General features: G+C 45.4%; 10 protein-coding genes, 2 long non-coding RNA genes and 1 other non-coding gene across 51 annotated transcripts; 7 read left to right on the forward strand and 6 right to left on the reverse strand.

Annotated features, from left to right (window-relative positions):
• Positions 1–298: 298 nt before the first annotated feature.
• On the forward strand, positions 299–3,924 carry PRR13 (proline rich 13). The gene is made up of 4 exons (XM_004274252.4): positions 299–424; positions 985–1,023; positions 1,391–1,755; positions 3,263–3,924. The coding sequence occupies exons 2-4, from the start codon at positions 1,005–1,007 to the stop codon at positions 3,302–3,304; spliced, it is 426 nt and encodes a 141-aa protein (XP_004274300.1). The 5' UTR covers positions 299–424; positions 985–1,004; the 3' UTR covers positions 3,305–3,924.
• A 6,068-nt stretch (positions 3,925–9,992) lies between these two features.
• Positions 9,993–36,958, forward strand: PCBP2 (poly(rC) binding protein 2). Of its 13 annotated transcripts, none has more exons than XM_049694444.1 (15): positions 9,993–10,408; positions 12,737–12,879; positions 13,444–13,467; positions 13,556–13,588; positions 14,475–14,591; positions 16,981–17,112; positions 18,083–18,210; positions 19,229–19,316; positions 21,147–21,239; positions 22,322–22,363; positions 23,617–23,689; positions 24,199–24,237; positions 25,177–25,229; positions 26,125–26,294; positions 28,891–31,429. In XM_049694444.1, the coding sequence occupies exons 2-15, from the start codon at positions 12,811–12,813 to the stop codon at positions 29,240–29,242; spliced, it is 1,413 nt and encodes a 470-aa protein (XP_049550401.1). In that variant the 5' UTR covers positions 9,993–10,408; positions 12,737–12,810; the 3' UTR covers positions 29,243–31,429. The 13 variants fall into 13 exon arrangements, with proteins under 13 accessions (XP_049550401.1, XP_049550408.1, XP_049550403.1 ...); XM_049694446.1 differs by lacking the exon at positions 28,891–31,429 and adding an exon at positions 36,821–36,958 and having other exon boundaries at positions 10,128–10,408; XM_049694445.1 differs by lacking the exon at positions 28,891–31,429 and adding an exon at positions 32,275–32,480 and having other exon boundaries at positions 10,161–10,408.
• LOC117203043 (U6 spliceosomal RNA) lies at positions 15,004–15,110 on the forward strand. The gene has a single exon (XR_004485623.1). It is a non-coding gene; the product is annotated as a U6 spliceosomal RNA (small nuclear RNA).
• Positions 32,402–48,844, reverse strand: MAP3K12 (mitogen-activated protein kinase kinase kinase 12). Of its 7 annotated transcripts, XM_049694439.1 has the most exons (16): positions 48,397–48,593; positions 41,264–41,391; positions 39,891–40,064; positions 39,583–39,791; positions 38,796–38,979; positions 38,439–38,630; positions 37,999–38,157; positions 37,672–37,830; positions 36,826–36,934; positions 36,469–36,578; positions 36,229–36,345; positions 35,968–36,105; positions 35,148–35,772; positions 34,877–34,947; positions 34,512–34,785; positions 32,402–34,111 (listed from the first exon to the last, which is right to left on the reverse strand). In XM_049694439.1, exons 2-16 carry the CDS (start codon positions 41,269–41,271, stop codon positions 34,013–34,015), a joined length of 2,628 nt encoding a protein of 875 aa, XP_049550396.1. In that variant the 5' UTR covers positions 41,272–41,391; positions 48,397–48,593; the 3' UTR covers positions 32,402–34,012. The 7 variants fall into 7 exon arrangements, with proteins under 7 accessions (XP_049550396.1, XP_033292026.1, XP_049550395.1 ...); XM_033436135.2 differs by having other exon boundaries at positions 32,402–34,785; positions 48,397–48,844; XM_049694438.1 differs by having other exon boundaries at positions 39,583–40,064.
• A 1,244-nt stretch (positions 48,845–50,088) lies between these two features.
• On the forward strand, positions 50,089–55,408 carry TARBP2 (TARBP2 subunit of RISC loading complex). 3 transcript variants are annotated; one of them, XM_004274243.2, is made up of 9 exons: positions 50,089–50,472; positions 51,020–51,189; positions 52,006–52,108; positions 52,709–52,804; positions 53,363–53,435; positions 53,654–53,771; positions 54,059–54,186; positions 54,617–54,818; positions 54,975–55,408. In XM_004274243.2, the coding sequence occupies exons 1-9, from the start codon at positions 50,420–50,422 to the stop codon at positions 55,130–55,132; spliced, it is 1,101 nt and encodes a 366-aa protein (XP_004274291.1). In that variant the 5' UTR covers positions 50,089–50,419; the 3' UTR covers positions 55,133–55,408. The 3 variants fall into 3 exon arrangements, with proteins under 3 accessions (XP_004274291.1, XP_033292063.1, XP_033292062.1); XM_033436172.2 differs by having other exon boundaries at positions 50,138–50,472; positions 51,025–51,189; XM_033436171.2 differs by lacking the exon at positions 50,089–50,472 and adding an exon at positions 50,512–50,720.
• Positions 55,409–55,663: 255 nt separating this feature from the next.
• On the reverse strand, positions 55,664–56,405 carry NPFF (neuropeptide FF-amide peptide precursor). The gene is given in 2 exon segments (XM_049694462.1): positions 55,664–55,841; positions 55,954–56,405. Coding segments are annotated over 2 exon segments (546 nt in total). The 3' UTR covers positions 55,664–55,747.
• LOC101281592 (cyclic AMP-dependent transcription factor ATF-7) lies at positions 56,165–156,369 on the reverse strand. Of its 10 annotated transcripts, none has more exons than XR_007470117.1 (13): positions 155,822–156,130; positions 132,381–132,449; positions 87,177–87,273; positions 81,164–81,282; positions 77,934–78,071; positions 75,759–75,916; positions 74,409–74,508; positions 73,764–73,877; positions 73,025–73,177; positions 69,978–70,175; positions 68,320–68,428; positions 64,534–64,871; positions 56,165–56,491 (listed from the first exon to the last, which is right to left on the reverse strand). XR_007470117.1 is itself a non-coding variant. In XM_004274240.4 (12 exons), exons 2-12 carry the CDS (start codon positions 132,426–132,428, stop codon positions 64,654–64,656), a joined length of 1,452 nt encoding a protein of 483 aa, XP_004274288.1. In that variant the 5' UTR covers positions 132,429–132,449; positions 156,154–156,349; the 3' UTR covers positions 59,515–64,653. The 10 variants fall into 10 exon arrangements, 8 of the variants coding, with proteins under 8 accessions (XP_004274288.1, XP_012390148.1, XP_033292028.1 ...); XR_007470116.1 differs by having other exon boundaries at positions 56,165–58,342; XM_004274240.4 differs by lacking the exons at positions 56,165–56,491; positions 155,822–156,130 and adding an exon at positions 156,154–156,349 and having other exon boundaries at positions 59,515–64,871.
• On the forward strand, positions 83,361–83,800 carry LOC105748202 (potassium voltage-gated channel subfamily E member 3-like). Its single transcript, XM_012534574.2, has one exon. It carries the CDS (start codon positions 83,402–83,404, stop codon positions 83,798–83,800), a length of 399 nt encoding a protein of 132 aa, XP_012390028.1. The 5' UTR covers positions 83,361–83,401.
• A 27,744-nt stretch (positions 156,370–184,113) lies between the features above and the next one.
• On the reverse strand, positions 184,114–190,742 carry ATP5MC2 (ATP synthase membrane subunit c locus 2). Of its 7 annotated transcripts, none has more exons than XM_004274239.4 (5): positions 190,681–190,742; positions 187,871–187,940; positions 186,545–186,622; positions 185,854–186,050; positions 184,114–184,388 (listed from the first exon to the last, which is right to left on the reverse strand). In XM_004274239.4, exons 2-5 carry the CDS (start codon positions 187,907–187,909, stop codon positions 184,274–184,276), a joined length of 429 nt encoding a protein of 142 aa, XP_004274287.1. In that variant the 5' UTR covers positions 187,910–187,940; positions 190,681–190,742; the 3' UTR covers positions 184,114–184,273. The 7 variants fall into 7 exon arrangements, with proteins under 7 accessions (XP_004274287.1, XP_049550417.1, XP_049550414.1 ...); XM_049694460.1 differs by lacking the exon at positions 190,681–190,742 and adding an exon at positions 190,194–190,212; XM_049694457.1 differs by lacking the exon at positions 190,681–190,742 and adding an exon at positions 190,171–190,192.
• On the forward strand, positions 190,421–204,715 carry LOC117202985 (uncharacterized). 2 transcript variants are annotated; one of them, XR_004485527.2, is made up of 4 exons: positions 190,421–190,552; positions 191,525–191,662; positions 193,010–193,100; positions 195,753–204,715. It is a non-coding gene; the product is annotated as an uncharacterized LOC117202985 (long non-coding RNA). The 2 variants fall into 2 exon arrangements; XR_004485528.2 differs by lacking the exon at positions 193,010–193,100.
• A 6,927-nt stretch (positions 204,716–211,642) lies between these two features.
• On the reverse strand, positions 211,643–213,796 carry LOC101289490 (nucleolar protein 56-like). Its single transcript, XM_049694931.1, is given in 2 exon segments — positions 211,643–212,499; positions 213,583–213,796. Coding segments are annotated over 2 exon segments (1,056 nt in total). The 3' UTR covers positions 211,643–211,657.
• Positions 213,797–217,755: 3,959 nt separating this feature from the next.
• On the reverse strand, positions 217,756–233,067 carry CALCOCO1 (calcium binding and coiled-coil domain 1). Of its 3 annotated transcripts, XM_004274237.4 has the most exons (15): positions 232,928–233,067; positions 230,540–230,719; positions 230,100–230,202; positions 229,175–229,365; positions 227,434–227,592; positions 226,882–227,030; positions 225,125–225,215; positions 223,062–223,217; positions 222,605–222,859; positions 222,019–222,144; positions 221,439–221,534; positions 220,960–221,068; positions 220,524–220,726; positions 219,800–219,906; positions 217,756–218,843 (listed from the first exon to the last, which is right to left on the reverse strand). In XM_004274237.4, the coding sequence occupies exons 2-15, from the start codon at positions 230,693–230,695 to the stop codon at positions 218,666–218,668; spliced, it is 2,079 nt and encodes a 692-aa protein (XP_004274285.1). In that variant the 5' UTR covers positions 230,696–230,719; positions 232,928–233,067; the 3' UTR covers positions 217,756–218,665. The 3 variants fall into 3 exon arrangements, with proteins under 3 accessions (XP_004274285.1, XP_033292020.1, XP_012390149.1); XM_033436129.2 differs by lacking the exon at positions 222,605–222,859; XM_012534695.3 differs by lacking the exons at positions 230,100–230,202; positions 232,928–233,067 and having other exon boundaries at positions 230,540–230,672.
• Positions 233,068–233,335: 268 nt separating this feature from the next.
• LOC117202984 (uncharacterized) lies at positions 233,336–244,067 on the forward strand. Its single transcript, XR_004485526.2, has 3 exons — positions 233,336–233,485; positions 241,563–241,666; positions 242,817–244,067. It is a non-coding gene; the product is annotated as an uncharacterized LOC117202984 (long non-coding RNA).
• Positions 244,068–284,028: the final 39,961 nt, after the last annotated feature.

Here is a 284,028-nt window from a genome sequence, read left to right on the forward strand (position 1 = left end):
TTACAAGGTGTGGCACCCACTGGACTAAGGGCTCAGAGGTCAAGGGTTGAGTTTCCCCAAGGCACTCAAGGACTTCGCCTAGAAACTGGCCCCGCCCTCTCCTAGCCGGTTTCTCCTAGCCCCGCCCCCAGGAATTTCCGGCCCGCCCGCTCCTCTGTACTGCCGCGTCCTGAAGCGCCTGGCTCCGCCCCTACCGCAAATGCTGCCTTCGAGCCTAGAGTGATTGACGACTATGTTCTCCAATCGTAATGCTGAATGACCAGATAGTACCAATCAGGCGGTAGCAGAGGCGGATGCTGAAGCTTAAGGTGGGAGGGTGACCAGGAAGTGAGAGTGGAGGCTGAAAGGAGGAGTCCGCCCAAGCAGTGGTGTAGAGGTGACTGGACGCCTGGATTCCTCAGTTTCCTCCTTCTTCCATTCCTGGGTGAGGGGGTCCCTTCGCAGCTGGGAGCCAGGATCTCTATTTGCCTTTTTTAATGTGGGAGGGGGTATGTCTAGCCATGTAAGTGTTTGAGAATCTTTCCTGAGCCGCCTACCTCCTTTCGCCTCAAGGCAGGTCCTTTTCTTAGCCTGGGGTGGGGGTCCTGTCCCCCGTCACTCTTCTCCGGGAGCGGTTAAGTTGTTTACGATCCTTTCGCAGCTTATAGGTGGCTAAAGTCTTCCGGACTCGGTCTCTGAGTGATGGGGATAGCGAGATTCGCGGAGTCTGCCCCTCTCCGGAGGGCTTAGAAAACTCCAGCCGCGGCCAGAGCTAGTGGAAGGTGGAGGGGCCCTGGGAGCAAGGTTCCTGTGGTTAGGGAACTAGGAATAGAATAGGTGTTGGGGGCGAAGGAACGGGTGGAAAGAAACATTTCTTCTGTGGAGGTCTTGGTAGTTCTCTGAGAGGCTGTTGCGGAGCGGGAGGCGTTGGAGTTGAGCTTGGTCTCTAAAACCCCTGCCCATTTCTGGGCCGTCAGCTTCTTGCCTTCATTTGTTTCTCCTCAGGCTGGAAGAAATAGCTGAACATGTGGAATCCCAATGCCGGTAGGTGTTTGGGGGATCTCCTTTCTTGCTCCAACCCCTTTTCAGAAGGGCCACAACAGAAGGTTTCTGTGTCAGTTTCTCCTCCACCTCTCCCCGAACCCGCAAAAGCAAAGTCCTCAGTCCATAGCTGACCGATGTTCTCATCCTTCCCTAGAGTTCACTGCCTCCCTTTCTCCCCTGCCCTGCCAGGGACGTTACCTTTTATCTCTCTTACATAAGTTTGTCTCCCCTACCCTCCATTTTCTTTCCTCACCTTTCCGTTTGCCTTTATTGAGTGAGAAACGAAATCCTCTTCTTTTTGTTGTTGTTTGTTGTCAGAGGTTCTGGGCAGTTCTAATCTTAATTGATTCTTTGCTTCTTCCACCAGGGCAGCCAGGGCCATATCCACACCCCCCTAACGTCGGGTACCCTGGAGGTTGCAATCCTGCCCATCCACCACCTGCCACCCCTCCCTTTCCTCCAGGCCCCTTTCCCACTCCCCCAGGAGCACCCCAGGGGAATCCAGCCTTTCCCCCTGGTGGGCCCTGTCACCCTGTGCCACAACCGGGGTATCCAGGATGCCAACCCTCAGGTCCCTACCCCCCTCCATACCCACCACCTGCCCCTGGCATGTGTCCTGTGAATCCATTGGCTCCTGGCATGGTAGGACCAGGAATGGTGATTGACAAGAAGATGCAAAAGAAAATGAGAAAAGCTCATAAAAAGAAGCAGAAACACCACAAACATGGCAAGGTCAGTGCCCTCTGGATCCTGGCTAGTAAGGGGTGCCCCCTCAGAGGGACTAGAGAGGCAGTGGGTGGGCAAGGAAGGAGGATTCGAAGTCTGAGGACATGGGGCAGCGATTGTGTAAAGGATTCCCACTGGGAAGAATCTGATAATCTTGATAATCTTGAGAAGAATTATTAGGCTAATTAGGTCTTCTATCTGGGAGAGGCTAGGCTGAGCCTTAGAATGGATATCAGAATCAAAAGCCTTTCTAATTTGCCTTTCTCTTCCTGGAATTCCACCCCTTCCCACCCCATGTTTGTTTTAGCAGGTCGGACACACCCACTGAGGTGGTCAAATGTCAAGCAATAGAGTCAGTCCTTTGACAAAGCAAAATCTTATATAATAATTAACAGATAATAATCTGGCCCTAGTTCCTGGAGTTTCTTTCTCTCCTTCAGTATTCTCAGGGTGTTGTGGTAATTACGTGGGCCTTATTGTCCTACTGTCTGGCAGGGAAACAGGACAAGAGCAGTCAGTGACTCTCAGCCTCAAATAAAACCCTGAGTTTCATGCTCAGCCCCAAGGCTAAGTATCCTGTATGCTCACAGCTGAAGGAAATCCTTGCTTTTGCTGTTTAAGGGACAGTGTGGTTCAAGACTCCTGACCTTCTTAGAAAGCAAAGGGCACTTGGGTGGAGATGTAGGGCACCAAAGAATGTCCCATGGAGTGATCAGAGTTCATCTGGGTCTGATGATATCTCCTTTCCCTTTTCCCCTTGTAGCATTCCAGAGGAGTGTTAATTAGCAAGGGTAAAAGTAGCTCTCAGGACAATTCTGGAAGTGTTGAACCAACCTCGATCTTGAGGAGGCCTTAATTTACATTTTTCTGCCTAGTATGTATTTGCCTTATGGCTTTGGGTGCTAATCCTAGTTCTGGATTTTTGGTAGAAGTCTGAAGAGAAGGAAAGGTGAGATTGAATGGAGAGACTAAAAAATGTTTTTTATGACAGTTGTTGATGGGAGTATGCATGTAAAGAACCTTGACTAGGACTCTCCCAGCTTTCTCTCCCACCTTCCTCACTTTCTCCCAGTTGGGACTTAGGAAGAAGTAGAGACAGATGCACACACAGCTGCTGATTCTACTCACTTTTCTTAGACTCATAGCCACTAGGAATGTCCATGCAGCTAATCATTATTATAAGGTAGCAGCTGTTTCCCTGCACTGTACTATGCTTGTGCCTATAATTTATTCCTTGCCTAGGCATTGGCTTAGGTAAAGAAAATTGGAGATTTGCTCCAAATGCAGTAACTTCTGTGCAGTGATTTAGGATGCTTTCATCCATTCCTGTATGCTCACTGCTGAAGGAAATCCTTGTTTTTGCTGTTTAAGGGACAGTCTGGTTCAAGACTCCTGACCTTCTTAGAAAGCAAAGGGCACTTGGGTGGAGGTGTAGGGCACCAAAGAATGTCCCATGGAGTGATCAAAGTTCATCTGGGTCTGATGGTATCTCCTTTCCCCTTTCCCCTTGCAGCATTCCTCCTCCTCCTCCTCTTCCAGCAGTGACTCTGACTGAACACAGGGCCTGGACCCTTCCCTCAAGTCTCTCCAGTTCTGCTCTCCCATCAAGCTTCAGATGCCATCTTGTACTGGGGGAAATTAGCCCTTGTGTCCCTCCCCCCGCCACCCCTGCAATCTAAGCCTCACTCTGCTGTTCAACCCTAACTGGCTAGGGAAAATGGGAAAAGAATTGCCATGGGTTAGCAAAGGCCGTCTTCCCACTGCTTGGATAGAACTTTTAGCTGGTGAATTTTGCAGGAGAACTATTTTTTGAAAATGGTGAGATTTGAGCTAAATGCTGCAGACAAGTCTAAGATCTGTAAAATGTGATTACTTTCTTTTGTAATACTCATGATTGGGGAGATGCTGTGGAAATTTAATTATGGAAAGGAAAAAGCAACCTGTACCTTTCTTGTAATTGTGGCATGCTTGGATGATTTAGTGGCAAATAAACATTTCCCAGCAGGCGTTTTATTGATTGCACTCACTACAAGGCTGCTGGGAAGTGGAGTCCATTTGGCTGATGAGCTCTGACTGCCATTTTGGAAACTGATCTCTACTCCTTAGCTCAGGATGCTATCTCAGGTCCTCCTCTCACTCTCCAACTCTCAGTCCAAATAAAGCTGTTTCTCCTGGTCTCTGTTCACCTGTGCCATTACCGTGGTTGGGTCTAGCACATTCTACTACTTTCGCCTTCCACGGACCCTTTAAAGTGCATCAGTTTCATGGTAAGGAACCAGAGCGTCATCAGGAAGACAGCATACTGTCCTTACATGTCTCTAGTGGGAGGATCCTTCAGAATTGGTTCAGGGTTAGTGGAATGAATCTTTACTGTCTTCCATTTGATGAATGGATATAGGTCTTTAGCATAAGTTTTCATATCTGCTACCAAGGTTCTCAACCCTGGCTGCCCATCAGCTATCAGAGAGTGATTTAGGGCTTTGCCTGAAAGACTCTTGATAAGGATGGGGCCCAGCAAATCAGGATTTTTAAAACACTGTGGGTGATTGTGCTGGATAGCTAGAACTGAGGGCCACTGATTTACCAAGTGCCATACATGGTATTACACATCGGGTTCTCAAAGATCTGTTGAGTAGAGGAAAAAGACATCTAAGAGAACTGATTAGTACAGATGCTATAAAATGCCAGAGAGATATAAACCTAGAAATAATTGGGAAGTGAAGGAGGAGTCAAAGATGACTTCACAGGGAAAGTGACGTTTGACCTTTAGGGCCTGAGTGGAGAAACATGAGTACACAAAAAAATGAAAGAATAGATCTACCAAGTGGATGGCAGAGAAGGACTGGGAAAGGCATGTGCTTAGGTACAGGGTCTAAAGCTCCATAGCATGTTTGGGAATCACAGGTATCCCAATGGAGCTAGATTAATTCCCTGGAAAAGTATTATTTAGGAAATACTGTGTTCTGGGTGTTGAGGTACAAAGATGAATAAGACAGTCCCTGCTCTTCATGGCCTGCAAGAGCTAAGGGAGCAGATAGATATGTGAATATGTGAATAGGTTATTATAATACAGTAAAAGGGACCACAACAGAGACAGGGATCAAGCAGTGGGGGAGCAAAGGAAGGAGTGACAGTGCCAGTGGGAAATGAGTGAGGTCCTGGCTGGGCCTCAGGATGCGTAGGAGGTTCCTAGTTGATAAATAACATCAGCTAACACCAAGCATTTATCATGTGCCAGGCACTAAGTGCTGTACATTTATAACTTGTGTTAATCTTCCCAGCAACTCTGTGAGGTAGGTACTCTGCTTCCATTTTGTGGAAGAAGAAAACTTAAGTCAGGATTCGAACTCGGGCAGTGTGGCTCCTGTGTCTATGCTTTTAACCCAGTGGATTTCAGGCAGAAGAAGCAGTTTTGCAGAGGCACAGAGTTGTAAAAAGGCGTGGGATGAAAGTTCAAGAATTCCTGAGCCTGAGATACCATATGGGAGCCTGAAAGCAGGAAATGAGGCTCTAGATGGGTCTAGAGGAAGGAGTGGACTTGAGAGATTTTACTGAGGTGGAACCACAGGGCTTAGGGATTGAGTGTGGGGCTTGAACAGGGAAGGAGTGTTTTTAGTTGGCTGGATTGCATCTACCACTTGTCCCTGGGGTGAGTTATATGAAATAAATGCTTAAAATAAATATATTAGAGCTAGCTTCTAATTTTATTAGGATATCCAAGACCAAGGCCTGTTTTCCAGTGTCCTGGATTTGGGGGCCATTCTAATGGTTTTTTCCCAATCATACTCCGTTTTTATTTACTCATCAGCTCTTCCTTTTCGAGGAGGAGAGGGAGATGTGGGCACAGGGAGATTGTGAGGTGAAAGAGAAACAGATGTTGACAAGCAAACCACAAATTAAAGAGAGATAATGAGAAGTGGCTCAAGGGGGAAAACACAAAGAGAAACAAAGAAATTAGGGAGAAAATTCACTGACCTCCTTCCCCAGTTTTAACCATGGACAGCCCAATTCCCCTTCCTGGCTTTTCTAAGTCACATGCACAACACCTTGCTGTTTTGCTATTGTTGTTTCTCAAAAGTCTATTAACTTTTTTTTTTTATTATATTCCTACTAGCAATGTATGAGCAATCCATTTTTCCAAATCCTTGCCAGCATTTGGTGTTGTCACTAGTTTTTTTTTTTTTTTTTTTGCGGTACGCAGGCCTCTCACTGTTGTGGCCTCTCCCCTTGCGGAGCACAGGCTCCGGACGCGCAGGCTCAGCGGCCATGGCTCACGGGCGCAGCCGCTCCGCGGCATGTGGGATCTTCCCGGACCAGGGCACGAACCCGTGTCCCCTGCATCGGCAGGCGGACTCTCAACCACTGCGCCACCAGGGAAGCCCACTAGTATTTTTTTATTTTAGCCATTTTTATAAGTTTTTTTCTTTAATTAATTTATTTATTTTTGGCTGTGTTGGGTCTTCATTTCTGTGCGAGGGCTTTCTCTAGTTGCGGCGAGCAGGGGCCACTCCTCATCGCGGTGCACGGGCCTCTCACTGCTGTGGCCTCTCCCGTTGCGGAGCACAGGCTCCGGACGCGCAGGCTCAGCGGCCAGGGCTCACAGGCCCAGCCGCTCCGCGGCATGTGGGATCTTCCCAGACTGGGGTTCGAACCCGTGTCCCCTGCATTGGCAGGCGGATTCTCAACCACTGCGCCACCAGGGAAGCCCCTATTAACTTTTTGAAAGCTAAAAGTAATACATGTACTTGGGGGAAAATTGTAACATTTTTAATAGGATGCTCTGTGAAAAGTAAGGTTCTCTTCTCATCCCAGATTTCCAGCTTCCTCCCCAAAGGCAACCACGACTACCAAATTCTTTTGTAAATTTCCAGAGCTATTCTGAACATAGTTAAATATCCCCTCCCTTTCTATTTCTACCTTACATTGTTCCTATTGCCCCTACCCCGACTTTATATCAAATGGGAGCATAGTACAGGCCCTCTTTTGGACCTAACATTTTCCCATTTAATTATCTATTTTGGAGTTGATTCCATATCAGTATGTGTATGTGTGTGTGTGTGTGGATAACATTGTTTTAACAGCATTTCATTCAACCAATCTTTTATTGCTGGAATTTTAGAATGTTTTCAACTTTGCTATACATTTAACTGCTGTGGGGAGCGTTTTGGTACATATATCTTTGCCAGAGGTTGAAAAATTGGATGCTTACAGCTATATCTGCCCATGGACTTTTTTTTTTTTTGAGGGACCACTCTCTGTGTTAATTATCAGACATTTTCAATAAAGTTTCAGATTTCAAGCTGGAAACTCTAGCACCACTGCGCCACCAGGGAAGTCCCCCTGTTGCCTTTCATTAGGCCAGTTACATTACTTGCCTGGCTCCCGAGAGCACTAGGTTGGTGCGCCGTGTTTTGTGCATCAGTATAAGACTCTAAAGATGGTGGTTCTCACATGTTTTTGTCTTAGGCCCAATGTCCATGAGAGGATCTGGGATTCTGCCATTCTTTTCTTACTAGGAACTAAGTATAGTAAGATTTCCACACAAGTAATTGAAAATGGGAAAGGATAGGAAACCCATTAGGTCTATTAATAAAATCCAGGGCTTCCCTGGTGGCGCAGTGGTTGAGAGTCCGCCTGCCGATGCAGGGGACATGCGTTCGTGCCCCGGTCCGGGAAGATCCCACGTGCCGCGGATCGGCTAGGCCCGTGAGCCATGGCCGCTGAGTCTGCGTGCCTGGAGCCTGTGCTCTGCAACGGGAGAGGCCACAACAGTGAGAGGACCGCGTACCAAAAAAAAAAAAAAAAAAAATCCAAATTGACACTGTAGCTTTGGGGACTGTTAAGTCATAGGATGAGTCTTCAGTTTGCTGTCTTTTCGGAATCATTTCCCTGTTTCAGGTTGTTTTGTAGCTGTAGGCAAGTTCACTCACTTGACTAATTTGGTTCCACTTCTGAGAAGAATTTATTGATTCATAAAATTATCAAGTGTTGCTATTGGATGCATCTTTTTCAAAGCTGGCTGCAACTGTTGGCCAGTCCCAGCAGAAGCCATGTTATTGTTAGTAGAGTTATGTTGTATTATTTTATCAACTTTTAATTTGATCTTTGTTTTGCGCCCATTATTAGAGATGATTTCACAGATAGCCACTCACTTTCACCCCAGCTCTTAGAGCCCCTGGGGTGTAAATGACCCAACTGCAAAATCTTGAGGTTAATCTGACCTTCAGCCCAGGCCTCACAGTAAGCCTGCTCCTTGGTTTGCTTTTTTCTGAGTGTCCTAACATTTTCCTACCTCCTTTGCTCTCTGTCAGTATTTGCTCTGCCCCTTGCCTTTGCCAAATGACAGACTTCTTTTTATTTCTATCTCACGTTGTTCCTAATGCCCACCCATCATTTGGAGGGTGGAAGGAAAGGCATTGGAGACCCCAAGCCTTATTTTCCACTTCAGAAAGCTATCTCTTTTCAGATAACTCCACTGAATTGGGGTTGTCCAATAATACTTGACTAATATTAAGGCCAGAACTGACACCTGAAGAACTCAAACAAGGGTAAATAATAACCCTGTAGTAGCTGTCTCTTTCAATATCCTTTTTATTTTGTTTTATTCCCTTCCAGGGCTCTTCTCTATTTTTTAAACAAAAGTTTTAATTTGGAAATTTACAGATATATACAGGAGTAGAGAAAGCAGTTTAATGAACTCCTATTTCCCATAACCTAGCCTCAATAATTATCAACACTTTGCCAATCTTGTTCCATTCCACATCATATTTTTTCCAATTTTTATTATGAAAATTATTATTATTTTGGGGGGGGCACACCATGGGGCTTACAGGATCTTAGTTCCCCTATCAGGGAATGAACCCAGGCCATGGCAGTGAAAGTGCAGAGACCTAACCACTGGACCACCAGGGAATTCCCTGAAAATTATTTTTTAAAAGTTTGAAGAACAGTACAATGATCACCCATAAACCTACCACCTACACTCAACAACTGTTAACATTTTACCAAGTTTGCTTCATTTATATACCTATGTGAACCATTTGAAAGTGTGTTTCATGCATCATGACCCTTCACCCTTAAATATTTCATCATGTACCTCTTAAAACAGCATTTCTCCTGCATAACCACAATTCCATTATCACACTTAAGAAAACTAACAACACCTCCTAAAATTTGCTAATGTTCAGTTCATGTTTGAATTTCCTCAGTTGTCTCCGAAATGTCTTATATAGCTGTTTTTCTTCTTAAAAAAAAAAACAGGATCCAAACAAGATCCACACATTACATTTGATTATCATTCTTTTAAATTTCTCCTCTTTTCCCTCCCGTTCCTTTTCCTCCTCTCTTTCTTTTCGAAGAGAACAGCCTAGTTGTCTTGTAGAATGTCCTGGATTCTGGATTTGCTGATTATCTCCTTGATGTGTTTAACTTTTTCCTTTATCCCTTGTAAATTTCCTGTAAATTGCAAATCGGGTCTGAAGGCTTGATTATATTAAGATTAAACACTTGACAAGAATACTTAATAGATGATGCTATGTACTTATTGCATCTCACCAAGGACTATGTCAAAGTTGTACTATTAGTGATGCAAAGTTTGATCACTTGGGTTAAGGTGGTGACTATATGATGTTTCGATTTAAAATTTTCGGGTTTCTTTCTTTTTTTTCAAATAGTCCATGTGATATTTGGCACCAGGATAACATCCTGCTCCCTAACAAACTTTCCCTTAGAGTTTTGATGATTGATGGCACTTGCTTGAATCAATTATTTCATTTTGGGTTGGAGAATAAATGGTGATTTTCTAACTTTTTTATTTCCCTACATTCATTATATGGAACTCTTGAAAAAAGTTTTCCCTTATCGACTAGAGATGAACTACAGTTCTTCCTAAAAGAAAGGGTAAATGCTTAAATCTTTCCTTTTAATTACCAATTTTCAGAGTAAGTTGGTGTAAAAGTGACCTCCAATGTGGCAAATTAGCTTTTTTTCTCTTTCTGAGTATCGCTATAGACTACTGGGTTTTCCCGGCTCTTGTCAGTTTCTCCTCACACATCCCATTTTCCCCTGTTTCCTTTATCCATGGCGACTGCCAACTCTCTCCGCACTTACGCCTGGGCTTTCCAGCCAGCCCGCTAGGGGACACTAGTTTCCTCCCTGCCCCCCCCCACGCTGCCGCTCTATCATGAACTTCGCCGTCTGCTACCAGTTGTCTCGCTGGTGTCAGTGGTGTCCACGGAGCCGCTCTAGGCTGTTGGGAGGCCGTCCGTATTGCGTGGGGAGGGTTTGGACGACGCAGTCGCCTCGCCGGCCCCCGGGGCGGTTAGCGCTTCCGGGGTCGGAGGGTGCGCGGGGTTGAAAGCGGGCCGCTCCGCCCCGTCCCCCTCCCAGACCAGCAGAGGCAGCAGCCGGAGCAGCCGCAGCCTGCGCCCTCTCCCGCCCGCCCGCCCTCCGCCCGCCCGCCCGCCCTCCGCCGCCCTCCACCCGCCCCGGGGTCTCTTTCCCCCTTCCTCCTCCTCCTCCTCCACCCCCCCCTTCCTCCTCCGCCCGCCCGCGGGGCCCCCCTCGCCTTCCCGCCCGCCCCTATTGTTCCGCCCCCGGCCTCCCGCCCTTCCCCTTCCCGCCCGCTCCCCTTTTCCCCTCAGTCGCCTCGCGCCTGCAGGTAAGCTTCAAGATTCTCCCTCCGCCCGCGGCTATAGCTCTATTTCTGTTCTTGCCATCTTTCTTAGCGGTCTCCGGTCCTCGTCACGAGCCCCGACCTCGCGTAGTCCCGCGTGAGCGCCTACCTCCTCACTCTGCTTGGCCGGCCATTCACGCGAGGCCCTGGCTCCGGCGAGGCCTACTAGGCCTCGCGAAAGGCCTTCCCCCTCCCCCCCTCCCCCCCCCCGCTTTTTCCCGGTGGCGGCTGCGCAGGAGTCAAGGAGGGCGCGCGCGCGGTAGGGGGGGGCGGCGGTGGATTTGTTGGTTGAGGCGGGTGAGGGGAGGCGATGGCCGGCTTGCTGGCCGGGCGGGTGAGCGCGGCTCCCCGCGGGGGTCAGGCGCTGGCGCAGCCACACGAGGAGGCGCTACTAGTCCGGCTCCTCCCCCTGGATCGCAGCGCCCCCCCCCGACCGAACCGTTTATTTTTTTTCCCGTCTTTTCTAGTGGAGGGATAGGGGGTGCATTTTTTGAGTGGAAAATGCTTGGATGACCAAGGGGAGGGGGGCTGTGGAGTTAAAGAAAGGGTAGACGGGCTCCCAGTTACCGAGTTATGCAGGACGTTCTCTCGAGGTAACGAATTTTGAAATTACAAAATGCCGCTATAGACCCAGACCGAGCTATTTATAGGAGAAGGGGTAATGGACTGCAGGATTAACAGCTGGATTCCTGGGATTGGGTACACTGACGTTGACCTAGTCAGGAGAGAAGTATGACAGGGATTTCTTGGATGATTTGGAGTTGGAAATGCACCTTTGTTCCTTACCTCAAGAAATGGCTTCAAATAGGTTTTCAATTTTCTTGCCCTTTCGAACTTGCATTTATTGTGGTATTTGTAACGTGCTTCCTATTATGTGAATGGGGATAAGGAATTAAACTGCCAAATTTTTACCATGTCTTACTGAAAAAAGAAAGTTTTCTGCACAGACTTAACTCTCTCTCCCCGTTCCCCTCCTCACCCCTAGCACTATTGTTTTTCCTTGAGTGAAAAGTGTTGAATTCTGGGATTTTGCCAGTAATTAATTATATTCTGGAAATGGGGGAATGAAGTGCTTTGGGGATGCCTCAGTCACCTCAGTCACTTACTTGAGGTAGCCATAGGGCAGCTTGCCATATACAGAATGGTTTGGCAGCCACTTAAACACTTTAAATACTTAGGATATGGGTTTTGTGTTAGAGCAAAGTTAAAACGGTGGCTGGTTTTGTGAAGGGGGAAGACTGGGTGTAGGAGAGAGATCACTGATGTTGTTTTGAAGGGATGGGTACTAAAAATGTCACTGGAGAAATTTCACAACTTTGGGAAGAACCACTCTTAGGGCCTAAAGAGGTGTTGTAGGCTAAGGTATATCCAAAAACATTCTTTCTACACGTAGTCAATTATTCTAAAGCAGAAATGTTAGGAACATTTCTTTAGAGGATACGTGGGGAAAGGGCCTCAGTAGGAAAGGCTCGTTACTGCTGTTGTTTAAAACAACTACACAATAAATTTTTAGCAGTACCAGTTTTAATTTCGATTGTTTCCTTTGGAAGAAAATTTAAGATTTAATAGATTTGAATGAAGACTTGAGTGGTAACAGAGGTTAACACAGAAGCAAGGAAAATTTTCAGATCTTGAGTGACTATCAAGCTAGGTTGGGAAAAGAGGACTCAGGCTGCACTTAATGTATTGAGTCATTTCCCAAAGGGGAATATGGAACCCAGCCTGCAATAGAAGGCATTTCAGATGCTTTTTCAATGAGGTTTTTGATGTAAATCTTTTAAAAATTATTTGGTGGCATCTATTGACATTCAAAATTTTAATGTGAGATGCCTCTTATCAATTTCTTTACCTAGAAATTGCTGCCAGTAAGAACGTTTACATGTGTCCTCTCTAGCTTTCAACCCAAGAAGCTTCCTAACAGGGAAGCGAAAGGTCGTTGCCCTGAGTGTAGTTGATTAGTTTGAGGTTTGCCCGCATGATTTCCAGGTGTTTCTGTATTCTCTTGAAGCTTATTCTGCTGAAGGACAACTGGTGCACGTTCAGCAGTTCCCTTAGAACCATTGCCAATTGAAGGAATCTTTCACATCCTGAGAGTCAGCGGAAACCATACCGTTAATGAGAGCAGACTGGAAAGTTGCCTTCCATACTCTGTAACAGAACCTGAGCTGTTAATGTAGTTGTGCTGGATGTATATAAGCCTGCCAACTGATAGACTGTCATTTGAGGAAAAGAGTTCATTAGAAAACATTGATAATGGTTAAAGTAAATTTCTGTTGTTTTCCTACTCTGATTTTCGTCATGTTTTCATTTCAGTTTTTGACTTTCACCCCCACCAGTGACCAAAGACTTGACCACTCAAAGTCCAGCTCCTCAGAACACTGCTCGACATGGACACCGGTGTGATTGAAGGTGGATTAAATGTCACTCTCACCATCCGGCTACTTATGCATGGAAAGGTATGCACCAGCTTGGGAAATTGGGTCATAGTAACTGCTAGGGGAGGGGCCAGGAAGAGAGGGCATGGATCTCGGAGCTCATCAGATTAGCACTGTGGGGTGTCTGGCTTTAGAACTCTTCTCTAGCGGAGTAGATGAGAGTGTAGTGGGAAAACGAACAGACTTTACTAGGAAGCGCCACTGAGCAGGAAAGGCTTAACCAGAGGCTAGAGCCAAAGACTGTCTCATACCTGGATGATAAGTTTTTCTCATGGATGTTGCTATAGCTTGTGATAGGTAGATTTCCCCTGCCCAAACAATTTTGGGGTAACTTTAAGGTGGGGTGATATATTTGGTATTTTAAAAAAGGATTTATATTAAAGATAGCATTTAATTACTCCATTATTTCTTCACAGTTGTTTGATAGCTTTGCTTATATTTTGAGCAAAGAAAATAATAAGCCTGTCCATTCCTTTTCCCAATAAATCTTAGTTTTTCCATTGCTTTGGACTGTTAAAAATTACTTTTTGTGATAATGAACGCTTCAAATTTCCTCATATTTGACACTAATTTTCTCCATTGCAGGAAGTTGGCAGTATCATCGGGAAGGTAAGACATCACTTCAACTCTAATTACTATTTAGTCAGTCTGCGTTTAAATAGCAGTTGGAACTCACTCTTGACTTTTCCTCTTACAGAAAGGAGAATCAGTTAAGAAGATGCGTGAGGAGGTGAGTTATTGCGGATGGGGGGGTTAAGGGACTGTTAACTTGGGAAGTAAAAAACCTTTAAAACAAAAGCAAAAAAAAATTTAATGAGAGATTAGAAGGGGGAATTTTTTTTTTTGGCCGTGCGGCATGTGGGATCTTAGTTCTCCGACCGGAGATCAAACCTGCGCCTGCTTCAGTGAAAGTGCAGAGTCTTAACCACTGGACCGCCAGGGAAGTCCCAGAAGGGAGGAGATCTTTTTCTCTCTCTCTCTCTTTTTTTTAGATTTATTTATTTTATTTTTGGCTGGGTTGGGTCTTCGTTGCGACGAGCCGGGGGCCACTCTGTTGCGGTGCACGGGCCTCTCATTGTGGTGGCTTCTCTTGTTGCGGAGCACAGGCTCCAGGCAGGTGGGCCCCAGCAGCTGTGACACGCGGGCTCAGCAGTTCTGGCTCACGGGCTCGAGCCGCAGGCCCAGTAGTTGTGGCATACGGGCTCAGCTGCTCCACGGCATGTGGGATCCACCTGGACCAGGGCTCGAACCCGTGTCCCGTGCATTGGCAGGCAGATTCTTAACTACTGTGCCACCAGGGAAGCCTGAGGGGGAGATCTTAATAGGAGAAGCTTGTATTTTTCTGGCGCAGTTATTTGTAATGACAAATAGTATGCTGGGAAATGTAATTTTAGGAAGTCTCAGGTCATTCAAGACTTAAAGCAGCTTCTGTAGTTTATGTTTGAGGACAAATATGGAGCACTATTTGAAGTGATGTCGATATTGCCTTGTGTCAGAATCATGTATACAGGCAGTTTCTTGCCCATCTTATTTAGGAGGGATTATATATTTGTGTGTGTGTGTGTGCGCGCTCAGATCTTTTTCTCTTTAACCTTTTGGCTCTGTTTCCTATCCAGAGTGGTGCACGTATCAACATCTCAGAAGGGAATTGTCCTGAGAGGATTATCACTTTGGCTGGACCCACTAATGCCATCTTCAAAGCCTTTGCTATGATCATTGACAAACTGGAAGAGGTTTGTTGTTCCCTGCCCCTCATTCTTTATTTTGTGCTTCTAGGTAGTTTAATGATTTCTAAGGGCTTTTAAAATTCAAGGACAGACTAGATCATAAAACTCCGTAAATGGGTTCTTTGCTCCCATTCATCATCCCCCAAATTGGACCATTTGTAATTAAAAAAAGATGTCACTTTAATCGGTAGAAAAATACAATTGTCCCTTGAACAACATGAGTGTGAAGTGTGCAGGTCTACTTGTACTTGATTTTTTTTTTTTTTTAATAAATACGTACTACACAACACGTATTGTAGAACTACACAATCAGAGGTTGCTTGAATCTGTGGATGCAGAACTGCGGATAAGTTAAGTTATACATGGACTTCTGACTGGGGTGGGGTGTCGGCACCCCTAACCCCCAACTGTAGTTTGAGTGCTCACTTTGGCAGCACATAAACTACAATTGGAATGATACAGAGAAGATTGGCGTGGCCTCTGTGTAAGGATGACACGCACATTTGTGAAGCATTCCCTATTTTCCAGTTATAAAATAAGTAATGGGAGGTTAACTTTGTTTGGTGGCAAACGGTTATTACACTTACTGTGTTGATCATCTTGTAATGTATTTAAATGTCAAATCACTATGTTGTACATCTGAAACCTAAATAGTGTATATTGACTATACTTGAATAAAAGAGCCCCCAGAAAAACCCCCAAATAGTTTGACTATTATCAGGGACTCTAAAAAATGTGTGAAAAACCAGCATGTTTTATTTCTTAACCAGCAGTTTTGAAGGTATGCCACCACTGTGTTGGTAATTATGTCCCCTAATTCATAGTTGAGTGGACTAAATTAACATGCTTTTGTTAGGAGCCCTTCTGAACACTAATATATTCCATAAATACAGGTATCTCCCAACCCTGGATGCAGTTATATATTTAAAAAAAAAATCTGGTAACTGTGTCTATACTATACTTGAGCTATACTTGAAGGGAGGGAATGCGTTTTATAAGTGATCAGAAGCAAAATATCAATACCAGAGATTTTCTGACTGAAGGAAGTTTTTTTAATAATTAACTGGTTTCAACCTTAAAATGCTGAACAACCATTGCCCTAGGTCCAGTCTTCAGCTTCCTCCCACTTCTGCAGTAATAGTGCTAATCATGCAATTGACATTGCAGGCAGAGGAGAGCTTCGGGGCTGCTGCTTGATGCCTTAATGGTGCCTGAAATCTTATCCTTGCCAAGATCAGAAATGTTATCCTTTGATATGCAAGACCCTGCTAATCCAGAGCTTGTAGCTTTAAAAAAGTTCAGAAAATCTAGCGACTTCCCTGGTGGTCCAGTGGCTAAGACTCCGAGCGCCGGGGGACCAGGTTCAATCCCTGATCAGGGAACTAGATCCCACATGCTGCACCAGAGAGCCTGCGTGCCACAACTAAGACCCGGTGCAGCCAAATAAATATATTTTTAAAAAATTCAGAAAATCTATTCATGCTTTCAACAAATAAGAAGCATGTTCTTGACTTTAGGGGCTTATGTTTGAGGAGTTCCCAGGTCTAGCTACTACATAGAGATTAGGCTAAAACCATTTAATTCTCAGAAGGCTAAACTTAACTAGTTTAAAGCCATGACTTTCAGATGCAGCATATTGTAACTGGAAAGACTATGGGCTTTGGAACCAATACAGTCCTTTAGTTTAAAATCTACAGCTTTTTAGATGTGATTGGGGTAGGTACTCAGCCTCAATTTCATTATCTGTACAATGGTACTATTACCAAGAAATTAAGACAAGGATAAATGGAAGTACAGTATTTAATCTTTATGTAGTTTTCTAAGAGAACAGAATTGGTTACTTGAATTTGTTTTGTTTTTTGGTTTTTTTTTTTGCGGTACACGGGCCTCTCACTGTTGTGGCCTCTCCCCATTGCGGAGCACAGGCTCCGGACGCGCAGGCCCAGCGGCCATGGCTCACAGGCCCAGCCGCTCAGCCGCATGTGGGATCTTCCCAGACCGGGGCACGAACCTATGTCCCCTGCATCGGCAGGCGGACTCTCAACCACTGCACCACCAGGGAAGCCCGGTTACTTGAATTTGGATTGCATTGTTTTATCTCTTAATATTTAATTTTGTCTTCTACTGAGAAAACTCTTTAATTATCTAAGTTTTCTCTCTACCAAGAACACTTCCGGTGTGAAGGAAAATATATTTAGGGCTAAACCTGAGGACGTTTGTAGGCCATTTTATCTTTTCAGAAATAGGGTTTTGGGGGGAGGCAATATTTGAACCTTTGTTGATGCAGATTGTGACATAATATGTCCCTTGTAAGGTTCTTTCATGGCAGTTATGGGTTCCCAGGGATCTGTTTAAACTTTTATATTCTGATGTTTTGACTAATTTCTTGTTGTAGGACATCAGCAGCTCTATGACCAATAGCACAGCTGCCAGTAGACCCCCAGTCACTCTGAGGCTGGTGGTCCCTGCTAGTCAGTGTGGCTCTCTCATTGGGAAAGGTGGTTGCAAGATCAAGGAAATACGTGAGGTTGGTAACTTGTGCTCATTTTCTTTTTGAAATGTAAATTATTCTAAATGTGCTTCTTCTATTAGCCTTTACTATGTCTAGGAAAAGTTTGTGTTCATTGAGATGAAGATTTTTATTAAAGTAATAGTCCTAGAAGACTGTAATTTGCTTGATATATGTGTATATATATATTTTATATTCCATATATTTTAACAACAGTAAATCAGAAAAGTTAACCAGAATTTCCACCTATTGCATATGACCCATTGGCAACTTTTCCATGAGACTACGTTATCTTTTTTTTATGTTTAAAGAGCTTTCAATTTGATCGATAATATGAAGTATTTTTCTTGGCCAAATCCCTAAATAGCAAGGGGAAAATGAAGGTGTATTGGGATGTAGTTGTAATTCTCCCTTTTAAATTATAGAAGTTACATGAAATTATGGAAGCTTTTAATTATATCTGGGAGTTATTGAATTGGATGTTGGAATGAAATTTGAATGGCTCCTAAAGGAAAACTAATTGTAGTTTTTGGGAGCCTTTTGTACATGCCATGTGAGCAGGGATTTTGATTTTGTTCATTGATGTATTCCAAGTACCTGGGGTGGTACCTGGCACATATAGCATGGGCTTGATATAAACATTTGTTAAATAAGAGAATGAAAGGTGGGTGATATTTGTGGGTATTTTGTTTGATGGCCTACAGAGCTATCATTAGCTGAGAGGAAACTGTCTAGAGGGACCCTTTTCTTGAGACCAGGTTAAATTTACGCTGTTATTCAGCCTTATTTTCAGCTTTCAGAGGATAATTTATAACTGATTAAACAGTCTTATCTGGAATAAGGGAAGAGTGGGAAGGGAGGATAAAAAGGGTAAGATAGGAGATGGGATAAGTGTCTACTGAGCTTTAGATTCTTAAGATTTCTGCTGGGAGATACTGAAGAGTATGAGCTGTTTTTTCTGATTTTTAAATTTTTTTTACCCCCAAAGAGTACAGGGGCTCAGGTCCAGGTGGCAGGGGATATGCTCCCCAACTCAACTGAGCGGGCCATCACTATTGCTGGCATTCCGCAGTCCATCATTGAGTGTGTGAAACAGATCTGCGTGGTCATGTTGGAGGTAAGCCCTCAGGCTCATGCTGAGAATGGGGGGAGGGTGATTTAGGGAGACAGACTGATCTATATTTAGTAAGACTAGAATTAGGTGAGGCTGTTAGAAGCCTTCAGTGGGGGTGGGGAAGAGGTTCCCTGAGTTCATATTTTCCTTCCCCCAGCTTTGACTTTTCTTATAGTGCAAGCAAAAATAGAAACTAAGCAGTGGTGATCATTTGGTTTACAGCGATTTTAGCAGAGTTGGTAGGGGAAGATTCACTACTAGGAATGAGTGGACAAAAGATGTATCTGGGTTCCTGAGAAGCCAAGTTAAATTGCCTTTCAGATTACAATATTTTAGCTACATGCAACTTTGATATATTCTTTAAATTAATTTCTGATGAGGCAGGATTATATTCAGAATGCTGTATATATTAAAAAAAATGTATCCATAATGGTGTTTCTGAATGACTTATGAGGTTCTGGTGGATGCTATTCAATTAACAAGAATAGCAAAATTAAGGGGAATTAAACCTTTTTAGAATTGTCATAGGGAGTTGGTCCCATATTGGTGAGAAAGGAAAGTAGAATTTTCAAGTAGAGTTTAGGAAAATATTGATTGAGCCTTTGAACTATTTATGGACAGTCCTAAGTGCAACATTTGGGAGTTTTATTTCCTATTTTGTCTTTATTTCCTATTCAGGCCAAAATGTAGGATCTTAATTACCAACTCAAACGTACATATGTACACATACAGGTTTTTCGTGTTAATTAGACTTATTTGAACACATGGAAATAATGCCTAAATTATTACAGGGGAATCTGCCTTGATGAGAATTAGTGTGAGCTCTGTAGTCCACGGACCATCTTACTGCTTTAAAGGCAAATAACTGCAGATGATTTGAGATTAGATCTAGCCAGAGACAACGTTGGTAGGTGAGGGAATGGAAATAATACAGTTTTTAATTTAACTGACCTGTGTGAGCTTAAGCCACACAGCTGAAGCAGCTTTGAAACCTTATCTCTTTTTGTTTTTTTCCCCTCTGACTCTCTCCCAGTCCCCCCCGAAGGGCGTGACCATCCCGTACCGGCCCAAGCCGTCCAGTTCTCCAGTCATCTTTGCAGGTGGTCAGGTAAGAAATTTTTTATTGGTGGGCTAAGGTGAACAAGGATTATGTTTGAAATGTCAAAACTTTGCCAGCAGCACACCAGGCCACTCTGCATGCTTGCTGAAACCTGTACTCTGGCCATAATTTGACCTGCTTTCAGTTTTATTTATTTTTTGTACTGGAGAAAGCTATGAATGCTATCTTATTTAATTTTTAGCAGGCAATGGGAGTTTTGTAGGCACTCGGAAGAGGTAATTTACTTAGTAATTTAAGGTGGGTTGGGTTAGAAGAACGGGTTAAATTGCCTTGGTGTCACTACTTCTTTCCCTACCCCACCCCATCCCATGTTTTTTCATGTGTGGGGTGTTCTTTAGAGGTCTGAATAAAGGTAGCAAAGAGTTGGACCTCTGAAAGAGATTCTTGGATGGTGGTCTCAAATTGGGGGTCCTGAAATTGAGTGTCCTACAAACTTCCCCTTCTCCCCACCTCACCTCCCCTACTCCTACCCCTTCACTCCCAAACTCCAGTGTGTTGTCCCCGGGCTCTTAACCTCATAAACACTGGTTTGAACCCACATGGCATAACAAATCAGCTGGGGTAAGGGTTCAGTGTCTAAGAATAGAAGGGGGAGAGCATGTTGGGTCTGTGACCTTTGGTGTTAGAGTAAGAACACCAAAGCACCTCTTTGGCCTCTCCTCCTTCACCCACCTAAACTCTGGATCCTTGGCACGTGGTTTATTCTGAATTTAGATTTTTATGACAAAGGGCACTGATTAGCACCATGGTTTTATGCTTTTTGGTTAGTATTTGAGGAGTAGGTAGGTTTTTAAAATATTGAGGTTCAGGCTGAAATAGTGACCTTGATTTTGGTAGCTGCCTAAACAAGTATAGTGCTCAAAGTGCCTTTTCGTACATGGGGCTGACCTGTTAAAAGCACAGATATTCAACTAGTTCCATCTTATATTTGAACTGGAGAAGCACTTAAAGTCCATCTCATTCATATTCTATTGAGTTGTCATAAAACTGAATAAGTTTTGGGGGACTTAGTTTGTCTTGTAGTTCTGGAAGCGTTCACAAGAAATTAATCATCTCATAGTTTAGTACCTTGCTTTTAACACTAGCCTTGTACAAACTGGTTTGGTCAAAGGGCTCTCCATGAGTCTGGATAGTTAGGCAGGATAAACAGGCCCAGAGTCAGTGTAGCAGGGAGGTTTAGTTCTAGGCGTTTTCCCTTCTACCCTGGAACTACAAGTTCCTACTCTTCTGGATTCTTCCACTCCCACTTGGGATTATCTAGAGTCCATACTGCACAGCAGCAGTCCTCTCCATTTACAAGTCTTCCTTCATTTCCCTTTCCTTCCCTCCCCTTCCCACCCACCCCTTCTTACCTCTTTGCTTTCCTTCCCTCCCTTCCCTTTATTCAATTGACCACCCTCTAAAAACTTGCAGCTTCTTCTTCCATGAGTGGCCCTGTCTTGGATTATTCCCATGGGCCTTTTTAAATGGACCAGTTCATGCAGTGTCCACAGATGGACCTGTGTCTTTTGTTCCTCTGTGACAAAGTGGGCTCTGTAGGGGTTCAATTTAATCGCACACTGACCAGGAGCTGGCATCAGCTCTGTTGCCCCACCCCTTCATTCTGACTGAAAATAGCCCAATTGTGCAGTGTGAAATCTGCCACCATAGGTAACTTTTTTTTTTAATTCACTGATTGCAGCTCGTTTCAAATTGTGTTGTGAGCTCCTTTTTAAAGGAAAAGAAAAAATTAAACAACTTTTTTTGTGTGAATTTCATGCTGGTGACAAGGTGCCGGATTGACAGCCCTGGAGACTGAAATCCTCTATTTATCCACAGGACAGGTACAGCACAGGCAGCGACAGTGCGAGCTTTCCCCACACCACCCCGTCCATGTGCCTCAACCCTGACCTGGAGGGACCACCTCTAGAGGTGAGAGGGGATGTTCAGTCTCCAAGGCTCACTCAATCCTTCCGCCTCAGCCGAGACTGCCAACACGCGGGGGGCCAGTGGCGCTGGTGATTTTTGTGCTGTGGACACCACCTGTCCACGGGGACCTGGACTGACCCCCCCACCTCATTTCACACAGGCTGCGTAGCCCACCAGATGGTAACACCAACTCTCTTTTTTTTTTCCTTTTTTTTCCTTTTTTTGTTCAACCCCTTTTCCCTGTCTCCTACTCCTCCTACCCCATTTTCACCTTCCCACCCCAACCTGGGTGCACTTTTGGGGGTACTGGCCACTGTGATGTGAGAAGCCTCACATCCTGTGAACCAGCTGCTCCTTCCTTCCCCTCCCTTCCCGATTCTCCTTGTCCCCACCCCATTGCCCTGAAGACCCAGCTCCCTTTTCGGGAGGTTATGGTGTGGGGGGAGGAGGGTGTAGTGGGAGCTGCAAGTGCCTTTTATGGAGGGGAGGTGGGAGAAGGCAGGACTTAGAACACAGTGATTTTTTTGTGTGTGTATGTTCCTATGGTCAGCTCCCTAGTGCTAGGGACCCAACTAGCTTCCAGTGCACTTAAGGTCTTTAGGCAGATGTAGAGAAAAATAAGATAGGAAAAGGGAAGTGTTTCAAAACATGCCATGTAGGTTTGTGCAGATAAAAATCATTCATGTCACCATGATTGGTAGAAGGGTTGGGGTGGCTGAGGAAAGACCGTTTTCCTTCTAGGCTATCTTGTACACAGGGAGAAGGAAGGGGGCTCGGGCAGTCGAGGCATTGTTTAATCCCACTTCCCACGTTTTCATTAAGAAACAGATGTGTTATTTTGTCTTTGATTGCAGGGAACATGGCTCCCTTTATAGGCATCCCGGAATAAGCCATCATATTAGGGTTTAAAGAAGGCCAACAGGTCTGACTGTATTTGTGAGATACCATCTACTGCCTCAACCCCTGGCCTCCCTATTCTCTAGTTCAACTCTGGCTTCCTGGCTAGTTGAAATCTGTCTTTTTCCCCCCACTGGGTGGCTGTCCGTGATTGGTTTTTAATAGGAACTGTTTTCCTCCTTTTGTAGGCCTATACCATTCAAGGACAGTATGCCATTCCACAGCCAGATGTAAGTTTTGTTTTCACTTCTTGTTTTGAAAAGTTCCTTCTCCCGTCCAAAATTGTCTCTTTTCTCCATGTAGGCAGGAGTGAGTTGGGTCTTAAACATTTGCAGTATTGTTTTCCTCACAAGGTGAACTCCATATTTTGGCCCTTAAATACTCTTTAATCAGGACATAGTAGCACCTTGTTTTTGCCATTTAATCCCTGGAAATTATAATCTGGCAGATTATTAGATTCTGCTTTCTCCCATGTTGCAGATTACTCTAAAAGAGAAATGTTCCACGGTATACTGTCATTTGTTATCCCAGGGCACAGTTTAAATTGACAGTGGGCTGTGCATCTCTGCGTGGAGTCCTTTCCATGGCGGGGGATGGGAGGTGGGAGGTTGGCTTTGCCCTTCTTCTGTACTCCTCAGTCTGAGGTGACAATTTAAAAAGCATCTGGAGGGGTGGGGAAAAGGGGTTTATTTACACAGGGAGGGATAGGAAGCTGAATATTTGGGAATTCAACTCAATAAAACCTTCTTTGTCACTAAAAACTCCAACTTAAAAAGTGCTGGTATTTAGACTTCAAGGGCATTTCTTTCTGCACTTATCCTCTATCCTTACTAACTCTTTCAGGTGCTGAGCTTTAGATTTGGGAAGTTAAGATTGGCTCTTGGTTAGTGATAGCCCCCAGGAGGGGAAGTAGACTTGAAGAGGGATGGTTTTACAACAGCCAGGACAGTTTATATAGATGAAGAAAAATAGCTGTAGAAATCATGGGGTGGGGGTGTGTTAAACCCAGTTTGGTTTCACCTTAATCTCTCTCCTCCTTGCAGTTTCCCTGCCCCCTCATCTCCTTCCCTCCTCCCAGTACTGACAGAACCCTGCATGGTGTGTTTTCCCTAGCACCACTGCACAGTTTGTTTTCCTAGCCTGTCTGTGCTTGTCCCTGGGGCAACTGTTGCAATGGCTGCAAACACCTTCATTAAATAGCCCACAGGGGGATGGTTGTCAGGCGGGTGCTGCTGCTTGTCTTTTCACACACCCCAAATGCGCTCATTCTCTTTGTACTGATACCCTTTCTATTTCTAACCCTTACCTTCTTGTTGTGCCCATCCCCAGGATGGTGATACCAGCCCCATATCTTACCCTCTGTCATAGTTTGAGTAGTAGCCAACTTTGGGGATCAGGAGCTCTGCATTTTCAAATTTGAATGTGCTTGAGCCCTGACTGTTTTGCTCTTCTAATGCCAGCCTCTTCTGTTTCCTTCCTGCAGTTGACCAAGCTGCACCAGTTGGCAATGCAACAGTCTCATTTTCCCATGACGCATGGCAACACCGGATTCAGTGGTATGGATACCTCAGTGTTTATTTCTGTAAGGTGTAGTACAAGACAGAGGCCAGCCCCAAGGTCTCAGTTTGACATCTGTTTAAAACAAACTTCATTACCCAGCATCCTGCTGGTTTAAACTTGCCTGTTTTCTATGGCTAAACCAAAGGAGGTAATGTGTTTGTTAACTTGGTTTTCATTTGGGGTGAGTTATTCTAAAAGAGAAAAAAGACCCTGGAAGGTTTGGGGTGAGGTCTGGGGATGCTTGTCAGGCAAAGGGTAGGCTGATATTTCTTCTAACCCATCTTCGCTGCTGCCCCTTTGATCTGATTGGCACCCCCTTTCTCTCCACCAGCTGTTCATAGACCTGGGTAGAAACAATCCATTTGTGCCAAATTGTGTAGTGGTTTTTGTTTTTGTTTTGTTTTGTTTTGTTTTTTTGGGCTTTTTTTATATATATATAAGGAATAACTTGTCCGATAGGGTTAGGATGAGACCACCAAACTCATTTTCACTTGTATCTTAACAGGCATTGAATCCAGCTCTCCAGAGGTGAAAGGCTATTGGGGTAATGATTAAAAAAAAAATCTGTAGTATTCTACTGTTATATTAATAAACTGGTGGGAGTCTTGTTTCACTGCCCATGACATACCAGCAGAACATGCACATGGCAGAAAGGAGCTGAGAGAGCAAAGCGGGGGTGGGCCTGGTATCCCTGAGGGTCCCTTGATGGATCTGGCCTACCCCCTTCTAAAAATGCTGAGTTTTAGCAGCCACAGCTGAGAGCAAGACTAGACTTGTGAGTTAGCCAGCTGGTCTGGTCTAGTCCAGGTGTCAGATGGGTATGGGTGTTTGCTGATAGGAGTTTTTTTTCTTTTTCTTTGGAAAACAAAACCCAGAACAAATTATTGAGCAAAAGACAGGGAATAAATCTGGAGAAATGAACTTCCCACACCTTACTGCCATCTCATTCTCACTGACCTTCAAGTGTAGGTTAGGGGTAAGGGTGTGTTAGGAGGGTGTTAATCTGATATAGGTATATTTAAAGCAACTCTGCATGTGTGCCAAAAGTCCATGGTACCCAATAACAGGCATGATATTGGCGCTGGTGATAGCATCAGGTGAGATAAAATTGGAACACAACAGCAGGAAATCCAACCAGAAAAGGGGAGAAGTGCAGAAGTACTTGTTTAGATTTTGGTCCTGAGAATTGAGGATACCACATTCCCTTGCCCCTTGCTTCCATCCCCTTACACCCTAATAGGCTGGGCTTTGCAGGAAGTGTCATGAAATCAGCCTCTTCTGTGTGTACAGAGGAACCTTTCCAGCATTATTTCTACACCCCTCTCCCCCTCTTTCCTCCTTGGAGGCTTCCAAGTTAGTGATGAATCCCAACAGCCAATGCTGGGTTTCCAGTTCGTTTTCCTTCTGTTAGGTTAATGTACAAATCAGTGGGAGTTTGTATGCTGTGCATTGAACTTCTTTGCTCTCTTCTGTCTTTTAGCAGGTTTGGATGCATCTGCTCAGACTACTTCTCATGAACTCACCATTCCAAACGATGTAAGTATATGGTTGGGTTGCATGGGATGAAAATAAGAGAATTGGTTTTAAAGAATAGAGGTCTTTTCAACGGCATCATGCCACTCTTACGAAAATGGGGTTGTAGACACCAAATTAAATTCTTAAAACTACATAAAATCTCAAGTAAAAACTGATGGAGGAAATTGATGAGCCAGAAAGAAGCTTTTTGTCTCAAATAGAAATTCCCATTTGCCTTTGTTTTTTGTAGAACCTGAAGCCTTATCCCTAATTCAGTGGTCCTTGGATGTTCTGTCTGTACTATCCCAACATGGTAGTCACTAACCACGTGTAGCTGTTGAGAATAATAATTCAATTTCTCAATCTTACTGGCCACACTTCATGTGTTTAGTTATCACGTTATTAGTGTCTACAGTATTGGACAGTGCAAATGTTGGCCAATTTTTTACTTTTTCCCAAGGCAAAAGCATTAGAAATTAGCCAGAATTCTTGTCACGATGGTGAAGTAGGAATCATGGCAGGATGAGTTATGGCATCTTTTTTACCAAAAACAGAATATACTTTTATCTTTATCCCTATCTCTGGTTAGCTAGGTTTATCATCATGTTTGCTCTGCTTTATTTTGTCTTTGGAGTTAGTACTCTGAGGAAGTGAGCTAATGCTCCTAGGAGTCATTCAGCTTAGAGTTGGCCCTGACCTGTAGTGATCAGACAGAAGAATAGGGCAAGAGTTGAGATATAATCTATAACTCAATTTTTAAAATCAGGAGTATATGAGTAGAATGTGTAGGATGCAGATAGTTTCCATTGTCATGTTTGTGGACCCAAGCTATAGAAGCCTGAGGAGTGGGGTGGAATTCTTGGACCTAACCATGCAACTCTTAATTTGGTATGCCTTGTTGTTTTTCTCCCTTAAGTTGATTGGCTGCATAATCGGGCGTCAAGGCGCCAAAATCAATGAGATCCGTCAGATGTCTGGGGCGCAGATCAAAATTGCGAACCCAGTGGAAGGATCTACTGATAGGCAGGTTACCATCACTGGATCTGCTGCCAGCATTAGCCTGGCTCAATATCTAATCAATGTCAGGTAAGTGTTCCCTATCTTTCGTGTTATTCATGCCAGCATAAGTAATGTATGTGTTGGGGGAAGTTACACTGTTAATGTAAAGTGTGGGATTCTTTGAGGGATGGAAATGGGAAGGGTAGAGATGGCAAAAGAAAAAGTTTAAAGTCTAGCTCTAGTTTTCACCCATCCTTAGTGTAGCAGAAAAAGAAACCAGTTTGTAATAAGTTTGCATGGGGTTGGGGGACGGGGAATAGATTGTTTGCATTTGACTTTTTGATGGTTTTGGGAGTGGAAGGTATGGAGCATGTCTTCACCAGTAGGACTGCTCTGGGTGGAGCACCGACTTAAAACCAAATGTGGGTCTTGCTGTAGATGTCATATAGACTAATACTTTACTAATGGGGTTTAGGCTCCAAAGCACCCTTAATTGAAATAAGGATAATGAAGTTATGTGACAGCAAGACAGTTTCTTGGAGGCAGTCATTACCGTTTATTCTGAAAACATCCATTTTTCTCAAGTTGCCAGTGTGTGCCATTGTTCAGAGCTTGTGGAAAAGGAGAGGTACAGGTATTGGATGTTTCAGAAATGCTTAGTATTTTCCTTTCCCCCACAGTCTCATCTCATCTCTTAATGACTTTCTGAGATTTTACTTTTTTTATCCAAACGTAGCTAATGTTAATACACACAGTTGTAGCAGGACTATTCACAGTCCAATGGGTATCCTACAAAGCATTTATATTACTTGCTTTCTCAGCACATGTGCTTAAGTCATGTTCTTAATTGCTTACTAACATCTTAAACCAGTGTTAGCAGCTCATTCCCCAAGGGACTTAGCTATCCCTTTTATGTAGACTTTTACCTAGTTGTTATTTACCTCTGTCACAGTCTCTGTTGTGCATAAAAATTTTATGGGTTCCTGAATCTAGTGCAAGGGAAAGGAATTCGTAAGTATGGGATCTATTTTTTGCCATGCTTATGCAGATCATGTATTTATTCCATGGTCTTTTATCCCCTGGTTAAGAATTCATCAGATCCCCAGTAGTGGTTCTGACTTTTGCCTATGTCTTTTGATGCCTTGAGGTATTTTCTAGTCTTTATGTAGAATAGACTTTCCTCTGTCTAGATCTGCTTTCTTCTTCAGCTACCAAGATGTCAAATTCTTACTGTTCAGACTGAAATGGTAGTTAATTCTGAGACTGTTTGCAAAGGTTTGTTTCCTTGTTTCTAATGGGGGTGGTGGGTTGTTAAGAGGAAAGAATCGTGTTCTTGGAAGCTGGAAACCAAGCGATTTTTCTTCTGCTTGGGTAGACCTGCCCTCAATGTTGTCAGATAGTGCTTCCACGTAACCTGCTTGCCTGACCCCTGTACTAGGTCAGTGGCTAAGTTGTAAGGAAGCAGAACGTGGTCCACCTTTGTTTCCTGATTTTAGTCACTCTTTTCAGGATCATCCTTTTTAATGAAACTGTCCAAGCTATGGATTTGGGTCAAAACTTTTCAAAGCTTCATTTAACACCAAGCAAGGACTATGTGTGCACGCAGCTAACTCCTCACTTTCTCATATTGGCCCAGTTTGAACGCAGAAAGCAAACTGGTTTTTTTAATACTAGGTAAAGAAAGAATTCTCTGTTTTCAGTAATGGACCCTGAGCATTTCTATTGATTTTGGCACCTTTTTTATGGATTGCAACTGTCCTTGGATTTAGGTAAACAAAATGGAGTCTTGAGAGGAGCCTCCCTGCCTTTGAAGAGTTCATCTTTAGCTGTAGGATGTCCAACAGACTTCAGCAAATGCCTGCAGTTCTGCCATAGACACATGCAGGCATTTGGGAGCTACAGGTCATTACTGTGATTTAGAGCTTATTTTAGGAGTAGCAGTGGTAGTTTTACTTTATTAAACTGAACTTTTCAGCAGTGCTTAAAGTTTCTCTCTTCCAGTTTTCTAAGGTCTATATGAGAAGTACAGTCAGTTAAAAACAAAGGGCCTTTTTTTCTCTCCCACCCCATCACCAGAAATGAGGCTTTATTTTATCTATGCTTCTGTTCTCTGCATTTTTCATTGAAAATGCTACAATCTTTGAAGTCTGAAATGAGTGACCTACTTTAGGCTCTTGTCCCTTTCCATCCTGATATATTTGGTTAGTTTGCTGTGGCGGTAGAAGCAAATTTTAATATCAGTTACAGAAAAAACAATTAAAAATTCTGTGCATTAGTATCCCAAAGCTGCTCAAGTGATTGGTGGGTGAAACATTTGTTCTTGTTTGGAGGTGGATGGGTACTCTTTCATTTTCTGCTTGAAATCGTTCTTTTCTGCCTTCTGGGTTGGATCAGTGTGTCAGGTAATATGGAAGTGTGTGATTTTTCTCAGTCTGTCAGCTTTTTCTTCACCATAGCAGTTTTAAATAGCATTGTGGAATGGAATTTGGCAAAGTATACATTTTTAGAGGGTGGGACACAGAATAAAAGACAGCTTGTCATAAGTTGATATTAAGTCTTCCTAATTGGCAACCAGAGGCACTTACTGATAACTGAAGCGGATTTTGTCCTGTACTTTTCCCTTTTGTGCTCTTCCCTTCCACCCACCCTTTTTTTTTTTGTTCCTTTTTTTCCTCTGTTACAGTTTAGAAAACGCTAAACCCTCCTCCCAGGCAGCCTCCGTCACGATCCCTGATCACCTCAGCATCAACCTCTCTCAACCCTCCACCCCTTCTTCTTCTTCTTCCTCCTCCACCACCACCCCCTCGCTCGCCACAGCGGGGACCTCCGACGCACCCTCCAGCCTCCCCAACCCTCTTCCGACCGCCCCTTGTGTCTCCAGTCTGCTTGGCATGAAACCCATCCCTCTCCTGGCTCTAAATGTTGTGTCTGCTGCTAAGGGTGCCGGGGCTTCAGCTACCACCACCACCACCTCTGCCGTGCCATGTGTAACTAACAAACTGAAAAGCGAGAAACAGAGATTCTCTCCCTACTGATTGCATATATCTTGGGGCACCCCCTCAAGTATTTTTTGGTTTTGTTTTTGTTTTCCCTTTGTTAACATTGGTGAGAACCAAACTATTGTGAGCTTGTGACCGTTTCCTTTTTACTGTTTTGGGGGATAACAGGGTGGGGGCAGGGGCAATGGTAAACTGTTTAGGTTTAGGCCGTTTCTGCTTGAGTGCCTGTTTCAGAGTCTGACTTGTTGAATTCTTATCTAGAGCCACAGTTCTTGCTCTTCTTTCTCATTCTGTTACATTTTGTAGCTTTATTCTGCCTTGCAATATAACAATGTTTTAGGCTCTGTGTTAATGAATAAAAGCTTCTCCATTAACCTTTTTTTTTTTTTTCATGGTTATCAGCCAGCCTTCTTGGCCAGATTTGTGTTTCTAGCTGTAATAAAGTTGCCACAGTAAGAACCTTAGTTGACTGTGCTGTGAAGCAAAGAAGTTATTTATTTACCCAGAATGGGGAGGCAAGTTGGGGAAAGTCTAATAAAGTTTGCCGGCTTCTGTCTGCATTCCTCTGAACTAGTATTACCCCTCTCCCTGTGACATTGGATAAATCTTGAACAACCAGTGGGTGACATTGCCTCAGATTTGGCAGGATTCTGTCCAGTTATCCTAAGTCAACCCTGATTATTCAACCAGGTCCCTTTACCCTTCTATTCCCCGCCTACCTTTGTCTCCCCACCAACCCCATCATAATTAGAGGATTAAAGACCTAGATTTGGAAGGGACCTTTAAGATCAACTGTAACTCATTGATTCACTTTATCAGATTAAAGAAATAGATGCTCTGGGAGACTTTAAATTTGCAGATCACATGAGTGAGTAGTCAGGACTAGCAATTTGTGCTTTACATTTACTCAGTCTTCTAAGATTGTGCTTCATCTCCCTGAAGCCTCATTCTTTTTCGTATCCCAAGATCTTTCTCCATAAAAGAGTAGAAATGCTGTAGGTAAAATGGTGGAAGGGCTCTGATAGTTTCCACTCAGCCTGAATGCATATTGCCAGGGTAATGAAAGTATGATGCTCTTCCCAGGGACTTAGAAAACCAGTGTGGAGATTTCTTTCCTGGTGACCTTTTCCCATATCCCCTTTGGCTTACATTGTTTAAAAAACAAACAACAACAGAAAACCTAATTATATTGCAATATATTAACTTCTGGTTTCGTGGTCCCTCAATCTCATATTGGGGCTGTGAATTAGTGTTACACGTCCCAAGTCTGCCTGAAGGACTAGGGGGGCAAATTTCATTGTCCAGATAGGGTTTTTCTTGTTGGTTGCTAGATGCTCCTTTATCATGTGGTCCAGCTTTCCTTAGTAAGCTCTTTTTATATCTTGCTGATACCATCTCCCCCAGAAACCTGGTTTTTATTTTATCTAGTTCTTGATTTTAGAAGGCCTCTTTACCTAATGAGTACTCCCTAAAGGATTGCTTGGAAGGAAGTCAGATGTTTTAAGGGCTGACCAAAATCACCACATCCAAAGGTACTTCTTGGTGCTCGATTTCTTAGTAGCTTACAGCTCCCCCATGTGGTCCGTCTATTCTGGAGTCCTTAACACAGTATTTCTGGTTGGGTTTTCCCTTCTCCTTGCCCCCTCTCCCTGCCACCCCCAATTCCTGCCCAGGCTGTGTATAAATTCTGGACTGTTCTTTTTGGTGCCAGAGTGCCACCACCTTCTTATGTGAACTTAGTTTTTTTTAGGTCCTAGATCTAAACTGTTTGCAGCAGCTCCTTTCCTTCAGTTCCCACTAAACTCTTTGATTCAGGGTCTGTTGTTCTCGTTGCTCTAAATCATCCCATTTTGAGGTTGGCAAGAATCTACCCCCTTTAAGAACTATTTTCCTTTATGCTGAGGTCACAGTAGCATTTCTGACTTGAAACTAAATGCAGCTTGTAGTTGAAGGACCTATTACCTGCCCTTCCCCCACCCCCTCTGCCCCTGCCTTCCTGGCCAGTTTTTGGATTTGCGTTATTCTGGAAGAGATGCACATGCTGTCTTGACACGATTGCCAGTAAATTTTAAATCTTTATGAAATAAAGTTATAAACTCAGGCTTCCCTGCTGGTCCAGTGGTTAAAACTCCACGTTTCCACTGCAGGGGTGTGGGTTCGATCCCCGGTTGGGGAAGTTCTGCATGCCACGAGGTACGGCCAAAAAAAAAAAAAAGTTATAAACTGAGACTGGGTCTTACACATTTAGTTCTGTTCAAAATGGGAGCTAAGTCCTGCTGGCTACCTAATATCAGTGAAGCAGGCTGATAGCCGAACATCTAAAGACCTTTCCTTCAAAGCCCAAAATTGGATTCCAGGACCTCAAATAGTCTATTTGAAACAGGCATTGTAGCCAGGTATATTTGGATGGAGAATTTGGCTTAACAGGACCACAAATTGGGGAGCTTCTAGAGTGCGCTAGGGAGTTGCTGAAAACATTGTTTTGACTTCCACTTAGTCTTGAAAACTAGGCCTAAAAACTATAGGTTGGGTATAATTTTTGACCCATACTTAACACTTGCTGCTCCCTCTTTAACATGCCTTAGTGTTTAAAAACTCAAGCATCTCTTAATAGTAATAGTCTTCACATTGATGGAGAGACCTGGGACTGTTCTATTAGTAGCTTGGGAGAAACTAAAAAATAAGCTGGGCAGTAAAGAAAGTGTCTGTATATTGCGACCCTCTAAGGCTTTTGTGTGTGTGTGTGGGGGGGGTGTATTTTCAGAGAGTGCTTAACATCTCCCACAAAGATTGTATAGAGCATAGTTTGAGGGATACCCACAATTAATAACCAAGGTCCTCAATTTCCCTTGGTTGTGAGGTAACTTGCCTCAGGAAGCTTGGATTGCAGGGGTTATAGGACCATGGTACTGATTAATCCAAAAAGTCTTTAAAATGTCTCCCTTGATAACTGAAGCAGATTATGTACTTCTTCACATCTCATCAGCCAGGCTAAAAGTTTTGGAGGTGAGGTACTGCTGGGCACTCAGAAAACTAACTTCGAGTTTTTTTTTGTGTGTGTGTTACAGGCTTTCCTCGGAGACGGGTGGCATGGGGAGCAGCTAGAACAATGCAGATTCATCCATAATCCCTTTCTGCTGTTCACCACCACCCATGATCCATCTGTGTAGTTTCTGAACAGTCAGCGATTCCAGGTTTTAAATAGTTTGTAAATTTTCAGTTTCTACACACTTTATCCACTCGTGATTTTTTAATTAAAGCGTTTTAATTCCTTTCTCTGTTCAGCTGTTAATGCTGAGATCCATATTTAGTTTTATAAGCTTCTCCCTGTTTTTTTTTTTTGTTTTGTTTTGTTTTTTTTTGGGGTTTTTTTTGGCTCATGAAATTTTTTTGTTTGTCATGGAAATGTAAGAGTGGAATATTAATACATTTCAGTTTAGTTCTGTAATGTCAGGAATTTTTCAAAAAAATTAAAAGATGGACTGGAGCTTTTTCTTTGTGAATAGAAACTGGATGCCACAGTGATTTCATGTGGGTTTTGTTCCTGGTGTCTTGCTGTTATTTTTGCACCTTTTATCCGTCAAAGGACACGGACCCTGCTTGGGTTTTGAATGTAAGCCTTTATTCCGTTGAAGATGTTTTCTTCTGTTTTACCACTCCCATCTTTTTCTGTAGCCCTTGAGCCTGCATTGCAGAGTGACCTTAATAGATATAGCAAGCTGGCTGTGTGCCCTTGGTCCAAAAGATGGGGGGTTATATTTTCCTAAGATTTGTCTGCAAAGTGTAAGCAAGCACTTCAACTGGGTGGGTGGGGAGGGATGCACATGCATACACATGGAAGCAGCTGAATGTGTGTCTCACTGGGGTTCAGGTTGCTGGGAATGCCTATACTCTTGTCCAGACTTAAAACTGTAGTCTCCTGTTTTTAAAAAGAATGGGTGTTTTATGGGTCCTACTAGAATCCTTTATAAAGACAGACCTGTTCCTATTTATGTAGATTTTTACAAGGTTGGGGCTGTAAGTGATGTTCAGTTTGTTAGTGAGAAAAGCATAAAAAGGAGGAAGTCACTCAGAGTCCTCAGATAACATCTGGAGCCCAAGGCTCCTACTTAGCCATGCAGGCTACCCCATTCAGTCACCAAGAAAACCCTCAACAGCTTGCCTGCATGGAGTGGTTATATTTCAAGGTTTTTTCACAGGGGTTACAATGTGACAGTCCCCACCCCAATCAGGCACCAAGATAAAAGCAGGGACTTAAAACAACACCCCAGTTCTTCAGCCTGAGCCATCACATGCTTTCACAATCTCCTGGCCTCCCCCTAGTCCCTAAGCCAGCGCTTGGGCAGAGAGATGGAGGGACAAAGAAATTACATTGCCACCTGAGAAACCTCAGAGGGGAGGACCCAGCCTTAGCCTCCCTCCTCCCAAGTGCAAAATGTGTAAACAGAGTAAACGGAAAACAAAAAAGTGCAGTCTAAATGGCTCCCTTTCCTGCTCCTCATAGTTTGGGCAGAAAGAATAGAGAGGAAACTAGGCAAGTTTGGCTTTTCTGTCGCCTCACCACTTGCTGAACGTATTGGAGTGAAGCAGGAAGGGGCCAGTTTGCCCTTACCCATATCTCTAGGGCAGTACTTGTCTTTCATTTCCACAGCTGCCAGTGTCCCTAGAGTTTATCAGGTGACTTGGTCAGGGGTCAGTCTCCCTTGAGCCAGACTTAGGCTGGGATAGCCCTGTCTTTGTTGATTATGTGGCGCATATATATTACTTATATAAATATTTCTCTATGTACAAGGATAAGAGTGGCTTTCATGGAGGGAGGGAGGCTGGGGGCCGCAAGGCTTCACCACTGTTGGCATTTTCCAGTTCAGTGCTGTCACAGTCTGAGTCCTCAGAGTTGGGAGGGCCCTGTGAAGAAGAGCAGAAAGGCAGTGATGTGCGGCTCAGCATCTCTTGGCAAATAGATTCCTTCAGGATCCTTCACTGTGGTCTTTGTAGTTGCAGGTTTAGAGGTTTTACTGTCTCCCGATTTCAGTTGCTCAGGCCATTCTCCAAGGCACCAGACTTCTAGTTTCAGGATTCCTCCCTGGCTGCAATTTATAGGTACTGTGCACGCAACCTCGCTAGGTACTCTAGATCTCCCAAATTCTACCACGTGGATATTTGCTCTTTAGTACGGGAGGAAACAGCTTCAGATAGAGTGACACAGGGGCGAAGTACCTATCTTTCTGGCCTCTGCATCTGTCTCCCCAGCAGCTCTCAAATGACTGGACATCTGCTCCCTGTCCAGTACCTGGTTGCGACTCACCTGCTCCCCTCTGAGTAGGTTGTGGTGTGGGATGGGCAAGGAGCTGGGTTCCCGGCCAGTAACCACCTCTGAGGAAGGTGGGTCCAGTGGGATTTCTGAGCCCTGGGAGCACATGTCATCAGACCGCTCATCTGGCCGCTCATCAGTGTTCGTACTGCCAACTTCAGGTGTGCCACTGGGGGAAGGCTCACTAGCTGTGCCCTCCTCCCCATCTGACGGATTCTCTGAGCTGAAGGTAGATAGCGACTGGCGCATGTTCAGGCCCTGAGACCACCTGTATGTTGGGCAGACCAGGATTATAGCTTGACTACACCTTGCAGTTCAGAAAGCAAAGAATGCCATTATCTCCTGATTGCATCACTCACCTCTGGCTTGAGGTCAGCTCTACTTCACTGTCCACCTCTCCTTCCTCTTCCTCTGATGAGATTCCACGTTTCTGCAGGAGAGATGAGCAGACTGTGGTCAAAGGGGGACGAGGTCATCAAGGACCCAGGATAAGGAAACATGGTTTTAAAGGGTTAAGTTGGGAATGGCTTAAGATCAAGAACCTAACGTGGGAGGTAAATTAAGGACTTGCACCGCACCCCATGGAGAAGAAGGAAAGGGGAAGAGCTCAGGAACCATTCCATACTTTACCTGACTTCGGGTGACAGCGGCCCTGTACAGCAGTGCAGCTGGGGTCAAGTGCTGGGACCCAGCCCGGCTTCCTCCCCGTCCCGCCGTCCCTTCCCTTCCAGTTCCCAGCAGCCCTACACCGTCACCAGGCCCTACTGGTGGAGGTGGCTCCCCTTTGGCTCCCCCTGGTGAATCCGGGCTGGTGGAGCCGGGTGCCGAGCCCTCACTTGGCGGGGTGTCACCCCGGGCTGGAGGTGGTGAGCCAGGGTCCCCAGCTCCCCCTGTAGCCCCCCGGCCCCGGGCTCCCAATGCCGCTGACAGCAGGTCGGGGGACGATGAAGACATCTTTCGGAGCAGGAGGTCATGGTGGAGCCCACGGAGGGCTGGAGGGCAGGCTTCCCAGGCTGAGGGTCCCCCTCCTAGCCCCACTGGGCTTCCTGGTCCCCCAGGTTCATGGGGTGGAACAACTGCACGAAGCCCGGGCAGGTCCCCGCAGCTGCCCTTGGCGCTGGCCTTGCGGTGACGGGTCTTGCCACGGCGACTCCGTCCTGGTGAGGGGGGGCCCTTAGCACACCCAGGAAGCCCCACCCCACTCAGGGCTGCATCTAGCTTGGGTAGCAAAGACTCAGTCTTGAGGATATCTGGCCTGGTGGGAGAGGGAAAGTGCAAGTTGGAGATTAACAAATTTATCACATGAAAGCACTCCCTAACCTCAGGCAGTACAAGGCACCTCTCTCCCACCTCAGTATCTGTCTTCCTGGCATCCTTGAGCCCTACTCCTGCCTCTCCAGCATCCCCCTTGCCATTCACAAGCGATGGCACTTGTAAACTCTGGTGCTACCTTTTGCTGTGGGGTGACAGCTTCTGTGGGACATTCCTCTTCTTGATGAGCTTCTCCATTGTGTTCCCGTGCAGGAGGCCTCGGGAAGGGTGTGACTTCAGCAGACCTGGGCACCTCCGCTCTAAAGCTTGCTCCCTCCTAAAGACAAAACACGTTAGCTGGGCGTGGGACCAGGAATGGGGGCCGAGGCTCAGTAGGATCTCCAAGTCAGGCACAGCTCCAGGAAGATGGGATTTGGTGTATGAGGGTGTGTGTGATTACCTGAGTAGCTCCCGTTCCTTCAGCTCCAGCTGCAACATGAGGGCATTAAGTTCCATGTACAGGTTGTTGGCTCTCTCCAGCTTCCGCTCATAGTGTTCCCTGATGTCCAAGGCGTGTCTGAAATGGGCAGAAGGGTCCCCGAGGTGAGCTGGCTTCACCTGGTGCCATAGTTTATCCCAGTCTCTGGGAACTGGTCTGCAGGCCCTGCTATTGGTGAAATCACCTTCCCAAAACACACACCTGAGCTCCTCCCGTCTCCGCATCACCAGCTCTTCTTCTAGGCGGTGCAGACAGGTCCCTTCTGACTTAATTTTTTCAAAATGCAGCTTTACCTCTTCACGCCATTCTGCCTGGGGGTGGAGAGAAAATTAGGGGTGAGACCTGTAGAAAGCCTTCGCAGGTGCCTGCACTGCTGCACACTGTGTGTGTTGGAGCTGACAGGAGTGGGGCACAGGATCAACCAAGACCAGGTCTCAGTCCTTCAAGAGCTAATCTGTCCATCCCCAGCCACCCTTCTTCCCAGCCTCCCCTCAAAGGACACCATTACCCCTGCAAAGAGAGGGAGCTAAGGTATTCGTTTTCCTCCCCACAGCACACCTGGGACTTAAAGTAAGTCTCCTGGGGTGTGGAGAGTACATCGGCTGAGGCGATGTCCAGATGCAGCAGGATCTGTCGGAATGATGGACGATTTCGTGGTTTGCTGTTCCTGGAGGAAATGGAGTCATGGGAGAGAAAGGAATTGCAGGGAGGTCCAGAAAGGAACTAGAGCATCCTTTCCCAAAGGGTGTCCTGGAGAATCCAACTCTACAATGATTCTGTGACAAAACTCCCTGGTCAACTATCTAGGAAATGTTACAGGCCATCTGTTAGCATATCAAAGTCCTGCAGTAAGGAAACCTATTTAATCCCATTTTCCAACTTGTTTGCCAAAACAAACCTTTTTGAGTAACTCCATTAAAAGAAACACATTTGGGGAAATGCTTAGCCAAAGATTAGAAATCTCCCACCTTCCTCCATGGTCTAGGTTCCAAACAAGGGTCCAGGGCCTCCCGCGTTCTATGACAGTCGATACTTGAGGCTCAACCAGCCATGCTCAGCGGCTGTGCTGGTCCTTCACAGGCACTTCATAGACACCCTCTATATCAGATACTGTTGTCCCCATTTTGCAGATAAGGAAACAGGTTCAGAGGGAACACTGCTTGCCCAAGGTCACACACAGTTTGTGCGCCCCTGCAGACTATTGGTCAGCCCAATTTCTCTCCGTTCTTTATCCTAGTCCACTTGATACACACTCTGAGTCCTGGGGTCTTTCTTGGAGAGCCATATTTGGGAGCTCTGTCCCCCTTTCCCTGTTCAGGATTCTGGGCCTGGATGCCCGGGTCCTGGGTGCTGGCTAACCGTCAGCCACCTCCCTTGCTTCCAGCTTGGCCAGGTGGTCCTTACCAGCACTGACGAAGCAGGATTTTGAAGCCGTCTGGGCAGCTGGAGGGCACAGGCAGATGGAGACTGTTGCTTCCCACACCCCAGATGATGGCTGAGGAATCTACATCTTTGTAGGGGATCTCACCAGTCAGCAGTTCCCACAGCACCACACCAAAGGACCTAGGGATAAGAGAGGACGTCACTTGGGGGGGTCTTCCTCCAGAGGCCCTGCAGGTTACCGCAGGCTTGTCTCACTTCTCACTTGTACTCAGGCCCTGGAAGAACCCCCAACCCTGCCAGCTCTCATGCTGGCCGCCTGCTATTCTCAGTTCTCAGCCTGGCCCTCACCAGATGTCGACCTTCTCAGACACGGGCTCGTTGCGGATCACTTCAGGGGCCATCCAGGCTACTGTCCCTGCAAAGGACATCTTGGTGCTCTTGTCACTCAGCTCCTTGGAAGTGCCAAAATCGGAGATCTTCACCACATCGTCGTACGTGATGAGCATGCTGGTAAAGAGTGTAGTCAGCTGGGGCCCGGGCCCCTCCACGCACCTCGTCTAGCTGCAGCAACTCTACCTTTCTGTTTGAAGTCATCTGGGACACCCAGAAACGGGGGGGCTTACCACAGCCCTCTTGAGATAGGGCTATCACTTGGGAGGGGTTTCTGAGATGGCCACATGGACTTTAGGACAGGGTCTGAAAGCAGGGAGATGGCCACACTGACCTGGGTGGGGACACCTACAGGAGACCGTGCACAGTAGCTTCTCCCTGCTCGCTTGCTTACTCACTTGGGGGACTTGAGGTCTCGGTGGATAATCTTGTGCAGGTGCAGGTAGTTCATGCCGCCGGCAATGCCCATGGACCAGTCAACCAGCAAGGAGGGGGTGACAGGGCGGCCAGCCCGCAGCACCTCATACAGCTGGCCCTGAGCGCAGAACTCCATAAGGATGCAGTAGCAGGGAGCCTGGGTACACACACCCCTGGGAGCCAAACACAGTGGCATGAAGGGCTCAGCCAGCCCAGCATCCACTTGGTTCACACCTGGCACCCCCATTCCCACCCACGCCATTCTGGCACCCGCTGCAGGAAGGGTGCGGTAGATCCCTGCCCTCAAAAGAGAACCCCGGCCCCGCCCCAGACCTTACTTGAAGGTGATGATGTTAGGGTGCTTCAGCTTTCGCAGGTGCTTGATGTCAGTCTCCTTCAGGTCCCGTACCTTCTTCACAGCCACCTCCTCCCCATGGAAGCGCCCCAGGAAGACGGCGCCCTGGGCCCCTGAGCCCACCCACTGCAGGTCCAGGATTTCCTCAAAGGGGACCTCCCAAAGGTCTGTGGACAGGAGGCACAGTGCCACAGGCTCAGAGAGCCACACCTGGGGCCTTGGGGTGGTCAGGCTCAGGGAAAAGCATTGGGTTGGCTGAGATGACTCAAGGAGGGTGAGGCAGAAAAGTAGCTAAAATGGGCTGAGAAGATGAGGGGACAGGAAGGAAATGAAGGGGTGGTCTAAAAAGAAACTGGGGGGACTTCCCTGGTGTCATGGTGGTTAAGAATCTGCCTGCCAATGCAGGGGACACAGTTCAAGCCCCGGTTCGGGAAGATCCTACATGCTGCGGAGCAACTAAGCCCGTGCACCACAACTACTGAAGCCCACGTGCCTAGAGCCCGTGCTCCGCAACGAGAAGCCACCGCAACGAGAAGCCCGCTCGCCGCAACTAGAGAAAGCCCGCGCACAGCAACGAAGACCCAACGCAGCCCAAAATAAATTAATAAATTAAAAAAAAAAAAAAAACTGGGGAGTCAGTGGCTGATGGACAAATAAGGGGCTGGGCTCTGGGGAGAGAAAAGGATCATCAGGCAACTTAGGTGGGGCTGTCCAAACGGATGTCAGGCTCAGGGAGATGGGGAGAGGGTCTCCTCGAGGACACGGCCTACCTTCCTGCTGCTGCTTGTGCTCCGTGGAATAGGCCTTCCCAATCATGGTCCAAACAGGGCGCAGGCAGCCGAAGAGGCCTTCCAGGAAGCCGCTGCCGCTCTGGCACTGTAGTCGCACCTCATCTGCTCGAACTCTGGACGCCCGACTCTCAGGGGACCCAGTGGCTCCCCCTGGGCCCCCAGCATCCTGCTCGTGCAGCTGCAGGACACTGTTGGCAAAAGGCTCAGGGGGCGGCTCTCCACCTGGGGAGGGGCTGGGCCCGCCCCCGCCCTGCCCCCCGAGCGGCACTACATCTCGGAGTACACACTGGGTAGGCGTCAGGTCCTTCTCGGGGGTGCAGTCGGAAGTGTCTGGGTCCAGCTTGCGCATGGACGCCTCGCTTAGGGTGGACACGAAACCCCCAAAGGAAGGGGAGGGTGTGCGGGTCTCATGGAGGCAGGCCATGGCCTCTGGGCCCCGGTGTAGTGGTGAGCGGTGGGCCCTGTGGGAAAAAGGAGGACGGGCCGTCAAAGCCGCAGGTGCCCCAGCTCAGGAGGCTCGCCCTAGAGGCAGAGGTGTGGGGTGGGGAGCTGGGCTCACAAGAGCCTCCTGGAAGTAACACTTGAACCTCACCCTCAGGTTCCTATCCCCCTCCAAGCTTCCCCTGGGATCCATCTTGGGAAACATAAGCTTCCTCTCAAGCATCTATTAGTGACACAAGTCTTCCTTAGGTATACAGGCAACATACCTAAGTACCATTCTCAGGTAAATACAGGTAACAGCCCTGCTCAGGTACATACTGGTAAGGTACGTCCCAAACCCAAGTAAGGTAATAGACTAGTTCCCTTCTCCCTGAAAGATTACTGTAATTTACCTCTGGAGCACATATTTCTTTCATTTGAGGCTCACATGCACACACGTGTCATATAAGGGTCCTTCGGATATACACATTTTGAGTCTCAAACTTAGGCACACAACAGTAACACTCTCACGCCTCCCTCACATTGAAGCACACACAGGTGACACTGCTAGGACTCGGCGCCGCTCAGGCACTCTCACATGACATTCCGGGGCCTCACACTCATGTACTTGAGACATGACTCTGCTGAGACTCTTATCCTAAGGCATATTCAGGGCTCACATCTGAGTCTCCCTCTCGGGTGCGCACACGTACACACCTGGGCCTCTCCGAGGTAAGTGACGGCTGTAACCAATGAGCTCCATTATCTGCCCAGCACAGACGAGGGAAAAAGGCAGAACCGTCCAAGGAGGATGCAGAAACTGTCAGGACAAGCTGTAGCCTAGTGCTTCACCCCCCTTAGCCCTCCCATCAGTCCCACTGCTCCCCCAGGGTTCAGTTAGAGAAGGCCCTGTTTCCTTTCCTCTTTCTCCATCGCCCTCTCCTGCACTCCCCAAACCAAGATCCAGCTTTCCAAACAATAGAGATTTGTCCCAGTTCATAGCTGGGTGCTATCTATAAAGCAGCTATTACAAAATCTGAATCCTAGCTTTGCCTCTGTCGCTTACTGTCTGCGTGACCTCAGGCAAGCTGTAGTTGAGCCTCCATTTCTCCAACTGTACAAAGGGATGAACTAGCTATCACTCAGGCACAGCGAATTCTTCAACCTATACCAATCTTGTCCCAAGCCTGACACCAGAAGTCATCTGGTCTCCCATTTCCCTCCACATCTAGTCAGTTACCAGATCATCCTGAGGTGTAGGGATTCTTGAGGCCAGCAGTCCTCTCTAACTATTCAGCATAGTAGGGTCCCTCCTTAACCACCTGCATCGGAGCCTCTGAATCACGACTGGAGAGGGGTGGCAGGAATCTACAATAAAAAGGGCTCACTGGGTGGGGATGCACCTCTGATGGTCTCAGCTCTTGTAACTCTTGATTTCCAGGCCTCTCAAAGACCTTTTCAGTGGGCAGGTGTGGGGTTTGCCTGGGTGAGTGTTTAACAAGCACCCCAGTTGATTCTTATTATGCCTGGCACATTCGAAAAGCCCTGACCCAGTGCCTTTCTAGTCTCTCTTCTCTAGTTCCATGTTACTGCCTTAATTCAGGCCTCATTAGCTGTGTCACCTGGCCCAGGACAACTGCCCCTTAAATGGTCTCCAAGTTCTTCTAAGGCTCCCCCCACCCCATTCTCCACCTAGCCTTTAGAAGGATCTTTCTAAAGCACAAATTGGCCAGCACCCCTCTTCTTCAACCCCTCTAGTAGCCCCCACTTGGTCCTGCAGCCTCACCTCCATGCTCTTGGCCCCTCCCCAGCCTCGTCTCCCACTGCTGTTGGTACCCAGGCCATAATGGACAGAGCCTGTTACCAAGCTACATCAGGCGTTTGGGCCAGGGCACCTAATGAGAATGCTAACACTTATGGAAACCTTACCATGTATGTTAGCCTCTGTTATAGGTGCATTAGCTTATTAAATCCTAAAAACTCTAAGTTAGGCATCCTTACACCCATTTGACAGAGGTAGCAGAGGTCTTAAATAACCTGCCCAAGGTGCTGTTAGCTAGGAAGAGGTTCAAGCTCTGTGCTCAGCCTGGAAGGCGCTTCTCAAGCCCCATCTGTTGTTTTCCAAGTCTCACTTCATCCTGGAAGTCTTCTTCCCTGTCCCCGCTGCTCTGAGTTACTGTCCCTTCTGGGCTGGCACAGCCCCCTGTGCTTCCTCCATCATGGCTCCCATTATCCTGGAGACAAAGTGCGGTCGAGGGGGCGTCCGGCTCCTCCGAGAGCCTGTACTCCTGAGAGTGACGATGTCGCACGGGATCCCAAGGCTTCGAACAGCACCCGGCGAGCAGGAAGGTGTCCAGTAAGTCCACTGCCCTACACACCCCAGAGGATCGTCCTATGGGCCAGACGTACACTACGCGTGCATTAGCTCCCTCACTCCTCAGAACCACCCAGGGAAGGAGGTATTATCATTGGTCCCTTTATATTCTTGAGAAAACTGAGGCTCAGAAAGCTGAAATCCCAGCCTCCGAATCCCCAACATATCCCGCGAGATAACGGCGGCTTCAAGAGGTGAGATGCACGTAGTAAGGCAAATGACAGGCCAAGCAACGTGCCAATTCGCCGGAGAACGTCCGCGGGAGGACCCGAGGGCTTTCGCCTGCGCCCCTCACGCTGGGCGTCCCTTCCGGACCACTGAGAACGAAGGCCGGGGCTCCCGGCGCTCCGCCCGGGTGGGCCTGCAGGGAGGGCTAGCGGGACTGGGGCGCTCCGGCTGCTAGAAGCCAGAGTGAGGGCCGTTCGAAGCGGAGAGGAAGGGGTTACGGCCCCAGCGCCCCCTCCCGCTTCCCGACCTCCTTCCCGGCCGTCACGTGGCTTGGGGCTGGGGGCGGGGGCCCGGCGGCAGGAGGAGGGGGTCCGGGCGGGGAAGGGGAGGGGACGCAGCGGGTTGGGGGAAGCGCTGGGCGCTGCGGCGTAACCATGACGACTGGGCCCGAGGCGGCGCGTGAAGTCACCGGGACAAGATTAGCCCGGAGTCACGTGAGCGGCGATCGCGGGGGTGGGGCCCCGCCCCTGACCCGGGCTGGCCCACGTGCTGGTTGCGGGCTGTCAGGCGGGGACCTCGGACCCCACCGGCTGACCGCCTCTGCGTCCCCTCCTCCCCATGCCGACCCCCGTCCCCGCGTGCATTGGAGGGAGAGCCGGTGGTGGTGAAGAGAGGGGACTTGGGTTGACTCTGGGGGTGCGGTGCCACAGAGAAAGCAGGAAATGGTGAGACAGGGAGACTGGACACGCGAAAGGGCGACAGGCACGGCCAGAGAAGGAGGGCCTACCTAGTTGAGAGAAAGACCGAACAGCGTAAAGCACAGGGAGAGACACTCCTAAGAAGGATGGACCGAAAAACTGATTTTGAAAAGCAGAGGACACTGAGAAAAAGGAGCTGAAAGGGGATTGAAAAACAGATCATCTGTGCCCTCCCCGATTCATTTCCTATTTAGAAGCTGAGCTCTGAGTAGGCACAACACCTGGCTTTTTAAAGGAATTTTTCAGCCTTCACCTGGTGTTTGGCAACCTGGAGCCTTAGGCATAGAGAGGGTGACACGCTCTGAGACACTTGCAGCCAAGCCTCCCTCCAGTTCCCCTGGCCTCCCCAGGGGCCCCTCCAGTATCCAGGGCCAGCAGCTGGGGAGAGGGAGAGAAGCCATTTCACCTGTTTGTCATTTCGGGCAGTGGAAGTAGCTGAAGAAATAGGAGATGGGACCTAAGGAAAGGGAGGGAACCCAGCCACGCTCAGTCCACCCCTCCCTGTTCTCAGGCTAATGACAGCTCTTCCAGATTGACCTGAAGGACTGTGTGTGTGTATTGGGGGTGGGCGGGTGGGGGTGGAGCTGAGGCCCCAGGAGATTATAGTAAACTGGAGATTCCTCTCTCCCAACACACACTCTCTCTCTGTGTCCTTTATCTCTGACCTGCCAGCTGTGTCCCACTGCCCCCCACCTGGGCCTTGGCGCCAGGGCTTTGCGGCGGGGGGAGGGGATATCATGGCTAGGAACCCCTGCCCCAGACATTTGGTCACCCTGGGGGAGGGATGTCTCCCTGGCCATCAATTATGCAGAGCATGGGGGAAGGGCAGGGATGTGACAGGAGGGGCTGGATATCTCTGTCAGTCATTCTGTCAACCATATTTACCAAAAGGTCACTGTGCAGAACTCGGCTCCAGATTGGGTGAGGGGAGAGAGCGGTCCCTAAACTATGCATCTTCCAGGGGAAGCCGCTCTTTGGACACCCCAGGAAGCCCCAATTCAGGTTCAGCTACCAGGTTCTCTGTTTGCTGGTGGTTCCCTCCAGGTGGCTGTAGGGGTGGAGTGTGGGCAGGGAGTACCCCACACCCCTTTCATTCCTCCTCCCAGGTTCTCCTGCCTGAGATGCTGGAGGCCTGTGGCAAAGCAACCCCATTACATCGTTTCTCACTCCTGTTCTAACAGCAGTATCTCAATGCCAAGCTGCTTGTCTGGCTGTCTTGGGGGCTCAGTTGAGAGGCCAGGCCATCTGTCTAAGTCTTGGGCTCTCACACTGAGCACTCGCCACTGTCTTGGACCCTATTTTGTACTCAGGAAAGGAAGATTCCCCTTCTCTCCTGACTGGGGGTGGAGGGGATGTCTTCACACAGAAAGGAGACCCAAGACTTGGGAATGGTAGTTCCACCAATCCAGGCTTTGAGATACTGAGAGAGTAAAGGACTCTAACCCCTCCTGGCCCAGGCTCCCGGCCAATGGCTGCAGCTTGTTTTTGTTTTGCTTTTTACAGGATCCATGGTCCTGGCCCCAGGGTTGTTCTCAGATGGAAAGAACTACAGCTTTTCTGTTACGCCCTCATAAGGGGGGAATGCCTTCCCCTGAGAGCCTGGGCAAAACTGGAGATCACCCCTAACTCCAGGCCCCCAGCCTCACACAGGTCCAGCCCTGAGAACCCTAGCTGCCACCCCTCTTCCTCCAGTAGTGTGGGCAGTGAAGGGGCTGGGAGAGAGGGGCGCAGTACTGTTTAGGAAAAAAGAACCAGCTTTGGATTTGGAGAGATCAGAACTAAAACCTCATATTGCCGTGAATTAGTTCAAGGAACGTAATCCCTCCGAGACTCCCAACCCTACCTTATGGGATGGTGAGGGTTAAGTAAGATGATGTGGGGAATGCCATGAGCACAGTGCCGGGGCTCCGGCTTTGTCTTTCTGGTTGGCTGGACACCAGGTCTTTCTCTGTGGATTCTGGAGAGGCCATCTCTTCTGTCTGACCAGAAGGGAGACCAGAACCTTCTACTTCCCCAGGACAAATCTTGATTTCATGTCCCAGGGGAACCAGGTCACAATGGCAGCGGTGTGCTAGAGGCCCCCGTCCTTCCTTCGCAAATCCTTATATCCCACCTCCTCTGGACTGAAGGGGAAGGCCTAATTCCCTGTACCCCGTCCTCACCCCCTGGCCATCGTGGCCCAGGATCACCCCGCAGCCCTACCCGTTAAGGTTTGAGGGGAAGGCGAGGGTAGGAGCAAGGTATGATGGGTCACAGGGGTCCCTGATACTTAGGACCTCAGGTGCACCTGGAAGAAGTTCAGCGTATTTTAACAAATTGTTCCTGAGCCGGATGTGCATTTAAAAAGATCTGGAAGGGGCTTCCCTGGTGGCGCAGTGGTTGAGAGTCCGCCTGCCGATGCAGGGGACACAGGTTCGTGCCCCGGTCTGGGAGGATCCCACATGCCGCGGAGCGGCTGCGCCCGTGGGCCATGGCCGCTGAGCCTGCGCGTCCGGAGCCTGTGCTCTGCAACGGGAGAGGCCACAACAGTGAGAGCCCCGTGTAACGCCAAAAAAAAAAAAAAAAAAAAAAAGATCTGGAAGGATAGAAACCAATGTGTAACCATTTCTAAGTAGGTGGAATTGTGGGTATTTTTATTAAGAAATTAAAAAATCTATTTTAAACTGAAAAAGAAGAAATGAAAATTACAGAGTGCCTATATCCATTCCTGTCACCTAGCCTTGGACAGTGAGCTAGGGAGGGAGGGTGGATGGCCTGAGAAGCAGAGAGGCTTTGCTTGAGGTCCTGTCTCTGCTCCTGAGCAGCTGGGCGACCTGGAGTATGAGACTTCTTAACAAACCCCAGTTTCTTCATCTCTAAATGGGGACAGTGGTCACTAGTTCACACAGTGGCAATGCAGGATATTATGTGGGTAATAGCATAGGCTCTGGATCAGATACACCTGGGTTCAAATCCTAAACTCTTTTGCCACATACTGATTTTTTGATTTTGAACAGATTCCTTAACTTCTTTACGTTTCAGTTTCCTCATCCCTAAAATAGAAATGATGATTATTCTACCTCTCAGTATTGTTATAAGCAGTATTGAGATACTCCACATAAAGTTCCTGGCCTGGTACCTGGCACACAGGAAGCTCCCTATAAACATTAGCACATGGAAAGCGCCTAACAAGCAGTAGTAGATTTTTATAAACGTGTGTCCCTCCCCTTCTTTCCGTTGTCTCCGCAAAGCAAGAGGCAGCAGAGATGGTATAGGTGGAAAGGGAGCTGGATAAACACAAGGGATAAAAAGGAGAGTGAAGAAAGAAGGAACCAAAGGAAAAGGGCTCTATCCTGGAGGATCCTTCTTCTCCTGTGGAATAGCGCGCCCCTGCCGCCTCGTCACCCTTCCCCAACACAGCTGCCCCTAGTTCTCCCGGGAGCAAAGGAAGCAGACAGACTAGTGTCTGTAGCCAGCCCATCAGTGAAGCCCCCGTGTACCCTGCTGGCGTCATCTCCACATTCTCCTTGTTCTGCCTCGACGGGGACTCCTGAAGGGGTTGATTCCCTAATCCCTTCTTTCTCCCAGACCAGCAGGGCTAGGTGGGACTGCACGTGATGAGCCATTGGGCGAGTCCAGGCTGGTGGGTGGAAGAATTTAGGGTCCTCTTCCTGGCAGAGCCAGAGCAGCACATCACCTCAGGGGGAAGGACCCAGAAACAGCAGTTTTTAGAGGGGTTTTGCCATCCTTAGCCGTAAGGACAACCAGAAAGTCCTGAGCCACTTCCTTAGGTAAACTTCTTGCCTCCCCTGCCCATACTTGGGTTGAGTTAGGGGAAGGATATTTAGTGGTTCGTTTTCACATGTGCTGGGGTTACTGTATCACACCATTGGTCTTCCAAGCATTGCCTCAGGCCCCACAGTGAGTGAGTAGATGGGTGGCAGGCTGGAGAGGGCAGAAGTTTTTTCCACCCTTAAGTGTGAGATAGGAGGGAGCAGAGGCCCTAAAGCTCAGAGGAACTTCAGTGCCTGGACGGGAAGACGCAGGGCATACGCAGGCCCTTTCCTTCCTGAATCCCTCCTACTTGTCTTCCCTAGACATGACCCTCTGGCTGAAAGATCAGAGCTCCCAGAGCCATGGAGTCCATTCTGTGAGTTGGAAGGGAAATTGTGTTGAGGGAGGCACTGACTGTGGCTTGAGATGATTCTCTGTTGGACCTCGTGTGCACCCCTTCCTGGTTGAGGGCTGCTGACCCACTCTCCTCCCAAGAGGGAGCGGGTGAAGGAGCTAAAAGGTGGGACTCTTCCCTCAATTCTAAGGGATACCCCACTATTTCCTTCCACTGTCTATAGAGCCTCTGACCCTTTCTCTTCCCTCCCCTTAGCCACGGCCATGGTTATAGGAGTTTTAACTCTGTGGAAAGGATTCCTGCTTATTTCTAAGCCAAGGAGTTTGAGGAGTGTGTAGGGAAAAGGGAAGAGGTTCATGAAAGGCCTGGGCTGGGGAAGTGGGTTAGGGGAGCCAGAGGCGATGGAGAGACTGAGGAGGGAGAAAGCCACGTAAGAACGGGGCAGGGGAGAATGACCATCACCTGGGCATCCAGGAACAGGTGCTCTTGCCTATAATCCTCAGGTGCAGCCTGCTAAGTGTGTGTGTGTAGGGGGAGGGGGGTGAGGGGCACATGAGGCCTTGTCCTTCCTTTCCTGCCCTGAGGGGGCCCAAACTCTTCCTCCTCCTTCCCTCTCCCCCCTCCTGAGGGTGAGTGGGAGGAGAGGAGGATGTTCCCTTGCCCCCTGTCCTTTACGTCCGTCCCCCAATCGTGCCCCCACCCCCACCCCACACACTCCTTTCCAGCTCTGGAGGCCCTTCGCCTCCAAGCTGGCCGCGGCGTCCCTCCGCTCGGTTCCCCTCCTTCCCATCCCCACAGGCGTCGGGTCCAGGTCCCCAGTTCCTCCATCCCCACGGTCTCAGCATCCCCGCGCCACCCTCGCCGCACCCCGCCACATCTACCTCCCGACCCTCCCTCGGCACCCGGACCCCAGGACCCAGACCCACCCCTGCCCCCGACCCTCCACAACTCGGCCCGGCTCTCACCTCGGGGGCTCCGCGGCCGCAGCACAAAAGGCGGCGCTGCTGCAGCTCGGCTCCGGATGCTGCTCCCGCCTCCTCCTCCTTCTCCTCCTCCTTCCCTCCTCCCCCCGCTGCCCTCGACCGGACCAGGGGCGCTGTCACAGGCGATGCTCGTACGGTGTCCGGGTGCACGGGTGTCAGTCCCAGCTTTCTCCCCCCACCCCCCGACCCCAAGCCCCGTCCTCACTCGGCTTGAACTCCCGCTCCTTCCAAGGCCCCCGCCCCGGGCCCCCCGGGACGGACACGCCCTGAACGGGGGATGCTGCGCTGGAGCCGCGGCCTCTTAAAGGAGCCTGCTGCTGCCATCAGGCACGTTCCAGGATCGTCCCTGGTCGTCCGGGCCCCGCACCTCCCTGCTGGCGGGGACCTGGAGCGATCCCACCCCCGGCCTTAAGCCGACTCTGTAGGAGCCCACTATGCTGGTCTTATAAGCTCCCTCCTATACCCTGAGACAGCAGCCCCTCAGGTGGGACCCCCCCACCCCTCAGCATCGTTCCCCCTGTCAAAGGATCTTGGCCTGTCTTCTTTCCTCTAATTGTCACAACTCCAGTTCCACACAGCTGGAATCCACTCAGCTCAATGCCCCGTCCCCCTCCAGTGTTCCTGGATGACCCCTTGTTATTATTCCAAGATTCCTCTGGACCTCCACCCCCGCACAGAGAAGCCCATCTCTTCCCTGATCCATTCCCAGAACACTCATTAGAGTCGGACATTTTTCGTGATCTCTTTCTCTCCAAGGTCACAAGATTTTCCCTACATCTTTCAGGCCAGTGGCTGTGAGACCTTGGCGAAGAGGGAATGGAGCTCTGGGACCCAAAACTACGCGTTCTGCTCCGCACACAGATTAGTTGATTAGTCTTAAGAGGCCAGAATCCTCTCTTTAGCTGAGAGACCCAAGACCCACGGCAGAGGGAATGAGACCACTGTGTGCCTTAGTCCTACTAATCCTGTTGTCCCACTATAGCCTGATTCTCAGGCACCAGAGGGGGGTCTCCTGGCGTAGGGGAACCAGCTACAGAAAGGTGTAGGGCCATTTTAAAAAGGCTTTGGAAAAGCGGAAACCGACAGGCTGCAGGGCAGAATTAAGGGGAAGGGAGGTGAAGGACAACCTAGGAAAAAGAAGCAGGTTCTGTGAGACGAAGGCCCGAGAGCTAGGGGCTTAGGCCAAAGGCAGAGCGGGAACTGAGACTGAGATGGGCTAGGATTTACAACTGCCCCGCTGCCCTGAGGGGCAGAGGATACTGCCCTCCCGCGTCCAGGCAGGGCCCACCCTCCCAGAGTGCAGAGTCAGGAACCGACAGCCGCCTTGCACCTGGGCCAATCACAACCTTTTCTCAGAAGAGGCGGGATCAAGGGGGGTTGACTCTTCCCTTGTCCCCGCCCCTCTAGGTGAAGTAACCAGTCGCAATCCTCCTAGAGCAAGCGAGCGCAGTCGGGAATAACCAATTACGCCGCGAAACTTTTCGTGCACGTTTGACCCTGCCCCTCCAGCTGCGACAAAGATGGCGCGCAAGCTCCTGGGTTCTGTAGTTTTCAAGGGACCCGAAGGCCCCCCCCCCCCCCCAGTCTCGAGTTCGCCCTTACCGCCCCGCCCCTAGAGGCTTCCACTCTGCTAGTACGCACGCCCAGAGCCCCAGCCCTGAGGCTAGGAGACGCGGAAGGAAGGAGGCGGGGCGATATTAAAAACAAAAAACAAAAAACAAAAAACCACCCTCAGCTCGGGAAGCGACAGTGGATGAGTCCGCTCCTCCCAGAAGGCGGTGCTGCCTGCCCGGGCAAACCACGCGGAGGGTTGTGGGGCGGATAGCTCCCCTCCTGATGGAGACTCTTAGAGTCGGGTGGGCGGGGGACTCCATATCCCAGCATGCTCCGCGGCAGGCCCGACCGGCCGCGACTCGGGGCTTGGCCCCGGCCCTAGCTCGTCGGCGGTGTATTGGGGCGCGTGGAGGCTGCAGTCACGGTGGCGCCCGCGGAGACGGAGGAGGGAATGAGTGAAGAGGAGCAGGGCTCCGGCATTACCACGGGCTGCGGGCTGCCCAGGTGAGCCGCCTAGTACCGATCCCTGCAGGGCGCATAACTTGGCACGGTGCGGAGGGAGTAGCGTCGCGGCCCCAGCATGCACCTGGCCTGAGGGTTGTTCCCGGCAAGCACTGGGGTAGTGGGCCGTGGTTCCCGGCATGCACCCCGGCAGTGGCCACAGCCTCCAGCATTAGCTAGTTCGGGGTTGGCCCGGTTCCCAGACTGCACTGGGGCGTTGGGCTTTATGCCCCCGACATTCAGTGCATTTGGTGGGTACTGGGGACCTGGCCTGCACTGTGTCAGGGGACATGCACTTCCAAACTGCACTGGGGTACAGGATCCCTCGCCTTAACTAAGACAAGGAACAGTGCTTTCCCCGCTTGCCCTGGGGCACTGGACCCTGCTTTCCCAGCCTGCACCTCTACTCCACACTGAACCCAGCTGGTGGCTGCCTAAGGTCCCCTGGACCCTATGTCCCCCGTAGTGTGCCTGGATCTGATATGGCAGTGCTTGGCCAGGTGGGTGCAGAGAGGGGAGGTGTGATGAGGGTTTGTGCCCTTCCCCCCAGTATAGAGCAAATGCTGGCAGCCAACCCGGGCAAGACCCCGATCAGCCTTCTGCAGGAGTATGGGACCAGAATAGGGAAGACGCCCGTGTACGACCTTCTCAAAGCCGAGGGCCAAGCCCACCAGCCTAATTTCACCTTCCGGGTCACCGTTGGCGACACCAGCTGCACTGGTGAGGAAGGCTTGGGCAGCCTGGCTGGGGTGTGCATTCACAGGGCCCCACTGGCTTTATTGCTTGGAATCTATTCACAGTCCTTTTCTCCAAGACCAGTGAGGGCAGGAGAGATTTCAGGGGGAGTATCCCTGACTGGGTTAGGAGCACAGGTCTGTGAGGAGGTGGGTAGGACTCGGGAGAGTTAGAGGAGCAAAGCCGCGCTGCCACAGTGACCCGGCAGATCGTTGTTATCCTGGAGGAAGAAGTAAAAGGAGATAAATCGAAATCTCAGTGCAGCATTTTGGGGAGTGAGTGCCCGCTGTGCTGGACTCTGCTCCAGGTGCTTAATCAAATTCACACTTACCTTAAACCGTGGTCGGATCCAGCTGATGTAGGTGGTAGTATCCTCATTTTGAATCTGAGGAAACCGAGGCTCAGAGAGATTCAATGACTGGGGCAAGGTCACATGCCTAGTAGGTGGCAGAGCCAGGTTTTGCCTCTAGAGCCTGCACTCTTTCTATTTTTCCAGCCAGCTCTATTGAGAGGAAAGAAAGTGCTTCCCAGAGGAAAGTGAGGCAGAGAAAGAACCTCCAGACAAAGTGTCTGACCTCAGGAGGAGTTCTGCCCGGCATGGCTTGATTTGGGGAACTCATGGAAAGATAAGGGCCCTTCATGACAGCAGTTAGCATTAACACTTCCAGTCTTGGGCAGGGGGAGGTTGATGAGAGGGGGCTTGGTTGACTCCTTCTGGCTGTGAGGAGAGAGGCTGTGGGATGCTGGTTTCTCTTCTGTCCTTCCAGTGACCTCCAGTATTGCCCACACCCCCTCTCTCAGGTCAGGGCCCCAGCAAGAAGGCAGCCAAGCACAAGGCAGCCGAGGTGGCCCTCAAACACCTCAAAGGGGGGAGCATGCTGGAGCCGGCCCTGGAGGACAGCAGGTGAGGGAGGTACAGCCAAGGCATCCTAGAGGCTCTGTCAGGAACCCAGGCCCCTGCACCAGCCCCTCTGCCCCGTAGGCTTGGCCTCGTGACACTGAACCACGCTGACTTGACCTCTTCCTGAGAGCTTCCTCTGGAACCCGAGCAGGATGCTTCCAGGGCTCCTGCTGCTGTGAAGGATTCTGGGGGGCAATGGCCAGCCCCAGTGAGGGGTTATGGCTGTGGTTTGGGGCCCAGGTTGGGGCCTGGGGAGGGGGAGGGGTGGAGGCTGAGGCTGGAGGGAGCTGCTCCCCAACATACTTCCCCTCTCCAGCAAGATGGCATATTCCGTCTTCCATACTCAGGTTGGTGTTTGTTGCTCCCGTGGTTCTTGGGTAGGAAGAGACCCTCCTCCCGCTTTTCTTAGTCTTTTTGATCAAGTGTTTGGCAGCAAAAGATCTCAGGAGGAACTGGTGGTTGAGCTTCCCTGAGTTTTTGTCTCTAGTGGGAAGAGATTTTCTTAGGGGATGGGCAGGTCAGGAGGACCTGGGTCCCACACCCTTTATTCCCCACCCCCACCCCACGTGGGTGTGAATCAAAGGCCCCCTTCCCCTCGGGAAGTTCTTTTTCTCCCCTAGACTCTTCACTGCCTGAGGACGTGCCGGTGTTTACAGCTGCAGCGACTGCTATTCCTGTTTCATCTGCTGTCCCAACCAGGTATCTTGTGTTTCCTGCCTGCCCTGGGGGGGCGGGAAGGGGTCCTGGCTCCTGGCCCCTAGCCCTTGCACCCAGGCTGGTCAGGCATGAGGAAGTCTGAGTGTAAACAGAGGATGGAATAGTTGGGGACCAGAGTTTGAAGAATTTGCACCAGCTGGTAAGCTCTTGAGATGGGAGGTAATTTATAATTTTTCAGTAGCCACATGGTTGATGTTAAAGGTCTTGCAGGCCCCATTTTCTTCTGAGTTGGCCACATGATGGCCCTGTGTTTGAGTCCCATCAGGTGCTTCTGGGGACTGGACATACACCCCTCTCCACTGTCCTGGCGAGGCGACAGTCAAGTGTTCCGGAAAATCGAAATGGGCCTGGGAGCTGGAGGAGACCTTGCTGGGGTGGGAGGGGCAAGAGAGCTGGCTTGACGTTTGGAGAGACAGCTGCCTGCCTGGTGGGGAGTAGGGAGATGGCAGTGGGGGAAACCAGAGCAGGGCTTAGGACTCATGGGCAGCCGCCGAAGGAGCCAGCCCCCTCAGCTTTGGCCCTGGGCCCTTTTTCCTTCAGGAGCCCCCCCATGGAGGTGCAGCCCCCTGTCTCCCCTCAGCAGTCTGAGTGCAACCCCGTTGGTGCTTTGCAGGTGTGTCCCCATCCTCATTTCCCATGCATGCCTGTCTTCCCTTGTACCAGGGGCCATGGGGGTAGCTGATGTGGGGCTGTTACCTTGTTCTGAGGGCTTCTCCCACCCCTCCTTTATTCCTTCTTTAACTCCGAGTCTGAGGCTTCCAGGGTGGGAGGGGGAGAGGATGTGAGGACTCTTTCTCACTGTCTTGTGCACCCTTGTTTCTCCCTTCCAAGGAACTGGTGGTACAGAAAGGCTGGCGGTTGCCTGAGTACACAGTGACCCAGGAGTCTGGACCAGCCCACCGCAAAGAGTTTACCATGACCTGCCGGGTGGAGCGTTTCATTGAGATTGGTAACTGGGCAGAGGGGAGTTCCTGTAGCTACTGTCCATCCCGCAGCACCTCAGCCACAGCCACAGGCAGCTCCCAGCCTCTCTCTGCTTTCCTGGCGGAGACCCCCAGCTTGGCTCCTTCCTCCTAGCTTTCTCCTTGCACCCTGTCCTGCCCTCCTCTTTTGGCCGGCTAGGTTCTCGGACGCGTAGCAGGTCCTGAGCTCCTCTTTTCAGTTGACATCCCCTGAGCGGGTGGAAGCACTGCGTCTGTTGGGAACCATGATTCAGCAACCCTCTCCCCCTTGCAGGCAGTGGCACTTCCAAAAAGCTGGCAAAGCGCAATGCAGCGGCCAAAATGCTGCTTCGCGTGCACACGGTGCCTCTGGATGCGCGGGAGGGGAGTGAGGCGGAGCCTGAGGACGATCACTTTTCCCTCGTGAGTGCCTTGTGGGCTGGGCCCCGGGCTCCGTCCCCCACGCGGGGGCTGGGCACTGGGGGCTCGGGTCTGTGACCTGCAAGTGAGCCTCTCGGGGTCCCAGGGCTGCTTCCGCCCTTTCTCCTACCAGACCCAGGGTTTCTTGGGCCCCCTCTCAGCCTCAGCTATAGGCCTGCATGGTGAGTGCGCTGGGGGAGGGAGCTGGCCCAGGGCAGGGGCCCTGTAGGCTTCTGTTACTGGAATGAGGAAGGCTGCCTGGCCATCCGGTCCACGGTCTAATAGCTAGAGGTGGCCACACAGGGGTTGACTGGGGGAGGCAATGGGAGGAAGCGTCCTTTGGGCTTTTCTCTCCTTGGACATAGGATGTCTGTTAAACGCTTGGGTCTCAGAGTCCCTGGCTGCATCCTCCTTCCTGTCCCCATCTTGTCAGGGTGTGGGCTCCCGTCTAGATGGACTTCGGAACCGGGGCCCAGGCTGCACCTGGGATTCTCTGCGGAATTCGGTGGGAGAGAAGATCCTGTCCCTGCGCAGCTGCTCCGCGGGCTCCCTGGGCGCTCTGGGCTCTGCTTGCTGCAGTGTCCTCAGCGAGCTCTCTGAGGAGCAGGCCTTCCATGTCAGCTACCTGGATATTGGTATGGTTACTGGGGGGCGGGGGGATGGTGGGACTGGACCCGAGCAAGTATGGATGAGAGTAAGGGTTCGGGAGGGCATGGTGATGACATGGACACCCCCTTCCCGGTGCTGCCTTCCTGCCTAGCACTGCCTCCCTCTTCTCTCTTGGTCTGCAGAGGAGTTGAGCCTCAGTGGGCTCTGCCAGTGCCTGGTGGAGCTGTCCACACAGCCGGCCACCGTGTGTCACGGCTCTGCAACTACCAGGGAGGCAGCCCGAGGCGAGGCTGCACGCCGCGCCCTGCAGTACCTCAAGATCATGGCGGGCAGCAAATAAAGCCCCGGCTGGACTCGTGGACATTCGTCCTTTGCTCCCTGCTCTTCCTGCCCCCGGCCCGTGCATCTGCCCAGCTCTGGTACCCCCTGGAGGTGCCACCTCTACCTCTGACACAGACTGCCTGCCTGCAGGCTGAGGAGGGCACAGGGCCAGGAACCAGGGGCCTCAGCTGGCCCGGGTTCTGTCCTCACGTAACTGGTAATGAAGAAGGGGAATGAAATCGGGAGCTCTCCAGTAAGAGCCTCAAATAAACGTGCTGCTTTTTGGATTCTTAAACCCTGCTCTGTTTCCCTGAGTAGTCGGTGGCAGAGGTTAGCACCAGGTCACTTCCCCTGGTGTGCCTCCCCACTTTGCTCCCCACAGGTCCCCATGTTTGCCTTTCCGGTGGCAGGAGGTTGGGTGCACTGACCTCTGGGAACTCCATCGCCTGTTCCTGGAGAGCTTGGTTTGGCAGAGACGGAGGGGGCTGTGGTTCTTGTCTTGGGACTCCCTCCTGGCCCTCTGTCTCATACAGACAGACACGCACACTGATTCAGAAGCCAGACAGCTTTATTTGGGGGGACACGTGGCACTTTCGGGTGTGGGCCTTGCATGCAAACATCAAAGGATGGCATGTCACTTCTTCCCAAAGCGCTGAGGGGCAGCCAGGCTCCAGAATGGGGAGCTCAGCCTTTCGTTGTTCCAGGAGCCCCGGGTGTTTCTGCCAAACCTTAGGAGAGATCCATCCTCAGCTGTAGGCCCTTCCAGTGCCCCCCTTCCCCGCTGCCCTCCCGCCCCTCTCACTCTGGCCCTTGCCTTGCCCGTGTCCCTCTTAGACTCACCTCTGGGGCTGAAACAGGAAGGCTGGACTCCGGCTGGGTCTCTGCATGGCCTGGAGCAGGGAGCGCAAGAGTGCCCCGGGGGTCTGGGCATCCTGCAGTGGGCGAGCGCCACGGTCTTCCTCCTGTGGTACAGGGGCATCCGGGAAGGAAGATGGGCTAAGGCCTTGGGCGTTTAGGTCACGAGGGGAAGGGAGTGGCTTCCGGGGGCAAGTTGTAGGAGGCTAAGGAGTCATTTTCTCAGATGTGAGGACCCAGTGACCCTGGCAGCCAGGGAGTATTTGAACCTGGAGTACAATTCTCAAGCTGAGGTACAGGAAAATGGTGACAAGGGGGTGGGCATGCTGACTTACCGTGAAGCTCTGGTCTCCTTCATCCCGGCCCCCTGGTCCTTCAGCGCGGCCCCAGTCTGTTATTAACAGCAGCAGCAGCACTGCTGCCCGTCTGGAGTCCATGCTGCCATCTGCCTTCCTTTGGCCACACCCGCCTCTTACACCTGCTGTCCCCGTTCCTCACCCCCGACAGCAGCCTGAGGGGGAATCTAGAGCAGGCAGTGGAAATGCACGGCTCCATGAAGAGCCGTCTGGGACCCCCCCCCCCCCCGCCCCGCTTTCCTCTGGCCCCCGTGGGACTTCCTGCTCTCAGCCTCCGGCCCCAGCCCCTAAGCCTGGAGTTATAGACTTTATTAGATGCATAAATCCTGTCTCCAGAGCTCAAGAAGCATCATTAATTGCAGATGCTTTGTCAGAGCCAGGCCCTGGGGGACCTTCAAGAACTCCCAATCCCTCAACAGGTTGGAGAGCAACAACTGATCACCTCCTCTTTCCTAACTTGTAGAATAAAAGCATAGAGACAGTCCTGTCCGGCTAGGCATTATGTCCTAGGAAGGAAGGAGGGAAGCCAGGGTCACAGTCAGCCAGGATGACCCAGTCTGGTGACTGGAGAGGCTGCAGGAAGGGCCACGCAGCCCATTCACACCCATGTGTATGTACGTGCCTGTTGGAGGATCAAAAATGGAATCACTACTCTGAGATTTGCCTGTGGATAGAAAAGTGAGATACAGGAGACTAAAAGGTTTCAGAGCCCCCAGAAAGTGGAGATTGCTTCAGATGTCTGTAGACAGACCCCCATCTTCACTCGCACTGTTGAGGACCTGCCTCACTTCAGCCTAGGGAGCAGTGCTCTGCAGCTGAAGCACTGCTGCCACCCTGTGGTCACAGCTCTGCATTTCCTTTTTCTGGAACAGAGTTTGTTGAAGGGTAGGGTGGCTGGAGGTCCTCAGGCCCTGACCCCACCGAGTCCCAGAAAGGCAGGGGCAGGATGCTGGGGTGCCCACCTCCCTCTAGTCACTCCAGCCTCTGCCTGGCTCTGGCTCTGACCTACTGGGGCAGGTGCCTACAATGCCACCTTAGGAAAAATCAGTCACTGCCTCTCAGGAAGTGTTCCTTCCAAGTCATCTGGCACAGTTTCCCTTCTGACCCTAGAGTCCCTTCCTCAGCAGTCCCACCAGTGTGGCTCTTGATGCTGCAGAGGTGCCATGACATAAAGGGCCTGTGAATCAGACTTCGACAAGATGCTTAGCTCTCTGTAAGAAGTTTCTTCACCTAAAACATGGCAACGTTAAAAGGAACCACTTCCTACGGTGAGCATTATTCGAGATACTTTTTGTAACCCATGCAGCACAGGATCTGGCATAGAGCAGGCTTCCTCACAACGTTAGCTGTGATTGTCCTGGGTCCTGGGGAACTTGCTATCTCCTCAGTCCAGACAGAATCATCCTTGCAAGGAGCTGGCTTTCATCTCCCTGTGGCCTCCACCAGGGGTCCTGGTTTCCCTCACTCTCAGAGAACACCTCTCATCTTTCATGTTACAAGCCTTTCCCAGGTTTGAGGACAGATTTCATTCTTCCTTCCTTCTTTCTTTCGTCTTTCTTTGTTCAAGGGGAAGCGTTCCCCCCTTCTTTAAAGTGAGGCATCTAGAAACCAACTTACACTTAGGATAGGTAGGTTAGATCAGGTTTTGATACTCACGTCTATCAATCCAGCCTAAGCTAGGGTGAACCTTTTTGTAAGCTTTGTCTCACCGCTGGTCCCAAGCATAGAACCTGACATTCATCATTACATCTTGTAGTTTCACCACTTCTTACATGGGAGCATCAAGTCCACGAGGAGATGGTTCTTCTGTGGGAAATGGGTCCTGTGCTGTATCAAGGTCCTTGTCCATTCTTATCTGACCAAGTTCAGAGGAACAAGGTGTGAGGGTAGATGGGGTGCTGCAGAGCCGTTCCAGGGTCAGAGCCGTTCTAATCCAGCTCTTGCACTTCGCTGTGTGCCTTGGGCAAGTGTCTCAAGCTAAACCTCGGGTCATCATCAGTATCATGAGGTAACTGCTCCTGTTATCAAGAGGTTTTGTGAACAGTAAATAACTTGATGAATGCAAAGCATCTAGCACTCCACCTAGCACACAGCAGGCACACAATAAATGTTTACCCTCTGTGATTTCTCTGATGGCCAGTTACAAGTGGATCTGAGCTGAGGCTGCATTCAGAAAGGGGCTGGTCTAGCTGCTTCCTGTGTCCTGGATGGAGGTGATGGGTCTCTCCTTTGGCTAGAAGTTGGAATGGGTTAATTCTTTTAACTTGGGAACTGTCCTCCCTTCAGTCTCATCCCCACCTCCAAAACCTCTCAATCTTGGTTTCGGTATTTGGCTTTCAGCAACTTCCTTTACTACTCTCTGGACTCCCACGTGCTTCTGACCACAATGAAGACCACCACTGCCTTTCCCGCTCCGCAGGGGAGACTGGCGCTCCCTGTCTGTGTCAGTTACACCGAACACCGGCCACAAACAGCATGTACATCTCCTCTCTCCTATTGGAAACCCCTCAGAGGTACCCAGCTATCTCCTGGTCAAGTTCTTTAGCCTGGTCACCCTCCTCACCTGTGGTATCAAAGAAGACACAGATGCAAGGAATTAGTAGTGACTGCCCCACACCTCCCCACAGTTCATGAGTACTACCTGTTTTTTTCTTGTAAACTACCTTGCCTGTTTCTAAATAAACTCCACCTCTCATTTCCAGACTCCCCTCCTCCCCACACACACAGAACTCATAGAATCATAGAGCACTTCTTCTGTCTGCGGCTAAGTGCACTCCCCAGGCATGCTGGAAACTTCTTGAGGGTAGGGCTTATTATTTTTTAATTGCGGGGGTGGGGGACATAACACTGAAAGGTTAAGAGGCCACTTGCCTTCCACCGCCCTCCGATCCCCATTCACGCAAAACACACAAGTTCTCTAGTGAGGGCTCCCATGATGCCAAGGGCCCTCGTCCCTAAGGGCAGTGCACAGATCTGAGCCTTCTGTTGTGTTACGTAATTTATACAAACCACCCACCTCCCCTAGGCTGTGTCTTCCCCTGCATAAAAAGGAGGGATAAGAATGCCAGCTGTTTCTGTCCTAAGAAATGGGAGAGTGAAGATCGCAGACATGAAAGCCCAATGAATTCCCAGAAAGAATGGACAATGGGACTTGTAGATCAGAGTATTGAAACATCAGACAGAACAGTGCTTCTCTTGATAGTTTAATGTTATATTTGCAGCATAAATAAGGCACAATATATGTCAGGGCAAGGGAGGGGGGAGAAGGCATGGCTGGGGGATAACTGCTATGTGGCAAGGGGGAAGGAGGAGGGACGGTCAGGGAGAAGAGAGCGAAGCCTCTGCCTCAGCCCCGTCCCAGGAGACTGTGAGAGCCTGCTCACAGGGATCATGCTGAAGTGCGTGGAGGGGAAGGGAGAAGACAGTTGCATAACAAAACAGCCTGTAGCACTGCATCCTCCCACCTGTCAAAGTCCACCACTGGGGACTGGGGAAACCCAGACCCAGAGTCAAGTTCCTTGATGACATGGAGAGGTGTTGCTACATGTCAAGATATACAGATGAACAGAGATATAACCATAGGCACACACAGCTTTTCAACAGATACCATGTCAGGAGGCTGTAGCCTCCACTGTTGGGGCTGAAGGCTCGTCTCCCTGCCTGAAAGGTGTGTGTTGGGGGCGGGGTGAGTGGGAGAACAGGACAGCCGGTCCTTCCTGTAACAAAGAACATGGAGTGACCAGTCTGCAAGGGAATATGGGACAACTCCTGTCCAGACCCACGCAGGGCAGGTTTTAGGAGTAAGCAGAGGAAGACAAACCTAGATTTTGAGATGAGTGACATTGTTGTTGTTTTAATGGGAGTGGAGGGAGGGACTGGAGGAAATGGAAAAACATGCTAGTGCTAAGGCAGAGGATGGTACTTAAAATATCCTTGATACCCTGTAAGAATTTCCCAGCTTGCCCCTAAGGCAATGGTTCTCAAACTTTAGTATGTGTTAGAATCACGTTGAGTGCTTGTTAGAGCCCATCCCGAGTTTCTGATTCAGTATGTCTGGGATGGGGCCTGAATGTGCATTTCTAACAAGTTCCCAGATGATGGTCCTGCTGGTCCTGGACTACATTCTGAGAACCACTGCCCTAAGGGAAAGTCAATGAAACTAGTGCTCAAAGCCATTTCTTACAGCGAAATCCTCACTCACCAGTAGTTAACGCTGATGAGATAGCGCTGTGCTACCAGCCCCCATTAAAAAGAGAAACCCTAGCAGCTACAATACAAACCTGCATCTACAGAGGATGTAAGCTGCCTTAAGCTGCCCTACTCTCCCCAGCCTTTTCTCATTCCAGGGAAGAACTTTACCCCAAAGAGACACGAATGAACTGGTATGGAGGGTGGGAATGTTGGCTAGCAACCACCTACACTCACCCCTGCTGGGTCACCACCCTGGGATGGTGAGGATTTATGTCTGTGTGCACTTGCATGTGTGCAAACAGAAACAGAAATCAGTCTGTACTATGAAGGGAATGATTAGGGTTGTGGGAGGCTGAAGTAGGATGGGGGGCCTCTGATCTGCCTTAGGATCCTCACCTGTCCTGCTCTTCCCTCCACCCCAGTCAAACAAAAGTCTAAAGAAAGCAGAAAGAGCATATCAACAAAGGCATATGTGATACAGCTAGGAGGACTGGATTCTAAACAGACTGGTTATGACATTAAAAAAAAAAGTGTACATTTCCTTCCTGTGTATACAATGTACAATATTAATGAAAAATAATGATTTGGGGATGGGAAGGAAAGAAAAGGGAACTTTGTGGGGAAGAGCTGTCTTAGGGCTAGCACCTTTAAAGGAGCCTCTCAGTGTGAGCAAACGGGGGACTTAGGAACCAGAGGAGGAATATTTTGGTGTCTACTTGGTGGTTCAGGCTGTAGATGGGGCGTGGTTAGGGTTAAGCACCCTGTCTACCAGAATGGGTGGTGCTGGAGGGCAGTAAGTCAGCAAAGGAACTGGAACAACGGAACAGGCACAGGGAAGGCAGCAAAATGAGGTTCAGTTAGGCCATCTCCTCTTTTACTGCCACCGAGAGTGTACACAGTCTAGGACTTCAGGCCGAGGAGAGGAGCAGAGGCCGAAGGAAGCCAGATTTGGGTGTACGGCCAACAGGGAAAGATGAAGTAAAGGAGGCTGTACTCTTTCTAGTTCTTCCTCATAGTGTGGGAGGCTTTCAGACTTTTCAACTCTAAGCAAGCTTTCTTTTAAGACAACGGGGCAGTGCTCGCTTCGGCAGCACATATACTAAGACAATGCGGCATTAAGTCTGTGGACCAGAAGACCTGGCTCTGGCCCCTTTCTCTATGGCCTTGGGTCTCTAGCTGCTGTGTCCTTGGAGTGAAGTGGGAGGCCTGAGTCCTGTGTTCACTTAGAAGAGTCCTAAGGCATCCACATTCCCAGTCCCTTTTAGAAAGTGTCTTCCCTTAGGCCCCTAGAAAGGCCATGTTCCTTAAAAAGAGCTAAGTGACACCCTCCATGATGTTCTGGTCCAAAGGAGTCTGGAGGGCAAAGAGCAGGGGAGAGTGGCCACACAACTGGCTGCAGTAACAAGGTAAATGTCATTCCCCTTGACTACAAGAGAGACTTCAGGGCAAGCAATCGCTCTGCCTTCTTAGTGAGACTAAGGACCAACTGAAGAGCTGTCTGGGGTGGGGGAGGTCCTGTCGTTGTTCCTTCCTCATTTCACTGCTGCTTTACTACTAAGGTTCTGCCAATGCCTCTCGGTTAGGTCCCCAATACTAACTTCCCACTGATGAAAATGAAATAAGGACTCAAGAGAATTAGACATGGGGATTAAGAAACTAAATAAGACCCTCTACATAAATTAGCCATCCTACACAGGGACAGACTGGCAGGACTCAAACTTCCTCCAAGGCCAAGCAGTGAGGCAGGGCATGTGTGCAGCAACAAACTGATTCTTAACTTGAAAAACACATGACTGAAGGGGGAAGAAAAACAGTCAAGGGTCTTATGAAGGCTCCTTAGGAGCCATAAACGCAGTCAAGCTTTAGGGCAAGGCTACAAGTGGGAAATAAAGATAACAAAAAATGAAACACAACTAAGGCAGGAGAAAATCCCAGGGAGCAGCCATCTAAAGGAAAAGTCCTGAGCACAAGTTATGGCTGTGAAGTTTTAAAGGCAAGTGGAGTCCCTGGAGGTGGTAACCTGCATCCTGACCATCTGCCGTGCCATTTGCTAGTCTGAGTCACCTCAGGGGCTGTTCCTGTTGGGTCCTGGGTGGGGGAGGATGAGAAAACCATGTTTTCTCTCCTTTCTCTTCACCAGGTGTGGCTTCTTCAACACCAGCTCTGAAAAGCAGGAGGGGAAATTAAAAACAAATGCAGTAGAACATGTCCTCTAACTGGCTCACCAGTTTATCAGTCTGAGGAGATGGGAATCTCGTAGCTTAGAACATTTCCTCATTCCTCTACGATAGCCAATTTTGGAAGATAAAATAAGAAAGGAAGCTGGCAGTCACTCTGTATGCATGTATAAGATGGAGATAGGAGAGAGAGAGAAAAGGACATTATTGGCTTGGGCAGATGGCAGAAAGTGGCTCTGGGACAATTGGAAGGGCTTCATACTGAAGGGCTATTAAAGCTGACCTATCTATCCACAGGCCTCTGGCTTTGGACTGCTTCCTATGGCCTTGGTAGAAATTGCATAGTTCAGAGCCAAAGGAAGATGAGGAGTCTGAATGGGGAAGAAAGAGGGACAAGAGGGATGAATTTCCCCCCCTGCAACACAACTTTTCAAAGTAAGAATGGCTGAGAGCAACAGTCACCAATTTCCCAGGCAGGTCAGACTCTTCCACGAGCAGGACTCTTCTGCTGACATCAGTGCTCCACCTTCCCTTCCCGTGCCTCCCCCCACCCTAACTTATACTCAAGAAAACCCACTCAGGACCTCGGCTATGATGCCTCAGGGTCCTGGGGCATAGACTATGGAGAAGCATTGCATCCAGGGGGCAGAGAGAAGAAAAGAGCTAAAGAAACGCTACAGAACCAGAGAGACCTAGTGGCTAGGCTTGGAGCCTAGTGAAAGAGAGCGAAGGCAGATCCAGTGAGGACCAGTTGTGAATATCAGACCCTCACTCAGAAAAGAAGACAGATGTGTGAGACTGAGAGATGGGGGGTGAGGGGAGGTGAGGGAGCACAAGAATCCCCTACAGGACAGCTTCCAGAGGGCTGCATCAGAACTAATTATAGAAGAGAGACAGAGGCAGGAATGCAGGCAGGGGCACGAAGAGGGAGAGGCAGGAGTGGAAAGATGACCAAAAGCAATCTGTATGCTTTGGCTAGTAAACTCTTGTAAAACATAAAAGAATCAATCTAGTAACTTGATGGAACAAGCTTTAAACTACATTGTTCCTGCCTGTCCTGATGATTAGAACTGAAGGAGGATGGAGTGGGGGATGGGAAGGGAACCAGCCAGTCAGATCCTGGGCTCTTTCCCTTTTCACTACCAAGCACTATCTAATAAGGCCACAAGATGAGGTTGCCAAGGCTTAGTGGGAGGTGGAAAAGACCCCACCACTAGACTGGGAAAACTCAAGACATAAAATGAGGTACCCATATAGCTCTGGAAATAAATGAGAAAGGACTAGACCGTTTGAGGTTTCATTTCTCTGTTTTTGTTTTGGTGGCAAGTAGGGAGGATTAAAGTTTATGGAAGAGCTGGGAAATACTGCTACTTCATACATCAAAGGTAACCTCACATTCTCCATAAGTGAATGTTTTAACTAGAATTTACGGAGGGGGAAAAAGGCATAAATAAGCAGCTACTGGGAGACAAAGTCCTGAGTCCATGGGGTGGCTAGGGATGGGTCAGCCATTGATATGCCATCAACTCTAGCCTCCCTCTACCTAGTAGGAAGTGGCATGCTGCTAAGAATCAAGAAGGTAATAGCCATGGCTTGGTGGAAAGAGGGGGAACTGAGAAACCGAAACCTAGAAGTACAAGGGTTAGTGTTAAAAGAGACAGGTACACGTGCATGGGCAGGGATGATTGTTCGGACCATCGGGAAAGGCCTTTGGCTGTGGGTACATCAGAAACTTCCCCCTTGGGGTATGATCTATGTGGCTCTGGGGCTTGGAGGCTCCTAGTACAGGTGTCAACGTAAATGACCATGTGAGAAAAGCCCCACATCTGACCATTACTCACAACACACAATTTCCCCCCCATACTGCCATGTCCAAGGCAGATGGGAGAGGATAAGATGACATCTCTCTTGGCTCTCGGGCGGGCGAGCTCTGGCTGGGGACCTCTCCACCAGGGGAGGCATCATCTGCCTGCAGACTGAGACTGTGGGGTCATGATCACATGCGACTGTATGGGCATGCTCAGTTCTGTCCTTTGGCTGGCCATCTGAGTGAGGACTGAGGTGGCCACAGCTTCAGCTGCAGAGCGAACGCTGAGGCCATTGCTCGGGGCTGTTGCTGAGCTGTGCTGAATCACAGGGGCTGGAGAACCCGTTGGCTCTGAGCTTTCCTTGGGGCTTTCTGCCAGGAAGGAGGGCAAAAAGCAGAGAGCAAGTGGTTAGAACACAGAATGGGGAAATAGGCAGAACTACCTTTTACCATAATTCTAAAGGGGCCCAAAGGAAAATGAAGCCCATGTTTTTAGGGGGGAAAACTTCCCAGAATCTTGGCTTCTAAGCCATAAATGGGCTAGGAAACTGGAAGTTGTGAGAAGAGAAGCAAGCTAGGCCAAAATTAACCCATCTATCCCCATAAAGCAAACCCCCAACGTGTTAATTATACTGCCTGGCTTCTAGGTCTCTGCACAGTTCATTACCCTTATTGGAACACACTTCCTCTTATTCATGTCTTTGAAGGTGATTTAAAATAGATCTCTTTTTAGCTATCCTCTCTTATTAATGCTCACAACATTGCAATCATTCTATTATTTTTAATATTCCTTTAGCATGTAGTTGCACCATAGGTAAACCTGATAGATATCAAGCTACAATCAAATGATGTTACAAATGACCAGTCCTTGGCCAAGGTTCAGTCAACACAACCAACTACAAAGAGGTCTGTCAGACCCTCCTAACTATTAACTAGCTAGGCATTAACGATTTAACACATTTACTTTGAGTTATGCCACTCCACCTAAAGTGACAGTAACTTTTATTACTAAACACAAATGTCTGAGTTGCATACAAAGGTAACTCCATGTTGCTTAACACTCAAGGAGTTTCACTGAACATCAGATAGCCTCTCTGGCTACTTAAACAGAGATGTGTAGAATAAGGGCAAAATTTCAATAGTTGGTTGTATTTCTGACCTCCTGATAAATGCCTGAGTCTTCTTTCAGGATTCAAATACTACCTCCTCTGTGAAGCCTTCTTTGTTACGCTCAGGAAATTAACTATTTCATCATTTGTGCTTTCAGAGCATACATTCATTTATTCATCAGATATTTACTGAGTATTGCCCGTGTGCCAGGCATCAGGGTATATAAAGAATAGACAGGCCCCTTGTCCTCAGGAAGTTCCCAGTCTAGGGGCTCTTTGGGATACCTGTGCTTACCTTACCCATGGCTGGACATGTTTATCTCCTCATAACCCTGTGAGTCTCTCAGAGATAGGAGAGTGTCTCGTTTGTCTTATGTCAGGTAACTACCACTATGTCCATACCACACAGTAGGAACTAAATACATCTTTGCTGTAACAAATAAGTAATTTCAAAGGTTGACTATCTGTCAGAGTTCTTGTAGGGACTGAATAGAAACCTTACTGTATATAGACTTCACACTGATAAATACTCAGTCCTTGTCATCCTTAGCCCATCAAAAGGATTGAAATAGTTGATCACTAAACTTCCTGAAACACTTTCTTATCTTGGCTTACAGAACACCACACTCAGCTACTCAGCTGGCTTTCCTCCTACCTGCTTGGCTACGCATTCTCAGTCTCTCTTGTGGGTCCCTTCTCATCTCTCTGACCTCTAAATATTGGAGTACCCAGGGCTCAGTCCTGGAACTTCTCTTTTTCTACCTATGTGCTCTCTTTGACAATAACATTTCATCCAGTTTCATGGCTTTAAAAGCTATCCATATTCTGCTGACTCCCCAAGTTGTACCTTCAGCCTTTCCTCTGAACTGCAGACCCATACAACCAGCTGCCTGCTTGACAGCTCCAGCTGCAAGCCTAAGAGGCTTCCAAACCTGAGCTCCCGATATACCACCCAGTCCATTTCTTCCTACACTTTCCCCTATCTCCATCAATGGCAACTCCGTTCCTGCAGTCGCTCAGTCCAAAACCTTTGGTGCAATTTTTGATTTTCTTTTTCCTCACATATACTGCCCCATCTGGCCGTCATCAAACCTTGTCACTCTATCTTCGAAATATATCCTGAATTAAATCCCTTCTCACCACTTTCACTACGGCCATCCAGTCCAAAGCTCCATCACCTCTTGCTCATATGACTGTGATAGCCCCACTAAGTGGACTGCCTGCTTCTGCCCATGCATTCCTCACTCTCTTAACAGAGTGACCCTGTTCAAAATAAGTCAGATCAGTCATGTCACTATTCTGCTGAAAACAACCCTCTAAGGATCCCCAAAGTAGAGTAAAAGCTAAGGTCCTCACTATGACCAATGAGGCCCTAAAGGAAAATGCTTCCATTCCCTCCCCTACCTCATCTCCAAATAGTCTCCATTCCCCATTCTCTCCAATCCAGCCACACTAGCCTCCTTGGTGTTCCTAGAATGTGCCGGACACGCTCCCACTGCGGGTCTTTGCATTTGCTATTCCTCCCGCTTGCAGTACTTTTCTCCCATATTAATGCATGGCTAGCTCCCTCACTTCCTTAAGGTCTTGTCTAAAATTTCAACCCTGCTGCTAACATTTCATATTCTTCTTTCTTGTTTTATTTTTGTCTTCCAAGCATTTATTCTTATCTAACATACTATATATATTGTACCTATTTATCTAGTTTATTGTCTGTCTCACCTACTAAAATATAAGCCCCTCACGGGCAGGGACTTTAATCTAATCTATTTGGTTCCCTATTATGTCCTCAGCATGTAAAACAGTGCCTGGCACAGAACAGGCTCAATCAATATCTGCCTAATGAATGAATGTACCCTGAAGTACACATTAAAATTAAAATTTAGATAGAGATGTTTAAAATTGGTGATGTGGTTACTCTTTTTCTATGGGAACACATCTCTGAAATGATAAAGACATTAGTGGAAAAATAATTCAATATATCAAAATTTGATAGCCAACATTTCTATGAATTTATTTAATTTGTAAAGGAAAATGATTTATTAGTTTTTACTGTCCATAAGCAAATTATTCACAGTAATTTTAATTTCAGGATTGTGCTTATCCAGAGCATGGCTCTGTGACCAGCTCTTCCTAGCACTATATTATTTGTGCTCACAGATTACAAACTGAAACCAACATGAGCCCATCATTAGAAAGATAAAATGTACCACCAAATCTCAATGCTTAACAAACCCCAATGTGTGATCTACCACCAAATCTCAATGCTTAACAAACCCCAATGTATTATATCCTCTTGAAGCCAAGACAGTGGCTTTGGAATAAGAAGAGCTGGATGTGAATCTTGGCTCTGCCACTTCACCAACTGTGTAACTTCAGGTAAGTGACTAATCTGAGTGCAGTTTTCTTGTGTATAAACGCAGGTAATATCGATTTCATGAGAGAACTGGGAAGATGGTTGAGTGCCTCACACAAAGTAGGTACCCAATACATATTGCTACCCTTTTTCTCCAGCTACAATAGATAATTAGGGTAACTATATTGTTCTCAAAAATTTTTTTTGATAGGACTGGTTGTTCCACAAAGGCTGCTCACTCGTCAATCTGGGCCCCCCAGAACATTCAGAATGGGGTTATAAAATTATAAAGCGTTGAGACACTCATTACATGCAGCATACTGACTGACTGGTCTTGCTTAGGTTGTGAGCCACTCACCTAAGTAGCCTTGGGTCTTTTTCTGTAGTGCTGTGACTGGGCAGTCTTTATGAGCTAACAGCAGCTGTTTCAATTGAGCCACCTCATTGCGTAGTAATGTGACTTCATTCTGAGGAGGGAGGGAAGAAAAGAATATGAAGAAAATTTATGCTCCACTCTTGAACCCCCCGTAGCTATGCCCGAAGTGAGGACAGAATGCTGTCTGGATTCTCTCCCTCAAATCTGGGAAAGACCCAGCAAGGCTTTAGACGGCCCAGGGCCAATACAGCCACGAATTCCATGACAGGAGCTGCTTACAGTGATAGCAGGGATTTTAAATAGAAAAATTACTCCTATTTAGGATAAATACGATTACACCGAAATTAATAATGAATATGTCCTTTGATTAAGAAAGGTAACTTCCAGGAATCTATTTAACAGAGCTATCTACTCAAGTGCATACAATGTACACTGCAGCACTGCTGTTATGGCAAAAAATTAGAAACATTATAAGTATCCATACCTTATAACATAACTTACACTACAAAATGCTACACGGTACAGCTACTTACAAACACGAGGTAGGTCCTCTGTATACATGGCTAGATCTCCAGGAGATACTGTTTTATGTTACAACAGACAGTCCCTCCCTGACTCCCCCACAAAAGCTATAAATGAAAAAAATATTAGAAATACATACATGTCTGGTAGGTACACACCAAACTTATCTACAAGGAAGAGAATGAGACTAGGAAAGACATATTGAAGAGAGACTTTATTTTTAATCTGTACCTCTGTGTGTGTATGTATGTGTATATTATATATATGTTATATAAATATATTACCTTTGTAATGGAATATTTTAATAAATAATCAGAAGAAGGGAAAATAATATTCAAGAAATTATCTGGGGACTTCCCTGGTGGTTCAGTGGTTAAGAATCCACCTGCCAATGCAGGGGACATGGGTTCAAGCCCTGGTCCGGGAAGATCCCACATGCCGCACGGGAAGATCCCACATGCCGCGGAGCAACTAAGCCCATGCGCCACAATTACTGAGCCCACACTCTAGAGCCCGCGAGCCACAACTACTGAGCCCGCATTCTGCAACTACTAAAGCCTGTGCGCCTAGAGCCCATGCTCTGCAACAACAGAAGCCACCGCAATGAGAAGCCCGTGCACAAGTTAGAGTAGCTCCCGCTCGCCGCAACTAGAGAAAGCCCCGCGCACAGCAAAGAAGATCCAGCACAGCCAAAAATAAATGAAAATATCTGTATTATAACCATTCTATTTGCGTTTGAGTGGCTTTTTCTTTCTTTTCTTAAGCTGTGTTACCTGGGCAAATACTTTCCCTTTGGGTGTTCCACTACCCCTGTCAGATTCTACTGATGACTTAAAAAGAGCACCCTGGGGCGCTTAATCTAATTCCCTTCATCCAAACTGGTCTATGGATGACTCATTCTAGTAGCAGATATGGGGGTAGTGGTAAGTGTCCTTTCCAGTCCCCGGGGAAGAGGTTTCAACTCTGACTGTTAAGACATTCTTTCTGCATTCTCCCTGGCATATGTTCTGGATCTGTCTTAAAGAATTATCATCTTCTATTATATCGTTCCACTTTTTCCTGATTCAATCTCACTTTCCAGATTCAACAATCCTAATAATCACCCAGGACACACTCACACTCAGCTGAATGTTCTGAGACGTGAGTTCCTCAGCCTTCTTCTCTAGGGAGGACACCCACAGCTTCCGCTTTTGACGGCAGCGCGAGGCTGCGGCCCGGTTGCGCTCCAGAAAGCGCTGCCGCCGCTCATCTGGATCTTCATCCACCGTGCGCCGACGTCGCCCTCCAGTACTAGGAGTGGGTTGGGCTGGTGAGACCTGTTGCCCAGAAGGAAGAGGAGTTACTTGAAGGGAATGTCAGTCCTTTCCAAACTAAACCTGACGTAAGCTCTGGCAAAGATCTGGTAAAAGTATATACCAGTCTCTGTAACCACAGCGAGTCTCATTACTATGTCCCTTAGCTTCTCTTCTGTAGTAGTTCCTCATTCTGCCTCCTGTTTTCTTTCAGTCTTCTCAGTTCCATACTCTGATTATTTCTGAGACAGACAGATAAAAGTGAAACTAGGATCACTTTTTGTTTCTTAACAGGAAATCTTGTAGGCAGGGAAATTATAATCAAGGGAGGTGTCAGGGGAAATTTTAGGGAGACTATGGAATAAAAAATTGTAGAATCACCTATCTGGTCAAGCAATATATACAAATAACTGTGTGATACAAGTTTCAGAAAAGGAGAAAAGATTTTACTATCAGTGAGATATGAACTATCATGGAGATATATGAATTAGTATATTCTCTTTTTTTTTGGCCACACCGCACGGCTTGCAGGATCTCAGTTCCCCGACCAGGAATTAAACCTGGGCCACAGCAGTGAAAGGCCAGAATCCTAACCACTAGGCCACCAGGGAACTCCCAATATATTCTTTTTATTTAAATCAGTTATTAATCATCCTCAGCAACGCCCCTGCTTCCTGCCTTGTTTGTTCTGTTTGTTTTTAAAGAGAAAAACATTTTTTAATCTCTTTACAAATTGGCGATTTAAGACTGTCTTTTGTTTTTAAACTTCAGGCTGATGTCTCTTGTCTCTAAAGCACTTTTGAATCATCTTCCTTTTCTGTTAGCTGGTATGTATTCAAAGATAGACCAATTTTACAATAACGGTCAAAATTAAAATATAGAAAGGTCAACCATCTGTATAAAAGAAACTATGTAATGTAAAACAACGCCAAAAATAAATTCTTCCTGAATCTGTTGCTATTAGAGAACATCTATATTGGTAGTTCCCAAATGCCAGAGCTCACATTAGTTGCATGAGAATAAGCATAAGCTTATAAGAAAACAGAATCTTATTCTACTTCAGGCCCTACTGAATCATGTTCTCCATTAACACAGATAATGCAGAGATCATTTTATTTATTCAGATTAATATTCTCTCTCCTAAAAGAAAAAAAGTGGAGAGGAAATTTCAAACTTATTTTAATGAGCTACAGGCCTTGGGGTCATTGCTTCTCACTGTACTAAGGGAAGTTTACACAAATTCTCCTGTGATTTTCAATTTCCTCTTTGTCCTGAGCTCACTGGAGCACATGTAAAGATTGGTGCTTTAGGAGGAGAATGGGGAAAAGGAAATGATGGGTTCCTATTCTCTCATAGACAACTCAGCAAGACATGCAGGGAATGGAGGTAAAAGAACAGACCAAGAGAAAGACAGGAAGAATAAGAAGGAAAGGAATTAGTGGTAACTAAAAAATAAGTCATGTCATTTCCTCAAGAGGGGAAGCAGCACAACTTGGGCAAGGGGACTACTGCTTTACCATTTCCAGAAGGGACTGGCATTAGAAGGGGTTACAGGAGGGTGGGCAGGCTTAGCTTCCAACAAGAAAACTCAGATGAAAGCTTTTGTTGTTGGCCAAGCTTTAAGGCAGCATATGGTCATTAAATGTTAGGACATGTGGTGGTAACTGATAAAGCAGGTGGTGACATCAGGAAAAGGGGATGGGCAAAAGATGTAACTCTAGAAACTGATCTCAGGTGGTTGTCACCTAACCAGTACAGACAATATGAAAACTGCGGCCTATTCAGTTTTCAAAGAAAATTAGTAAACTGAGGCCTCCCTGAAAAAAAGAGTTGGGCTTCTAAATGGGATCCCTCTGGCTTTTTTAGACTTTAATTTCTCCTGATAAAAAGACATTCAATTGACGAGGAAAAAGTATTTTTGGGGGGTGTGTATTTGTTTACTGAGCCATCTTAATACTGTGACATCACATTTTATTAATATATTGTTTTTCTTTTTTTTTTTGGCTGTGTTGGGTCTTCATTGCTACGTGCAGGCTTTCTTTGTTGTGGTGAGCGGGGGCTACTCTTCGTTGTGGTGCATGGGCTTCTCACTGTGGTGGCTTCTCTTGTTGCAGAGCACGGGCTCTAGGAGTGCGGGCTTCAGTAGTTGTGGCACGTGGGTCCTAGAGTGCGTGGGCTTCAGTGGTTGCGGCGCATGGGCTAAGTAGTTACGGCACGCGGGCTCTAGGCGCACGTGCTTCAGTAGTCGTGGTGTGCGGGCTCAGTAACTGTGGCTCGTGGGCTCTAGAGCGCAGGCTCAGTAGCTGTGGTGCACAGGCTTAGTTGCTCTGCGGCACGTGGGATCTTCCCGGAGCAGGGCTTGAACCCGTGTCCCCTGCATTGGCAGGTGGATTCTTAACCACTGCATCACCAGGGAAGTCCCTAATATATTGTTATTATCTGATTTTTGCTATAAATCTAATCAGGTAAGTTTTTTTAGGTGGGTGGGGGCTAAGACCTAAGATAGGAGAGACTAGGGGAAGCCTCCTTTGGTGTACAAAGTGGTCTGAAGTGAGGTCCTGTCACATTTTAGAGGGTTCTGCAGATACAGCATTCACATATAGAAATAACCAAAAAGCAGAAAACAAAAACTGAGACCTCCTCTGTGACAGTTCTGCATTATCCAGTCTGTTTGCATTTAGTACAACCCAAGGATGGATAAAGAATAGCGCATTTTGCTACTTTCAAACTGTCAACAAGAACCAAAGTGCAGGTAGACGCCCAGAATGCTGAAATCCACTCTTCTTTCATTTTCTTCCTCCTTGAAAAAACAGGTATGACTTAAAGAGTAATGGTGACACAAACTGGTTCCCCCATCCAAGGGTCTAAATGACCTGTGGCTGGGCAGGGGATGGGGCGTCAGGGTGCTGGACGAGGATCTGGCTTTGCTCTGGACGGGCTGTCACCATGGTGCTGGCAGTCCCCACCACCATTCCACAGCCACCGTTGATTGAGGAGACTTGGTGGGTTAGGGTAGCTTTTAGTCTCTGTAGGAAAAGATAAGGAAAAATAGCTTGTCAAGGGTGAGATTCTATCAAGGGTGAGAAGAGTGGGCTTAGATTTTATTACTGATGTTACAGACAACTAAAATTCCCACACTGATTTTCCCTTAACAGAGGGATTAAAAGAAAATGACAGGGAGAGAGAATGTGCACATGATCCCTAAAATACCTACTCTGTCCCCTCACTATCATCCTGGGCACAGTTGGAGGGCGGGGGTTGCTGAAGCTATAGAGTCCAGATGAAAGCTCTCTCCTGGAACCTGGCCAGGGGCTGGTTATTACGCAGTTATTCACCTCCTGGCCAGCTCTCCTGCCCACTCATCCACCCCTCCATCTGTCACCCTGGAACTGAAACAGCAAGAGTTCCATTCCAAACAATCTGTGCTGCTTCTTTTCACTGCCATGGTCTATGTACCAGTCTCTAAAGGTGGAAGAGAGGAGATAGGAGTCATGAATCAGGGTCTTTTCTTCTCCAGACCCCACAACTGGGTGGGTCTTTAGCTCTGCAAGCCCCAGAAGATACCACTTCTTTCAGAAGGGCCAGCGTTGCCCCGGGCTGGGATGTACTCACCATCTTGGCTTCTGATGGCATAGGGTGGCCAGAGGGAGAAATGGAACCACTGCTGTTAACTGGTGGGCCAGGGATACCAGGAATGTTGGGCACCATAGACACAGGTCTGGCCAGCTGGATCAAGAGAAGGAAGAAAAACCAGAAGGGAACATAATGCTATTAGTGGGGCAACAGCTTCCCCAAATGAAGTGCTTTTGAGATTGGCACATTAGGGCCTGTTCTATGCAACCTGCGCATAGGGCATGCAGAAACAGCCTGGGAAATACCATCCCCCCTGGAGCACCACAGGATAGGGGACCTAATCCTCCAGTGCTATGACAATTTCTATGGGGAAGGCTGAGGCTGTATCTTGAGGAAAGTGGTGGGCAATTTGTGAGGTACTTAGTGCCAAGTGAAATCAACCAATCAGCAGGCTGGCAAAATCAATTCTTGGACCAGGAGCCAATTGTCCAGATGAGCCTTTGTCTAGTGTTCCATAGTGCTGGATTGGCAGAGGTTAGTGAAGAGTACGGGCAGGCTGCCATGTTCAACTACTACAGATCAGAGCCCACGTTTCCCTGGGGCTCATGTGTGTCTATGAGCATTCAGGTGGAAGGGAGGGGTTAATGTCTTGGTAGGGTTGGCTGCCCCAACTTCAGAGCTCACCGATATAACAGAAGGCATCTGTACCGGAGGCCCTGGCAGCACAGGCATGGTCTGTCCATTAGCAAGATGCATGACGAGAGGGAGGGAGCCAGTGGGAGACCTAGAGGAAATATGAAGAGAAATGCTCATAATACAGACCCTTTTGCCAATGATCCTCCTCCTATAATTACAGCAGATTTCCCAGTCTTTTCTAGTAGCGTTGTAAAATCCTGGCGCCCTCATGAAGGTGGATAAAGCAGGGAATGCTACTTACCTTACCTTATAGATGGAGAGAAATCGCAAGATCTTTACACCTTGCAAATTAAATGCACCACTGAATTCAAGTGGGTGGGAAGCTAATCCTATTAAGAGTTTAGAACAATTAAATAAACATCCCTACCACTGGCGTGTATAAATTCTGTCTTGCCTTAGGCAAGGAATACTTCGACCAAAGCTGCCATTTTGCAAAGCTGAATTATGTCATATGATAGCCAAATCTGAGTAAGTTCCTCCTGTTCCTTTCCACATTTTGCTCTACTCTGTCTAAGAAAGAAGTCATCCCTTTGTATTTTTCTTAGTGGGTCTAGAGAACAATAAACTTTAAGAGGCTGAAGCCTGACAACAACCTCTTAACCCATGGGTACCTGGGGACAGGATCTTAAGTCATCCCACTAGGAAATCTGTATGGGCCATGCTGGGAGTGAAGACAAAATTAGGAATATCAAAGACCAAGAACCCTAACTGGGACTGAGGGGAACAACCAGACTTAAAAAGGATGACTTGGGCTTCCCTGGAGGCGCAGTGGTTGAGAGTCCGCCTGCCGATGCAGGGGACATGGGTTCGTGCCCCGGTCCGGGAAGATCCCACATGCCGCAGAGCGGCTGGGCCCGTGAGCCATGGCCGCTGAGCCTGCACGTCCAGAGCCTGTGCCCTGCAACGGGAGAGGCTGCAGCAGTGAGAGGCCCGCGTACAGCAAAAAAAAAAAAAAAAAAAAAAAGATGACTTAATGGGTTTCAGCGCCTCATTCAGCAGTGCCTCCATAAACATCCAGATGATTGAAGCCAAGAACTAAATATATACTTCCCTGTGTGACCTCCACCACTATACTTCCTAAAGTTCTAAGGATTCTTCTTTTAGATCGAAGAAGTATTAAACCTCCAAATTAAGGCAGTACACCCCCAAATAAATTCTTGCTTGTCTACTAAAAAGGTAAAGAAGATTCTGTTTATGGGGTGAAAAATTTATGTTGAGAGACAATCTCAGTGACTTGTTTTCCTTGAGTATTCAGAAACAGTCTCTATTTAATCAAATAATTTCACACAGAGGAAAGACATTCAGGCTTCACTGTTTCTCCCTGCTCTCTTTACTTACCCCAGTTGCCTGTTGGATGGTGGAGCCTGTGTGATGACGGAGGTTGGGGAAGGAAGGGTTGGGTGAAGTGGATCATAGCCCAAGTGGAGAGGCAGGGAGCCAGGGCGTACGATGGTAGGTGTGGGCGTAGAGATCACAACAGGCTTTGGGGCAACATCCTGGGGAGAAGACACCAACAGATCACAAAATGCTTTAAGGGACTGCTTATAGGGAAATACATAGCTGGTAAAATCTAGTATAAATTTATTGGAAAGAGCACTTGGACTACTCACGTAAATCATGACCTGATTCCATCGTGATCATGGACCCATACCTCACTCACCCATTCAGTAGGAATGCTGAGTTAAGACCTTTTGGCTATCTCCCTTTCAGGGATGATGGCTATATGAGTGAGATGACAGTTGGCAGATCACTTGAAATTTCTGTAGAAGCACTAGAGTACCATATAAATTCTAAGGAGTGTTATAATTTTTTTTGGCAGGGGACCATGCCGTGCAGCATGTGGGATCTTAGTTCCCCAACCAGGGATCTGCAGTGGAAGCGTGGAGTCTTAAACACTGGACCGCCCGGGAAGTCCCAGGAGTGTTATAATTTTTCATGATCTAGATACTCTCATTCTAAACTTGATGCTCAAGTGTCCACTGATCTCTAATGGGAAAAGACAGGTATAAGACTGGTGATAAGGCAACCCAATTGGTCTTAACCCAATGTCTCCTATAGACCCATTAAAGAAAGGGCTACGGAAGTTTGAATAATGATCATATTGTGATAAAACAAACTGCTTCCCATTGTTAAGTTGTAAGGACCTTAGACTGCCAGTGGCTACAGTGGCCCTGGAAACATCTCTAAACAGCCTCTAGGACCTGGCTGCTGATGAAAAGAGGAGGGGGGATACAGTTGTAATGTTTATGGAGAGGGTAGTTTTGAGATGTTAGCAAACCAGTTTTGGAGGGAGGTAAGATGAGGTACAGATGCTCTATCCACAGTGGATATTAAAATTAATAACCACTGGTAGCACAGTAGAGACTGGAAGGAGGTATGATGGGCCTTCTGAGGTTATGATGAAATTATCAAGGTGTTGGTTACATAAGCTGTAAACTTTGTGAAAATTCAGTAAGCTGTATACTTACAATTTATGTGCTTTTCTGTATGTGTGTGATATTTCAATAAATTTATTAAAAATACTTCACAAAGTTTCCTTTAAAAAAATAATAATCAGGGCTTCCCTGGTGGCGCAGTGGTTGAGAGTCCACCTGCCGATGCAGGGAACATGGGTTCGTGCCCCGGTCCGGGAAGATCACACATGCCGCGGAGCAGCTAGGCCCATGAGCCATGGTCGCTGGGCCTGCGCGTCCGGAGCCTGTGCTGCACAACGGGAGAGGCCACAACAGTGAGAGGCCCGTGTACCACACACACACACACAAAATAATAATAATAATAATCAGAATCCTGACAGATACTCCCTTTGAATCACTAGAAAACTTCCCTCTGGGAAGACATTTTTTCTAAATTGTTCAATGTTCAATTTATGAATTATGTGATTTTTCTTTTCCACTTATCAATTGAAGTAGTACAACATACATAAAGTACGTTAATCTAAAGCATAAAATAAAACTAAATGACTTTTTATATATGCAACAAGTCTTGTTGATGGACATTTGGACTGCTTCCAGTTTTTTGACTATTACGAATACAACTGCTATGAACTTTCTTATATACTTCTTTTGGTGGACATATGCACTAATTTCTCTTCCATACAGACTTAGAAGTGGAGTTGCTGGGTCAGAGAATAGGTGTAATTTATATAAATCTTCTAAACAATTAACATTTATTTAAATATAATTGGGCTTCCCTGGTGGCGCAGTGGTTGAGAGTCCGCCTGCCGATGCAGGGGACACAGGTTCGTGCCCCGGTCCAGGAAGATCCCACATGCCGCGGAGTGGCTGGGCCTGTGAGCCATGGCCGCTGAGCCTGCGTGTCCGGAGCCTGTGCTCCGCAACGGGAGAGGCCACAGCAGCGGGAGGCCCGCGTACCGCAAAAAAAAAAAAAAAAAAAAAAAAAAAATATATATATATATAAAATCAATCCTCCTGTATCACACAATATTTATACAACAAACGCATCAAAACTTCATCTATCAATTAACGTTTGAGATGACTCTTGGTAGAGTTTTACCTTCTCCCTGAGTGGTGGGGAGCAGGGGCTAGAGGCAGGACTGTCAGGTGGGGATGAGTCTACCTCCACTGGCTCTTCTTCTTTGATTTTGATGTCTGGTGTAGAAGGCAGAGACATGTCAAGGGGCCCAGAAGCAGCCTGTTAAAAGAGAGAAGTGAGCATAGTTCAACCTCATGATTCCCTTCAAGTTAAAGCTCTATCTTCCCAGTTAAAAGATGAGGGAATATACTTCTAAGGAAGTTCAGTCCTTGGTCAAAGCACCAAACTGAAAGTCAAAGAAATGTGGAGCCCAGGTTTTATGTACAACTCTGGCCAAATCCTTTAACTTCTCAGGGCTTCTGTTTCCCTCCTATAAAATGAAGTTATATCTGCCTCGCCACGGGTGAACATTTATAAAAATTCCGAAAGGGAAAAAAAAAAAAGCAACCTTAAAATGCTTATAAAGGCCCTGAAAGGAGAAAATAAAAAAAGATGTCATTTATCCATGCAAATACAATGACTATATTATTTTTCAGGAAAGCACGATTCCTGAATCCAGTGCCTTCGTATTCGCAACCAGCTCCATTGGCTACTAGCGAGCTGTGAACAAATTTTCTGCCGATCAGAATGACTAGGTTACCCAATTATCAAAAGCAAACCAAATCAAACTGGCTATTAAAGTACTGTCAACAAGACAGGAAATATCTTTTCTGGGGAACTCCCCATGCTTGATGGTGTTCTCACCCCAAAATCTGGTGCTAGAGGCTAGAAGTTAGGGTTTGGGGATAACAAAGAAAGGAAAGGCTGGTCATTTCATCAGTGAAAGAAATTAGAACTTGGTTCTAGGAGCACGACTGGAGAAAACCAGAAAGGAAAGAGTACTTTTCTGGCAGTAGTGCAATCAACTCACAGAACTGTGGAGCCATAAGTGGCTTTGAAGAAAACAATAAACCATCTGAGATGACCCTGATACTGCGCCACAACAGGAGAGCTGGCACTGCAGTTCAGTTTCATGACAAAGTGCGTCCTTTGTTCTATTCTTCCCATATCCTAGGTTTCTTGATGAAAGAGGAGCTTGTTTTTAATTTATCCCTTGCTATCTTAATCACTAGAAATATTGGTATTTGAGCAAACTGAAGATAATCTAGTGGCTAATACATGGTAATGTAGTGGTAATGGTTCTTTCTCTCCAATCTGATAAGGATGAGCAAAAGCATAGATGATTTCATTTCTGCCCTCATTTTTTCTACACAGATGTCAGGTCCAGTTGGGCTAATTCTCAGATCCCTGAAGTCAGAGGGCTGTAGGAAGGAGAGGCCTCTAAGTGAATACAATCACAAGTTTAAAATCTGCTAGAGGAATCTCCTAGAAAAGCTGTGGTTCAGAAAAGTTTGGGGCTCATTAAACACTCCTGGAGACAATTTTCCACTGAGCCTGTGCTTCTCATCAAGTAGACGTGAAGACCACCCCTGACCCAGCAGGGAGAAACACTGAGAGATGCCCAATGAGTAGAGGCCTAACTATGAATGGCTTCCTGTGTCAAGTGAGCTAAAATGGAAGTGGAAAAGACCTGGAGCCTTAAAAGGAGGTTAATTTTCTTGAATTTGCCTATAATGAGTTTGGTTTAAAATCCTTCACATCCTGGTGGAAACAATTTGACTGATTTCTTTGTTTAGGGGGAGGGAGAAATGACAGGGGGGATGAGGTAAGGAAACTGTAAAATAAAATTATACCACATAGGTTGAAGCAACTGATTGATGATGGACCTGGGTCTCTGAAGAAAAAGAATGACAAGCAGACTGTGGCTAGTTCTGCTGTTTGAAAGAACTACAAATATATGCCACCGTTTCCCCACTTTCTTTTAGTTTGCGGGAGACAGCATGAAATGAAGATCACAGAAAAGCTATGGAACTTGGAAAGACCCCCAGTGATAAGAAAACTTCATTCTTATAATTTAAGATGGATGAAAAAATCATGCACAAACTCTCTTGATTTACCTGCTATCTCTCTCTTAAGAGGGAAAGAGCTCCTCCTGGAAATTTTTTCTTATGTCTTGGCTTTCCTATATTCTCATGGGATTCCATGCCTCACTGTACCACGCAATTATGGGAGGTACATGTGTTAATGTATATATGTTTTGAGATATACTGGAATTTTTTTCTGAATTATTATGGAACACAAACATGATTTTACATAGTGACTAATAACCCAGAATTCTAATTCTAAAGTACAGTAAACTTTGACCGTCTCAATTTCCTTTTTTTCCAAAACCCCTTATTCCTTGGGAATTATTTTTCTTTGACCCTCCTTCTTAAACTATTTCCTCTGATCTTCCACACTAAAGGATTCTCTAGGGATCTTGAATATAAAGGTTAAAATCAGAATCACAGCACCTCAGAATCTGAAGTGATTCCAATATTTTAATCCTCTCTACAATATCTATACTAAGTGGCCTACACATAAATGAACACACTTTGTTATAGCTTCCTATCCTGGTCCTATTTCTACCCCTGGGGCACAGAGAATATAAAGTTTAACCCCTCTTTTACAGGAAAGCACTTCAACTAGCAATGTTTGAAGACTGCAGTTTTGTTCCAATAAAATTTCTTTTCCAAGCAAAATGTCCTCAGTTTCTTTAAATGTTCCCAAAGTGACCTAATTTCTAGTTCTTTCACCATCCTTGTTGATCTCCTTTGAAAGGCTTTAAGAACATCCTTCCTTAAGCTTAATGTGTTGAATATTACTAGAGAGCTACTTGAAGGTAAGAGTGATATACACTGAAACAAAGAAGAGTTGAAATTCAATAAATGTTTATTGATTGGCTGATTGAATAAAACAGTCCAGGTGACAAGTCTGATTAGCTCAGAAAAGAGTGGGATTTAGCAAAAAAGATGTTATCTAACAAAATCTGAGTAATTTATAATCTTTTTTAACATCTTCAACATATTCAGAACAAAAATAATTAAAAAACAGATTACTGAAAATGCTCCACTGGAAGAGCAAGAAGACTGATTTTTGATGAAGATCCAACACTTGTGCTGATCCATCATCGGGACCACCTAAAGACCTGAGTGGCTGACTGGGATCTGTGAGTACTATCTGGTTCTACAGAACCAAGCCTATAATTTTGTGCTTTAACCAATTAAGCTAATTAATTATTAATTTGCTTAATTATTAATTATCCCAGGACACAATGAAAGTTGCCTAGATCTGAACACTACCAGTTTTTCAGCAAAAGTCCCGTCTCTTGCCTTTTTTTCATCCTCATCTGCAGCTTTCTTGAATTCATGTTCAAAGGAGCTAGCTAGTTCATTGAAGAGCCCCACCTCTTCACAGTTCTTCAGGAATCTAGTCGGAGTAGGAGTTTGATCTGTAGACATGAAAAGAAAAGGAACCTCTATTTTAGTTTTGACCTGAAATTAAAACTTGAGAGCACATAGAGAACACACTTTTATTCTTCTATTTGGAGTGAATCTCTGTGTTCAGGCAAATTTGCTTTAATTGAGCTCTAGTAAGTAAAGACTGGTGTTAGACCACCAGAGGGTGTCTGTGCTGTGTTGCCTCAAGGCCAGCAGAGGGAAGTTAGAACAATGTTTTTGTGTGACTATCTATGTAACCACCTTTCTCCCAGAGGCCGGTTTCAGCTCCCTCACCCCCAAGCAAAACAAAACCGCCCACCCAGGTGGAGTCTGTGAAACCTCTAGATAGGAAAATCAAGTACAGTTAAGTGACATTTTCTCTTTACACTTACTCCCTGCTAGGTCTGAAGTGAGTAGGTATACGCAGATGGACGTTAAAATCTGATGAGAAGAAACTGAGGATCAGATGGTTGAGTCTACTGGCTAAAGCTACCAAGTAAGAAATGGTGCCTTGTCTTTCAGTTGTCACTGAGGTAAGGGTCTATTACCTTCTGAAGGCATTCCAGGCAAATCTAGGGTCTGGGGAACAAGACAGCAAGATCATGAGCTAGAAAAGGAAACTGCAAACAATAGAGCTCATTTCATAGAGACCTGGGTCTGAGAGCAAATTCGAGAAACCAGGATATTTGGATTTAGATTTGCCAGCCAAAATATCCTCTCAGAGGCTGCACAAATCTTTCCTCAGCACAGTGCCTCTGCCCTTGGGAAGAGGAAGTCTCTTGGTAAGCCATGGGAACTTTTTAAGCGACCTGAATTTTAGATTTGAGCTTCTCTCTCCCCACCCAGTTTTTCTAGTTCTTCTCTCTTAGGTCAGTTGAATCTTGTTCCCTGGTCCTAACTCTATTATGATAGTTTTCCTTGACATACTAATCACCTCAGGGATTCATCTCATACTCCAAACCACTAAATTGAATAATAGGGATAGAACAATGTTTAAATGATATTTTAAGGAGTGAGACCTGGGGCTAAAATCGCTCCTTCTAGCATGATCAACTGGGAATAGTCCAGTGGGATTTTCCATGGAAACAACATAATTTTTTTTTATTTAAACAAAACCTCTTCTGAATCAAAAGAATGTTTGGAAAAATTACCACTACCTCCCAAAATAGTTTTAAAAGGTTCTCTGGCAGCTTTGGTTGGCCAACGATAAAGCCACTTTCCCTCCATCTCTGGGTGAGTGGAGGTAATATTCCCTTATACTTAGAGAGTACTTCAGTAAGGGCACATGAAAAAGTCACGACTCAAGTGGAACAGGACGGGGCAGCTAAGGGCATGGCTATGGCAGAAGAGGGCCTTTTGGATCTCTGGTCTGAGGCTCATATAAACTTTTCCCATTCATGAACAAACAGCCAAACAGCCAGAAAATGTATAAGAAAACCCTTAGCCTGCTCTGGTGATTCCAAAGAAATCAACAGGTGTTTACTGAATACATTCTGTGTTTTGGTGCTATAAGCATACACTTGTGTGTATATTTGGGGGAGGGGGAGATAGGAGTATAGGAGTCTGGGCCAAATATAAGACATGGTTCTTGCCATAGAGAACTAAGAGTATGTTTTTCAGTTGAGGAAATCAATTTATATATATAGTATCATAGTATACAAAAAAATAGGTGCCATGTACAGTAGAGAAAAAAATTGTTATAGAAACTAAATAAAGACAAATTAATGACAGCAGTTAGGAAAGGTTTCAAGAAGCGGGACTTGAGCTGGGCCTTTAAAGAATGGCTTCAGATGGTAGAGAAGAGAGGAGATTAGGAAGATAAGAGGAGTAAGTCAGGTGAAGGCACGGAGAGAGGCAGGGTATGGGCACCAATATATAGATGAGGAGAAAAAGGTATGTCTATGTCAACTTACATCCCATGTTAGGGATGTAAGTTGCATCTAAAGTTGGGTGGGGCGCATAGTGGAGGGGGCGCAGGCGGTGCTGACCGCAGGCTCCGAGCAGAGGGGCTGGCGGAGTGCCTTGGGGTGCAGTGTGGGGCACCCACGAGCCCAGGACGAGGTGTCCAATGAACAGACGGCGCCCCCAGGAGCCTTGCCGACCGGCAGGACTACAGAATGGTACCCCTAAATGGAGAGAGTTAGGGTTGATCAGAGAGGACGAGAAACAAGGAAGGCTTCTGAAGGAGAGCATCCTCCGATTCTTCCCCCACCTGAATCCCTGTTGCTATGGAGACCACCAAATGGGACTGAGACCTGGTATGAGAGCCTGCACACTGTGATAAAGGCTCTAAATGCCACTCTTCACAGCAACTTGCTCTGCCGGCCAGGGTCAGACAACCTGACTGAGGAGAGGCAGGCCACCCTACCTGGCCGCGATGACAACTCCTACAGGTACATTCTCTTCATCATGTTCCTATTTGCTGCCACTGTGGGCAGCCTCATCCTGGGATACACCCGCTCCCGCAAAGTGGATAAGCACAGTGACCCCTATCATGTATACATCAAGAACCAGGTGTCTATGCTCTGATGCTAAGAGCCCGGGGATGGCAGAAGATCAAGATTCCTGAGGATTATCTTGTGGGGCCCCCAGAACTCAGCTATGTGTTACATCAGGCCTCAGAGTCCTAGTCTGTAAGATCAACAAGAAACAGTGCTAAGGGAGGTCATTTCTGGGGTAGGAGGAGAGGATCTGGCAGAACTAGGCCTTGTTGATAAGGATTTTTTCCAGCAAAGATAGACTTTACAGACAGTGGGAGCCCTCTGAACAAATATATAAAAGTGGCAGGAACTCCCTGGCGGTCCAGTGGTTAGGACTCTGCGCTCTCACTGCCAAGGGCCTGGGTTCAATCCCTGGTTGGGGAACTGAAATCCCACAAGCCGTGCAGTGTGGCCAAAAAAAAATATATATATATATATATATAAAAGTGGCAACAGATGATGACAAATGAGTGTTCTAGTGGCTGTAGTGTTGGGGGCTAGGGGTTAGAGGAAGTTGTAGCAGGGGAAATGAGACAGGAAAATGCCCTGAGGACACACTTTTTGATGTGTTATCTTCAATAACCTGAGAAACAGCGATGATTATCCCATAACACAGACAGGAAATCTAAGTTATGTTACTTACTTATATTTTTTCACATTTTATGTTTTTCAGCCCATTTAACATTTGTGATTTTACTCCCTGTGAGGGAAGCAGAGCAAGTGCCATTTTGCCCATTTGGGCCAAAGCAGTGCCATGACTGGAACCCAGGTTCTCTGGTCTCCTTGCCTAGTGCTTTGCAAAACTCTGTGCTACCTAGGAGTGGATCTAGGCCTGAAACTTATATAATTCTGGGGGGCCCTCCTTAAGAAAAAGAATTTTAAAATATCTTATTTTTGCAAGTACTACAAAAACATATCACCATGTTAATACATTGTTAGGGCCCCTCCTAAGATCTTAAGGAGGAACCATGTGAGTACAGGGCCCTGAATGTTAAGCCTCATTAGCTCCATGGTTCCTGTGCCCCTCCAGCCATGTCCCAGTGCCCTTCCCAGCCCCATCTCCAGTCCTGGGGACTTCACTACCTCTAAGGCAGCCTCTAACATTTTGAATGAATTCTGTGAGAAATTTTCTGATATCAAGTTGAAATCTACTTCTAGAAGATTATTATCACACCTAGAAGATTATCATATTAAAAGAGGCAGGTACCTGATTCAGTGGAAAGAGAACCAGCCCTGATTCTACTACCAGTGTGGTGTATAAACTGGCTAGACACTTAAAAATAAATAAATAAAATAAAGTTGGGTGGACACCATGGGGCTAGGTTATAGAAAGCCTGAAAACCCAAATATAAATAGCCTTAAAGTAAGAGAAAACAGGAAGATAATGACAGATTTTGAGCAGAGAAGAATTTCAGGAAGTCTGGCTTTTCGACAGAATGAAAGGTGGATTAGAATGAGAGACGAGTCAAGGAGGCCAGCTAGGAGACTATGGAGGAATTCAAGCACAGTGACAGTGGATGGCAGGAAGAACAGAAAAGAACAGAACAGTCAGAATTTGAAGAAAGAATAAAACAACTCAAGATTTTGCTAATACTGCTATCAGTGAATAACAAAGGAGAGGAACTGGTTTAGGGCAGGGGTCCCCAACCCGTGGGCGGGCCGTTACCAGTTCGCAGCCTGTTAGGAGCTGGGCCGCACAGCAGGAGGTGAGCGGCAGGTGAGCCGAGCAAAGCTTTATCTGCTGCCCCCCATCGCTCCCATCACCCCCTGAACCCTACCCCTACCCCCCCACTCCCACCCTGCCCGTGGTCCTAGGAAAAACTGTCTTCCATGAAACCGGTTCCTGGTGCCAAAAAGGTTGGGGACCGCTGGTTTAGGGGACAAGGAGTTCCCTAATTGACAGTCATTGACATGAAGATTTGAATGACAGAAAGACAGCCAAGTAAGTGTTCAATAAGGTGTTGAAATACATGTGAGATAACCAGGTCTTAATTTAGAGATACGAGAATCACCAGACTAGATAGGATAGCTGAAGTGTGCAATGGGGCGAACACTCCAAAACAGAATGTGAAGAATAACAGGGAAACATTTTATCTCCTTGGCATTGTCCTGTATCAATTTCTCTCCCCACTGCTGGAGGGCGGCATAGGCCTTTCCACGCATTTGGAATAACCTCTCCAACTTGATAACTTTGACCCAAATTTAACTCTTTCATAAACTGCTCCAATCAATTTCACTTAATAATAATTCTCTTAGTATTGATATTGTTTGTATTATTCACTTATACTTGGCTGCAAATACTAAAAATTTTTTCATGTATACACGCCCTGACAATAAACTTAAGTATGTGTTGCCTACATATACACTCACGTCCTCTCCACTCTTTCCAAGGACCTCCCCCAGGCTTTCTTCAGGATCATCAATGACAATGTCCCCAACTCGAGCAAAGTGCCTGGTGCAAACAGTAGACACTCAACAAATACTTGCTGAATTAATAAGGAACAGGAGATCTGTAGTGCAAGCCCCTTTCTTCATGTACAGAAGTATGGTAGGAGGTCCTCTCTTTCCTTCTCTGTGTCTCAGGCAGCATTTTGGCTAGTAGTACTTAGAGAAATTGTGCCTTACCTGAGTTATTAACTGATATAATACAGTAATCACCAACTAAATCCCCCATTGGTTAAACATTGGGGTAAGCTTGCTTTAACTCAGGCTAAGTCAGAACCCCTCACGGTATCAAAAGAAAAAACCCATTTTGGTTTGTTTGTCTAGCTGAAAATGGCACAACAGAACTGCTGCACGGTTTGAGAGCAGTTGCTGAGAATGCTCCCTTGAGAATGGCATAGGTAAGCAAAACAATATCCAAAAAAACCAGTGAGAGGTTCCAGGTCACCCAAATCGGCCTAGAAAAGTCCCACTGACTAAGTGTCTTGTTTGTCCTCAATGGTGTCTGGGTTCATAAAGGGAAGTTGAATTTACAAACTGACACTCTGCCTACTGGGGGTGGGGGGAAGACGACACTGACACCCAGTGGAAGAGAAGTAGCCAGGCTAGGTCGGCTCTCTTGCTTTCTTTTGTTCACCCCTTCACTGTGGGTAGGGAGAAATGTCAAAGGCGTCTTTTGTCTGTAAATCTTCCAAAGTCCTAATAAAAAGAAGGCAAGGAGGGAATAGACTGAAAGAAAGCTAAAACAAAACCTCAACACACCCACCTCAAAAACCACAGAACCCAATCGTATTAAAAACTGAGAGTGGAGGACACAATAGAAACTTGGGAGCTTTCAGTGTTCCTCTTTCCTGATTAAATGCAGATCACATAAGGGCTCTTAATGGGAGAAGGGGAGTACAGCTCCCAGTACATCTGGTCCCTGGTATTAATCTTAACTGTCTGGTGATATCAAGGCACATGGCTTCTGGGGCAGCAAATACCTGCAATGATGACTGAGTCAGTTCGGGCTGGGCCAAATTTCAATGTCATCTCATGCTTGTGTTTATGAACTGCCAGGTGGTCCTCGTTTGTAAATCTCTGAAACGAAACAGAAGCAGAGATGTGAAAAAAAAATAAGCCATTCAATGCCTTTTCAAAATGTCCTACCAAACATCCTGCAACAAGGTTGGTCCCTGGAAAGAGGGACTGGAGAAGGAATAGAAAGGAGGAAAAAATGGAAATGATGGAAAAGGAGAGGAGATGGATTAAAAAAGAGAAAATAGGGAAGGAGAAAACAAAGCACTAGAAATCTTGGAGGAGAGGGTAAGGGGAAGACCATAGCACCAACTGCTCTGTAATATCAGGTCCAAACTAGAGAAATGGACAGATTGTTGGTGAAGTGGGATCCAGGAAGGAGGTTCCAAATGAAAAAAACATTAAGGCAAACTCGTAGCAAACAAGGGGAAAATAATTTTTAATAAAAATAATAAAGGAGAAGGGAAAGGCTGGGTACTAGTTGGTCATCACAAAAATAGGAAATTCAGACCACAGTGGGGCTGAATTGGACTGTTTATGAGCGGGCTAACAGGGAGATAAATTATGCAGGATTAGGAGAACAATTTAACTTCCTGGCCCCCACAGTGCTGCAGCAGGCGTCTGCCCAGATCTTTGGCTCAGGGTTTTAATGAGCCAGGATGGAGCTGTAGAGGACAGAGGCCCAACAGCCAGCAGTAATGGCACACACCAGCCCCATTGGCCAAATGCTGTCTCCCTTAATCGGGCAGGCCGCCTGGGCTCCATCAGCCATAAAGGGGCCAGTGCAATGTTGTTGGCTATATAATGGCAGAATAAAAATGCAAGCAAAAAATTTTTGTTGGGTAGGGAGAAGCCTGTGGCCAGGATGAGGGAAGGGAAAAAGGAGATGGTATAGAGATTTTACTTATTTAAGGGTTTGGGTGAAAGGACAATGAAAATGTGAGGCTAGGTCTGCCTCAGTTTATGACTAAGTAAGACAGTGTTACTGGACAATAATTTATGCTCCCACCCCTTCTTCAGAAGGGGGAGGTGAAGGGAACAGATGAACAGCAGTAATTCAGAACAATGATACACTCAAAATTTCCTCTGAGGCTGGCTGGCTAGTTCCTTCATTAAAACATGCCTGCAACACAGTAACAGCTTGGATGCTGCAGTTTTCCACAGCTCTTTCACCAGCCAGGCTCCAAAACATGGTGCTATTTGTCTTTTTGTATCTAAAAATAATGATTGGTTAGTCCTCTCTTTTCACTTTCCTCATTAGATAGATACACACTTCCCACCAAAACTACCTTAAGCCCTCTATCCACAGCTCTTCCTGACTGCAAACCAGACAGGAGTTGGCCCCATCCTAGCACCTATGCAGTCAAGAAAGCAACACTGAACTGTTTAAATTCCTTTATTTTATCTAAAAGTAGCTTTTCCCAAATTTGCTCTGAGCCCCATCATAACTAAAGCCAGCTTAAGACCTAAAATCCTTCCAGGCTAGGCCTATAGGCCTGAAGGGTGAAGGAAAATTTCAATTAAAATACGAAGAATCAAGAAGTACAACAGTCAAAAGAACACTGCCTTGGTGGTTTCCAATGCATCTAGGACAAAACCGAATAAAGTGTGGGGATATTTAGCCAAGAACTTTTTTCTATTGCTGGTGAACCGTAGATATTAACTTTGTCAGTCACAGATTGTTCCTAATGAAATTAGGGTGGGGGTGGGGAAGGGGGGGGAACAGTCTGTTAACCATGGGTATATTTCTAGGTTAAACAAGTCACCGTGGAGGGTCTGGGATTGCCGGGTATTCAGTAAAAGGAAATGAGCAGAACTAGTCTAAAAAGGAGGAAAAAACCATCATTTCACAAGGATAGGAAGAACAGTGGATTAGACGGGTATACGTTTTCAAAATGTAATGGTAATAACAATCTTTTTTCAAAAATACATTTATAGGTAACTTGAAGGAAATTTCCTGTAGGTAGCTTTAAAAAATTGGCACAATGTTCCAGAATACAGAAGAATGACTTTCATGCAAAAAAGTCCTTTTCTACTATTGGAAATACAGCTTATCCAAAACTGCTTGGAGGACAATTTTATTTTATTTTAGAATTTATTTTATTTTATTTATTTATTCATTTTTGTTGGCTGCATTGGGTCTTTGTTGCTGCGCGTGGGCTTTCTCTCTAGTTGTGTGAGCAGGGGCTACTCTGTTGCGGTGTGTGGGCTTCTCATTGCAGTGGCTTCTCTTGTGAAGCACAGGCTCTAGGAGTACGGGCTTCAGTAGTTGTGGCACGCTGGCTCAGTAGTTGTGGCGCACGGGCTTAGTTGCTCCACAGGCATGTGGGATCTTCCCTGACCAGGGCTCGAACCTGTGTCCCCTGCATTGGCAGGTGAATACTTAACCACTGCGCCACCAAGGAAGTCCCTTGGAGAAAGATTTTAAACCTCCAGGTTTCGCTCTCGTTAGGACTGTTTAATATATATATATATTTTTTCTGTATGCGGGCCTGTCACTGCTGTGGCCTCTCCCGCTGCGGAGCACAGGCTCCGGACGCTCAGGCTCAGTGGCCATGGCTCACGGGCCCAGCCGCTCCGTGGCATGTGGGATCCTCCCGGACCGGGGCACGAACCCACGTCCCCTGCATCAGCAGGCGGACTCTCAGCCACTGCGCCACCAGGGAAGCCCAGGACTATTTAATATTTTAAAAGGCAACTCCGCTTCTTGTTACAACTTCTCTGCACAGTCCTGACTTGCTTGTCCTCTAGTTCTTGTTTGTCCTCTAGTTCTCTAGTTCTCTGCTGCACACCCCCCACTCCCTTCCACACCACCCTATTCCCCTTTGAGCTCTTTATTTTTTCCAAATCAAAAGCTGGGATATGAAGAGGACTGAAGGTGACTGAAGGGATCTCCCACCTATCAGCATCTCAGAGGGTTTTGATAACTGTGAATGTGGGTAGAAAAAAAAAATCACGTCTTTATTTTCACTAAACTCTAACTGAAATTTAGCATTCCTAATTCATAATAGAAATTGCACATATTTTCATATCACATTATAGTTATTGCAGATATCTCAAAATAGCCTTTATACTCATCAGTACTTCAAAATTATGATAGTCACTAGACCTACCACTAGAACTTATAGACAGCATTATGCTTAAAAAAGCACATGTTAATTATCAAATATTTTAAAAACATTTTTAATAACTATATATCAAAATAATTGCTTCCTTTATAGTCCTATGTCTTTTATTTTATTGATTTAAAAATATTATTCTGGGGGCTTCCCTGGTGGCGCAGTGGTTGAGAGTCCGCCTGCCGATGCAGGGGACACGGGTTTGTGCCCCAGTCCGGGAAGATCCCACATGCCACGGAGCGGCTGGGCCCGTGGGCCGTGGCCGCTGGGCCTGCGCGTCCGGAGCCTCCGCGGCAGGAGAGGCCACAACAGTGAGAGGCCCGTGTACCGCAAAAAAAAAAAAAAAAAAAAATTAAAAATATTATTCTGAGAAGGGGTTCATAGGCCTCACCAAACTGCCATTGGGGGTTATGACACCACAAAAGTTAAGAATCCCTCCGGACTAAATCAGGTAGTATGATTCAGAGGATGAGCCAAAAGGGCAGAATTTTAAGAAGCAGGGCACTGGCCTGGTCTCGGCTCCGGTCATCTCTCCCTGCTATTTCTAACATAATTCTTGTATGCCCAGAGTAGGAGGGAGAGAATAAAAGTTTACTGAAGTTTTTTTTTTTTAAAATCAAAGTGAATGTCACTCTGGCTATGATTTTCATTGTTCCTTATATTCTCTCTCGTTTATTAAGAGTTAACTCAAGAATTCTCTAGATCAATCTTGAACCACATGCTTAGGAAACCATACCTCTAAAAGCAATTTCTCAATTAAAACATCTAAAATTATTAAGTGATAAAAATTTGACCTTATTAAAAAATAGATTAGGGGCTCCCAAAAGGATTTCCTTTTTGAATTATTGCCCTTTTTTTTTTTTTTTTTTTTTTTTTTTGCGGTACGCGGGCCTCTCACTGCTGTGGCCTCTCCCGTCGCGGAGCACAGGCTCCGGACGTGCAGGCTCAGTGGCCATGGCTCACAGGCCCAGCCACTCCGTGGCATGCGGGATCTTCCCGGACCGGGGCACGAACCCGTGTCCCCTGCATCGGCAGGCGGACTCTCAACCATCTGCGCCACCAGGGAAGCCCTGAATTATTGCCCATTTAAAAATCTAGCTCTCCCATTTGTTAATACCCTTCGTGGGTCTTCCTTTGTTCTCTGCTCTTACCTATGACTAAGGTTATGGCAAAGAGCCACTCAATTTAGGGAACATTCACTCTGGTTGTAGGGTAAATAATGATAATTATCAATAAACATGTAGATATTCACCATCTCCAAGAAAACTGAGGGCTGATATTATTCAAAATGGGGGCTAAAGAATTTGAGTTACAGTGGATCAGGAAGGCATTTTATATGCCTTGGGAGAAGATTTGAATAGCAACACAATAAAGTTTAGAGCCTTATTTGCTCAAGTAAGTGAATCAGGACAGCTTCTTGGCATAAATGGGAGAGGGAAAGTATTATGTGCTAATTTGTACCCTATCTATAGACCAAGATGATTTAGATTTGCCCTATCCAACACGGCAGCCACTAGCCGCGTGTGGCTACTGAGCGCTTGAAATGCGGCTAGTCTAAATTGAGATGTACTGTACTAAGTCAAAGATTTAGTACAAAAAAAAGAGAATGTAAAATATCTCATTAATTTTATTTTGATTATATGTTGAAATGACAATATTTTGAATACACTGGGTCAAATAAAATATATTATTAAAATTAATGTCACTTGTTTTTGATTTTTAATGTTTCTACTAGAAAATTTAAAATCAGATATGTAGCTTGCATTTTGTGATTTGCAATATATTTCTTTTGGACAGCTCCGACCTAGATAACATGCTCGAAGATCTAATGGGAATTTTAATCATGTGCCAAACTTGATTCTTTTTTTTTTTTTTAATTTATTTTTGTGGCCATGCCACGTGGCTTGTGGGATCTTAGTTCCCCAACCAGGGATTGAACCCAGGCCCTCAGCAGTGAAAGTGTGGAGTCCTAACCACTGGACCGCCACGGAATTCCCCAAACTTGACTTTTTCCCCACACACACAGTTTTTCTAAATACAGTTTATACTATATGGCAGTGGTTCTCAACAAGGGGCAACTCTGCCCCCGACATTTGGCAATGTTTGGAGAAATATTTGCTTGTCACAACCTGGGGGATGTTACCGAACTCCAGAGGGTTGAGGCCTGGGATGCTGATACATATCCTATAATGCACTGGCCAGCTCTCCAAAACAAAAAATTATCTGACCCAAAATGTCATTTGTGTCTCTGCTGAGAAACCCTGCTACAAGATAACAGGGAAAGAAAGAAAGAAACAAACCAAAAAAAGGGCTGTTTTTTAGTTTCTCTTGCCAAACTGCCAACACATGTTTTTGGATCTGAAACTTGGAAGGAAAAAAACACAGGCAGAAAACTCCCAACCTCATTTCATAAAATGGCTGACGTACTACTGATCTGCAAATACTTAGGATAGGGAAATTAGGAAGATGGAGACAGAAGGTACTGTTTGTAATTGGGAGAAAAGACTAAATGGAATTCTCATGCACTGCCTTGTTAGTAGCAAGGAGGTAACAGAAAAAGCAAATTAAAACCATTTTGGCTACTTCTGAATTTTACTCCCCAATGGAGGGAAAAAAAAATCAAGAAAGGAAATTTTCTTAGTTTAAGAAATGTTAAGAAGCATAAAATGGAATATCAGGACTATGAGGAAGTCAATCTGAAAAGTGGTATTAGTATTAGGATGGGCAGTGAAAGTACAGTTTTGATAAAAAGTTTCCATTTCTAGGAAGTTTCATTCTCACCCATCCTGCTGTGATGAGAAACTGGAACCCTGGGACTTCCCTGGTGGTGCAGTGGTTAAGAGTCCGCCTGCCAATGCAGGGGACACAGGTTCGATCCTTGGTCCGGGAAGATCCCACATGCCGCGGAGCAACTAAGCCTGTGCGCCACAACTTCTGAGGCTGTGCTCTAGATCCCGCAGGTCGCAACTACTGAGCCGGTGCACCACAACTACTGAAGTCCACGTGCCTAGAGCCCGTGCTCACAACAAGAGATGCCACCGCAATGAGAAGCACACACACCGCAATGAAGAGTAGCCCCCGCTCGCCACAACCAGAGAGAAAAGTCCGCGCGCGGCAATGAAGACCCAACGCAGCCAAAATAAATAAATAAATAATAAATTAATTAATGAAAAAAAAGAAAAGAAACTGGAATCCTACCTACTAGCAAACTGACAAAATAAGCAGAGCCAAATAAAGTTAGGAATGGCTTGAAGAACAAGCATGGTGTGAACTGGAAATCAGGAATACATGTCAATGAATGAAGCCTTAAATTTTTTAAAAAATTTATTTTATTTATTTATTTTTGGCTGTGTTGGGTCTTCGTTGCTGTGTACAGGCTTTCTCTAGTTGTGGCAAGCGGGGGCTACTCTTCGTGCTGTGCGCGGGCTTCTCTCACTGCGGTGGCTTCTCTTGTTGCGGAGCACGGGCTCTAGGCGTGCGGGCTTCAGTAGTTGTGGCTCATGGGCTCTAGAGCGCAGGCTCAATAGTTGTGCTGCACAGGCTTAGCTGCTCTGCGGCATGTGTGATCTTCCCGGACCAGGGCTCGAACCCGTGTCCCTTGCATTGGCAGGTGGATTCTTAACCACTGCACCACCAGGGAAGTCCCTGAAGCCTTAAATTTTTTAATTTTTAAAAAGTTGATGTATAATGTATTCAAACTGTAAAAAATCTCAAGTATACAGCTCAATGAATTTTTATATAAGTACATGCTGGTGTAATTACAACCCAGATCGAGAGATGAAATATCTCGGGCACCCCAGAAGGCCCCCTCATACCCCACTTTTCTTAAGCTTTTAAATGAAATAATTATATAAAACACTTAGTACCTGGCATACAGCATGTATTCAGTTAGTTCTCTCCTCTTTCCCTTTTTAAATCTCAAGGCAGACCGGTATTGTAGTAAAAATTAGTTTTTCTTTGTAGAATAATTCTAAGTAAGTCAGTGCTTAGAGTTCTTTTCCTAATCCCGTTAAGACTAGTCTCCCAGAAGCTTTCTGAAACAGCAACACTAAACAGATTTGAAGAGAAGGCTCAGGGCAAATGAGAGCTCAGGCCAAACTAAAGCTAAATGTTTGTCTTTTGACTCTGAGCCAAGCACAAGCATATGGGCATCAGAAATGTAGTAGTTTCAAGTAAATCCTTGGTAAAGTTTTGTGACTAATGAAATTTCTGTGCAGTATGCACTCAACCCCTAGCCAAATTCATTCCTGAAATGTTGTTTTTGGCCACCACAGCTCCAGTTTCCATGTGGATTTGTCTCACATTTAAAAATGCTCTTATATCCTGACCTATGATTAATTCACGTCCCTTTCCTTGTTTTAGAAGAGTAGGCTGGGGGAAGGAGACAAATCAGAACTCTTTAGTTATTAGGAAATGAGCCCTGAATGCCTAAACTATCAGGCAACTGAGTTTATATTTATGATAGTCTGAAAGTCACTTACGCTGAAACCTAACTACTCTCTTCTCCAAACTTTGTGGGTCTGGCAGCGCTTCATGGACAGAATAGCTTTCTTTTATTACAGTATCTACACTTGGGCATATTCTGATGAAAGAAAATAGTTTGAAAGCGGGAGAAAACTGAGAACTATAGGTAGAAAGCTATAGAATACAGTGATCTTGGTGCTGAGTAGGGTGGCAAGAATAGCTGACCTTTTTTTGAACACTATTTAATCACTTCAGCTGATCACATATCCTGAAAGAAGAAACTGGGAGATCAGCAACAGTCTTAATAAGGCTTCTCACCCTCACTGCAGAGCTTCTATTCCCAATGCATCATTTATATTTGGGAAAGTGGGGAAAGGGAGAAGGGAAGGGACTAAATACACATACCTCAATCCAACATAACTTTCGTTTGTACCTTAGTCAATCTTAGGCTCCTGCTTTCTACTTCAAGATGCTGCTGTTTACGAAATGAGTCACACATCCTGCTTTGAATGCTTCATGGCTCTTGAATGAATCATTTCAAAGTACAGGATTGTTCAACAAATAAATACAACCACAGCAGCAGCAGCTCATAGGCTGCATGTGTGAGCAAGGTAATTTACAGAGGAAAAATAAGAACAGGAAACTTCTTCTCAAAATATTCTAAGAGAAAATGTTGTCAGGGGAATGAAGGAGTATAAACTAAAGGGAGGGGGAAAAACCCACCAAATTGTACCTAAGGTAAATTTCTTTGTCTGTGGATTGAGGAATTTTCTGCTTGGGGAAGGCTGTTTGAGTGTCTTAGAAGATTCTGGCAGCTGACTAAATCAGTCCCTTGTAAAAAGAAGGAATTTTGAGAGGAGAGACATTATTTGATAGTTGGTCTAGCAGAGAAGCCATCTGATAGAATATATGCCCCTCAAGGGCAAGAATCCTCATATGTTTGCTCGTGGAAGTATTCCAAGCACTTAGAACAGTACCTGCACATAGTGGGTGCTTAATAAACAGCTGTTGAATAAATGCCAACTAGCATATCTCATTAAAGGGCTACAAAGCATCCCCAACTTATAAAACTCTTATCCATGTGTACAATGGTAGGAGTATTTTCATCATCAACATTCAAAAGGAGAGTTGATATTGTAAACACCAGCTCTTTCCTATGGAACTAAAGGCTGGGCCCAGTGGGGACCAAGAATACGCTAATGGGAGGAGCTTAGAATAAGAAACAAATAGAATTTCAAAAATTAAGACAACAGGAAAAGATCAAAATGGCAGCAAAGGGGATTTAAATCATTGGGAAGAATTTCTTGACTCAGAGGGTGGGGGGGGCTGAAATCATTTCCAAAGGAGATTTTAAAGCAATGTAAAATCTATTAGTTTTCTGGTCCTCTTGTATTTTTTGTAAATGATTTTTTAAAAATAATTTAATATTTTATTTATTTATTTTTGGCTGCGTTGGGTCTTCGTTGCTGCGTGCGGGCTTTCTCTAGTTGTGGCGAGCGGGGGCTACTTTTCATGAGGTGCGCAGGCTTCTCATTGCAGTGGCTTCTCCTGTGGCAGAGCACGGGCTCTAGGCGTGTGGGCTTCAGTAGTTGCAGCACACAGGCTCAGTAGTTGTGGTTTGTGGACTCTAGAGCGCAGGCTCAGTAGTTGTGCTGCACAGGCTTAGTTGCTCCGTGGCATGTGGGATCTTCCCAGACCAGGGCTTGAACCTGTGTCCTCTGCACTGGCAGGTAGATTCTTAGCCACTGCGCCACCAGGGAAGTCCCTGGTCCTCTTGTATTTTTATAACTTTATTTTCTCCTATTTTTCCACTAACACTTTCTATCCAGGTCAGTCTCTACTGATCTGCAAAATCCACCTGTTTTCAATTTTATGCTTCCATACAATCGCCCTATTCTCAGACATGCCTTCCTCTCTCCCCTCAGTTTATCCAAGTACTACAACTTTCCAAGGTCCAGCTGAAATCCAATTGCTTTTTGAAAGCTTCTCTAATTTTCAGTAGTCTACCTTTCCTGAACTTGTATGGTACTCTGAACAATCTGCACCATATAATTTAGAATTCTAGTCTACATGGTCTCATTATAAAGGATATAGTTTTATCCTTTAAACTATAAACTACCAGAGGGTTAAAAATGTATCCTACACTTACTCCTTTTTTTTTTTTTTTTTATGGCCATGACATGTGGCTTTTGTAATCTTAGTTCCCCAACCAGGGATTGAATCCGGCCCCGGCAGTAATACCGCCGAGTCCTAACCACTGGACCGCCAAGGAGTTCCCCTACACTTATTCCTTACCTTCCCCACCAACCCCATGCTGGGGCTTAACCCCGTGGAGAGCACACAATAGGCGCTCAATAAATTCCTTTTTAAGTGATTAGGTCAAGTTTTATATAGTGGTATGAGAAAAACTGTTGAAAAGTTTTATCACCTTTAGATTCTAAGACCTTTAACAGGGCACACTTTCAGAATGATCTGATCCCTTTCCATCTCCACTTCCAAAGTATATTTCATCATGCAAATAAGTGAGAATCAGTGTATCCTTCCCACTGTTTTGTTAGACACCAGATTCCCTTTATTACAGAAAGGCACTTAGGACACTTTCAGTACACTGGAGTTATATTGCTGTTGTATGAAAGGATACTGGTGCCATGTCTTGTGGGTCAATTTACTTTCTTTGGGTATCTGAGTCCATTGCTGAACCTTATTACCAACTAAAATGCTCTGTGCAAAAAATGTCAATTCATCAACAGCAACCTTTTCCTTCTTCACTCCCCAAACCACTAGTGGTAATTTTAACCACATCCTTTTAAGCATTTTCTTTTAGGATCTCAATTACTTGAATTTTACTGGGCAGAATATCAGCATCCCACAGGAGTCAAGCCATGTCAAGAACTGGATTCCTCTGTGAACAAAGTTTACCCTGGAGAATCTGACAAGAGGAAAAGGTATATTACAATCAAATCAACAAACCAGTTGGGGGTTGGGGAGTGGAAAAATGATATTCAAACCCACAGTCAACACTGAATTGCTGGATCTTCACTGTTAGGATCTGGGATTAACATTAATGCATTATTCCATAACATACAGACCAATGATGCAACTATTCCTCTAAGCAGCAGAAGTTTTTACCACTCAGCCACACCCAATCACTCATTTTATTTTCGTTCCTGTTCCCTCCTCCTGTTTATGACAAATGTGAAAAATCATGAGTCCCATGGGTGGTATCTTTTGCCTAATAAATCACAGCAGAAAGGAAACAAGCTCCAAAGGTCATACAGGCCAACTCCAACCAGGGATTGGGCAGTGTAGAAAAGAGGGTGGCAAATATAATTTCTTGTCAGTTTAACTGAGGAAAAATAGGTATTTTAGTTTTATTTTATTTATGAATCTTGTTTATTATGGGATTGAAAAATATAATTTTACTTCAGGTTTCAATGTACTTAGAAAGTCCTGGTCATCTCAACTTCCATGGGATTCCCTAGTATCACAGGAAAGCAGTAAGTATAAATCTTTTCTGCTCTCCTCTTGCTCTCTTTTTATTTTTTTATTGTGGTAAAATATACATAACACAAAATTTACCATATAAACCGTTTTAAATGTACAGTTCAGTGGTATTAAATACATTCATATTGTTGGCAACCATCACCACCATCCATCCCCCATAACTCTTTTTCTTTTTTTAATTTATTTTTTGGCTGTGTTGGGTCTTCATTGCTGCATGCGGGCTTTCTCTAGTTGTGGCGAGCGGAGGCTACTCTTCGTTGCGGTGCGTGGGCTTCTCACTGCGGTGGCTTCTCTTGTTGCAGAGCACGGGCTCTAGGTGCGTGGGCTTCAGTAGTTGTGGCACGTGGGCTCAGTAGTTGTGGCTTGCAGGCTCTAAAGCGTAGGCTCTGAAGCATAGGCTCAATAGTTGTGGCACACGGGCTTAGCTGCTCCGAGGCATATGGAATCTTGCCGGACCAGGGCTCGAACCCATGTTCCCTGCATTGGCAGGCAGATTTTCAACCACTGCACCACCAGGGAAGTCTCCAACTCTATTTTGTAGAACTGAAACTCTATACCCATTAGACAATAACTCCCCATTCTCCCCTCCCCCCATTCCCTGGCACCACCATTATACTTTCTGTCCTTATGATTCTGACTACTCTAAGCACCTCATATGAGTGAAATCATACAGTATTTGTCTTTTTGTGACTTATTTCACTCAGCACATCTTCAAGGTTCCTCCACGTTGTAGCATATTGCAGAATTTCCTTCTTTTTAAGGCTGCATGATAGCCCACTGTATGTATATTCCACATTTTTTTGTTCATTTATCAGTAGATGGACACTTGGTTTGCTTTTGCATTTTAGATATTGTGAATAATGCTATGAATACAGTTGTACAAATATCTCTGCTTTCAGTTCTTTTGGGTATATACCCAAAAGTGGAATTGCTGGATCATATAGTAACCCTATTTTTAATTTTTTGAGGAACTGTCATACTGTTTTCCTCATTGGCTGTACCATCTTACATTCCCACCAACAGGGCAGAAGAGTTCCAATTTCTCCATATTCTTGCCAACACTAGTTATCATCTGTTTTTCTTTTTTTAAGTAACCATTCTAATGGGTGTGAAGTAGTACTGTAGTTTTGATTTGCATTTCCCTAATGATGAGTGATATTGAGCATTTTTTCATGTGCTGGTTGGCTACTTGTATATCTTCTTTGGAGAAATGTCTATTCAACGTTTTCGCCTATTTTTTTTTAAAATTAATTAATTATTTATTTATGGCTGTGTTGGGTCTGCGTTGCTGTGCATGAGCTTTCTTTAGTTGCGTCAAGCAGGGGCTACTCTTCATTGCAGTGTGCAGGCTTCTCATTGCAGTGGCTTTTCTTGTTGTAGAGCGTGGGCTTCAGTAGTTGTGGCATGCGGGCTCAGAAGTTGTGGCTCGTGGGCTCTAGAATGCAGGCTCAGTTGCTGTGGCGCACAGGCTTAGTTGCTCCACGGCATGTGGGATCTTGCTGGACCAGGGCTCAAACCCATGTACGCTGCATGGCAGGCGGATTCTTAACCACTGCGCCACCAGGGAAGTCCCTCGCCTATTTTTTTATCAGGTTGTTTTTTTGCTGTTGCTGAGTTTTAGAAATTCTCTAAACATTCTGGGTATTAATCCTGTATCCAATATATGACTTGCAAACATTTTCTCCCATTCCTTGGTTGCCTTTTTACTGTGGACATTGTCTTTAAATGTACAAAAATGTTTTAATTTTAATAAAATCCGACCTATTTTTTTCTCTTACTTGCTCCTCTGGTGTCATATCCAAGAAATCACTCTCAAATCCAATATCATGAAGCTTTTGTCCTATTTTTCTTCTAAGAGTCTTATACATAGTTGATACATCTTTTTACTGCACTGAAACTTTTATTAGTATATAATGTCCTTCTTTGTCTCTTGTAACCTATTTTGATCTAAAATCTATTTATTCTGGTGTTAGTAGAGCCACCACTCTGCTCTTTTGGATACTATTTGCATGGAGCATCTTTTTTCATCCATTCACTTTTAAAAAATATTTATTTATTTATTTATTTTTATTTTGGCTGCACTGAGTCTTAGTTGCAGCATGTGGGATCTTTGTCGCAGCACATGGACTTCTTAGTTGTGGCATGTGAACTCTTAGTTGTGGACTTCTTAGTTGTGGCATGAGAACTCAGTTGTGGCATGCATGCAGCATCTAGTTCCCTGACCAGGGATTGAATCTGGGCCCCCTGCATTGGGAGCACAGAGTCTTACCCACTGGACCACCAGGGAAGTTCCCATCCATTCACTTGCAACCTGTTTGTGTCTTTGGGTCTCAAGTAAGTCTCTTGTAGACAGCATACAGTTGGATCATATAGGGTATTTTGTTTTGTTTTGTTTTTATTAAAGTGTAGTTGATTTACAATATTGCATTAGTTTCTGGTGTACAGCAAAGTGATTCAGTTATACATATATATTTTTTCACATTATTTTCAATGATAGGTTATTATAAGATATTGAATATTGTTTCCTGTGTTATACAGTAAATGCTTATTGCTTATCTATTTTATATATAGTAGTGTGTATCTGTTAATCCCATACTCCTAATTTATGCCTCCATTTCCTTTGGTAACCATAAGTTTATTTTCTAGGTCTGTGAGTCTGTTTCTGTTTTATAAAGATGCATTTGCATTACTTTTTAGATTCCACATATCACTGATATCATATAATATTTGTCTTTCTCTGTCTGGCTTATTTCACTTGGCATGATGTTCTCTAGGTTCATCCATGTTGCTGCAAATGGCAATACTGCATTCTTTTTTGGATCAAGTGTTTTTATCCATTCTGTCAATCTGTCTTTTGAGTGGAGAGTTTAATCCATTTACATTTGAAGTAATTACTAATAAGGAGGAACTTACTTCTGTCATTGTGCTGTTTGTCTTCCATATGTCTTATAGCTTTGTTGCCCCTCATTTCTTGCATTACTGTCTTCTTTTGTGTTGAGTTTTTGTAGTGAAAAGTCTAAATTTCTTTCTCATTTCCTTTTGTGTATATTCTACAACTATTTTCTTTGTGGTTACCATGGGGATTACATTTAATATACTAAAGTTTTAATACTCTAATTTGAATGTATACCATCTTAACTTCAGTAACATACAAAAACTCCGCTCCTTTACAGTTCTGTGCCTACCCCTTTCAGCTGCTGATGTCACAAAATTACAACTTTATACATTGCGGACCCCAAAACATAAATAATTTTTTAAATGCATTAATCTCTTAAATTACATGAAAAACAATATTTGAAGTGACAAACCAAAGTTACAGTAATACTAGCTTTTACAATATAAATATTTTTCCTTAAATGTATTACTGTCTTAAATCATGTAGGAAACAAAAAGTACAATTACAAGTCATTCATTCTTACAGTAATAATATTAGCTTTATAATTGCCCATGTATTTACCTTTCTTGAGATTATTTTTCCCCACAGCTTTGAGTTACTGTCTAGTATACTTTCATTTCACTTTTCAAGACTCCCTTCAGCATTTCTTGCAGGGCAGGTCTAGCAGTCACGAACTCCCTCAGCTTTTACCTCTCTGGGAATGTCTTAATTTCTCTCTCACTTTTGAAGGGCAGCTTTGCTGGATATAGGATTCTTGGTTGACAGTTTTTTTTTTTAGCACTTTGCATATGTTTGGTCAACTGTTTTCTGGCCTCCAAAGTTTCTGATCAGAAGTCTACTTATAGTCTTATTGATGATTCCTTGTATGTGATGATTCACTTCTCTCTTGCTGCTCTCAAGATTCTTTCTTTGTTTTTGGCCTTTGGAAGTTTGTTATAATGTGTTTTGATGTGGGTCTCTGAGTTCTTCTTCCTTGGAATTTGAGGGGTTTTTAAAAATTTTTTTTAAGTCTTTATTGAATGTGTTATAATATTGCTTCTGTTTTGGGTTTTTTGGCCCTGAGGCATGTGGGATCTTAGCTCCCCGACCAGGGATCGAACCCACACCCTCTGCATTGAAAGGCAAAGTCTTAACCACTGGACCACCAGGGAAGGCCCCAGGAGTATGAGCTTTCTGGATGTTTATAGTTATGTCTTTCACCAAATTTGGGAATTGTTCAGACATTATTTCCTCAATTTTTCTCTCTGCCCCTTCTTCTCTCTTTCTCTATTCCCTCCCTGCCTCCTTCCCTGTACTTCTGGAACTCCAACAATGCATATATTTGTCTGCCTGATGGTATCCCACAGGTCCCTCAGGCTTTGCTTGCTTCTTGTCAGTATTCACTTTCTGTTCTTCACACTTGATAATTTCCAAATGCCTATTTTCTTTTCTTTTCTTTTTGTTTTTTTTTTGGCCTCGCTGCACGGCTTGCGGGGTCTTACTTCCCCAACCAGGGATCAAACCTGGGCCCTGGCAGTGAAAGGACTGAGTCCTAACCACTGGACTGCCAGGGAATTCCCCAAACTCCTATTTTCAAGTTCACTGATTCTTTCTTCTGCCTGCTCAAATCTGCCTTTGAATCCCTCTAGTGAATTTATCATTTCAGTAAATGAATTTTCAGCTCCAGAATTTCTTTTTAGGTTTTCTATCTCTTTATTGATATTTACGTTTTGTTCATACATTGTTTTCTTGACTTTCTCTACATCTTCCTTTAGTTCTTTGAGATTTAAGACAGGTGTTTTAAAGTCTTTGTCTAGCAAATCTGTCATGAGGCCTTTCTCAGGGACAGTTTATGTTGATTTTTTTTTTTTTTTGCGGTATGCGGGCCTCTCACTGCCGTGGCCTCTCCTGTTGTGGAGCACAGGCTCCGGACGCACAGGCTCAGCGGCCATGGCTCATGGGCCCAGCCGCTCCGCGGCATGTGGGATCTTCCCGGACTGGGGCACGAACCCGTGTCCCCTGCATAGGCAGGCGGACTCTCAACCACTGCGCCACCAGGGAAGCCCCATTTTTTTTTTATCCTTTGAATGGGCCATACTTTGCTGTTGCTTTGTACGCCTTGTGGTTTTTTGTTGAACACCAGTCATTTCAATCTAATAAAACAACTCTGGAAATCAGTTTCTTTCCCCCTTCTGCAGAATTTGCTGATTTTTGATATTGTTTTTGTTTTTATGATTGTTGTAGGGTCTCTGTGCCAAGGATCAGCATGAGGTGTAAATTTAATGCCTTCTTAGGTCTTTTCTGACACTTTCCCTAGGTATGCACAGTCACTTCCTAATTTTCCCCATATATGTGGCTGTTTTTGAATGTCCTTGACTTTAATGTCTGGCTTCCAAAAGGGGAAAAAAGTGAAAAATGAAGGGGAGAAAAAGGGCACAGGACCTTTAAATCCCCTAGAAGTCACTTCAGCCAGAGAAGGAGGGGCTTGTAACAATGTGAAGAGGTTCAACAAAATGGCTACCTGTCTATACCTCTGTGATCAGAAGCAACAATCAGCACCCAGAGCACAGATCTCTGCTACTTAGAGGAAAGGACCTTTTTGACCATCCTAGCTCCCCCACATGCTGTGTGCAACTGCTCTAGGAACACATGCACAGATGCTTGGCACTGGCTGAGGGTGGGGTGATGGATAGCTGCTACTGTGCTGAGCTGAAATTGACTGAAATTAACCACAATTTACCCTCCAATTCTTCCCCTAGAAGTTGCAAGCCTTCAACAGACTCCAAATTTCCAAAATAGTTAACATCAGACAGATTCTGCCAGTGCAATTGTCTATGTGGGGAAACAGATTCTTGATCCTTTCTACTCTGCCACCTTCCCAGAATCCCTCTCTCTCTCTTTTTATTATTAAATTTATTTATTTATTTATTTATGGCTGCATTGGGTCTTCATTGCTGCACGCGGGCTTTCTCTAGTTGCAGCGAGCAGGGGCTACTCTTCGTTGTGGTGCACAGGCTTCTCGTTGCATTGGCTTCTCTTGTTGCGGAGCACAGGCTCTAGGCCTGCAGGCTTCAGTAGTTGTAGCACGCAGGCTCAGCAGTTGTGGCTCACAGGCTCTACAGCACAGGCTCAGTAGTTGTGGCACACGGGCTTAGCTGCTCTGCAGCATGTGGGATCTTCCCGGACCAGGGCTGGAAGCCGTGTCCCCTGTATCGGCAGGCGGACTCTCAACCGCTGCGCCAACAGGGAAGTCCTCCCTCTCTCTTTTTAATACTATTTTCGTGTGACTTTTTTCAGTAAGGCCATAAACTAAATTCTGTGTCCAGTGGCTTTAAAACTGGAAATCTGTATGGCTTATCAGGCCTCTCTGGTCCTGAAATGACTGTTGTCAATTAATGCCTTACATATTAGATTGCTTGGGGGAAGGTGGGGGTGGGAACAGAAATGTAAGAGGTTTGGGAAAGACACTATTAGTTTCTAAACCCAACCCTCATTCCCAACCCTTCTCCCTTGCTTGCCTCCCATTATAAAGGCTGAAAAGCCAGATACTCATTTTTCCAGTTTCCCATGCAGCTAAGATTAAAGCCACCACACAGTTCAGGCCAATGAGACACAGAAATCCACTGGGGACTGGGGCAGAAGACTGCACTTCTGGGAATGGCATTTGCTTCCTTACAAAAGGGAAAGCTAGAAGAAGAAAATTCCTGGTGCTACTCCTTTTTTCTTCCTCATCCTCTGACAGTGAGGCAACACACTTGAGACTAAAAGGTAAAATAGCTAAAAATGGCAGAACAGAGAGGTAGGAAGTCCTCAATAACCTTGCTTAATTGCTCAGTCTTAATTCTTATACTTGTGTTACAGGTGTTCATGAAGTTTTAAGCTACCGTTAGGTACTTGTAGCTGAAACCATTCCTAACCAGTACATGATGGTTTTCAGGATATAGATTTTTCCTCATTTTCTATGTAAGGAACGTGGATATGGAATATGCAATAAAATAACTCGTTCTATACCTTTAAGAATACTTATCAACTGGACCCTAATGTGGAATTCCATTTTCATTTTCACATAGTATACCAAATAAATTATTCTATCTCATCATCAATTTTTGCCTCAGGGCTCCTTAAAAACAATAGCTATATAGTGTCTGAGTTGGGAAGGACAAAACAGTAGGAGAGGCACCCTATCATGCTGCTCTTGAAACTGAAGTAGTTAAAGATCACTCTTCACTAAGGTATGGAGTTTCAGGCAGAAGGACATCTTTTCTCATTCCTGGCTGCCCCTCTCCCTCAGTACCTAATAGCTGGCTCTTTACTAAATGCCAGGGCACTCTTGGGAACTATGCTAAAGAATTAACAACAACAGATCCATTATCTTTCTTTAGCTGGTCGCTACTTACTTGGATGGATTAAATGCTCAACAAACTTTAAAGGACCAGTGCCTAGGAGCAGAGAAATCCCAGGGACAATTCAGCAGGGCTCGGTCCCCTGTCAGTTACATGGTTAATTGCTTTCTCCATAGCTCTTGCCTAATGGTAGACCTTTTAATATTCTACTTTCCAGATGTAGCCACTTAGTTGGGGTACCATTAAAGTTCCCAAAGGGACAACTTTAGTTCTTAACAAAGCAAGGAAACTTCTTTTTGGGTCAAAATGATTATCACACAGTCCTATTAAGTTCTTGTTGAAATTACAGACTTATATTTTTCAATCTCATCTCTCTTCCCAAATTATTAAGATATAATGAGCCCTTGAAAAACATCAAGTACTTTTTTTGTTGTTTTGTTTGTTTTTTTAATTAATTAATTATTTTTTGGCTGTGTTGGGTCTCCGTTGCTGCACATGGGCTTTCTCTAGTCGTGGCAAGTGGGGGCTACTCTTCGTTGTGGTGCGCGGGCTTCTAATTGAGGTGGCTTCTCTTTTTGCGGAACACGGGCTCTAGGCGTGTGGGTTTCAGGAGTTGCAGCATGTTGGTCCTACAGCACAGGCTCAGCAGTTGTGGCTCACGGGTTCTAGAGCTCAGGCTCAGCAGTTGTGGCATATGGGCTTAGTTGCTCCGTGGCAAGTGGGATCTTCCTGGACCAGGGATTGAACCCCATGTCCCCTGCATTGGCAGGCAGATTCTTAACCACTGCTCCACCGGGGAAGTCCCAAAGAACATCAAATACTTTTATCGTCTAATTTCCTACACAGTAAGCGATGTCATCCCTGGATCTCACATATGGGTGGGAAGGACAAGCATGCATTGTGAACAGTGTGGACCATAACCATTAAAGTTAGGAAAATCTACTACACTGTGTTTTTCTCTTGGGCTGCTGAAAATTTCATTACGGAAAAAGAATATTCTAAACACTTCTTGATAATACAGGAGATTCTGAATGCTTTCAACAAACTGAGCAGAGTATATATGAGTCACAGTACAGAGCATACAATAACTAAAACCCTGCCTTGTAAGGGCGTATACAATTTACTACTGTAACAGTTAAGCCAAAAGAAAAATTAAAGCTGAGGAAGAGAGAGAGCGACGGAGAGAGAAAGACAGAGGGGACAGGAGAAGGAGAGAGAGATCTCGGTCTCCAAAACTGAGTGCTTAGATTGTTGGGGCAAGCTTACAAGATTACACTCACTCACTCTAAAATAATTTCAAAATGCAGCAATACACTTTTGTTTTAAGCAAGCTATCAAATCTTAAGTGCCCAGAGCCTTAGGAACCATAGAAGAGGTTACAGGCTGATGAAGAAATGGGCAAAGACAAGACTCAAATGGTTTGGCAGTCTCTAGAATAAACCAGAAGCTTATACAGGGTATACTGATTCTGCCTTGTCACCTTAATTTAATGCAGAAAAAACTTCTTATCCTGATTTGTTGACATATTCGGCTGATTTATCTTTGTGTCTAACTTGGAAAGTTCTGAAATAAAACCAGGCAAATGGCAAACTCATTAAATTTGGATGTTTGCTTTTTAGCCATTAGAGATATATTTTAGAATGTTGGCCACTGAATAGAAGTCTATAATAAAAGAACACAGGCAGGCAGGGGAAAAGAATGGAATCTATGCTGCCTAACAGTAACACTTATCCACATGCTCCTTGACTTTCATAGTGATCTAATATAGCAACAACATCAAATACTGGGGAAACTGCCCCGGCTAACCTCTCCAGCCTCACCTCTTGCTGCTCTCCACCAAAATTTATGCTCCAGCAACATAAAGGTATCTGCAGTTTCTCTGAACATGCTATGCTGTTTCTTTCTTTTGTATCTGCTGTTCTCTTATGTGTGGAATGTTCTTCTCCACCTTCTCTGTCTGGCAAATTTCTATTTACCTTTCAAAACCAGTTAAAGCATCATTTCCTCCATGAAACCTTCCCTGATGTCTAACAGACCTCTCAATACTTGCAAATACTTATATTATTACATTTATCATATTACAAGCAATTACATTTTTATGTGTCTGCTTCCCCTATGAGACAATGAATCTGTTGATGTCTTATCCATCTTTCTGTCACAGTATCTAGCATGGTGTCTAGCACACTGCAGATATTCAAATATTTTTTTATTAAATTGAACCCACAAAAGCTAAAGAAGCTCTGAATGAATTGAGAAAATTATTCATGGACTAGTTTTTGGAAACGTGTCCCCAGGCTTACTCAAGTTTGGAGGTACCTGGAAAAATACACAATAGGAAATGCCTTGATTTTAACAATGGATCCTCCGTGTACACTAAGTCTCTCACTAGAGACATTTGTGAAAACCAATAGTCAATTTTTGATTGTTCTCTAAAATGATAAATTGATCCAGTTACATAGAACCCCCACTCCCCTACCTTCCCCCCATTATATCAGAATGGAGACAAACCAGCAGGTGGTAATGGGATCCTATTAACCATCATATCACATTACAACAGGCCCATCTGTTAGGAGAAGAGAGGAGAGAAAGGATAAATATAAAAACCATCAAGCACACCCGATAGGGGTCAGGGAAGATCTAAGTAGACTGTGGTACTCCTAGTCCCTACTTCTTGGTAACAACTCACTATAGCAAACTGCTAATTTCAACCATAGTGTGGTAGGTCAATAACAGCTCCTATACTAGTTTGCTAGAGCTGACAAAGTACCACAACCCTGGGGTCTTAAACAACAGAAATTTATTGTCTCATAATTCTGGAGGCCAGAGTTTAAAATCAAGATGTCAGCAGGGCTGGTTCCCTCTGAAGGATGTGAAGGAGGATCTGTCCCATGTTTCTCTCCTAGCTTCTGGTGGTTTGCCAGCAATCTTTGGTCTTCCTTGGCTTGTGGCAGCATAACTCCAATCTTTATTCCCTGGGTGTACGTCTGTGTCCTGTTTCCTCTTTTTATAAGGACACCAGTTATACTGGATTAGGGGCCTACCCTACTCCAGTATGACCTCATATCAACTAATTACGTCTATGATCCTCTTTCCAAATAAGGTCACATTCTGAGGTACTTGGGACTAAGATTTCAACATGTAAATATGGGTGCACAATTCAACCCATAACAGTTCTCAAAGATATGCCCATGTTCTAATTCCTAGAACCTGTGAATGTTACCTTATATGATGACTAAATTAAGGGTTTTGAGATGAAGAGGTTATCCTAGACTATACAGTTGGGCCCTCAATGCCATCACAAGTACCCTTATAAGAGAGAGGCAAAGAAGAAGGTGATGTGAAGGCAGAATCAGAGATTGGAGTGATGTGGCCACAAGCCAAAAATTGTTGGAAGCCACCAGAAGCTGGAAGAGGTAAGGAAAGGATTCTCCTGAGAGCCTCCAGAGGGAGCATGGCTCTGCCTGCACCTTGATTCCGGACTTCTGGCCTCCTGAACTGTGAGCGTAACGAATATGGTAGATATTAAACCAACTATCAATAATCACTTTAAATGTCAATAGTCTAAATACACCAATTAAAAGAGATGATCAGAGTGGATCAAAAAACAAAACCCAACTATATGTTGTTTATAGGAAACACACTTTAAATATAAAGACATGTATAGAATAAAAGTAAGGGGATTCAAAAAGATATACCATGGTAACACTAATCAAAAGAAAGGGGAGGGCTTCCCTGGTGGCACAGTGGTTGAGAGTCCCCCTGCCAATGCAGGGGACACGGGTTCATGCCCCAGTCCAGGAGGATCCCACATGCCGCAGAGCGGCTGGGCCCGTGAGCCATGGCCGCTGAGCCTGCGCGTCTGGAGCCTGTGCTCCACAACGGGAGAGGCCACAGCAGTGATAGGCCCGCGTACCGCAAAAAAAAAAAAAAGGAAAGGGGAGTAGCTAGTTCAGTAGTAATTTCAGACAGAGCAGTCTTCAGAGCAAGGAAAGTCATTAGGGATAAAGAAATATTACATAAAGATAAAGGGATAAATACTCCAAAAAGACAAATATATCCTTAATATACATGTGCCTAACAACAGAATGTCAAAATACATGAGACCAAAACTGATAGAACTGCTAGGAGAAATAGATGAATCCACTATTATAGTTGGAGACTTTGACATTCCTCTATCAGAAATGGACAGATCCAGCAGGCAGAAAATCAGTAAGGACATAGTTGAACTCAACAGCACCATCAATCAACTGAATATAATTGACATCTATAGAATACTTCATCCAAGAATAGCAGATTACACATTCTTCTCAAGTTCACATGGAAGGAACATTCAATAAGACAGACCTCACTTGAGGCCATATAACACACCTTAACAAATTTAAGAGAATGGAAATCATACAATGTCTGCTCTCAGATGACAATGGACATAAAAAAGAAAAGCAAATTAAAGCCAAAGTAAGCAGAAGAAAATTAATAATAAAAATTAGAACAGAAATCAATGAAATTAAAAACAGGAAATCAATAAAACCAAAACCTGATTCTTTGAAAAGATCAATAAAGTTGATAAACCTTTAGATAAGCTAACTAAGAAAAGAAAGAAAGGAAGTTCTCTGGTGGTCCAGTGGTAAAGAATCCACCTTACAGTGCAGGGGACGTGGGTTCAATCCCTGGTCAGGGAACTAAGATCCCACATGCCGTGGGGCAACTAAGCCTGTGCACCGCAACTATTGAGCTCAGTGCCTCAACTAGAGAGCCTGCATGATGCAACCTACAGAGCCTGCGTGATGCAAACTACAGAGCCCATGCACTCTGAAACCCGCATGCCACAACAGAGCTCACACGCTCTGGAGCCTGTGCGCCACAACAAGAGAAGAGAAAACCCGCATGCCACAACCAGAGAGAAGCCCATGCGCCACAACTACAGAGAAGCCTGAGTGCTGCAGTGAAAGATCCTGCATGCCTCAACAAAGATCCTGCATGCCGCAACTAAGACCCAACGCAGCCAAAAGAAAAAAAAATTAAGTACAACCTAATGAAATCTGGACATGTTATGAGACTACATGGTAGGGAGAAACCAGCTTTATAAGAATTGGGGAAGTCATGATAAAGGAAAATAAAGATAACATTAAAAAAAAAGAAAAGGGAGAAGACACAAATTATTAGTATCAGATATGAAAGAGGGACACCACTCCAGATTACATGGATGTTAAAAGGATAATAAAGGACTATTATGAAGAACTCTATGCCCACAAACTTGATAACCTAGATGAAATGGGCCAATTCCTTAAAAGACACAATCTGCTAAAACTCACAGAAGAAGAAATGGACAATCTGAATAGGTCTATATCTATTAAATAAATTGACTCAATAATTAACAACGTTCCAAAACAGAAAGGTCCAGATGGTCCACTGGTGAATTCTAGCAAACATTTAAGGAATAAATTATACCAATTCTCTACAATCTCCTCTAGAGTATAGAAGCAGAGAGAATATTTCCTAACTTATTCCGTGAGGCCAGCATTACTCTAATACCCAAACCAGAGAAAGACATTACAAGAAAAGATGACTACAGACCATTCTCTGTCATGAACATGGATGCAAAAATCCTCAACAAAATATTAGTAAATCAAGTCCAACAATGAATAAAAAGAATTATAAACCACAACCAAGTGGGATTTATCTCAAGTATGCAAGGCTTGTTCAACATTCAAAAATTAATCAATGTAATCCATCACATCAGCAGGCTAAAGAAGAAAAATCACATGATCATATCAATAGGTAAAGAAAAAGCATCTGACAAAATCCTACACCCATTCATGATAAAAACTCTCAGCAAACTAAGAATATATGGGAACTTCATTAACTTGATAAAGAACACCTACAGAATACCTAGAGTAAACATTATACTTAATGGTGAAAAACTCAAAGCTTTCCTGCTAAGATCAAGAACAAGGCAATGATGTCCCCCACTCTCACCACTCCTTTTCAGCACTGTACTGGATATCCTAGCTAATGAAATAAGATAAGAAAAGGAAATAAAAGTCATAAAGATTGGGAAGGAAGAAAGAAAACTGTTCGCAGATGACATGATCATCTATGTAGAAAATCCGAAAGAAACAACAAAAAACTCCCAGAATAAACAATTATAGCAAAGTTGCAGGATACAAGGTTAATATACGAATGTCAACTGTTTTACTATATACCAGCAATAAGCAAGTGGAATTTGAAATTAAAAACACGATGCCATTTACATTAGTACCTCCGAAAATGAAATACTTAGGTGTAAATCTAACAAAATATGTAAAAGATCTACATGAGGAAAATTATAAAACTCTGATGAGAGAAATCAAAGAAAAATAAATGGGTATTTATTGTCAAGATGTCATTTCTTCCCAACTTGATCTATAGATTTAATGCAATCCCAATCAAAATCCCAGCAAGTTATTGTGGATGTTAACAAACTGATTCTAAAGTTTATACAGAGAGGCAAAAGACCCAGAATAGCCAACACAATACTGAAGAAGAACAATGTTGATAGACTGACACTACCCAACTCCAAGATATACTATAAAGCTATGGGTAATCAAGACAATGTAGTATTGGTGAAAAAACAGATTAAAAGATCAATGGGACAGAATAGAAAGTCCATAAATAGACCCATATAAATACAGTCAACTAATATTTAACAAAGGAACAAAGGCACACATTCTTCTCAAGTGCACATGGAATATTCTCCAGGATAGACCGCACGTTAGGCCACAAAACAAGTCTTAATAAATTTAATACTGAAATCATATCAAGCATCTTTTCTGACCACAGTGGTATGAAACTAGAAAACTGGAAAATTCACAAATATGTGGAAATGAGACATGCTACTGAACAACCAATGGGTTAAAAATGAAGAACTTGAAAGATACATAAAAAAATACCTTGAGACAAATGAAAATGGAAATGTAAGATACCAAAACTTATGGGATGTAGCAAAATCAGTTCTAAGAGGGAAGCTAAGAAAAATAAATACCTACCTCAAGAAACAAGAAAAATCTCAAATAAACAACTTAACTTTACAGTTCAAGGAACTGAAAAAGAAGAACAAACGAGGCCCTAAGTTAGGAGAAAGAAAGAAATAACAAAGATCAGACCAGAAATAAATGAATTAGAGGGATGTCCTTGGTGGCGCAGTGGTTAAGAATCTGCCTGCCAATGCAGGGCAGGCAGGTTGGAGCCCTGGTTTGGGAAGATCTCACATGCCGTGGAACAACTAAGCCCGTGCGCCACAACTACTGAGCCTGTGCTCTAGAGCCTGTAAGCCACAACTACTGAGCCCACATGCCTAGAGCCCGTGCACCGCAACGAAAAGTAGCCCCCACTTGCCACAACCAGAGAAAGCCCACGTGCAGCAATGAAGACCCAATGCAGCCAAAAACAAACAAATAAATAAATTGATATATATATATAAAAGAATTAGAGACTACAAAGACAATAGAAAAGATCATGATACCAAGAGCTGGTTCTTTGAAAAGATAAACAAAATTGACAAACCACCAAGAAAAAGAAGACAAAAACAAAAAAAAACAAGAAAAGCAAAAAACCAAAACAAACAAACAAAAAAACCCCACAGGGCTTCCCTGGTGGTGCAGTGGTTGGGAGTCCGCCTGCCGATGCAGGGGACGCAGGTTCATGCCCCGGTCCGGGAGGATCCCACATGCCGCGGAGCAGCTGGGCCCGTGAGCCGTGGCTGCTGGGCCTGCGTGTCCGGAGCCTGTGCTCTGCAGCGGGGGAGGCCGCAGCGTGAGAGGCCTGCATACCGCCAAAAAAAAAAAAAAAAAACAAACCCACAGAAATCACCAAGAAAAAGAGGACAAAAGCAAAAAACCAAAACAAAAAAACACCACAGAAATGAAAGAGACATTCCAACTGGTACCTCAGAAATACAAAGTATCATAAGAGACTACTACAAACAATTATAAGTCAACAAATTGGACAACCTAAAAGAAATGGATAAATTCCTAAAAACATACAACCTTCCAAGACCGAGTCATGAAGAAATAGAAAATATTAACAGACTGTTTACCAATAAGGAGACTGAATCAGTAATCAAAAACCTCCCAACAAACAAAAGTCCAGCACCAGATGGCTTCATTGGTGAATTCTACCAAACATTCAAAGAAGAATTAATACCAATCCTCAAACTTCCAAAAAATAAAAGAGGAGGGAATACTTCCAAACTCATTTTACAAGGCCAGCATTACCCTGATACCAAAACCAGTCAAGGACACCACAAGAAAAGAAAATTATGGGCCAATATCCCTGATAAACTTAGATGCAAAAATCCTGAACAAAATAGTAACAGAATTCAACAATACTTTAAAGAGATCATATACCATGATCAAGTGGGGTTTATTCCAGGGATGCAAGGATAGTTCAACACCCAGATCATTCAATGTGATACACCACATTTACCAAATGAAGGATAAAATGCGTTGGATGGGACTTCCCTGGTGGCACAGTGGTTAAGACTCCATGCTCCCAATGCAGGGGGCCTGGGTTCAATCCCTGGCCGGGGAACTAGATCCCACATGCGTGCCACAACTAAGACCCCGTGCAACCAAATAAATAAATAAATATTAAAAAAAAAAAGTGTTTGATCATCTCACTAGATGCAGAAAAAGCATTTGACAAAATTCAACAGCCATTATGATAAAAATTCTCAACAAAGTGAGTATAGAGGGAACATACCTCAACATAATAAAGGCTATACATGGCAAGCCCACAGCTAACACCATACTGAACAATGAAAAGCCAAAAGCTTTTCCTCTAAGAGGAACAAGACAAGGATGCCCACTCTTGCCACTTTTATTCAACATAGTACTGCAAGTCCTAGCCAGAACAATTAGGCAAGAAAAAGAAATAAAAGGCACCCAAATTGAAAAGGAAGAAGCAAACCTGTCATTATTTGCAGATGATACACAGAAAACCCAAAGACCACCAAAAAATTCTTAGAATAAGTGAATTCAGCAAAGTTTCAGGACACAAAATCTATACACAAAAAGTCTATTGCATTTCTATACACTAATAATGAACTATCATAAAGAGAAATTAAGAAAACAATCCCATTTATAATCACATCAAAAATAATAAAATACCTAGGAATAAATTTCACCACAAAAGTGAAAGGTCTGTACACTGAAAACTCTAAGACACTGACAAAAGAAACTGAAGAAGACACAAATAAATGGAAAGATATTCATGCTCATGGACTGGAAGAATTAATATTGTTAAAATGCCCATACTACCCAAAGCAATATACAGGTTCAATGCAATCCCTATCAAAATTCCAATAGCATTTTTTCACAGAAAGAACAAACATTCCTAAAATTCGCAAAAGACCCCGAATAGCCAATGCAATCTTGAGAAAGAACAAAGCTGGAGCATCACGCTCCCTGATTTCAAACTATAGTACAAAGCTACAGTAATCAAAATAGTATGGTATTGGCATAAAAACACACACATATATCAATGAAAGAGAGCCCAAAATAAATCCCTGCATATATGGTTAATTAATTTATGACAAGACTATACAATGGGGGAAAGGACAGTCTCCTCCATAAATGGTGTTGGGAAAAACGGGACAACCACATGCAAAAGAATAAAACTGGACCACTATCTTCTACCACATACAAATATTAACTCAAAATGAATTAAAAACTTGAATGTAAGACCTGAAACCATAAAACTCTTTAGGAAAAAACATAGGCAGTAAGCTCCCTGACATCCATACTGGTGACTTTTTTTGGATCTGACATCAAAAGCAAAGGCAGCAAAAGCAAAAATAAACAAGTGGGACTATATCAAACCAAAAAGCTTCTGCACAACAAAGAAAATCATCCACAGAATGAAAAGGCAAGCTACTGAATAGGAGAAAATATTTACAAATCATATATCTGATAAGGAGTTAATATCCAAAATATATAAAGAACTCATACAACTCAAAAGCAAAACCCCACACAATTCAATTTAAAAATGTCAGAAGATCTGAATAGATATTTTTCCAAAGAAGACATACAGATGGCCAAATGATACATGAAAAGATGTGGAACAACACTAATCTGTACCCATGGATACAGAGGGCCAGTCATATGTGGAATCTTAAAACAAAACAAAAGCCCACCAAACTTACAGAGAACAAACTGGTGGTTACCAACGGTGGGGGGGGGGGTTAAGGGGGTCAAATGCGTGAAGGGGGTCAAAAGGTACAAACTTTCAGTTATAAAATAAATAAGTCATGGGGATGAAAGGTACAGCATGGTGACTACAGTTAATATATTACATATTTGAAAGTTGCTAAGAAAGTAAAAGTTCTCATCACAAGAAAAAAATTCTGGGACTTCCCTGGTGGTCCAGTGGCTAAGACTCCACGCTCCCAATGCAGGGGGCCCAGGTTTGATCCCTGGTCAGGGAACTGGATCCCACATGCCGCAACTAAAGATCCCACATGCCGCAACTAAAGATCCTGCACGTTGCAACGAAGACCCCACACACGGCAACAAAGATCCCACGTGCCGCAACTAAGACCTGGCACAGCCAAATAAATAAATAAATTAATTAATTAATAAAAAAAATTCTGTAATTATGTATGGTGATGGATGTTAACTAGATTTACTGTGGTGATCATTTTGCAGTATATATAAATATCAAATCATTATGTTGTACACCTGAAACTAATATAATGTTATATGTCAATTATACCTCATTTTTTTTTTTTAAAGGAGCAAAAGCAATATAGTGGAGCAAAGATAATCTTTTCAACAAATAGTGCTGGGACAACTAGAAATCCATATGCAAAAAAGTGAATTTAGACACAGACTTTAAATCCTTTGCAAAAACTAACTCAAAATGGATCATAGACATAAATGTGAAACACAAAACTATAAAACTCCCAGAAGATAACACAGGAAAAGACCCAGGTAATCTTGGGTTTGGCAATGACTTTAGAGACAACAACAAAGGCATAATCAATAAAAGAAATAATTGATAAGCTGGACTTCATTAAATAAAAACTTGTGTTCTGTGAAAGACAATGTCAAGAGAATGAGAAGGTCACCCATAGCCTGAGAAAAAGTATTTGCAAAAGACACATTTGATAAAGGACTGCTATCCAAAATACATAAAAAACTCTTAAAACTCAACAGTAAGGAAACAACCCAAGTAAAAAATAGGCCGAAGACCTTAACAGACATCTCGCCAAAGATATACAGATAGCACAAAAACATATAAAGAGACGCTGCACATCATGTCATCAGGGAAATGCAAATTAAAACGACATACCACTACACATCTATTCTATTGGCCAAACTCTGGATCACTGATAACACCAAATGCTGACAAGGGTGTGAAGCAACAGGAACTTTAATTCATTGCCAGTGGGAATGAAAAAAATGGTAGAGCCAAGCTATAAGACAATTTGGCAGTTTCTTACAAAAATAAACATATTCTTACCATACGATTAGCAACCATGCAGTTTGATATTTATCCAAAGGAGCTGAAAATTTACGTTCACACAAAAACCTGCACATGGATTTTTATAGCAGCTTTATTCATAACTGCCAAAACTTGGAAGCAACTAAGATATCCTTCAGTAGGTAAATGGATAAATAAACTGTGGTACGTCCAGACAATGGAATACTATTCAGTGCTAAAAAGAAATGAGGTATCAAGCCATGGAAAGACATGAAGGAACCTTAAATGCATGTTAAGTGAAAGATGGCAATCTGAAAAAGGCTACATACTGTATGATTCCAACTATATGGCTCTCTGGAAAAGGCATAGCTACGGACATAGTAAAACGATCAGTGGTTGCCAGGAGTGGTGCGGGGGGGAGGAAAGATGACTAGGTGGAGCACCGAGGATTTTTAGGGAAGTGAATATACTCTGTATGATAATGTAACGATGACTGTATGTCATTATACATTTATCCAAACCCATCAAATGTACAACACCAAGAGTGAACTCTAAGGTAAGCTGTAGACTTTGGGTGATTATGATGTATCATTGTAGGTTCATTAGTTGTAACAAATGTGCCACTCTGGTGGGGGATGTTGATAATGGGAAATGCTATGTTTGTGTGGAGGCAGGGAGTATATGGGGAATCTCTGTACTGTCCTCTCAATTTTACTGTGAACTTAAAACTGCTCTAAAAAAACAGTCTTAAAATTTTTTTGGAAAACCACTAAGTAAAAGTAAATAGATTGTTGCAAGCATTGTTGCAATTATTCTCATAGAGTGCTCAGAAAAAGAGCCTGAAAAATTAAGCCTGAAGTAGAGTACTCATTGCTTATATTTCTATAAGACAGAAAAGCATGGCATAGCAGAAAAGTCCAGCTTCTAAACAAGAACTGTAGTCTCTTTGACAGAGCTCCAATCCAATTATGCCCTAGCCACTGATTTTTCTATCACCACTTCCCCCCCTTTGTTTCAGAGACAGCAACCATGACCTTCTGTTCATGTGGTGTAGGAAGAAATTGCTTCCCAGAAAGGCTTTTAGCCCACTGCATTTTACTAGATAAAGAGAAAACAAAAAGCCATTCGACTCTGACAAGCTGATTCCTGTCTACAGAGGAGCAAAATGCCTCCCTCAGGACTACAAGGTACAATATGTTCAAACCTTTAACCACCGCTCTGCCATGAGCTACCACATATGTGCACACAACTCTCTCTCCTCTGAGCAGTCACATGCATAACTGAAAGTACAAGCCTCCATAAGGCCCTGTCTGGCTGTAGCTTCAAATGCATATAAGTAAAATAATGCTGAAATAAAGTCTCCCCTTTTCACTTTTGCAATTATTTAGGTAAAAATTAAAAGGGAAGAAAAGGAAAGGCTGAAGAGGGAATAGCTAAATTGTTGAACCTAACATGGTACCTTATAGAACATATTTAGACACCTAGACCCCTGAAAATTTTAGAGTAATTACTTCTATTGTTCCCTCCAAATACAGTCTAAGTGGACTACAGTCTCTTCCTTAATCCTAAGAAATGCCTGAAACTGAAGTATAATAAAACGACAAATGTCTGAAGTTATAAACATTAACACAGTGAAAAAAATTAATGCACACAGATTGCCACTGTGTAAAAAAAAATGATGCTAACTGAAGTGATAGATGTCTGTAATACTATCTGCCCACTCTGGTATTATACAGCTATCTCCACCTACACACCACAACAGATCTTTAAAATTACCTCAACAATCTTTTCACTTGAGTCAAATAACTTATGGTAGTGAAAGATTTTTTTGTTTTTGTTGCTATTGTTGTTTTGGTTAGTAAGCTTGAGAAGAGAGACACAAAAATGAGGTAACTGAGGCTAGCATTAAAATGTAGGGCCTTTTTCTTTTCATTTTTTAAAATAATCATCCATCCTATTAGGCTGTCACTGTCTACCTGATAACCTCTTCGGAGCCAAGTTTGTAGTTTCTGTTTGATAGGTTGCTGCCCTGAATCACCTTTTCTTTGTATTTACAGTTTTTCAGAAACTCCTGGCAGGACACACACACACACACACACACATATACACACAACTAACTAGCTTGTCAGAGGCATCCAACAAAATAAACAAATGAGATCTTTGGACATCCAGAGTAATCATTTTGATAGCTTGTGACCTTGTCCAATAAGGTATTCTTAGCTCTGAAGCCAAGAATTTGACTTCATGGTCAAAGGTAGGAAAGACAAGGCTCTAGTCAGATACTTCCTACAGCTGAACGCAGAGTTAGTTTCACATAGTCCATGGTTATATAATGAATCATTATTAGAATCAAGAAGGAAATGTATATTTTAAGCAACTTTCCGGTAAAGGATAAAGACATTCAAACATACAAAGAATCCCTTTACTAAAAATGTCAACTATAAGACTCTCCAGGGACAGTAATGGAGATTCCTCAAAAAACTAAAAATAGAACTACCATATGACCCAGCAATCCCACTACTGGGCATATACCCTGAGAAAACCATAATTCAAAAACAGTCATGTACCACAGTGTTCACTGTGGCTCTATTTACAATAGCCAAGACATGGAAGCAACCTACGTGTCCATCAACACATGAATGGATAAAGAAGATGTGGCACATACATACAATGGAATATTACTCAGCCATAAAAAGAAACGAAACTGAGTTATTTGTAGTGAGGTGGATGGACCTAGAGACTGTCATACAGAGTGAAGTAAGTCAGAAAGAAAGACAAATACCGTATGCTAACACATATATATGGAATCTAAAAAAAAAAAAAAAAATGGTTCTGAAGAACCTAGGGGCAGGACAGGAATAAAGACGCAGACATAGAGAATGGACTTGAGGACACGGGGAGGGGGAAGGGGAAGCTGGGACAAAGTGAGAGTGGCATGGACATATATACACTACCAAATGTAAAATAGATAGCTAGTGGGAGGGAGATCAGCTCGGTGTTTCGTGTTCACCTAGAGAGGTGGGATAGGTAGGGTAGGAGGGAGACGCGAGAGGGAGGAGATATGCGGATGTATGTATATGTATAGCCGATTCACTTTGTTATACAGCAGAAACTAACACACCATTGTAAAGCAATTATACTCCAATAAAGATGTTAAATAAATAAATAAATAAGACTCTATGGGGGGCTTCCCTGGTGGCGCAGTGGTTAAGAAACTGCCTGCCAATGCAGGGGACATGGGTTCGATCCCTGGTCTAGGAAGGTCCCACATGCCGCGGAGCAACTAAGCCCGTGCACCACAACTACTGAGCCTGCACTCTAGAGCCCGCAAGCCACAACTACTGAGCTCGTGTGCTGCAATTACTGAAGCCCGCATGCCTAGAGCCCGTGCTCTGCAACAAGAGAAGCCACCACAATGAGAAGCCCGTGCACCACAACAAAGAGTAGCCCCCTCTGGCCGCAACTAGAGAAAGCCCACACGTAGCAATGAAGACCCAACGCAGCCAAAAACAAATTAATTAATTAATTTAAAAAAATACTCTCCGATCTCTTTTGATCCTTTATGTGTACTTCTACATGTTTTTCTCACAAATTATTTCACAAAAATATTTCCATGTATCTACTTAGCCATATATTTCCACTTCCAATCATAAATGAAACGTCCATTGTATCAACACACCACAGTTCGTAAGAGAAAAGGAAAGAGCAGATATATGAAAGTGCTATGAAGTCAAAGAAGGAAAGATTGTGAGATCTGAGTGGAGAAGAATTCTATTATTTAACAGTTAAGACCCTCCATGCAGTCATACTTCCAAAAAGTCAGAGAATAAACAAGTTATCAATCATTGGGCAGATCATGTATCTCACTACACTGGTAACATACTCCGAATCATACCCTAATTCCACCTTAGTCACATTTCCTCTTGTTAACAATCAGTATGGCAGCCACAATAACAAAAGCCCCACTGCTACATGGTACTACATAAAGCAAGACACCCAGATACCATCCTTTGCATTTGGGAGCTTACAGGCATAAAACTAAGAGGAGGAAGAAGGGAGTATGAGTGAGGAAGAAGGGAATATGAGCCAGGAAGTGACCCAGTCTAGAATTCAAAAAGATGACAGCACAGTGTTTCTTTGGGCCTATTAGTGGAGAATGCTGAAGCTATGATTTTTAGGTCACGGTTTTCTAGCTCTGTCTACATTTCTGGTTGGTCAAGAATTAGTTTTCCTTCCCATTTTAAAATCATGCCCCTACTACTAAACAGTGGTTGTTTACCTCACAAAGAGTTAGATACAACTCAGCAGCATTCCCAGGTACATAAAAAACATTATAGATTAATAAGGCTGAGGCAGTTGCAGAGATGGCTCTTTGTTTTAGTAAGAATTCTTACCTTTTTGTACAGGCAGAGCTCAGCTGTCGATCCAGCTCTCTCTGGTATGGCAGCCAGACGACTACCTACATCAGTAACAAACTATAGCTAGGACTTACTTAAATGATTGCATTTGGAGCAGTGCAAAAAAGCACTACTTATTCTTTTTTTTTTCTTTCCCTGTGCTAGATGTGCATATTTACATGTGTATGGAGAAGAATAAGGAAGCAATTTATCCTAGTAGAAGTGCTGGTCTGAAGTGTGCCTGGGTTTGTATTACAGCTCCATCACAAAGTATTGTATGACCTTGTACAAGTTATTTAACCTCTCTGAGCCTTAGTTTTCTTATTTCTAAAACGGAGATAATATTATATCCTCCCTCAGGATTTCTAGGGTTAAATAAAATAATATCTGTATACTATTTCTGCACAGTATATAAGAGCTCAGTTAGCTTTAGTTATTGTTGCTGTTGCTGCTGTTATTATTATTAGACATTGATAAAGTTAAACAATTTTCTTTGTTTTTGTTCTCTCCCTTTCCCCCCATATGATCCCCATATAATTTTCCTATACATTATATAAACACAACATTTCCTCTAAGTTGTAGATGTATGTATGCACACATAAGATGTTGGCCTGCACTAACTGCTGTTAATCCTGAACATTATGCTATAGAGCCTATCCTAGGCTAGTGTTCATTTTTACCATAGAGTCAATTCAGTTCAACAAGTAAGGAAATTAAATTAGTGCTGAGGCCAAGACTGAAAGATTCTCATATGTAGTCGAATCTAAAAGATAAAGAGTCAGTATCTCTATGAAAAGAGATCTTACCCAATACCAGGGATTTAACATTCTAAGTAGATGGGAAACTTGAATCCCAGAACTAAAGAAATCAGGTCACTCCCTTTCCCCCATATTTTATCAGTCTAAAATTTCCATGGGAATTCCCTAGTGGTCCAGTGGTTAGGACTCCACGCTTTCACTGCCACGGGCGAGGGTTCAATCCCTGGTCGGGGAACTAACATCTCATAAGCCGCGCGGCACAGCCATAAAATAGTAATAATAAGTAAAATAAAATAAAATAAAATTTCCAAACCAGGACAAGGAGGAAATGTCTCTTTCTACCCTGTTAAGTTGTTTCTAGTGTTTACTGGTGCCCTTCTTAATTTATACTTCTCGGGAATTCCCTGGTGGTCCAGTGTTTAGGACTCGGTGCTTTCACTGCAGGGGCCAAGGTTCAATCCCTGGTCAGGGAACTAAGATTCCATAAGCCGTGCAGTGTGTCCAAAAAAAAGATTTATACTTCTCAACTAGCATCTAGCAGAAGGAAGTTGATATACCCCAAACAAACCTAACAAGTAAATCTGTTTATCTTTGACATCCTCATAAGTCGTCATGTCTCTTTGGCTTAGGGGCCATTCTACCTTAGCCAGTTCTCATCTACTAACCCCTAAACCCAAATAAAAACTTCTATTCCTTTATGTAGCCAATATCACATCTGTGGTTAAACTAATTTATACTAAAGTGTGAAAGATAGCTCCCATACTTTTCTAATAACATTAACTTACATGAATCTTTAATTAATGTAGAAGTACATTATTTAAATGTACTTCAACAACATTATTTAAATGTACTTCAACAAAGGAAAAGGGATCACAGGCTTTACTTCCTCTCACCTTGCCCAGCCCTAATACCTTGACTCCCCAGAAACAGCCCATTCAGTGTTCATCCTGTCCTTGTTCCCAATACCTAAAACCAGTAAAACTGTCTCCAGGCAAGCCAAATCCTTTAACATCAGAGAGACTCCCCGTAGAGAAAAAAGGCTGGCCACATAAATCTCCCTAGATTTGATTCTTGTACTTTTAGAGAGACCTCAGAGCTGTGACCTCACATCTTAATTTTCTCTCCCCCATTCTCCAGCTATTCCCAATCACATGGTTATCTGCTCATGACTTTAAAAAAAATTAAAGAAATGCATGATTCTAACCATATGACATTCTGGAAAAGGCAAAACTATGAAGACAGTAAAAAGATCTGTGGTTACCAGGGGCTGAAGTGGGGTGGGGGATGCATAGGTGGAACAACGGGATTTTTAGGGCAGTGAAACTATTCTGTATGACATGGTAATGGAGGACACATGTTATACATTTGTCAAAACGCATAGAATGTACAACACAAAGAGTGAACCCTTATGTAAACTATGGACTTTAGTTAATAATAATGTATCAATATTAGCTCATCAGTTGTAACAAATCTACCACACTAATACAAGATGTGGCAGGCTGGAGGTACAACAAGGTAGGCGGTAGATGGGAACTCTTGGACTTTCAATTCTGTAAATATAAAACTGCTCTAAAAAAATAAAGTCTATTAATCTTTTTTAATTAGAGGAAACACTGGTTAATAATGCCCACCAGGTACAATGGCTAATAAGAGCCAAGATAAGCAGTACAAGAGGAAAGCAAAAAGTAAAAAATTAAGACTATAAGCCTTGATCTCAAACTGGAGAGGACAATAATTAAGACAAGGAAAGAGACTTGAGGAAATGAGAGAAAGATAACTCTCGCAGCATTTTTATAGTGACTAGTGTGCAAAATACTAAAGCAAATGTTTTCTCCCTCAGAGAAAGAGAAGAGAAGCCAAGCTCATACGGGGCACTGAGATACTCAGCAGAAAAATCACCACCATTAAGCCTCTGGCATACTTACGAGTGTCACCCTGATGCCTCTCCCTGTGGCTAAGAAATCAGAGCTTGTCATTGTAACCAAGTCTGCAACCTGTGCTGGTGCCAATCTGTATAGTAGATTGAGGTATTTTTCAGAAAAATCAAGGGGTAATTGCCCAGTATCGAAAGAAGATCTGACCCTTGAGAGGAGAAAAGAGGCGTTCCTTTTGCCATTGGATGATCCTCTCTGGAATAACATAAATGGCTCTTAAGAGAGATTATATATCTGATAAGCAGAGCTGCAACTCTGACAGCCAATCTGCTGAATGCCGAACAGAGCACTCAGCTTTCTACAATGACTCAAAGGACAAGGTAAAGCTGCAGATTTATTCTGCTGACTTTCCTTGCAGAGCTACTCAAGTTTTTCAAAGGCAAAAAGGAAGAACTCTTTCCTTCCAACCCAGGGAATTGCAAATTCCACCTGGGATCTAAAGACAGAACTATGTTTGCTCCAAATCTGACATCATCGATGTGAACAAGAAGATTTAAAGCTGGAATGATGGCTGGCAATTTTAGTCTTTAGAGCAGAAGCTGGTTCAGCTCTTCAATCTGCCAGCAGAATCAGCAGCCACACGGGGCACATGGTGTGCCAGACTGGGAATGGGCTAATTTCACAAAATTCATTCTCATTCTCTCTGTACTTTCACATGACAATTGCAAATAGTCCAGATTCTTACCAAATCACAATCTTAGGTAGCATATTTCACTGCACAAAGAAATTTCAAAGTAAAAACACAAAGGCACCATTACAAAGAGATAAATCCCAAAGCTTCCATCTTTTCTCCATGATGCTTTCTTTCCTCCTTGAAATCCTTTCCTTAACCTGTTAATTTTATGAGAAGACGTAAAAAGCAAAATCTGTCTACAATAAACTATAAATAGCAGCATTTCTGCCTCACAATTTGTATGTCACTTCTTCAAGATGAGATTTTGAACGAGAAAAGCTTTCTATACATCCGAACTCGAATATAACAGCCACATGCTATGATTTATAGGACAGTTCTTCTGTGGTTAAATAGATTCAACCATCAACAGACAAAAGAAAAACTAGGCTTGAGAGTTAAAAGATACCCAATTTGTTTAAAACCTTTTTTTATGTTATCTTACGATAAACAAAGACTAAGAAACACTAACATTTAGAGGGAGTCAGTTTTATTTTTATTTTTAAAAACATGCATTACTGTACTGAGCAAGTACCCTGGAATAGGTACTGGAGGAAGGGGATTAATAATAACAAAATATAGCACAGAAAATTATAAGCAGGCTAAACCAGAATAATATTTTTTCCCCAAAACAAAATACCCCTTTTTAGAAAAATGAAGGAAAAGAGGAAAAAAAAAGTTTTGCTCTATAAATAATACTATCAAATGATCAATTATATGCCTTAAATTTTTAGACATAACCCAAAGTCTAAAATATAGCTAACTGAAATTTAGCTAAGTGTTTACTAACACTTGCAACTGTAACCCTTTTAAAGGGATTTACCGTTTAGTTATAAAGACAATTAAGACTGAAACCTGGCTCTGACCAAACTCCAGCTGAAGGTGCTTTTCTTGTATTATAAAGTCCAATTTAAAAGGGGCATTTTGTTTTATTTAAGTCACTAGCATATGGTTAAAAAACTTAAGTTTGCCCTGTTACATCCTTTGAGCAGAACATTTAAGTTCTCTTTCTTCTCCTATGAAAGAGCATCCAGAGAGCATCTCTTGCACCTTGTTCGTAATGCACAATTTATCGGCATTTCGTTTCCTTTCTAAATGGCCGGGAGGGAAGAAGAGCTCCATAGCCACTGTGTGTGGTTAGTAATGGCGCTTTTACTTGTCATTGTACGAAGCCTGTTAAATATTTACAACACAGCAATATCTAGTCCTAAACACCCAGTTGTGAGTTTGAATTTTTTTAGAAATAAATCTATGACAAGTTTTCCCCAGCAAAACGCCAGAAGACTCTCCTAACAGCTTCAAGAGACCCAGCGGGTCCAGAGGAGCAGTTATAGGCCATCTGGTGATTACTTATTATTATTTATACAGCAGTGTAGATGTACACACAGATGTGTTATGAATCCACATACAGAGTAGGCCTTAACAAGGGCTTCAGACAAAACGCGACTGCTGAGCAAGTCAATCTGCATTAAAGAAACATGCTAACCAGACAGAGGGAGCACAGTGGCTGTGCTTCAATTTGCCGCATTAGCTGGAAGAGTTTTTGATAAAAGAACAAAGAATTCTATATAATAATGACAATATCTTGTAAGTTAACAACCTAGTTATATGTACATGGTTTTGCAGGGGTGGCAAAAGAGGGATTAATGAAGGACAGGCTCTCATATCCAGAAGGCGGTTTATAAATTCAGCAGTTTGTAAAAGAAGGGACTAGGAAAGAGGCCCTTCTCCTGACTTAGGATGAACTGAGATACAAAGACAGAGGATTTTTTTTTCTATCAGGAATGTTCTGAGAACAGTTTCTGGGCTCCCATACCAAATATTAAGTCATATCCAAGGAAAACAAGAGTGAGTAACTGAAAATTTTCACCTTAATTTCTTGGGTATAGCTCCAATTAGGTTCATACGGCCTTTTTTTTTTGGCAGACTGGAGCTTGGATGCTTTTAACCTACTATGCTCTTAGTAACGTAATAATAAATATAACACAAAAAACTAAAATAACCAACCACTTGTTTCTAAGAGTAAATGTCAAAAGTGCCAGATCTGACATTAAAAAAACTTGGGTTTAATTCCTTGCTCTTAACATGTCTACATTTTTTATCCCAGTCCCAGTTTTTTTCTTTACTATGCATAACAGTGGTCTACTGCTATTACAAGATTACATAAAACTGCAGCATACTTAAAGTGGACTGAAAGTTATTTCAAAATCAACATATTATTATTACAAAAAACAAGGTTAGCATTTGGCCTAATTGTGTATAAGGCAGTGTATCTTCAGCTGCCTGACAGCATGCAGGCACTCTTACCAGATGGGAACTGGATTAATTATTGAATGAAATATGAATTATTAAATAAAATTTTGAATTTTATTTATTTATTACTTTTTCTTCGGTACGCGGGCCTCTCACTGTTGTGGCCTCTCCCGTTGTGGAGCACAGGCTCCAGACGCGCAGGCTCAGCGGCCATGGCTCACAGGCCCAGCCGCTCCGCGGCATGTGGGATCTTCCCAGACCAGGGCACGAACCCATGTCCCCTGCATCGGCAGGCGGACTCTCATCCACTGCGCCACCAGGGAAGCCCAAAAATTTGAATTTTTTAAAAACTCTTGGCAGGCGGTGAGAAAGAAAGGCTTATTTGTTTGCCTGAAATTGTTTTCACCTGTTGAAGCATGTAAAGATAGCACATATCACAGCACATATCACCACAAGTGGTGTTTATGTACCAGAGCCATTTTTTCCTATGTTATTCTCCAATTCAAGATGCTCCCCTAACATAAAGAATTAGTAATCAACACCAGCCATTCTTCCTTGCTTTTCTTTTGTGCCAATGCCAGTTAATAGGAAAACTTGCCAAAGGGACAGAACTAACAATCCAGAGTCCCACAGTACCAGTAGAGCCTATTTCATGGGAGGGCTGGGATAACAGGAATAATCTCTATAGATTTGTGTTACATAGGCAATAAAATATACACCTTTGCAGCATGCCAGCATTTAACCAATCATAGAAGCTATTTGTTGCCTCATATATTACAAAGCAATAGAGATTTAAGGGATAATGTTCATGGAGGCAGAGGATACGAAGCAATAAACAGCACTGGAGGTTGGTTAAATGCCAAGTGAAGCCAGGACTACAGCACCATAAACATTATTCCTATTATATGACAAGATAAGGATGTAAAGAAGCTGCCCTCCATCCCACCACAACTAGGGCTCTACTGCTACCCTGGCCTTCGGAAGGGAAAGCAGGCTCCGGAGGTCTTTGAACTAGTTATACGTGTCGTGTCTCAGAAAGATATGAACAGAACATCAACCTGTACCTAAATGTTCTCTGGGAGAAGAAAAGATCTGGTAGTAGATATCCTCGGTGGGGGTGGGGTGGGGATAGAATAACAGCACCTCAGCATCACAATGGGTAGAGAAACAATCAAAGGATTTTTCCTTAAAAGGACAGAGTCGATACACAGTGGTTATGACAGAAACCTTTCTCAAAAATGGCTAATAATGGGATGATACTACCCATGAATAGTACCTTCTCAGAGGAAATGTGTTCCTGTTCTTAAGGAAATAGACATTCTAAGTAAGAAGCTTATACAACCAGCTTCTGCTCAAAGACTTGATGGTGGTAACCAGGACTACTTAAATCTGCATAATTCATACTGCAAACTAGCATCATGGGCCTGAAAGGGAGGTATAGGAATATGGAAATTGTTGACTCCTGGTAATAAAGATTGGACAAGGAATTCCCTGGCAGTCCAGTGGTTAGGACTTTGAGCTTCCACTGCAGGGGGCACGGGTTCGATCCCTGGCTGGGGAACTAAGATCCCACAGGCAGTGCTGTGCGGCCAAAAAAAAAAAAAAGGTACAAATTTCCAATAAAACATTTTAAGGGAATTCCCTGGTGGTCCAGTGGTTAGGACTCCATGCTGTCACTGCTGAGGGCCCGGGTTCAATCCCTGGTCACGGAACTAAAATCCCACAAGACTGGAGGCATGGCCAAAAAAAAAAAAAAGGACAAAAGGCATCCAAAAGGTAAGATATCGAACTGTATCCACATGAAGTAACAACTCAAATTCAAGATTACTGACACACAGTAATTTTTCCTGCTTCCACATGCAACAGAACTTTATAATCCACCTTCAAGTAAAAGTGCCCCCCAAGCATTAAAAACTTACAAGACTTCCTAGATTCAGCACCAAACTGTATTTCTAATATTTTAATAACACAGAGGCAAAGCTATTTTATAGTTACAATGTTTTTTAAATAGATGCTATCTTATAAACATTTCTGAAACCCATACAACTCAAATTCAACCAGCGCTTTACCACAGGGTATCTGGGGCTCTGCTGCCTTAACACTAACCCATTCTCCAGAAGCAGCTCTATTAACTATTCCTGCTACCTCATTCTGTAAAGAAATATTAGCAGGAATATTACTTTCCCTGAGTTCCTCTTCATGAGGGTGATGAGGCCTCAAGAGAAACAGAGACTCAACAGGAGAATAGGAATAAGTTAGCTCAAAAAGCCCTATCACCTGTCTTTTCAGATAAGAATGCAAAGAACACAAACTTCAGCAGCCATCTTTTTTTAAAAAGTACATGTAGCATATTTAGAACTCAGCTGTGTCACATCAGACTTACTGTTGGGAAGTGGATCATGAACAGAATCCAAAAATAACAGCCATTAAAGACCTAGCAACCAAAACATGTTTACGTATCCATTGAAAGCCCGGTGGTTTTGATTATATGGTGCAGCGCATAATCCACTAGTCTATTTTAGGTGAATTTTCCTTTCACCTCCCCTTAATATTATGGCATAAGATGATTTCTGAATTTAAGGGTACACAGGGTAAAATCTGGGCAGAGAACAGATATTTAAATAATACAAGATTCCTACAGTTTTTGTTGGTTGGTTTTTTTATGGATCAGTCTCTTGAATTATAATTTGCTTTCATTCCTTCTTCCTCTAACTGGTAGAAGCCACTGATTTTTGAGACTTCTATGGCTGCTGAGTTCTAAACATGCCTTGCAAAAATGATCGTGGTCCTTATTACCCCTCCTGGGACTTACATAGCCTTTTTATTATTCTACCATATCTGGAGTAATCAATGAATCAGTGACAACTGATTATAAATAGGCTTGAAGGCCTCAAAGTGGCTCCAGAATGAAACCATTTTCAAGGTAATAAGGAAGTTGGGACGACAGGCCAAGGGTAGTTCACTTTACCAAATTTATCTTCTCTGTCAGATTTTCACTATTTCATATAACATAAAGCAATCATAGTAAATCTTGTAGAGATCCCACTCTAGAGTTGTTTGTTACTAGATATTGGGAGAAACCTGAAAGGAGACTAAATATAACTAAAGAACTACAATCTCGGGACTTCCTTGATGGCGCAATGGATAAGACTCTGTGTTCCCAACGCAGGGGGCCCGGGTTTAATCCCTGGTCAGGGAACTAGATCCCACATGCATGCCACAACTAAGAGTTCGCATGCCACAAGTAAGGAGCCCACCTGCAGCAACTAAGACCCAGTGCAACCAAATAAATAAATAAGCAAGTAAATAAATATTAAAAGAACTACAATCTCACCTGACCATAAAGTTTTGACAGGCAAAGCAGGTAAAAGGATGAATCATGCTACCTCAAAGCCTTAAGTTGTAGCTTTTTATCCTTTTTTCTATGAAACAGGTAACTTGAATCCAAAAGAAGGTAGCAATCTCCCTCAGTTCCACACTCACTGAGGGAAAAAAAAGCCTCAGGATCTATGCCAGAGGTTATAATGAATCCTAATGACCAAAATACCAACAAACAATTCAGAAATGGGAGGGAAAAGTAGGGGAAGGAAAAGGCTTATGGTAAACAGAACCCAACAATACAAGAAGGACCCAAAGTAAAAATCCCTGTTTTCCTACCTCTAGTCCAAAATAATGCAAAACAAAAACAAAGAAACAAACACAAAGCCCTTCTGGGATCTCACAAATCTCAGTGAAAACTACTTTTTTCTGATGAGATAGCCTGAAGAAACCCTACTGATATATTTTCTTTCTCAGAAAGCTTAAGAGATGCTTTTCCTATGTATTCCTTTATTTTTACCATCCATTTTTATTTATTTAACTCCTTGTCTGGGTAGTCTTAAGCATACAATACATAAGAGGGGCACTGAGCAGCTTAAACAATAAGTGAAGAAAAATAAATCTTTTCACCAAAAGTGCAGATTCTTTAAAGTAAGTGAGATAAGTAAAAAGGGTACCGCGTAACTATTATGGGAGTCACAGTAAGCACTACAATCAACAAATTCACACACAAAAATTTGGAGGAATCAGATTCAGGTATGTACTCCCATAAAGCTGTCTGAAAACAAATTTACTCTATTTTCCCAAGTGGCTTCTATTGTAAAAAAATATATATACACACATACACACATACACACACACACACACACACACACACACAAACCACATGAGGAAAACATGCAGTCAACAAACAACACAGTTGAAAGCTTTGACAAGGAAGGAAATAAACTCTACAATGCTAAATACTTCAGAATTGGCTTTTTTAGTCTTTTATGAAATTTTCAGCATTTACTGGAATTTGGAGTCATCCTTCTGCCCATTCCTTGTCACCAACCCTATTTGTCTCTCAAATTCCAATTCTTAGGAATCTCTGGAACTTAACTCTCTTCTTTTTATACTTCTCTAAGTATTTACAATGTTTAATAGAACTAGTCTGCAATCTCACATACTACCAGTAAGTGTCACTGGACAGTCACATGACATATTCCTAACTGAAAAGAAATTCAACCCTTCAGGCTCCATAAAATCAACTGTTGAAGGCAAATAAAACTCTCTTGAATAAAACTTTCTTTGTATTCCTTTCTTCATCCTTTGTGGAACATGGCAGAATGGGAGGATCTAGGAATAAGTGTTAAGAAGGTACAAAATGAAAAAAAAAAAAAGGCAGTTTCAACAAAATTATTTAAAAAGTACATGATGAAAAATATTTGACACAATGTATACGCATACAAACAATAACATGGCAGCTAACACACAGAACAAGGCATTTAATGGTGTCAGACAGGGAAAATGGCTGAGAAAACTTGTAGCTGATACACTGCTGTGAGATCTCGGATTCTATGTTGGATTTGTCCTTCCTAGACAGGTATTTGCCTTAGCTGCTAACAATGATTTTCTTGATCAACAGTCAAAAGAAACTTTTTCTTATCTAGAAAATCCAAAATAGACTCTGGCAAATTGAGGTTCAAAATGAATAGGTGCATTTTCAGCTTCCTATCCAAATGTGTTGAGCAGACTTTTACATCCATGAAGGTTGAAGAAAGGATATTTCTAAACTTGCTTTGTATTTAAATAAATAGCTTTAGAAAGGAGGCGAGAGCAACATGTATTCCTCAACACTGTGTGTTGCGAAACAAACACCAGCAGAATAACAATATGAAAGACAGCAAGGCAGATTTCATTACGGTAGAGTGTCTACATTTCCTCATAACTTGGATTTACACACTACAAATCCTCTGATCTGATTACCTCCAGTGATCACGTAAAACACTGGCTTTAAACTCTTTGCCTCAGTGATAAAACAGCCACTTTGATTCACAACGAGACATTCACAATAAAGTATATTGTAAACGTACCTGTCCACAGCCTGGGGCATTGCACACAAACGGTCTGTCGTCTCCCATATTTCATATAGCAGAGCGGAGCTGAGGAGGGAGAGGTAGGGGGAAAAGTTATGTTAAATACATTGGAGTTAAAAAAAAAAAAAGTGCTTCAAAAATATCGAGCCTAGAAACAGGTGTTCCAAGAATGCCGTCTATCAAAGCTGTAAACACAGGCTACTTTGGGGAGACCCATTAGACAGGTGGCATATGATCTACTGTGCCTCGGTTGAAACTTTTAATTAGAAAAATTTAAACCTAAAGAGTCAAGGAATTTCAAGCCTTTTACTAGATTTTTCCCTCTTTCTGCTACAGTATATAACACACTTCTCCAGTATGCTGAATTACAACCAGTGCAGTTCCCTATGTCAATAAATCCACTGAACGCTCGATGCGGAAGCCATATTTCTGAACTAGAGAAGACCAAAATTTGTCATTTAATTAATTAAGGGATTATAGGAGGGGTGCTCCATTTTACAGGGCCATAATCTGGCTCCCTGGTGTATAAACAAGGAGACTGTTGGCAAGGGCCGTTTATCCCAGATTATTGCCAAAGAAAACAAAGCACCCATCCTATTGGGCTACATGGGAAATGATTTTCATTAACAAAAAAATAAAAATAAAACCCTTCTCTCCCCACGGGGAGCCTCCTTCTCCCCCCACCAATCGTCGGTGGCAAATGGAGAAATATCGGTGCCCTTCCCCCCTGATTCTATTTATGGCTAGGTTTTTAAAAGCAGCAATAAAACAAATGTCGACTCTTTGGGGGTTTACTGGGTGAATATGTTCCGGCTGTTTGTGCTGCTCTCGGCCAGAGTTCTTGGGCTGCTCTGTTGCAGCCAACAGATGTGTGCTGCTGCAGGGGATAAAAGAAATGGCACTAAAAGGCATCACCATCCATCCTCTCCGTTTCTCTTTAGAATTTAACAAGGTTTATACTGTTGTTGTTTTTTAATTATTGAAGCTAAACTTTTGAAATGTTGATCAAAATTCTTTGTCAAAGAACAATAACTCCAAATGAATGTGTTGGGGAAATTTCTCATATCCCAACTAGGAATAAAAATAGAGGTGGAGATGGATAAGGATTAGAAATGCAAATCATAGTAAAAATATTCCTAAAAGATACAGAGTATTTTGAAAGAGTGAAAGAGAAAAAAGGGGGGGTCACAAAAATAGTCTTTATAAAATAAACTCCTAAAGGACATTTTCAAACATCCTTCTACAAGACAGAAAGCTGTATGAAAGAATACGAACAAGGGAAGATGAAAGAGGAAGAACTACAATTTGAATATGCGTAGAAACGACTTCAGAACTATAACCAAATTTCGAATTTTCATCTTGGAGATAAACCAAAATGTCAGGTTAACCTCAGTCAGATCTACGTCAAAATAAATATTAAAGTGCTAGACCAAATCTGGCAATCAGAAAACCATGCCTAAAACTCAGAGGGCAGTGGTAACATCTCTCCTACTCTCTTAAGACTCACTCTAGGGTTGGAAACCCGTATTTCTGGTAGTCTGATCAGTAATTCCACAACTAATCGCTGTTTAAAATTGTGGGGTGCCCCATAAAATACAAAGGGCTTCTTAGCAATCCTTCATTGTGATAGGAACAGGGTCTGACTAGGAAGGAAACTGATGCTGCAGCACTGCTGTAATGGAAGAGAGCCTGTATGTACATAGGTGTACACAGATTTATATCACATTTAGCCAGGATAAATTGCTTCAATAAATTCTGTTCCTGGGAGAGGCCAGCTCAAGCTGATGCTTGGTACTGGGAAAATGAGAGCTTTATTCTTCACACAGCCCCAGGACAAGGAGGTCTTCTGGTTTGTTCGTTTGTTTTAAATACACTTCCTAGAACTACAACACAGTGCAAAAAATAAATACAAATATACAACAGTAAATAAATGCAAAGACCAATGCCATTATGGCTGAAAACTCAGAACATTTCTGGAAAGCAACTGATCTCTGGAAAAATTCCTAACAACTGCTGTGCTGGAGGTAATTTTACATCCTAGTCCCAGAACCTGCTTTTCTAATAAAATCACTAAATGAGAATTTTATTTCAACAAGATCCTCTAACCTATTTTCAATCAGGAAGTAAACTACGAGGGATAGAGCAGATGTAACATAAGCAGGCAGGATTCCTTATTTTTACCTTAATTATGTTTTTTGAGGCTAAGTTTTCTCAGTTTTCTACCGATTTAGAGGAGGAAAAGGGTCTTGGCTGAGAAGTGGGGCAGCACTGGTAGAGAAAGTTGATTAAATAAATTCTGGAATGGTTTTCCTCAAACCACAGAATTCAAAATTTAACTTGGTTTTGCACAATCACATCACAATTTATGGCTTCCAAATTTTATTTCATTGCTAGGAAATAGAGACGAAAAATCAAGACTTTCTAAAAGCAGAAAAAAAGGCAAAAATAAGTTTTGGGGAAGAGAATTAAAATGTAACAGAACCAAGCATTTTCATGGCTCTTAAATATTCAAATCTGTCGGTCACTAACTAGGATTTCCTGCTTCCTTCCGATTTTGCTGCCTTTTGTTTTGCCATTTTCACTGAAGAGAGATCACAATGGGAGGAAGAAGGCCCTCTTTCTTAAATACCTACAATTATTCTTTTTTTTTTTGGCCCCAACCACGTGGCACGCGGGATCTTAGCTCCCCACCCAGATCGAACCCACGCCCCCTGCATTGGAAGCGTGGAGTCTTAACCACTGGACCACCAGGGAAGTCCCCCTACAATTATTCTTCAATCATTCCCTCAATCTCTTGCTCCTTTTCATTTCCATCATTCTTGCTTTTAACTTTAAAGTGATGTCTTTTTTAAAAATGAAATATTTAACAATAATGATCTGTCTCCCCACTTAAAAAGAATTTCCAGTTAACATCATTCTAAAAATTTCTTTCATTCCCAGTCTGCTGTATCAATTGCTACATATAAAGAATGCCATTGCTTATTTCTATTTGATACTTAAAACTAACCTCTGATAATGAGAGGTCAAACTGATGCCTCCTCAAAAACAAATAGCAACACATTTCTGTAGTATAAAGACTGAGACAAAAGGTGAAATCTTGAATAATGATACTGCCATTCACTAGAATTTAACTCACAGCCCATTTGTAACTGTACTGCTTGACAGGTAGATCACGTGTCCAGGCACGGCATTCAAGTCTGTCATCTGTTTCTCAATCTATTCTTCAGGATGAAACTCAAGCATTCTTTAGAACTAAGCAATAAATGACAGACAAGGGGATACACATATTTAGAGACATTTCCAAAAGAAAGTGAAACACTCTCAGTGGTGATCTTAGAACAGGAAAACAAAGATGCATAAAAAGGCTGTCCTATGGGCCAAGGAAAAGGCTCATGTGCTCAGAATGCATGAATGATAAAAATTGGTATTCATTTAAAAGAGAGAAAGTTATCTGAATGCTGGCAGAAAAGTGAAGAAAATCCAAGGTTTAGAGAATGATTTTAATAATTGGGGTAATTTCATAGAATCTTACTTTTTTTTTTTTTTTTTTTTGCGGTACGAGGGCTTCTCACTGTTGTGGCCTCTCCCGTTGCGGAGCACAGGCTCCGGACGCGCAAGCTCAGCAGCCATGGCTCACGGGCCCAGCCGCTCCGCGGTGTGTGGGATCTTCCTGGACCGGGGCACGAACCCGTGTCCCCTGCATCGGCAGGTGGACTCTCAACCACTGTGCCGACAGGGAAGCCCCATAGAATCTTTCTTAAATAGTTTTGTCAGAGCCAGAAGTATATCCTAAAATGGTCAATGTGCAAATAAGAAAACTGATTCTCTGATTCTGTGTGTATACATATGTATATCTATCTTTTTTTTTTTAATGGAATGAGGATGGAGTCTGCCACTGAGGTCTACAAAAAGTCAGTTCTCTGGACCTGGCGTAATATAATTATTTCTTTAGTAACCAACTGATGTTATTAAGATGGCCCAACGTAAGGTAAGGAATAAAAGCCATGTATCAATATAAACACATCCAACGGCCTGTTTGCAGGTTCCTAATAACAAAAAGCAGATATTGCTAAGTATAAAAAAATGAGAAGGGCATATACACCATAAATATCAAAGATTCATGAAAATCTAGAAGGGGTTCAAACTAGCTATCATTTATTCATTCAAAAGCATTACTAAAGAACTACTAAGTGCCAGGCAAAGCGGACACAAAAATAAAGACAATAGTCTTTTGCAAAAAAAGAATCTTTCTCTCAACTGTGTCAAAGAAAACCAGAGCTGGACAGTAGTTAAAGCAGTAAAAAATGGATTTTATTCAGGACTATTGCAATAGTGGCTAAGAGATCTCAGTATATAAACCAGGCTCAGTTTTGAATACACCATGGGCCAGTGGGAATTAACAGCCAAGGACCAGGGTGGAGTTCAGTGACTAGAAAATTACTAAGAGGAAACATAAGGGGTAAAGGGGATTCTGGTTAAACTAACCTAACAAGATTCTTGCTGATGACAGGCCAGGGTGATGAGACATCACCTGAGGGATGGTAGAGGATGAAGAACCTAATCAGATATGCGAGAGAACAGATACTGAGGGTGGGGGGCTCTTGCTAAACTGACTTAGCAGGGTTCTTGCTGAAATTCAGTTTTACAAGGAAGTACACAGATAAGCCTAAAAGAAGGTTCAGGAGCCTGACTAAAGTTTGGTCGGGAAAAGAATCCTTGTCATCTGGCATGAAAGATGCCAAGTAAGGGGTAAGAATGATGGCTTAATTTACAAGTTCAATTAGTCATAGGTTGATCAGTATACGTATTAGATCCCTTACTATTTCTCCTATTCTTTTTTTTTTTTTTTTGCGGTACGCGGGCCTCTCACTGTTGTGGCCTCTCCCATTGCGGAGCACAGGCTCCGGACGCGCAGGCTCAGCGGCCATGGCTCACGGGCCCAGCTGCTCCGCGGATCAGGGCACGAACCCGTGTCCCTTGCATCGGCAGGCGGACTCTCAACCACTGCGCCACCAGGGAAGCCCTTCTCCTATTCTTTATGGTCATTTATCAAATTATTTTACTAGCAATTCCAGAGTATATACGAGCACAAAAAAGATGGCTAAGTCTTGGTAAAAGATCTGACAAGGAAGACGTATGAAACTAGTAACTACAATTTACCTTTGGGATCAAAAAGTAAATTTAATCATTAAAAAAATTCATTAATTCAGGGACTTCCCTGTTGGTACAGTGGTTAAGAATCTGCCTTCCAATGCAGGGGAAGTGGGTTTGATCCCTGGTCAGGGAAAGAAGATCCCACATGCCGCGGGGCAACTAAGCCTGCGTACCGCAACTACTGTGCCCACACGCCTCAACTAGAGAGCCCATGTGCCACAAACTACAGAGCCCATGCACTCTGGAGCCCATACGCAACAACTACTGAGCCCGCGTGCCACAACCAGAGAGCCTGCACACCGCAATGAAGAGCCCGCAAGCCGCAACTAAGACCTGACGCAGCCAAAAATAAATATATTTTTTAAAATTCATTAATTCACTGAACACTTTATTCAGCGCCTACCGTATCTAGGCCCCAAAATTCAACAATGAATGAGACACACAAGATATCTGCCCTCATAGTGCTTACTTACAGTCTACAAAGAAGAGGCAAACACAAAGAAAGTAATAAACAAAATCATTTTAGATTAACAGCAGATAATTGCTAAGAAATGAAATCGTGATGTGTTAGTAACTAGAAGTGGACTACTTTAGCTTCATGAATAAAAAAGAAATGGCTGTATTATCTGTGACCAAAAGGGGAATGGGGAAGAATATAGAGATCCAGTTAAAAACTTCTGGAAGCCTTTCCTTTCATAACACGGTTGATGTTCAATAAATATTTACTGATTTAATCTGAAGTAGATATTCAAGTATACTTTGCTGAAATTTTACACTTATCTTTCCAAGTTTTGCAGAAAGCTGCTGGGTCCACAAGACAACCACTATGCAGGTATTTACGCATTTAAAGCTATATGTATTTAAGACATATTTAAATACATATTTATAACTACTTTGTGCCTAAGGTACTTTATGTGCCTGCACCCAACCAATTCTATGCTTTTCCTATCATACAAATAACACAAAAGAAGCTCTACAGTTTTTGGTTAGACTGTTAAAAATGGGGAGAGGGGAGGTATTTGTCAAGTTAATTGACACTTAACTGACCCTTGAAAACAAAACCTAGACCAGAGCTTTTACGGTATATTTTCAAGTATAAAAGAATGCTTGCTAATCAAGGATGCAGCAGAGAGGGCACCTTAATATGGGACTTGTGGGAGTACATATATGGACAATCTTTTTGGAAAGCAATCTGGCAATGTTTATATTAAGTGTCTTAAAAAGTTTTACACCCTTTGAACAAATCATTCTTCTTTCAGGATTTTATTCTGAGGCTAAAACCAGAAACATGGACCATTTATATATGAAAATGTTCATCATAGTCATATTTATAACAAAAAAGAAAAAGGAATTAAATGTTTAAAAAGAATGGATAAATATAAATTAAGATATTGTCTTACAATAGATATATTTAAGTTGTTAATAATAACCTTTCTGAAAGCTATTTAACAACATGAGAAAATGTTATACATTAAGTGGGGAAAAAAAGGAGGATACAAGGGGCTTCCCTGGTGGCGCAGTGGTTGAGAGTCCACCTGCCGATGCAGGGGACACAGGTTCATGCCCCGGTCCAGGAAGATCCCGCATGCGGTGGAGCGGCTGGGCCCGTGAGCCATGGCTGCTGAGCCTGCGCGTCCAGAGCCTGTGCTCCGCAATGGGAGAGGCCACAACAGTGAGAGGCCCGCGTACCACAAAAAAAAAGCAGGATACAAAATTGCATATGCACCATAATTCCAAATCTATAAAAAAGCAAACAAAATAATAAGCATAGAACAAGATGAGCGAATTAACGTCAAATGTTAATAATGGTTATCTCTGGATAATGGTATTCCAGATGATTTTATTTCCCTCTTTCTACCTTCAGTATTTTCCAAAGTCTCTACAATGATCACAGATTGCTTTTTTTTTTTTTTTTGCAGTACGCGGTACTCTCACTGTTGTGGCCTCTCCCGTTGCAGAGCACAGGCTCTGGACGCGCAGGCTCAGTGGCCATGGCTCATGGGCCCAGCCACTCTGTGGCATGTGGGATCTTCCCGGATCAGGGCACGAACCTGTGTCCCCTGCATCAGCAGGCGGACTCTCAACCACTGCGCCACCAGGGAAGCCCACAGATTGCTTTTAATAAATCAAAAACTTTATAATATAAATAATAAAAAGAATACTGATCTGCATGGCTTAAAAAAAAAACATGCCTGAGTTTAAAAAAAAAAAAAAGGCCCGTATCTGCTAGACTATTCCGTTTTTTTTTTAAGATTTTTTTTTTTTTATGTGGACCATTCTTAAAGTCTTCATTGAATTTGTTACAATATTGCTTTTGTTTTATGTTTTGGTCTTTTGGCTGCAAGGCATGTGGGATCTTAGCTCCCCAAGCAGGGATTGAACCTGTACCCCCTGCATTGGAAGGTGAAGTCTTAACCACTGGACCACCAGGGAAGTCCCTCTGCTAGACTACTCTAAAGCACTAAACAGTATAGTATTTAAAAATTATACAAAGTTGTTCACTCTCTACTACAAAGCAACAGAACCACAGAACCAACTGACAAAGTTCAAAATGAACTACCAAAAACATCTTTCTAAAAATGTAAACTAACAGCATCAAATAGAAATAGACATGGTGGAAACTTAGATCGATACACAGGGTAAATCAAGCATTTCAAGATAATTCCTTATTAGTTACCCTCAAGGACCCGTTTTCAGAATCCACAAATGCTGCCTAACAACAAGTAGTACTTATATTAAACACTTAGAAATTGCCCCAACTGTCCAACACAAAGGGAATAAAGAGAGTTGAAACCAAGCTTAGCAGGTACCGAATGCCTTTCAGTGAGCTACAAATACGCTAAAAAATTTAGACCAGCACCCAGAGCTCTACAGGCCCCATTCCCCTATGACATTAAAAAGAAAAAAATTATATACAAACAGTTCTCTTCCAAAACCATAACTTTGGATACCAACTTTCAGACTCTTAGATAATTTAGCTGCTGCTAAGCAAAGAGTACAAACACTGAAGCTCTTCACCATAGCAGCCTCAACATTTTATTCTCCATAAGATACTCTGTGCTCCTGTGACTTGCATTACATCTAGAACACTGACTTTAGGAAAAGATTCCAATAAACCTATGAACAGTGACACGATAATGAAGGTATGTTAACCGCAGAAAACAAAGAAGACTCATGTTTTACTAGGCAGTAGATTATTTAGGAATTGAAATTTCTGTTCATAAATTCTGGGTTCATTTTCCACTGTAGTATTTAGCATAACAACAGTTTAACACACTATTTCATTAGTAGGTAAACCAAATGCCCCAAAAGGATTACATAAAAAGCATAGGGCTTCCCTGGTGGCGCAGTGGTTGAGAGTCCGCCTGCCGATGCAGGGGACACGGGTTCGTGCCCCGGTCCGGGAAGATCCCACATGCCGCGGAGCGGCTGGGCCCGTGAGCCATGGCTGCTGAGCCTGCGCATCCGGAGCCTGTGCTCCGCAATGGGAGAGGCCACAACAGTGAGAGGTCCGTGTACCGGTAAAAAACAAAACAAAAACAAACAAACAAAAAAGCATATATAAGTCTATAACCTTTAACTAATTAGCCTTTTTTTTATTCATTTATTTTTAATGACTTATTAGAACAAATACCTATAGATATCATTATATATATGATATATAAATTAATTATACAATATATCATGTATTAATTATTAAAACATACTCTGGTAAATATTATATATTCAATATGAAACAGGAGGAAAGGGGGCAGGGCACAACCTTTAAAAGAATTACATAGCCCGAGGACACAACATAAACTGATTAGAACAAAATAGGTCCAAGATGGCGGACGAGTCTACTTCCACTAGACCTTGAGCCTCAGTATACGCTCATTGTAACACATCAGCAAGCTAAGCGACACACCCACAGGTGCCACGACAGTTCCAAGGATGACCATAAAGGTCAAAAAGTGGGCGGTGGCTCAATTCCTAGAAATCCCCACCCCTTCCCCAAAATAGCTGGAATACTCCTCCCACTCATCAGCGTATGAAATTACTCACCCCTATAAAACTAACAACCCCATACCCTGGTGCTGCCCTCGCCTTCTTTTTTATTTTTTTTTTTATTTTTTTTTATAGGTATACCTGGATTTAATTCTCACTTCTACCGCTTGGTAGCTGGATAGCCTTAGGCAAGTTTCATACCTCCCTGAAATTCACTTAATTCAGTCTGTAAAATGGCATAATAACTTATTATAGCATCCTTTTAGGAATTTTAAATCAGTTCTTGAAATAAAAGTACACAATATATAGACAAGTATGGATTCCTCAATAGATGTTTGACCTTTCATTTCTCCAGTATCCCACCCGCATCAAATAAAGAAAAATACTTTTTAAAATTTACGAATATTTCATTGTTGTAAAGTTAAAGCCATAAAAATAATCAAATGGCCTACTATCATACCGTTAGAAGAAAAAAAAAAAAAGGTGTTCATGAGAGTTCCATATTAGAATACAAGTTTTCCTTAGGCACCTGTTTATGTATGCTATTCTGCTCTTTACAATAAATAATTAAATTTAAAAGACTTAATTCCTCACTTTTAAGACCTTATTAGTTTACAAATTACATATTGACCTATGCTAAATTTTATACCGACCCATGCTAATGAATTCAGTACAGAAAACAAAAAACACTGCACTCAAGCAAACTACATATATATATATATATATATATAACTTATATGAGAATTGCTACTCCAGCTTTGTTTTGGTTTCCATTTGCATGAAATACCTTTTTCCATCCCCTTACTTTCAGTCTGTATGTGTCTCTAGGTCTGAAGTGGGTCTCTTGTAGACAGCAAATATATGGGTCTTGTTTTTGTATCCATTCAGCCAATCTGTGTCTTTTGGTGGGAGCATTTAGTCCATTTACATTTAAGGTAATTATCGATATGTGTGTTCCCATTCCCATTTTCTTAATTGTTTGGGGTTTGTTATTGTAGGTCTTTTCCTTCTTTTGTGTTTCTTGCCTAGAGAAGTTCCTTTAGCAGTTGTTGTAGAGCTGGTTTGGTGGTGCTGAACTCTCTCAGCTTTTGCTTGTCTGTAAAGGTTTTAATTTCTCCATCAAATCTGAATGAGATCCTTGCTGGGTAGAGTAATCTTGGTTGCAGGTTTTTCTCCTTCAACACTTTCAATATGTCCTGCCACTCCCTTCTGGCTTGCAGAGTTTCTGCTGAAAGATCAGCTGTTAACCTTATGGGGATTCCCTTGTGTGTTATTTGTTGTTTTTCCCTTGCTGCTTTTAATATGTTTTCTTTGTATTTAATTTTTGACAGTTTGATTAATATGTGTCTTGGCGTATTTCTCCTTGGATTTATCCTGTATGGGACTCTCTGTGCTTCCTGGACTTGATTAACTATTTCCTTTCCCATATTAGGGAAGTTTTCAACTATAATCTCTTCAAATATTTTCTCAGTCCCTTTCTTTTTCTCTTCTTCTTCTGGAACCCCTATAATTCGAATGTTGGTGCGTTTAATGTTGTCCCAGAGGTCTCTGAGACTGTCCTCAGTTCTTTTCATTCTTTTTTCTTTATTCTGCTCTGCAGTAGTTATTTCCACTATTTTATCTTCCAGGTCACTTATCCGTTCTTCTGCCTCAGTTATTCTGCTATTGATCCCATCTAGAGTACTTTTAATTTCATTTATTGTGTTGTTCATCGTTGCTTGTTTCATCTTTAGTGCTTCTAGGTCCTTGTTCACTGATTCTTGCATTTTGTCCATTCTATTGTCCATTCTATCTCCAAGATTTCGGATCAACCTTACTATCATTATTCTGAATTCTTTTTCCGGTAGACTGCCTATTTCCTCTTCATTTGTTAGGTCTGGTGGGTTTTTATCTTGCTCCTTCATCTGCTGTGTGTTTTTCTGTCTTTTCATTTTGCTTATCTTACTGTGTTTGTGGTCTCCTTTTTTGCAGGCTGAAGGTTCGTAGTTCCTGTTGTTTTTTGTGTCTGTCCCCAGTGGCTAAGGTTGGTTCAGTGGGTTGTGTCGGCTTCCTGGTGGAGGGTACTAGTGCCTGTGTTCTGGTGGATGAGGCTGGATCTTGTCTTTCTGGTGGGCAGGTCCACGTCTGGTGGTGTGTTTTGGGGTGTCTGTAGACTTATTATGATTTTGGGCAGCCTCTCTGCTAATGGGTGGGGTTGTGTTCCTGTCTTGCTAGTTGTTTGGCATAGGATGTCCAGCACTGTAGCTTGCTGGTCGTTGAGTGAAGCTGGGTGCTGGCGTTGAGATGGAGATCTCTCGGAGATTTTTGCTGTTTGATATTATGTGCAGCTGGGAGGCCTCTTGTGGACCAGTGTCCTGAAGTTGGCTCTCCCACCTCAGAGGCACAGCACTGACTCCTGGCTGCAGCACCAAGAGCCTTTCATCCACAGGGCTCCTTAATTTGGGATGATTCGTTGACTCTTCAGGTATTCCACAGATGCAGGGTATATCAAGTTGATTGTGGAGCTTTAATCCGCTGCTTCTGAGGCTGCTGGGAGAGATTTCCCTTTCTCTTCTTTGTTCTCACAGCTCCCAGGGGCTCAGCTTTGGATTTGGCCCCGCCTGTGCGTGTAGGTCGCCGGAGGGCGTCTGTTCTTTGCTCAGACAGGACGGGGTTAAAGGAGCCGCTGATTCGGAGGCTCTGGCTCACTCAGGCCGGGGGGGTAGGGAGGGGCACGGAGTGTGGGGCGGGCCTGCAGCGGCAGAGGCCGGCGTGACGCCGCAGCCTGAGGCGCGCCGCGCGCCCTCCCGGGCGAGCCGTCCCTGGATCCCGGGACCCCGGCAGTGGCGGGCTGCACAGGCTCCCCGGAAGGGCGCGTGGCCAGTGACCTGCGTTCGCACACAGGCCTCCTGGTGGCGGCAGCAGCGGCCCTAGCGTCCCATGTCCGTCCCTGGGCTCCGCACCCTCAGCCGCGGCCCGCGCCCGTCCCCGGAGCCCTCCCAAGCAGCGCCCTCAATCCCCTCTCCTCGTGCACCAGGAAACAAAGAGGGACGCAAAAGTCTCTTGCCTCTTCGGCAGGTCCAGACTTTTCCCCGGACTCTCTCCCGGCTAGCCGCGGCGCACCAACGCCCTGCAGGCTGTGTTCACGCCGCCAACCGCAGTCCTCTCCCGGCGCTCCGACAAAAGCCGGAGCCTCAGCTCCCAGTCCCGCCCGCCCCGGCGGGCGAGCAGAAAGGCCTCTCGGCTGGTGAGTTCCGGTCGGCCCGATCCTCTGCGCTGGAATCTGTCCGCTTTGCCCTCCGCACCCCTGTTGCTGTGCTCTCCTCCGCGGCTCCCAAGCTCCCCCACTCCGCCTCCCGAAGTCTCCACCCGCGAAGGGGCTTCCTAGTGTGTGGACACTTTTCCTCCTTCACAGCTCTCTCCCGCTATTGCAGGACCCGTCCCTATCCTTTTGTCTCTGTTTAGTTTTTTCTTTTGCCCTAACCAGGTACGTGGGGGGTTCCTTGCCTTTTGGGAGGTCTGAGGTCTTCTGCCAGCGTTCAGTAGGTGCTCCGTAGGAGTTGTTCCACGCGTAGATGTATTTCTGGTGTATCTGTGGGGAGGAAGGTGATCTCCGCGTCTTACTCTTCCGCCATCTTCCCGGAAGTCCTAATTAGCCTTTTGTAAAGCACTTTGCTAACAGATTGGAAAACTGAGGTAGAGAGTGTAGAAAAAAATGCAAAAGATGAGTCAAGAGGTTGAGGTTGGACTGAACCCTGGTTACCTGTTCTCACACACCCCAAAGAAGATATAAAAATGGACACTGTATCTTTTTATAACACCTGAAAGTTGTATGACAACTTGCATATTGTATGACTACTCCTAAGTGAATCATGTATTTCCAAGTTTACACACAATAGGTGTTTCTTATATGTTTATTATATAAACGAATGTCCAGAAATATGAACTTGAGGGACTATAATTTCTTGGAGCATTATTTTTGTCTAGGAAAATTAAATAATGTTGATAGTTTGAACATTAAGTATATTTTATTATAATTGGGCTTCCTTGGTGGTGCAGTGGTTAAGAATCCACCTGCCTGCAGGGGACGTGGGTTTGAGCCCTGGTCCGGGAAGATCCCACATGCCACGGAGCAACTAAGCCCATGCGCTACAACTACTGAGCCTCCACTCTAGAGCCTGTGAGCCACAACTACTGAAGCCCGCGCGCCTGGAGCCCGTGCTGCGCAACAAGAGAAGCCACCGCAATGAGAAGCCTGCTCACCGCAACTAGAGAAAGCCCGCTCACAGCAACGGAGACCCAACACAGCCAAAAAATAAAAATAAGTAAATTTTTTTTTTTTTTTAAACATCTTTATTGGAGCATAATTGCTTTACAATGGTATGTTAGTTTCAGCTTCACAACAAAATGAATCAGTTATATATATACATATGTTCCCATATCTCTTCCTGCTTGCGTCACCCTCCCTCCCACCCTCCCTATCCCATCCCTCCAGGCGGTCACAAAGCACCGAGCTGATCTCCCTGTGCTATGCGGCTGCTTCCCACTAGCTATCTACCTTACGTTTGGTAGTGTATACATGTCCATGCCTCTTTATTGCTTTGTCACCGTTTACCCTTCCCCCTCCCCATAGCCTCAAGTCCATTCTCTAGTAAGTCTGTGTCTTTATTCCTGTTTCACCCCTAGGTTTTTCATGACATTTTTTTTTTCTTAAATTCCATATATATGTGTTAGCATACGGTATTTGTCTCTCTCTTTCTGACTTACTTCACTCTGTATGACAGACTCTAGGTCTATCCACCTCATTACAAATAGCTCAATTTCATCTCTTTTTATGGCTGAGTAATATTCCATTGTATATATGTGCCACATCTTCTTTATCCATTCATCCGATGATGGACACTTAGGTTGTTTCCATCTCTGGGCTATTGTAAATAGAGCTGCAATGAACATTTTGGTACATGACTCTTTTTGAATTATGGTTTTCTCAGGGTATATGCCCAGTAGTGGGATTGCTGGGTCATATGATAGTTCTATTTGTAGCTTTTTAAGGAACCTCCATACTGTTCTCCACAGTGGCTGTATCAATTTACATTCCCACCAACAGTGTAAGAGGGTTCCCTTTTCTCCACACCCTCTCCAGCATTTATTGTTTCTAGATTTTTTGATGATGGCCATTCTGACTGGTGTGAGATGATATCTCATTGTAGTTTTGATTTGCATTTCTCTAATGATTAGTGATGTTGAGCATTCTTTCATGTGTTTGTTGGCACTCTGTATATCTTCTTTGGAGAAATGTCTATTTAGGTCTTCTGCCCATTTTTGGATTGGGTTGTTTGTTCTTTTGTTATTAAGCTGCATGAGCTGCTTATAAATTTTGGAGATTAATCCTTTGTCAGTTGCTTCATTTGCAAATATTTTCTCCCATTCTGAGGGTTGTCTTTTGGTCTTCTTTATGGTTTCCTTTGCTGCGCAAAAGCTTTTAAGTTTCATTAGGTCCCATTTGTTTAAAAAATAAGTAAATTTTTTTAAAGTATATTTTATTATAATAATTTTTAAACTCATAATCCAGTTATAGTATACATCAAGGATTGGTAAACTGCAGCCCATGGGCCAAATCTAGCCTGCCACTTGTTTTTATATGGCCCACAAGCTAAGAATGTTTTTTACATTTTTAAATGGTTGAAAAAAATCAAAGGAAGAAAATTTTGTGACATGTGAAAACTATATGAAATTCAAATTTTAGTGTTCATAAATAAAGTTTTACGGGAACACAGCCATGCTTATTCTTTGCATGTTGTCTCTGGCTAGCTACTTCTGTGCTACAATGCTGGAGCTGTAGTTTCAACAAGAGACCTCATGCCTGCAAAGCACATATTTACCATCTAGCCTTAGTTTGCCAACTCCTGGTATTTATAACTATTATTAATTAAAATACAAGGTTAAGATATCCCAATTATGACAAATGTCAGAGTGATTGTTAATTAAGGACTTTTATTATGTGACTATTCAAGTACTAATTTTTCATCTGACTTCTCGAAATTTAGAAATTAGGTTTTCTTTTTTTTTTAGAAATTAGGTTTTCTTAAAACATGATTGATTAATCTACCTCTATAGTTCTCAATCTTTAGCATATTCATCTAGGCTCCATGTAAAAATACAGATTCACAGGCCTCCTGGATTCTCTTGGCTTTGGGGCCCAAGAATCTACACTTTAAAAAACATCCTTGGTAATTCTGATGCAAATGGTCAGTAACCTACCCTTTGAGATGCACTAAATGGTTGGATATTCCTCCCGTATGGTAAACAACTGTATTTTTCAAGTTTGGTACCATAAGACATCAGTTCTCAAAGTGGGCTCCAGGGATCCCTACAGATCCTTGAGACCCTTTCAGAGGGTTCATGGGTGTTCAAATCATACAAGGGTAAAAGATCTATTTAAGGGGCAACATAGGCCAATTCATTTTTATGTAACAGAGTATTAAAAGTTCACAGATGTGGTAGCAGATTCTACACAATAGCTAACCTTTAAGAAACTATCACTTTTCAGATTTTGACGTAGTATCAAAGAAGAAAGATTATCTACAATTATCTGAAAAGAATCTTTCCTTTTCCTATTACATATCTGTGTAAGCACAGGTTTTCTTCGTATACTTCAACCAAAACAACATATTGTAACAGACTGAATGCAGAAGCAGATATGAGAATACAGCTGTTTTTTATTAGCCAGACATTTGATGTTCTTCCCCCAATTTTTTTTAAAACTATAGATAGTTATTTATGTTGTTATTTTTTTTGTGTGTATGTTATTTTAAAATAAGCAAATAAATATTTTTAAATTTTCTCCATTTTAATTTCTAATATACTAAATATTAATAGATATAACCATGATAAGCAAAAGCTCTTTGGAGTTCTCAATAATTTTTAAGAGTATAGAGGGGTGGGTACTGAGACTAAAAGCAGTTTGAGACCCACAGTTTGAGAAATAAACAGTAGAGTGCCCTGAATTGATCAAAGGGAAAGTTAAAATTAATTTCTGGATTTCAGGCTCAGGCATGCAGGGACAGGTTTCAAAGAACGGAACCGGCTTAAATAGACCAAATAGTTTTGCAGCAAATGACTGAAAACAGATGGGAGTGAGAATTAGGCTGAATCATAAGTTAGGCAACACATGGCCAAAGCTTAGAACCTATATGGAAACAGCTTCATACAGGCAACTACTAGACTAGAACTTTCTCTCCAGGCTTTTGGAGGATTCAAGGAACGATTCTGAGCTATCCTCAGAAAGGCTAATAAAGCAAAAACAAAGAAGCAACAACTTGCTAAAGTGATATCAGGAAGCTGAGTTAGAAATAACTAGAGAACATTATACCTATCTGTGTTTGGCCTCAACATGATTTTAGAAGTAAAAAAATTCCTGGAAACTGGTAGGCTGTGAAAAATCTAGTGTTGTGTTTTGGTTTTTTGTGTACTCATTTTCAGATGAAGTGAAACAGCAAAGCAATAGCAATCAACCCCAAAACACTGATCTTTAAGGATAAATTTTAAACCTTCATGGACTTAATTTAAATAGGCTGCAAACAACAACAAACCTGATAGACTCTAACATTAAACCCCAGTATGAGTTTGGTCCCAGATAGGAAATAGCTACAATATCCCACAATGATAATCATGGGGATGCTTAGAAATTCTCAAGAAAAAAATCTATTTTCTAAGACTGTCCACATACTGGCAACACAGCGACCTATCTGGGGTATTCCAATGTTCACTGACTTTCAAAAGTCCCTAGCATAGATATGTAAAATATTAGCAAACTAATGCTTGACCAAAACTTAAAAAAAAAAAAAAATTTAAATGGTGCTACAAAAGACATGTTAGTACCAGAAATATCAGAAAAACCATGTTAAATAAAAATAGGATGGTGTTACTCAAGTTTGATAGCTTAAACATTACTGGCCAGAAACTTGGTGCCAACACAAATCATTTACAGCAATCGTATGTTATATTCAATTAGTCATCCTGTTTTTATAATAAAGTCAGGCATATTCCTATTTCAAAAAGAATGGTTATGCTCTATTTTTTACTTTTCTACTACATGGTAAATTTTAAGCCCCAAATAAAATGTGGCCAATTTAGAACATAAATCTCCTCTGTCCGCTATGTCAGAAAGAAGCACTATATCAGATAAGAAGATATTAGTAAGTAATTCTACACAAAGAAAACAAGTTGGGTTTTGTGAGAAGGTGAGGAGATGGCAGAACAAAACTATTCCCATGAAGGCCCCAGCCACAAGCTCACAAAGTAACTTTTCAAGCTAAATCTTGGCACTTGTTAGACTTTTCACAAATTGATATTTATTAAGGATAAATGCAGTATTGAATTAGAGAAACTTTTTTCACAGTCAGGTTTCAAATAGATGAGAACATTCAGGATTAAACTCACCAAAAGATGACAAGAAGCTAACAAAGTCATGAGTTTGTAATGAGTTCTGTTCTCCTTCATGACACTACTGTTGTAGCTCACCTTTGGTTTAGTTGGGAATCTTTCCTAGATGTCTGCTTACAAAGTTTTAAAAACTAGGTAGTAAATTTGTCTTTTCATAAAACCTTTCCTGGGCTTCCCTGGTGGCACAGTGGTTAAGAATCCGCCTGCCAACGCAGGGGACATGGGTTTGAGCCCTGGTCCGGGAAGATCCCACATGCCGCAGAGCAACTAAGCCCATGCGCCACAACTACCGAGCCTGCACTCTAGAGCCCGCGAGCCACGACTACTGAGCCTGTGTGCCACAACTACTGAAGCTCACATGCCTAGAGCCCGGGCTCTGCAACAAGAGAAGCCACCGCAATGAGAAGCCCGCGCACCGCAATAAAGAGTAGCCCCCACTCGCCACAACTAGGGAAAGCCTGCACGCAGCAACGAAGACCCAACACAGCCAAAAATAAATAAATTTATATATTAAAAAAAACCTTTCCTGAATTTTACCATTCATCCTTCCTCTCCAAGGAAGCCATGCAGTATATGTTTACTTTCAAAACTGAACTGAATTTTGCTTCACTGTATACAGGCAGTGAGAAAATTATTCAGATTTCTTTTTTTTTTTTAACATTTCTCAACAAAAGGACAAACAAGAGAAGGAAAGGAAACAAAATACTATGACTTAACAGAAAGAAAAAAACCAACCACATTCTTTCAACACAGTGTCCACCAGGGAAATTCTGAAGAGAAAATGTCATGATAAAATATTTTAAGACATAAAATGACCCCAATGCAAAATGTTTGTTGTTGTTCATTTGTTTTGTGTTTAGCTCAAAGGAATTATTATTTCTTGTCATTTATGTTCCTTACTTTTTGTTTGTCCATCCCCACTGGGTCAGTAGAACCATTTCAATTTCTTTACATTCTATTTTTCTTCCTGATTTTTCAATAGTAAGTTCCTTGATCTGAGCCTCTACTTACGAATGTTTAGATTGGAAAGGACCTTGAGGGGTCATCAAGTCCATCCTTCTGCTTTCCAGGAGAATTCATAACTACAATCTCAGATGGATGAGAATGTGTCAAAAGAAAATGTACAAACATTTCCATTCACAATTTGCAATTTTCTAAAAATGAAAGTAAAAATTAAAACCTCAAAAGAGGAAGGTGCTTTAAAACTGCATTTATCAGCTAAAATTGCTCAAACATAATTCAACTATCAGGCTAAAATTAACACACAGGAAGGTTGTTGGCTGCCAACATAAAATCTTTATTTAGTCCCTAGAGATGTCTTCTGATGTTTTATTTTATTTGTAAGCACCATTTTACCTTAAGCACATAGCATGACAAACTTAGATGACCACACCAATAAATTATAAATAGCAATGATATATATATATATCACCAGGAAAGCCCTGGGCAATAGTTTAATTCTTTGATATGTAACTTAAAATGTTCAGGGAATGATGTTTCTTCCTAAAGGAGTTTCCAAAACAGAATTTCATCTGATGACAAAAAACATACAACTATGAGCAAACACTGTTAAATCATTCTAGAATTTTTTTTTTTTTTTTTTAAAGAAAACAGGACCAGGGCTTCCCTGGTGGTGCAGTGGTTGAGAGTCCGCCTGCCGATGCAGGGGACACGGGTTCGTGCCCCGGTCCGGGAAGATCCCACATGCCGCGGAGCGGCTAGGCCCGTGAGCCATGGCCGCTGAGCCTGCGCGTCCGGAGCCTGTGGTCCGCAACGGGAGAGGCCACAGCAGTGAGAGGCCTGCGTACCGCAAAAAACAAAAAGAAAGAAAGCAGGACCAGAGGTCTTGGAAGTGGGGAAAAAATAATACTTAGAAAAAACAGGGGCCAGGGAAGGTAGAGTCCAGACACTATATTTTGATGAAATATTGTTTCCCAGGAAGATTATAAAATAAATTATTAAATAAATGGCTTATGAACCACTGGCAAGTAATGCAGTGATCTATAAACACTAGCATAAGAAAGCTAAATAGTAACTCATGTCTAACTTCACTTTCTTCATATGAAATATAGGTTAGGTAATAAAACAGTAGGTGGATTCATAACTGAATTTTACCCAAAAGGTTCATTAATGGATTAATATCAACTTAGTGATAGTGTTCTGATATTACATAGCATTGTTCCACCCTTATATATTTTTACCAGTGACCTAAAACAAAAACACAGGTGTCACGTTTATCAAATTTAACTAACAACAGAAAGATATGAGGAATGGTTAAGAGGCTAAAAATAACAAGCAGATGTAAACTGGTATATAGAGAATGGATAAACAACAAGGTCCTACTGTATAGCACAGGGAAATATATTCAATATCCTGTGATAAGGGACTTCCCTGGTGGTCCAGTGGTTAAGACTCCATGCTCCCAAAGCAGGGGGACTGGGTTCGATCCCTGGTCAGGGAACTAGATCCTACATGCCGCAACTAAAGATCCTGCATGCCGCAATGAAGATCCCGCATGCCACAACTAAGACCCAGTGCAGCCAAGTAAATAAATATATTTTTAAAAATCCTGTGATAAACCATAATGGAAAAGGATATGAAAAAGAATGTACATATATGTATAACTGAGTTACTTTGCTGTACAGCAGTAATTAACACATTGTAATTCAACTATACTTCAATAAAAAATAAATTTAAAATAAAAGGCTAAATAACATTATCAAGCTAAAACAATAAACCAAAACTAACAAGATGACAATTACAGGGATAAACACAAATTCCTCAATTAAAATTTAAAAATTAATTATATAAATTAATGTGATCTTAGGCTTTAAGAACAGAGGTATTGAGTGCAGTGATAAAAGAGGCCCTACTCTCCCCTGTACTTTGTATTGATCAGATTATATCTGAAATGTTATATTCAGATCTAGATAAGAAACCCTAAAAACTCAGGCAACTAAGTTGATAAGGAGACTGAACTTTATTAAAAATGTCACTTAAAGAATGGTTGAAAGAACGTGGGGTATTTACCCCAGTAAGAGAAGCCTTAACAGAACATAACTGTCATCAAATATTTGAAGGGTTACCATGCTGACAAGAATTAGCTTTATTTATTGTAGCTTCAGATGGCAGGAGTAAAGAGTTTCACAATGTAAAGAATGTTCTAAAAAGCAGAGCTCCTATAACGGAACAGGGTATCTATGAAGTAGGGACCTCTTCCTTACAGCATTCAGAAGTTAAAAGACCACCCACCAGACATTCCAAAATGATGCATTTTCACACTTCATGAATATATCAATACTTGATCCTAAAATAAGCCTATTAGGGGAAGGCAATATTCAAAATGAGAAGCTTAAAAATTGTTTTATTTGACATGTTTCTAGAGACGGAAGACTTTTTTCATGAACTCTAAAAGAGAAATAATGCTTTTTCTTTTTAACTGAATGCTGCGTTTGTTTTTCTCAGAGAAACAACATATGCACCTTAACTTTAGTACCTTTATCAAGGGATAAGAAGCAACTGTATGCCAGCCTGCCAACTAGTTTCAAGAAGAGAGCTGTTTTTATTAGACATTTACATGGCAATGCTATTTGCTCCACCTAAAACTTCCTTCCAAAAAGGCTCCTCCTCATCAGACGTGGAGAGGAGGCTGCTGTAACACTGACTCCTTCCTACTGCAGCCTAGAAAAACTCACTCTTGACATGTACAAAACAATAACTTGTGAGAACTTCAGAGCAGCTGTGTTCAGGCAGAGCCAGGGACTTAAAGCAGCAGCTTGAGAGTAGGATGAAAAAACAAATTTCATTTTGGGTTGGAAGCAGGGAGAGGAAAGATAAAGGAGATATACAATAACGGTCTCTATTAACATTTAAAAGCCATGGTAAACAAAAATGCTTAAAAGTTACAACACTGAAACTATCACAGGATGTAACCTTTGATCCACAAGTTTAAAATGAGCAGTGTTCATCATTCTCTAGCTTTCTGCTAGGTGTTAACACTGAGATAGTGCCCAAGTCAAAGCCATCACAAATTCTAGGATGGAAGAATAAAACAAGGAACTTTGCTCTCTCACTGGATATTTTTTTGTGCTGCTGCCAGGCAAACTGTGAAAATGTCTGAATATCCAATAACAATGCTCTCAGTGTGAAATACTGGAACCCAATTAAGTAATTAATGCTAAAAGGTCAGTAATTAATTGGTCTCAATGTGCTGCAGGGGTAACCTCCTGGCTAGGAGGACAAATGGCTGCTGAATACCAAAGGTTAATACAAAGTAACATACTCTGGTTTCTCCTCATGTAACACCTTTCCCGGTATATTTCAGATGTTATTTTGCTTCCAAAAGTAAGAGGAGAAGAAAAGGAATGTAAAAGACAAATCTATGCAATAGCAAAGAAGTCATTAATTAATTGGCTGTATTAGCTCATTATTAAATAATACAGAACTATCAAACAAAGGGCAAAGACTTGTCCCTTTTTTGTACAGAATTAAGAACTGGTAAGACTACTTAGTATAGCTGCCAAACTTTTCTTTAGCTTCCTTTCTCACAGACGTGTTACATTTCGCAATAGTCTCCACTTACCTTAGAGTATCCTCCATGTTTAAGTACAAATTGTGTTTGATTTCCCCAACCCTTGCCCCCAAGATATCAATATTATGACTTATCTTTAGCTTCTGAATCGGAACACAAAGGAAGAAACTGAAAATTTTTCACTTTCCTGAAATACGTGCCCATTTTATTTACACCATTTAAAAAAACATAAGCTAACTAAAACTAACTGCAACCATTCATTTAGCAACTCTTCAAGAATACGAGTGGGTAAGAAACACATTTAACAAAACAAACCAGTTTAGTACATTTTTCTGTGCTTATAATACCTATAAAGACCTATGTCTCTGCAAGAATTATTTATACTACTGAAAAGTTTTTAAAAGTAGGAATCAAGTGAGCTTGTGGAGAAAACTCTGCACACCCCTACAAACCTACACTTACTATGACACAACCTCAAAGATACTAAAACACCCTCTGATAAGTAGAAAACAAACTTTTAAAGTTAGGAAACCAGCAACGCGGGAATATGGGGAGGAGGTGCCCTGGGTAGTAAACACCCCAGTCACAGAACATAACAAGCAATTCAGAGTAACGTATAACTCCCGATGGAGCTCCAACTTGGCCGCTTAAGTCCCAAGCCCCCATCCCTGAGTTGAGGAAGAGATGAAGTGCAGAACAGGAAGAGAGGGAGAAAGGAAATCTGAGAAGTGATGAAAGTGTTCTATTTTTCTCCTTCTCTACCCCTATCCCAACTTTCTTGCAGGCTGGTCACCAGACTGGGTGCCATATCCACCAAAAGCCCTAAATCCATTTCCCAGGCTTTTTCTGACACCTAGGCTAAACACCTGTACATATGAGCCGTCTCCTAACCAAACACCTCCCCTTACCCTTCTGGATTCCCCCATACCCTTCCCAAAGTGATACCTCTTGGCCACTAGCCCACCTCTATGAAGTCTTCCTAAACTCGTTCACTTAATTTTCTCCATATCCATACTTTCTCTCTGATATCATGTCCCTGGTCCTCTTTTTTATAATTCAATCGAAATGCCATGCTCTCACTTCCACTTACTCCTCCCTATCTTCCCAGCAAAACCAAATACCATGTTTTCACCTCCTCATCCCCACCTCCTGCCTGTTACCCCTGACTCTTCCAATGCCAAGTCTCTAACCCCACTCTTTGAAGAAGCTCTGGGTCTTCAACCAGTTTAGTACCCCTACCCTTTCTCCATTCCACCCCATTACAGGATCCACTAGACTTCCATTCCCTCAGGATTCAACTCCCCTCTCCTTGCCACGCCCTGTGCCCCCCGGGGCTACTTACCCCCAAGTTCTCCCCACACTTCAGGCCTCTGGCCCCGCCTTCCCCCCAAAGGAAGGAGGCGGGAGGAAGGAGAGAAGAGGGGCGGCACTCCGCAAGGTAAAGATGACCTCCCATTAGTGCTCGTCGCCGCCAATCGTAACTTCCTTCTCTCTTATTGGTCGGCGTTGGTCCATGCCCCACCCTCTTCCTCAGACAGGGCCCAGCCACCGCCTCAGCGCCCCCGTCCAACACACACTGGGAGGGGAGACCCCGGCCTGGGACACTGGGACTGGCCAGAGTTGATGGGGAGACTCCCGTCAGATCATGGACTAGTTAATATTATCTGGACTCACCCGCTGGTAGCTCCGTCGCCTCCCGCCCGCCCGCGCTCGGTCCCACAATCTGTCTCCAGCTCCTTCTTTCCCCCCTAAGCGGAGCAGATACTTTTCTCTCGTCCGGCCAGGCGCGCTCACTTCTCGCGAGATATGGAGAGGAGTTGGAGGAAGGGCGAGATCCGCAGGGCCTGAGTCGGAAAGGGGCCGAGGGGCGGGGCTCCGGAAAAAGAAGGGGCTGGACTTTCGGTGGGCAGGGCTAAGGAGGGAGGCTGTAAGAGTTCCTAATCGCTGGTCGCACGTGTTCGGCTGCGGAGTTTAAGGGGAAAAAAAAAATAGGAGGAAAGGGACTCCTTACAGGTGCCTGTAGTAATGGAGATCCAAACGGTTCTCATACTAGAGAATTAGATTATCCCAAAGTAGCGCACTTTAAAAACGAGACAAGGTTGTACCTCAGTAAAACTTTTTTTAAAAAGAGCGGGGTGGGGGGCTTCCCTGGTGGCGCAGTGGTTGAGAGTCCGCCTGCCGATGCAGGGGACACGGCTTCATGCCCCGGTCCGGGAAGATCCCACATGCCGCGGAGCGGCTGAGCCCGTGAGCCATGGCCGCTGAGCCTGCGCGTCCGGAGCCTGTGCTCTGCGACGGGAGAGGCCACAACAGTGAGAGGCCCGCGTACCGCAAAAAAAAAAAAAAAAAAGAGCGGGGGAATTCCAGTGGTTAGGACTCCGCGCTTCTGCTGCAGGGGCACGGGTTGGATCCCTGGTCCCAGAACTAAGATCCCGCAAGACGAGCGGCTCCGCCAAAAAACTTTTTTTTAAATTAAAAAAGTGGGGGGAAAACCGAGACAGCTACATAAGATGATTCAGTGTTCCAAACAGTCGAATAGTTGCATTTTCTTCTTTGCTCTTACAGTAGCATCACTGGCCGTAATCTCTGCTGTGTGTCTGTATATGGGGATGGGGTGTGGTAAAAGTTCAACCGCAGGAACTGGCGACTTTTTAAAAAATGTGTAGGTTGTTTCTATTGTCCTCCAGAGTTATCACTTCCTTAATGGCAAAGTAGTTTGAAATACCCTTAGCCCTAGAACTGAAGTGCATGTATTGGGAAAAGTGAGCTCCCAACTCTATCATTTTCTTTGAGTATCTTTACAGTGAGGCCAGCAATCCCATTTACTCAGAGTTGTAATGATCAAATGAAATAATATGTGTGAAACTTCTTTGGAATTAAAAGGCACTATATTTATTACTCAGTAAGTATTTTAACAAATACTTTGGACATACTACATGCAAAGAACTGTTCTAGGCATGGGGAGAAGAGTAGACAGACCAGGTCCCTGCTCTGGTAGAATTTATGTTTTAGTGGGAAGGGGGAGACAGTTAATAAACACAAATATTATATATTTCAGTTAGTGAAGAGTGCTGCAGGGTAATGAGACGGAAAGTGACCAAGAGTAGGAAAGCAACTTTACTCCTGGTGTTGAGAGGCCCCTTTGAAGGAATAACGTTTGAACTGTGAGAAGGAGACAGCCTTGGGAAGATTTTCGGTGAAACATCAAATGCAAAGACTGTATTTAAAATTTTCTCATATGGTTACGAAGGTGGTAAATTTTATGTTATGTGTTTTCTTTGTTTGTTTGTTTTTTCTTGCGGTACGCGGGCCTCTCACTGTTGTGGCCTCTCGCGTTGCCGAGCACAGGTTCCAGACGCGCAGGCTCAGCGGCCATGGCTCACGGGCCTAGCCGCTCTGCGGCATGCGGGATCCTCCCGGACCGGGGCACGAACCCGTGTCCCCTGCATCGGCAGGCGGACTCTCAACCACTGTGCCACCAGGGAAGCCTTGTTATGTGGTTTTTTTATCACAACTAAAAAAAAACTTCTAAAATGTTACTGTAAGTATAAGGACAGTTGACTTAAAATATTACCCATGGAATCGCTTTTCTCTCAGGTAACTGCCTTTTGCAGCTTTATATTACTCTGCTTTCCGAACTTCCTCCCTAGGATCTCATCTATCCTCATAGCCTCTGAAAGGTGGAAAGAATCCAGGTGATTTCTCCCCAGGTAACAAAGGTGAAACAGAAACATACAATCACTTATGTTCTTGTGAAGTGAACTGAGAAAAGTTGAGAGGAGTCTTGGCTTCCAATCTACTCTCCCCTAAAACAATTCCTACTTAAAAGAACACAATGATAGAAACAGACCTCAATATATATGGGAGATTTGTATATAACAGAGGTGGCATTACAAATCAGAGAAGAAGGGATTCCACACATTGTGTTAAACCAATTGACTATTACTCTATACATGCAAAATAATTACTATAATAGACAATGTTTATAGGTCTCACTATGTTCCAGGCACCATTCTAAGTGTATTACATGCATTAATTCATTTTTTCCCCGAATGTATATCTCCAGTCCATATCTCTCCCCTGAACTGCAGACATATCTCCAGCTGCCTACTTAACAGATCCACCTGGATGTCTGACTGGTATTTCAAACTTACCATGTCCAAAACAAATTCTTCCTTTCTCGCCCACATGTGCCCCTTCCCTAATCTTCCCTATCTTAGTAAAAGTTACCTTCATAGTTCCAGCTGTATTTTTTTTATCGTGATATAATTCACATACCATGAAATTCATCTTTTTTTTTTTTTGGCTGCACCGCACAGCTTGTGGGATCTCAGTTCCCTGACCAGGGATTGAACCCGGGCCATGGCAGTGAAAGTGCTGAGTCCTAACCACTAGACCACTAGGGAACTCCCCAAATTCATCTTTTTAAAGTGTACGTGTAAACCAACTATACTTTAATAATAAATAAAATAAAAATAAAGTGTACAATTCAGTGATTTTTAGTATATTCACGAACTTATGCAACTATCACCAATATCTAATTCCAGAACGTTTTCATCACCCCCCAAAGAAACCCCATATTCACTAGCAGTCACTCCCAATCTACCCCCACCAAACCCTGGCAACCACAAGTCTACTTTCTGTTTTTGTGGATTTGCCTATTATAGATATTTTATATAAATGGAATAATATATGTGGCCTTTTGTGGCTTCTTTCACTTACCATAATGTTCAAGGTTCATTCAGGTCGTAACATGTGTCAATCAGTACTTTATTCCTTTCATGGCTGAATAATATTCTATTGAATGAATATACCAATTTTTGTTTATCCATCCATCAGTTGATGGACGTTTGGGTTATTCCCACTTTTGAGCTATTATGAATAATGTGACTCTGAACATCCATTTACAAGTTTGTTTTTCATTTTGTTTATTTTTTAAATTAATTTTTATTGGAGTATGGTTGCTTTACAATGTTATGTTAGCCTCTACTGCATAACAAAAAAATGAGCCATACGCATACAGATATCCCCTCCCATTTAGGTTACCACAGCGCATTAGGTACAGTTCCCTGTGCTATACAGTATGTTCCCATGGGTTGTCTATTTTATACATAGTATCGATAATGTATATGTATCAATCCCAGTCTCTCAATTCCTCCCATCCCACCCCTTTCCCTCTTGGTATCCATACATTTGTTCTCTATGTCTGTGTCTCTATTTCTTTTTTTTTATATAAATTTATTTTATTTATTTTTGGCTTCATTGGGTCTTCGTTGCTGTGTGTGGGCTTTCTCCAGTTGCGGCAAGTGGGGGCCACTCTTCGTTGCTGTGCATGGGCTTCTCATTGCGGCGGCTTCTCTTGTTGAGGAGCATGGGCTCTTAGGTGCGTGGGCTTCAGTAGTTGTGGCACGCGGGCTCAGTAGTCGTGGCTCGCGGGCTCTAGAGCACAGGCTCAGCAGTTGTGGTGCACGGGCTCAGTTGCTCTGCGGCATGTGGGATCCTCCCGGACCAGGGATCAAACCCGTGTCCCCTGCATTGGCAGGCAGATTCTTAACTACTGCACCACCAGGGAAGCCCTGTGTCTCTATTTCTGCTTTGCTATATATCTATACCATTTTTCTAGATTCCACATATATGCATTATTATACGATATTTGCTTTTTGCTTTCTGACTTAGTTCACTCTGTATGACACTCTCTAGGTCCATCCACGTCTCTACAAATGACCCAATTTCATTCCTTTTTATGGCTGAGTAATATTCCATTGTATATATGTACCACATCTTTATCCATTCCTCTGTTGGTGGACATTTAGGTTGCTTCCATGTCCTGGCTAATGTAAATAGTGCTGCTATGAACATTGGGGTGCATGTGTTTTCTTCAATTATGGTTTTCTCTGGGTATATGCCCAGCAGTGGGATTTCTGGGTCATATGGTAGTTCCATTTTTAGTTTTTTAAGGAACCTCCATACTGTTTTCCATAGTGGCTGAATCAATTTACATTCTCACCTACAAGTTTTTACATAGACATTGTTTTCAATTCTCATGATATATACTGAGGAATGGACTTGCTGAGTCATATGGTAGATCTACGTTTAACTTTTTGAGAAACTGCCAAACTGTTTTCTGAAGCAGTTGCATTATTTTACTCTTACCAGCAATATATGAAGGTCCCAATTTCTCCACATCCTCACACCAACACTTTTATCACCCATCCTTCTGATTCTAGCCATCCTAGTGGATGTGAAATGGTATCTCATTGTAGTTTTTTTTTAATTAATTATTTTTTTTGCTGTGTTGGGTCTTCATTTCTGTGCGAGGGCTTTCTCTAGTTGTGGCAAGCGGGGGCCACTCTTCATCGCGCTGTGTGGGCCTCTCACTATCGCGGCCCCTCTTGTTGTGGAGCACAGGCTCCAGATGCGCAGGCTCAGTAGTTGTGGCTCACGGGACTAGTTGCTCCACGGCATGTGGGATCTTCCCAGACCAGGGCTCGAACCCGTGTCCCCTGCATTAGCAGGCAGATTCTCAACCAGTGCGCCACCAGGGAAGCCCCTCATTGTAGTTTTGATTTACATTTCCCTGATGCTTAGTAATGCTGAACATCGCTTCAGTGGCCATTTATATGTCTTCTTTGGAGAAATGTTTATTCAAATCCTTTACATATTTTGTAATTGGGTTATTTGTTTATAACTATCTAGTTTGCATGAATACCAACTTAATTTCAATAGCATACAAAAGCTTTGCTCTTACATAGCTTTATTTCCTTTCTCCTTTGCACTGTTGTAATAATTTCTATATTTTCATTGATATTCTTTATTTGTGCTGTTATTGTCATACAAATTACATCTATCCACATTGTGTGGAGGTAGGAGATAGATAGGGCCCAGGCTGAACAGCTGCAACTGGTTTCCCTAGGCTGAGCAGCTGTAGCTGGTCTCCTGCTGATGCTTCAAGATGGGATACCAGTGGGAGCATTGGGCCCTGATTGGGTGCATTCTTGTAGATTTCCTGGCCCAACACATGCTCAGAGAAGGCCCTCAGCCTAGGGGAAGGACAAAAGGAGGGGGAAGATACCAGATGGAATCCATCTTGCCTGAGAGATGGGCACGCACACCAGGACCAAATATGGAGATGATTGGCCAGAGAAAACCCAGAAAACTGCCCCCATATAAGCAATCTAAGCTGCCCCTATGGTGCATAATTCACTCCAAGTCCACCCCTGTGTTTTTCCACATGTACTATGCTTCTAATAAACACTTTTATCTTTTTCACAATCTTGATCTCTTTGCTGAATTCTTTCTTAAAAGAAGGCAAGAACTGAGGTCCTTCTTCCAGCTTTTCACCGCTGGAGTCAGTATGACCATCAGAATAGATTTATGATCATAGTTTTACACAATTATCTTTCAAATACTATAGGAGAGAAAGAGTTACAAACAAAAATTACATTTATACCATCTTTTACATTATAGTTACCTATGTAGTTACCTTTATTGGTACGCTTTATTTCTTCATGTGGATTAGAGTTACTGTCTAGTGACCTTTCACTTCAGTCTAAAGGACTTCCTTTAGTATTTCTTGTAGGACAGGCATGCTAGTGATGAATTCTCATTTTTGCTTATTTGGGTATGTCAATTTCTCATTCAGTTTTTTTGAAGGATAGCTTTGCTGGCTATAAAATTTTTGTTTGACAGTCTTTTTCTTCTAGTATTTTGAACATGTCCCACTACTACCTCTGGCTTCCATGGTTTCTGATGAGAAATTGTATTGAGGATCCCTTGTGTGTGGTAAGTCACTCCTCTCTTGCTGCTTTCAAGATTCACTCCTTTTTATTTTTTAATATTTATTTATTTACTTACTTACTTTGGCCACGCCAGGTCTTAGTTGAGGCACACGGGATCTTTAGTGGTGGCATGCAGCATCTTTTACTTGCGGCATGCAGGCTCATAGTTGTGGCATGCGAGCTTTTTCGTTGCAGCATTCAGACTTCTTAGTTGTGGCATGTGGACTTCTTAGTTTCAGCATGCGAACTCTTAGTTGTGGTATGCATGCGGGATCTAGTTCCCTGACCAGGGATTGAACCTGGGCTGCCTGCATTGGGAGCGTGGAGTCTTACCCACTGGACCACCAGGGAAGTCCCTTAAGATTCACTCTTAGGGACTTCTCTGGTGGTCCAGTGGTTAAGAATCGGCCTTCCAATACAGGGGATGTGTGTTCAACCCCTGGTTAGGGAACTAAGACCCCACATGCTATGGGGCAACTAAGCCCACGTGTTCTAGAGCCTGAGCACCACAACTAGAGAGCCCCCATGCCACAACTACTGAGCCCACACACCGCAATGAAAAGATCCCACATGCCGCAACTAAGACCTGATGCAGCCAAATAAATAAATATATTTTTAAAAGATTCACTCTTAATTTTTGTCTTTTGACAATGTGGTTATGATGTGTGTAAGTATGGATCTCTTTGAACTTCTCCTTCTTGGAGTCTGTTGAATTCTTGGATTTGTAGATTAAGATTTTTCATCAAATTTGGGAAGTTTTTGGTCATCATTTCTTCAAATATTTTTTCTGTAACTTTCCTCCTCTCTCCTCCTGTGGTACACTTGTTAGCATATCACGGGTCATTTTTCTTCATTCTCTTTGCTTATTCCTCAGACTGAATCATTTCAATTGACCTGCCTTCAAATTCACTGTTTCTCTCTTCTGTTTGCTCAAATCTGCTGTTAAGCCCTTCCAGTGAATTTTTCATTTTCATTGTTGCATTTTTAAATACCAGAATTTCTATTTGGCTCTTTAAAAAATAATTTCTATGTTTTCATTGATATTCTCTATTTGGTCAGACATTCTCTTTCATTTAGTTCTATACACATGGTTTCTTTTAGTTTTTTGAATATATTTTATTTATCTATTTTTAATTGAGGTAACATTGGTTTATAACATTATATAAGTTTCACGTGTACAACATTGTATTTTGACTTCTTTATACACTACAGCGTGCTCACCACCAAAAGTTTAGTTTCCAACTGTCACCATAGAGTTGACCCCCTTTACCCATTTTGCCCTCCCTCCCCCCCACCCCCACCTCTATTAACCACAACTCTGTTCTCTGTATCTATATGTTTGTTTTGTTCATTTATTTTTGTTTTGTTTTTATATTCCACATATGAGTGAAATCATATGGTATTTGTCTTTCACCATCTGTCTTATTTTACTTAGCATAATACCCTCAAGTTTCATTCATGTTGTTGCATTTGTCAGATTTCATCTTTTTTAAGGCTGAGTAGTGTTCTGCTGTGTGTGTGTGTGTGTATCACATGTTCTTTAGTTGTTTTTTGAATATATTTAAAACGGCTGGTTGAAAGCCTTTGTCTAATAAGTCCATTATCTGATCTGTTTCAAAGACAGTTTCTATTAACTACTTTTTTTATTTGTATGATCTGTATTTTCTTTTTGCGGTACGCAGGGCTCTCACTGATGTGGCCTCTCCCATTGCGGACGGAGCACAGGCTCCGGACGCGCAGGCTCAGCAACCATGGCTCACGGGCCCAGCCGCTCCGCGGCATGTGGGATCTTCCCAGACTGGGGCACGAACCCGTGTCCCCTGCATCGGCAGGCAGACTCTCAAGCACTGCGCCACCAGGGAAGCCCTGTATTTTCTTGTTTCTTTGAATATCTCATAATTTTATGTTGAAAACTGGACATTTATAATAGTATAATGTGGCAACAATAAAAATCAGATTCTTCCCCTCACCCGAGGTCTCTTTTGATGCTGTTTCATGTTGTTGGTGGTGTTTATTTGGTGGATTTTCTGAAATAATTCTACACATTCTGTATTCTTTGTCATGTATCCTCTGAGATCTCTGCAGAGTTAGCCTAGCAGTCAGGTAATTAGTTGACAGAGATTTTCTTAAATGCCTGGAACCAACCTGTCTTTGCCAAGGGACTCCGAATTCATATTGGGGTATGTCTTCAACACTCAGCCAGGCAGTTCGCAACTCTGCCTTAGGCTTCACTTCCTGCTTACGCAGAGCCTCAAGTTTAGTCAATGGTGAGAGTTTAAGTGCTTCTAAGTTCTTCCCTGACCATGCACCCAGCCTTATGAATGTGCATGGCCTTCTAGACTCCCAGGAACATGTCAGAACATTCCAAAGCCCCAGTGGACATTGTAGTCCCCAGATTTAGTCCCCAGATTTTCCTTTTATATTTTTTGGTCAGCCAATTTTTTTTTTAATTTTTTACCCCAACTGCTATCTACAACCACAGCAGCTGCAATGTTGAAAAATTGCCTCTCACTATTTTAAACAAATGCTTCCAGGGAAAAGGCTGTTTGCATGAGGCAAGCTCTGAGTCAGATCAAATAAAGATAGCCTGGAGTGAATCTTCTAGGGAACCACCAGATAGGTCAAATAATGACAATTCTCTGAAGATGAGGCTTTAAAGGAGCTCCAACTGCATTCTGCCCCCTCCATGGGCCTAAAGGGCTGCTGGTTTTCACCGTGATTGCAGGATTTTGGTTTTCAAGGTTACCATGGAGCTGGAGAGAGGGGAAGATGGGAATAGGACAAATTAAAATGCCACATAATTCACTGTTCTTACTGAGATTCAGCCATTTTTCTTGCATAAACACTCCCTTTGTTGTTGCAAACCTTTGGTTAATTTCCAAAGTTTTACAAAAGCTGATCCTGCCAATTGTGCCAGTGTTCCCATTGCTTTTATGGAAGAGTAGATTTTTGGAGGTTCTTAATCCATCATTTTTGCTGATGTCATTTCTTCCAGTTGTTTTTCAGCCAAATCCTTTAGAGTCATCCTTGATGACTTTCTTAAACATCCTACATCAGCAAATCCTGTAGAAGCAGAAAATCCTCTACTTTCAAAATATATCCAGGATCCCACCACTCATCACCACCTTCTTCTGTCTTCTCACTCATTGTTTTCCAACAACACCACCTCCTCACTTTTCCTTAGACTGCCAAGCATGAGCCTGCATTTTTCTACCAGGTATGCACATTCCCTTACTTCCTTCAAATCACTGCTCAAATGACATCTCCTCAGAAATGCTCCCTGACCACTCTACACCTCATACCCCATCACTCTATCCTCCTCATCTTGCTTCATTTTTTCTTAGCATTTACCTGACATATTATATTATGTTTAATAATATTTATTGTTTGCTCCCATTAGGAAGTAAGCTCATAAAGTTAGAGGCTTCATTACTGAGTTTATTGTTGTATCTTTAGTGCCTAGAACAGTACCTGGCTCACGTTGGCAATCAATAAATTCTGGTTGAAAGTATGTCATTATCTTTCATTTGCTCCTCCAGATCCACTCTCCCCCTTCTTCCCAGTATCTAGTATGGACATCAGTGGACTCCTGTGCCCTCTGGCTTCAGCCCATGCAGAACCCCAGTATGAGTTTGGAGAAGGAAGGCCAGCGAAGTCAGAGTATTTATTCCACAGGCTCTTCCCTGCAAGATTGCCTCAGATTTACCCTATCCCTAGATCTAAGATCACTATGTTTCCAATAACCACTACCTACCGTATTCCTCCCTTTTGGCCTCAGTGTTATAAGAGCTTCTTTGCTGTTACTACCCTCAGGATATTGTAATACCCCTTAAGGTTCCCCTTTACCTATCCATATCTCTGTAAATAAACCCATCTCATATCATCCTAATTTAAGATGTTTCTTTGGGTCCCTGCCTCATACAGATGAATAATCCTAAGAACAACTCTATGAAGTAGATATTATTACCATCCCCATTTTACGGATGAGAACTCTGAGGCCCAGAAAGATTAAGAAACTTGCCCAAGATTACATAGCTAGTAGGTAACAGAGCCAGAATTTACTTTAGAAAAAAATGTGGAAGAATATTTTTATGACAACATGATAGGGAAGGAATCCTACACAAAACTAAAAAAGCATACCCATAAAAGAGAAGACTAAAAAACTTAAATTCTCTATATCAAAAGATACCATAAACAAAGTGAAGAGATAAATCACGGACTAGAAGATATTTGCACTCCACACAAAGGATTAGCATATAGAACATATAAAGGACTCCTAGAAATTAATTTTTTAAAAACCATAAACAGGGGCTTCCCTGGTGGCGCAGTGGTTAAGAATCCACCTGCCAACACAGGGGACACGGGTTCAAGCCCTGGTCCGCGAAGATCCCAAATGCCAGGGAGCAACTAAGCCCGTGCGCCACAACTACTAAGCCTGCGCTCTACAGCCCCCGAGTCACAACTACTGAAGCCCACCCGCCCAGAGCCCGTGCTCCACAACAAGAGAAGCCACTGCAATGAGAAGCCCGCGCACCACGACAAAGAGTAGCCCCCGCTCTCAGCAACTAGAGAAAACCCGTGTGCAGCAGCGAAGACCCAATAAATGAATAAATAAATAAATTTATTAAAAAAAAGCATAAACAACACAGTAGAAAAATAGGCTGGGCAAAGGATAAGAAGGTGGTCACTCCAATTGCAGCTGCAGTAGGAGATGTAGTTTCATTGCCTGAGCAAATTAATATGTGCCCTGGTACCTACTATGCAGCTACAGATCTGGCAAATACCTTTTTCTCTATCTCTGTCAACAGGGCCTGCCAGAAGCTCTTTGCTTTAAGCTGGCAAGGCCAGCGATACACCTTCACTATGCTACCTCAGGGGTATATCAACTCTCCAGCCCTATGTAATAATTTAGTTTGCAGGGATCTTTTTTTAAAAAAAATTATTTTAGGCTGCGTTGGGTCTTCGTTTTTGCGCGCAGGCGTTCTCTAGTTGCGGGAGCAGGGGCTACTCTTTGTTGCAGTGCGCAGGCTTTTCATTGCAGTGGCTTGTCTTGTTGCGGAGCACGGGCTCTAGGCATGCGGGCTTCAGTAGTTGTGGCTCACGGGCTCTAGAGATAGCCAAGGTGAAGGATAAATTGTTGCATCTGGCCCCTCCTACAACAAACAAATAGGCACAGTGCCTAGTGGGCCTCTTTGAATTTTGGAGGCAACATATTCCTCCTTTGGGTGTGTTCCATTGGCCCATTTACTAAATGACTCAGAAAGCTGCTAGTTTGGAGCGGGGGCAAGAGAAGGCTCTGCAACAGGTCTTGTGCAAGCTGCTCTCCTACTTGGCCACATGATCCAGCAGATCTAATGGTGCTTGAAAGTGTCAGTAGCAGATATGCTCTTTGGAGCTTTTGGCAGGCTTCTGTTGGTAAATTGTGGCATAGGACCTTAGAATTTTGGAGGAAAGCCCTGCAGATTACTACTCTCCTTTTGAGAAACAGCTCTTGGTCTGCAACTGGGCCTTACTAGAGACTGAATCCTTAACAGTGAGCAACGAAGTTACCATGCAACCTCAGCTGCCCATCATCAGGAACTGGGTGTTATCTGGCCCACTAAGTCATAAAGTTGTTTGTGCACAGCAGTAGTCTATCGTCAAACAGAAATAGTATATATGAGATCGGGCTTGAGCAGGCCCTGAAGGCACAGTAAGTTATGTGAAGATGTGGCCCAAATGCCCATGATCCCCACTCCTGCTACACTGCCATTTCTCTCCCAGCCTGAACCTATGGCTTCATGCAGAGTATCCTGTGATCACGTGACAAAGGAAGAGACTTAGGCCTCGTTTACAGATAGTTCTGTGTGATGTGCAGGTACCACGCTGCAGTAGACAGTTGCAGCACTACAGCCCCTTTCTGGGACATCCCCTTTCTGGGACACACTGGTGAAGGGAAATCCTCCCAGTGGGCAGAACTCCAAGCAGTGTACCTGGTTGTTCACTTTGCTTGGAAGGAGAAATGGCCAGGCATGTGATTATATACTAATTTATGGGCTGTGGTTAATGGTTTCGCTGGATGGTCAGGGACTCAGAAGGAATATGAGTGGAAAATTGGGGACAAGGAAATTTGGGGAAGAAGTATATATACAGGGAATTCCTTGGTGGTCCAGTGGTTAGGACTCAGCGCTTTCACTGCCGTGGGCCCAAGTTCGATCCTTGGTTGGGAACTAAAGATCCTGAAAGCTGCGCGGCTTAAAAAATTTAAAAAGAAAAAAAAAAAAAGAAGTATGTATACAGACTTCTCTGAATGGGCAGAAAAAGTGAAAATATTTGTGTACCTTGTGAAGGCTCACCAAAGGATGACCTCAGCAGAGCAGGATTTTAATAATTCTGTGGCTACCAGACAGCCTCTTTCCTCAGCTGCTCCTGTAATCACTCAATGGGCTTGTGAACAAAGTGGCCATGGTGGCAGGGATGGAGGTTATGCATGGGTTCAGCAACATGGACTTCCATTCACCAAAGCCAACCTGACTACAGCCACTGCAGAGAGCCCATTGTGGCACCATTCCTGAGGGTGATCAGCCAGATACCTGGTGCTGGTTGATTACACTGGACCACTTTCATCATGGAAGGGGCAGCATTTTGTTCTTACTGGAATAGACACTTACTCTGGTTATGAACTTTCCTTCCCTGCCTACGATGCTTCTACCCAAACTATCATTCATGGACTTACAGAATGCCTAATCCACTGTCATGGGATTCCACACATTATTGCTTCTGATCAAGGAACTCATTTCACAGCAAAAGAAGTGCAGCAGTGGGCTCATGCTCATGGAATTCACTGGTCTTACCATGTTCCCTACCATCTGGAAGCAGCTGGTTTGATAGAACAGTTGAACGACTTTTGGAGACCCACTTATAGTCTACTAGGTGGCAATATCTGATTATTTTTGCTAATGTATAAGTACAATTGATTTTTGCATGTTGATCTTGAATCCTATAACCTTGCTAAACTCTTAAGTCTAGTGGCTTTTTGGTAGATTCCATAGGATTTTCTATATAAGTAACATGTTACCTATGCAAAAGGACAGTTTACTTCTTCCTTTCTAAAACATATGCTCTTCTTTCTTTATGCAGTGACTAGAATCTTGAATACAATGTTGAATATAAGTGGTGAGAGCAGACATCTCTATAATTCTCAGTGCATTTCTATGTTTCAAATAATTCACACTTAAACATTTGTAATTCATGTCAAAATTAAAGGAGAAATGCAAGAATAGTACAAATAGGGACTTCCCTGGCAGTCCAGTGGTTAAGACTCTGCACTTCCTCTGCAGAGGGTGCTGATTCAATCCCTGGTTGGGGAACGAAGATCCCGCATGCTGTGCAGTGCGGCCAAAAATCAAAAAAAAAAAAAAAAAGAAGAAGAGTACAAATAACTTTTCCCCCCCTGAACAATTTACAAAAGGAAAACCATTTACCATCAGCTCTAATACTTTAGGGTATGGTTCCTACCAAGTAGAGCATTCTCCTACACAACCACAAGAGAGCCATCAGAATCAGGAAATTGATATTTGATACACTACTACCATATAACCCACATACTCTGTTCAAGTTTTGCCAATTGTCCAAAACATATCCCTCAGTGCAAAAGGATCCAGCTGAGGGTCACATGTTGCATTTAGTTGTCATATTGCTTTATTCTCCCTCAGTATGGAACTTGTCTTTGTCTTGGTCTTTTTTTGATTTTCATGACCTTGACATTTTTGAAGATTACAGGCCAGTTTTTTGTAGAATGTTCCTCAATCAGGTATGTCTGATATTTCCTCATAATTCGATTCAGATTATGCATTTTTGTCAGGAATTACTATGGAAGTGATGCTGTTCTAACTGCACTCTATCAGCCTGTATATTATTTTGATTTGTCCCATTAATGGTAATGCTAGTAACGTTCATCCCTTGATTATGGTGATGTCTTCCAGGTTTCTCCACTGTAAGATTATTCTTTTTCCTTTTGTAATTAATGAGTATTTTGTGGGAAAGTACTTTGAAAGTATGGAAATATCCTACTCCTCATCAAATTTTCACCCATTTGGTTTAGTATTCATTGATGTTTTGTGGCTTAATTATTACCGATGGCTTCTAAATGGCATTTTCTAATCCCATCATTCCTTCTACATTAATTAGTTGTCTTTTACTGAGAAAACCTTTTTCTTCTTCCCACTTATTTATTTATTTAAAAAAAATTTTTTAATTTTATTTATTTATTTTTGGCTGCGTTGGGTCTTCGTTGCTGTGCGCAGGCTTTCTCTAGTTGTGGCGAGCAGGGGCTACTCTTTGTTGTGGTGCATGGGCTTCTCGTTGTGGTGGCTTCTCTTGTTGCAGAGCACAGGCTCTAGGCACACGGGCTTCAGTAGTTGTGGCTCACGGGCTCAGTAGTTGTGGCTCGCGGGCTCTAGAGAGCAGGCTCAGTAGTTGTGACGCACGGGCTTAGTTGCTCCGCAGCATGTGGGATCTTCCTGGACCAGGGCTCGAACCCATGTCCCCTGCATTGGCAGGCAGATTCTTAACCACTGTGCCACCAGGGAAGCCCCCCACTTATTTATTAATTATTACAATCATAATGACTCATAGATTCCTGTTTTATTCAGTGGATTATAATCTTTTATTGTTATTATTTAGTTTGATGTTCAAATTGTCACAGATTTGGCCAGTGGGAGCCCCTTCAAGCTCTTTGTTTTTTTTTTTAATTGGAGTATAGTTGGTTTAAAGCTGTCTCATATCCTTTTGAAATGATGTCTCCATCAGTTTTTGGAAGTATAATAGACTTACAGTATTATATTAGAGGTGTAAAACACAGTGATTTGATATTTTTATATATTACAAAATGATCACCATGATAAGTCTAGTTACCTCTGTCACCATACAGAGTTATTACAGTATTATTGACTGTATTCCCTATGCTGTACACTACATCCGTGACTTATTTTATAAGTGACATGTCCCCATCATTATTTGAGCATTCCACACTTTGTCATGGCACAACCATATATTTCAGGTTCATCTTGTACTTTCCCCTCCCCAGCCCCTGAATCAGCCCTTTTCCCATGAAGCAATGGTTCTTTTCATTGGAGAAATGCTATTTAGAAACCATAGATCAATGCTATGGGGTGTCACTATTCCCAGGTCCTCTCAGTGAACCGAAGTAGGGGGAAAATGTGTTTATGTGTATATATATCTATATCTATATATTATAGATATAGATATATACATTTTACCCTGATACCTCTAATTCTAACCTAATGTTACAGGGTTCATTCTGATTTTCTTGTTTTCCACATTTGAGACCCTTATCTGGCAGAAGAAACCTGGCTCCCTTTATCTTCAATATATTTATTTATTTGACCAATCCCACTTGTATATAGCCAGTCTTCTGTTGCTGTTGCTTCCCATCACTCCTCCTACCACGGATGCTTGCTTGAGCTCCAACACCCCATGCCAGGCTCCCAAAATGGATTCCACACATGGAATCAGAACCCTCTTTACCCTCCTCGGGCTCTAACATACCACAATGGTATGGGCCACTGCTGCTGCTCATCTAACTGGACTCCTACATTCCCCACATAATGCCTTTTAGACTGAATTATTCAGGAAGGAAGGAAGAAGAAAGGAAGGAAAGTAAGAAGATAGGCAGGCTTATAATTACTTTTTAATTAAGGAGAAAAAAAAGGCTCAAATCATTTTGATTCCTAATTGTCATTCACAGGAGCACTGTTGGCTACTCTTTTACTTGTGGCCGAAAGAAAATCAGGTTTCATTATTAAACTGCCTGTGGTTCATCTGTGTGCATGATATATATATATATATATATATATATATATATATATATATATATTTTTTTTTTTTTTTTTTTTTTTTTTTTTTTGGTACGCAGGCCTCTCACTGTTGTGGCCTCTCCCGTTGCGGAGCACAGGTTCCGGACGCGCAGGCTCAGCGGCCATGGCCCACGGGCCCAGCCGCTCTGCGGCACGTGGGATCTTCCCGGACCAGGGCACGAACCCATGTCCCCTGCATCGGCAGGCGGACTCTCAACCACTGCGCCACCAGGGAAGGACCCATGATATTTTTAATGATTTACGCTATACCCCAAAGAACCATGTTTAAGGTAATTAGATATACAAATTTCAGAGACAAAATAGAATAATTGGATCCAAGAGAGCTACCAGAGACTCAGTATTACTTTCATCTTTGACTAAGCTCTGAAGTACAGGCTTCTAGATGGAGAATATGCCTCAGACACTTATAGATAAGCCACGCACTGCATCTTTTGTTATACTGAGTCAGTTGTTTTTTTTTTTAACGATACGCGGGCCTCTCACTGCTGTGGCCTCTCCCGTTGCGGAGCACAGGCTCCGGACGCGCAGGCTCAGCGGCCATGGCCCACAGGCCCAGCCGCTCCGCGGCATGTGGGATCTTCCCGGACCGGGGCACGAACCCGTGTCCCCTGCATCGGCAAGCGGACTCTCAACCACTGTGCCACCAGGGAAGCCTATACTGAGTCAGTTTTAAGATTTAAGAGTTATCTTAGATGGGATATGCCAGATATGGACCTATAATGGATGATAAATATTTCACACTGATTCAGGAAGGCAGCAGTGCAAAAGAGCATGGGCTCTGAAGCCAGACATCCTGGGTTCCAATCTGCCCTATCATGTTTACCAATAGCGGGACCTTGCAAAAACTGCTCAGCCTCTTTAGGCCTCAATATCTTCATCTCTAAAATGGAGCTTCTACTTCATAGGGTTGTTTAAGCAGATTAAGCAATACCCTTAAAACAGTGTCTGGCACTAGAGGTGGATTTTCCTTGAAACTAAAGACATTTAAGTTTTAGGGAATCTCACTTGCACAGGCTACCTCCAAGGCCCTGTACTTAATTTTATATTTGCAATTTTTTTTCTTTTTCTTAAAAAGAATCCCCAAATTGTATAAACTTCAGGCCTTACCCAACTGGGTCTCCTCCTGTCTGGCACATAGTAAGTACTTGGTAAATGTAAGTTTTTATCAGTTACATCTAATATTAAGAGTGGTTCTTTATGGTGTTTTTGTTTTCAGTTTTGTGTGTGTATATTTTTATTTTTGTTTTTGCTTTTAAGTTGCTCCACCTTGTAGAAAAACAAACTAGAAGATAAGCCATAATGTAGGATATTTCTTCACTTATTCTCCACTAAAAAATATTTATTGAGTGGCTACTATGTCAAAGGTGTTCACAGTCTTGTGGCCAAGACCAACATATATATAAATAATTACAATATGAATAGTAAGTGCTATAATAAGTATATATACAGACACAAAGAGGAAGGCACAAAACTTAGCCTTTTGACTGAAATGTTTTAGTGGATAAATATGAGATTTGGAGGGTGGAGGATTATTCAGTTTGAAGAAACAACATATACAAAGGCCTTAATTCCTTCATTGAATAAATATTTATCAAGGATCTGCATTATGGCAGGTACTATTCTGGATGCTGAGAATACAGCAATAAATGAGTCAGGCAAGAGCTAGGCTTTCATAGAGCTTACACTCTAGTAGTAGGGGCACTAAATAGGGTAATGCGATAGAGTGTTACACAGTGTATTAGTGCGTGTCCATTCTAAACTGAATGGTAAAAGAAGGCCTTTCTGAGGATGAAACATTTGAGGAGAGGCTTGAGTAACAAGAAGGAGTCAGACATGAGAAGATGGGGGGCAGGGAGGGGCACTCAAATGCAAGAACTGCTGGTAGCAAAGGACCTAGAATAGCCAAAACAATTTTGAAAAAGAAAACAAAGTTAGAGAACTCACACAACCCGATTTCAAGACTTACTGTAGAGTTACAGCAATCAAGACAGTGTGGTTTTGGTGTAAGGACGGACATTTATATCAGTGGAAGCGAAAAAAGAATCTAAAAATAAGCCTAACTGCATATGGTCAATTGAATTTTAACAAAGGTGCCAGGTTAATTCAATGGAGAAAAGACAGTCTTTTCAAAAAGTGGTGCTGAAACAATTAGGTATCTGTATGTAAAAACAGAACTACAACTCATACCTTGCACCACATAAAAAAAGTCAGCTTGAAATGGATGATAGACCTAAATATAAAACCCAAAACTATAAAACTTCTATAAGAAAATATAAGTGAAAGTCTTCATAATTTTGGGTTAAGCAGAGATTTCTTAGCTAGGACACACAAAACACAAACCATAAAAACAAATTGATAAATTTGGACTTCATCAAAATTGAAAACTTGCCTTCAAAAGATCCTGTTTAAAAAATGAAAAAAACAGCCATGGCCTGGGACAAAATGTATGAAAAACACATACCTGATAAAGGACTGGTATCCAGATTACAAAAAGAACTCTCACAACTCAGAAGAAAACAACCTAATTTTTAAAATGGGCAAAAGGTTTGAACAGGCATTTCACCAAATAAATATATAAAAAGATGCTGAACGGGCTTCCCTGGTGGCGCAGTGGTTGAAAGTCCGCCTGCCGGTGCAGGGGACGCGGGTTCGTGCCCCGGTCCGGGAAGATCCCACATGCCGCGGAGCGGCTGGGCCCATAAGCCATGGCCGCTGAGCCTGCCCGTCGGGAGCCTGTGCTCCGCAACGGGAGAGGCCACAGCAGTGAGAGGCCCGCGTACCGCAAAAAAAAAAAAAAAAAAAAAAAAAAAAAAAAAAAGATGCTAAACATCATTAGACCTTATGGAAATGCAAATTAAACCACAGTGTCATATCACCACATACCCACTAGAATGGCTAAAATTAAAAACATAGATAATACAAAGTGTTGGGGAGGATGAGGACACCTGGAACTCTCATACACTGCTGACAGCAGTGTAAATGATATACCCCCTTTGGAAAACAATTTGGCAGTTTCTTATAAAGTTACACATACACTTACCACATAACCCAGAAATCCCACTCCTGGGTATTTACCCAAGAGAAATAAAAACATATGCCCACACAAAGACTTCTACATGAATGCTTGTGGCAGCTTTATTGTAATAGCTCAAAACTGGAAATTACCTAAATGTCTATCAACTGGTGAATAGACATATAAATTACAGTATACATCTACATAATGAAATACTACTCAGCAGTAAAAAGGAATAATACATGCAACAAGATGGATGAATCTCAAAAGCATTATGTGAAGTGAAAGCAGACAGACACAAAACCTTACATATTGCATGATACCATTTAGTGGCATTCTGGAAAAGACAAAACTACAGGGACAAGAATCAATTCAGTGGTTGCTAGGGACTGTGGTGATGGTGGAGGAGGGGACTGACTACAAAGAGGCAAAAGAAAACTTGTTTGGGGTCATAGAAATGTGCTATATCTCAATTGCAATGATTATATTACTATATACATTGCCAAAATTCAACATATTGTACATTTAAAAATGGTGAACTTTATGTGAATTATTCCTCAATAAGCCTGAATTAAAAAATCACCACTGGTAACAAGTGTGGTTTTAAAATGTGTCCACAAATTCTACATTTGATCTTAGCCTAAAGGATGAGAAGTGATTATCTGCAAATCCTTTGACTCTCCTCACTTCAAAAGGTGAAGCCTAATTCCACTCCCCTTTAGTGTAGGCTGGACTGACTTAGTGACACACTGCTAATAAACAGAGTATGGCAGAAGTGATGGTGTGTGACTTCTGAGAATAGGCCATAAAAGGCATTGCAGCTTTCTCCTTGTTCTCTCTCCGATCACTCACTTTGGGGGAAGTCAGGTACCACATTGTAAGGACCTTCACTAGCCTTATGGAAAGGCCCACTTGATAAGACCTCTTGCCAACAACCGTTTGGGTGAGACATCTTGGAATTGGATCCCTGAGCCCCAATCCGTGTGTCAACAGGGGCTGCAGCCCCAGCCAACATCTTGTCTGCGACCTCATGAGAAATCCTGAGCCAAAACCAACTAGGTAAGCCAGTGCTGAATTCCTGACTCACAGAAACTGTCAGATAATAAATATTTGTTGTTTTAAGCCAGTAAGTCTGGGGTAATTTGTTATACAATTATAGATAGCTAACATATTATAATAGAGATGAGAGGAGTAATCGGAGATGAAGTTGGAGAGGTAGGTAGAGACCAGATCTTGTAAAGACCTAACAGGCATTGTGAGGACTTCAGATTTGATTTGGTAAGCCACTGGTGGTTTCATTCAGAAGAAAAACAAGCACAATTTCATTTTCAGTAATCATTTCACTATGGAGTGGTCAAGAATGGATGCAGGGAGACCAGTTAGGAGGCCATTTTGGCAGTACAGTTAAGAGATGATGGTGGCTGAGACTAGGGTGGTGACAGTGGAGATGGACGTATAGAGTGAAGGAAGTAGAGGAAACAAGGATGAGCCTACAGTTTTTTTGTTTGAATAGTTGAAATGAGGGTAACTGTAAAAGGGACATATTGGGAGAAGTGATGGATGAAATCAAGGCTTGAAGGAGTGTATAAGCATAATGTGTTTGAGAAACTGCAAATAGGCCAGTATGGTTGGAGTTTATGGTGATTGGATAGGAAGAGAGAGTGGTGAGAAAGTAGGCTAAAAAGACAGGCATGAAAGAAAGACCCTGTTTATCACCATAAAATGTCTGACTTTATCCAGTTAGTCTGGGAGCCACTAAAAGATTTTTTAAGTAAGAGAATGACTGATCAAATTCACATTTTAGAAAGATGACCAGCAGCAGCAATACAGACTTTGGATTGAAGATGAGAGATACTGGAAACCAGAAGACATTTTGAGTAACTTTCTGATTTTTAGGAGGCAGCATAGTACAGTAGAAAGAACATACAGGCCTTTGGAGTCAGATGGACCCAAGTTCAAACTGGCATAGCAAGTTACCATCTATTATGGGTTGTGTTGTGTCCCCCTCCAACTTCAGATGTTGAAGTCCTAACCCCCCAGTACCTCAGAGGTGACCTTATTTGGAAATATTGCAGATATAATTAGTTAAGATGTAATTAGTTAAGATAAGGTCATACTGGAGTATGGTAGGTTAATCCAATATGCCTGGTATCCTTACAAAAAGGGGAAATTTGGTCATAGACATGCACACAGGCACAATGCCATCTGAATATGAAGGCACAGATCTACAAGTCAAGGAATGCCAAAAATTACCAGCAAGCCACTAGAAGCTAGGGGAAAGGCATGGAACAGATTCTGCCTCATAGCCCTCAGAAGGAACAAACTCTGCTGACACCTTGATCTTGGACTTTTAGCCTTCAGAACTGTGAGATAATAAATTCCTGTTAAGCCACTCAACTGGTGGTACTTTGTTATGGCAGCCCTAGTGAAGGAATACACAATCTGTGTGACTTGGACAAATTGCTTTATCTTGCTAATCCCTAGTATCCTAATCTGTAAAATGGGGATAATTGTGTCTACCTAATAAGGTGGTCACGAGGATGAAATGAAATGGCATTTGCAAAACACCTGGCACTGCATAAATATTATTTTACATTTGTGAGACACTAATGCTACAAGGAAAATGGGACATTTTTGAACATTTTTGGAAAGACTGACTACAACTTTAAGGGTCATGTGTAATACAACTTAAAGGAATAGGATGGACAAAATGAGCTTGGAACCCTTATTTCCTGTTGGATTCCTTAGAGAGGAGCCCTGGGATTGTCTTGCATTCTGTGAAAATGCAGCTTCTTTTGGGATAGAACACTAGTACAAGAACCAAAAGCACTCTCCAAGGCAGGAAGGTTGAGGCTAACGAACATCCTGTGGTGTGGTAAAGTTGGGAAGGGAAGGAGGTGACCAAAGCTAGAGAAGAATGGGCCAGATGCCTTAGGCCTCCAGGTTTCCCAGCACACTTCCTTAGGTAGAAGATTTAGGCTGGGGGTTGTCCTCTCCTCAGCTCCATGTGGGAAACCCAACAGAGGCCTCTCACCGGTCTCTGGAACGCCTAGTCTTTTCAAGCAGGGAGTCCATTGCCAAAGCAAACAATCCCAGCTCTACGATTGTGCTCTGGCTGGGGTAGGGGAGAACAAAGCTCCCTTTCTTTGCTTCCCCAACTCTATGGCTCCAGCCAAAGGCACTGTTTACACAATCTTCCCTGGTGAAGAATTTGTTCCTTTTCTCTCTAGGTTACAGCTGGAAAAGATTGACTCCCTCCTTGCCTGTTCCTTTTTCCCAGACCCCTGGACAAGAAAAGTGTCCAATACCTGAAGCCTCCCACCCTCAGAAAAGATGTCAGCACACTTAGGAGTAACTCCAGGCCCTTTTGTGATGTGACAGAGACCCTCAGTTTTAGTGGCAGAAAGCCTGTCTGGCTGGGAAAGGGAGGCTGGCTGGAGCTATCAGGAGCCTCGCTTGTCTCCATTCCAACTCTGTTTATTCCTCCCTCTCTCACTCCCCAGGGATTCCGAGGCTTTCCCAGGTCCATATCTAGGAGTGAATCAAATAATCAATATCCAGGGCAGATTTGGGTTTCTTCTTTAAAAGGATGAAAACAATGTTTTCTGGTGGGAAATGTTTTCTGTAGTCTTTAGTTCACTAACTCCAGCAGCACGTATGTTTCCCTCCAGCCCCAAAAACAAAAGCAAGAAGGAGAAAAGGAAGCCCCAGAGTGGTAGAGTCTAATTTTAGCACTGGCAGAGAGTCCCAGTGTTAAGTTACTCCTGGTAAATTGTAACTAAGAAACAGAAGAGATAGAGACAATTTACAAGGTCTAGGCCCCCAGCAAGAAGTTTTAAAATCGACTTTCATTTATTTCTATGGCATCTCCAGGAGGCACATCTCAAGGAAATGTGCCTCCCATTTCACACAAGGGAAGGAAACTGAAGCACAAGAATTTACCAAAAGTGACTTGAACCCAGGATTCTGGCACTTACAATTTGGTCAACTCTATAAGCCAAGTTGCTTTCTGAAAATTTTATGGGTCTTTGCACTGTACAAATTTTTCCTGAGCTAAATCCCCACTGGCTATCCTCCTGCTGTTAAGGGAGTTATGGGCTAGGTGTTTATTACCCTTTGCAGCTATGTTTTGGAAACTTAAAGTCCTTGCTCCAGCTGTTGGGAGATGTGGATGGAAAGGCCTTAGGGGTGCAAAGGGGATGCAAGTCTGTTAGGCTCAGGTATCACCCCTATACCTACACAAACACCATCACCCCCCACCTCACCCCGCCACCAACCACCCTCCCCAGTAAGACCTGCAGAGTTGGTTTCTGAAAAAGCAGCTCCACAGTTCCTGGAAGGCTCTAATCCACAATAGTTAAAAATATCCATCTTGGGGCCAGAGCTGAGCCAACTAAGCTGACCCTACCCAGAAACCCAGGAAATTACCCAGCAGTGGGTAAAATGAATACAAGGGTAGGCAAATGCTACCTATCCGCAATATAACAACAGGGATGATAATTATAAGAAAAACAGATCCAGCTCCTTCACTGAGAGATCTAAAAAACTGTCCAGATTTGTCTTTCCCTCTCCTTCAATGATACCCTGGCCCCCACACCTTGTGGTGTGGCATAATGCAAGGAGCTCTGGTCACGGGTTTCTATTCTGTTCTATCTAGAACCAAGTCATGATTCTTGAACAGGAGTCTTAGTTTTCTCATTTGTTAAAGCGAGAAAAAAATATCTACTCCACACAAATGCAATAGCTATAGTAAAAATAGCTATAGGCATACAGTTTTTGTTTAAAGGTCTTTCCTGGACTTCCCTGGCGGTCCAGTGGTTAAGACTCCCTGCTTCCACCGCAGCGGGCACGGGTTCAATCCCTGGTCGGGGAACTAAGATCCTGCGTGCCACAAAGACTTGCCAGAAAATTAAATAAATAAATAAAATAAAGGTCTTTCCTTATTTAGCCTTCCTGAGCTAGGTTAGAGTCAACACAGTTAGGAGGCAGAGCGTCAGATAAGTCAACTTTAGAGTTTCCTTTCAGTGCAAGATTCAGATGAAACTTCACTCCTTTTGCAGACTGGAAAATTGCACCTGTGTTAGCTTTCTATTGCTACATAACAAACTACACAAACTTAGTGGTTTAAAACAAATTCCATTTATTATCTTACTGTTCTGTAGATCATAAAATCCACGCAGGCTTGATTCCATTTTCTGTTTAGGGTCTCCCAAATCCAAAGTCAAGGAAGGTGTTGACTGGTCTGGGCTCTTATCTAGAGGTTCTAAGGAAGAACCCACTCCAAGCTTATTCAGGCTGTTGGCAGAATTCGGTTCCTTCCAGTTGTTGGACTGAGGTCGCATTTCCTTGCTGGCTGTTGGTTAGGGGGTCAATTTCAGCTCTTAGAGGCCACTTTCCAATCATTGCATACGGTCCCCTCCAACTTCAAAGCCAGTAATAGTGCAACGAATCTTTTCTTCAAATGTCTCTGATTTTTCCTTCTGCCACCAGTCTGAGAAAGCTCTTTGCTTTTAAGGGCCCATGTGATTAGATCAGGCCCATGCAGATAATCTCCCTATCGTAGTCAACTGTGCCATATATAACATAACCACAGGTGCAATAGCTCATCAAATTCACAGGTTAGGGATTACACCATAACATTTTTAGGGGATCATTTAAGAAATTCTGCCTGCCACAGCACTTATTCAAAAGATGAAAGGAAATGATCTCTTTTGGGGTGGGGTGGGGAGCAAAGAAGGAAGTGGGAATAGACTATCGCTAACTAACCATTTATACCGATAAGAGAAGCCAAGCGTTTGAGATGAGAGTCCTGACCCCATCCCCGGTATTCTATCCATTATATCTTCTGCCACCTTTTGATTGGCTACTTTGGTCACAATGTCCTAACATAGTGCCTTGAGGTAAATGCTCAATCATAAAGACATGTTAAGGAATGCTTGGGGACTAAAAAAAAAACTTCCCATGTTTTAGTTTTTTCTCATTAAACGGTGTGAACACAAAGCTGTCCAAAGCTGTCCGAGAGTGTGGCCTAAGAATACATGTTGGAAAATGCATATTGTCAGATATGGCTCAACTAAGTCAAAATTTCATTGCTCAAAACTTGTAGGACCAGGATAATATTCCCTGTACTCATTTTCTATTTCAGAATTCAACATGAATATTCCTTCACCTGATTTCTCTTCAATGGAGGTAAGACACAGAGCAGCCTCTAGGTTCCTGGGCACCAACTTGAGCTAAAGCACCAGGGCTGTTCCTGAGCAGCTTTTTCATCCTGATGACCTAAGAAGGCCTCAAACTAATAAATCCATCCTGAAAGGGAGGCTGGAACAGGGTTCCTCATTACTGCTGTTTAGCATGTAGATGATTTTCAAAGGACGTGATTTTCCTCTAATTAGGATGACTAATTGAAGAAACTGAGAAGAGGGAACCAACTATATGGGAAGAGAACCTTAAAAAGAGTGGATATATATACATTAGTATAACCGATTCACTTTGCTGTACGCCTGCGACTAACACAACAATGTAAAATCAACTAGACTCCAATAAAAATTAGAAAAAAAAAAAAAAAGAAGAAGAGGGAACTCTCTGCCTTCAGCATCCCTGGGTCTTTTCCTCCAGATGCTTTATGGCCAGACTTGCCAACCATAAAAGAGGGAGAAACTGTGTATAAAATACCTGTAATAGGCTCTGAGCTTCATGGAGAATGGAAAGCAAATTATAATCAATATACATTGAACTTTCATGGCACCATCCTTTCCAAATACCAAGGTACTGCATGCCCGTAATTCCTGGGATGAGTATTATCCCTATTTAATAGATGGGGAGAAACTGAGGTCCTAGAGTTATTGGTTAGTGATCTGACCACCATCCCAATGGCCAGGAGTAGAAGAGAGATTAAACTAACATCTCCTAATTTCAAATCATGTGATCTTTTTGAAACTACAAGGACAAATAGAAAGCTTTCATTCCATGTTATCAAAATTGGAAAGACCTTCAGAAAACTTGCTCTTGGACCCTCTCTACTAAAACGTAGCACTCCTCTACCCCAAGTTGCTGGCAACTTGAGTTGCCAATAAATATCTCTTGGGACCTGAAACTAAGAGGATCCAGGTTGCCTTGACTCCTGAAGAAATTTGCTTCCAAGCTTCTTGCAGCACCATCTCATCATTCGTCTCAGAGAGAACAAGAACACGTGGGAGACCAGGTGTGCTCTCTCCAAGCACCTGAGTTGTTAAGGAGTCAGCTAGATTCAATCCCAAAGAAAGGGCCAAGGAGAAAACGAAAACACAGATGACTCTGATCTGATGACTTGGTAAGGGGATTGGCAAGAGAGGCTCCTACCAGAGGCTCAAACTTAAATGAACAAAACAGAGGGCTATTTCTCATCCCCACATATGTAGGTATCTTCCACCTACTCGTGTCTGGAGGAGCTGTTCTTGTGAGGTCCACCTAGAGCCCCAAAGTCCAGCATATAGTTATTTGGGAATAGTATAGCAATCTAGAAGTAAACTGTGGATAAGACCCCATTCAACCCTTGATCACAATAGCAAAAGGGCAAGGGTGAATGACTTGGGGTGACCTGCTTCCTGAGCACCAGTTTACTCTGAGGTACAGTCACTGCCCTGGGCTTTCAGTCACTGACTGAACCAAAAGAAAATCTGTTGTGGTCATCTACATTATCATGAAAGGACTTTAATTTATACCCGACTTCAAGCATATGTAAGATAAGGCTTATTTAAAGTTTAGCCTTTAGAAAATAATAATCCTTTAGTTTATACTAACCCCACTGTCCAAAGTCCCTCTTGAGGCATTTTTAAGGGAAAAGGTTTATCTTTGTTTATTCTCCTCTTTCTTGCTTGCTTGGGAAAACAATGGTCATCAGCAACACTGGAAGAGTCCCACAAGACCAACAGTGTGGTAGTCTTACACCCTGGGCTACGAGACATGACCTTTGCTCTAGCTCCAGCTCTGCTAGTAAATGTTCCCAGGAGAATCCTTTGATCTCTCAGAGTCTGTTCCCTTGCTTGTGAAGTGAGGTGGTTGGTTCAGATGATTAAAAATTTAACCAAGATACTGCTGTGTCATGCTACATACTTCTAGGGATACAAGATGAATATGACATAGTCCCTGCCTCAAGAAGCTAACAATCTAACTTGGAAGATAAGGCACACATATGTGCACACATGTATACATAAACCCACAATTTATTGTACACAGTAAGCATTATAAAGGATGCAACATGCTCTACAGCCCTTTATATGGGTTAATGCTCACCTGACTGAAAGTGGATGGAAACCAGATGAAAGCTTCATGGAAGAAGAGGTAGCATTTAAGCTGTCTTTCAGGATAACAGGGAGTTTGAAAAAGAGGAAAGTGACCAAAGATTCAGGGAAAGAAAGCAGAGATGGACAAAGGGAAAGGCCTGTAGATATGTAAGGACAGTAAAGCAGGGAAAGTATTTGGAAAATGACAAATAGTCCACTTTGGGTAGAGTGTTTGGGAATAATAAAAAACAAAGCTGAGAAAGTCGAGTCAGACTGTTTTCGAATTGGTAAATGGCAAAACCAGTCCTATGCTTAAGGATTAACCTGACAGTGGTTGGCAGAAGTAAATGCTAGAGGGTAGAGATGGGACGCAGAAGACCAATTAAGAGGTTATTGCAATAGACCAGGTGGGTGGCAATGAGGACCTCAGCCAGGAAAGTGGCAGTGGAAACAGCCCATTAGTCAAAATTTTAAACCAGTACTGTAAGTTGCTATTGACCCAGTTCTCCAAGGTAACATGCCATCCCAGGTGAAAATTATTAAAAAGGAGCACTAGTTTGAATAAAGCTTTCCCAACTTAAGAGAATGAAGAATAAGTGAGCCCAGACCCATGTTGAGCTTAGCACCATCACTAACCTCCAGGCCTTATACTTTCACCAAGGCATTCAACCAATTGTGGAAAAGAAATATACACAGGAGACTCAAGAAACATCTTTTTAATACAGTATCTATTTGTCTTCCTTCTGTCAAACCCTGAGCTGACCCCTTTTTCCCCAGGCTGCCTGGGGAGGTACAGGAAAAGGAACATACAGGGCAGACAAGACACGGGAGAAAGAACTATGGGAGGTGGAAACGGCTCCTTCACATGGCGAAGAGGATGAGAAAGGCCACCATCAGGCAAAAGAGTCCCATGGCTTCCGAGAGGGCAAAGCCCAGAATGGCGTAGGAGAATAGCTGTTGCTTCAGAGAAGGGTTCCTGGGAGAAGGGGAGGAGAAAAGACTGAATCTCTAGTCCGCACAAAGAAAAGGACAATCATTAAAGGTGGACTCAGGGAGAATCCATCTCAAGCTCACATCTCACTTAATGAGATGACAACATCATGCCCCAATTCTTGCTCTGATACACCAAGGGCTCTACAGAGATGAATAAAGGGAGTGGACAATCCAAAATTCTGTAACACAGCCCAGGTACAAACACTACTGCCTCTACTGGATCACCCACATCTTCCTCATAACTTAAGACTCCTGGGTCTGGACACAACTATCCAGGGCTCAACCAGAATGGAAGAGGTATCTGGAGTGGCAGGGCCTATCAGACCAGTGTTTCCAAACTGTAAGCAGCAGAACCCCAAAATACAAAATGCATAAATCTAAAGTGTAATTGTAAAAAAAGTGGGGGTTTTGAAAGTCTTGTTTGATTGGTTTCCCCTTCATTCTCTAAGACAGTCTCTGGGGTATAGCCTCAGAACCCTAGGGCTTTATGTAAAACAATTAGAAAAACACTGTTCTTGTGGACAATGGAGCCAGAGGGACAAATAACTTCTCTCATTTCAAAATAGTCAAAAGATTTTGGGATACAAATGGTCTGTGAGGTTTAGATGATATGATTAAAAAATGGCATAAAGGATTCCCAACTTTGGAAGTCAGTATATAATTTCTATTTCCCTTACTCTGTCACCTCTGGAAGCCTTGATGGATAAGCTAAAGCAATGCCAGCTTTTAACAGAATTGTGGACACAGAAGTTTCTTATTTCATACAAATCCTTAAAAATAACCTTATTTCCCCAAGAACATTAAAAGAACTTGCAGGTCTCTAGAGGATTAATTTAGTTCTAACAGTGAATTGCCCAGAGTTGGTGGGGACCAAATAGTCCCAAGCATCAGGGAGCCATGGGGCTGGATGCAGAGGCAGTTTTCCCAGGAGTGATGGGGGAATTCCCAGGGATGGGGCCAAATGGCAGCGAAGCCACTATGCTGACTGAAGCTCTAGACTGGGGGGAGGGTGGGGGAACGGGATGGGGACGATACTTTTTCTGTAAAGGGCCAGACAGCAAATATTTTACGCTTTGTGGGTCACATATGGTCTCTGTTACCTTTTTATTTTCACGACCCTTTAAAAATGTAAAACCCTTCTTAGCTCAACTATACAAAACCAGGCTGTGGCCCAGATATGGACATCCTGCCTTAGTTTGCTGACTCCTACTCTAAACCAAAGCTGTCCAATAGAACTTTCCAAAATGGCAGCCACTAGTCACGTGTGGCCACTGAGCTACATTAAAAGTTACAAAATTTAAGTCTGTGTACTTTCAGTTAATTAAAATTTACATTCAAACAGCAATAGGTGGCTAGTGGCTACCGTATAGGATAGTGCAGCTCTAGAACCCCGTCTCTGCCCAGACCTTTGGAAACATATCAGAGAGCAAATGGTGGGCCCATCTTACCTGGCATAACCAATGATGAGGCTCCCAAACACAGTCCCAATTCCTGCCCCAGAGCCAGCCACCCCTACTGTGGCAGCCCCAGCTCCAATGAACTTGGCGGCTGTGTCAATGTCCCTTGAAATGACACTGGTTTGGAAACTGCGGCTAGGAATAAGTGAGGTGGTCAAGGGACGTGGGGCTGCCAAGCTGCTGTGGCTCTGTGAAGAAGTAGGTAGAAAATTTTTAGGAAACGCTTTTTTCACTTTGGAAACTTGTGTACCATTTAAGTCCTTTATGCTATCAAATCCCACTGCTTCTCCCCCATACAGAAAATCTTTTAACTCCCTGGAAAACTCCCTAAAATGCTGCCAAGCAGAACTTTTAAATGCAAGAGGTGGACGTCAAATACCTTCAAGATTCAGGTATGATCTAGAAATGTTAAGACTGAAGCCCTAGCCTGTTCTTGATGCCTTGAGAAGATCATCTTCCTGGGACTAAACACTCCCAACTCAAGTCAGTACAGTAAGTCAAGTAATGGCAGTTATCAGCAGCACACACGGACATGCGCTGCCAGTGGCAGAAGCTGGAACATTAGGGTACCATATATGGAGTCCTCAGCACTCCCCCTACTGGTTCTGTCAGGTAACCCTCCCCACCCAACCCCACCCCACCCCACCCCTCCCCCACAGGCCCAATTCCACTTATTACGAACCTCATCTGTCAGTGTCTCTGGTCGCTTCAGCACCACTGCAGACAGTGATCGGTTCAATAGTGGAGAGGTTCTCCTGATCTAGTGGGAATAACACAAGGCCAAGAAAGTCAAGGAAGGCTGTGGAGAGGAGTTTTAGAACCACCCCCAACTGTTACTCAGATGCCCCATTCATTTGCTAGAACTCAGAATCTCAAGAGAATCTGGAATTATTCTTTTATTTTTAAGCAAATTCTAGATTCAAGAACGGCACCATTTCTCTTGCTTCCTAGGCTTCTCCACTGATTTAAGGGAAGAAAGTCTACTTCCTTTTGGAAGGAATTACCTACCCTTGCTATTCCCTTTTACAGGCCTTGAGAACGGGAAAAAATTTAAGCCTCAGAAGCATTTACTTCGCTCAGCAAGAAATCTATACATATACTGGTAATGGCCAGCCCATTAGAAGGAAGCCAATGACTGGAACATCTTCCCCTGAACACACCCTTCTGGAAAATAGGCACAAAAATCCATGCTGAAAATTTACCCCATCCTGGTAGCCTTTTCTGACTAACTCCAAGCCAGTGTCTCCAAAGCAGACAACATGGTGGTTAACAGCCAGGGCTTTAGACAAATATAACTAGATTCAAATCTTATCTCTGTATCAGCTCTGTGATCTTAGGACAAGTCACTTAAATCTTTCTAAGTCTGCTTTCTCATCTATCAAATGGGAATAACATAGCTCAGGCTTGATTTGAGGAATAAATAAGATTATGTATACAAACTGGTAAACTCAGTGCCAGGCACGGTAAGTGTTCAATAAATAATAGCTACTAACAGCATCACTCCTTTTCACTTACGAGTGAATGAACCAATTGCCTCCACTATCTAATAATTTGTAATTTCTTCCATGCTGTTGCTTCTGAGTCATATATTTTCCCAATGTGTATTTTACCTTCCCACCCAAATTTAAGCTTCCAGAAGGAACTCCTAGCTATGGCTCTCTGACACTCAGGACAAGATCCTGTAAACAGTGCATATTCAGTCCAACTTAGGATATTTAACTCATGTTTACCATTTCTGGTGGGGTTCCAGTTTACAAGAACACAGAGTTTCAGTCTAGAAATAACCTGATCTTAGCCTAGGTTCTCATTTATACTCTTCTTCTAATATAGTTGGATGAGAGGAATTAACTGGCCTTCATGGGACACAAGGCAGGGAATGCCTGGGAAGCATTCATTCTCTCCTGTCAGGCTAGCACAGCAAAGGGCCCAGCTGTGAAGAACAAGGTCGGAGAAGGAAAAGACAAGATGCCTCTCCTTAAAAACTTTCCTGGAAAAGGCAGGTACTCACCAAGGAGGAGGTGGAGATGAACTTGGCGCAAGCGTACATTTTCAGGTGCTGAAGGGCCGTGGCAGGAGAGCTGCAATTACAGAAGCAGCATTGTCAAAATTGTCCTTGCTTACCAAAGGACATCCTTATTAGCAGAAAAGGTGCTCTGGAAAATTTAAATGGCCCAGAGAGCAGTGACTGACCTCAAGTCTCAGCAGAGATGGAATTAGAACCCTGAAGTCAGGATTTCCTCCACACAGCTTCTAAGATTTCCTTATAATCAAGTGACTTCTCCTGGTCTGAACAAGAAGCCCCTTGGTCCCAGCTTTAAGACCTGTTATCCCAGACTTCCCTGGTGGCACAGTGGTTAAGAATTCTCCTGCCAACGCAGGGGACACAGGTTCAAGCCCTGGTCCGGGAAGATCCCACATGCCGCTGAGCAACTAAGCCCGTGCACTAAGCAACTAAGCCCTACTGAGCCTGTGCTCTAGAGCCCGCGAGCCACAACTACTGAGACCGTGTGCCACAATTACTGAAGCCCGTGCACCTAGAGCCCGTGCTCCGCAACAGAAAAGCCACTGCAATGAGAAGCCCGCGCACCACAACAAAGTGTAGCACCCGCTTGCCACAACTAGACAAAGCCTGCACGCCCCGCGAGGACCCAATGCAGCCAAAAATAAATAAATTAATTAAAAGAGAGAGAGAGAGAGAGAGAGAGAGAGAAGACCTGTTATCCCTTTCCACAGACTCATGCTGGGGTTGTCAGATGAATTTCCCCAGTATCTTTTGCCTAAGTTTCCCTCAGTCTCTTACTCAAAAGAAACTCTTCTCAAGGCTTCATTGGGCCTCAAAATGTTGCCCTTTAAAGACTCTTGGGGGAATTCCCTGGCGGTCCAGTAGTCAGGACTCTGAGCTTCCACCGCAGGGGGCACGGGTTCAATTGCTGGTCAGGGAACTAAGATCCCGAATGCCATGAGCTGCGGCCAAAAAAAAAAAAAAAAAAAAGAAAACTTAAAAAATGCGTACTCTTGGGTCCCACCTTAGACTTTAGACTTTCCAGGTCAAGATCTCTGGGAATAAGGCCCAAGTACCCTCTATTTCAATGAAGCTTCTCAAATGATTCTTAGGTACATAGCATGTTCTTAAAAAGTCTTGAAACTATGGTAGTGGTACAGCCAGGACTTGAACTCTTCTCACTCTTTTTTCTTTTCTCACTCTTAATGCTTTCTAATATGCTACAGGTTGAAACACTCAGTGATTACTTAGTCCTGTTAAATGACACTTCCTTGAATGAGCTGGACTAATACTTTCCCAGATTACACTTCTGAATGCAGAATCTTAGTTACTCTTATATTAACGGATGTCTTCAACTCCTGTTCTGTCTAGAACTCTGATTTCTGCCCATACCCTAACTCTAACCCAATTGTGCTGCCAGACTATTCAGGTTTTCTTGGGTCAAAAATCCAAAATTTCGGGCTTCCCTGGTGGCGCAGTGGTTGAGAGTCCGTCTGCCGATGCAGGGGACACGGGTTCGTGCCCCGGTCCGGGAGGATCCCACATGCCACAGAGCGGCTAGGCCCGTGAGCCATGGCCACTGAGCCTGCGCGTCCAGAGCCTGTGCTCCGCAACGGGAGAGGCCACAACAGTGAGAGGCCCGCGTATCACAAAAAAAAAAAAAAAAAAAAAAAAATCCAAAATTTCTTTAAAGCTTTAAAAAAGGGAAGACTTTTTTTTCCCCAAGGCAACAAAACCTCAATATCATCATTTGTAAAATGTAGTTCTTAGGCGGATTAAATGAAATAACATATGGAAAGTGCCTGATGTGGCACTGAAGGGAACCTGCATGAAGTGGCGACCCCTCCACTGGCCACCTAACCTTGGCCAAGTCTGCACTTGTTAACCAATATCACCTTGGGCAACAGCACTACCCAGATTCATGGGTTTCTTCCTCCGTGTAGATGGGCCAAGGAGTTACAGGGCTGCTACTTAACCATTCCCTTTCTTAACCTTCTTTCCCTCTCGTGGGCAGAGTCCGGGGACTCCCGGTAAACCCTTGACAGGAAAGCTGGCCGGTTGGTGCTACCCCATGCTGGCCCCAGCCCTTTTCAGGCCTCCTGCCTCTAACGGAAAACCCTCAGTGTCAGCCCACGACTTGTGCTTTTCCCAACTTCACCGCAGTGGAAGGAAAAGAACGGCGCTGAGAGACAATCAGTGGTTCCAAGGAAACCGGCCTCTTTTCTGCTATCGCTCTCCCAGGCCACAGTCTGAATGGAGGAGGCGTTTTGGCTGTTCTGTTCATTTCTACCACTTTCAAGGTTTACTTTTTAAATCGAGAGGTGCTAACTAGAGGGGGTGGTGTCTTGAGACGATCCACAATCTCCATTGTTCGGCACCTGAAGTCCTGGGGCCAAAAATCTAGAGGTTTCAGAATAAGAAAGGCACGAATCAGGATGTGAAGAGAAAGCGGAGATAGGAGGGGAGAGTTTGGGGGTTGGGACAGTTCTGAAAGGACAAGAGAATGAGAAAAGAGCGTTTGTAAAGGATGAGTCGGGACAGGTGAAATGAGCACCCCGGCATTTGACTTTCGCCAGCTCCAAGGCACGCTCCCCCAACCCACGAGACATCCAAGATGGCGCCAGGCCCGCGCGGTTGGAGGTCACAGGCACGCGGAAGGGGCAGCCCTAAAGCACGGAGATACGGAGGGTAAGGGAGGGCATGAGGACCCGGGTGGGAGCATGCAAGGTAAGGCTCTCAGAGCATTGGCGCGACGTGGGGCGCCTCGGGCGCGCGCGTGCGCGGCGCGAGGCGGGAGCGAGGGCCCAAGGCCTTACCTGCTCCCAGGGCCGAGAAGACGAGAGAGAGGCGGGGAGAGGGCGGGAATAGCGAAAGGAAGGCTGTGCTCATGCGCGGCCCGGACCAACGAGTCGCTCTGCCAAGGATAGAGTGATTGCAAAGTTGAGGGTCGGCCCAGGCGCCACAGCGCCGCCTGCCAGCTCTGTGGCGACATTCGGCCAGTCATTCCACCTGGCGTTTGAGAGGAGAAACTGCAGGCGGAGCCGACCGTGTGCAGAAATGAGGGCACTCCGCAGTGTAAGCCGATCCGTAACGTGGCCTGCGGTTTGCTCTGCACGGTATTTGGGATCTTGGATTTGCTTCCCTTTTTCAAGCATGCGCAGTCACATTAAAAAAAAAAACAAAACACAAATAAACAAAACTACCCAGAATTTCGGTGTTAAATAGCATGCGATCAAGATTGGAGTTCAGGGCTTCCCTGGTGGCGCACTGGTTGAGAGTCCGCCTGCTGATGCAGGGGACGCGGGTTCGTGCCCCGGTCCGGGAGGATCCCGCGTGCCGCGGAGCGGCTGGGCCCGTGAGCCATGGCCGCTGGGCCTGCGCGTCCGGAGCCTGTGCTCCGCGGCGGGAGAGGCCGCAGCGGTGAGAGGCCCGCGTACCGCAAAAACAAAACAAAACAAAACAAACAAACAAACAAAAAAAGATTGGGGTTCAGTGTCCAAAATGTATCAGGAGGAAAATGAAGTCACGGGATTCCTTCTGTTGCCGCGGACCCTGGCTTTATGGATGGGAAACTCGTTCAACGGGCGAATAGTCAGCAAAATGCCCCAGCTGCCTCTTGTGGTTTCGCCTTTATTTCCCTCTCCTTCTTTCTTATTCTAGTGATCAGCTAGGAGAAAACCAGCATCAGCGAACGAGAAGATACGGGCTAAAGATGATTAGGACTCAAGCGCCCTGACCCTAAGCCTTCTTTCCTGAGTCATGAGACAGTCAAGGAATAATGGGCATCAGTGACCTGAGGTGAGGTTGCGAGATCACGTCAAGCATGCCTGTGCCTCCGCCCAGGTTTTATTTACACGAGTTGAGAAAAGCAGCCCCCACAGGAGGTGCTCTTATGGAGGCCCCTCGGCTTCTCCCTCGTGTCCTTTTGCTCGTCCTTTCCCCAGTGGGAGGAAGTAGGGGGCTTCCTGGCCCTCACCTCTTATTCTTGGCTGCTTTATCTCCCACATAGGGTCTGACCGGCCCCTTTGGAGAGAGGTCGGTACCCACGTCCCCTCATGTCCAAACCTCGGCCGTTCAGGCATCGTATTTGAACGCAGCACAAGAAAGACGGGGAAAGCTCACCAAACCCCCATAAAAAATAAAAAATAAAAAGAAGGCTGTGGCTGTAAATAAAGCCAAATCCGCCACCCTCTGAGGGGCCGTTTGTCCTCCCCTCCTTGTCCCCGTCCTTCCCGCCGCCCCCTCCCGGCTCCCGGGCCCCGCGGCGCCCCGGCCCCGAGCTCCTCCATTTAATCGGATTTGGGAGAAGGGGAGGATAAATCACGGCAGCAGCTTTACGGTCCCGGAGGAGAGGCGAGCTGCAGCCAGGCACACCCCGGCCGGCGATAAAAACCGCCGCTGAAAGCCCACGGAGCAATTTCCCAGGACCCCGAGCGACGCCATTACAGGAATGTAATTTTGCCCGGATGAGGCCCCGAGTTTAATTATCCTCGCGGAGGAATTTCAATGCGGCCAATCCATCTTGCAGGCGGGCGGCAGAGGGATTTATATGGGCCTGTTATTTCACACCGATCCTGCATCTGCATTTTTATGGCCCTGAACTCCTGAAAGGGAGGGGAAGGAGTGGGGAGAAATCGGAGAAGCAGGCGAGGAGAGACGAGTGGGAGACTTCCCGCCTTTCCTAAATCCACGATCCCAGGCCGATGAGGATTCTCACTGGTTCCCCTGAAACGCCCAGATCTCCCTCCAGTTCCAGTTGTTGACTTGGGGTGGGGTTGGGGGTAGGTGAGGAATGGAGCTGGGCTCCTTGGGAATCAATCAACAGGTATTTACCAAGTACCAAGCGGTGCCAGGCACAGGGTAAAATGCTCAGACGAGAACGGAAAGACAGACTAGCAAGAATATCTCCTCAAGTCCCCAGACACCCCCACCCCGCCCACACTGAATTCCTTTTAGCTCTCGGCTTCATATCTCCGAGGCAAAAAGTCCACAGTTCTTAAGAGGCACCACCACCAACCGGTTGTTGCAGCTGTTTATTGCGACAATTTAGACCACGCTCAGATATCGCTAACAATCCAAAGGAGAATTGGAGAAGGGGCCCGTGGCACAGTCGGCAATGCTTATTTCTCCCTTACCTCCCTGCAGTGGTGGGCTCTGGATTCACATACCTGGTTTCCCAAATCGCTGTGTGACCTTGGGCAAGCTGTTTAATCCCTCTATATCGATCTTCTTTTATGTAAGTTGGGAATAATAATAGTGCCTACTCTGCAGCGAATATTGGGATAATATACGTGAAGCTTTTAGCAAGGGGCTTGGAATTCAGTAAGAGTTCAATAAATGCTAGTAATAGTAATAATAATAGTTTTTTGGTTGGTAGTGGTAGTAGTGTTATAGTTGGGAGCTTTGCAGCTCAATTCTGCTCTGCTCCCTAGAGACTTTATTGCAAGCTTCTTGCAATGATAGCTCCTGAAAGAGACTCAACTATCACTTACTGAACTTTTTTACCTACGTAAATCACACAAGAGAAGTTATTTGACAGGTTAGTTGGTGGAGATCTGTGGGGAGGGCTGAGAATCCTGGGGACTGTTGCTACCAGGTTCGAAAATAGAAATTAAATCGGTAGGCATGAGACTACAGAAAGTGGTTGGAGGTATGTGTGGAGGGGTGAATTTGAAGACAACAAAATGTGATCCAAGAGAACATTAGCTAAGGGTCTAGGGATCTTCTTAACTAAGGGCTTGGGAAAGGGTCCTTCCTTCACTTCACTGAGGGAAAACTGGGGTCCAGGAAGGAAAGGGTGTGGAGCCAGAACTATCCTTTCCAATCAATCCCTTTCTTTTCCTACCAGACCATGTAACAAGGTTGGCCTGATTGGCCAGTTTTCCTAATGACTGTTAGTGGCAGATTCTGACTGGGTAGCAGCCTCCCTGCACGGTGATGAAGACATGAGATTGATCTTTTCTTTCTTAGGATTGGTTAACAACCCTGGGGGTGGGGGTGGGCAGAGACTCATTTTAATTGACTGGATAGGCTAGGAGGGAGGTCCAGCACCTCTCGCGTAGAAATTCTGAGAGCTCTTTTCCATAAAGGTCACCAAGAAAGAGTCTTGATTGGCTTATGCATGTTTGTCTTTGGACTAGAAACACAATAGCTTAGAGAAGAAAAATCGAGAGAATCATGCAGGCAGGCTACAGTTCAATTTGAAACCCAAACAGAGAGAGGGATTCACAGAGAAACAGAAGAGTGATAAAAAGAGGGAGACTAGGACACAGAAACGAAAGAAAAAAAATCTCCAGAGAGAAGAGGAAGGATTTGAATAATTTGTTTTTCATTCCTGATGGTTTAAGAGGAGACTACGTTGTGACGCATTTTGTCAAATGCACATGTTGCCAGATGCACGGAAAGAACAGCTGTCTTGGAGGAATCTAGTCCCAGCCCTGCTACTAACTAGCTGAGTAACTATGCAAGTTACTTCATCTCTCAAAGTTTCAGTGTCCTCATTTGGAAAAATGAGGGGGAGAAGTAGGTGATCCCTAAGGTTCCATCCAATATTAACATTCTAGCATTCTCTTTCTGACAAACAGTTCTGTACAAGTTGAAGCGGTTACTTTGCACTGCCAATAAGGACTATTCTTGGGTCCTGTGCTCCTCTGTTTATTTGTACTTGTTAATTTCAAGCTTCTGGGGCTGGTGGGCACTGACTGAAGGATTTTTCTACTTTCTCTTGCTAAATCAGTTCCCCAGGACAGCATGACAGTGAGCCATCAGTAAGCCTCCCTACTCCTGGAGAAAGAAAACAGTAGATGGAGGAAGAAAAAGGGTCATTAGTATCCAGGATTGCAAGAGAGGAATCAGTGGGAGGGTTGGTGACAGAAGGATGGCCAAACAAGTTTTTGCTGGGAAGAACCTAGACAAAACAGAAAATAAAAGTCATTGTGATATGTTGTGAAGACCTAAGGACAGCAAGTTAGAGATCTGAATCTAGATTTGGGACTGTTCTTTGTTTTGAAAAATTTTATTTATTTACTTATTATTTTTGGCTGTGTTGGGTCACTGTTGCTGCACGTGTGCTTCTCTAGTTGTGGTGAGCAGGGGCTACTCTTCGTTGTAGTGTGTGGGCTTCTCATTGCAGTGGCTTCTCTTGTTGCGGAGCATGGGCTCTAGGCGCACGGGCTTCAGTAGTTGTGGCTCGTGGCTCAGCAGTTGTGGCTCACCGGCTGTAGAGCGCAGGCTCAGTAGTTGTGGTGCGCGGGCTTAGTTGCTCCGTGGCATGTGGGATCTTCCCAGATCAGGGCTCAAATCCGTGTCCCCTACGTTGGCAGGTGGATTCTTAACCATTGCGCCACCAGGGAAGTCCCTAGATTTGGGATTATTCTTAATTATGTGACTGAAAAAATCCCTTCACCTCTCCGGACTTCAGTTTTCTCAACTGCAACTTGTAGGAAAACACTAGATGATTACTGAATTCTCTTTCACTTTTAAATATAAATGACATAGATCTATTCTTCCTGGTTTGCCCTGTCTCCTGTGACTTCAAGTAATCAACCAATATTAACTGAGCATCTACTGTACTATGTGCGAGGTATTGTACTACGTATTGTGAAAGGGAATAAAAAAGGAGAGAGGACAATCCCTTGTCTTTATAAATTTATAATCAGTAGGAAAGACATATATATATATATATATATATATATATATAACTATAATATGCAGCAAGATTTAATAGGTTATATGGGTTATAGGGGTTGAGGAAGCAGTATGACTTCCAGCTAGAATGATCCAGGGGCACCATGATTAAAAAGTAGGTTTTTTTCTTCTGTTAAAAAAATTGCATTCTTTTATGAATCACATAAAGGAATGCAATTAATGCATATCATTTATTCAACAGATATTTTTGGAGATCCTACTACATGCCAGGTGCTGTTCTGGGTGCTGGAAACACAGATGTGAATAAAATAAGACAAAATCCTTGCCTCCTCAGGGCTGACATTTTATATAAATTATGAAGCATAATAATAAAATGGGCATCCATTAAACAACCCCCAGTTTAAGAAAAGAAAAAAATTACTAATACCGCTGAGGGGGGGCTTCCCTGGTTGTCCAGTCGTTAAGAATCCGCCTTCCAATGCAGGGGATGAGGGTTCGACCCCTGGTCGGGGAACTAAGATCCCACATGATGCAGGGCAACTAAGTCTGCGCACTCAAGAGCGCAGGCCACAACTAGAGAGAAGCCTGCAAGCCACAGTGACGAACCTGCGTGCGGCAACTAAGACCCGACGCAATCAAAAAAATACCACCGAGGGGCCCCGCATGCATCTCTCCTATAGTAATCCTTGAATTTTATGTTTATCATTTCAAGATTTTTCCTCAGATTTTTACCGTATTGCTTATTTTGGTCTTTTTTTCCTACCATTCTAAAAGTGATATAATATTGTTTGTATACTTCTTTACTTGCTCATTTCACTCAACATTATGTTTCTAAGATTCATTCAAGTTTAGGTAGGTAGCTATAGTTTATTCATTTTCATTGATGTATAATAGCCCACCAATTTGTTGATTAATTCCCCTGTTAATGAGTATTTAGGATTGTTTCCAGCTTTTTACCATTACAAACAATGTTGCTCAGAGCATTTCTCCTGGTATACATAGGCAAGAGTTTCTTCAGGGTACATATATAGGAATTGCTGGGTTGTAGCACATGAATTTTTCAACCTTTCTGGATAATGGCAAATTGTTTTCCAATATAAGAGTTTATGAGAGTTCGGGTTGCTACCCTATCCTTACCAGCTTTGGTATTTAGTCAATCTGTTGGATGTAAAATGGTGGTTTGAGTTTATATTTAATTATATTTGCCTGATTATTCACAAGGCTGAGCATCTTTCCATATATTTATTGGCCACTCATGCTTCTTCTTCTGTGAAGTGCCTATTCATGTATGTCTTTTGCCCCATTTTCCTATTGGGTTATTTGTCATGTCCCTATGGATTTTAAGGAATTAACAAATATATATAGCCTAGTCTTGATTCTTTGTCAGTGGCAGCTGTCTCCTTCCAGTTTTTAGAGGGGTTGGGATTTTAGTAGAGGCTTAAAGGATGGATAATTTCAGTTCCAGCTCAGACTCTTCAATTAGTTGGATTAATTAATTCTTAATTAATTCATCAAATATTTATTGAATGTCTAGCCAGACATCATGCTAGACTCTGAGAATACAAACATATCCCACATTGGCTCACCCCTTAACCACTTCCAAGATCTAGCTGGGTCCAAGTCACTGACATCTCCTGCTGGACCACTACAATGGCCTCCTAGCTGTTCTACCTATTCCAGTTTAGTCTTGCCAAGGTCTGCTCTCCACCCAATAAGTAGTTAAAGTGATCTTTTAAAATGTAGATCAGATCATGTAACTTAAAACCTCCCAATGGTTTTCCAGTTCTCATAGAAAAAAATTCCAGGGTTCAGCTACATGAGGTTTTGATCCTCAGTCACACTAGACTTGTTCCCACTCAGGACCTTTGCTGTTTCCTCTGCCTAGATCAGTCTTCTCCCAGATCATGCTCACTCTTTCATTTCATCTAGATCTCATCTCAAATATCACCTCCTTAGAGAGGCCTTTCCTGAGCACCTGATCTAAATAGCCACCACTTTCCCTTCTTTATCTCATTATCCTCCTTCATTTTTCTTTTTAGCACTATCATAGCTTTATTGGTATTTCTTATTGCTTTTTTCCCCACTAGAAGATAAGCTTCACTAGTGCAGAGACCTTGTCACCACTGTATCCTCAGCATTCAGAAAAGCGCCTGGCACATAATAGGCTCTCAATAGAAATTTTGTGAATGATTGAACAGTGAATCAGATAGAGTCCTTGCCCTTAAAAGGCAAATAATTTCAACACAATTCAATAGTGTTATAAGATGGGTAAGCACTGGTTGCTGTGGGAACGAATAGGAAGGGCATGTATCCCAGTCCTGAGAACTAGTAGTCAAGGAAGGCTTCCAGGAAGAGGTGACATTTACAAGAAACTTAAAGGACCTGTATAGGAAGGGAATGGAAGGATGTTCCATAGAGAAGGAGTAGTAAGTACAAAGCTTGAAGAGAGGGATAAAGTGGTCTCTTCCACAAAGGGCAAGTAATTCATTGCGGTCAGAATGAACAGTCGTGGGTGCAGCAGGGTGCAGAGACTGGTGGTTAGTGGCTAGATCCTGAAGGATCTTGAGCATCAAACTAAGGAGTTTGGATTTTATCCAGAAAGCATCCAGGAGCCATTTAACCAGGAGAATGAGAAGCTCAGATTTGCACTTTTTTTTTTCCCAGGAGGGGATGTGCTGAGAAATTAGTTTGAACTCTCCAAATGCTTTCACAAACGCAGGGGTCAGACTCTGGGTCACGAACATTCTTCCTAGTTTTACTTAGTTATTTATTTTTTAATATCAGATTTGCATTTTACAAAGATCATTGTAGGTCTAGTGTGGAGAATGGATGAGAGGGGGCAGGATTGGGGGTATGGAGCGCCATAAGGGGCTGTCGTCAGAATCCAGGTGGGAGATGGTGGTGGCCTGAGCTCTGAGGTGATGGTGGTGATGGGGAGAAGTAGAGAGCTCAAGAGGTTTAGAAGGAAGAAGCAGTGGGCCTCAGTGATTGTTGTGGGGGATGAAGGAGAAGAGAGCTGTGAAGATGGTGCTCAGTTCTCTGGCCAGGGTCACTGAGTGGTGCGATTCTCTGGTTGGAAAAGGGTCAGAGGGTTAGAGTGAGATGAGCAGCCCCACCCCCTAATATTCGTGGGGCCCAAGGCAAGATAAAAAAATAGAGCCGACATACCAAATGTCTAAATATGTACAAGTTACAAATCAAAGCTAACAAACTGTTACATAAAACGTGTTCTACCCTGTTATCTTGACAAATATATCAATATCAGCTGGGAGACTTATATTTAGAATCCTGGGACTCTTCCAGCCCCAAGTCTGACCCTCAGATTCTCTTGCCATTCCTGGCTCTGTCCCACTACCTGAGGGGCCTCACACCAAGGAGCGTACTTGGGGCAGCCTCACATTTGAACTCCACCCCAACAGGGCTGGTGGTGTGCTCTCTGGCAGCTCCTTCTGTACTTTCAGGAAATCGGACCCCAGGAAGAGGTCCCAGAAGTGGGCTTGGCGCTGCTTGGCAGCACCCTCTGGCAACTGGAGCATGGTCTAGGAGCAGGGAGGCATGAGCTCTAGGTAGGCACATCCCCTTGGCCTTGAGTTATCCTCCCTCTGCAGAAGGAAGAGGCCCTCTAAAATAGGTGCCCAGGGTAGAGGTCCCTCTTGCCGGGTCTAAGGACATGGACTCTGAAATCAGATAGACTGGGTTCAAATCCCTATTCTGATATTTATTTACTCTTCTTTGAACCTGGGCAAACTCTCTGAGCCTGTTTGCTTTCTTGTAAAACGGCAATAATAATATCTACCTCATAGGGTTATTGTGAGAATTAAATAAGCTAATATGTGCAAAGCACCTGCCATTTATTTTTATTTTATTTTTATTATTATTTTTAAAATTTATTCTTGGCTGCATTGGATCTTTGTTGCTGTGCGCGGGCTTTCTCTAGTTGTGGCGAGCAGGGGCTACTCTTTGTTGCAGTGCGCGGGCTTCTAATTGCGGTGGCTTCTCTTGTTGAGGATTGCCGGCTCTAGGCACGCGGGCTTCAGTAGTTGTGGCACAAGGGCTGCTCAGTAGTTGTGGCTTGGGGGCTCTAGAGCACAGGCTCAGTAGTTGTGACGCACAGGCTTAGTTGCCCTGCGGCATGTGGGATCTTCCCGGACCAGGGCTCGAACCCGTGTCCCCTGCATTGGCAGGTGGATTCTTAACCACTGGGCCACCAGGGAAGTCCAAGCACCTGGTATTTAATAACCACTGCTCAGTTTACATTGTTTTTCTTCCCACTCACCACCATGTTTCCCTCAAAGTAACCATGGAGGCTGGGGAAAAATATGAAGTTTGTTTCAGGTAAATTTTTCTGGGAGGAGTGGGTCCAGGAAAAATGAGTTTATAAAGGAAACAGTAATAATCTAGGCAACAGTAATCCCAGCACAGCCTGGGACCATATGGGAGAAAGAGGGAGAGTAAATTGTCTTGTATGCAGATGAATGAGTAATGGTAATAGCGTAATTGCTTTTACAATCTGTTTGTTTTGCTGAGGGTAGCAGCTGGTTACTGTTTTGATTCTTGCTTTTCAGGTTAAGATACAGCAAGAAGGTGTGAATAATCTAAAAGAATAGAAAATCCAAACATAATTTCTTGGGGACCAGGAACATGGTCAAAGAAACACATGGTTGCAAACACAGATGGATTCTGTCTTGCAAACACAGAGACTGGCCCTGTTATTAAGCTGATCTTGTATTGTTGCTTAACGTGTGTAGATTCTTAACCACGCGCTGTCACTCTTGCTACTCCTGCAACTGGAATGCCCTTTCTCTCCTTCTCAGCCATTCCAAATTCTACTCTTTATTTCAGGCTCACTCCTTCCATGGTAAGCATCCTTGCCCACAACCCTCCCCAGTTCTTCTGAGCTCTTCCTAGTCTATAACACCTAGAACTTATTCATGGTCTTAACACGTATACTGTCTCATATTGTTCTCTTATCCTTTAAAATTTTTTTTAAAAAATTAATTAATTAATTTATTTTTGGCTGCATTGGGTCTTCGTTGCTGTGCACGGGCTTTCTCTAGTTGTGGTGAGTGGGGGCTATTCTTCATTGCAGTGCACGGGCTTCTCATTGTGGTGGCTTCTCTTGTTGCGGAGCACGGGCTCTAGGCACGCGGGCTTCAGTAGTTGTGGCTCACGGGCTCTAGAGTGCAGGCTTAATAGTTGTGGCGCACGGGCTTTGTTGCTTCGTGACATGTGGGATCTTCCTGGACCAGGGCTGGAACCCGTGTCCCCTGCACTGGCAGGTGGATTCTTAACCACTGCGCCACCAGGGAAGGCCCATCCTTTTTAAATTTAAAAAATATATATTTATTTATTTTTTTGGGGGGAGCGGCATGTGGGATCTTAGTTCCTTGACCAGAGATCAAACCAGCGCCCCTACTGTGAAAGCATGGAGCCTTAACCACTGGACCACCAGCAAAGTCCTGTTCTCTTATCCTTTTATGTATGCAAGTCTTGTCTCCCCAATGAGAGTTTAAGCTTATTAAGGGAAGGAACTACATTTCTATTTCTCTTCCATTTCCCATAGTGTCTATGTATTCATTTAATATACATTTACTGAGTTCCCAAGTGCCTGAACTGGGGTTCAGGTACTGGGGATACAAAAATGAAATATATATATATATATATGTATATCTCCTTTTCACTAGTGGAGCTAGTAATGGACTCACGGTTTGATAACTGCCTACAGAAGTGTTGAGCATATAATGGTTCCTCAATAGAGGTTTGATGGATTGATGAACCATGCTGCTTTTCAACTAGGCATTCAATGAATGAATGAATGAATGAAATAACTGGATGACAATCCCCTGATGCAGCTGTTCCAGGTGTACTCCTACTATATGAACCTAGTTCTAGCAGACGCAAAGGTGTGAGACTTGTTTGAGGGGAGAAATGCTCTTTAGAGTCATCAAAACAGAGAGCCTACTGTCTTTTCAAGGCAGTGTTCACTCCTTCCCTTAAGGCCTAGTGATTAAACCACAAAACATTTTACAGGCATTGGTGAATACCTTTTGCCAATTTGTGTCATTCAGGTTGTGAGTTATGAGAACTGTCCATTCATCATGGTAAAAAACAGCTATTATTGAATACTTACTATGTGCTGGATGTTTTGCTGATTTCTTTACATGAATTATCTAAATCCTAACAACAACCCTATGAAGTCGGTATGATTATTGTCCCACTTTACAGAAGAGGAAACTCAGGCACAGCTAGGAAGCAGGAAAGACAGGACTTGAATCCAGGAAGTCTGATTCCACACTGTGCTGGCTACACAATGAATTGGGAGAGTGGAGAGCTGAGTTCTTGAGCCAGCCCTGCTATTTGCTTGCTGTGTGACCTGCAGAAATCCTCTCAACTCTCTGGTCCTCGGCCCCTTCTGATCACCAGTCTTAAAGCCTCTTCTTTTGAATTCAAGTCCTCTGGTCTTTCTACCACCCTCAATTGCCTAAATCTGGTGGTAATTTCCTGAATCTCATCTTTCATCTCCTTGTATCTCCTCTGATGCAATAGTATCAGAGGCAGCTTGTGATACTGTGTCATTCATAAGAGGAGTATCCTTTTTGAGAAGTTATATATGAAGACCTTAATGGCTTCGTGAATGTCTTGGCTGATGGGAAGTATGGAGAGATCTGCAGAAGGACCCCTGAACCCAATTTCTTCCTGTGACTCCATCCCTCAACTCCTAGTTAAATAAAAATATTTCCTAGTATACAGGATGCTTGTTATCATGGGTCCATTCAGAGCTCATAGCTCATAGCGGGATCTCCTCCTCGCGAGCTGGGTGACTTGCTCTCTGGGCAGGACCGGCTCTCCGCGTCCCTCCACCACCTGACCCCGCCGGCTCTCGCTTCCTCCCTTGCCATCCCCGGGCCCTTTCTTCCACATCCACTCCTCCTAGCTCCCCCTCGATAATCTCCTCACATCTCTTCAAATCCAATTATCGAATTAATTGACGTGCTAACCGAGAGGCAAACAGAAAGGGGCGGCAAACACCGGGCGTTTGAGGTTTATCCTCCGGCCTCCACAGGCCCCGGCCGGGCGAGATTTACTGGGCCTCGAACACGGCGACAGTTCAAAGCTTTGATTAATCATGTTTTTCTCCCGGCCCCATAATTTAGTTGCTCTTTTTCCCTCCCAGACTTTTTTTTTTTTTATCAGTGTAAACAGAGACGTAGTCCTCATCAGCTTCAATTACAAATATTAAGCCCCCGGACAGCAATTTGACAGAGAGAGGCCAGCCCCCACTCCGTCCCGCCCCCCTAAATCATCCCCGAATTAACATCACAATCGGCGGCTGGCGCGCGTTCAGATTTAAATGGTGGCATATTGTTCGCGGATGGTCTAGTTCAGACCAGAGGGTTCGCAGCTCCAGGCGGCAGCCCCCGCCTCTCACTCCGCCGCTCCCCTCCTGCCTCCGGGGTGTTTGTGACTCAGGAACCGCGGGAGGCTCCGGCGCCCTGTCTCCAGCAGCTGAGGCTGCAGGCGGGGGTGCGCCGGCGTGTGGGGCAAGCCGGCTGGTGAGAGGGGTAGGGTGTGGGGTGGTGCGAGTCAGGCACGGGGAGAGGAGCTACAAACGTGGGGTGGCGGGGAGAAGGGCAGAGGCTGGTGAGTTTGGCATGGGGCGGGGGGAGAACTAGGTTTATGCAAATGAGATGCAAATGAAGGCGCGGAAGCTGCGGGTTTGGGAATGCCACGATATAGCCCCTATATGGCCGCCTTGACCCTTCGCAGGGTCTGCAGGGCACCCTTGGGTCGTGGTGGAGTGGCCAGGAGGTAGGGAAATCTCTTGCTCTTTGAGGCTTGCGGTATGAAAGAAGAACTTGGGGCAAGATTTCTCCGTTTCCTGAGCATGTTAGAGAAAATTGGTCTTAAACTACAGCCGGGAGGCTTGAAGATAGGCCTCAGAAAGGACTTCCTTAGTGGGAAGACCAAGCGTGAGGCTGGAATACCTCCTGGAGATTTTTTGGATTAGAAGACCTTCGAAGCACCAGATTTCTCTGAAGGCGTTTTGGGGAAACGATATGATACTTCTTTGGCTCTGTACCACTGTGGAGGAGAAAAGGGAGAGTCATTTCCTTGACCCCATTAATCCTTTAAGAATGAAGGAGCTCAGGAAGAAAAATGACAGTTCAAGAGTGTAGGTTTCCAGATATTTTCATATCCACCTGTCTCTCCGGTGTTGCCCACATCGATTTCCAAGACCTCATTTCTGCCTAGCAACATCACAACCAATCAAGATGCAATTAGGCTTGGCAGCTCGGCTCATCCTTAACTAGGATTGGCTGCTCACAGTATGCGCATCCCAAGTTTTCATTGGCTGACGGCCACCTGTATGGAAATGAGAATTACAAGGGACTCAGCCGCTTCTCTGCGACGTGGACCTGTGGCTTAATGCACTGAAACTTGCAAGCTCAGAGCCGGAACTCCTGGGCTTCTTCCCCCAAAGAGATATCTCAGACTTTTCCGTCGGCGCCTCTGCCTGAGGCCTAGTCTGAAAGAAATTCGACGAAATAACGCATAAAATAAGGCGAATTTGTATGCTTTTTGCGTCTGCTTTGCCTTCTCTCGGTTCAATGTCAAGATTTTGCCTCTTCCGTCCAATGCCACGACAGTTCTTGCCCCTTTCTCTCTTCCACGTCCATCTAAGGGGCGGCTTCTCTCCGTGTGGAGTCCCTCAGTCCCTGCCTCCTGTTGCCTCAAATTCTCCCTTTGGGCTCAGCTCCTCCAAATTCCCAATTGCCCCCTTCGTCCCATTCAGGATCCAGGCATCTCACACAACGATCTAAAGCCCAGTTTAGGAGGGAGTTAGAGGAGTGGAGTACTGTCCCCCCCCCCCAAAAAAAACCACCCTCCATCCTCACTCCCCATCCATTTTCTCCGAGGGAGCCGAGTTTGACAGCGAATTCATTCCGAGCGGGGAGGGTGATTTATTCTTCAAATATACCGACAAGTGCGGGCATGATGGAGCCCATTAAAATGTTGGGAGATTGTTTTTATGATTGAAGTCTGTATTACTCCAACCATAAAGAAAGAGAGCAAGGAGTCATTAGCATTTTCATGATGGTGTATTTCTGCTTGTCTCCCCGCCATCACTCATCTTTACTGCCCGTCCCTTTGCTCTCGCTCTGCTACAACGAGGAGAGACTGCAGCCTGAGTTGGGGTTGGGGGTGGGGGAAGGTGGGGGGCCAGAGATCCCCCGCCGCTCTGCCCTTCACGCCAAATCCTCACCCTCCCTGGGACGCAGATCATGGGGTGGGAGGCCGAACGCAGACGATGATGTGCCTCAGCTTTCTCCTGCCGCAGGCGCTTCCTGCCCTCTGACTGTCCCTGCAGGGGGTCCCGTCCAAATGGTGCTTGGAGATCTGGGCAGACCTGGTTTGGGAAAGGGGGAGTACCCCTTCCTTTCTTTGGCTCTTCCCTTCCTGGCCTACACACCATTGAGAGCTTTCCAGGGTTATCCACATAGGGATAAAGTCAGGAATTCCTGGCTGAGTGCCCTGGGCTGGAGACATTAGAGTAGGAGAGGACAGAGGGAGGAGACCCCAAGTCCCTGGGTTTGGAGGCTGTGTTGGGAGGAAGTTGGGAGCCTGGACCTTTGGCCTCTGTCTCTGCTACTCCCTCTTTAGAGTTTAAGCCTCCTGTGACCACCCCAATTCCCCCACTCCTGCTCTCCTAACTCCTTAAGTCCTTGATTCTTTCTACCCAATCATTTATAAGACTCTCCAGTACTCCAAGGAACAATTTCATAACCTCCATGAAAATAATGGAGCTCAAAATAATCATTGCCAAGGAAGGAGTTCAGAGAAAGTTGGTTATGGGTGAAACAGTGTCTCTAGGTGTCCAAGGATTGTTAGAATCACCTGTCCTGACCCTTGGCTTTGGATAAGTCTCTTAACATAAAGAAACATTCATTCCAGGTTGGACACAACCTGCCTGCATATCCTGTTGACCCAAATTGTGTGGTGGTGCTTGAGTGAGAGTTGGTTGGGATAAAGTCTAGTTAAAGGGTGGTGGGAAAATGGAAGTGTTAGCTCACAAGACATTAACAGTGATAATAACGATTAGTGGACCACTTTCCCGTTGGTCCAGTGCTTTCTCATGGATGTCTCACAACAACCTGAAAGGTAGGTTTTATGACTGCCATTTCACAGATGAGGAAACCAAGGATCAGGTGACTGTGTGTGGGGTACTCAAGATCACTTAGCTAGTGAACAGGAGAACCAAGATCTGAACCCTGGGCTGTCTTCATTAACTGATACTGCCTGAGAAGGTGTTCAAGGTCTCTAAAGTGGAAGCCAAGATGACTGATTGCCCCATATACGTCATCTGAGTTCATAAGAAGGTGGAGAAGACATTCTAGTAAGTGTTAAATATTTTGGGAGAAATCTTAGTAGGAATATTCTTCCCTTGGCCACCACAGCTGGGTAGTTGGGTAGTAGTTAGCATTGCTGGGATTAACCCTTCTCTCATTCAGGGAACATTTATTGAGCACCTGGTATGTGTGATCTTCTGACTGACCACACCCTCCCCTTCCACAGGCCTCCTCCCCTTTTTGAGATGGGTATAATAGGGCTCTGGGGTCCTGGGCAGAGGTAGAGCCCCAGGCAGCTGGACAGAGATGGAGCAAAGGGGGGGGGATGCGGAGGTGAGAGCCCCCCTACAGCCTGCACAGTGCCCAGAGGCGGCTGCAGCAGCAGCCCCAGATTTACAGCTGTCCTGGCTCTGATGCCATAAAAGCAAACGATCCTTCTCTGTACTAATTTCTGTGTAATTAGATCTCTCCTGGCATGGAAAGTGGAGAGTGGGGGTGGCCAGAAGGGGAGGGGTGCCAAGGACTCTTCACAGAGGTGGGAGGAGGGACTGTGGGACACACATGGCTTCATGTGGCACAGGGATGGGCTCAGGGATCTGCATGCACTGTGACAAAGATGGAAAATGCAATCATGCACACGTGGAAGGCAAGGAGGCAGATGAGTCCTGATGTGACAACACCCTTGTGCCCAGGATAGGGACAAAGCTGGGATCCTGCACAAAGATCCCGAAGCCAGAAGAATAACTCCTGGGTAGTCTGTGTACACACAGGAGGAACTGAAATCCTCGGAGGAGCTGCACACAGACTTCCCCACATGCAGCTAGATACTAAAATCTCACAGAGAGGCCTGAACAGTAAAAAATTTGTGCAGACACATCACATTTACAAAACAATATACACACACATTTACCTGCACGAAAGCAGATACACACTTCTCTTTTTTTTTTTTTTTTTTAAATTAGTTTATTTTATTTATTTTTGGCTCTGTTGGGTCTTTGTTGCTGTGCGCAGACTTTCTCTATTTGCGGCGAGCGGGGGCTACTCTTTGCGGTGCACAGGCTTCTCGTTGCGGTGGCTTCTCTTGTTGCAGAGCACGGGCTCTAGGCACGCAGGCTTTAGTAGTTATGGCTCGCGGGCTCTAGAGCGCAGGCTCAGGAGTTGTGGCACACGGGCTTTGTTGCTCCGCGGCATGTGGGATCTTCCCGGACCAGGGCTCGAACCCGTGTCCCCTGCATTGGCAGGTGGATTCTTAACCACTGCGCCGCCAGAGAAGCCCCCACACTTCTCTTAAATGCAAAACTTATAGCATCTGCATTAAATAGGAACTCAACAAATGTCTGTTTCCTCCTCCACCCCCATCCACTGCTTGCCCACCTAATAGAGGCAGAAAACTAAAAGATGCAAAAAGCCTTTTTTTTTTAAAAGCGAGATTCTCTTTAAGATACTTGAAGATGGATCCTATCAAGCCAAGAAAGAAAGAAAAAAAGAATTAGAGGAATGTGGGGATGGCTAAAGAGGGAGCAATCCTGGAATCTTCCCTTTCCTCGGGAAGAACAAAGTCTCAAACCGGAAAAACATAGAGTTGTTATTATTGCTATCCCCCCATCCCACCCCATGGTGACAAACAATGGCCATGGGTATGGCAGTAATGTCGTTCGGAACAGCACTTCTACCGAGCTAAGTATTCATTATGCACTGCAGTGTATTTGTGGAGGGACCTCAAAGGGCCTCTTATCCAATCTCCCTCTGCAGCCCAGATTTCTTTCACAGTAAGCCTGCCAGGGCATCAGCCAGCTTCTGCTTCAATACTTCTGCTGAAAAGGAGCTCTTTACTTCATAAGCAGTTTGCCCCTGTCACTGGACTGCTGTAATGGTTAGACTGTTCTGTGGTAGAATTGAAATCCGTCTTCTTTTAAATTTCAGAATATACTATTTCTAACTGCCTGTTATTTCGAGTTATTCTAATGTTTTAAGACCAGTTCAATCAAAGCGTTAATCATCCCCCCCACCACAGCAATAACAATTAGAAACCCATTGGAAAATCAGGAGATTCTGATCTCCACAGATGACTGTCATGTACTTATCTTAAGCCCTTGTTCTAGTGGGTAATTCCTGATTAACCTGAGTAATGAAAATGTATCACAATAAAGAAAGATTTGTCATGCCTTGTTATCACTTCATAAGGCTGTCCTTCTAGATACCTGCCATAACATCAGGATATTTCTATCCCAATAAAACATGATCATGATGTGCTTGGCTAATAAAAAGGAAAAAAGACACGCATTAAAAATATGTTTAAAATGATTTGCATGAGTGATGTAAATATAAACCACCACCATCATCATTGTCAACATCATCCTCAGTTTATTTGCCTTTTGAAATCCCTGCCCGACCTTGTGGGTTGAGGTAAAGGAAGAGAGAGGCAGAAAATTAGCATCTATTAAATGCTTCCTGTGGCCAGGCACTGTGCTAAACACTAACAATAACCCTGTAAGATAGGTATTCTTATGACCTTACAGGTGAGGGAATGGGGCTCAAAGAAGTTAAGTACCTTGCCTGAGGTCAGACTGCTAGTACAGGGGATCAGGATTGTAACCCAGGTAAGTCTGCTTCCAAAGCCCACACTTTCCCCCCTAAACTCGGACAGGTTAATTTTACTTTGATGCAAGCAGAGCCTCACTGAGTGGATTTATACACTGACTTGACGTTGGTGAGGAGTATGTTGGGCTCAAAGACCTCACCCTTCCCAGTCTGGACTCCCTGCAGGGGAGCCAGGGGTTCAGAGGCTGAATATTATGGCCTTTGTGCCCGGTCACATTACTATCATCACCCAGGGGTGCCCGTATATAACTATGGGTGGTGCTACAGGCACCGTCACTGCTGTACAGTGACATGCTCACAAAACTCACTGTCACATTTAACCCATGCCGGGACTCAACAGAGGCTGGCTGTTCCTTCCCTTCTCCCAGTCGGTGGAGTGTGCAGCCAGCAGGGGTCGCCAGCACACCAGGAATGACCACTTGCTGGGCCAGTCTCCTTCTGCCCTAACAGGACAGAATATTCCTCCTCCTCTGCTCTTCTCCTAAAATCTCTCTCTGATCCCTCCCCTTTCCTGCTTTCCCTTTCTAGCCCCCCTCCCCTTCCCCAGGCCTTGTAGCTTCTTATCCGCGAGCTGGATAGTTGCCCCTTATGCAGCACCTAAACTGCCCAATCCCAGCCTAGACCAGGGACCAGGGATTCAGGCTGTCATCCTGCTTTAGTGATGCCAGGGAGCTAGTAAGGAGCTTGGAGTGCCCAACCTTCTGGTTCATCCTTGACCAATTAAACTTCTCCCTCCTCTCAGTGCCTTCCCAACACCCTGTCGTGACCGTTCTTTTATTGTCCCAATGTTCGTGTAAGGATGTGTTGCAAACATCCTCAGACTCCCAGGGTCCTTTAGCTCCCCCATCTTGGGAGAACCTAAGAATGAAGGAGGAGGCAAATCTCTGGTGGAGTGGGTGATCTGCGGCCTGTGGTTTTTGGATGAGAAACCATGATTTGGGGCATACAGTGGAGGGACCCATGTACCCTGGCTCACAACGGAAAGAAGGGCCAGGTGTCTGCTCCCTGCAGGGAAGCTGTGGCTGCCTTCTGGGAGTGACATCTCTCTGATCTTTTCTGCCTCTCCCCTCCCCTGGTGTAGCAGCAGCGCCCCAGCTTTTCCATGCCCCCTTCTCTCTGCAGCCCCCTCCCCGCAACTTCTGGAGCCCAGTGATTGGCGGCTGCCTGCTGCAGGGCCGGCTGGGTTTATGGCTTTGTGGCCGCTGGGGAGAAAGCGAGGCCAGAGACCGAAAATGGAAACCCACCAAGAAATTGAGAATGATGAAAGAGTAAAAGAGAGGGAGACCAAGACAGAGGCAGAAGGACCTCGAGAATAACAGATACCCCAAATCAACATGATGAGAGGGACTAAAGCAGAGATGGACCCGAAGAAAATTATAGAGATGCTGATAAAAGAGGGGGAAAATGTAAGAAGGATGGGGTGAAAAGGAAAAGAAAAGCAGACAGGAAAACAGTCGGATAAGTCCTGAGAGTAGGGATGTGCAGGGCTTTCCAGGGGGATAGGAATTGCTGGTAATATGTAGAGGGTGGGGTAGACTTCTAGGGACTCCCAGAAATTCTGATACAGAAGAGGCCAGAAGATCTTGCAGTTCTCCTCACACCTGTGCTCCCATTCATCCATTTTAGCCTTTTCCATGTTCACACCCTCCTGAAATTTTAGAGGTTATTACAAAAATGTCCTCCTTAAGAATGATCCGTGATCTAGTGTGGAAGGATCTTGTCCCATTTTCCATGAAATGAATGGGAAAACTGAGGTCTGGGATTTGGGAGGGATTTTAACATTAGAGCTACATTTTTTTTGTTTTAAGATTTTTTTGATGTGGACCATTTTTTAAAAATCTTTATTTAATTTGTTACAATATTGCTTCTGTTTTATGTTTTGGTTTTTTGGCCATGAGGCATCTTAGCTCCCCAAACAGGGATCAAACCTGCACCCCCTGAACTGGAAGGCGAAGTCTTAACCACTGGACTGCCAGGGAAGTCCCTAGAGCTACACTTTGTTGCACATGAATTAACTTGCAAGGTTGTTGGCTCTCTGTCATGGCATCTTGATTGGCGCATACCACATTTACCTTATGTTATAGTAATTTCTCTGTATATCCTTTGTGCTAATATATAAATAGGCTCTTTAATAGCAAGATCTGTGTCTGCCCTTCTTTGTGGCACCCATAGTGCCTTGTTCTTGTTTATTAAGTGAACCAATTAATGGCCACTAGAGATGTATAAGCAGAGGTTGGATGAATATCAACTAGGGGTGGAGTCCAGGGAATTGCTGCACTGAATGAGAAGTTGGAGATATATCTCTAAGCACCTTTTTGGTTTTGAGGTTCTATCAGGCCATGTATAAGAACCTGAGTTTGCTGTTTCTTTTCCCAGTTCTCCAGATATGCAGGGGTAAGGCAGACACAAAGTGGGAAACCCCAAATTCCAAAGTAACTACTGTGGGTGGAGCTCTGTACAAGGCATTTTACACATCTGATCTCATATAATCATCACATTAACTGTTCCGGGTAGGCGTTATCCACATTTTGCAGATGAGGACTCAGAGAGGTGAGGTGTTTTGCTCCAGGTCACATGGTTAGGAACTATGACAAATTAAGTCTAGAGGTCTCTAAAGCCTGGTGATTGCCACAACACCGTGTTTCTACCAGTTTGAGAGATTTCCAAGGTTTCAGAAAGGCAAAGAAGGAGTTGAGAAATGGGGAAAACAGGGAGAAGACATGGCTTCTAAATTTACGGTTGGGAGAGAGATTCGGAACTCTAAGCTGGGAAAAAAAGTACACTTTTATGAGAGTTAGAACAGGACGTTTCTGCTCTTACCTGATTATCAACAGACCTGGAGAAAGAGGGACAGGGACAGAGATACCCAGAGGTCGGGTATCGAGCACTGGAATCTCTTGCCATAGGTTCTGGCGTTGGGAGCTTGAGACATACGGGTGCCTATAGAATGCAGTCTTGGGAATTCCAGGCATTTCTCTTTCTGCTAGGAGGGTTGTTGGGAGTCTAGGGATGTCCAGGTTGTGGGTGTCCTATTCAGTGTTAGTGCTGTGCAGTAGAAGTTCTTTTTTTTTTTTAATAGAAGAATGTCTTTTTATTTATTTATTTATTTATTTATTTTGGCTGCATCGGGTCTTTTAAATTTTTTTTTTTATTTTTATTGGGCTATAGGGGATGGGTTGGGAAATATCTCTGTAAGTTATGCCCTACTAGGGAAATGTCTATTCTCATTTTCCTGCGATAGCTTTCGGAGGTTTTTCTTTTTCTTGGAGCTGTTGCTCTTGCTGGCAGCAGCCTCTTCAGGTCCACTGCTGAGAGGCTCCTCCTTGGAAGAGCATTTCCTCTTTTTCTTGGGGACCCTCTTGTTTCCTGACTCTTCAGGGTCACTATCTGGTTGCTCTTTGGGGAAAGATTTCTTCCTCTTGGGAAGACTTCCACTGCCAGCTGTCTCTTCACGATCACTACTAACCAGCTTCTCCTCGGAAAAAGATTTCTTCTTTTTGGGTTTGGAGGAGACGGATGGGCCTTCCATTCCATTCTCCTGAGGAGCCTCCTGGGGCTTTTGCTTTTGCTTCTTTTTGGGTCTTGCACTTGTCTCCTCACATTCCTCCGGGGTCCTACTGCTGTTTTCTGAAGACGCCAGGGCAATCGCAGCCAGCCTTTTCTTTTCCTTCTTCAAGCGTTTCTTCTACTGTTTCTCCAGCTTCCTAGTAATCTCAGCAGCTGCTTCCTCTGCCCGAACGATTGCCTCCTTCACGACATCCAGATTCTTTCGTGGAATCTCTCCAGTCTCATAGGACAGCCGCTCCTCAACTTGTTCTCGAAGCTTCTCCCCAAATACACTGGTAGGTACCTCAGAGAAGCAATCGATTCGTGAGGCAATACTGCATGTGTTTGCCAGGTATCGGGAGATGCGGCCTCTGTTCTGGGCAGCCGCTCGGCCAATGAAGGTAGAGTGGAAAATGAGTTCGTATTTTGGGGTGTTACCCCTTGTCTTCAGGGCTCTGGAAAGTTGGTCCCTGTGCTGGGCCCATTGAATCACTCAGACACCAGGACTGGCCATCACTGCGTCGGGTCTTAGTTGCGGCATGCGGGATCTTTATTGTTGCGGCGCGCGGGCTTCTCTCTAGTTGTGGCGTGAGGGCTCCAGAGCTCGTGGGCTCTCTAGTTGAGGCGCTCAGGCTCAGTAGTTGTGGTGCGTGGGCTTAGTTGCCTTGCAGCATGCGGGATCTTCGTTCCCTGACCAGGGATCGAACCTGCATCCACTGCATTAGAAGGCGGATTCTTTACCACTGGACCACCACGGAAGTCCCTGTGCAGTAGAAATTTAATATGGGTCATATACATAAAGTCTTCTAGTAGCCACATTTTAAAAAGTAAAAAAGGGGCTTCCCTGGTGGCACAGTGGTTGAGAGTCCACCTGCCGATGCAGGGGACACGGGTTCTTGCCCCGGTCCGGGAAGATCCCACATGCTACGGAGCGGCTGGGCCTGTGAGCCATGGCCGCCGAGCCTGCGCATCTGGAGCCTGTGCTGTGCAACGGGAGAGGGTGAAACTAACTTTAATAATATATTTTATTTAACCCAATGTATCCAAAATATTATATCCCTTCAACATGCAATCAATATAACATTATTTTAAATTCATTTTTCTTTTTGGTGTTAAATCTGAGATTTGTTATGCAGTTTGCAGTTGACAAATCTCAATCTGTACTAGCCACATTTCTAGTGTTTAGTAGTGGGGAATTCCCTGGTGGTCCAGTGGTTAGGACTCTGCACTTCCACTGCAGAGGACATGTGTTCGATCCCTGGTCAGGGAACTAAGATCCCGAATGCCTTGTGGCAAAAAAAAAAAAAAATCAAGTGTTCAGTAGTGGCATGTGGCTGGTGGCCACCATAGTGGAGTGCAGGCTTAGAGCGTGCCTCGGGCCTGCAGGATCTTTGATGTTAGATCCAGACATCTTGGTTCCCACCCTTGATTCTTCTGACACCTTGACATAGGAGTCCTTGTTCTTCTATGAGTATGGAGACATAGTCCCAATTCCCACAGGTCAGAAGAATTGCGTGTCTATTGCAGGGTATCTATTGCAGGCTCTGTGAAGTCCAGCTGCACAATAACTTCCACCGGCAACACGCTCCTTAAGCGCCTCTTGCTGAGCTGCTAGTGACCTCCTGGCTGCTAAACCAGCCGTTTCCAGGGATACTTTCCCTGGCTTCTCTGCTACACCTGCCGCCGCTGGCCTTTCTCCTTGACTCATCTGTCCCCAGTTGCTTCCTATCTCTCTGATCGATCCTTCTATCTTCTCCGTGATTCGGCACTCTCCATCCTTCCCTTCCATGTTGATGGTCTCCTAGGTGCTGCCCTTGGTCCTCTTACCTCTCACTCTACATGCAGGGAGACCTGGGTAATCTATCTTCACTTGTATCACCTTTATTTACAAGGATCTTAAGTCTCTATCTTCAGCTCTAAACCCTTCTGAGCTCCGGACTTAAATATCTATCCAATTGTCTACTGGAGTTCTCTCCTTTGAACGATCCCAAAGACATTGGGAATTCAACAAGACAAAACGGCACGAATCATCTTTTCCCTCAATGTATGATTTCTCCATTTGTATTATTAATTTGGTGAATGGCATCACTGGTTATCTGGTCATTGAAACCAGAAACCTGGGATCAACAGGACTCCTTCTGTTCAATTCCCATATCTGATTATCAAGTCCCATTAATTCTGCATCCTGAAGAATTCTGCTTCTTTCCCTCTTGACATTACTTAAGTTCAGTGCTCACTGTTTTTTGTTTTTTTTTTTTTTTGGTTGGGGGACCTTGCCATGCGGTTTGCAGGATCTTAGTTCTCTGACCAGGGATTGAACCCGGGCCAGGGAAAGTGCCAAGTCCTAACCATTGGACTGCCAGAGAATTCCCTAGTTCAGGGCTCACTTTCCTGGCCTGGGTTATTACAGTGGATTCCTAACTGGTTTCTTTGGACTTTCATGGTCCGGCAATAGAGTGTAAGCTCCTTGAGGGCAGGCATTCCTATCTGTTCATGCAGATTCCCAGTGCCTAAGACAGCACCTGGCACGTAGTGGGCATTCAGTGAGTATTTGTTGAGGAAATGTATGAGTAAAGGTCTGTTATCCGTCGTTCCAGCCTCACTTCCCACATCGCGTCCAATCCTCATTCGGCAGCCCTGAGTGTTGACATTTCTGAGTGAATTAGGTCTTTGCCGTCTTGCCCCGTCTGCCTGCACACTCTGGGCTCCCGTGTACACACTGTTTAAGACTCAGCCCCCACATCATCACCCACAGGAAGCTTTGTCTTCCGAGTCTTGGTTAATTAAGTACCTGTTCTCTGTGGTCCCACAGCATACTGTGCATATCTCTAAAGTAGCGCTTACCTTGTTTTCTTCTATTTGTTAGTTTATGTTGACTGTGAGCTCTTTGAGGGCAGGGTTTTTGACTGTTCCATCTCTAGTCCCAGCAATTGACCCATAAAGAACACTCCATAAAGTTCTTTTGAATGAACGCATGAAATCTCTTTTTTTCCTGTAAAGATTTTATTTTTTAATTTTTTAAAATGTAGAGTATTTTGCCATTCTTTTTCTTTTTTTAAATTAGTTTTTATTGGAGTATAGTTGCTTGCATGGAATCTCTGTATCCTAACTGACATCACATCTTGTTCTTTCAGGCCACACAGGGCACTTCAAAGGTACTGGAATGTTTTTAAAGCTGGTTAGTAAGTCCAATAATGTGCACTTTATTATTCCTTATCCCTTGTGTATGGACATATATATCTTCTTTTGTATGTATGGAGTATTTTATTAAAATAACTTAAAAAATTACTTTTGGAGGACTGGTCCTATGTGCCAGTTTCTGTACTGGACTTCAGGGACAAGAGATGTACAAACACAGAACCTACCCTCAAGCTGTTTATAGTCGAGAGAGAAGAAAAACCTGTGAACATGATATAGTGAGTTTTTACAAAGTGCTATGTGTAGTATCACAGAGGATAATGGAGGAAATCACGAAAGGCTTCACGGAGGAGCTATCTTTTGAGCTGAGGCGAAAGCATGTGTTCAGAGGCATGCAAGAGCAGTGCCTATTTCTGTGGAGTGGTTGTGTAAAACTGGACTCCAGGGTTCCTTAGGGTAGGATGGGGAATGGAAAGGCAAGTTGGTGAAGACCCTGACGGGCACGCTGAACGATCTGCACATCGCATTCCTGTAGGTAACAGGCAGCCATTGTGGTTCTGTAAGTGGGGAGTGATGTTTGGATTCATTCATCTCTCACCAAATACTGACACCTGAGTTCCTATCTGCTGCTACTTGGTCTGAGCCCATTCAGGTCCATCACTTTCTGCAAGAATACTGGGAAGCAGAGGGAGAGAGACAATCCCTTACAGGAGGGATACAGTAGGAAGGCTGAGTTGCCAAATACCGCATGGTGAGTAGGAGAAAGAACTCCAGTTGGATCCCAGCTGTCTTCCCTCCCTGCCCATGCAGTCAGTTACTCTCCCCTGAGCTCCCTGTGTTGGAGCCATGCACTGGACCCTGGGGTAGACAAATCGTAAGTGACGAAGAGAAATGTCTCTACATTTCTGGGGAACTCCTAGTCTGAAGGTGCCGACTGCACACTTGAAGACATACGAAGGGTAGAGAAAGGAGGGACTGGAAACTCTAGATACCCAGGTTAAGGGGTCCAATGAGGGACTGGGGGACTTCGTGGAGGAGGGGAGTATGGAACAAGTTTGGGAAAGTGAGGCAGCACTGGGCTGGGGGGAAAGGAAATAGGTGAAAATGACCCATGCAGTTTTGGAGGTGGGAAAGAACAAAACTTATGCTGCAGTCGTCGTAAGTGCTTTTAGTCTGGCAGTGTCTGTGTCAATGGCCTTGTGCGGCTACCCATGTGGCTCCTGCCGGTGTGTGTGTGCGGCTTTGCAGGGGCTGTGGGATGGCAGTAAAGGCCCTGGGTCCCTTTTTCTGTCGCCCTTCCTCCTCTTCTGCACTGGGGGGGGCACCCTTCTAGAAGCAGGATGTCTGGGTTCCAGGTTCTTCCCTCCCCAACCTCCCCCAGACATAAATCACAAGCGATTTCATTAAATGCACCTCCTGCTGGGGATGTTGGCTCATAATTCCTCTCTGATTAACCCCCACAACCCCGGCAAGTTTACAGGCCAAGAGAGGGAGGGGATAAGGGGGAGGGAAGAAGGAGGGATGGGGGGAATCCCAGGCCGGTGATGGATGCCTCTGTCAGCCCGCTCGTATTTATTAATAGTCTTAATACGGGAAGCAATAAAGGAAGAGAGGGATTCTATTAATTAAATCATTGTTATAATTAACTTTCATTAAAGTAGGATCAATAAAGAGGAGTTGAGATGGAGAGAGGAGAGATCCATTATCTCTAATTTCCTTGGAAGGGATTCAGGGAACGAGATGGGGTTGCTAGGAGACAGCAATGTGAGGGAAGAAGGAAGGATGTAAGATGTCACCCAGGTGGGGTTGGAAGCGGGGCGGGCAGGAGGGTTTCAGGTGGATGGAGAGAGGGGATGGTGGGGGTGGCCCACCCACAGGCCCTGAAGGGAATGGGGGTGGCTGATAAGAGAGCTATTGGGATGGAAACCAGGGGGCTGTAGGCACAGTTAATGCCAGGCATTGCTGAGCACGTGGGTCCTTAATACATGCTTTGTGATGCTGTGTGTGTGTGTCTGCCTAGCCTGTGAAGCTGGTTAGAGTGGATGAATGTGTTTTTGTGATTGTGGAGTCTGTGTGTGCATATGGGTGTGTGAGGATGGCAACAGAGGGAGAGAGGGAGGCAGGGCTGGGAGGAATTCAAATAAGCTCTAGAGGTAGGAGGTTTAGGATATTTTTCACGAAGTGGATACTCAAAGGTGTGCACTCTTCATAGGAGTAATGCCTGTCCTTTGGCTCAAAGTACAGTGAAGCCTGCTTTGGAGAGTGAAGGTCTCAGCGGTGGAAACCTCCCCCCACTCCCAAGGCACTCACCTTGGCCCATCCGAGGTCCCTCACTGCCCCACCCCTGGGACTAAACCCTTCCCTCCCCCTCAGTTTGCTCCCTCCTGCACTGCAGTGTTCCCCAAGCCAGACCCCACCTGAGACAAAGTTTCCTCCCTCCTCTCTTCCCACTGGTGGCCAGCACACCAGGGAGGGGCAAGATGGGAAAATACCAACAGCCTCCTCCCCAAGGCAGCGGGGGTGGGGTGAGGGGGTCCCTTCCTCCCTCCCTCTTCCCTCCACTAAGGTCTAAGCGCCAGAGGTCTTGACCTTCTCTGATCCAGCCACACCTCATGATAAGAACACATTTTATTAGAATAGTTATACATATCATATAAATATATTTGTCCAGCTACAGGTAGGGAGAGGGATATGGCAGGGGGGAAGCTCTTATTGCTGAGGGGGCACCTGGAGAGGGAGGGAGGGCTGGCAAGTGGGGACACCTGGGACCATTTGTTCTCCCATCCCTCACAGAAGGCACAAACGCATCATTTCTTTCCATGTGAGGACCCTGGGGGGTGGTGGTAGGGAGGGACAGGAGATAGAGTACAGAAAACCTCAAAAATACAAAAGAAACATCCAAACTTAATATCTAATGGTATAGAAAAGGCTGGGCTGGGGTATGGAAGGCAGTGGGGCAAAAGAAGGAGGAACCAGGGAAGTTCAGAACTGGTAGAGACCTAAAGAGGTCATGATGTCAATCCAGGCCCCAGGGAAAACTCAGGTAAACAAACACACACCCCAAACAAGAGAGGGTGGGGTGCCCCAGGAATTGGCTTCGGGGCACCAGAGAGTGTGAGTGTGTGAGTGTGTGTGTGTGTGTGTGTGTGTGTGTGTGTGTGTGGCGGTGGTGGTGGTGGTGTAGTGGCTGGTGTGAGTGACAGAAGCAACCAGGGCCAGGAGGGGGTGATGATTCCCCCTGGAGAAGGCCTCCTCCATCCAGGTTCCTCCAAACCACTTTCAGGGAGTAAATTCAGCCACTGCTTCCAAGAAGGAACCCCTGCCTGGACAGAAGAGCCAGGTAGCAGAGGATGAAGCTGGAGAGCTTGGGATGAAATCACACAGGAGCGGGTCTCAGGCAACAGAATATCATGGAGCTGAGTGTGTTGGAAAAGAGGCATGAAACCTAAGTGTATGTCTATGAGTGTGTGCATGTGTGTAAGTGTGTATTCGTGTGTGTACTGGGGGCGCGGGGGTGGGATCATTCAAAGGTGAAGGGGTCCTGGGTGCTGAAAAAGAAGTGTCCATCCACGTGGTCCTCCAGGGCATCCTTATCACTCTCGGCTGGGAAGCGTTCCTTACAAATAGGACACTCCTTCCATGGGGGGGTGGTAGGGCCCCCAGTGCTGGCCTCTGACAAGGGACCCGCCGCAAAGCCACTAAAGAGAGACAGGAGAAAGGAGGTCAGTGCGCTCCACTGCCTTCCTGGCTTTTGGACCTCTGGGAGAGGGACCCACACATGTGGGCTCCCAGATGACCCTGTTCCTAATGCAGTGCCCTGGCAGTTCCCTCTGCTAGCCTCTCATAGTATCCCTCTCCCCACAATACTGGAAGCCTTAGTTTCCCAGCTCCCCATGCCCTCTTTTCTTTAGTCCCTGCTGGTTTCTCTAGTACAGAGCCCATCCCCCAACCTCCTGCTCTCCTCCCTCCATCTCCGTCTGCTGCCTAATGAGGCTGAAAATGAGTGTGACATCGTCCTTCATCTTCCTGCTCCAGCCTGGAAGGATGACAGCATCACCCGCTCCCTGCCCTGAGCCCATCTCACATCCAGGCAAAGCGGGGGGCTGGATGATAAGATCTCTCTTCCCCCCTGCCTCCCCCTCTTGAACTGTGGAAGAAAAGGGAAGGTAGCGGGCAATCTGATACTTGAATTCCCCACCCAAAGCGTCCCCCAGGGAAGTCAGGGAAGAGGGATAGCATCTAAGGGGCGACCAGATGGATGCTGGACCCCAGTCTTCTTTCTGTTCCTGTCCCAAGGGGCCTTGGTCTCCTCTCTTCAATCCCTGACAGAGCCTAGGTACTTACCTGGTGGTTGGGGAAGGGGTAGGGGCAGGAGAGAGGGGATGCCGGGCAATTTGGGCTCCACGGAAGATGGTGCTGCTAGAACAACACAGAAGCCAGTTAAAGGCAGGGCCTCTGAGTGCGCAGGTGCATTGATAGGCGCCGGTGATTTGGAGTGGTGGGTCATTTTGTGTGTCAGTACAACTGTATCTCTTTTTCTTGGTTGGGGCCAAGAAGAGGGAGGTTGGGGGAAGGGCATGAGGACTGTTCACCTGGATGCCCTATCCGTGGGCATCCTCCCACCTCCCTCCTGTCCTTCCCCTTTGGCCCTCACCTGGCCATGTCATAGAAGGCATTGCCCAGTTCCGGAAGTAGCAGGTTGGCCTCCTCACCACCACTCTGCACAGCTGCCATCAGGACTGACTTCTCATCTTCAGCCTCCTGGGCACCAAAGGGATAGGGGTGAGTTTTGGGGTAGTGTCCCCAGACGGGGGAGCAGCACACTGGGACAGGTAAGGGAAGTCTAGGCCGGGACTGTTAACAGAGAGTTGTAGTAAGAGTGGAGCAGGAGAAGTGTTTTTTTTTGTTGTTTGTTTGTTTGTTTTTTGCGGTACACGGGCCTCTAACTGTTGTGGCCTCTCCCGTTGCGGAGCACAGGCTCCGGACGCGCAGGCTCAGCAGCCATGGCTCACGGGCCCAGCCGCTCCGTGGCATGTGGGATCTTCCCGGACCGGGGCATGAACCCGTGTCCCCTGCATCGGCAGGCGGACTCTCAACCACTGCGCCACCAGGGAAGCCCAGGAGAAGTGTTTTGATGAGAGCTGGTGCACAGGAAGAGAACGGGTGTGGGGAGGAGCCGCTGGCAGCACAGAGGCTACTGGGTCAGACTGGTGTCCACCTGGTGGCCCTGAAGAGAGCCTGTGCCTGCCTGCTCTCCCCCAAGAGAAAAGAGAGCCCTGTATGGCTAAGACTCCCTGCTCTGGAGGCTGGGCCACTTGGGGTTGGTTCTACCTCTTGTCCCTGCCCCTGCCCCTGCCCCATCTCCCCTCCGTGCTCACAGAGTCAGAGCTACTGCCCTCAGCTGGTCCTGAGAGGTGGGGAGCGATGGGAGCTGGCTGGCTGATGACGACTAGGGGAGAAGCCTCTCGTGGCCCTGTGGCAGGGGAGGAGCCCAGGTCTCCACGCTCACACAGACTGTAGGGCGGGAGCCTCATGTCTTCTGGAGACTCATCCTCTGAGTCTGTCAGAGCCACTGGGCAGCCTGCAGGTGAGGGAGTGGGCAGAGAAGAAAGAAGGAAGCATTGTTAGAGGGTCGGATCAGCTCTGGCTTCTCTGGATGAGGGATACAGTTAAGCTAATCAGGGGCCAGGGTCTGGGAAGGAAAAAGGCAAAACATAGAGGGCAGAGGCAGCTCCCAGAGGGGTCATGTGGAGCTTTCCCAACACAGGGAGGGAGAGCGGGGAAGAGGTGTCCCAGGATGGGGGGTGTACAGACGCAGCCCCGCAGCGGCCTCCTCGTCCTCTGTGGCAAGGTCCTCATTCCACTTCTCGTCTGCCACCTTCTCCAGGCGGGCCTCCAGCTTTCTCATGTACTCTAGCAGTTCCTGGAGGTGGGGAGGAAAGACACGTGAGAGGCTGGGAAGATGCGAACCATACAGCCCTGCACAGCCTTCCCTTGCGTCCAGGATGAACTCTGAGTGCTTCAGGATTAGACGCTTTTGCCAAAGGGGGGCGCAGTTTAAGGCAGATCCTCCCCCCACAGCCCCCAGCCCTCTTTCACCCCTTCTTCCCCCAGCAACCCTCCCCTGTCCTGCCAAGGCGGCTAATATAAGGGGAGCCATGGTCCCATTTTTAGCCTCGGGGCCCTCTTCACAGATGCCAGTTTCTAAGCCAAGAGGTGACAAGAAGATACCAAGTTTCCAGCCCTCAAGTCCCCCGCTGGGGCCTCCAGGGGGCTGGGTTATGGCTTCTCACCTGCTTCTCCTCCTGGAGCTGCTCCTTTTCCTTCTGGAGCACGCGCAGGGCTGACCGCAGCTCCACCAGCTCCCGCCTACTCTCTGACAACTGCACCTGAGCAGAAAGGGCCAGAGGGAATCTGGAGCCTAGAAGGTACCTCCCAGAACCTGGGCTCTGACCTGGACGCAACAATCTAGAACCACGACTCTCCGTGCCTTCGCTCCTCTCTTGCCCCGACACACAGGAGGCCCCGACACTCTGCTTCCACGAGTCCCTTGTCTTGGCTGCAGGAGACTCACCTGAGTCCTAGTCTCTGTCTCCCAAGTGGGGACCAGAGGATGACTGCCTCTGGGCTGGGGTGCAGAGGGCTCGGTCATAGCAGGGGGCACTCTAGAATTCTAAGTCATCCCTACTGGGCCCAGAATGTGTGCCGAGAGCAGAAAGGGACATGGCATGCTTCGAACCAACGAGGGCTGGGGGGCGTGCAAGTGGGAAGTGAGTGCCTAGAACTTCTGAGCCCACAGCCAAGACAGAGGGAAGGGGCACTGATGCCTCAGGAGGCCCGGGCCCGGGACTCTCGGGTGGCCGGGCGCCTCACCAGGCTAGAGTCCTTTTCCTGGGCCAGTTCAGTCTTGAACACTTGGTTCTGGGTCTTCTCCTCCTGTACTGCCTTTTCCAGTCGAAGTATCTCTGCACTCAGCTTTAGGATCTTGTCCTTCTCGGCCTGGGAGACGCCGAAAAGGAAAACGGGAGGGTAAAGGAAATGGGATGCCACTGGCAACAGCACCATTCCTCACTGTGTCTCTTCTTTATTTAACTGAGTATTTTGGAGTGATTTCCCCTTCTTGCTTTCCTCATCCCCTGTATCCCCAAATGGAGGAAGGTCCCTGACAGCGTGGCGCCTTGCTGATCAGGGACGGGTATCACGGCAGGGCCGGCGCCTAGGACGGTAAATGTTTCTGAATCAAGATGGTAACCAAGACAGGTGCTACGGAGATCAGGATCTAGACACTCTGCTCAGGGAGGGGCCACACCTGGACAGCGACTGTACCTCCCTCACAGCCCCTCCCCACCCATAAATCCTCTAAGGTTCTCACCCCCGTCTCTCTCCTCCCAGGGGATCTGACCACACAGAGGTGCGGGCAGTAGCAGCCAGGAGCCTGCAGGTCCCCCCATCCCTCTACCTCCACGCTCTGCAGCAGCCCCGCCCGCTCCTTGCTCCACTGGCTTTTTTCCTCCTTCAAGTGCAGACTGAGCTCAGCCAGCCTGCCGTTGACTCCAGCCACTTCCAGGCGGCTGCGGTGCAGCTCGGCTATGGTGCGGTCCCTGGCTCCCGCTGCGCTGGCCAGCTCCTCCCCAAGAAGGGCGGCTTTCTGCTGGCTCGAGGCTGCAAGCTCCTGGGCCCCTCGAAGCTGCTCCTTCAGGGGCTCCAGCTCAGCCTCAGGAGAAAGGAGGAGATGGAATCAGGGCTCCCAGTGAGTCATTTGTGAGCCCGGAAGGTAACTAGGTTCCCTCCACTCCCCCACCGCATCAGGACTCAGGATTGGGTTGTTTAATCTTGAGCCATGTCTTTCTCCCATACTTGTCTACAACCAGCCCTGGAACATTTTCCACTCCCTGTTGCCTCGGGGCTTCACTCACCACCCGCTGCTGGGCCTGGCCGAGGGTGTCCTTCATCTGGGCCATCTTGTCCTTCAGTCGCTGGGCCTGAGCACTCTGCTCCTCCTGCCGGCCCCTGGCCTCCTGCAGCTCCAAATTCAAGCGACAGTTCTCCTGCTGTGCCACCTGGAGCTCAGCCTGATGGCAGTAGAGAGCAGGTAAGGAAAGGGGATACATATTTGGGGTGGCCATGGAGGTGGGCCTCTGTGATGAGAGAAGCCAAGGTTCCACTCCTCAGATTGAACACAAACTCAAGCATTCAACCCTGGCCAGCCCTTCCTGGGTTCTCAGTGCAAAGCGTCTCAATCCTGAGCAACCCATCTCCAGTGGCACGGCCTGGGGTCTTCCCCTGCCCCATGTCTGCTTCCCCGCTCTTCCTTTTCGATCAAAACTCAATCTGGATGTCCTGCAGGCCTCTCACACTCGGCATATTCTACCTCCCACTCCACCCCCGTCCTTGCCACTCTTGTTTCTGTCCATGGCACTAACTACTTCTCAAGTCACTTGGGCTGGATACCTCAGTGCCACGCGTGGTTCTGTTCTCTCCCTAGTGGCCCACAGGATGGACGCTTCTCCATCCTCCATCTTGTTCACAGCCATTTTCTCTTTTCTACTGTTACCACGACCACATTAGCTCAGGCTCTGGTCATTTCTTGCTTGGACTACTGAATAATCTCACAACTAGCTCATTTTCCACAAGGCAATCAGATTAATAATCTTTTTTTCTTTTTTCCCCCCAGCCATGCCACGTGGCTTGTGCAATCTTAGTTCCCCGACCAGGGACTGAACCCAGGCCCTCAGCAGTGAAAGTGCAGAGTCCTAACCACTGGACTGCACTGGACCGGAATTCCCAGATTAATCTTCTTTAAGAACATTCTTTAAGTATGTGTCCCCCACTTGAAAATCATCAATGCCTCTCACTGCTTACAGAATAAAGACTAAACTCAAGAACCTCTATAACCTGACCTAGGCCTTACCTCAAACTCTTTACCCACGCATTCAGCTGCTCTGAGTGTTCTGGACTCTAAGCCTTTGCTCATGTATTTTTTTTTTTTTAATTTATTTATTTTTTATTTATGTATTTACTTATGTGTTTATTTATTTATTTATGGCTGCATTGGGTCTTCGTTGCTGCGTGTGGGCTTTCTCTACTTGCAGTGAGCGGGGGCTACTCTTCGTTGTGGTGCGCGGGCTTCTCATTGCGGTGGCTTCTCTCGTTGCAGAGCACGGGCTCTAGGCGCTCGGGCTTCAGTAGCTGTGGCACGAGGGCTCAGCAGTTGTGGCTTGCGGGCTCTAGAGCGCAGGCTCAGTAGTTGTGGCACACGGGCTGAGGTGCTCCGCGGCACGTGGGATCCTCCCGGACCAGGTCTCAAACCTGTGTCCTCTGCATTGGCAGGCGGATTCTTAACCACTGCGCCACCAGGGAAGGCCCTCATGTGTTCCCCTCTTCCTAGAATGGCCTCCCTCTCATCTCTGTCCACTCAAATTCTACCTACTCTTCACTGCTGAGCAAATGGTTTTCAGACCATCTCCCATAGAAGCCTAGGGTTCTGATGAAGCCATTTAGAAGCTGAAATATTTGATTTCAACTTCTTCCAAATTATGAAAAATTATGTTGAAAAACGATGCACAAACTCACAAGTTAGCACACTGGAGATCATCAAGCACTGATATGTGCTTCCAGGTTAATTCATTTTTGTGCAAAGCTCAGAATAAAGTTTCAATTGTATTTTCTATTGACGTGGAGAGCAAACTGAGATCGCAAGGTAGAAGCTTAAAAATTATCATTTGCGCCTGCTTGTGTGTGAGACTCAAGGTGTTCTCAATACTGTACAACCATGACACAATACAGAAACATATTAGCTGCTGAGGCTGACAAGACGGTCATCCATAACCTCCAATTTCCAAGTCTGGTATCCATCAAAATTATCTGATTGCTTTCATTGCTTTATAAGTAAATGTTATACATTTGAATTTACAAAAGTAAATTTATAGTAAAGCACTGGATGGATAATTGAGAAAGCAAACCAACTCTGAGCCCTTACCTCGCTTTGCTCCTTGTCTGCCTGCACTTCCTTCAGCTGCCCGAGGAGCTTCTCTTGTTCCCGAGTCAGGGCCTTCACCGTGTCTCTAACCCTGTGAGTGGTGGATGCAATGTCAGAAGACCGACTGGTCACCAGAGAAGGAACAAAGACTCAGACTTCTGTCTTGAGCCCTTCTGCTGGGGCTCCTCTAGCCCAGACCTCCACTTCTCTCTGGGATGCCCAAATCCCCAAACCAAGACGATCCAGTTCTAAGCCCCAAGTACCCAAGATTCCTAGTTTTAGAGCAGAATATAGAAATAAACAGTTGTTCTTTTCTCCTTATGTATCACTTTAAGGGATGTTCTGCTAATGGCTTCCCAGTTGTTTGCAATAAATCAAGAGACCAGAATTCAGTCTTTTCTGGACAAGGGGCAGTCATTATTGACGATAAACTTTTGATCTAGGTCAGAAGTCGGCAGATGTTATCTGTAAAGGGCCTGACAGTAAATATTTTAGGCTCTGCAGGCCATGTGGACTTCTGGGGCAACCTCTCAACGCTGCCACTGGAGTGTGGAAGCAGCCATGGACAATATGTAAATGAATGAGTATGGCCGTTCCAGTAAAACTTTATTTATGAACACTGGAATCTGAATTTCATATGATTTTCACATGTCACAAAATATTACTCTTCTTTTGTTTTTCAACCATTAAAAATTGTCAAAACCATTCTTCCCTTGTGGGCTGTACAAAACCACGTGCGTGGCAGGCTGGATTTGGCATGTGGGTCATAGTTTGCTGAACCCTGGTCTACACAGTCCCTGATCTTTTCCAGATGCTCGGTTTGATCCCAATTTTTCTATTCCATGATTTAGAACCTAGACATTTAGTATCTCCCTAGGGCAAGACTAACATATCCTGAACTGAAGAAGCCTTAGTGATCAACTCACTTTTTACTCTGGGTCTTGGATAGCATGCCTCTTTCCTTTAAAGAGTTTTTCTGAAAATATCAAATCTACCACTACTGAATGAAAGAAACTTAATTATGTCATTTGATGAAAGAAGTGTTTCTCCTGGTGAAAATCTGAAGGACAGGCATGGGAGGTGGTCAATATTCGTGCCATTTGGTAGAAAGAATAGTTGTCTGGCAGAAGAAAGAAATTTATTCTATGCGGCTCCACAGGTCTAAACCAGGACCAAGGAATGAAAGTTACAGGAGGGTAAATACAACACAAGAGATACAAAAATGACAGCTGTCTGATATTGAAAGAGGCTGCCTTCTTTCCTCACATACCCTCTTAAATACTTTACATTCCTCCCAATGCTAAGATTCTATGATTTGTACCTTTTTTTCAGGGCAGAGATCCCATAACATTTCTGGACCACTGGTTCTAACATTTCCTAATAGTGAGAACAGAGTCTAATCTTATGCTTTGCTGGGGTAAAATCTGAAATCCATCCTCTCTTATCTTGCCTGGACCGTCCTATCCATTCTCTTCCTCCAAATCCTCCACTCCTAGCTCTTGCTTTGCCTTTGCTGCACAATAAATGGTAATGATGATTATTTCCGAAGGTGAGGAATACAGAATAGGTTAGGAAAGATGGAAGCGAGCTTGGCAGAAAAATTACCCCCAATAATTGGAATACCCTGAGTGAGGTTGAGAAGGGAAAGAGAAACCATGTGAGATGGAGAGCAGGTCTTGCCTACCTGACACGGGAGGCTGGGGTTCAAGGGTCACAGGAAGCAAAGGGAAGTAATGGGGGTAGAGGGGTCCCCTCACCTGTCCAGCTCCACCTCTTTCGTCAGCACCTTCTCACTGATAGTCTGGATGTCATCTTCCAGCTCCAGGATGCGGGCCACGTGGTCTCCCTGTTGCCGGCTCAGGATGTCCCTCTCTTCCGTGAGCTCCCCGTGGGACCGGGAAAGCCCCTGGAATTAAGGTTCCCCAAGAAGAAGAGGGAAGCTGAGATGCATCTCTCAAAGAGTGCAGTAAAGGCTTAGGAGAACTCCTAAGTTTGACTATCCACCCTTCTACCCGGTCACCTTCCTTGAAGAAGAAACTGTAAGGGAACATCCCCTTCCCGGTGAAGACAGCCACCTCCACCCTAACTCAGCACTCCTGTGTTCAGAGAACTGAGTCTCACTACAAATTTGGGACGTGTTTCCCATCATATCCAGTTTAACACTACTTGTGACCGCCTAAACCTATATCTTAGATGCCAGCACCATCTTAACAGCCCACTAACGTCTCCCCTTTACTGTCTTCACTGGGTTCAGATTTTGGACCCCAGGTGAGCAGGCAGGCCCCTCCCCCCAGCAGCCCTGCTCCCACCTTGTACTGCTCCTCCAGTGCCACGTGCTCCTGCCTGGCGGACGCCAGAGCCGTCTCGAGCTCCTGTACTCGGCTCCTCAGCTCTGTCACCTGCCCCTCCAGCTGCAGCTTCAGCTGCATCAGGTCATTCCTCTCTTGCTGGCTCTCATCCAGCTGGTTCTACAGGGGACGGGATGAGAAGGGGAATCTGCCTGTGAAGCGCCCATTCCAAGGTCCCATCCCCACCGCTCTGCAGATGCATGTCAGGGCTGGGAAGTTACATCAGTACAGGCTATAAAGAGGCGAGTCAGGGGAGGCCTGGTGTGCTACTGAACCCTGCCCACCACCCATCAGACACACCAGCTCCTGGCACGCTGAACTGCCCACCCCTCTTATCTTTTCCCCGCTGAGGCCTGGTCCCTCCTCTGCCCAGCAATTGCAGGAACCCCTTGTCTGGCAGAAGTCTTTCTCAATCCACATGGACAAAGGGGATGGTTCCCCTAATTTTACCCTATCTGTTCTGGAGTCAGACAGATGTGGGTTTAAATCTCCAATACAATTTTTACTAGCTAGGTGACTTTGAACAAGTTACTTAACTTCTCTGAGTCTCTCTTCTCATCTGTAATGTGATCCCTTAGCCTGGGTTGTTTTAAGGTTTAAATGAGAACAATGAATGTAAAAACAGAACACGGGTAGGAGATCACCCACCTCTGACTTATGTAAGATATAAACATCTTCCTATTCTTGTATTGATTCCATATGTTTAGAGGGTTCCACAGGGCAGGAGTTTGCGTAAATCACAAACTACTCATTCCCACCTGCTGAGCTTTCCTCAGGCCTGTCCTCTTGTCTGGGGAATGTACTTCCTCCCCACCTAGTCCTGTCCTTCACCTTCCTTCAGGAAGTCTTCCTTGCTAACATCTGCCTCCACTCCCTAATTCTTCTCTATTTGATCCAACAGAAAAATAATACAAGCTACATAAATAATTTAAAATTTTCTAGTAGACACTTAAGAAAAGTAGTAAGCAGCAGATGGAATTCATTTATCTAACCCAGTCAATCCAAAATGTTATTTCAACATGTAATCAATGTAAACAATTACTGAGATCTTTTACATTGTGTGTGTGTGTGTGTGTGTGTGTGTGTGTGTGTGTGTGTTTTGGCTGTGCCACGCAGCTTGTGTGAACCCAGGTCCTCGGCAGTGAGAGTGTGGAGTCCTAACCAGTACACCGCCAGGGAGTTCCCTACATTCTTTTTTTAAATACTAAGTCTTCAAATCTGGTGTGTATTTTATCCATACAGAACACCTCAATTTAGACCACTCACATTTCAAGTGCTTAAGAGCCACATGTGGGTAGTGGCTGCACAGGCCTGGGGCCCTGCTGATCTGTTCTCACTCCTCACTTGCCGTGGAAGTGGGTCTCATCCTCCCCTTCCTTGCAGTGTTCCTTCCCTGCGTGGCCTCCCTCTACCCTTTGCATCTTCCTCTAGCGCCTAGGGAAGGCTCCTGGAGAAGGAAGCCTCAACAAATTCTTAGGAAATCTTGAGTGATGTTGGCCTGTGGGTGGCTTGCTTTCCTACCCTATGAGTTCGTGTCTGTCTGTGTCAGATTGAGACTTTCCTGTAGGCAAGGCTTTGTATAACTCCCAGTGAGGTCTGCAGTTGAAGCTACAGCGAGGGGAGGGTGAAGCGGGAAGGGGCCCCTTGCAATGCTATCCTCCGGCACCCTCGCCCAGGAGCAGCTCTGTTGCTCTGCTCTCACCTGCAGCACAGTTGCCTTGGGAACAACCAGCAGGATGTCAGAGCCGCCGTCAGTCTCCTCCAGGGTCACCAGTTCATCCATGGGCCGTGGCTCTCGGAACTGGAAAGGGGGGCTCTGCCCACACACCCGGCCCTGGCGGTTCACGTACCGGAACTGGTAGAGCTGGGCTCCGGGTTTGGGCAGGTAGCTGGCTGTGGGAAGAAGTACAGACCCAGGACCCCAATATGATCCCAGGCCCTCAAGTGCTCAGCAGGTTCCCCCTCCCCTTGATGTGTCTTATTATCCATTGTCTTTGGCCCCAGCCCCTTGTTACCTGTTCTATAGACTGTTTTCTCTCCTCTCCACCTCCCACAGGCTATTTCTGATCTCTGGGATACTCTTCTCCCTCCTTTCTGCCTAGCCTTCTCTTTCCTCTCTTTCCCAAACCTACCCTCCTTAATAATAATAATAATAACAACAACAACAACAATGCTAGTTACCATTTTTTGAGTACCCATTACATACCAGGCACTTTGCTAACAGCTTTATCTGTATCATTTAAAATTTTCATATTGTCCCTGTAAGCCAGGCATCCCCTTTTACTGTTAAGATAACAGACACAGAGAGGGTAAATAATTTGCCCAAGGTCAAACAGCTTGTAAGTAATTAGAGCTGAGATTTGAACCTGGGTCTTTCAAAATCTAATGACCATCTTCTTGTTAATATATGAAGCCACTTTTCCCTCTTCCCTACCCCCTAGTCCCACAAGAAGAGTTCCTCCTTTTTTGCTAAGAGGCAGGACTAGCGGCCCTTTTACAGTTCCTTTCTTGTCTGAATCCCTAATTCTTTGAAAATCCCATGATTCTGTATCTGCTGAGACCACTACCCTCTTCCAAACCTCCATCCCCTTGACTCCTCCCTCCCGGTTTTCCCTCTTCCCTTGTACCTTGGAACTGGACACTGGCATGGATGGGGGAACCATCAGTTACACTTTCAGGCACCGAAGACCACACAAACGTGTGGTAATCCCGGACACAGGCAGCCTCCACCTGTCAAAGCCCACGGTGGGAGAGGGGTATAGTGATGCAACTCCCAGCTCCGGAAGGTGGAAAAGGCTGAGGGATTGAACCAGGGGTGGGTAGGATGGTGTTGCAGTGGCAAGGATGCTGAGAGACAGGGAAAGTGGAGGGATGCTAGTGTGTCAGGAGAGAGCAAGGCTAAGATGGGGAGATGGGCTTTGCTTACACACATGGCCTTGTCATCTGTGACATCGTTCTCCCTTTCACTCTATCATCATGAGGTTGAGAATTCAGAAACCAAATCATTCCCCTTATTCCAGACAACCCATGGCCCGTAAGCCTGAGCCAAAAGGGGGTCCAGGGATACCTTGAAGATGCCAATCCAGTCGCTGGCACTGGGCACAGTGCCTGGGGGGAGCGTGTAGTGACACTCCACCTTGGTGTTGGGAATGTAGGTCCGGGCCACATTCAGAAAGTTGACTCCACCCCGGGATGGTGCCCGGCTTAGCGATGATTCTTCCATTCTGGCCCTGAGATGGCTGCCCTCCTATGAAATGAAGATTGAATATCCTGAAGTCTCTCCCCCTCTGCCTCTCTGCCCCCCAACTCTGTCCCCACCCACAGCCCCTGCTCCTGGAGATGAAGGCGTATCTGGTTTCCAGCCCCTGAGGGTTTAGGACCCTCTAGAGGTATCAATCTTAGTCTCTAGGGCATAGGTCTGGCCTTCTGGGTCAGTACCCATCCTGGCTCACACTGTACCCTCTGAGTCACAGACTCTCCCTAGAGGTAAGAGCTCTCTAATTTCTGCTCCCTTTTCACAGCCCCATTGACCAAGCCTCAGTCTCCCAGGCTTGGCCTCCTGTAGTCCCTCCTTTTCCATCTCTTAATAGCCTTGACCATTCCAAATTCTTCAGCCTCCATCTCCCCACCCCATCCCCTACATCTTCTGGCTCTTGAATTCAACATCCAACTGAGGCGGGGGGCCCCCTCATTCTGAGCAGGCCTCCTTGCCCACTCCAGCTATACCCAGGAATGACTTAGGACACCTGAAAACAGCAACTCTCTCTGAAAGTAACGACTGAGTCTTTGGAGCTGGAATATGGCTGGGGGTACCAAGAGACCAATCTTCAAGCCCCTGAACTCTCACCCTCTCTCCCCGTCTCTCAGCTGTCTTCCGCCATGAGCAAAAAAAAAAAAAAAAAAGCCCGCACTCTCATCCAAGAAACAAAGGGAAAGGGAGGATAAAAGGAAAGATAGGTTCTGTCCCTCACTCATTCCTCCAGGAAGTCAAGAATTCTGGAGGCGGCTGCTTCAAAGGGTGGAGTGAAACACTCAGCAGGAACGTGGTGCTGCGGGGAGATGGAATGTGGGGGACTGGAGCCAGTAAAGCCCCACCCCCGGGTAGGGACAGCCTGGAAGTAAGGGGCCCTGGGAAGGGAAATGCACACATAATGTTGAGAGAAGGAGAAATGGTTCAAAAAGAACCTCATATTCTTCTCTTCAGGTCTTGCCAGGAGCAGGGCTAGAAACCTACTGGTTTGACGGTTCTTTAACCCATCGCTAGTATTCCCCTCCCCCCCATTTTCTCTGCTCCCCTTAGCCTCAATTCTAAGTGCCTGAACCCTTCCATCTGCTTGGATTGGTAGTTGGAGGCATGCTACAGGATGGGATTAAGATGAAGCGTTCCAAGTTAGGTGGGGAGAGTTCAATGGAAAATATGAGGCTAGGGTGAGGAAAGATAACAACAGTCAAGAGAACTCCTAAGCCCAGGGCTGTGAGATGGCCCTTGTCATCTCTCATCTCCAGCCCACTGAGCTTTGTCCTGTGTCAGTCACAGTAATGCACGTCCAATCAACCATGGCCACTAGTCATGTGCACGCCCCCAAACATCACAAACCCACACCAGGCTGAAGCCAGGTGGGTAGGGACTTTAAAAGAGGACAGAAAATCAGTAAAGAAGGGAAGGTGGGACAGCTCTACAAAAAGGAGCTACTTCTCCCTCCAAAATAGAGACTGAATTGACGACAAGAAGTTTCTCTGAATTTTCATCTCTCTGAAAAATCCCTAGTTAAAACTAGTCCATGTTTTTTTCCAAATACAATTCTTCTGGCTTTCTAAGACGGGGTGAACTGTCCTCAAAGACATTGTCCTGGGGACCCCAACTATTCCCCACAAACACAATTCAAAAAAGCTGGAAATATCCCCCACGCCTGAATGAGAGCTCTGGGCAACTAAGGTGTATATGTGTAGCCAGATTCAGGTGTTTGCATGGGGCGGGGAGGGGGGTGTCCCCATCCCCCCCACGCTGTAGGGCTCTAGAGTTCTTTGACACTCTACACCTTGGAAGCTTCCCCCGCGCCAAGGGATTCAGCGTGGTAAAGGCCTTTGGATTGGTGGCGGGGCGCGGGGGTTGGCGGTTTGGGGGATTAGGGGTAAGGGAAGGTTTGTGGGGTCAAGTCTTGCCGGGCCGAGAACGAGCCGACTTAAGCCTCCCTCACAACTCCCTTAGGCCTATCAAGCTTTATAGAGAAGGACTGAGAGGGAGGCGAGAACAGCCAGGGGGCAGCCCCTGATCAGGGCCCCCTTGAGACCAAGAACTCCCGAAACAGCGGGGTGGCTTCTCCAGTACGGAAAGTGTTAACACCCAAACGCTCCTGCTTCCCCCTTCTACGGTTCCCTTAGATTATCCTTTCACAGACTGGGAAGTGGGGGGATCCCCCATAAGATCGCCCCCAAATTAGGCCAAGTTTCTTACCCCACCGACGGATCAGCTGTCCCCTCACCTTTCACCAACAACAAAAACAGCACTCGGCTCCGAGAGAGGGAGGGAGAAGGGTGGGCGCGAGGGCTTCTGGGGTTTGTGGTTCCTCCGCGCGTTTTTTGCCAGTGAGATTGAGCATATCTGGGACTACATGTGCCAGGAGGCTGTGCGCAAGGAGGGCGGAGTAGAGGGCGGCTGTGGTAGCGGCGTCACCGCCGCATCCTGGGAGGCGTAGTTCTCACTTCCGCGGCAGCAAACGAGGGTGTGGCCAGCAAAGGACTTCACAGCCCAAGAGTCCTTGCGAGGGGGCAGGCTATATGAGTGGCGACTGCTGATTGGTACCGTGCGTGGTTGGGGGGTGGGGAGGAGTTACGGCTCTAACGCCCCACAGTAATACTTCTGAGAGGGCCGAACGAGTTCGGGTACGCGCTCCCGTTTACTTTTAACACCAACCTGCGAGGTAGGCAGTTTTGTTATCCACCCTTTACAGATGAAGAAACTAAAGCCCAGAACGGTTACGGAACCGGTCTAAAGTATCAAAGCTATGAGATGGTAGGTTTGCACGACTCCAAGTGCTCTCGCCACTACATCACACCTACGTACCATTTAAGGGATAGGAAACTGTGTAACAGCTGTGGTAGCTGGTTCTCCTTTGCTTCAACCTCAGGGACAGCCCCTGTAAAAACTGTGTTGTGTGCACCGCTGACCGTTTTTTTCCAACTTGAAGGTTTCACTGCCAGGGGCCTGCCAGTACTCACAGTCCTGGCCTGGGCATCCCTGGAATGGCCTCTAGGTCCAGGAGGAGGATCCATTGGCTGACGTGGTGGTGTGGGGAGAGAGGGAAGCTGAAGTGAGAAGAGTCAAGTTGAAAAGGGAACCTGGCATAATTCAGGACGGGTCACAATTCAGAAACAAGACCCTTGTGGGGCTAGTTTGCCCAAGCCTCTTAACTGGTTTGAAGTAATTAGGATAACAATCCATGTGCTTTTGTTTAGAAGAAGTGAAAGATTCACACTCTTCCCACACCCCACACCCCCCCAGTCACATTAAAGACTTGGGCATCCTGCGCCCCCTACCTGCTCTGGACCCTCCAAGTAGTCTGAGGCATTCAAAATGATCTCTCTCTCTGTCTCCGTAATAGGGATCACAGTCTAAAGATTGATTTGATCTTCCTGGGTGCCTGATTTAATTCTCTGCTGCATTGTTACGGAGCCTCTGCCTTTTCCAAGTTTTGGGGTAGTATTTTGCTTTTATGACTGAATAGGGTGGCTGGTGCCTGCCCTTGGGTGCCTTTCATCTGAAGATCTCCAAGCACTTAACAATAAGTCATTGGGCTTCACAAACATTAAGGTGACATGTCTGTGTCATTAGTCAGGATTTATGAGTTAAGGAACAAGCTGGTGGTTGCAGAGATGGCTCAAGGTCCTGGGGTGGGTTCAGAGTGAGGCCTGTTCAGGGACCCAAGTCTCAGTTGTTCTTGGTTTTTGTCTTCCACCCAGAATAAAGGCTTGGGCATCCTGCTCCCCCTACTCAGTCTCAGCTGGAGCTAAAAATAATAACAACTTCCATTTACTAGGTGTTTACCATGTGTTTAAACTATGCTAAGGATTTTTCCATTTAATATAACAGTCGTATGTAGTAGGCCTTATTATCAACCCCATTTTACATATGATGAAAATTGAGGCACGGACAATTAAGAGAGTTACCTGGGGTTATCCAACTAGTAAGTAGTAGAATCAGGATTCAAGCACAGCTAGTCAGTACACCATATTACCACCCCAGAAACTCCTGTTATGGAATACTAACACCCTTTGTTCTAAGGAACAGTACTGTTATTCAGGGGACAGGTGTTCACTGAACATTTATGTGCAAGGTGATGTTAAACAGATTAATTCAACAAATAGATGTGACAGGTACCATGCTAGGTATTCAATAAATTTAGTTGAAAGAATAAGTATACAATATAGATATTTGAGGGAGGAATTGGATAGTTTAACAGGACAGGGTCTGAGAAGGATAAGCTTATGCCAGGCTGAAGCAAAGATGCAGCGGTGGGACTGTATAACATGTACTGGAGCCTAGGAAGTCATATAAGAAGAGCACATCAATCTCAACTTTTTTTTCCCCAAACTCAGATTATTGATAATGACTGCCTGAAATGTTGTGTTGAGGAGGATTCTGAGGAAAGAGTGCTAGGATTAATCAGTAATATCTGTCATGTACTCCAGATGGAAGATGGCCGTTGTATTAGATTGACTTATTGTTTGAAATCATTTCCTTTCTCCTTCTCTGCCCATTGCCGCATGACTTGCAGTATCTCCTGTGGAAGGAGTATATGTCTCATTTCATTGATTTTGGACTCGATCATTTTTCGTGTTTTGGCCAATGGGTTGTGAACAGATGTGACTCATGTCATGTTTGAGCATGTGAATTTACACTTTCTTGTTTCTCTCTGCCACTAAAATGGGCATATTCCACATGAGGGTTGCTCCTTTTGCCTGTGTCCCCGAATGAGAAGTGCTGCCCATGGTCTGCATATACGGAAGTCAGAGATCAGTCTTTGTTGCTGCAAGCCACTGAGATTTTGGGATTGGTTGTTCTGGCAGCAAAGCTGACTAATGGCCATACCTGGGTAATGGTATAAAGTTTGAAAGGTAAATGGTATCAAGTGTGAAAGGTAAGTTTAAGCCAGGGTGTGAAGAATCTTGAATGCCAGGTGAGGCAGGGCCTGCTATGTGTTTATCAGAATCTCTTTCCTTCTTTTTCTTGGACACACAGCTGGACCACATTTTTCGGTTTCCCTCTAAGTGATGCAGTTCCATGCCTGCCCTGTGAAACCTCCCAAGGGAGATCCTTCATGTTCTTTCCTTTTTGGCTTGATGCATAGGACCTTAAGTACAGTGGACTTGAAGGCTAAATGTTAAAGATCGTGGGGCCACAGGTAGGAAGGATCCTAACTCCCTGAATCACTACTTGGCAGAGAACTACCTGCTAATCAGGAACATGTGTTTTGGACTTCACTTGACCAAAAAGTCAATTTCTATTTTGTTAAATCACTAAAATTTCGGGCTTTATGTTTTGTAGTAGCCAGTGTTTTCCATCAGGTTAAAAGATTTGGACTTGATTCCCATTAGGAGTAGGAAGTTAGTCACTGAGAATTTTTTAATAAGGAGAGTAATGTTGTGAAGACTGGTGGAAGTGACAGCTGTAGGGATTAAAGAATCCTTCTGGGACTTCCCTGGTGGCTCAGTGGTTAAGAATCCATGCTCCCAGTGCAGGGGGCCCGGGTTCGATCCGTGGTCAGGGAACTAGATCCCACATGCATGCTGCAACTAAGAGTTTGCATGCCACAACTATGGAGCCTGCGTGCCATAACTAAGGAGCCAGCAAGCCGCAACTAAGGAGCCCACGAGCAGCAACTAAGACCCAGCACAAACAAATAAATAAATATTTAAAAAAAAAATCCTTCTGAGTGAGGTTGTGAGATCTTGGGACTGTTGCTGTTTTCAGAATACAGGCTGACTCCTGATGGGGCTGGGGGAAGAGTGACATGATCTTTGGAAAGCTTTCTAGAGGCTGTGGAAGAAGGTGCTACAAAATGAATCCTATCTTCCTGAAGTTTAAAGTCTCTTTTATCTTTTGTAAAAGCCCTAACTCTGGTATTGCTTCATCTAGCCCAGTGCCTGATATGTAATAAATGTTGAATGGAAGGTGGTCTTGGACTCTTGGAATGTTTTGAGGAGCTACCACTAATGGAGTGCCTACTGTTTGAGAGGGCCCTTTCCCCCACTGAATCATCACAATAGCCCTGCAAGTTGCTATCAAATTTTACAGAGGAAGAATCTGAAACACTAAGAGTAACTTGCCCAAGGTCTCTCAGAACAATCTTATTCTGAAACCCGTACCTTTTCCAATATAACAAGATGCTTTCACAGAAAATCATAATGGCTAGTATTTGCTGAGTGCCTGCCATGTGCCAGGCACTCTGCTGGGTGCTTTACAAACATACAGAAGCAGCTGGTGCATCAGACATTGTAGGCTGTTACTAGTGTATCCAAACTGTGTACTCTGTGGGAAGTAGGTGTCTTAGTCTGCTTAGTCTGCTGCTTAGTCTGCTCAGGCTGCCATAATAAAATACCATAGAATGAGTGGCACAAACAACAGGAATTTATTTCTCATGTTTCTGAAGGCTAGAAAGTCCAAGATCATGGTGCTGGCTGATTTGGCTCCTGGTGAGGACTTTCTTCCTGTCTTGTAGACAGCTGAGTTTTCACCGTGTCCTCACATGGAAGAGAATGAGAAAAGACAAGCTCTCTGATCTCTTCTTATAAGGGCACTAATCCCATCATGAGGGCCCCACCCTCATGACCTCATCTAACCCTAATTACCTCCCAAAGGCCCCATCCTCAACTACTATCACATTGCTGTTTAGGGTTTCAATATATGAATTTTGAGTGAACACATTCAGTCCATACCAGTAGGAAAAACATTAACATTATTTTAGGGCAAAGTTGGATTCTTTTGGATTTCTCTTTAGGGTCCCTAACCCATTTTCTTTTGTCCTCTTAGTTCTTTGGCTTTATTTCTTCAGGCTAGGTGGAAGGGTGGTATAGTATAGGGTTCTCAATAATACTCAGGTCCTGGAGCTCCTCCTTCACTCCATGGACTCACAGACCCACTCTAATCTCAAAGAGTTCAGATCACCTTAGTCCTTCCTTTATTAGTGACGAGAAGATGTGGCTCTGCGAACTCATCCATCTATTTATTCTCATTCATTTATAGTTATTTATTCAACAGATTTTAAATAAGCATTATTTGTCAACTGCTGGAATAACAACCAATGACAATGTAGCTTTCTGGTTTCAAAAGCCTTTTAACCTTCTTGGACTGATTTGATCCCCAGAACCAGTACTAGGAAATGGCTTGTATTATTATTGATACTATGTAATTTTTATTAATGAAGAAACCAAGGCTCAGAAATACTAAATAACTTGATCAGAGTCACAGAACTAGTATGATATTCAAATCAGGAATTTCTGGGACTTCCTTGGTGGTTAAGTCCCCACACTTCCAATGCAGGGGGTGTGGGTTTGATCCCTGGTTGGGGAGCTATGATCCCACATGCTGTGCCATGCAGCCAATAAAATAAAATAAAAAATAAACCTAAAAAGCGGTCTTGTCTTTAAAAAAAAAAAAAAAATTTCTGAATCCCGGGAATTCCCTGGTGGTCCAGTGATTAGGGTCCTGTGCTTCCACTACAGGGGGCATGGGTTCTATCCCTGGTCAGGAAACTAAGATCCTGCATGCTGGGCGGCGAGGCCAAAAGAAAAAAAAAAGAATTTCTGAATCCCATGTGCTTCCCTCTGCCTTCTACATCCGTTGCAGTCCAAATTCTATGGTGCCTTAAGCCTGGTTTCTTGCCATTTTGGCCTCATTACCTTGATTCGTATATTAGAGTAGATATAACAGCTGCAACAGACAACCCCCAGATCTCAGCATCTTAACATGATAAACACTATGTATCACATAGTCTAATGTGAATATTTGTAGTCAAGTAACTTGGGAATCTGGATCTGTTCATGCTGTGGATCTGCCATCTTAACCACATGGCCTCGGGTTGCCCAGGTGTCATCCTGCCAGCAGATGGGGAAGAGCAAGCATGTGGAGAAGCCATAACCATTATTTTTTTTAATATAGATTTTTATTTGTTTATTTATTTATTTATTTATGGCTGCGTTGGGTCTTTGTTGCTGCGTGCAGGCTTTCTCTAGTTGCAGCGAGCAGGGGCTACTCTTCGTTGTGGTGCGAGGGCTTCTCATTGCGGTGGCTTCTCTTTGTTGCAGGGCACGGGCTGTAGTCGTGCGGGCTTCAGTAGTTGTCGCTCACTGGCTCAAGAGCGCAGGCTCAGTAGTTGTGGCTCACAGGCTCAGTTGCTCAGTGGCGTGTGGGATCTTCCCGGACCAGGGCTCAAACCCGTGTCCCCTGCATTGGCAGGTGGGTTCTTAACCACTGTGCCACCAGGGTAGTCCCCATAACCATTGTTAACCTCCTCAGTCCAGAAGTAACACATCACTTCTGCTTATATCCCACTGGTGATAACCAGTTATATGGCCTCACCTCACTGCAAAGGGGTTGGAGATCGAATTTAGCCATGTGCCAATTCCACTTTCCATCAGCGTGGGGTTGAGTCAACATTCGAGATTTGATAGAGTTGTCCTGGGAGAAAAGATACCTCTGGAAAGACCTTCAAATGTTGGTGGAGCCTCAGGCCCCAAAGTGACTGGTGATAGAAGTGGTCTTTTCCCCTCAATAGAGCGTTATTCCTATAGTTTTTATTATTTTTACATTCTACTGAAAAGTTTGAAAATTTTCACATTATTACAAAATAAACAAAGCTGTGTTACGGTCATAAATTTAGTCGTTGATTTTATGCACTTGACAGTTCTATCACCTTTCTAGCAGTTTCAAAATACTTCTCCCTGGGAAATTGTGTGGGTGGGCACATCCCCTAAGCTTTGCAGGCCTCCCCAGTGCCATGAGAATAGGGAGGGTAACCCTGGAGCCTGGGAAAGCAGTAAGGAGGCAGCTCAGTCATCTTGCTGAGAGCTGCTTCTCATCTGCTAGAGAGAATGGAGCCAAGTGGGTAGGCTCAAGAGTTATGTAGGAGGTGGCATGGGCAGGTTGTGGGAGTGAAGGAGAGGGAGGCAAGTCATTTTGATGCCTATGGACGTGTGACTCTAAAAAAGTTAAACTTTTAGCTTAAAAGAATTGTCACTTAAATCAATGAGTGCAACAGACTTCCTAGTCCTATCCCTAACCCAGGGAGATGGAAGAGTCATGGCTGATCCCAGGTTCCTGGCTTGGTGGATGGGAGTTCCTCCTTGAGATGGGGACCTTAGTGGAAGGAGCAGGTGTGGGGCTGAGGCTGGGTGGAGGAAATTGTTCTGCTTCTGGACATACATGGTCCGAAATACTTCCCAGTCTCCAGAAAGCCATTCCTTGTACTGTGGAGCTAGGCCTTCCTGGCCATCTTTCTGTTGCTCCAGACTTGCTCTTAAAGGAGAAGATTCAGAAATTCAGGCATTGGGAGAAACAGAGGAGCCAATCATAGATAAAATAAAGAGTGTGTGTGTGTGTGTGTGTGTGGGTATGTGTGTGTGTTTGTATAAATACCATTAGCAGCAGGTTGGGATTACAAAGACAATAGATGTTCATCTGCACTCACTATGCATAACATTTGCACGTTAATTAGTGCACATAAAAATGCATTGAAAAAGGCCCCCCCAAGTCTCAGCGCCTCTCCCAATTGAGGAATCATCCTTCTCTTTTCTGGTTGCACCGCCAAACCCCTAATTCCTGTTGTGTAAATTTGGGCTCTTCATACTTGAAAAAACTGGTTGGCTTCCCTCCTGCCATTTCAGGGTAACTTCCCTTTGTGCCTGGGTCAGAGTTATGGGGGAGGGAGCAGCTGTTGAGGGGCCAGGATGGGGGCAGGGACTGGCTTAGTCTGGTCTCAGGGGGTGTCCTTGTCTGTATCTATCTGGGTCCCTCTTTCTGTCTCTTTCTGCTCACAGATTGTGTGGCATTTTGGAGGGTGGAGTGCCTGGGCACCCAGCCCACTACATCCCGCCCCAATCTGGCCCTGGGCACGAGCCACATGGTGCTGGCCATCAACCTGGCCTCTTGCCCATCCATTATAGCCTCAGCTGCCAGACTGGCACAGGTATCAAAAGGAACTTCTGCTAGGCCCTGACCTCCCCCAATTCTGTTCCTAGGGCCAAAGTGAAGGAGAGTCAGATGGAGAGAGCACACTCTTGGGTGGGGAACCAATCCCAACACCCACCCCCCATGGTGGAAGAGGGTGTCTGGGCCTTGGGGAGGACTGCGGAGGCGCTAGGCTGCAGTCCATGGAGGACCACCTTAGTGTGTGTATGGGCTGGGGGTAGTGTTGGGAGGAGACACCATCAGTTGCTATGGTGTGAAGGAAGACTCCCTACTAGGTCCTAGGAGATGTCTCCCTTCTTCTCTCTGTGTCTGTGCAAATCATGTGAACTTGTGCCTGTTTCCTACTTGTGGGCTTATCCCCTGGTGGGACCATGCACAGAGCTCTGATGCTGTGGGGAGGGGCCTTTAGCTCTGCCCAGGCAGCGCAGAGGTGAACCTGCAGTGAATATTGCATGTCAGGATATATGAATCTGTCCCATGCGGGAATGACATCTGTGAGAGTGCTGTTAGGGTACAGGAGAAGTACACGTATGGCTGAGGCATGGGGCCTTTTAGTCCCCTGGTATGGACCAACTGTATCTGCTCTATGGGGCACATGAGTACCACATACACGGACCCTGGTTGTAGAAGACATGCACCCTCATTCCTGAAAGCAGCGGCCTGGTCCGGCTGTAGACTGTATCTGGGTGTGGGCAGTGAGGGATGGTCTTGGTGGGTGGTATGTCCCTGGAGAGTGCTGGTCATGCCTTGCCTTTACACCTGTGTGAATTGTATGTTCAAATATGTGAATCCCCTAGAGAGATGTTGGGTGGTGAGGGGGAGGGAAGCCTGAAAAAGATGGGAGAATTTATGAGCTGCTTTTGTCGGGAGACAGTCGTAATGAAGAAAATTCAATTTTCTGCAGCTCGAAGAGTCAATATGTTAAATCTTGGAGAAGCTGTGGAGTGACAGCGGAATGGCAAAGTCAATGGGACGTGTGTGTCGGGAAGCCCTCTATCTGTGTCTGCGGTGAGGCTGCCTCCTCTCTGTACCCTTGAACTACTGCTGGGACAGGATGGAACCAGATACCTGAGTTCCTGAAACTGCCCCTCTCTCCCTTCCTCCTCCAACTCAGTGGCCATCGTCTCTTGCTTCCTGCTTATAGGGAGAAAAGCTGCTCTTTCCCAGGCCCAATCCGATCCTAGCACTTCCCCAGGAAGTCCTTCCTGTAGTCTAACCAGCACTCCCTCTTGCTGCAGTTACTAATTTCGGAGTGACTGTTTGTAGCCCAAAGTGATTAGTAGGAAAGTTCTCTTTTCTTTCTAACTTTTCATCCCCACTCTCCCCTCAGCTACTCCATGACTGGCCTCCTGTTTCCCAGCAAGTTTCAATTTTTCCTAACCAGTCTTTACCCCCTCCTTTCCAGCCTTCTGTTCTAGGAGGCAGGAGTGTGGAGGGGTGGGTGTTGGGGAGAGGAGAGGGAAGCTGGGGATTCCTCTGTGAGCCACAGTGTCACCAGGAGCTATGATTAGCTGAGCTGCTGGCTGTGTAATTAGTGTGTGCCCGCGTCCCAGGGGTCTGGTGTGTTAACAGCGGGTCCCTGTGGTAAGTAACGAGATCATGCCCATGGCTGGTTGCACACGCTAATTAATTAGTGCTCCTCTGGTGTTGAGGAATGAGGAGGATCTGGGGGAGGTGATGGTGGGGGTGTCTCAAAGCCCAAGAGCCCAGCTCTTCAGAGCCCAGAGGTCACCTAAGGTTCTGCCGGAATGGGGGCATCAGGCTGGTGTGCAGAGTTAGGGGTCAGAGACTTGGGTGCCCTAGCTGAAGAGAGGGAGTGTGGGGTACTGGGCTCTTGGTGGTGGGTGTCCTGGGCTGGGCTGGTGGAGGTGGCTGGAGGGGAGGACAGCCCCCTCAGCTTAGGGAGCTCTCCAGGCTCAGGGCCTGTCTTAGAGCATCCTTTCTCCAGGTGGCCCAGAGAGGGAGTGGAACAGGGAGGAGGCATTCCAGACCCTTCCAGCCTCATTCCTGTCCCTCTACCCTCCCTCACCTCACTAAGCCCAGCTTCTCAATCAGCCATTTCACACTTATTACACACTCACTGTGTGCAGAGCTCCAAAAGCCTCTCTCACCGTTCTCACTGTAATAACCGCTGCCTTCCCCCTTGCCGCCCTTGCAGATAGAGACCCGAACTCCTCAGCTCCTGGGTCTATCTTAAGAGCCCAGAAGCCTCTTCTGAAGCCTGGGATGTGGAACCTAGATATCTGGGAGAAATATCATGGAAAACCTGAAGAAACGGGGAGGGGAGAAGGTTGGGAGAGAGCCTCACAATTTCGCAGAACACTGTGGTCACTTACAGCAGCAAGAAGGATTAAGGTGAGAGGAGAGGAAGATCTTCCAGTGAGCAGGCAGCTCTACTCGTTTCCTGAGGCAGAAATCCTCCGCCGATACAGGAAGGGATCAGAAGGGAAAGGGACCCATAGAAGGAGATCCTTTCCCCTTGGGCGGTGGGATTCAGCAAGGCGGGGCGGGAGTGGGGAAGGGGAGACAGAATAGAGAAAACGGGCAGAAAAGAAGACGAGACTGCGGCAGGGAATCTTTGGCTTCCGTGTGGAGGCGCGAGTCCCATTCCTGCACACGGTAATTGCTAAATTACCCGCCATCTGCTCGGCTCTCAGACATAAATTATCTGCGAGGGGAAAAGACGCAGAGGCTGCGCACTTTCCTTTCTCTCCCACAAACCCAGCGAGGAGCAGAGGGGTGCCCTTCCCTCCAGCCCGAGTGGAGGCGAGGGTGGTGAGACCACCTGATGGGGGAACAGTCACCCTTTGCCTCTGCCCCCTCCCGAGAGGGAGTGCCTTTGGGGTGACCGAGGTCCCAGCGCTGCCAAGAGTCCTGTCGGACTTGGGGCGGGGCGAGCTGTGGGCTGGCCTGGCCGGGCCTCGCGAGGTCACTTAGGAGGGGGCGGGGCGCGCCTTAGTGGGCGGGGCTTCTCTCAGGTGTGACCGAGTTGCCTCGGCAGGTTTTTCCCTGGTCACCCTCTACCTCCCCCGCCTCCCACCCACCGCTTTGCTTGTGGGGAGAAGTCTCTTCAGCTCTCGTTTACGCTTGTCCTGTCTGCCAGAAGGAAGAGAGGGAGGAGGGCAGGCAGAGGGCTTGAGGAGAGAAGAAGGGGGGGCAAACCTTCGTTTCATTCTGCTCTGAACCTCGCCCTTCCCCTCTAGAGTCTGAAGAGTGGCAGAGATGTGAAAGCAGATGTAGGGGCAATGACTTGAAATGGGGCAAATTGGTAGAATGCAGCAGGTTGGAGAGATGGAGGTAATGGGAAAGCAGAGCCCGCTGGGAGATGGGTAAGAGAAGCAGGTGGTCAGGCTGGGGAGGTGAGCCAGGAGGGGAAGGGAGCAGAGTGGGAGGTGGCAGAATGAGGGGGTCAGAGAGATGGGGGTGGGACGGGGTGGGGAGGTGGAGAGATGGAGCAGGTGGAGGAGGATGGAGTGGTAGAGAGATGGGGTGGGGTGGGGAGGTGGAAGAACGAGGATGGGGCGATGCCAGATGGAAACTCAGAGATAGTCAGGGTGGTGAGTCTTCTAGAAGGAGAGCCGGAGGAGGATCAGGGTGGGGATGACAGGAGTTCAGGAAGCAGGTCAGGCTCTGGAAGGAATGTAGGGAGCAAAGGCTGTGGCAGAGAAAGCAAGGGCGTTTGTGGGTCCTTGGAGGGTCCCAGGAAGGTGAGGGTAAGACCCCCAGAGCCACTTCCCACTCTGAGGCAGAGGCGCGACTCTGGAGGGGAGTTGAGGAGGCCACTTAAGAAGCTGGGGTGGGTGTGCCCATGGGGGTGGGGGTGTGTTGGGCGGCTTCCCAGCTCCGAGAGCAGAAGCTAGTGGGGTTTCTTCCGAGCGATTGTTTAGTATTCATGGGGCGACGCAATCTCTCCCACATCTGCTTAGCACAGCAAGTCCTGTCATATAACTGTCTCCCGCACTGTCTGTCCATAAAGAATGTCTCGGAATTGGTGTAATTCAGAGAAATTAATGACGACTTTCCGCGGGACTGCTCCCTGGGGGATGATTAACACTTCATCGTCCATCTGATGCGCGGGGCCCATCGCTCCATTGCGAACATTTGGGCCGTGGCCAGCCGCATTAAAGGTTATTACGGAAAACGCGACCTGCAAACGGGCGAGAGGCATGATGGACCAGGAGGGGCGGGGGCGGGGGAGTCGGATGGAGCCGGCCAAGTCCGAGATCAGGTTTTCCGAGGTGCGCGCACCTGGGGGTCTGAGGCTGAGGGAGACTGGGTTTCTGTTTCAAGGACTGCAGGACTGGGAGGGTGTTGGGGAGACGCTCACCACGGGGGACTGGGGAAGGGGAGGAGGTGCTTTCCACGGTGGACACGTTGCTGATGGAGGCTTTCCCTGTCTTTTAATCCCCACAGAATTATTGGGTAAATTTTATTTAACCCCATCTTACAGGTGATGAAACTGAGGCTCAGAGAGGTTATGTAAGGTGTCCTAAGTAACACAGTTTATTAAGAGGCAAAAGCAGGATTTGAACTCGGGTCCTTGACTCCTGGGCTCTTGCTCTTTCCACCACAGCATTGGGCAGAAGTTCTCACTGTTTTATGTGTCCGCCTCAGCTTCAGGCACGTAGGGGTGTGTGTGTGTGTGTGTGTGTGTGTGTGTGTGTGTGTGTGTGTGTGTGTGACAGATAGGTGCTCCAAAATGTTTGTTGTATCAATGAATGAATGAGCTTTGCAGGTTCCACTTCCCTGGTGTGGGCGAGAGTCCCAGAGACTCTGGAGGCAGGAAAGGGAACACAGCAAAGGAGTTTCAGTTTGGGTCAGGAAACTGGAAATAGGTTTCCTGTGGATTTCCATGCTTCCCCCCCACCCCACCCCCCTGGGCATTCTAGCCCTCTAGAATCTAGAGGGCTGGGCTCTTCATCCTTAGTCAGAAGAAAGGAGTAGAGACACATGTATGTATGTATACATGTGTGTTTGATGAATGTAGGGGTGTGTGTAAGTTTGTGTGTATATGCTTGTCTGTAAATGTATGAGTTTATGAGCATGTGTCTTTGTGTTGCATACGTGTGAGAATGTTTGTGATGTTTGGTTGTGGATATGTGTGTATTTTGAAGGTATGTGTCTATGGGTATGTATGAGTGTGTGCCTTGGTGTGTGTGTACCTGCGTGTGTGCAGGTGAGTGTGTGTATGATGTGTGTGGTGCCCCGGGGGGAGCCTCACAGCTGAAGATGTCTTTCATTTGCCCAGATCTCTAGCATGTTCCAGGATGTGGTGTGTGGTGGGGCTGAGGTGAGAGGCCAGGAGAGGAAGGCTGTTTCTGCTTGGGGTGTGGGGGATTGGGTAGCCTGATCATTGGGTGCCTCTGCCCCGCCAGGCATGCGTCAGGGTCCTGGTTCTGAGGCTGGGTGAAGACTGGGCCCTGAGGTCTTCACTCAGGGCTTGTATTGGATGTGCTCAGAGGCCCTGCTCTGACCAGTGGAGCCCAGACAGTGGAAGAGTGAGGCCTACTCTTCACCTCTTCCCCCACCAGGTTTTAGGAATGTCTTCTAAGCAGGCTGCAATTCCTAGCTCTAGGCTCCACCCGTTCCGCCTTAGGGTGGTAGAGTCCCTGAAAGTCTTTGTGTGAAGCCTTCTGACTCTGGGGGGACCATAACTACGGTGAAAACTCCTCTCTCTAGTCAGCACTACCCAGACATGTCCAAAATAAATGTCCTTGTCTCTTGGAGACATACAAGCTGAGGCTTTCAGACCCCTTGTGCTGGGAAGTTCTTCCTGAGTCTAACCTCTTGCTGCACCCTGTGCCTAGTAAGCCCAGGCCGAGTTTGTGAACTTGGAACCTAGCACCTCCTGCCCTTTGGCATGGAAACGGTTTCCTCTGAATAGGGGAGTGGGTCTGGAGTTTAGGGACACTAAGAGAATGGGGGGCTAAAGCCTGGTGGATCACAGATGGGTCGGACCATTCTTGGGGAGGAGGGCAATGATCAACAGGACAATTTCAGAGACAGGAGTTCAGAGACTGTGGGTTCCAGCTCTCTTACTGTACATACAGAGCCTCAAAGGTGGGAATACTCACTCAGTGTCCCCTGCTCCATGGTGGCCACCTCTGGAAAACCCAGGCCCCTGACTCCTGGTCATGGAATCCTTCTTGTGTCCCATTTGGAGAACCCTAGACTCTGCTTCTATTCTCTTGGTTTTAAGGTGGTAGGGAGAGAGGGAGGAATACTTCAGCTAATTGGGGGGCTGTCTCCCTTCTTCTCGCTGAAGCCTCCAGCGACTCCTTCCCAGCCTTCCCAGCTGGCCTTTGAGGCCTCTTACCCACCAACACCTGTTCCTTCAATTTCCCATCCCCCTCGCAGGAGCCCGCCATCTGCTGTCTTAGATGCACCTGGGCAGCCGTCCCAGCATTTGGTCCTCCCCTGCCCTCTCCTAGCCTCATGGTCTATCCCCAGTCTGAACCATTTCCTCTCCTCCTCTTTCTGCAGACTAGCCTCTTGACCCTTTGCAATATCACCCCATACTCTCCTTCTCTGGGAAATCTTCCTTGATTAATCCTCCTGTTTCTGGATCCCAAACGTTCTCTTTCTAAACCACTGCCAGGGGAGCTGCAAGTCTCTCCTCATTCTTTTGTCTCCTCTTTCCAGCTGTGTACCTTGTCCCTGTTTCCCACTCCCACCTCTGAATGGAAGGTGCTTCTGCAGGCAGGGCTGTTTTCTCCTCCCTCCCAGGACTCCTCTCCACACACCAGGAAGGTCAGGACTGCTGTGGAGAATTGACTGAACCCTGCCCTGTTTTCTGTGTTCTGAGAATGTCAGAGATAATGGCATCCAACTGGGTCTCTTCCCGAGGAGGGAGGTGGCAGTGCAGAATAAACACCTTCCCGGTGTTTATTCTGGGTTAGACCTCACCCCCAGCTCCCGTTCCTCTTCCTGTTCTTGGTTGCCTCTGGCCCAGTTAACAGGCCCCTCTAGACTACTGCCCTAGTAACCCTGGGATTCTGGGCCTGGTGTGGGGAGTGACGGGCAGCTCCACTATGATGCCACAGGGTTGGCATCCTGCCTGGGCAGGAGGGGGTGGGATGCGTGGAGGTCTGGGTGGAGGAGAGGGTCCTGGCGCTGGTGAGGCATCAGCTCTAGCTCTGGACCAATCGGTGTGTTGGCCGCCACCTTGTGGCAGGCACTGAGAACTGCAGGGATGGGGGCCTAGTGCTAAGAGTGGGACCTCCAGGCAAGAGAACTGGGAAGGCCGGTAGGGGTGTGCACTGTGAGGGTAGCAGGCCTCAGAATTCCTAATTGACATTGATGGTTTCTTCAGGGAGCTTTTGAATTCTTAGTTGACAGGGGAGTAGAAACCTGGGAGGAAAGCCAAGTGGCAAGGACACTTCTACATGGAGAGAGATAATTGAAACTCTGTCCTCAAGTCTCAAACCTACTATTCAAATTCTCCCTCTCCAAAAGAGTCCTAAAAGGGAAACAGCCTGAAACGAAAGCAGGAGGAGTTGAGGTTTGACCTGCAGAAGAACTTCCTAATAAATCCCAAAGTGTATTTGTTTGTTTGTTTTTTTTTTTTTTTTTTTTTTTTTGCGGTATGCGGGCCTCTCACTGCTGTGGCCTCTCCCGCCGCGGAGCACAGGCTCCGGACGCGCAGGCTCAGCGGCCATGGCCCACGGGCCCAGCCGCTCCTCGGCATGCGGGATCCTCCCAAACCGGGGCACGAACCCGCATCCCCTGCATTGGCAGGCGGACTCCCAACCACTGTGCCACCAGGGAAGCCCCCCAAAGTGTATTTGGATGCCACTGCTTCTGATAGTTGCACAGCTTTTTCAAAGCCACCCCCTACCCCCATACCCAGTAAATTGCCCACCTTCTCCAGCTTCCCTGATCTCATCGTGCTCAGCTCATTGGGCCTATTCTGAAAAGCCCAAGTTCCTTAGCCTCCCCTACCCCAGCTTGTGCTGTGGCTATTACCAAGATGCTAACCTGGGAAGTCCCTTCTGTGGTCTGACTCCAGTCCTTCCTATAGCACTGGAAATGGAGGGAACCACCATACAGCTAGCAGATCTGCAGAGGGGAAGGTGGCCAGAGAAAGGAACCTGTGAGGAAGGTTCTGAGGGAGGGCAGTGCTGCCTCAGTTTCTCCTTCATTCTCTGCTCCCCTGCCCTACTGGATCCTTGGAAGTGAAAGGGGATGGGACAGAGTGGTCCACTTCATGGGAGAACTCTCTCTGTTTGGACCTCAGGATTCACAGGTGCTGGGGGAAGGCGAACCCCTGAGTTCCAATCATGGCCCTTGTTATTCTCTTCTGTAGAGCAGGTATTGTGGGGAGGGAAGATGGGGGCAGGGTTTTGTCTTCATCAGCCTGAGTCTTTCTGGTTCCACCTAGGGTCCCTGTGAAGCCGCCTTCTTTCCCTGCACCCACATCCCGGTTCCTCAGAAGCCCTCACAATGATCCCTCCTCCTCCACTGCCCCAGTCCAGCCCCCTTCCTTGGCAGGCTGAGAGTCAATGAGTCCTCGCCACCATCTTCCCTGTGCTCCCGGTGGCACTGCTTGGAGATCTTGGCCAGGAGCTCTGGCTCTGCAGGCTCCGGGTCGGGGCCACGCCCTGGCACCCTCCCTCTGAGGTGCCATTCCTCCCCTGCCTCATTTGCTGCCGCTGACCTTACTGAGTTAAATTAAAAAGCAATGTTCTGTGTGCGGCTCCAGCCCCGTGGAGCTTGACTCAGGGAAGACGAACACAATTACCGGCCCCTCCATCTCCCTCTCGTCTGGCTGCCTTATAATTTTTCCCCCCGCTGCCTGGTATGCAACATTTATGTTTTTAATAACACCAGAATGGTTTTGACCTTGGGAATTCATAGCAGAATGGGCACCGTGAGAGGCCCCAACGTGATTGGCATTTGTCTCAGTACTTTGCAGGGAGGAGGCTCTGGCTGGTGCCTCCTCAGTACTGGGTGTGGGTGCTGCACCCGAGGGGGACATCTCAAAAGCCAGAGTGGACAAAGGGGCACATGGGGAGGGGGAAAGACAGGGGGAGGGTTTTGTCTTTTCAGATCTCCCCTGGAGGATGAAAGTTGGAATAAGGTGTTTGAGAGGCTGGGATATTTTTCTCCTCCTGTTTTATAGGGAAGGAGTCCTGGATGGGGCAATGGCGTGGAGTACACATGTGGGGGGCTATGTGGAAGGCGTGGGGTGTGGCACCCCTGTATGCAGGTACTCACACATGAGTTTGGAGTTTGCATGCGTCCCCCTCTGCCCCAGGCTCCACCCCTCCTCACTCACTCTCACCTTTGTCAGCTCTTTAGCCCCAAGGAGAGTAGAAGGAGTGAGGACCGGCCAGAAGACTGGGGTCATACTCTAAGTAGAACTTCCCCACTGAGTGTAAAGGGAATAGGACAGAGCCCTCACCTGGCTTGCAACTAGGTTTTCTTCCTTGTCCCTCCCACCTTTCCTTCTCTCTCTTTTCTGTGCTCACCTCTCCAGGTGACTCAGCTTTCGAGGTTAAAGGAGGGCTAGTGGCAAGAAGGGTCTGGAGGAGGAGGCCTGTCAGCAGAGGATGGGAGAGGCAAGGAGCAGTGAAGGGCCTGGGAGAGAGGATTTCTGGGAAGAGAGAGTGGCCTCTCTCCTCCATCTGAACAGGGCACTGGTAGGAGGGACCAAGGTTACAACCGGAAAAGTGCATCTCTGTCTCAGCTTTGAGGAGCCTCTGCAAATACGGTGAAAATCGCAAATTATAAATGAAGAGAAATTCCTCTTGCAGTTCAGGAAGTAGGAAGAGAGGGGCGGAGGGGTGTGTGCGCCTAAGGATGAGGGGGTGCAACGCTGTGCTCTGTGGTTAACAGTCCCATGTGCACCAGTTACATATGTAAACATGGGGAAGAGTGTAGCTTTGACATTTTTTTTTTTTTTTTGCCTGCGTCTGTGTGGCTTGCGGGATCTTAGTTCCCCAGCCAGGGATTGAACCCAGGCCCATGGCAATGAAAGTGTTGAGTCCCAACCACTGGATCGCCAGGGAATTTCTGACATTGATTTTTTTTTAAACCAAAGGTTGTAAGCTGGTTTTCCATTGGGGCCTGTAAAGTATGCTTTTCTTTCAGGAAAGGCAACCAGCATAATGGGAAGACCCCTGTATTGAGAATCAAGAAAACTTGGGTTCTAGGTCTGGCTTCAGTTATCAGCTGGGACCCTATGAAACGTCCCTTCTTTGAGCTTCGGTGTCATTTGCTGTACAACCGTGATGGAAAAGCCACAGGGCCCTTCTGTGCCAGCAGACCCAGTGCTGGGGGGCCAGAAAATGGAAGGGGGCTGGGGTGGTTGGTAGGTGATGGCCTTTCAGGGGCCTGAGAACCAGAGGAGAGATGCTGGTGGAGAGGGATGCAAGAGGGATTTCCTGAATTCGGAAATTCATGGGTTCTTGCTGGAGCAAGACTCCCCCAGCCTGGGCAGTCCAGCCCCATCTCAGCACACAGGGCCAAGGTCTGGCTCTGCAGGGAGCGCCATTCTCTGCCGCCCTCCTGTGGCCGCCGAGCCCTTTGCAGGTCGCCGCTGAGAAGGTTCCGCCTAAGTCCGCAGAGCTACGTCCCTCGCCCCCTGGTGGAAATTGAGTATATTACAAGAAGCGATCTTCGGTTGTTCAACAGCATTTCCCCCCACAACCAGCTTCCTAGTTTCTGGAGACCTTCCTAGTTTCTGGAGGCTTTCATGACTTCCTTAAAGCTGGGAAGGTCTTCCTGACATGTTAAGTTTTTCTTTTGGGGATGTGCGGTGGAGTCAAGGGGCTGAGACCAAGATATTGACCAGAGAGGGCAATTTCTCTTCCTTCTTGGGTTCCATCTACAACCCCAGTTTCCTAGGATCGTCGGTAGTTCTCAAAGATATCAGGGTCTAGTGACATTCCTGGAGGAAATGGGTCTGGAGCGGACCAGGCATTATGCGTCTGGGCTTCCTCGAATTTGCACCTGAGCTCAGTCGTCAGCAGGCAGATGGATTGGCAGGAACCAGGAGGCAGGAGACAGGGATGATGGAGGGAGATGGCATATTTGACAGATGCTGACAGGGCTCGTTATTTGCTAGCTCTGGAATCCCCTCCCACCCACCAGGCTGCCCTTGGCCCTCCCCTTCTAGTACTCAGCGCTCCTTAGTGACTGACTATCTTTGGGGAGAAACCTCGTGGGCCAGGCTGCACTGGGGAGGGAGAGGAGGCGGGAGGAACACCAGGTAGATGAGGGGATGGAGTGGCTGGAATGACTGGGATTTGGAACTGGGGTCCGATGATCACTGGGGTGCTTGGAAGGCTTCGCAGGGGAAATTGTCAAGGGGGCAGTTGCTGGGGGTGAGTGAGGAGAGGGAATGGGGAGGCATATTTAAGGGAATTGAGCTCCACAGATTTAGGTGCTAATTTTGAGAGAACTGGTGAAATATGTGTCAATAATTTTATCGGGAGCTTCCTATGCACAGGGAAGGGTTATAGGAGCTATGTGGGGGGATGAAAGAGGGGCAGTCATCTCTCTCTTCTCCCTGGACTTGTTGCTTCACGTGTGCCTATCTGAGGGGTGCAAGGAGCTGCTAGGCTATTCTCGACCCGGGATGATGCTGAGACAAAGCTCCAGGGCGCGTTTCTGTTCTTCTCACCCCCGACACCTGCCCACCTTAGACAAAGTACCTCCAGGCGACCTCACACCTCTCTTCATTCCTTTTCTCTTAAAATGCGCAAGACGTGTGGATACCTGAGTGAGAGAAGGGGCCCTCGGGTCCCCTCCCAGGATTTCCAGTGGCTCCCAGTAGACGAACTGGGGCAGGGGAGGGGTGAGCCACACAACCCTGAGCGGCAGGGTAGCAGGCAGGGAGGGGCAGGCGTTTGGAGTCGTGGAGAATGTTGGGCGAGGAGGAGAAGGCTGCAGTCGGAGCCAGCGCTGCATCCTAATCAGCGCTGCGGAGGCTGCGCCGCGCGGCCGTCAATCTTCCACACAAAGGGCCGCCTGCCCCCGTCCCCTCGAAGCCCTCCGCGGCAGCCCACCCGTGACTGCGGGGCAGGGCGGAGAGGCAAAGAAGAGGGAGACAGACACATAGACAGGGACAGAAAGGCCCAGTAAATTCAAGCCAAGATCGACACTGTGGGACCAACATGGCAGAGTCGGTCACAGCACCCTGGAGATTAAGAGAGATCGGGACACAGAGGGAACGGAGACAGACACTGGCAGAGTGGAAACGAAGAGACAGGAGAGAGACCCAGAGACAGGAAAGAGCAAAGAGAGAGGAGCATCCGGAGAGCAGAGAGAAAAATGGAAGACAGACAAAAAAACAGAGACACCCAGAGGCCAGAGGCAGCAGAGACAGACAGGGACTCAGAGACCGACAGGGACTCAGAGACAGGAATTGGACCTAAGCCACGGGGAAACCAAAAGTCATGGACCCAGAGCCAAAGGCAGATCCACCTGGGGCCAGGGCGAAGAGAAGAGGGAGAAGGGAAGAGAAGAGATGGGAGACAGAGGAGGGGGTGGGGAGGCAGTGAGAAGGGGCAGGTCGAGGTTGCAGAAGATGGGATGGAGACCCTGAGTCTGGGGCTCTGCTGGCTTCTCAGAACCTGGGACTCTGTTGGGCGGAGAGGCTGTGTGTGTGTGTGTGTGTGCGTGTGTGTGTGTGTGCAGGAACACAGCCATTAAGAGCTCTAGTCAAAACGCCAGAATCATCTGATGCTGAACTAGACTTCCACACACCCTCCCTCTGCAGTGACTGCTCTGAGCAATTGAGGTGCAGCATGGAGGAGAGAACAGGAAAAAGATGGAAGTTAGAGAAAGACTGAGATTGAAAAAGGAATGGCAGAGCCTCAATAGAGATCAGGGGAGAGAAACTGATATTGAAAAAGGGAGTAGAGAAATTGACAGAAGACAGGGACAGACAGAGGTGGAGAAAGAAATATGATGGAGGCTGTGTAGATGAAAGACACGGAGGGGGAGGGAGCCTCTAACTGCAGGAGGGAGAGGGGAATGGAGAGAGACTTGGCTGTTGAGAAGAGAGGAGAGAGACTAAGGGGGTGGGGTGTAGCAGGCAGGGCACCTGTCTCTCCAAAGAGGTTGGGTTGGGATGAAACAACTCTTCGGGTAAGTTGGGGAGGCAGTCAACTTGTGGATTTTTGGGGTGACCTTGTGTTTTTTTTTTTTTTTTTAATACAAAGAACCTATTCCAATGCATGCCATCTTCTTCAAAGTAGCACTTTGGGCTGCTGCTACTGCAGTTGCCTGGTCATTCCTGGCATTCCTCTTTGGGGATCACCTTTAGAGCCTGCTGTACAGCTCTGAGCATCCTCACCAGAGGCAAATTTTTATTCTTTAGGGTGAATCTAATTTTTGAAAAGAGCCAAATTTTCTCCAAGGGTGCAGAATGAGGTAGCACCCAGTTGGGAAGCCATACTGGGAAGCAGTATTTCCAGTTAAGAACAAGGTGAATGTGGGAAGACCCAGTGGAGGGTATGTCCTCCAAAGTGGCTCTGAAAGGTCATTCTGAAGGAGATACTTGCAGGATGTGACAGAAGGAGACTTTCCTGATGGCTTCTTGAGGACCAGTTTCATTTTTCTGTCTGTTAAAACCAGGTAATAGTACTCCCAGGAACATTCCAGCCTGGCACTGAAGCCTGACATTGGCCTGAAATATTTGGTCAAGTGGTCCTGCCCTTGGGGAGCTTACAGTCTCTCTCCCTGCCAACGTAATAGTCAACCTGGTGACACACACCACTGCACAGATCAACAAGTGTAAACGACCAGGGCAGATTCAGAGTCAATTAGTTCATCAGGGAAGGCTGCCTGGAGGAGGAGAATTATATGTAGGCTGTGGAGGGAGAAACCCAACAAGGCATGGAATGGAGTAGGAAAAGAGGAAGAACACCTCTCTGATGGCTCTGGAGCAGGAGCAAACCATCACCCAGGCAAGGGATAGCTTTGCTGGCCTGAAATAAAAAGTTGGGGTGGGGAACCAGCATGAAGGGGAATCGAGAGGGGCACATTCTGAAGGTGGGGCTGGGTGATCTGAATTTGCTGTGAGAGGCATTGGGGCCCAATGGATGGTACACTGACGTGTCAGGCAGTGACACATTCACGCACAACTGTCTGGAGAAGTGTGTACTCAAGTTTGCATCTCTTCTGTGTTTGTTTGGGGGGGGGGCGTGATCCAGTTGGCTTTGTGCCCCAGGCTCTCGTCTTTCCATCTGCATGTGTGACTGGCAAGTTGCTGTGTCTGAGAGCGTTTGCTCATTTGTGTGTTTCCATGTAGTCTACGTGTGCATGGCATCTCGGTTTTTGTGTGTTTTATTTGGCTACATGCAGTGGATGTGCGCGGGATCGTGTGCGTGTGTGTGTGTGTGCGCGCGCGCGTGTCTATGGGAGATATGGGGCCGGCAGGGAGCACTGGCTGCCCAAGCATCACCGTCTGTCTCTCTCCCTCCACTGGCTCCATCTGCCCTCGCTGAGGTCGTGACTAGGAGGCAAACAGCAAAACAGCAAAATGCGACCAGAAACATTGTAAGCCAAGCGAGACTCCCCCTGCGGAGGAGAAACCGGCTTGAACAGCCAGGACAGACCGACAGACACACAGTCCCCGCGCACAGGCCGCTCCGCGGTCGCGCTCCCGGTAGCAGGTGCACTCACACGCACACGTACTCAGTCACACGCAGGCCTGCCACGCACAGGACATACACACTCGCTCGTGACCTCCCTCTCCCCACCCCTTCTCCGAGCCCTGCCTTCCATCCCCTCCAAACGCCTGCCTGCCTGCCGGGGTTTGGGGCCACGGGGCTGGGGACGCTCGCTCGGACCTCGGAGCCAATCACCGGATGTTTAATTGCTCCTTTGGCTGTGTAAGGGTGTGTGTTTGTGCGCACCCCCTCCTTCCCTCCTTCGCCAGTCCCGCCACCTCCTACCCCCCTTCCGGCCCGCCGCAGTTTCCGAAATCTCACGGCGGCTGAGAATTCATTAGCGGGGGGCGGATGTAAACGCAGCGCGGTGGAACGTTTTAATTAGGCCTGAACAATAAACAAGCTAAACGAGGCGCGCAGGGCTCCCTGGCGGGCCCTCAGCCTCCTCCGCGCGGCGCGGACTCATTACAGCTGCAGCCAATTTCATGCCAGCGCCGAGCACGGGCTGGGCCAGGCAGGGGTGGGCAGGGAGTGCGGGCGCGTGGACGCGGAGCGGGGGCGGCCGGCTGGGCCGATGCCCGCCCCGCCGGGGTCGCGGCTCCCCCATTTCTCCACCATTTATCTGCCTTTCTCAGTGTCCTTGAGATGAAGGTTTCTTCCCCCACCAGACGGCCAGAGTGCGCTTCTGGCTTTTTTTTCGCGTCTACTCTTCCTCGCTTCTCTCTCCGTCCTTCCCTCCCACTTTCCCTCACTGCGGCTGACTTCAGCTCCCCCTCTCCGCGCTCTGCCTCTAACCCTCGGGTCCTCTTTTTGTTCCAGTCTCCGTGTTTCCTCCACAGGGTCTCTCCCTCCCTCCCCCGATTCACACTTTCCCTTGAACTTTATCTTTCCTCCCCCTGCCGCCGCCATCGATCTCTTCTTCGCCTCGTAGACGACGTAGCCCGCTGCCTCCGCGCCGTTGTCCTCCTCCTACACGCGCCTTGGCCTCCTCCTCCGCGTTCACCTTCCTCTCTCGCGCGCTCCGCCCGCGGCGGCCGCGGCCTCCCAGCCCCCGAGCGGGCCCTCTGTTTCTGCCCGGGGCTCTTTCTCTGAGCTGTCTACCCCTAGGTTTCAGGTGTGGTCCCTGGGCTTTGCTCCCACCCCATCCTGATTCGGGCTCTTCTGGTCTGAGCCAGAGTTTGAGTTTGGTCTGTTTTTTTCTCTGCTTTCCTTTTGTGGAGCTGCAGGCATGGATTGCTGGCTCCCAGTCTCTGCCAGGACGTCCCTGGTTGTGGGTGGCAGTTGTTAAGCAGTGGGTCTTGGGCTAAGTTTGAATCCCAGCCCTAGTTCCTCACCGTGTAGCCTCTTAACCTGGGCTTACTCACCTGTAAAATGTGGGAAATAATCTTAGGTGCGATTAGCACTGCGATTATAGATGTAACACACTTGGCACACAGAATGTACTCAGTAAATATTAGACCATTATTATTCCTCACCCTTCCTCAATTTGCTCCCCCCCGTCTCCTTAGCGTGGAGTTAAAAAATGTTTTGAGGAGAGAAGAACCAAAGTAATAGACTTTATAGGCCCCAAACCAATTGAATATCAGGAATTTTAACAAATGCTCTAAGCTCTGAACCCTGAGTGTGGACAAGAAGGGAGGATGGGGATTGCACTGAACGGCAGAACATAGGAAACCACGTGGATTGGTGCACTGGACTGAGCAGATTCAAGTCCAGGGAGTACGGGGCATGCCCAGAGTCCAAGCTGTGTCAGTCCTGCAGCGGCTGCTCTCTGTAGATGCAGGCATGGGACTGGATCTGCTGGGAGGCTGCAGTGTGTCTAGGACTCCAGTTTCCCCAGTACTCCAACCACAGACAGGAACTAGACTCCTAGAGCCTCGGATCCACATCTTCCTCTCCCCTCCATGCGGGTCACACAAGCACACACACACACACACACACACACACACACATCCAAAGGTACTCTGGAATTCTAAAGGAAAGCAGTACCGCGCTGGACAGCAATTCCCTCCAGCTGCCTGGACACTAAACCTTACAGGGCAAAGTGTGGGCTCAGAACTCTATCCCTGCTTGGGTTTCTTTCTCACTTCCCTCCTCTCTCCTAGGGAGCAGAATCAGTGAGTCACACACTCTTCCCAAGTAGAGTGAGGGGAGATCCAGAGGGAGGAGCGTGGGCCCTGCCTTGGGAGAGCTCCTAGGCTGAGGGTAAGATGAGGCTAATAGCCAAGACCTAGAGGCACTCTGGGCACTCCTCCATCAAATGCTTGTGAGTTGAGTTGGTCGAAAGCAACTGGGCCAACAATGACTGTCAACAGTCATGCCAACGTGACTCTGATGACAGGAGACTGGGAATGACTGAAGGAGGGAAGGTGGAGGAAGACGAGGAGGTTTAGAAGACTTCCTAGAAGACAAGGAAAATGGCACTCATTAAGTTAGCTGGGAGCAGGAAAATTGAGAGGAGAGGGACAGAGTTTGAGCTCTCAGTGAGTGCATTATCTTGGGGTAGGGAATGTGAACCCTGGAGGCAGATGAGGAAGAAACAGGTAGATTCGAATGTAGGCGCCACGCCTGTGTTCTCTTTGGGGAATGTGTGCTGGGGAGGCAGGGGGTTGGAGGAGGCAGGGTTTGGGAGGGCAGCATTGCTGGAGGGAGGGGCTTGGGCTTCGAGCTGATATGTCCCAGAGGACCATCCCTCCAGGGATGGGATGTGGTGGGGTGGCCGTGGTGGTGGTGTTGTGGAGCAGCAATAAGTGTCCCACATTGTAGCTCCACAGTGACCCTGGGCTGGGTGGATGAGATCCTGGGAAGCCAGGCTGACTTCCCTGGCCTTGCTGTGGCCTCTTACAGCGTGAGGATAAATGAGGCTGGATTTCATGGGCTGGTGAGACGCGGCTGGGTGGAGACAGCTGCTCAGACTGTGAAATGTGGGGAAGAGGTCTCCTGGGGTCAGTAGACAGAAAGAGGGAGAGGGAGATGGGAATGGGGAGGGGTAATGGGAAGACCGAAGGCTTTGAGACCTTTATCCTGGCTACTCACCCCTTTCATGGATTGAGTTATGCATAGTAAAGCTAAAAATCTTCAATCAATTACCTGGTTTAGCCTTCCATCTTCAGAGGTTAAGATATTACTTCCCCATTTCGCAGATGAGGCCTAGACAAGTTGACTAACTAACAGGGGTCTCCTGAGCAGAAGATGCTGAAAAAGGCACAAGGAGGCAGGTCTTTTGCCCTCTGGGGATTAGTCTCTTCTTTACAGAACTAGACCCCAAGCCTGGCTGCTTCCCAAGAAACAGAACCTGCAGGAGTTGGCACCAGACACACAACTTGATTCCTTGCTCTGCCACTTACCAGCTCTGTGAACCAAAGCAAGTTACTCAACTTCTCTGTGCCTTAATTTCATTATCTATAAAATAGCGATACCAGTACCTGCTTCTGTGGCTTTTGATTGAGGATAAAATGAGATTTATGCAAAAGAACTGTGTACTGTTGTGAAGTTTTATAAATCTAAAGGTATTAGGCTTTTTTTCTGCGGTACACGGGCCTCTCACTGTTGTGGCCTCTCCCGTTGCAGAGCACAGGCTCCGGAGGCGCAGGCTCAGCGGCCATGGCTCACGGGCCCAGCCGCTCCACGGCATCTGGATCTTCCTGGACCGGGGCACAAACCCGTGTCCCCTGCATTGGCAGGCGGACTCTCAACCACTGCGCCACCAGGGAAGCCCTAAAGGTATTAGGCATTTTAAATCATCCTCATCCTCACTTTTGCTATCTTCCCAGCTTATTCTCTCCATACTTGCTGGACAGTTCAGCCTCTTGCCTCCCAAGTCCTTTGTACCTTCTAGCCTCTAATCCTGGCATTTACTCCTCTGATATTGCTTTATACTCTCAATCTTTATTTCTACTCTCCTTTCCATAGGCCTCTCAGTACTTGAAGGATCTGGCTACACTCTATTAACTTACACGCATTTTTTTTTTTTCTGCCTGGATCTCCTGTTTTGTGTGTCTCTCTTCTCACATTCCAGAGATCAGGGCCCTGTCTTCTCCTCTCTTTGGACCCTTTCCCTTCCCCAGGACTGGGTTCACAGGGTGAGTTCAAAGGAAGGACACTGAGAGGTACAGAGAGGTTGAGATAAAACGGAAGAGGGAGGGCTTGGGGGACAGGACAGCAGGCTAGGCACCTGCACGTGGGGCTCTTACCTATGGGCTGTGTAGTCCTTCGGCAGCATGTTTGCCATGACCCTGGAGGGAAACAATCATCTCCCTCCTGGAGCTTAGGGTTAGGGGGAAATTACTTTCCTCATGTTTAGAGAGACTGTATTTTGCCCCATGATGTGGGACACATCATCTGGAGGTCAATCCCACATGAAAAGAAATGGCAGTCAAGAGTGTGTTTTCCTTTTCCTCTTTGGGGTATGTACTTGTGTGTGTGTGTGTGTGTGTGTGTGTGTGTGTGTGTGTGTGTGTTCCTCTGTGTGTGCATGTGCTTCTCTTCTTATTTGTTCTAGCATTTACCAACCCTAACTCTAAAATACTTTTCAAAGTGTACTTTAAATTTCTTTTGCTGAAATGAAGCCCATCTCTTTAGTGGAGATATTTTCTAAAGTTCAGTGTCTTTCGTAAAACATGTGTGTATGTGGGGGAGGAAGAGGGTAAAGGGTAGAACTTGGAGAAGAAATGTAATTACCCAGCTCCTGGCTTTAATTACACATAAGCCCTGGACATTCTGAACTTTATTAAACTACTAAGTGTCCGTGGGAGTGGGATGGACCTGGTGGGTTCTGTTCCCTTGTCTTCTCTGCAGGGTTTCTCTGGAGGGTTTCCTCTCCACCCTCCCTCCCCATCCCAGCCTTTGGCTATACCCCGTTTCACCCAGCTACAGGTGGCACTATAAATCAGCTCTCCCAGAAATGAGGCTATCACCTGTCCAGTCCAGGTGTCTCACTGACTCTCTTTATCTTTCCAAGATCTTCTGGTTCCTTCTCTCCAAACCTACACGCTCTCCCCAACACTCCTTTTTTGGATAGCCCGTCTGTCTGTTTTGGAGGGAGGGGCTCTTTCTGCAGGGAGCCCCCTCCCTTCCTAAGTGGCTTACTAATTACAAACAGAGAAAGCCTGGTTTGTGAGGTTAGTCTGTCCCCAGCTCCCTGGCTTGGTGGAGGGAGCCAGGAGCTGGGGGATTTAAAGTGCAATTTCCTGTACCTTTTCATTTCCTGCTGGAGGTTGTGGAGAGCAATAAGCAAGGTGGGTGGCAAGGACCAGAGGGATTCTGCAGGTGGGGGATGGGCTGGGGGAAGCGTCCTTCCGTACACTCTTCTGCCATCTCCCCTTTTCCAGGTCTCAAGGTGAATTCTTTGGGGATGGGGAACTTGATAAATCAGTGCCTGGCACTCCTTCCAATCCCCCTCTTAGCTCCCTAAGGTAAAGAAACTGAGTAGAGAGGAGTGGGAGATGATCCAGGTGCTGCAATTATTAGCAAAATAGGGTACTATATATAGGACAGGAAGGAATCTTAGAAAATCTTACAAATCAGTTGGATCCCCTCAGGTAACAGATGGGGAAAATGAAGTCCTTGGAGAGGAGATGTTATCTGCCCAAGGTCACATATTTAGTGGTGGGCTGGTGTGGCTGGGATTTACCTGACCCTCTGCGCTTGGAGTTCAGTGCTCTTTCCTCAGTCAGCGTGGGCTGTGGGTCGGTGATTAGTCTGTGTGCGTGCCTGTGTGTGCGTGCGCTTGGGGGATGCGATGGGATAAGGAGTAGGGGGTTACAGGGAGGTGTCTGGATAGCTAGGGATCCAGGTCCTGAAATATTCACCCTTTGGTAGGTCTTGCAGAAGAGCATAGGAAAGTCCAACCTTGGGGAAGGTTTCTGGGAGTTGGTCCAGGAAACAGACTTGTGAATAAAAAGGAGAGAAGGAGGCACGTGACCCTTGGAAATGATTAGCCCCACAGCTCTTCTTACCCTCTCCGCAGTCAGAGGTGGATGGGGTGGGGGAGGGGGGCACGGCACAGGACAAAGGAGCCAATTATTGAGTGAGTGGATTAATTGATTAATTGTCCAGAAGCTTCCAGTGATCCCCCAACAATGACATCCCCTCCTCCCGACCCCAGTCAGGCATGGCCTCGGTTGGCCCGGATTATTAATTAGGGCTTGAAGTCATTTAACGATGATTTCATTATCGATGTGCTGTCTGTCTCAGGCTCAGCCTGGTTGCCAGGGCGACTCTGATCGATTGCCTTCCGGTCTCCTCCAAGTCCGCCTGCTCCTGCCTCTCCGGAGCCTGGCTGTTGGTGAGCACTCCCTAGCGATCCCCTCTAGTATTACAGAGCCCCCCAGTCGCAGCTTTGCTTGATCCAGCCAAGAAACAGATCTAGAGCTGCCTTGCAGCGTCCATCAGCTGGCCTGGAACCTGGGCTGCCCAACCTTGGTCCCTGTATCAGAAGTACTGACCTACCTAGCTGTTGACAGGGACCCTGGGTATTGGGTCTTCCTTTTCCCTGGTTCGTGATGTACCTCCTTTCCCGTCCTCTGGTGGCCATCCACCCATACCCCTTTGAGATGGCTGTAGGAAGAGGTAGGTGACCTCAGTTATTGTCCTGCAGCCTCCGAATTTACCTCTGGGAGGCCCAAACCCACTGCGTTAAGATTCTTCCTGCTGCTAAAGAGACTCTTTGGGCTCTAGCTATAATCAGACATCAGGCCTCTGGGACCTTCAAATGCAGCTGATGGAGAAAGAGGGGGGGAGAACAAGTCCCCTTCAGACTGCGTGAGTTGTTGCCCTGAGAGGAGCTGGGGGAGCTAGTCTTTGCAGAGCTCAGCTCAAGAAAGCCTGGGGAAACAAGGCGGGGTCCAGCTTGCCCTGCTAAGTCTTAGGTCTTCGGAAACTTGGCTGGTTGCTCCATCACTGGTCCCTTAAAACCTAGATTCACGCAAGTACACTGGCCTCAGGATCTCTATTCTGTGCCTCAGTTTCTCCTTTTTGTGGGTTTCATATTTCATATGTATATTCGTGGGGGCCTTTTATAGTGGAGAGTTGCTTAAAGGCATTGATCACGATTGCTCAGAATGTGTCTACATTGTTGACCCCCAATTAATGGACAGTCACGGGTACCTTATTTCACTTATCCTTTGCATGCTGCTTATTTAGCTCTCAAAGGCAGACATCTTCCTAGTCCTTCCCTCTCCTCGCTCTTCTCCAAGTGATCCCTAAGCAAAGTGTGTCCCCAGCACTTCCTCGAGGACTTGCCCGCCTTGCTTGCCGGCCTGCCTCTGTTTCTCTCTCCTCTGTCCCGCTCCACCTCGCACTGTTTGTATCAGGCTCCATTAACTCTGCAAAATTTCGGGCCAAGCTTCAGCCTCTTTTGGTTGCAGCGTTTTGGGGGAGGAAGTAAGGAAGGCGGGCTGGGTTTTCGTCTTCACGCAGGGGTCTCTGGGATCCCCCCGGCGGGCACTGGGAGAGAGCCTGGGGGCAGCTGTGGCAGCAGCTTCAACCGATCAGCTTTCTGGGCACATCCACCACCGAGCAGCACCTGAGAGGGGAACCGCTCAGCAGTGAGCCGAGTGAGATTGAAGAGGATCATAAAGAAAATATATATCCTCCTCCCCGGCCTCGCTCCCTCCTCCTTCTCTGCACTTGCCTCCTGCTCTCTCTTTGTCTCGCTCCCTCCCCTCTCCTCACCGCATCCCTGTTTTCTTTGTTTCTTCTTTGCCTCCTTCACCTTCATCTCTGTCAGGCAGATCTGTCTGTCCGGGTCTATCTGTCTGTCTCTCTGACTCCAGATATTTTTTGGTCCGAGTCTTTCTAGGACTCTGTCTGCCATCAGCTCCTCTCTTTCTCTCTCTCCCTCCTCCCTTCTCTCCCTCTCTCTGAGGGTCTCTCAGACCATCACATCTTTATGAGTTTCACCGTGTGTGCCTTTTAGTCTCTCCATCCCCACCTCCTCCCATCTGTCTCCTTTTGCTGCCTCCCCCATCACTGTTCCCATCTCTTGCCTGCCCTTCCACCTCTCTTTTTTGCTTCTCTTATCTGTGTGTCTTTCGGCCTCTTCCCCTGTCTCTGGCTCCTACCCCTGCCCGCCTCTCATCTTCCCTCCTCCCACCCCTCAAGGTTCAGCTACTTCATGTGAAATCACCTGGATGGGCTCCAACTGTCAGGTCCCCCCATTCTGTACCCCCTCCTCCAAGGGAGATTTATGGCCCCAACTCTGCATCCTCTGCATTCCCCCCAGCCCTGGGCCGGTTCTTTTCATTACCTGGTGATTATCTGGGGGCCCTGGCATTTCCCCCAGCCTCCACCCTCTACCCAGCAGGCAGTGGATAGCACGGGGAGAAAGGGGAAGGGATTACTCTTGGGACCAGATGCAAGGACGTGGAGACCCTCCCCCTGCACCCGCCCTTCTTTCCCTCCAGCAGATGCACATCTGGGAAAATCCCAGCTTGAGGCAGGGGAAGACAGCCTAGGACTGTTGGAACAGACATAAATCAAACGTGCAAATGCCCCTCCCCTACTGTTCTGTCATTACAGACATCCTTCCAATTCCTGCCTGTCTCCTTTGCCTCTAGGAATTTTGGTTCTGTACCCTTGGCTGGGGCCACTCATCCAGTATCCAGCATAGTGCCTGAAACAAAGGAGGCGCTCAATTAATGCTCTATGCCTGGCAGGAGACGCGTTAGGGCAGGGTCAATGACTTTTCGGTTTTCCTCAGTTGGAGGTTCTTTCTGAGATCTGGAGCAATTCTTTCTACTCCAATGTCAGTATCTGTTTTAATACAGTTAGTATAGACTCCAACTCTTCAGGGTCCTGTCTTGACCCTCTCCTCCCCTTCCTCCCATCTCCACCCCAGTCTTTACTGCACCTAACTTAGGGTTTAGAGGAATAGCAGTACTGTCAAGTAAAGGCAGGGGCACCCCTTTTTCTCGAGACCGACGGCTTCTTGGGCTGATCACTTGTCCATCCAGCCCTCAGTTCCTAAGTGGCCTTACCTTCTCCACCTCTGCCAGTTTACAGACTTGCCTCAGTTTGAAGATTAACATTTTGGGAAGGAGCAGGCACCTTCCTTTGGTCACTATTTCAGAGTCTTGGAAGCCCTACTTTTTTTTTTTGCGGTACGCGGGCCTCTCACTGTTGTGGCCTCTCCCGTTGCGGAGCACAGGCTCCGGACGCACAGGCCCAGCGGCCACGGCCCACGGGCCCAGCCGCTCCGTGGCATGTGGGATCTTCCCGGACCGGGGCACGAACCCGCATCCCCTGCATCGGCAGGCGGACTCTCAACCACTGCGCCACCAGGGAAGCCCGGAAGCCCTACTTTTTGAAGTTCTCGAGCAGGAAGCTCTCTAGGCAGGGACTGTAGCCTTCATCTTTATTTCCTCTAGCACAATACTCAGTGCATATTCACTTAGAAGATGCTGTGAAGCTGAACGACTGTCTCAGTCTTCACCTTGTGGTGAAGCTTAAACCAGTTCTCTTTTATTAATTATTTTACCTCTGGAGTGATGGGAAATGTGGGTGAGGGCGGCTCAGCTGGGTGGTGAGGGTAGAGCGACCTGGTAGGAGGATTCTGGAAGAGGCTGGTGGGGGTTTTTGCTTCTATCCTTGTTTAAAGGACTCTTGAGTGGAGGTCCTTTAACTGAATCTGGGACTGGCCCCCAAATCTCCACGTGTAGGGCTCCACCACCTCCCCAGACTCTCCTCGAACCCTCCCTCATACCCAGGACCCTGGAAAGCGTGTTTACTTCTCAATTCATAGCCTTCTGTTCAGTCTCCAACCAAAAGCTCCATTTAAACCCTCATTCCACCCCCTCACCCATATAGGGCCCCGCTTGGCTTCCATTGCCCACCTCCAGCTCCTGCGGCATTCCAGGCTAAACCGCGTCTTTCACACTTTCCCACCCCTTCCCAAAGCCCCGCCCAGCTTCCCAAAGCCCCCCTCCCCGGGTGCCCTGACCTTCTTCCCCGAGCTGCTTGGCCAAGGCCCTTCCTTACATCTCCCTAGATTTGGCTTGTTTTTTTCTCCTCAGGTCTTTCTCCTCTGAGGTAGAAAAAGACCATCAGTAAGTGGTTTCTTGTGGTTATAGACTTGGTAAGAAAATAGGCAGGGCCAGAGAGGAAGAAGGCTGGACCCGGAGGGCTGCTGCCTGTAGACGTCCTGTGGGGTTTGAGCAGAGGGTACTCCACGGTGCCAGGGCAGGACTTTGGGTTGGAGAGTGCAGACGAGAGGCCTCGAGAGCTTGGTGGGTGGGGCGGGGCGGGTAGGTTTGCTGGAGCTAGAGTGATTTGGAGTACATTCTCCTCCAAACCAGAAAAGTCCTCAGCAGAGCGGGTCCTAGAAAAATATGAGTTAGGGGAGGTTATTCCCTGGCCCTTCTTCTGCAGAGTCCTTCCCTCTTCTGCCCTGCCCTCCGTCCTGGCCTTTCCTTTCTGGACTGGTGTGGGGCTTGCTTTATTCATCTGTCTTTCCCACACGGCCAGGGATCGAACCCGTGTCCCTTGCATTGGCAGGAGGATTCTTAACCACTGCACCACCAGGGAAACCCCGTCTACTGGTCTTTAAAACATTGTATGAAGGCTTGTCTGAGGTCCCAAGTATATTATAAATGATCCAGTGCTAAAGAAACATTGAAACTTGATGGCTCTGTTCTCTCTCTTGGAATCTGTCAATTTTATGTACATGATAGGCATATTGATTGATTGATAAAGCATTGGAGGAGAATCCTGAAATAGGACTGACTGCTTGGGTCTCCAAGAGGCAGTTTGCTGCTATCACAAAACATGTTTGCAACTCTGATTTCTAAGGCACTTGGAGTCTTAAACTGTTCTCCTTAGCCTGTACCCCTCCACACACTTTGGTTAATACCCCAACACCAGGAGCCCAGACAACACTTATCCATGCATGACACCTTTTTATTGATTGTATGTGGCAAGTGTTTATTTCTAAGTTGTCTTCTCTTGCCCTCCAGCAGCTCTTGGGCAGCTTCCCTCTGTTACCAATTGACATGTGATGTATGCTTCCAGAAGGCAGACTCATTTTAACTTTAGTTTAAGCAAAATCATGTGGAAAGGTTAATTTCCTTTAAAAAGTATATTCCAAATTAATAAAAGTTGTTTTTGGATTCTATTCTATTCTATTTGTCCTTTTTTCCCTCCTCTTATTATCACAGAAATCACAAGGCAGACTGGAGAACAGAAAGAACCCCTGGAAGTCCAGAGGTTAGGAGTCCGTGCTTCCACTGCAGGGGGCTTGCCTAAACAAAGAAAGAAAGAAAGAAAGAGAGAAAGAGAGAGAGAGAGAGAGAGAGAGGGCGAGAGGGAGAGAGGGAGAGAGGGAGGGAGGGAGGAAAGAAGGGAGGGAGGAAGGAAGAAAGGAAGAAAGAAAGAAAGAACCAGGGAAAAAGGATAGAGAGTGTCTCCTAAAAAGCATGTAGATTGCTGTAGATTATGATGCATGAGCTGGGTGGGTCTTGGTGGAGAAGTCATATTGATCTATATTTGGATAAGACCTCAGGACTCTGAGGCATGATACAGCTTTCATATGACAGATGATCTGGTGTCTTTCCTAAAACAAAACAAAACAAAACAAAACAAATTAACTTTCTAAAGGACATGGTGGAGGTGTGGAGCAGCAACCTAGGGCTGTAAGAGGAACCAAGTGAACTCTGGTGAGAGAGGACAGAAAGAGAGATGGTCATCTACTCATATGGGGGGACAGAAGGATACCTTTAAAGATATGAAGGAAGATAGCCAGAGAGATAGTTGGTGTGTCCTAAGCCACCTTGTGTGCAATGCGTTATTGTGGGTGTTGGGAGGAAGTCCACGGAAGAAGGGGCCCGTGGACTCTGGCTGCTCACAACTGCTAGTCTAAAGGTAGAGACAGGATATAGTGATACATGGGACCACTGGATGGATTTCTAGATTCTATTTTTACAAGGAAAGGAAGGTTTGGGAAGGGGGAAACAGAACTAAAGCTATTTAACAAGGCTTCTTGGAAAAAAATGAGTATGGATTAGTGCTCACTGAGACAAAGCCCATCCTGTACTACAGTTGTAGATTGGAAAACAAGGTGGATAGGCAGATGGATTTCCTTTTACTGTTTTCTCCTGAGGTCTTTATTTAGAAATTCTGGGTTGATAGGATGCAGGGTTGAGAAAAGGGGAGTAGAGAATCATAGGGGGAAGGAGAGAAGGAACTGACTTTCACTTTTGACGTCAACATACCACATCATTTACTAATCCTTTAATTTCACACCCTTCTTGGCTTTTTGCAGCTCTCTTTCTGAATCCTGTTTGGAAAATCTAATTCTGATCCTTTCTAGTAGCCCATCTAGTTACTGAAGGGCTCTATAAGCAGAGGCTTCTGCTTCTGCTTTTGGATTTGTCGGTCATCTTGTTTGGTGTGATAGAAAGGTTAAGAATTTCCAAAACTGGGTTCTGACTGAAATTAGACCTGCGAATGTGTCAGATCATGAATGAGGAATGTTGGATTTAACATCAGAGGCTCTGGCTCTCTGATTGTTTACCCAAATAATGGTGTAATGATACTATGTAGTGTCTGCCTATAGTACAGACTCCATGAATATTGAGGGAAAGAAGCAAAAATGTTTCTACATCTACATGCATTTTGGTCTACATTTGGGTGGGTGGATTTTGTCAACACCATATTGGTGTAAATTTGGTCTGGAGTGTTTTGGTCTCTATCAGGATGGGTTTTCACTCACTTGGAATTCAGCCTCTGTCAGACTGGGAAGGGATGTGAGAGGTGTAGTGCTGGCGGTTGTAGGGTAGGTAGTTTAGTTGGATGAGGTAGCCATTTGGGGACTGCCACAGCTTTCAAGTTCAAGTCTTGGTTGCAATTGACAATATTTACTTGCAGAATTATGGTTTCTAGCCTCAGTGAGAGAACATGAAGCAGCTTCTACCCTAAGGAGTTTTTATTTTAGAAAGGGAGACAAAGTATTCTCCCAAGTAACATTCAAACAGAATGCAGTACAAAGTAAAATCATAGGTGGAGGGAAGATGCCTTGTAAGCGATCCGTTTGGTGAGGTCGTTTTTTGGGAAGACTCCTGGGTTATAAGCTTGCATATTTATTTTCTTTGGTATGGGCTGAATTTGGTTCCTTCAGCTTTCTTTCCGACCTTTCAGGGAAACTTTCTGAGCTTTTCTTTTCTCTCTTCAGGGAAGAAGTAAAAGACTTATTGCGCTAAAATGGTTTATTTCTGACAGACTCTTACTTTTCTGCACAGACCAGGACAGAGGATTTTTATTATTATTGTATTTTAGTATCGAGATCTGTATTTGTATCTGTAGCAAATATTTAGCTGGATCTGTATAGTTGGGCAAACTGGATTTACTGGTTCAAAGTGTGGTAAGGCTTGTTTTGTTTTGTGTTTTTGGTGGGGGGCTGGGAGGAAGCCCTCAGTAAGGCTGGATTTATTGAATCATAGCCCAAGCATCACACTGTCATGAAGACATAACTTGAACTGATATTTCCCTGGGAAACACTTAGACAAAATGCCAAGATGGAGCAATTCCCCCCTCTTCCATGCAGCCTTCTCAGACTTCCCATGGTGCACAGAAGTTGTGCTCTAATCTTGCCAGCACTGGAAAATGAAGCCCACTACTCTTTTCTTCTATCAACTGTGAAGTCATCTGGGATCTTGACATGCCCTTGCCTCTGATGTAAATATCATACTGTTCATTTCTGATTTAGGGATACCCTTTCCGGTTCCTGGTTTATGTATCTTTTACTTTTTTGGGGAGGTGGGGAAGAATTCACGAAATGCCCCTAATTGTAAGTTCCCAGAGAGGGGAATTCTCTGTTTGTCACCATTATCTTGCACTGCATATAAACAAGTGTGTGGTGATTTGGAGGTGATGGTGGTGATGTTAATGATTTACGGGGAAAAAGACATTGGTTTTGCTTGAATTCTTTTTGCACAAAGAATCATTTTGGTGTCTGAATTTTCTAATTTGGAATTTGTCTTTGTATGCATTTACATTTAGTTGACATCTGATTTTTAAAAGTTTGAATACAGTCTTTCTCACATGGAAACTTTTTGTGGTTTCCACGAGAAACCCAAACCCACATAGGGATTATCCAGTTTCTCACGTTAGACCCAACCCAAACGAAACAGAATCTATCTGTGTACTAATTTACAGACAGCATGGGATAAATGATAGCACATTCAGAAAATTCTCTTCTCTGGGAGCTTACAACATAAGGACATTTCGTGCATATCTCCCTATCTTCCCGAAACAAGTAAAATCCTATTCTAAACAATATCCAACCATTTGACTACTGGACCACTTCTCCCTTCTGTAGTGTAATCTTAAGCTTAGTTATTGCAGTTTGAGTATCATATCATGTTGCCTAATGGCAAAGCATTAGATGACTTATTTTCCAAATTAAGTAAAGCAATGAAAGTAATAAAATTCCGTTGTCTGTTCAGTCATTGGACATCAAGGGGATGACACTGGGACAAATGATAAATGTCACAGATAATGTGCTTTGTCTCAGACAATATGGGTTATTCCCTTTGTACTTTCACTTTGTTATGGGAACTTATATTTCCCTGGCTGTGGCCAGTTGACTCTTTGTACCTCAGGCTTCAGTGAGAAGGAGTGGTGAGCTGAAAGCTTCCGCAGGTTGAAACTGCACTCCTCCGCTCCGTGTCACCATCCACTACTCCCGCTCTTTTCCCCAACTGGGCATTCTCTCAGTGCCAAGTTCTAGGCCAGTGAGTTTACCACTGGACACTAAGGAGGGGGGAGCAGGGGGCAAGGAGAGCATACTGGAGAGATCAGATATCTGTAGGTGTGGCTGGAGAAGCTTCCCGAAGGAGGGTCATGCTGAAAAAGATTTGGAAATAGGGTGTTCTAGGCAGAGAGAGACAGTCTGTGTGAGGGCTGAGGTGCATGACAGCAAGATGTTCACGTGTGGGGAAAGATGTGTCCTGTTCAAGCAGAGAGCCACAGAAAAGGTGGGGTATGAGGTAGAAGAACAGTGAAAAGAAAGTCCTGGAAATACAGTTTTAGAAGTTCGGATTTAACAGAGAGCTGGAAACTGCAGGTCTGGTTGGGAGAAAGGGTGTGTGTGTGTGTGTGTGTGTGTGTGTGTGTGTGTGTGTGTGTGTGTGTGTGTGTGTGTGTGTCTTTTTAAGACTTGAGGAACGTGTCATTTTCTAGAAGGAGGGTAGAGGGCACTCACACTTCAGTTATCTACTGCAATGCAGCAGTCAGGGTGAATGTGATTTAGGGCTGTAGCCTGGTTCAGGGAAGGACAGCACTCTCTGATGGCTGCTGAGTGAATCGGAGTGGGATCTGAGAGCATCTCATTGTCTAGAGTTACCAATTTTATGGACCAGGAGGGTGGACCAGAGATTATGGCTGCAGGCTGGCCCTGGATATACAGTATTTGCAAGCTGTAGGAACCTACTAGATAGAAGTCTAGTGGGGACAAGGTGCTGAGTGTTTAAGTGACTTCATGTCAGCTGAATTGAATTGAGGGCTAGGAGAGTGATTCCCAAATATCTGAAACCAATGATTTCAGTTGAAATTCCTTAGGTTTAATCTAAATTTTAATGCAATTTCCCTGAATAAAGTCAGGATCCTTAGAAGCTGCTTTGGACACATCTGGAGCTCTCTTCCTTTTGAAACGAACATGGAAAGGCAATCCTTTATCTTTTCTGTTGATCTTCCTATACTCACAGCGTTTCCAGAATATCCATTATTTCTTATCTGGAGTCCGTATTCCACAATAACCTTTACAAAATAACGAGGAGATCCCAAATAAAGACTAAGAGGTCTGTGTTGATGCCTGATGTCCATTGGTCTTTGTGCTTATTTCCATGGATGATTAATAAATATTAAGAATGTTCTAGGCGTTATGAGCTCAGAGCTGGTCACAGATGGGTTACAATGGGAACACTAATGCCCATTAAAACAATTATTTAAATTAATTAATTAATTTTTGGCTGCATTGGGTCTTCGTTGCTGTGCGCGGGCTTTCTCTAGTTGTGGCGAGTGGGGGCTACTCTTCGTTGTGGTGCGCGGGCTTCTCATTGCGGTGGCTTCTCTTGTGGAGCACGGGCTCTAGGCGCGCGGGCTTCAGTAGTTGTGGCACGCAGGCTCAGTAGTTGTGGCGCATGGGCTTAGTTGCTCCAAGGCGTGTGGGATCTTCCCGGACCAGGGCTCGAACCTGTGTCCCCTGCATTGGCAGGCGGATTCTTAACCACTGCGCCAGCCGGGAAGTCCTAATGCCCATTTTTTATATTCTACTAAGTCCAGTCTCTGGTTGTCAACAGCAGTCTCACCACACTGATCGACCTGATGTAGCTGAATTCCTTTCTCCCGGCATCATCATGAATTTTTAGCTCTGGAATGGGGTTTACCATGTTTTAGAGTGACTGACATACTGACATTTCTTTGGTACTGGGTTCTTCTGGAGGAGATTGCTGTTCTCTGGCAAACATTCCCTGTCGGCTCCTGATCGGCAGCCAAGTCTGGGGAGCAAATGGCCAAGTGAATTAGGAAGCTTAAAAGATGCTTTGTTAAACTATCCTCATTAAACTGGCACCGTCTGCCTTCCCACTCTCCTTTGTCCCAGTTGGGGCTGTCCTTTGTGACAGATGTTTCCTAACAGTGTGTGCCGGCAACATCTGGAAGGCTTGGGTGACGGCTGAGGTTTGGGAAGGCCAAATCTGGAGGTATTTAGATTGTCAGGGAAATTTCAACCGTCTTCCTGCCACTGGGCTCCCATTTAAAAAATTGTTTGCTCCCCCACCCCCATCTTCCTTTAGCCAAGGAGAATCAAGATTTCATTTCCTTCTCTAGCACTTTCTAATATGGTTTTATTCTTCTCAAGAATGGTGTAGTGAATAGAAAAGATTTGGAATAGCATGAGGAAAAGAGTCTCAGAAGGGTGACATATAGACATCTAGATATATTAGCCTATATTTCCATTAAAAGCCAAGCAAAAGGAGATGGGTTAAAGTTGTGGGTAAGAGTTATAATTAGATGTAAAATTATATCTGGGAACTACTGGAATGGCCACAGGGATGCTTTGGAATCTCCTTTCTTAGCATCTAAAAGGAAATCTGGAGACATTTTGGCCCTAAATTGGATTAGGATTTTAGCAGAACATGGTTTAGATGGAGCCTTCAGATTTAATGATCCAACTACTTCTAGCCCAGGTCCATCAGCATCTGTTAGGGGAGAAAGGGAAGTCATTGACAGGGGCTGACTTGGACACTACAATAAGAATTGGCTCAGATTCTCCATTAATAGCCATTAATTTTAATGTTTGTGGAGGCAGAGTGTTGCAGTAGAAAGAACATGGGCTTTGAAGTCACAAAGAACCGAGTTCAAATTCCAACTCTTCTTTTTATTGGCTATATGATCTTGGGAAAGTTATTTAATCTCTCGATCTGTAAAGTGGAATAATCATACTTATTTCATTGGGTTGTTACGGAGTTAAATGAATTAACATATGTGCATTACCTGCAGCTCAACAAAATTCTGGTTCTCTTTCACCTCCCTCTCCAGGTTTCTGTAATTCTTACACATACACCTGCTATCCCTCTTTTCCAGATACCATTTTTCTCTGCCTCCAGCCTCTGCAAATCTTCCCCAATGCCTCACAGAGTTCAAGTCTAGGGCCCTGATTTATTAATTTGTGTTAGTCCCACAAAATGACAATAACAGTATGTAGTTTTTATAACCATACCAACATGAGCCAAGGTTGTGGTTTCTTTCCAGGCATTTTTTTTTTTTTTTTCAGGCATTTTTACTTGCTGACAATTTTGGTTGTAAATCAAAGGCAAAGGAGTTCTATCTTCCTACCCACCCCTCTGATCTAAAGTTCCTGATTTGGGGCTAGATTGTTCTGGGTGAGATTTTCCTTCAAACAAAAGTGATGGCCAGCTTGTTTATAAAGGTCATTCAAGGAAGGAGACTTCATAACCTTTACTACTGGGACATTCTTGATTTCCTCCCAACTCTTTAGTTTGAAAAATATCAAATGTACAGAAAAGTTTCAAGAATAGTATAATTAACACCCACTTAGCTTTAACCACGATTGACCAATTGTTCATATTTTGCCACACTTGCATGCTTTCGCTCATATATACATACACATATATGAAATACACTCTATGTGCAAATTTCGCTAATTGTCCAATAATGTTTTTTCTTGTAAAATGTTTTTCCCCAATCCAGGTCCAATCCAGGATTATGCATTGCTTTTCATTGTCATTTCTCTTTATTCTCCTTTAATCTGGAATAGTTCTTCAGCCCGTCATTTCTGACATTGACAGTTTTGAAGATTATAGGTCAGTTGTTCTGTAGAAAGTCAACTTTCTGTAGAAAGTTGTTTTGTAGACTGATTGTTTGATTCAGGTTACGCATTTTGGGCAGGATATTATACAAGAACATTCTTTTAAAAATTTTATTGAAGTATAGTTGATTTACAATGTTGTGTTAGTTTCTGCCGTACAGCACAGTGATTCAGTTATACATACATATACATTCTTTTTCATATTCTTTTCCATTATGGTTTATCACAGGATATTGAATATAGTTCCCTGTGCTATACAGTAGGACCTTGTTGTTTATCCATCCTGTATATAATAGTTGCATCTGCTAATCCCAAACTCCCACTCCATCCCTCCCCCAGCCCCCCTCCGCCTTGGCCACCACAAGTCTGTTATAGAAACATTCTTAAAGACAGTGAGTACCATGTAGGCAAGGAACATCTTTTTCCTCCCTGCTGTGTCCATCATACCAAGCACAATGACTGGTGATTAGAAGGTCTTAATAGTTACTGAATGAATGAATAAGTGACCTAAAACTTTCACTGCCCTTTAGGTCCATTATTTTTCTACCTGAGGAGAGCGGGAAGAACAGCCTTCTCCTCTATCCTAGTCCCACTTTTATTAAAAATGTTTGGGGGCTTAAAAAAGGTAACCCAAGACCTCTGTGATGAGACCACAGAGAAGGGAAGTGAACTAGGTACTGTGACGTGAGGCGAGCTGCGGCTTCTCTACCCCGGGTTGGGGGTTGGCGATCACACTGTGTTCAGAGAAGAGGATGAATAAGTTGGTTTCCGATGGAAAGAAAAACACACAAAATCTAGGAGTCCATGGCCTGCTTTCTTGTGGAGAGAAATTAGTTATTTAGGTTTCCAGATTTTACCAAACTTCCCTCCCCATTTGAATCCTAAGAATGCCATAGTGAAAATTGATTTCTGTCCCTCCTCCTTTCCCAGAGGGGACAACCCCATAATTCTCTCCTTCTCTACCTTCCACCACCCCCCCGCCCAGCACAAGTGTGTATTTTCTAACATTTATAAACGGTGGTTGGGCGGCCATTCTCTCCAAGTTATTTATTGTTGAGAAAATCTATAACTCCTTGGACTTCTCATTTTGATGTAGAAGCTTTCATCCCTGTCGCCCGGGGGAAGCGAGGTTATGAGAGGTACTCTTTGCCTCTCGAAAATGTGTTTTCAGCCTTCCCTTTGGGGCCCTTTCTCTCCCTAGCTCTTATCATCTCAGACATTTCTGACAATCCTTCCTGAGGCATCTGGGGCTTGGGACTGAATTCATCCATTTAATTCTGAAAGGCTTGTGAGTGCCTGATTCACATTGTTCCTGCCCCTTTTCTGAGAACCCACCTACCCCTGTCTTTGCAGCCCTCAATTTTCCCAGTTTCCAGAAAAAGCACCCTTTCTCTCCATGTCAGCGCTTGATTATCCACAGTCATGGAGGGGTTAATCTAAAGGAGTGAATGACACCAAGATGACTTCTGTTTGATTTTTAAGAGATGGAATCCTGGCTAAAGATAATCCATAAAGGGAACAACTTTGATGAGAGCGATCCATCACGTTAATCTCCCATGAAGGATGTATGGCATCTCTTCTTTTGTACCTAGAGAGAGAGGCAGATGGGAGAATCTCAGCTTGTGCAGCCCTCATTGTGTTGTCAGAAGCACTGGACATCTAACTTCTCTCCGTGCCTCGTTTTCAAACTCTGGAGGACTATTCTTTAGTCTGAGAACCAAATACTTAGTTCAAAGCCAACATACAAAACTATCACTTTATCTAGGGTTCCCATCACACCCAGAGTAAAAGCCACAATCTTCACAGTGACTCTCAGGCCCTACTGAGCCTGAGAAGGCTCTGGCCTGCTGCTTTCTCTCTGACCTCATCCCCTGCTGCTTCCCCCTCACCCACTCTGCACCAGCCCCACGGGCCTCCTTGTTACTCCTCAAAAGCGGGCAGTACTGCCTCACACCCATTGGGATGGATGGCTGTTATTTAAAAAAACAGAAAATAACAAGTGTTGGTGAGGACGTGGAGAAGTTGGAGCCCTTGTGCTGCTCTGCTGATGAAAATGTGAAATGGGACCGCCACCGTGGAAAAATGGTATGATGATTTCTCAAAAAATTAAACATACAATTACCATATGATCCAGCATTCCCACTTCTGGGTATGTATTCAAAAGAACTGAAAGCAGGGACTCAATACGCTATTTGTACACCCATGTTCACAGCAGCACTATTCATGACGGTCAAAAGGTGAAACAACCCAAATGCCCTTCAACGGATAAACAAAAAAGTGTGGTATATACACACAGTGGAATATTATTCGGCCTTAAAAAGGAAGGGTATTCTGGTACATGCTACGACGTGGATGAACCCTGAAGATGTTACGCTAAGTGAAATAAGCTGATCACAAAAGGACAATATTGGATGATTCCTCTTGTATGAGGTCCCTAGAGGGACCAAATTCATAGAGACAGAAAATAGAATGGCGGTTGCCAGGGGCTGGTGGGGAGGAAGGGTTGGGGAATTACTGTTTAATGGACAGAATTTCAGTTGAGGAAGATGAAAAAGGTCTGGAGATGGATGGTGGTAATAGTTGCACAACAGCGTGAATGGACTTAATGCCACAGAACTGTGCACTTAAAAGTGGCTCAAACGATAAATTTTATCTTATGTATATTTTACCATAATAAAAAAATTTATTTAAAAGATGGCCAAGGTCTTTGTACTTGCTCTTCTCTGAGATCTGCATCGTGGCTTGTTCTCTCACCTGCTTCTGATCTTTGGTGAAATGTCATCTTCTCAGTGAGGCCTTCTTGGACCACCCATTTTAACATTGCAACTCCCACTCTAACCTTTTCTTGCTTTACTTTTCTCTGCAGCACTGATTGCAATCCAACACAATATGTATTCTTTTTACTTATTTGTTTACTGTCTGCTTCCTCCTGCAGGAATGTAAACAACTTGATTGGAGGGATTTTGTGTTTTTTTCTTTGCTGTATCCTCGGTGCTAAATAGTTGGGGGCCAGTACATATTTGTTGAATGAATGAATGACCACGACTAGAGACAGAGCAGGCACAAACAGAAAAGAAATGGGAAGATTCCGTTTTTCATTTGCCTTGATTAACTAATTTCTTCTAACCTTGGATATGAGATTTGGATCAGTTTTCGTGGTGGCTTTTGCTCTATTTACCTTCTCATGTGTATTGTCAACTGTTCCCAACTGGAAGTGTTGGTCTACTACATACACCACACTAATGATTATTTAAACCTTTCACCTTGAACTCGAAGCCTGTGCTCTTGGATTCCTGACTGCCCCTACCAGAGTTGCAAGGGTGCTTGAGTTAGGACTTTGGAAACTCTGGGGAAACTCAGATACCCAGAAAGTTTGTACTTGTTTGTTTGGGAGACACTGGTTTGATTGGTTCTGGGAGCTTTCATTCTCTGGAAATTTTAAGGAGGATGAGAAAACTCATAGAGTTTGGGGTCAGAAAAGGAGCTGTACTTGCATACAGAGGATTGATATCATCTCTGGAAATGTGACATTTAAAGTCCACTTCTCTGAAACGCTGAGACCTAAAAATAATTAATAGCCTCGTTAGCCTTCCTCTCTCAAGTCTTGATCAAACTTCTAGCAAAGCAACTTGGATCCAAACTATATTTGAAGCTATTCAGCAGGAGCCATGAGGCCAAACTTCTTGATTGGCAGGTTTCTTAACACCCAACCAAGGGAACCAGTGGAACTTACTGCCTTGGACAAATGTTTTGAAAAGGAAAGGCCCAGAGGGAGGGCAGTGCCCTTCTTAGAGACAGAGGAGTGAACACAATGACCTCCAGGGTGAAGGAAAGTGGGTGGGGTTGTCTGGGAAAGCAGGACAGCCTGGAATTTCGTGTGTGGATTGTTGGATTTGACATGGGTTTTCTTGGCTACTCGGGATGGAACTTTTGTTTTGGAGTTTGGAATGAGCTCAGAGCTGAAACACAGGGAGGAGGAGGGAGGGAAGGAGGAAGCAGAGGGCATTCTGGAATTCACACAAGCTGGCTTCCTGTTCCCTGGGCTCTCTCATCATTTCTTTAAGCACCTCCCTTGCGTGAAGCATCTCCTCTGGGAGAGACTGTTTCCTAATTAAACTGAGATTCACAGGCCCAGGGCCCTCATTAGGAAATGTCCTTAGGAAATGCTCTTGAAATAGATGATTGTGCATGTTTTCGACTCCTGTTTCCACCTCTCTCTGGCCCTTTCTCTCTTAAAATATTTTTTTTTCCTACTTCTAGGAATCTCAAGGTTTAGTAGTCAATCAATACATCTATATGTTCAATACATCTATATGTTCTCTGTCCTAAATGCCTCTTTTGGTTGCCTGGTACAATTATGAGCAGATCCATGCCCTGGGTAGAGAGGATTGAGGGGTGGGAGTGTGGAATTCAGAAAGAGGAGGTACATGGATTCTGACCCTGCCCTCTGGGAGCTTTTAGACTATAAAGGAGTTTAAGGGACACACCAAGGGCACCACCAGACGGAAAGGGAATATTTATTTCAGCTGAGAATCAGGGCTAGCTATAAGTGCTGGTGGGATGGGGAAGAATGTTGGAGATTGGGAGATGGTTTAAGAAAGGCTTTCTAGGAGTGGTGGGGAGGGTAGTAGAATAGGATTAAGCAGAGCTATAGGGTCAAGACTGACAGAGACGAGTGAGGAGGGCATCGCTGGCAGGGCAAGTAACTCACACAGAACAAAGGCTCATTGCATGGAGGGTAAGTCAAGATGTGAGGAGCTGAGTTAGGAATGAGGTGATGGGCCTGAGGCTGGGGAGGAGGTAGAATTAGGGAAGGACTCTGACAGCTGGGTTGAAGAGTCTGGACTGAATTCCAGATTATTGGAATACTTGGAATAATTGGACTATTCACAGATTATTGCACAGGGAGAGGGCGTTTCTGAACATTGCATTTGAGGAAGATGTTTCTGTTTATTGTTATAGGCTGGGTTGAAGGTAGACGTTCTCAGGATTCCCCATCAGGTGTTTGCTATTTCTTCTGTAAGGTATGTTGTTTATTCGTCTGTTCTGCCTGCTTCTGTTTGAGTGATAAAATACGATTGTTTAATTCCCATTTTTTTACTGAAGTATAGTTGCTATATTATATTATGTAAGTTACAGGTGTACAATATAGTGATTCACAATTTTATACTCCATTTATAGTTATTCTAAAATATTGGCTATATTCCCTGTGTTGTACAATATATCCTTATAGCTTATTTTATACATAATATTTTGTAATTCCCATTTGTTTTGTTCTTCAGTTTGTTTTCCCGGTATCTTCTTTTCTTTTTTTTTAACATCACCCTATTTGTTAATTAATAAATAAATTAATTAATTAAGGCTGCGCTGGGTCTTCATTGCAGCATGCAGCCTTCTCTAGTCGCGTCAGTGGGCTTCTCTAGTTTTGGTGCGTGGGCTCTAGGGCGCGCGGGCTCAGCAGTTGCGGCACGTGGGCTTAGTTGCGGTATGTGGGATATTATTTCCCCAGCCAGGGATTGAACCCGGGCCCCCTGCATTGGGAGCATGGAGTCTTAACCACTGGACCACCAGGGAAGTCCCTTTCCTGTTATCTTCATACTTCCTCTGTAGGCCCACTTTCACTCATCTTCAGTAAAAGGGGGAGGGGCCCAAGGATGTTCCTGTGTAACAAAGTTGAGGGAAACAGAAATTATCACAATCTTGCCCGTCTCTGACCCTGCCATTCAGAGGTTCCTCATCTGGAATTGTTGCTCAGCATCCACGGATGGACTTCAGAGGAGTGTGTGACATCTCTCTGAGTTGAGTGGCCTCAAAGGGGCCTGTGATTCAAAAATTGTTAAGGACCACTCTTCTATTCTTTGTTGAGAGGTAGGTGCCCGAGCACAGTTTCCCAGACAGAAATGGGGTATAAGCATCCTTAGTGCCAGTTACGGGAGCCTCCAAAGACAGTTGAAGGAGATGGAAGGAGGAAGAGGAACTGGGAGAAGGGAAAGGGGTGCCCAGGGAGCTAGTAGGAGGGGTGCCCCATCTTCCCTTGTTCTTCACTTTCTTTCTAGCTGGTATCCCTTCTTTGTATACTCCACATCCTGACAACTACAGGATTCTGAGTCCTCTTCAGTTTAAATCAATTGAGTGTCTGCCATTCATCAGGCTCTGCACCAGGTACTCTCACTACATCAGCTCATACCATTCCTTTATTGACCCTCAAGGGCACAGAATTGAGTCAGTCACCTCCCCAGTTCATGGCCCATTAGCATCATTGGTTTGTGTCAGGCCCCTTTCCAATTCATTCTGTTTTTCCTTTTCCTCTCTCATCTCTATTCTCATTTTCCCTCCTTACTGGAGGCACCTGCTTTAGTGTATTTAACAAATGCTCTTCCAATCCATGCTCTATATGTTTATTTAGATATATTCATCCATTCTACAGACGTACAGTGTCGACTATGTGTCAGGCAGTTGTAGGTGCTGGGAATACAGCCGTGAACAGAACCATGCAAAATTCCTGCCTTCATGGAGCTTACATATTCTAGTGGAGTGAGACAAATCATGAACAAACATATAGTAACTTAAATAGTGATAAGTGCTATGAAAAAAAAGGACAGGGGGATAAAGTGGGTTGTGGGTGGTTGGGAGTGGATTGAAGTTTTTTGTGGGGTGATTAAGAAAGGACTTACTGGGCTTCCCTGGTGGTGCAGTGGTTGAGAGTCTGCCTGCCGATGCAGGGGACATGGGTTCGTGCCCCGCTCCGGGAAGATCCCACATGCTGCGGAGCGGCTGGGCCCGTGAGCCATGGCCGCTGAGCCTGTGCGTCCGGAGCCTCTGCTCCGCAATGGGAGAGGCCACAGCAGTGAGAGGCCCGCGTATCGCAAAAAAAAAAAAAAAAAAAAAAGAAAGGATTTACTGAAAAGGTGCTATTTCACCAAATGCAGGTAAGGTACTAACCATTTGGATACCTGGGTTAGGAGTGGTCCAGGTACAGGAGACAGCAAGTGCAAAGGCCCTGAGGTAGAGTCTTGCTTGGTATGTTAGGGGGGCCAGAATGTTAGGAGGCTAGGGGCTAGAGCAAAATGAGTGAGAAGAGAGAGAAACAAGGCTGAGAGGTAGCTGGGTCAGTGGCAAGTCAGGTAGGACTTTTTAGGCCATTGGAAACACAGACTTTAGCTTATACTCTGAATATAAAGAGAAACCAGTGGAAGGTTTTGAGCAGAGGAATGACATGTTCTGTACATTTTTTAGCAGATATATGTGTATTCTTAAAAATATACAGTGTTATTTTGGCCTTTTTATTCTTAAATTTATTTATTTTTAAAATTTATTTACTTATTTATTTTTGGCTGCGTTGGGTCTTCGTTGCTGTGTGCGGGCTTTCTGTAGTTGTGGCCTCTAGTTGCAGGGAGCAGGGGCTACTCTTTGTTGTGGTGCGTGGGCTTCTCATTGCTGTGGTTTCTCTTGTTGCAGGGTGTGGGCTCTAGGCGCACGGGCTTCAGTGGTTGTGGCTCATGGGCTCTAGAGTGCAGGCTCAGTAGTTGTGGCGCACGGGCATGTGGGATCTTCCCGGAGCAGGGCTCGAACCCCTGTCCCCTGCGTTGGCAGAAGGATTCTTAACCACTGCGCCACCAGGGAAGTTCCGTTTTGGCTTTTTAAAATTTACATAAATGGCATTGTGCTATATACCTCATCCTGCTTTTTACTTTTCCCCTTTAACATTGTTTCTGAAATCTCCCCATGCCGCTATATGTAAATCTGCTTCATTATCTCTGTTTGCTGTGTAATATTCCATCGTGTCCATACAGCACATTTTACTTATATGTTCCTCTAGTAATAGATGCTTGGGTTGCCTCCAACTTCTTCCTACCGCAAGCAGTGCTGTGATGAACGTCCACATGTGGGCCTCTTATGGACCCAGGAGAGAGTTTCCTTGGGTGTATACCTCAGAGCGGGATTGTTGGGTCCCAGGGTGTGTGCTTACTTAATTCCACTAAGATAGTGCTTCAGGATGGCGGTCCCAGTTACACTCCCACAAACAGTGTGTGACAGTTTGTATCTTCTCATTTAATTCTCATGTGGATCCAGTAAGGATTATTATTATTCCCATTTTATGGATAAGGAATCTGAGGCTTAGAGAGATTAAGCAAGTTATCCAGGTTTATATTCAAATAGAAGAGCCAGGGCCCACATCCAGAGTTTTTGACATAATGTTCTTTGCTCTTACTGCTATAGTACCCAGTATTGACTCGTCTAGAAATAAGATGAGGCATCCACAGGCAAAGATACTACTATTCTGATTATCATTATTATTATTGTTATTATCACTATTCATGCTGTCTTCCTCTTCTGGGCTAGTTGGACAGAAGACAAAATTCTTGAGGTTCAAGGAGCCACAAGAAGGGAACTGTGGCCTTTCTCTCAATCTCTGCCCATTTTAGAAACTGGGATGTTGAATGCAAGCTGTGCACAGTAGCCATAGGGAAGGAGGGCAGGATGGCAGAGTCGTTCACCTTGAGTTTTGGTATCAGATAATTTTTGTTCAAATCCTGGCTCCGTCATTTGCCGTCTCTGTGATTTGCACAGTTTTTTTTTTAACTCGTCTAAGCCTCAGTTTCCTAACATGTGAAATGGAGGCAATAACAAGACTTGTATCTTAGGAATGTTATGAGAACGTAGAGGTAAAATACTTAATACAGTGCACATAGTAAATGTTCATAAATGTCAGCCATTATTATTATTGTTGTTGTTGTTATTATTACATTTGAGCCTTGCATTTTTCAATGTGGTCTAACTCGGTAAGCCTAGGAACCCCTGAGGTGTTTAGCACCAATATGTGTGAGGGTGTCTAATTCTAGTCCTTAGAGCTTCAAGACAAATTATATGGAATAAGCCTGCTTTCATTTTCTCACGAGGGCTAGCTGAGAAGCTCAAGTTTTAGAAGATGATGCTGAGGCTAGACATTTATAAAGACTAACTGATTTTCAAAGTTTGGAGACTTTGGATCGGATTTTAATATTAAATATTAGGTAGATTATATTAAGTACATATTGTTTGCTAGGCACTGAGCTAAGTACTTTGCAAGCATTAGTTCACTTAATCCTCACAATGACCCTAGGAGGTATTTACTTTTACTCCCATTTGACAGTTGTGGAAACTAAAGCACAGAGACATTTAAATAATTTGTCCAGAGTCACCCAGCTATGAGGCTGAGTTGAGATTTGAACTTAAGTGGTCTACCTGCAGAGCGTTTACTCTTAACTGTGTTGCCTTCCTGTGAAGGATGATTTTAGAATCTCTTCCTATTTAAATTTAGGACAGTTCCTTGTCAGTTGGGATGGTTTAGAGTAGTCATGGGAAGTAAGGGGCTAGTTTGAAAAGAATGTCCAGAGGGTGAGGATATAAAGTTTGAAACGGGTCCCCAGGTGTCTCCATTATGCTTCCTTCTGTCTCCCAAAGTGAGAACTTCTGCCTTAGGGGGTGTCCTACCTAGACTCTAGGGGTTGAGCATGGTATCTTCAGAGAAGTGGAGATTCTCTAATCGGGCCTGGGTCGTTAGTTCCCTGTCACCCAGAGCAGCCTGATATTTCTAAAATGAGTATCCCCAAAGGCAAACAATTCTTTATCACCTATGTGTGGCTTATACATGCCATGAATTATCCGCGGTCAAGGTTTTATCACAGTTGGTTTTCGCTTCACACTTTTCATTTTGATTGCCTTCTACCAGGAATGTAATACCATTTATAATTTACTTGCGTCAGATTTACAAAGGTTGCTTGGCTACAAAGTATGTATCTCAAAGTTGAGTAAATAGGAATTCTGGGTTACGCGTTTTTTCAGGGTTTCTCTTCTCCGTTTGTGTATTTGCTCAACAAATATTTATTGAGTGCTTAACTCACAGTCTAGTGGAGGACACAGATCGCTAAACTGGAATTTTGATACCTTATGATAAATGGCAAACGGTGCTGTGAGAGTACGAAGGAAGGGCAACTTATTCCAGCCCAAGAGTCAGGGGAGGCTTCCTGGGGAAGCAGTTTCTGAGCTGGGAATTGACAGATAAGTAGGAGTTAGCTAAACAGAGGGGGCCAAGGAAGCTTTAGAGGCAAGGAAACAGGGTGAGCCTAGAAGTGGGCTGCCGGAGCGGCCACTGGAAGGGGCTGAGGCTAGAGGAATAAGCGTGGGTCAGACTGAGAAGAAAGGAAGCACTGTGCTAAGAAGTTTGGGTTTTATCCTGAGGGCAGTGGGGAGCCACTGAAGGGTTTTAAGCTGGTGTTATTGTTGTTGTTGTTGGTACTGGTGATGGTGGGGCCACTCTATCGAATTTATAGTTTAGAAAGGTTCCCTGAGTTAAGAATCGACTCTCTTTATCTACCTCTCTTGTTTGCGAGTTAATCATAAATATTGGGACTGGTGAGTGGCAAACAAAGGAGTCTAGCTGGATT

The sequence above is a fragment of the Orcinus orca genome, chromosome 11 (assembly GCF_937001465.1).
Source record: "Orcinus orca chromosome 11, mOrcOrc1.1, whole genome shotgun sequence".
In the NCBI taxonomy this organism is placed as follows: domain Eukaryota; kingdom Metazoa; phylum Chordata; class Mammalia; order Artiodactyla; family Delphinidae; genus Orcinus; species Orcinus orca.

Bases quoted from the DNA above. Each gene is read 5' to 3' on its own strand.
- MAP3K12 (XM_049694437.1), bottom strand. The intron at 38,158-38,438 runs GTGAGTAAGCAA...ACTCTTTACCAG, and splicing joins CGAGACCTCAAGTCCCCCAA to CATGCTCATCACGTACGACG. The intron at 36,346-36,468 runs GTGTGTGTTTTG...TGCCCATTTCAG, and splicing joins CGGAGACGGGAGGAGCTCAG to ACACGCCTTGGACATCAGGG.
- CALCOCO1 (XM_004274237.4), bottom strand. From the start codon at position 230,695: ATGGAAGAATCATCGCTAAGCCGGGCACCATCCCGGGGTGGAGTCAAC. The intron at 230,203-230,539 runs GTATCCCTGGAC...GGGCTTTGACAG, and splicing joins ACTGGATTGGCATCTTCAAG to GTGGAGGCTGCCTGTGTCCG. The intron at 219,907-220,523 runs GTGAGCACGGAG...TTTGGTGCCCAG, and splicing joins AGGGCAGTAGCTCTGACTCT to GAGGCTGAAGATGAGAAGTC.
- ATP5MC2 (XM_004274239.4), bottom strand. From the start codon at position 187,909: ATGTACGCTTGCGCCAAGTTCATCTCCACCTCCTCCTTG. The intron at 186,623-187,870 runs GTGAGTACCTGC...TATTCCCACTAG, and splicing joins TCATCTCCACCTCCTCCTTG to ATCAGGAGAACCTCTCCACT. The intron at 186,051-186,544 runs GTTCGTAATAAG...ACTTCTTCACAG, and splicing joins CAGAGACACTGACAGATGAG to AGCCACAGCAGCTTGGCAGC.
- PRR13 (XM_004274252.4), top strand. The intron at 1,756-3,262 runs GTCAGTGCCCTC...TTCCCCTTGCAG, and splicing joins AACACCACAAACATGGCAAG to CATTCCTCCTCCTCCTCCTC.
- LOC101281592 (XM_004274240.4), bottom strand. From the start codon at position 132,428: ATGGGAGACGACAGACCGTTTGTGTGCAATGCCCCAGGCTGTGGACAG. The intron at 75,917-77,933 runs GTAAAACTCTAC...TCTTCTCCCCAG, and splicing joins CCCCACCACTCAGGGAGAAG to GATGTTGCCCCAAAGCCTGT. The intron at 74,509-75,758 runs GTAAGTAAAGAG...TATTTCCTCTAG, and splicing joins CCATCCAACAGGCAACTGGG to GTCTCCCACTGGCTCCCTCC.
- LOC105748202 (XM_012534574.2), top strand. From the start codon at position 83,402: ATGGAGAGAGTTAGGGTTGATCAGAGAGGACGAGAAACAAGGAAGGCT.
- TARBP2 (XM_004274243.2), top strand. From the start codon at position 50,420: ATGAGTGAAGAGGAGCAGGGCTCCGGCATTACCACGGGCTGCGGGCTG. The intron at 52,805-53,362 runs GTATCTTGTGTT...TTTTTCCTTCAG, and splicing joins TCATCTGCTGTCCCAACCAG to GAGCCCCCCCATGGAGGTGC. The intron at 54,819-54,974 runs GTATGGTTACTG...CTTGGTCTGCAG, and splicing joins TGTCAGCTACCTGGATATTG to AGGAGTTGAGCCTCAGTGGG.
- PCBP2 (XM_049694444.1), top strand. From the start codon at position 12,811: ATGGACACCGGTGTGATTGAAGGTGGATTAAATGTCACTCTCACCATC. The intron at 13,468-13,555 runs GTAAGACATCAC...TTCCTCTTACAG, and splicing joins TTGGCAGTATCATCGGGAAG to AAAGGAGAATCAGTTAAGAA. The intron at 23,690-24,198 runs GTATGGATACCT...GTATCTTAACAG, and splicing joins TGGCAACACCGGATTCAGTG to GCATTGAATCCAGCTCTCCA.